The sequence below is a fragment of the Xylaria bambusicola genome (genome assembly GCF_022495145.1).
Source record: "Xylaria bambusicola strain CBS 139988 unplaced genomic scaffold F5B22scaffold_35, whole genome shotgun sequence".
Classification (NCBI taxonomy): Eukaryota; Fungi; Ascomycota; class Sordariomycetes; order Xylariales; family Xylariaceae; genus Xylaria; species Xylaria bambusicola.
Window position 1 is genome coordinate 1 of NW_025953588.1, and position 203,602 is coordinate 203,602.

Below are 203,602 nucleotides of genomic sequence, written 5' to 3' on the forward strand. Positions count from 1 at the left end.
TATTTATATAATTATAAAATACCTTTATTATAATATAAATTATTAATAATTATAAATATTATAATATTTAAAGTAAAATGCCTTATCTTTATAAAAATATTATTAATATTTTATAATATATTTATAAACTATAGTATATTATTAAGATTTAGCCTATAATATAAATTATATACTATTTATATAGTATAGCTACTTTAGTTCAAATGGAGTGGATGTACGGCCAACGTAGTGTGCATATGCGGCCAACCTAGGTAGCCTGTACTTATCTACCTACCTATTTAAGTATATACCTCACAAGTGGTACTCATAGGTATGCCCCCCTACGTCACCAAACTAAGTACCTACCGCAGGTGTGTCTTACCAGTACAAAGTAAGTGGGTACTGTGGGTACACTAGCGGAACGGCTCGCTAAGTACGGCACACTAGTGCAAGTTCTGCTCTGTCGGCTGGGGGAGTACCTAACGCCCACGTGTGCACTATCGGTAACCCTTGGAATACCGACCGTTGATATGTAGGTAGGTACCCCAGCGGCGAGTTCCTCAACCTACCGACCTACCAAGTGCATGATACCTACCTTTAGAGGATCAAGGAATATGTCATATGTAAGGCTACTACACAAGCATGGGACAAACCAACAGCACCACGGATGCCGATGACTTGTCCCTGACTGCTTCGTAGGTATCCGAAGGCCGAAGGAAGCACCCCGAGAGGGAGAAACACGGAAGAGCGCCTCACTCGGATGCTATCCCCCGGACCCCGGGTCCCTGCTGCTCAAGTATACTATATATATTATTAAGTATATACATATGGTACGTCTTATAGAGTACTTACTTATAGTATCTCGAGTACTGCGCTAGATGCCTAAAATACAGGGAGATACCAGAGACTATGATTACCTTGGTAGGTACCTACATGTACTTAAGCACCACGTTCACCCGACTCCACCGGTACCTGGCCATGTCATGGGTAGCTGCTTAGTCTTGTTGGCGGCGAATCTCGGGCAGATGTGTCGAGCTAACCTCTCGCTTCTCTAGGTACATGTAGGTATTGTCTCATCGCACGCGCTCAATCTACTATGTACCTAGGCACCTACGAGTGAGATGCTAGGTGTATGTGTATGTAAGCATTTCCAGGCTTCTAGAACAAATTCGAGAACATTGTTAGTGGGCCTGTATGGTGGGTCGTGCGCTTACGTACTTACAGCTTACCTATGTACATAGGTACCTAGGTAGTTACTTAGACTCCCTGCCTGGGTAGGTAACTTAATAGTATACGATTAAGTAGATGCGATTTCTTTGTAGCCGCAACCAGGGCTGGCTGAAATAGACCAAAGGCACTAGCAGCCTTACATAGAGTATACTTTGATGTCTACCTAGGGACTGACATATATTCATTCTCATAGCCTTTAATACATCAATCACCCAGCTCGGACAAATCTACCTACATATAAGTAGGATCCATCACCGATTCGGTCCAGGTCTTCAAATTAAGCTAGCGCATTCAGCTATGCTATCTGATTCTCGAGATAGGTAGCTATGATCCGTCATACTTATGCCTAAGTACTACATGTCAAGACAGCTAGCCAAGTCAACAAAGCCAAGGTGATGCGTCGAAGTACATACGTAAGTAGTAGTAGGGACAATTCTTAAGTACATAGAAGAAGATCCACTGTCGATAAGGATTTATGCACCAACCACACGAGCCCAAATCGACAGGCTACGTGATTAGCCTATGCTGGAGAGATTAGCCGTATTGGGACTTGGGTGGACAACTTGAGGACAAAATGGTAGGGGTACTGCCAGCTGCTCAACACCTTCTCAACATCTTCGCAAGAGTACCTACCTACTGTTGGCAACGGGGCAACGACACAGCATTGCATTACCTCCAATTAGGTACTTGGTCATGTCGGAAAATATTATCTGTATTGAGCTGGCAACCAACCTACTTGAAGCACGGAGCAGGTACTATGTAGGAGTATATATATGTGCCATAAGTTTGCACACAGCTTCTCTGACACACAAGATGAGGCGCAAGAGCTGCCCAGGTGAAGACTCTGAAGAAGCAAGCTGCCAGCGCTAATACCGACTAAGCGCGCTGCTACACTTCAATGAGACCTGCTAATTAAAGCACAGCGTATCAAAGATATATACCTAGGTACCTATATGCCTACTTACACATATATCACATATATCAACAGTAAGTACGGAGTAGGTAGGTACCTATTACAAATGTACCTACTGTACCTACCTACATACTTACTTACATACCTACTTGGCATGTAGGAGCAAATCTTCTCCATGTACCAGTACCTACCTCGCATTCTACAACGTAGCGTACCTGGGTATCTATATGCTTTTGTCCCTTCGAACGCAACGAGTAGTTCTATCATGCTTTGCGTCGCCCATATATTCCCTACATAAGGACGCCGCCGCACTCTCACGGCACGAGTCCAACCCGTCGACTTTTGGACCTTTCATAATGTCTCCCACCAATCATGCATACTCCGCGCACTCTCGGAGCCGATGAGGCGAGGCTTGTAGCAACGGACGGTAGTATAGGATAGGGAGAAGGGAGACCGACACCAGAGTCGCATACGGCAGTGAGCATCGAGGAGGGTGACAACGCCTGCTTGTCGTCCTAACGGAACATTGCCGATATCCCGCCCACATTACACTGAGAATAGTCCGGATCCATCCATTCGGTTAAGCTTGGATTTGGCCATACGATCGATTCGAATATTTATAGAGTAACCCTTCGCTTCCAACCCATACCGCAGTAGATCGACTCTGCATATGTACTTCCTGGGGTGTTGCCAGAACAGATTGGCTAGCGGCCCATGGGCTAATGATATTGTGTAGCGGGAAGGGATAACAGAATTTGCTTTTCTCCCTCGATATACCAACGCCCAGTCGTGTCATACCGTTCCAGGCATTTCCAACGTCAGGCTATCCAGTATCTCATTAACCAGTTTTTGCCATTTGCGCGGATGCCAGCGTCCCTAGGTCCATGAGAATCATCAATCGGGATCATCCTCAAGACCTCAGTCCCCTTACGTACGTTCCCTTCCACTACGCTGAGTGCCGCGCTGGCCCTGCTCAGCTGGTTGAAAGAGGTTGGTGGAAATTAACAGGGCCGCAATCGGAAATGGGGCCAAATCGCATCTTTACCAGGCACAAATTTGTCCTACATTGACTTGATCACCATTGTCGGTAAGGATTCGATATCATGATGATGATGATATTGATGCTGTTGTTGTCGCAAGCACCAGATACGCTAGTGCAGCATCTGGCGGCCGCTGTTGGTAGTTCCGGTTACGCATCAAGAGTATGTGTGCGCCTTCTGCTGAACAATGAATATCAGGCGATTAACCAATCGCATCATGTCAGAAGGAGCTCTTCTCACCTCGCGAATGACTAGTCACCCTGCACAGTGGCGCACCGGTCACATTGTTTGCATTAATGAGATGGTAGGTACCTGTATACACATCACACCGTCAGTCTCCCAGGATTGCTCAATTCGGGATACTCGCAGCGTTGAAGTCGGGGACCATTCTCATGGGATAATTCGTGCCTGGCAAAAAGGCAAGGCTGAAGACCTCTAGTAGAGAGAAGAAAAACAAGAAAAGGAAGAAAAAAGAAAATCGAACCAAAAGGGGAAAAGAAGCGTAATCCCGCAAGCTTTCAGAATGCTCAAAAACCCCCGATTGTGCTGCAATACGAGCCAGCATGTAGGACAGATCATTTTGGACAACAGACAACTAGCCAGCCAGCGAGATCGAGGGTTAGCGAATGTGCCTCAAAAAAATGCGTGGTATCCGCCGGGTGACTGCCGACGGCCACATATTAGCTCGCATTGAAAGACGAGTCTCTCCCGCCAAGTAGATAGACAATTTTGAAGCCCGTCGCCTGGGACCAATCTCAACACCACAAACACAATGAAGGCATGGGCGTTGACCTACTGTTAACTGTAGGTATTTAAAGAATTCCTCGGCGACTACCATTATCGCGGTCTAGCCCTGTGTCTCGTCGATCTTAGGTAGTTTCATCTTATTACTGCCCCCCACTGCCATTTTGTCTGACCTATCCGGCGGCTCCATTGTGAACCTGCGACATGGACCTGTCCCAGAGGGCGGTTGAGGAGGTGGTCCACCCTACTGCAGCTTTTCTTCGGGCATCAGGTGGCGCGTCCCGGCTGTACTCAGAGAATGCTCCCCAACCGTCATGGAACAACTCCCTACTGAATCCGAAAAATCGAATAGACAGTCTCGAAATCCCCGGCAGTCCGCTGTGGCGAGTCGACGGGTGCACTGGCCTGGGCACTCAATACTATGCCGTCCCCATCTGCCTTCCGAATGTTCCGCCGATGCGGATGGACGTTTTCATACCGGAGAACCAACCAGCACACATCCGAGAACAGCTCGATCTCCACAAGGCATTCCATACCAAGGATGCTGTAAGATTGTCGAGGCTCGCCATCACCAAACACATTGTAAGAACTCTACAGGCCTGGACCGAGTCTACCTTTGAGGATATCCATGCTTTCGAGCGCTTCTACAAATCAAAACCGTTCGGATCACGTCTGGTTTTCGAGAATTTATCCTTGGACATTCGTCAGATCAATGTCCGACTCGGTCCTAACCACAATCTCGAACTGCAATTATTATCGCTCCAAAGCCTAAATTCTCTATGGGGAACCATGTTACAGTCTCTTCAAGTGGTGGATTTCTTCGATGTGCACGTCGTCTCCGTCTTGCATGACAGCGTGTGTCTTGTTCGTATCCAGGAACAGCTCTTCATCTTCAAGGCACTAGTTAGCGAGACCAAGTATCTGTACCACGAACTGAAGACACTGTGCACTGTAGAACCGCATGCGAATATAATATCGCGTCCTATCCACCTCGTCAGGAAACCATGCAGTTTTGGCGGTAAGCATGCCATTGTGGGCTTCACCACCTTTTATCACCAACACGGCAGTCTTCGGGACCTCTTGCCTCAGCTTCGGATTCACGGTCGCCTGCGGCTAGAGGATCAGTTCAAGTGGTCCATTCAAGTGATTCGGGCACTGGAGCACCTGCGGGTCCGTTCATCGACTTACTACCCTGATCTTCGCCTCGATAACCTTGTCTTGTCCAAGGGTTTTGACATTGTCATGGTTGATTTCGAACAGCGAGGGGTGTGGTGCGAGTTTGCGGCGCCCGAGGTTAATGCGATCGAATACATACGACTAATTGCTGCAGACGATCGAATCCCGAGCGAAGTGAGCCTCAAATACCAGGGCATCATGCGAGATCTGGTACCAGACTATGATGTTCTGCAGGAAGACCGATATACTAACCCGCAAGATGGTTATAATGCATCATGGATCGCCCTTAGCCCCGAGGAGCAAGAACTGGCCGAAGTTTATATGGTTGGGCGGCTACTTTGGTGCATATTCGAAGGCGTCAGCGGACCTCAGAAGGCCGCTGTATGGCAGTCATATCGGTGGGAGTCTAACCTGGAATTCCCTGAGTACGACCGAACACCACCGGCCCTGAGAGAGCTCATCGACCGCTGTACCCGGGGAAGGCGACCGAATCTTGGCAGCGTTATTATCAGACAGCGCAGCCACTTGCTGTTGCGTCACCGGACCGGGGAGGATCATGACGCTGAGCAAGTCCAGGATGCCGCAACGGCCCATTGGGTAGCCGAGCTCAAGTGGGCAGAGGAGTTTTTGGTCGATAGAAGTCGTCTGCGGGAACAAGGTATCTGGAACAACAACTACTATAAAAGGCCGCGCCTTGTGGAAGTTTTGGAGGCTCTTTTGGACATCCAAAGGCAGTATGCATCAACATCATGATAATGTCAATTCAAAAACTCGCGCAAGGCACATGGTACTTCTGGCTTGGCACTGTACCCTCGGAATTAATAAGGGAACGATATAAATCGAGTCATGTTCACCAGAGCTTGCTGCAATCGAACCCATGTTTGAGAAATGGTCTAGAATGGCCTCAGAGAGAACTATATTATGATAGACATCATTCTACTTTATATGCCCGCGTACACACGCCAATACATTGAAACCTCAACGAATATCGATGCATCGAGTTGAAATAGGCAATGATCTCTGTCGTGTGGTGTTCCCTATGTTTAGCATTGGCCGTATATTTCCACTGGTTAGCTCATCTCGCAGCCTGCTTCTGATTGTCTCAGCCGACCTTTTTGAATCGATACAGAAAAGCGAGGGCGAGCTATCACGTGAGACGCTTGTACAGAGTGATCAATCACAGCTGTCCAGACAGAATATAGCTCGAAACGAATATGCAACTAGGTCCATCTGCAAACTCTCACTCAACAACATTAGGCTGCTCCGCCTCGTCAATCGTATAGATATCAACGCTAACTCCCCACCGCTGCCTAGATGGCGGTGTTAGCGAGATAGACAGAGTTCAGTCATCATCCGTAATCCCCCTTACACGATGAGCTAACGGCGAACAATTCAGAAAAGGATAGTGGCTTTATGCAGGCTGATCGTGATGTTTGATATTCTACTATGCACAGTGTTCTCAGCTTAATACACCAACCAGATGATTTTCCTCTGCGAAACGAAGCTCGTCCGATTTATCCGAATTCTAAAGAAACTGTGCTGCAATGACTCGGAATAATTCAATCTCCGTCAAGGCAGATTTCGCCCCTTGTTTCTCCTGCACGCTCCCGAAACATGTGCTGAAATCTCACTCGGTCTGATAATTGCCGACTCTAAGGTATAAACTGGAGGCACGAGTCGAGGTGAGTCAAGCCTACCCATGTGATCAAGGCGTCGGGGACACAAGACAAGATGGCTGTTAGAATAGCTGCATAACCAACGTTCGGTTAGAGTACCAATCAGGCACTGAGGTTCAATAGGAGGTTAAGCTAAGTTGCGTATGCATGTGCGTGCGAGTCACCACAGTCAGCTTAGGCATCAGCTGTGACGCTTGATTCATTTCCCCTTCGTTAGACGTGGTAGCTGTTGGTTAGCGGTTTGCTGGCTCCGGGACGGACAGAGGTAACTCAGTCAGTGATGTAGTGGAAGTTGTTCTAGATGATGTCCAAGCACGCGACGCACGCATTTTACGATGCACGATGCGGAGGCTGTACCTCACGAGACAACGATCCAAGACGACGGGATAACGCCATTACAGTGGTAGAAGAGATGGGGATGTTTGAGCGGACACCGCAGAGTATGCCTTGTGAGGAGCAAAGCAAGGTGAAGGCCGAACGAAGCAATGATCCAGCATGATGCGGTATAATCCGGCAAGATCCGGCATGATGTGTGGAAACAAGGCGATCATCTGTGTTATCCAGGTGCAATAATAGGACCGCATTGGGACTACCGTCACCGTGGCGTCGGCTATCCGCGCTGTCGGGACGGTGGACATGGAAAGGCTGAAGGGCCAATGCGCACGGCTGCGAGAATCCCAAGACAGATGGAATCATAGTGGGGTAACACAGCGTGGGAGCCCTCAATTCTCTGTAGGAAACCATCGTGAGCAAGGAGGGGACAAGGAAAGGGAGGGAGAGAGGTCAGGTAATAAGGGAGGGGGGGGTTCGTTGGTAACGGGCCACCGAAACGGGCCGCCCCCTTCAACTGGGGACTTTGGGCGGAATTAGGCTTGAATTACCTAGGCTATGGACAGCCGTGCACAGTGGTGGACAGTGGTGCTGGCAGCGGGTTGGCAGTGGTTTAGCGGTCATTTTAGCGGTCATTTTAGCGGTAATTGTAGCGGGGGTATGGCGGTGGTATAGCGGTCGTTGGCCTGGGAGGTGGCCGCCGTTTGAGCGGCCTGGTCTGAGGCTTTGCGGCCAGATATCAAGGCCCGTGGATCAAAACGTTACAACACATGTCGGAATTGGGGGCTCCATCGACTTTATACTGCCTGCGAACGGATCGGTCGGGCTACCCTAGCGTCGAGTCTGACCCAACACACCGAGAAACAAGAAAGACTGAGGGCCCCGACTACGAAGTATGCATGGTGCTTCTGCCGCATCGATTTCGAGAAACGCCATCGCCCGAACACCTCGAGCTCACCGCATACGCACCAATCATGACCCCGGTCCGTCGCTGCATCCGTGGCTGAGGGCCCCAAAGATCCAAGGAGTCCAAAGAGTCCAAAGAACAGACAATTCTACCTGCTACTATACCTACTTACTATACTTACTAAGTACCTAGGTAAGTAGGCAGCGTGCCGACACTTCGCCCACCCACTTGTTTGTTGCGTACCGGTATCCGGAGTGTAGGTAGTAGTGTAGGTCTGACTCCTTCATGCGAAGACTTCAGACGATCTGTTTTCCCGCCTCTTCGAGATGGCCTTCCCAGCCCTAACCCTCCTAGAGTAGGTCCCGCATTGGCTGTCGTGTCCTTTTGGACCGATCGTCATGCTTGCTAAGGTGCCATCGCGATGGACCCCCAATTGGTGCTACGCCATTTTGCAGCTGGATTTGACCCCATATACGTACGTGATCGTGCTTCGCCCTTCTTGGGATTCCAGAGGTATCACCCTGATGGATTCTCTGCCTCGTTGGTATGCTGGCCGCCGGTGGGATGACCACATCCTGACCACATACCCGGGACTGGGACCGCTAACATAGCCAAGCAGCTGGCCGCCATAACGGGCCTCTCTGCTTGCTGATTTTGCTCGTCCCGTCGTAGAGTCACCATATTGTAGAATACTACATTCTCGAAGCCTGGTTGCTCATCATGTACATCATATGTTCTATATATTCTCCATCGCCGGTTTTAGAAATGTAAGTCGAAGAGAAAAAAGTCCTACAAGTCCTACAACCCATCAGAGTTTCTTCCCAAGAGCTCGCTTTTCAATGTCCCTTCCTATTGAGCGAATGAGTCAGCTTTCCCTTGGAAGCATGTCTAGCTCGAGTGGCTCCCCAGGTCGACGACCTGAGGTGGACTCAGCTGGATTCAATTGGAGATCGGAAATGGATACGAGCATCGACTTTGACGAGGCGGCTGGTATCGCAACGTTTCCTTTTGGCAATAGATATTCTATACGCGAACTTCTACCAGGGTCGAAAAACGCCGTCACCAAGGCACTGAAAACGTCATCGAAGCTCTCATTGCGTGGCTGCTCGGCTCGGGGCCAGAGTTACGTGTTCCTCATTTCAGAAACCATAGAACACCATGTCAGAGCTCCTTACGGCGGCGGTCCTTATGATGGCCCTAGCTGCACATGCCGACAAGATGAGCGGAGTGTTGGACTTCAACACCCTTGCCGACATACGCTTTGGCTTTGCGATCAGATACTGAGTCAGCTAGTCCCATTACAAAGTGACCCTCACAGCTGGCGAGAAGATGGATATACCACGAAACACGGTAATGTTTGCGACTTCATATCCGACTTTCATTTCGACGTATTAGCCGACAGTCTTCGTTGCGATATCGTGGCGGGAGAGTCTTCAGGGCCCAGACCACACAGAATTCAGACAGCCCGCGAGGTCCTCGCAACATTGTCTGGAAGCCCCGTCGACCAGTATCGGCCAGACCTCACAAGTGAGTCTGAAGAAAAGACAATAGTGAAGGAAGGCGACCTGGAGGCAACCATATTCCGCATGTTGCTTCAGAGCGACTCGCTACTCTCATACTTCCTAGCATTGATGCGAGATCACGAGCGACTTAATCCTCGGTTCAGGCGATTCCGCGATCGTGCTGACTCTGCACTAGAGGCCTTCGACAAGTATATCAAAGCTTCGGATCTAAGGAGGGTTGAACTGTCGAAGGACCCACAGTGGTGCTACAAAACGTTCAAAGACATCTCGAAGCAAATCAGGTCTATTATCCTTTATTCTGAGAGGGATCTCGACGCCTCCGATCGACGTGCCGCAGCCAGTACTTTAGTCTATATCTTGGATCAAGTCGTCAGTCGCAATGAAGACCATGAAGTTAGACGCGGTAATCCTGACGAAGGTCAACTGGAGAATTCGAGAAAGATCAACCTCTGCAAAGAACTCATTGTTGAGTCAAGCCACGATTTTATTCTCGATATCTTAGATGAACTTCAAGAGTCTGTCAGCCATTTGCTGCCCGAGCTAGATCGAATCGAGCGAGTCCTCGCCAACACCAACGTTCCCGCGTCTTATTGCAATAAACTCAGGGATATAATCATACGCTTGCGCAGTGTGCGATCTAGAGTAGAATCCGGACCTACGGAGAGCTCTCGGAAGCGTACAAGTCATGATGGCGACCGCCCCCCAAAACGTGTCAAATGAATGTGTACGCAATGCGTTTCAATCTACTCCGTTCTACCAAGAAGCTCAGATATGGACTATCTTAATTAGGGCACTAGAAATTCTAGCATTTTCCTCCCGAGCTGGTTCTTTTCGAGGAAACTGTGAGCGATGAGCCAGACTGTGTGTCTGGCTTTGACGCCTATCACCCGGTTGAAACCCGTTTCCTTCTCCTCACTCTTTTACAAAGTGGCACCTTTCTCTCTGTTGGATGACTAATTGACAATCGGGCTCCGGAAGCTTATACTGTCCTGGGATATGGTCTTCAACGCAACCACTTCTGCTCCTTTTTTTGGCCCCATTCTTCCTATTTCTATTTTTCTTACCACCACTCTTGCGTTGTCTTGATGACACGACAGATATGTCACGACTAAAACCATCTTGTATACTATAGATAAGAAAACATTAGACAAAACACTAGTTTTAGGTCAGCAATGAAACACAACGTGTCATGATTCCCTTCTATAAATATCTTGACTTACATTTCCATCTCGTCTTTTCGGCATTTGAAAAAATTTTCTGAGCCAATGTAAAAAAAGTAATGAATGCCTAAGAATGTATTATATGTAAGTGAGAGCCGTAAATGACAAGGCTTGCGAATCCCGTCATCTATACATCCCTCAGGAGCAAGGCACACGGATCGGACTACGCAAGCTTCCTTCCGATTGGGCAGGTTACTAGGAATATATGTAGGTAAGGTAAAGCAGGCTGGCCGGCGAAAAAGAGCTACAGCTATCGCCATGCGCCATGCGCGAAAGCGCTACATACATACCTAACTGGCTAGTTCTATGTCCTTTTTGTTATTTTTTGGGGGGATGGCGTGTGTGTGTGTGTGTGTGTGTTCAACGTAGTAAGAAAGGAGGAGAGGAAATCGTTGAATAGCCGGCCGGCCGGACAGCATTAGGATCGGGTTTTGCTTACTTGCCTTCTACTTACTATTTCGACTCTCAGTAAGACTGAAAATTTATTTGGTTACATCCGCAGACGTAAGTGTTTGTTTACTTTATTTTTCGGCATCACACAAGCCCGCCGGCCACGACGACCAAAAGGCCGGCCAGACAGACTCATGATGCGTGGTTGCGGGCAAGGCATGTAAGAATGGGGGTTTCCCTGTTCGCCTCGCCTCGCCCCGTCGTTTCTAATCCTGATTCCATTCGTAAATCGTGTCCTTCCCGAAAATTAGATTGGCCAAGTCCGTCAGTTAGAGAAGTGATTTAAAGTCTCAATGACAGTAGGTACGTGGGTATTTGGGCATACTGAAGAGGGGCTTGAGGGCAAGCATACTTCTACATGTCTCCCGGCAATATCGTTTACTTACTTCACCTCGCTGTAGTATCAAGGACTGGCCGAGCGATTTTAGATGGCTGAAAAGTGAGCATTGATGGATTCTTACGTGGACTTATGTTCGTGATATGTCGACAAGTTAATGACGGGAGGAGAAGGATGTTACCAAGTTATGGGTACCAGATGCGGCTATGCTCGATGCAATGCATGCATGTATTTTCATGCACATAATTATCCCAAACATACCGCATGCCGAAGTCAGTCTGACATAGCCCATCACGGTGATCTCTCTCTCTCTCTTTCTTTTACTGGATTAGGTAGTATTCGCATCGGTCCCGTCAATCGGTCCCGTCAGCCATCTCTCGAAGGTTTTCACAACCGCCTCGTATGAATTTGGTGGGTATGACGGGAAACAGGCGAGGAGAAACAGACAGATACTACATCTAAAGAAGTGTTCTTTTCGGGCCGTATAATCCATCCATGCCCCTTCTTCTGGTGACGTTTGCAGCCTTTTTGTTAACCCCCCCTGGGCACACCCTTGATGGGTGGGTAGGACGGAATTGAGGTTGGGTTGCATGCCACCGTTGGCCGAGCTGAAAGGGAAACGCAGTGTGTGAGATCTACTTACGACATTCGTCTGGCCTGATATCATAGCTTCAATCGTCCACCGAAGACTGTTTGCCAGCCTTACGAGGGTCGTTGATGCTTGAAGAGATGGGACAGAGGCCGTTGATAAAATGAGGGGTAATACCACATACCCTTAAAGGAATGTGGAAACTGTTCATTGTGCATTTCAGCAGTTGCGAACCGTGAAGCTAGATAAATGCGAAGGAGTCACGTGTGAACTTGTAGGAACAAATTGTCGTGAGGAAACATGATGCTACAATGTTCGCTCATCGCTCTTGTGGAGGTATCTCTAACTTGTCGTTACTTAGCATTGACTAACAAAATGCTACATGGGTATATGAAAACTGCTTCTCCAGCAACCCTCTTGGCCAAATACCGAAATATAAATAAAAAAAGAGGGGGCGTATCACCAGTGCTTCAGCAACAAAGTGACCCCAAGGCCGCACCTCTCCAGAAATAGCCTCACTTCCCAGCTGTGCAGGCATCGCAGGTAGTTATCCAAACATTCTGCCCTACCCTCTAAGGGGTAGCAATATAAATGTAAATATATTCACGAAAAATTATTACATCAGCGACCTAAAACCGTCTGGCCCGCGATGATGATTCTATAAAACGCGTTCACGGGATTCAGGGTGCGCTGTCTGACCCGCTGGCACCCTGCCTCTGGAACTCCTCTCTGGCCTCGACGTTTGCAATGGCGCTCTGCAGGGCGCTCGTCAGGTCGACGTGGAACAGGGGACGGTTAATACCATGTACCACAGCCCTACGAGGCGACCTGGGGTCAGGATTCTTCGACTTTACCACAGATTCCGAGCTGCTAGAAGCGCCACTGGGCTGAATGATGCCTTCAGACCGTCCGGCCTCAGGGTCCTCAGCCCGACTCTGCATGAGGACGAGCTCTTTCTCATTTGCCTCACGCTCCGCGGCCGCAGCGGCTGAGTCGTTGCCGCCAATTTCGGCGATGCTGAAAATCGACTTCCACCGCGAGTGCGCCCCGTCTGCACGCACCGCAGGGTAGCCAAAGCCCGCAGACAGGAGTGCACGCTTCGTCCATCGATTGGAGATGCACGCAATATGCCAGTCCACAACATCCGGCGCCGTGTATCGGTCAAGTTGGTTCCGGATGTCAATGAGCATCTGCGTAGATGTCACATCGACATTGTTAACGGAGCTGAAGTCAAGGATGATAGCCTTGAGGGTGGGCAGGTTCGTATTAAGGTCCTCGGGCCTCTTCGGGCCTGGGTCATTCCAAGGTCTCTCGCCCTTCTTACTATCTCTCAGGGTCGTAGGTCGTGTGTGGGCGAAGACATACTCCACTAAGTACTCCATTGTACTACTGACACTGGGATAGTTCAGCAGCTCAGAGAAACGGTAGATGAAAATGCCAGGATATGGGCTCGTCAGCTCTACACCGGGATTAGAGCCATCTTGGTGGTCAATCGGAAGGAAAACGTTGCGGGTGTGAGCGCTAGGGGTAGGGTCGGGCTTGAAAGTTCCGTACTCGTTGACCGGGCGGTTATCGTTGCCAGAGATGATGTGATCCCCAACGACGGAGTGTACCTGGACTCTGCCAAGGAATGTACCTTTGGCTCTGAGATTTCGCACAAGAAAGATAGCGAACGATATCGAGATTGTCGTGTAGATACCTATTTCGATCGTAGTGAAAATGGTAACAATCACACCAATGAAGAAGATAATGGGTTCCAAAGGCGACACGCGCCAGAATCCATACACGGTGTTAGGCGACGTGATGAGATCACCGACAGCATGAATAATGACGGCCGAAAGTGCGGCGTTGGGGATGTAAAAGAATACCGCTGTCAGTGCATATATAGCAAGAAGAACGATTATACCTGTGATGACACCTGCGAAAGGGGTCTTGACACCAGCTTTCGATTTGATGGCCGTCCGACTGAAGGAACCAGTAGCGGGATATCCACCTAGGAAAGGGCCAATCACATTGGTAACCCCGATCGCCACCATTTCTTGGGATGGGTTGATCCTGTAATTGTTGACTCGGCCAAAAGACTTTGAGATGGCGATGTGCTCAATAAGAAGTACAATAACAGTGGCGGGGATTTCACTGGCAAACGAACTAATGATATCTGTATTGATTGTTGGCACAGCAGCGTGTGTGAAACCTACAGGGCCAGTTAGCTATGTAATTGCTCAAGAATGTCAATACTGCTGGGCTTGCTCACCTCGTGGGACTGTGCCGAGAATCTTGAAGGCTGGGTTTTTTCGACGATGCATATTCACTAACCAACTAACCAGGGTATACAGAAGGATGGCAAATACCGACCTCAACGTGTTCAAGAAGAAAAAAACCTTCTGGCGGTTTGGGTATTTTCTAGCCGCCCAGCCGCAGGAAAACCGAATGGCATAGAGCAAGAACAGGGCAGTGAGGCCGATTGCTGCATTCAAGTTGGTTCTGGGCAGACCCTTCAGAGTGTTGATAATGACCAGATACGTTGAATCTCTGGTAGAGAAGCCTTCAATGCCAAGTAAACCGGGTACTTGTCCAGCAGCAATGTTGATTGCCGAGCCTGTCATGAAGGCTGCGAGTGATACCACCGGGATCAGTTCGACAATCCAGCCAAATCGTATCAGGCCAATGAAGAGCACAATTGCGCCGCATATAACGGCTAGAGCTGACGCGATGACCCATGGTGTGTCTTTGTACTCGGGGTGTGCGGTAACGACATTATTTACCACGGTGCCCGTGACAGTGGAAAGCACGGCGACGGGCTATATACCATGTGTTAACAATCGAAGTGCCATGTTTTAGATGGGGCAACCTACCCCGATGGTGATATCTTTGGAAGTTGCAAAGAACCAGTAGAGAATAACACCAACAAACGAGGAGTAAAGACCAAATTGGACGGGGAGCTCGGCAAGTTTAGCGTATGCCATTCCTTGAGGGACGACAACCGCTCCTATAGTTATCCCTGCATAGATTATCAGCATCGGGGCTTTCACTGGTGATATTTCGACAGTCTCACCTGCAACGAGGTCGCCGGTAAGCCATTGGACGTTGTAAAAGCCGATCCATGATAGAAATGGGAACAGCGAAAGGATGTATTCGTAGACACCCTTCCTAGTAGGTACGATGCTGGCCAGAACTTCTTTGACTGTTGGCTGTTCTTCGAAGAAAGAGTCTGCAGTTTGGATCGAGAAGACAGACTCCCCTCTCGTAACCCTCTCGGTCTCAGGCTCGGCGAGCTTGATGCCAAGTACCTTGGCTAAGCCATGGCCGATGCGGCTACTCGAAGACATGGCGATGTTCTGACGATATGGATGCAACGAAGAGAAGGCCGAGCGACAAATGAGGTGAGCCAAGGGTCTTTGTATCGCTCGTAGGGTATGGTGTACTGTACGTGATCACGCACAACACGAGCCCTGAGCGCCAAGAAGGCGTCTTGGCGTCTGGTTGGCTAGCTAGAGGTCCAGGGCAATGACGTGCTCAAGCCTCGAATATCACACTTTGGATCCTTCAAATCAACGACGAAACAACGGGAGTATAGAGTCTTAGAACGGTGTTTTCGCCGAGATGACGCCTTCAATGGTGTGAGAATGTGCGCTAGAGGCTCTTGGGGTTGAAGTTAAAGTTATTCGAATCTTTCGTTTGCAGAATGAAATGACACCCAGAAATCAACGCTGTCTATAATGCAAATTATACCAGAAACGGTGAAATTTCTGGCTGATCCAAAGATGTAACAATCTATATATGCACAGGTCCCTATATGTAAGGTAAGTAGAGAAGAAATCTGAGATTGGTCAGCCTTCATACAGATAGGGTGCACCTTTAGCTCGTTGATGACCAGCTTGAGAGTCGTCAAGGTCAGGCTAGAAGCACCAGGCCAGGATGGTTTATATCTCAGGGAAGAAACCCGGAGTTGGGAGGACTGGATACACAAGGGAGATCTCCCCGGCCATGCAATCTGGACTCCAGTCAGGCGCGTTATGCTCTCCAATTCCGTCGTCGTCGTCATATGACGGGGCATCGGATTGGTCTGTAGGAAGAGACCCTCTATGGCGCCATTGGCCCTTTGCCGTTCGGAGTCTAGCGGGCTACTTGCGATGGCGCTGACCGTCTACAGTAAAGTAGCTACATGTGATGTTGTACATGTAGGACTGGACTTTGACTTTCAGTGTAGTACAAGGCCAAAGGTATGCGCACCCATCTCCACGATCTTGTTGATGAAAAGCTACCCACCTTGGGTAGTAAGTAGGTAGGTGGTGCTGTACTGCACTTGTACGGTACGTGTACACCGCGGTGAAAAGACATGTTATGGGGAAAAGAGCGAGGTGTACGACCATGTTTATGTTTGTCGCTGTTGTCAGGTGTGGTTCAAGTGAGGTTCAAGTGATATCAACGTCTTACCCGTCAGAGCTTGTTTCATGGACTAAAGTTTTAAGCTTCTAGAAGCCAGTAAAGAACAAACCTCAGTCAGCATCAACCATCTTGTGCACATTACCTAGATACTTACCTCACCTCACCTAACCTAACCTACCTACCTACCCATTTGCATACTTCAAGTACTACGGTACTCTACTTACTCACACAAGCTTTCCGCCGGTACATCTTTCATTCGAGACACGCTTCGACACGTAGGTATCATACTTAGTAGGGCTTGGTCGTCGGCAATTGGAATTGGCAATCTCTCCGTCGAGAAAAATCCCCGCTGTATACACATGCCATGTATGCGTGAGGATTCGTTTCCATATTGGGCCACGGATGGCACAAACGGGCCAATGGTATCCCTGCACCACTCGCAAACTCGGTCCAAGCGTCGATGGTGTGATTGAGGCTGAAGTTGATGCCATTGCTCCCCTGCCACGCTTAGCACCCTCGGCACCCACATCTGCCCTGGTAGACACAGATAGGCCACTTACAAAGCACAAATCCGCTGGTCGGAACTTCACTCTACCGGTCTCCGCGCTTCGGACAAGTTGTCTTATCCACCGCTAGTTGTTCTTTCTCGCGATAGTTTCTCGGCGGACAAATACTTTTCCAGCTTCTTGACTCGGGTCTGAGTAGACCAATGTTGAAAAGCTTACTGTTAGATCCGAACGAGCATGCGAAACCCACTAGGTAGGTACGCAGTAAGTGGTCCATGTAAGAAGCCAAGGTCTTGGATCGGCGTGCCTGGGGGAATATCGTGTGCGACATTGAAATCGGCAGTCAACTAGTTCAGAACTACCTCCTTACTTACTACTAGTATGTACGAGATAATACATGGATACATATGCTTCGTCATGACTTGACCCTTCTGCATTACATAGTATTTAAAGAAATCGAGATTAATAACTAAGCAGGCTATCTTATATAGTCAATTTACCTACATGTAACTGAAACCTTGTATTCCTGTCTCTACGCTAGGTACCTAAAACATTCATCGCCCTTCCTTTAGCCCATCAAAATTTTTGACAATAGACTGTGCACACCGCCGCCTTGCCAAATAACAACAACAATAATAATAAAGATGTGCAACTACAGCAATCAAGACTGCATAGTAGTCAGAAGCGTTACAGTAAACTCGCAACGCCTCTTCGGTCCCTTCGAAACAGGAAACCGCGACATCTTGGCCATTGCCCGGGCTTCCACTATTGGTGTAGTGCCCTAAACCGTGAAGAAAGATGTGAATGCAGATCTCTTTTCGGATGCTGTGCTTAAGTAATCATGTACTCGACGGTCCTAGATAGTGATATGTGCCGCGTTTGTTACTCGTAGAACCAGGATACAATCTCCGCGGATATCTGATAATGCAGATGGTCGTTACGGGAACAAACGTCTTGTGGTGTTGAGTTGCAGCACCGTTTGCCTTGGCTACGGGGACACGGATATTTGCAACAGCCGACGCCGATCTCAGCGGCGGGCAAGTCACTCACCTAGGTCATGTGTGCAAGATCAATGCTCGCAAGTTAAATAGAGACCTGGCTGGACGGGTATTATTTATCAACTATTACAGACCTTAGAACCCTTCATCTGTCCCGCTTCAAAAGTCTTCTGCAAACGGCATTTTGTCATTCACCTACAGTCTACGTAGGTGTGATATAGCCAGTCCTAATACCCACACCGCAATTAGATATAATTCCATGATAAGAAACAGAAAACCTAAGACATTGCTATAAATATGACAACATCGTAGGTAGTCACTCAGTTAATCGGCGACAATAACCTAAACTACCTTGTCGGCGGTTCCTAAGCATTACTATGGTACATATTCTTTAAAATAAAAAACTCCTATCGTATGCCAACAAGGTATTACGACTTCACGCTGCCCCGGCGTGACTTGCACCTTGCTGCTTAAGTATCTGCCTAAGTTACTAGACGAAGAAGTCTCTTTATAAATTTGGACTGCGGCAAGTCCAGAAGGTTGGTTGTCTGTCGTGGTCTTGTCCTACCTAAGCATTGGAGGTGTCTTAATGAATACTTGATGAATATTACCTACAAACCTACCTGTAGGTATGGATTCGATAGGTGGTGTCGCTTAATTAGCCACCTATCTCTAGGTACCGAGCGGCCTAATGCATGAGGCAGTTACCGGTATTCTGGTTCTGTCCTACGGTACCTACCTTGCTAGATAACCTAAGTACAGTAGGTAGGACACGCTCTAACGCGACAGAAACGCGTTCCTTATTTGACCCTTAATTGTCCTTTTTAATTGTAGAATCTACCTAACCCATTTAAGTCAAGTGAGGGGTCCCACCACTCGACCCAACCTCGCCAACCTCGTCTTTCACATTTACCCACGTCACAGCACCGCTTCGAGAGCGGTGGCCGAGCGACGTCAGAAATCGACATCCACGTCGCTCGGATCAATACCCGCGAATGCCCGTTTCTCACTAGCAACCGCTTGCTTTCGCGAACTCAATCGTCCAATTGAAGTCACCGCCATCGATTCGACCGCGCCACGCCAGAGGACGACATGCCGAGTCCGACGCGTGACGCGATCCCGTCGTGCTTCTCACCATCGCCGCTCGGCATAGACCTTCAGACTCCTCTCACTCCACGCACACAGAGGACACTACGCAAGCTTCAATCAGCGCATAATCTCGGCGCCGCCAACAAGATCGCCACCAGCTCATCCACTACTCTTACCCAGCAAACCCTTCGCCACGTACACTCGAGAGACATCTCGCCAACCCGTCGGCAGGCCCTCAACCGATCGCCACAACGCCACAGGGCCAATTCCGACGCCAGTGGCAGCGGAAACCCCCCTAATCTTCGTATCGCAAGCTCTTCCGCGTCCTTACATGCAAAGCGTAATGTGTTGAACAGGACTCCATCAGCCGCCGACGGCTTGAGCCTAGATAGGTTGATACGAGATGGTCCGCCTGATGATGACGTGGGTGGTGCCCTCATAAACATGCGATTCAAGGTATTAGATCAGGGGATAAAGAGTGATATTGACGGCATGGTAGGATAAAACTGCTTGCACGAATTAGCTGCGTTTGGTTTCTTGAAGCTAATCACCCTGGCTCCTTTCCCAGTCTTCTAGTAGAATATATATCTGGCTGATTTTGCTTGATGCCCCTGTCCTGACGACCGGCGACTATCTCAAGCTTGTTCACCGCGGTGCCTCGCCCGCTTATTCCAAAATTCGCAATGACACTTTTCGAACCCTGACCACCGATCCACTCTTCCGTCGCCGTGTCAGTGAGGCCAGTTTAATCCGACTGCTTAATGCAGTTGCTTGGATGTTACACGATTCCAAGGAAGTACGTCGCCCAGCTAGCAGTCGGCAGTCGCTCCCTCCTAGCAATAGCGCCAGCCCCGCCCGCAGTGACATGTCGCAGATCAATGCGACGTCTCCAGCAGCAAGGAGTCGCGCCCGCGCTCTTACCCTTACAACAGAAGGGTCGGATTCGAATGCTTCGGAACCAGGGACGTATGTACAGGGAATGAACGTGCTAGCAGCCCCTTTCTTGTACGCTGCCCGTAGCGAAGCCGAGGCCTTTGTAGCGTTTCATCAACTCCTGACCAGGGAATGCCCGGCCTATATTCGAGGTGCTATGGATGGCGTACACCGCGGTCTTGCGCTCGTAGATAAAGTCTTGGGCATCGTGGACACCAAATTGAGCCTTTATCTCACCTCGAAGGGTCTTTCAGCAGAAATTTACGCCTTTCCGTCAGTGCTGACGCTCTGCGCTTGTACACCCCCTCTGCCAGAGGTGTTGCGGTTATGGGATTTCTTGTTTGCCTACGGACCACACTTAAATATTCTGTGCATCGTGGCCCAGCTGATCATGATGCGCAACGAATTGCTCAGCTCCTCAAGGTGAGTTGCTATCTGTACTTATTGTGTAGCGAAACTGCCAATTCTAACCGAGTAACACAGCCCTAATAAACTCCTGCGGTCATTCCCAACTTTACATGCTGACCAAATCAAAGCTCATGCGCTAGCTATTGTCAAAATGATACCCAGCGATGTGTATGAGGAGATAGTTAACCATGCTTTGTGATGGGGAGGACTTCGCTTAATCGCGTCTCCTCAAAATCTGGTACCAAAATTGGCCAAGGCTGTGCGGTATTGGCTAATTACTAAAATGCATCTCTCGATGGCATGGATTATCCACATTACGATCAAAATGTCTCGTTTGATGAGACTAGGAGGAAGGCGTTTATACTGACTTGTATTATATATAAGAGCCGCGGTGTTATAAATTAACACAACGGAAACCACGCTGCGAACGATGTTACGATGGGAAATGGGATCTCTCGCACCTGGCATGACATAGCATTGCACTATTATTATTATATTTTTGATCATAACTCATAGGGCCGAGATATATGACAATCGCAGCAATCGGCTGGTGCAATTGTAATATAGATAACTATAGTTAGGAAAACACTTGAGACACTTCTTGGGTTGACTCAGGCGACGCTCAATGTGACAAAAGAAGTTAATATGCCATTTCCAGAGTCTATTGGTGAGCTCTAAATGTGACATTCTAGAGCGTGCCGATATATACCTGCGCCATCCCTTTGTCCCGTCTTCGATTAGCTATTGCAGGGAGGACAGTATCGACGTCAGTCTACCGTACCAGAGAATGGATGACGAGTATATCGTTTAGACAATGCAGTATATAACTTCCAGTTCCAAATGAATGAATGAAGGGTCAATTACGAAACCCCCTGGTTCAAGGTTCACGATGTGGCAGCCTTATCTAACACAAACCCTTTTCTAGGGAGAACTACAGTTGCACTCCCTTGCGCGACTAGCTATGTACTTACAACATGGCTACTATCGTCCCCGTGTTCCAATGTATATACGATGCGAGTGATTGAAGACATCATATACGCGCCCAATTCTAGTCCTATCTATTTATTCATCTTTTTGAGCTGTTGAATCTTTTCCCTACGAAGCCACATTCCCTGTCCGTAGTCGAGGTCCGAATCTCGGATTCGCACGAGAAGTAGACGTACATGGTGAAACATATCCAGATTAAGATAGGCGCAGATCTTGAGAGAGTCAGTCTTAAGAGGAACGGAGGTGAATCAAATTACCTAGGTAAGGATATAAGTAGATGCGGAGATCAATAGAGAGGGAGAAAGTAAAACGCTGAATTTGAACAGATATAACGAATATCAAATTCCATCACTTCTCTCCATCACCTAGGCGAGCAATGCAGGGACCTATAGATCAACTAACTTTCTCAAGGACCATGGAATTGAAATGCCTGCAAGTCAAGACAGAAGAGGACTATTGCTGGATGAGGAAACTTTGTATGTATGTATGTAAGTAATATGTGTTACTCTGTTCCCATCGCAAAGGGAAACAAGGGCCAGTGATGGATGTATTAAAGACTCTTTGCCTCCTGTTCTAGGATCTATCTGTCTATCTTCGAGGACTCTATCTAACAAGACAACGAAAAACGTTAACTCTATCGCACCACCTCGGTCTTTTGAATCTCATTATCTCTAGAACTTATTTTTCTTTCCCGTCTAGTCTATGAATCTCTAGATCATCGGGGCCGTCTATTATAATCCCCCCTGATCGGTTCGTCTACCTTGTCTCATTGCGATTCCATCTCCGAGACCATCTTTTCTAGCTGCTCGGTCATAAACGTCGTTGTCGCTGTTCCGACGAGCCGTATTCGTGGAACCCCAAACCCATAGTACCACAATGTTGTACTCATCATTATTCCTCCTACCGGCGTTCGGGTTGCTGGCGCAGGCATCAGAAATTGATTCGCAGTTTTCTACGCCAGTCCGAAGACGACAGGTGATGACATGTGAAAAGACATACGGCGCCGGTTCATTACCATGTGGCGGCGAGGAGAGCACATGGTGCTTCAACCCAGAGCTTGGACAAGTAGGTTAAACGACGGTCCCGAGCTATTTCTCAATCTAACAGTGCCATAGACGTGCTGTAAGCTCGACGGAGGATTTTGTAACGCAGGTAGTTACTGTGCACCCGTCGCGGGATATTGTTGTTTTGACGTAGGTTGCAATGCCCAATTTTTTTGAACAATCAAGTTACTAAAGACTTGAACAGGATGAAGACTTAGCAACATGCGCTAAGAGAGCTGGTTTTGATCTGCCGAGTGGTGCTGCAAATGATCGTGTTGCGAATACCGATCCCACAGCGGCCACACCAGCTCGAGTTAGCCGCACCTTCACCGTCACACCGTTCCTCACCGCCAACTTAGGACCGACTTCTGTCGGTACGCCGCATTCTGATCAAGAATATGGAACAGAGCCGTTGGAGGAGGCTAAGATGGGATTTGTCACAGAATTCACCGTGCAAATTGGAACGGCGTGCCATGAAACACTTCTGTCTTCAAAAACGCCCGTAGTAACCGCAGTAGTACAAGTAGCGAACGCATCTGTATCTACATTGAATCGGGTTACTCTGTCAGCTTCGCCTTCGACACAGACTCATGCGTCGATTTCGCCTTATGTCCAGATCTCCATGGCTGCCAAGAAGAAAGGAGCTCTGATAGGCTCCATACTCGTGATAGCCGTGGCAGGGACATTGACGGCCCTTTTATGAGCTGGCAATGCTAGATTGTGGAAAGGAGGAGGGCGTATTCTTGGGAGAGAACATGACATATTCTTCCTAAGAAAAAGTGGTTAAACATGTATAGTTCTCCTTCGGGGAATAAATGCTTAGTATGCTGGACACCCGAGTTTAGCCCGCTCGAAAGCGCCAGCAAAAAATTGTAGCATGGCAATGTAATGGTAGATGATCCCACCAAGGACTGCCATCTGTTAATTTACGTCAGTGATATTGCATTTAGATGTGTTCAAGTACTAGTATCACCTACATGCCAAAGATTGTGGGCGTTACCGACAAAATCAAAAGCACCAGGAAACCATCTCTCTGGGACTTTGCTGGCATATACAAGAGCTCCTAAGACATATACCAGAAGTGATTTCACCAGATTAGAGTCCAGGTAGAACTCGTAAGCCCAGGTGGAGCCGCGAGTTAGGATAATTTGGAAAACTGGCATGAAGCCTGTTGCCCCCAGCCCAATGAAAAACCCGACTCTCAGCCAAGCCATATCTTGACCGTTGAAAGTAGGGTGCCACGGGAGGATTGTGCCGGCAATACCTAATATTGCAGTAGCCGTCATATCTATGGCCGTAAAAGTCAGCTACTTCCATTGGAATTATGTTCTGTAAGAATGTGGGAAGCTTTGACCATCGGACTTCAACTTGTAAAGGAGCACATATACACTAGTAATTGCCACTGTAAAGAACAAATGTGTCAGGAGAGTACTCACATGTCCAACGCGAGACTGGCTCGCAGTAGAAAGCGGTGTATTCGGTGGTCATGATGGACGCAGCAATCAATAATGATATGCCAGTGTAATCAACGCAAGCGAAGCGCTCCATTAAAGTCTGATCTGCTACGCAATTCATCGTATGCCATATCGTACTGCAAACCAGGCATTTGCAGGCAGCGAAGAAGAACACTGCAGCGATGAAAATATCGGTTTTCGTATAGAGGGAGAAATTGGCGGATGCTGGGTAGAAATAAAAGGCAACGGCCAGAAGGATGAAGAATCCAAGTGCGTGAGACCAAATGTTGACCGTCTCGTTCGAGACACCGAACATGGACCGGACACAATCTATTTTAGAGTCCGAGAATCGATAGCCCTTTAGGATATGAGGATTAATCCTCCATGGGACGGGTAATTCATCGTATTTGAGCAAGCCCTGCTCTCGCGCCCGGTTTAGGGCGCTCTGAACATGCTCTTCAACGGATTCAGCTGCACGCTTGGCTCGACCGATGCCCTCGTCGACTACACCACGGGCACGCTCTAGGCCCTCGTCCATCACTCGTCGGCCACCACCCATAAGGCTCTCAGCAGCCCCAGCGGCATTTGCGAATCCTTGGTCCCGTAACTTGATCGCCCGTAACTCGAAGTCATCCAGCATGCTATCTAGAAGTTCGATACCCATACGAGCCTTCTCATTCATAGACTCAGCTCTCGCTAGAGCTCCCTGGTATCTCGCATCAAGTGTTTCAACCAGGATCTGGAGACGGCGCCGGCCGGCCCCAATCACCTCTTCGGATACGTGCGAGCATCTTTCCTTCACTGCTTGTAGAGTCGCAAATGTCTTTGCTATGCTAGCGTCAACGTGCATCAGATCGCCGTAGCTTTCTAGGGATTCCAGGCGGCGTTCGAGGTCGGAGAGAAAAAGGTCAACCTTTTCCAGGTTAGCATAGCGGTGAGTGGATAGAGGTGACGTTTTGGAAGCCAACCTTGAGTAAGAGCGCCTCCTCTCCGTCCATGATATGGTTGACTATAGATTTCCGCCGATAGGGGACGAACGAAGAGTGGCGACGCCGCTGTATCCGCCGGTCGTGGACGGTGGCACCAGAGCTCGTAGCCTCTGGGGCATCTTGGATAGGCCCAAGAGCGTACGACGAAGCGCAGGACATGTGGGCGTGGTCGTAATAGTGAGGGTTTAGGGAGGAGTGATGGTCGTCGTGCGTGGCATAACAAATCGTTCCAACAGCTTGCCAGAAAGCTCAATTGGGCCAGCTTGAGCGAAAGTGATGGTCAATCTAGGAGATCAAAGGAGACAGCTTGTCTGCCGATAGAAATAAAGAGGGCCGTCGCCACTAACTAACAAACAAATCGGGTATATCAGCAACGGTTGGACCCAATGCCCAGGAACAAAAGAGCCAGAGGCACAATCACATGCAGTGGATTGAGCGGAGATTGGCTGCTTAGTCGGGAGGATTTGGCGGTGGAGTTGGGGTCGCCCCCAGCCGTAATCGAGAGAGAGGCTTACCTACCTACTAGGTATTATGTATTGTAAGTAATCTAAAATGAACGATTTGTTTGAAAGTCACCAGGTACTTTCAGCACTTGTTCGTACCATGGTAAGTTGAAGAAGACAGCTTCCTGCTGCTATGCAGGTGGCTCTGGCGGGAAGGAGAAGTCGGGAGTTCCTATTAAAGCGAGTTGTAGGATCAATCAGGAGTCATGGAGATGGTACACTGAGTAAGTAACATCGCCGGTTTTTTAAAACTGTCTCGGACATGTGGTAGGTAAGCCATTGCACTTTCCAAGGTTGGAGACTGCACATCACAAGATACCTGGTAGTGGGTAGTGTAGATATGAATCAAGTTGGCTATGGCAAGTTTTTTTTAAGTTTTTTTGTTGAAGTTTCTTCATGAGTCCCAAGTAGATATCTAATCTAGATCATACCCGACGGCTACCCTACCGTACCCAGGAGGTCATAGAGGGAGCATTCAGCTCAGACAAGGGCCCTTTCAAAAGGTACGTAACCATCCAATCAGAAGCATGCTCGGCATGCTAGCCCCGCCAATGCAGCAGTGCTGTTCCATTTGGGAATTTGGGAAAGCTGAGATTCCGCTTATAGTAAGTACATAGTACAGCACCTTGTTCCTTGTTACATACAAGCAACCACGATTGGCTGGCGAGGAAAACACCAAGCTCCATCCCATTCCTTGACTATTGCGCATTTGCTTCGCGAGATAACCTATTCAGATACTCTAGAAACTTGATTTTGGCGCTCTAGGGAAGCAGTTATGGCGGTCAATGAGATCGTGACGGACCCAGAGCTTGTGACTGTGCTTGCGGCCTCGCGCGACACGCGCCTCCAAGCCTTCAACCTCGTCGACCAGATTGCCGCCGCCGGTCCAATTGATGCGGCATCCCCCGACGCCCTCCTCGAGACGTCCAAGCAACAGAAACGTCTAATTACGAATCTAGCGCAACTTCGAGGGCTACATCGGGCAGCAAACTTTGCCGCGCGAAACACAAAAGCCCAAACCTCGGAGGCTCGTCAAGAGGTCGATCGCCTACACCTCCAACTACAGAACCTCTATTACGAACAGCGGCACTTGCAAGGCGAGATTGCTGCCTGCGAATCGTTTGAGTCAGTGCCCACTGCTCCCTACTCACCATCTGAGCGAACTTGCAAAGAAGAGACACAAGAGGGCGGGCCAGTAGTTCCGGCTTTCGTCACCTCAAACATAATCACCCCAACCGACCAAGCCTATAAAGATAACAAGAATATCGATAGCGATCTGGCTTTCACCCACTCGCCAAGCATTGCCTCTTTGGACAAGATTCACGCCTCCTATTGCTATCCAATAACCGATCTTGCGCAAGAGCTAATAGAAATAAAAAACAGTCACCCGTATCAGCAGCTTCCTCTGATCCCTGTAGAGGAGTTCCTCGCGCTGAAGCCTGAGCACGCCGACGATGACGAGAATGCCCTGATGGTTGCACGGATTGAGCACGAGCGGACCGAGCGAGAAGCCCTGGAACAAAAACGAATGGAGCTTCTCAAGCGCAAGCAGAAGCTCATTGCGGACAACAAGCGGCGCAAGGACGACCTTTCGAACCTAGATAAAGAACTTGAGAAGTTTATTGATGTGAGTCTACTTGTGATAGTGTTATGTCTCACACTGCTCACATTATGAAACAGTCTGCAAAACCAATTACCAAGCTATTCGACAAAAATGTCTGAGTCTTGGTAGAAACAGGTATCTTCAGATCAATGATGAACCTCTTAACCAATCATTACATACTAAACTGCATGGAGGCTACCAACATAGCACTGAAATGCAAGCTTACGATGGATCGAAGTACCCACGTTGTCAGCAAAGGTGCGATTCCTCCACATTTCAAATGCTCGAGTACGTGGCAAGTTAATAAACAGAAACAACACCCAGGTCAACGTGAAGATGGTATACTTCGTTTATGATCTTCTTGGACTAAGTTAGAAATGAGATGACGTCTTGTCTAACAAACCTGGAGTTCGTTAAGACAAAGGCGTAAAACCATATGGGCATACCTAAGTCCCAATGGAGGCAATATGGTCATATCAATTAGGAAAGGAGTTGAGAGGTGATATGAATAGCTGACGGTCATGTGATCCTAATGAGCGGACCAATAGGATGGAACCCAAGCAAGTCTTATAAGATCTTTTAGGGCAACGCTTCTAACACAACCCAAGCCGATTGCTAAAACGTATCCTAGGTTAGAGGTTGGCTGTTGAACACATACAATATACGTCATGGAGGCCATGCTACTTGTGGTCTGTCGATCGGCATTGCTCAGCCTTAGTTGGATTCTCACGTAATAGAAAGTGCTTATCATGATGTTTCACTTTTGATAGGATGCTGCTGCCTTGTTAACACCAAATTCTACCCAGGCACCAGCTAACCTGTGTACAAGACTTGCGTACTATATTCTACTCGGCTTCAAGAGTGGAGAGCAGAGATATTAGAGTCCATCAAGTCGATGTATAATGAGAAGAACAGAGAGAAGGAAACGCGACATGCCCACCACCGCCAATGTTATCAGTCGTATAAGTAAGACCTGATACTTGGTCAAAAGTTCGGCCAAGCTCACTTCATGATTGGAAGCGCATCTCGAAAATACACCATTTGTCATTTGTGCAAATGCATGTGTGCCAGCGAACTGAAACATAGCTTGATAGGCACAAGTCTGAACATCTTTACATAAATGTAATCGCATCTGCATTTTGTCGAGTAAAGGGACATTTGATTTTCACGCGACTGTTAAGTAATGCTGTCTGCTGCTTGTGTTACCAGTAGATCCCATAACCTACCGCATTACAAATTTAGTTGAAGCATCAAGGCCCCCGCCCCGCCCCCTTCTGCTGTGTTACATCGGAGGCGGAGATGAAGGAACTCAGTCGGAAGCCCGGAGATTGGCGAGCCCCTCTGTCTCCGAGAATTGCACAGCATCTGACCAAGTAATCAATGAGGTAGTCTGCGTCTTTGCATCTGTCGGTCTTCAACACTCGTGGCAAACATGCTAAGTAGGTCGTGACACATTTAAGGCTATTTACTAGGTAATATGGGATGAAAAGAAAAGCGGGCGCTAAGAGATGTATTCATAACGCCATACATCTAAGCTGAATGTAGTGTACCTACTGCAATATGCTGCGGTGTGGGTGTTGTGCTCTGACTTTCCATCATCCCTTCAAGCCACGGCTTTGGCCTCGCAACGCCAAGACATTGTTATAGGCAGCTGTTTTTCTGCAATCGCATTGTATATTCTATTCTAATTGGTTCTGAGGCCAGAGTCAGGCTTAAGGAATACCTACTTACTGCGTTGAGAGAATGTTTCGGAGGCCGCCCAATGCAAACGGACCTAGGCTTGCTTGCTGACTTGCAGGGAGCTAGATGTTACATCTACCTACCTACTTTTTTCCTGCCTACCAGTCTCTAGATAAAGTACATAGGTATATGCTGACTAGGTTGTTTATGGAGAAGTTGTACAATTTTGCGAGATTTTAATTGGCCACCTATAATTCTTTTTTCACCCGTTTTCCGCCCGACGTTTTGAATGGTTACTGCCGTCGGCCGACTCTTGTACTACCGATGTAGGTATAGGCGGGCTCGGTATAGGTAGGCAAAGGAGTCCGGTATTCCAGTGGTCGGCTATCTTAGCATCAAAGAATAACTAAGGAATAAGGCGAGTGTCGGTTCGTTCTAGCAAGCCAATGCCCTGTATCTGCCCTGTAGATGTGCATGAAGTCAATACTCCGTAGACGTAGTGTAGAAACGAATACTAAGATAAACAGTTGGGGACTTCCAATCCTTTCAATGGGTATTAACAACGATACACACAGTATGGTAGATATTCCGGACAGAGGACTTGGGCATCCCCGTGGGTCGATTGCTCAGACACCTATGATTGGCCATCTGGAAATTGCATATCCACTGTTCTGGCTGTCTAGTTTGTCACATGAACTGTTGCTCCCAGTCTGCTCTCAGCAAAGGAGAGATATTTGGACCGGCGAACGCCTGGAAATGCGCGCACATCGCGTTATGGCAAATACCGCATCATACACTATGAGGATGGGAATTCGCTCAAAGTAGCCCCGCTGGTGCTGGGTTGGTCCAGATCATCCAATGCGAATACATGGAAGAGGCAATATCAGACGAGACGCTCGAGGAACTCTTGGTGCTTCCTAAAAGCTGAGTCAAAATCGGGCTGTGCCACTACTGTATCGCACAGTACTACTGTAAATACCATCTATGTTGCTAGCGTAAACGCATTGACCACTGCACTGTACCTAGTCTGACCTAGGTAGCTGTCGGCTTGAAGTACCTACCTACCACTAAGCTAGGCGAGCCGAGGCCAGCTACTTCGGTACCTAAGTATATGTTTGCTCTCTAGTCTTATTTTTCGCCTTGCCGAGGGTAACTTGATCAAGAAGAATATTTTCAAGACATCTATACACACTAAAAACTGCAAACTGGATTGACCCGATATATGACCTTTTCGGGGGAAGCAGATACAATTACGGCAGCTACCAGTTATCGGCTATCGGCTGAGCCATACAACCAACCATACTCTGCGGTATACACATACTGCATGTGCAGTAAGTACGCAGTAGACTAAGTACATACCTGGTAGGTAGTTGCTAGGTACTCTATATACATACGCAACGGGTACTGTACTGTACCTACCGCATACTTAGTGTAAGGTACCTACCTAGCATATGCGGTCCTACTTAAGTGGGAGATGCATGGGCGTGTAACACAACCCCTCCACATAAGTAGAGGAAGCAGTACCTATACCTACTAAGCACCTACCTACTCAGTAGGTAGTATCTATGTAGGTAAGTATCCATCAACTTGTTTTGCGTCCTCTCAGCCTCGGGAACACATATGGAGACAGGTGTAATTCTTTCTTCCAAGAGCCGTACCAATTGTGTGCAGTGTCCTCAAGTAAGCAACCTCTGCACGACTCTACAACACCTCTCTATTGGAGTATCGAAGGTAGGTAGCTAACCTAGGTAGTCGGTAGGTAGTTTACAAGACTTGGCAAATGACGAAATTGAGGATAGCAGCAACGCAACGCAAGTGAGCTCGACGAGCCCCGCTATGGCGATGGATGGATGGAATGGGTGGAGGACGTCTGTTAGTGCAGACACTTTGCTTCTTATGTGTAGAACATCTGATTGAGGCCATGCAATGCTACGCCACCTATGCCTCGATTCTCCTCTACTATGCAACCCGAAGATAACATCTCCTGATAAGGATGCAATAGACCGTTTTTGCTTTCTGACCTACCGTTTTGCTACTACTATAGACAGGCATACTTAGCGGTCAATGCTGTCACGGGACGATCTCTAGGTCGGTAATTGGGGCATATCGAACGACGACATCAGAAAAGAGCCAGAAAAGCACCCGAAGTCCAACGAACCCATCCTCAAAGTGCCCCTCATCATAGAGCTGGGCTTCGGACATTCTTACTCGTACTATTAGTAGCTCATGTATGTACTTAGATAGCTTGGAGACGTGGAGAGGGGCTGTGCCATGGGTGGCAGACCTAACTTAGCAACCGCAGTAGACTGGTAAGCAGGAAGAAGCGGCAGTTTCATAGGTCAAAATCAGCCTTACCAGATAAGTTGGAAAGTAGGAATGATATTATCTACTCTGACTACCTCGACTACCTACCTAGGTACTGACTGTTGGTAGGTATTCCACGCTATATTGGCAACTGTATAATTATAGAACAATACGTACCTAGCCTTCCCCATGACACTTACTTCAACCCCAGGATTTTATGGTGCTTAGTCTGCGTCAGCGAAAAGACCATGAATCCTAATCGACGATCTAGCTATAGGTAGGTCCATTGTCTTGAAAGTTGGTTACTCCGAGTCGCATACTCAATAGTTATTGGGTGATTTGCATGGCAGTGGCTGGAAGGATTGCCCAATGGCTTCAGGACGTCCTGCAAAAACCGCAAGCGTCTGTCAGAGTCTCACCCAACAAAGGCTGGAAATATGGTATAGCCTTACGTGTAAGATACGTAGTTGCAGATAACACTCGTTTCAGATAGACTATGAAGGCATTTTCAACACAATGTACACACATCCATACATACCGGTAGATATGTAGAACCGCTACATCGTGGTGTTCTTATTGTTGTTGGCATCAGTTTAGTTCAAGCATGTACCGTGACGTATGCTCAGCTAGCTACTCCGCATCTGATGCACCGTATCGTGCGATGAAGTCTGAAAGCCGTTCATTGGCAACCATTTACATCCATACCTTGCCTAACCTAGGTAGCCTACTCTCGTCAAGTCTAGCAAGACTACGAAGTAAGTAAGCTGCCATCTCGCCTACCCAGCGTACCACGTCGTGAATGGAGTGTAGTGGTAGCGCATCAGCAGGCTGTAAGTAAGTAAGAAAGAGGTATTTACACATGTAAGTAGGTACATAGGGAACCAGTAGAAGCTTCAAGTTGAAACTGCCCGTTGAATCCTTGGGTGTGCGGGTTGATGTGGCCTGCTGCCAATCTCCTGTACATGTATGTACATCGACCACGCTGCACTGCATTGCGCTGCGCTTCGCTACACTAAGTAAACTAGCAGTAGCGTGGGAGGATGTACATGTGAGTAAGTACCTAGGTACCGGTATACTACCTACCTGGTAGACCTTATCCCATCTCTCTCTTCCCCCCATCTCCCCTGTAAAATGGCTGCCTTGCCGTCCCTGTGTTACTTTTAGCATAGTACCTGTACCTGGCCGCTCCCTAAATGGCTGCTAATTTCTCTTTAATTTCAATCTCCCCCGTACTAAAAAAAAAACAAGGCTCTCCTTTTCAAATTATCATTACCCTCGTTGTTACACTCCATGTAATTCTGCGCGCCCCAGCCTGGCTCACTTTCCCCTACCCGTACTAGAGATTTCTTTCTACTACCCTTCCTTTTCCTCTTCATCCCATTAATCCATCCAGGCCCGACTCTATCCCCAACTCGTCTGTAGTCGTGTATGGCAGAGTGTACTAGCTTCGAGGGCGCATTGACTTCCGCTACGTTCTGAGTCCCTGAGTCCTTGAGTCCCTGACTTCTCGAGTCCTCTTCGCACTCCCCGCTGTTCTCTTCTCACCTTGCTATCTCTGGTCGCCTGCCTCTTCTTGTCGTTCCTTTCTCTTCCAATTCCATCTTTTGTCGTTCTCTTATCCAAGTCGCCAGCAGCAACTCTGGCTGTAATCGAGTAGCCAGCCGACCATGCTCTTCTCGTGGGTAGCGCGGTCCGCGCCAGGACTATCTATAGTCTTCCTCGTTATCCTCGCATACTATGTAATAACTCGCGAAGCAGCCGCGTCGGGATTCACCCTGACGCGCAACAACGAGGCAGATTCGCTGAGTCGGCCTGCTCGTATTACCTTCACAACTCCCACGACGTACGAGGGAGCCGGCTTCTGGACGCTCATTTTTGCCTACTACTGTTTAACTATTCATATTCTGGTTTCGTCCTTCCCGTTACGTTCCATGTGGTCCATTTTCGATATTTCCCGGTGTCTCGAGAGAACCGCCCGCAGCAAATCACTCAGAGATTATAAGATATCGCATCGTCGCCGCGGCTCTTTCACTTCTCTTTCGAGCTCTGAGACTCTCACCTCATCCAAAGAATTACCTTCGCCATCTTCGACTGCGAGTAGCGAGGCGGGTGATACCGAGACAGAATTTGTTCCCGAATCTGAGACTGGTGTCGACCGTGTTATCCATGCAATCATCATTCCGAACTACAAGGAAGAGATGGACACCCTTCGAGAGACGCTAGATGTCATAGCCTCACATCCACTAGCTCGTGATACCTACGATGTGAGTATATCGGTTTTGATCATATTGGCACCTGAGATCTTGGATAATTCTTGCTCTCGCTCACAGGCTGTTCCTTGACACTTCTGAAGCTAACGAAGCACAAAGGTCTACTTAGCAATGGAGGCGCGTGAACCGAATGTCGAAGCGAAAGCATTGGCTATAATCAACGAGTTTGTTAAGAAGTTTCGGTCAATCGACTTTACTCTACACCCACCCGATATTCCCGGAGAAGCGCCTGGAAAAGGTAGCAACATGGCTTGGGCTGGACGAAAGCTGAGTGAGAAATACCCTCTCAGTGTCAGAAAGGACGTAATCATTACCGGAATTGATGGTACGTTAACTGTCCCTATTACCTCATTCATGGTGTAGAATCATTGACAAAAGGTCATTAACATTATTTCATTTATAGCTGATAGCCATCTCTCCTCGAATTATTTTGCTTTGCTTACAAGTATGCATAATGCACATCCTGAAACTGCAACTACTACATTATATGCCGCTCCTATCATCTTTGATCGCAATGCCCACGAAGTCCCAGCTATTGTACGAGTTGCCGACATTCTGTGGGGTGCTGCTGGCATGTCTGGTCTTTACCGTGGCTCCTCTATCGCTCCCCCGACCTCAGTCTATTCGCTACCCCTACAGCTAGTTGATCGAGTTGGTGGCTGGGACTGCGACTCTGAAGCTATTGGCGAGGATCTACACATGTATCTCAAATGCTTCTTTGCCTTGAACGGGAACTTGACAGTTAGGACAATTCATAGCCCGGTCAGCCAAAGCAATGTGAAGGGTGATGGTGGCGAGGGTGTTAAGCGAGTCTATAACGACATGGATGCGCGGTATAAGCAGGCCCTTCGACATATGTGGGGTGCATTGGATGTCGGCTATGCAATCAGGAAATTTGTCGAGCTCTGGCAGGAACGCAAGCACACAACCAGGGCTTTTCGTCCACTTCACCTTGCATTAAAACACCCGAATGATTCCTACATTAAGAATCATTTTGATGCGGACCCTGAGCAACCCCTGGAAAGTGGAATCTACTCCGAAGTTACTACTGAGACAATCAAAGAACCTGACTGGCAGCGAACGTTCCTTCTTGCTCACCGACTCTTCGAAGCTCATTTTCTCCCTCTCCATACGACTATCATGATTGTCACCTCGACTCTATATATGACCGTCACCGAAGGTGGCCCAGACCCCCACAATGTCGGTTGGATCTTCGCAATTTGTAAAGTCCTTCGAACTGTTGGCCTTTTGGAGTGTGCGTTTCTACTCTTCTTGTACGAGCGATTCCACAAGATTGGTGCCACTACCCGCGAAAAAGAGATGCAAGAAGCTGGCTTGGCTAAGGGCATGTGCTTCTCACACCGCAGCGCGAAGTCGAATTTTGTCGATTATCTTGTATTCCCGCTTGTTGGAGCTCTTTACGGATCCATTCCATCAGCCCAAGCTCAGCTGATGCACTTCTTTACCAACGACCTAGTCTATACTGTGAGCAAGAAAGTGACGCGGCAAAGAGCCAAATCCTTTATCGCAGAAGTTCTCTCATAGTTGTTGGGTTGTCATTTTTAATTTTGAATTTATCTTCCTTGTATGGTTCGGCTTGTACACGATATTAGGCCAGTCCCATATGAGTTTCTTCTTTCGATTCGCAAGCTACATTAAGACTTTCAGAGCTCGAACATTTGGCATTATGAACAGAAGCTTTCGGTAGCGAGTGTGTAAATAGAGGACTTGATATGAAACGTATGGCATCGGCATTGGCATTCTAGATATGGTATTACTTTCTGGGCTCTCGGAGTTCTAGGAGAACAGCGCATGAATCAGGGATTGTTCCTCTCGGCATTCGTTTATACGGCAAGGAAGGGTGAGAGGAGGACGAGCTTCGCCCTGGGCATCGATTTCGCGAATGCGAAGAAAACTTTCAGTCCGATTGGGAGCGGGCTAGCCCAGCTAGGACAAGGGGGCTCGCGACAACACTGCAGCCCAGCTAATGAGCAAAACCTAGCCCGATAATACCTAATTACGATGTATATAGGATCAAGCAGCGCTTCAGGACCCGGCTGAGAGAAGAGCCAGAGGTCTATAGTAGTTGCCAGGCATTACAAGCTTACAACCATCAATATGAACGCGTATTGCCACAAGACATGTCACATCTTCCAAGACAAAATCGTATAGCCTTCAAAGGGACGTTAAGTTCTTGGATTGTTCTTATGAGTGATTTGGTCAGCTATATCTCTATAGAGTAGTTGAACTTGATGAAGATTTTAGTGCCTGCTCCCCCCCTTTCCCCCCAAGAATAGGCCGAGTCAGCTTCATACTAGACATTTGCCAGCGGATATGCCGGTAGCTAGACAGAAAAGATGGGAGCAACCTGCGAAGAGGTTAATAGGGGAGAGTTATATCGAATTCGTTTCATCATAAATGCTCAAGAGTCTAGGATACAACAATACGTGACTCAACCCACCAATTGATTCGTGTTCACTTCAATACTGAATAGCTGTACCGGTAAGAAACTCGGTGTATGTATGCTAGACCGATTTTATATCTAAGTAGAAGCGAACGTTGTTTATTATGTACTTGGTCAAGGTCCGGCTGTGGCCGGAGTTAATACTTGCTGGATAGACCAATCACGTAACATGAGCTTTCCACGGCGACTCTACGCCTTGCCGTCAACGACATACATAACGCCGGCCAGGCTCGGAGAATACACTGCACAGCCTGTGGAAGGGGTTAGCAGTTATAAATAGCAGTTATAAATATTAGCCAATGCCGACTTGAGCTCTAGCAAGAGTGAAGCAGTACGTTGTCAAATCTAGTGAGATTTAGCCATCTACCTACTTAACCCAGTCTCGTTTCGATAGAGCTGTGACATCTTCATCAAAATCGGCTCTTTTCCCACCTCAGACGATATACAATTACCGAATAAAGTTTTTCTCGCAAAAGGATCATGTCTACTATCTTCACAGACGTCAACAAGGTGTCGAAGGCACCGGACAACCGTCCCGTGGTCCGCATCGGCGTCTTCATCCCCACGGACGCGCAGGTGCTGGACACGGCGGGCGTCGACATCTTCGGGTCTCTGAGTTACGAGTACTTCTCCCTGCTGAGCCACATGCTGCCGCAGGTCGTCATCGATAGCGCGCCTTCGGTCCAGATCCTGTATGTCGGCAGCGTGGCCGCGGGCGAGCGGATCCCGTTGACGAGTAATCAGTCCGTTGTTGCGTCGCATCATTATAGCGAGCCTGAGGTTGCGCCTGGAAAACTCAACAGTGGGTGGTCCCCCCGGCGTCGACTTTACATAATCCACTCTCTGGGTCTGGATGGGCCCGGGCATATTGGATCCATAGCGGTAGCTTTACCTATGTTGTCCGTGATCACTGACGTGTTGCAGTCATCTACGTACCCGGAACTGACCCTGATACCGCGTTCCCCGAGGGCGCCTCCGATTGGCTGGCCAGGCAAGGCGCGACGGAGGGTGTCGATATCTTGAGTGTGTGCACGGGGATCTTTACGTGTGGCGCTGCCGGACTCCTGAAGGGGAAGAGCATCTGCGGGCCGAGATCGATGCAGGACCGGATCAAGGCGAAGAATTTCGGGCAGAAGAGCTTGAGAGGTTCGGAGCTCAGGTGGATACAGGACGGCAACTTCTGGTCGTGTGGTGAGTTGAACGTGCTACCCCTATATCTGCACACTTTATGTGTGCGATCCTCTCCACCCCGATGATTTGATGCGTTTGTCTTCTCCTGATGGTCTTACCCACCTGTCCATTCACGACGGAAGCGAGTTTCGTGCGCTGATGAGGGATATGATAGGTGCTGTGACCAGCGGGAATGAACTTGTAGCGGCGTATTGCCGTGCCCACGCGGAGCTTTGGCCTCGCCCGCTCGTCGAGCTCGTCTGTGAGGAACTCGAGGTTGGGGATAAACCCCAGGAATATAACAGAGGTGAGTAGACTGAAATACCCAGCCACTATCTCCCTCACTATGCTCTCCCCTTGTTCTTCTCTTCAAATCTCTCGCGATCTACACGTACTGACATCGTTTCGAATGAAGAGCCAGGCATGGAGAAATATGTTGGAGAGTTGTTGGCAGCTGCTGGTCAAGTAAGCGGGTGATTCGGAAACTACTGTAAAATAACGTAAGCCTTGCTATTACGTTGGGGTACTCAAACAGATAATTTAAAATGAGAAATTATACGGACGCTTGCTCTCGGGCAAGGAATCACTCTTACCTACCTACATGAACACTTACTTGCCCTTTGGGGAGGGGTGAAGTACGCTTCGTTAGTTGGTTGTTGTTTACGAGTTTCGTAGAAAGATGACAAAGTCCTCGATTAAGCAAGGATCATAAAAGCTAAGCTCTAGCTTTAAGTGATACGTACATCATCATACTGTAGGCTTCTAGACAGAACACCGATAGATAAGTTAGATCAACTCAATTGGACTCGCTAGAAAGATCTAACGAACGCGGTAAGTGATCAGTCATTACTTCAAACCGTTAGCAGAGATACCTACCTGATTCATACATGCCGATTGTAGGACTAGGTGCAGTACGTGGGATCTCTCTTTCGATCTGGAAATCTGACTAGCCACTTATACAAGGCTGACTCAATTGTGTAGCACGACATACCTACTTGTACGCCCGTGCCAATCATCGTGATCCTGAGGTCCACGAAACAATGTGCTTCCTCCCTACATTTGTCGCGCAGAGGCTTTTCGCGCGCGCAAGGTAGCCTTGAAGCTGAAGGTTGCGGCGCAACGGGTAGCGGAGTGTGTGGTGCATTAGCGGTGATCGTTGGGGGGTCCCTGGCGAGCCTGGGTGGGTGCCCGGTGGTTCTTCAGAGGCCCCTCAGTGGTCTCTCCGTGGTTCCTCAGTGGGTTTTCCCTGCAGAAGCGGTGGCATCGTTTTGGGGAAAGTGGGGTGCAACCTGTAGACAATGGCCGCCTAGGTTATATTTTTTTTTTTCCACCTGGTAGGGGAAAAAAAAAGTTCTGAGGTCGAGCTGCTGTCAACAAACTCTTCCACTTTCTACATCTCCAAACTGATCCGAGTTGCGAGTTATCTCTCCCACCCTCCACTTGACCAGCTCGACAATTGTATAGAGGTCTCCCCCCCAATACACCCGATTCATTCTCCGTGTATACAAGCTACGAGGATATCATACCTACCTCCAACGGTTACAGCAAAGATTCGTTGCAGCCATGTCGATGACACCCGTCGCGCTCTATGGGCTCGAGGTCCCGCCCTTGGGCATCATGGTTCCTGCTATGCAGGAAGATAGTATACCAGACGCTTGCGTGAGTTAGCCATTTGTTTTGCCGAGCTCTGTGCAGTTATACGATGTCCTTGACGAGACTCTCTCTCTGTTGTCGCATTACCGCCATTGCTATGGCCGTCAACGGCCAGTTCGTACAGTTCGTAAAGCGATCCCACTGCTAATCATCTTGTTCTTAGTTCCGTATTACCATGGCCGCCCTTGACCCAACTGAGCCTCCCGAGCCCGATGCGGACGGGAACCTTCCTAATGTCCCTCGCGCTACCTTGAAGCTCATCCGCAAGCGTGTTTCTCTCGATGACGATCTTGATGACGACTACCTGAGCAAGTTGATGGCCGGGGATTCTGACGAGGATTCTGACGACGATGAAGATGACGATGAGCCCAATGGCGGTCCCAGCGATAAGGCCAAGTCCAAGAAGGCCAAGGCAGAGGCGCTTAAGAAGCTCATCGCCGCTGCCAATGCCGAGGACTCTGACGAGGACATGGATGATGGCGATGCCAAACCTAATGGCAAAGTGAACAAGAAAGGCAAGGAGCCCGCAACCTCCAGTGACGATGACGACGATGAGAGCATGTCATCCGACGATGTCGAGATTGAGGAGCTTGTCCTTTGCACACTAGACACGGAGCGTGTAAGTCCATGTCCTAACATTGTTGCCTATTTTTTTTTCTTACACACTAACGACACTGTAGAACTACCAACAACCATTGGATATTACTATCAGCCCTGAAGAGCAAGTTTTCTTCATCGTTAAAGGAACACACACTATTCACCTCACTGGTAACTACATCGTTGATACGGACGACGTCTCTGACTCTGAAGACGATGATGAGGATGATGACTATGATCTGCCTGAGGGCATCGAGGGTATGGATGACTACGAGTCCGATTCAGAAGTAGATGAACTCGATGATATCCAAGACCCGCGGATCGCCGAGGTTGATTCAGAGGATGAAGAGGAGGCCCCCAAACTAGTCGACTCTAAGAAGGGCAAGAAGCGACCCGCCGAAGAGGAAGCCGAGAGCTTGGACGATATGATCGCAAAGGCAAACGCTACCGAGGAGGGAAAACTCAGCAAGAAGCAGCAGAAGAAGTTGAAGAACAACAAGGGTGAAGCCGTCGCTAAAGAGGGTGCCAAGGCCGAGGCGCCCAAGGAGACTTCGACCAAGAGCGATAAGAAGGTACAGTTTGCTAAGAACCTTGAGCAAGGCCCTACCGGTCCTGCCGCTGCCGAGAAGGGTGCTACCTTAGGCGTCAAGGTTGTGCAAGGCGTCACAATTGATGATCGCAAGCTCGGCTCTGGTCGCGTCGTCAAGAAGGGCAACCGGGTCGAAGTTCGGTATATCGGTAAGCTTACCGACGGCAAAGTGTTCGACTGTAAGTAGTCATGTTCGCCGGATTCCATTTTCAGTGGCTAATATGGTCGTACAGCAAACAAGAAGGGAAAGCCCTTTAGCTTCAAGGCCGGGACTGGGGATGTGATCAAGGGATGGGATATTGGTGTTCAAGGCATGTCGGTCGGTGGAGAACGACGTCTCACCATTCCCGCAAACCTTGCCTACGGCAGCAAAGCCCAGCCTGGCATTCCAGCGAACAGCCAGCTAATCTTCGATATCAAATTGCTCGGTATCAAATAAGCAGACAAAATGCACTAATACCCTTGGTTCGGCGCGTGGTACAGAATTCCCTTGGTGTGCATTTTTCACCTTAGCTATGACTGGTTTGTGGATGCCAGTCAGGTGTATTTATTATGCAGGCTGTGGTCTATCTCCGTTTTGACTGGGGTAGAATATCTCCTGAACGAATATCTTTATGGATGGTTTGTAATCTTGCGCTTTGGGGTCTCTGACCTGCGCGAGTCTGCGAGGATCCGGTCTCCCCTAGACACGGGAAGCAGATGTTGTTATAAGGGATGACGAGGTCTACATTGCATCAACGGCGTTATCAAAAGTTGATTTCGGAGGACAATCTCATGCGATGGTGGGTCTCATTGTTAATTTTTCAGGTACATAGCTATGACACCTTTAGATGAATCCTGACTTCTCCAAGACGCTCCTGTTTGCGGTTCTCCTGTTTCGTCCGTGCCCGCGTACTAGAAGGATCTACCCACATCATACTGCTCATTGTTCTTTCTGATGGCCACGGCTCCGGCCACAGGGAAGCTGCAATAGGTAGTCTGCCAGAGAAAGAGCTGGTTCGAGGCTTGATAATGATCCCCGTCAGTGAAAAGAACCCTTAGACTTATTTAACTTCCTAGGCGTCTACGTATAACCCACTGGCTTTCTTCTGACCGCCTGTTGAGACGTTGAACTCACAGCCTCGGACCATTGCCTGTCCAAGCAGTGTCACAGAACATCAAGTGGCGCCCATTGCTCAAGGATATGCTTTGGAAGAGGTCTGATTAGCTAGGCTTATTATTTTTGGTTATTATGATATAATTGCAACATATTCGGCAACGCTGATGACTGTCCCCCATCATCGACCGTTGTCCTGCTAGTGCCGGTATCATGCCAGCATTACTGATAGACGACGAGATATCGTCAGCAACCACTTCGTCGCCAACATCTGCAACATCAATATTGGACGGATTTGAACGACCTCGAAAACCCAACCACCAAGGGTCGATCATGTCGATTATACGGACGCTAACACATAGCGGTGCGTTCTCTCCATGCACCGGATGCTTGGTTTTGTGTGACTTTGTCGACTTACGTGATACCTGCAGCTTCGAGTCATTCTATCGGGGGTTCGGGATGGCTATCACCTCCATCAAGCGAAAAGTCGCCCGAGCGGCATCGCCTCTTCAAGAAGATGTCCCTTCCTTTCCTTAGAGGCCAATTTGGAGGAACTGTTACCGTGATTCACCGTGTCAAAAAGAAATCAAGGCCCTCCGTCCGTTCAATAGAGAGAGCAGCAGATAAGCTATTGCCAGTGAGCGCTCCCGCCATCTTGTCAGTATCAGATACAAATAGCACTACAAATTCAAGCGGTAAATCCTCTGGCCCTACCAACGGTACCGGTACGACAGTGGCAACTTCAATCGAGTCGAAGCTATCTGGTAAAGATAGCGATCCAGTACAGCAGAGATCGGCTAGCATTGTACACCACAGAGATCCTGACGCGAGCCCGACCATGGTAGACCCTGGTCTGACTACGATTCAAGAAAAGCCAATAGACCCCCCGCCGCCTACCATATTGACTGTCGAGAGGACAGCGGCTGCCAAAATATACCTCGAGACATACTTTAATGACAAGCTTAGTAGGCCCTCTCCACGCTCCCTTCGCCGAAGGTACCTAGAAAGTGAGCTTTACCATGGCCCGGGTCTAAGCCAAGCCGAGAAAGATATGAGACGGGCTCTCTTTTGCCAGCAGGAGACGAACCATCTTCGCGAAACCCGAGTCCTAGCAGCCAGAAGTCTCGGTGCTATAAGATGTGAGCACGGCGAGCTAGCCGATAATTACGAGGTTCTCAAGATACTTGGCAAGGGAAGCTTCGGCGTCGTCAGACTTGTACGTGAGAAACCAGGAAGAGACAGCCATCCACGGAACAATAGAGTCTACGCTATGAAGGTGATTCGTAAATCAGCAATGCTGAAGACGAGTCAAGAAGGGCACCTGCGGGCCGAGAGGGATTTCCTCGTTGCTTCTGAGGGCTCTAGATGGTGAGATGGCGGACCAGCGATTCTATCTGGAGCAAATACTGATGTAAGACCAATGCAGGATTGTCCCGCTTATTGCGAGTTTTCAAGACGCTGGGAACCTCTATCTCGTCATGGATTACATGCCCGGCGGAGACTTCCTCGGCCTCCTCATCCGTGAGAACATCCTGAGCGAACCAGTTGCCAAGTTCTACATCGCCGAGATGATCCTTTGCATTGAGGAGGCACACTCGTTACGCTGCATCCACCGTGACATCAAGCCGGATAATTTCTTGATTTCCTCTACGGGCCACCTGAAGATATCTGACTTTGGGCTAGCTTTTGACGGCCATTGGTCCCACGACACTAGTTACTATCATACCCAGCGGTACAGTCTGTTGCACAAGCTGGGACTCGCCGTGGAAGGCGACGCGACCGACCGGGCAGAGGGTCTGCAAGGCACGATGAAATGGGCGCAGGGGGTAACGCAGGCCATGCAGAAACATGCGCCTCAACCAGCACCGCCAAACGCGACGTCGGCCGTTCGCGACGAGCCGCTACTCAACTGGCGTAATCGATGTGGCAACCGCAGCGCCGCCCGGTCCTGCGTGGGCACAAGCCAATACATGGCACCTGAAGTCATCCGTGAGGGCGACTACGATGCAAGATGCGATTAGTAGAGCCTCGGCGTAATCCTGTATGAGTGCCTTTACGGCCACACCCCCTTTCTTTCAGAGGAGGGCGGGCGGCAACAAACCAAACGGAACATCGTGAACCATGAGCAGACTTTCGCGTTCCCCCCACGTCCCGTCGTTTCAAGACGATGTATGGATCTTATCGCAAATCTGGTATGTGCGCGGGAAAATCGTCTCTCGTCTAAACGCTACCAAGCCCGAGACGCAGGATTCGAGCAGCACCAACATCCATTCATGTCCTCCCCAGCCCGCTCCCGTGCGCGCCCGAAGGACAGAGATGGTAGGGGCCGCTCAGTGTATCCGCACGATGCGGAAGACATCAAGGCGCACAAGTGGTTCCGCGATATCCCCTGGGACCAGTTGTGCTTTATCACGCCGCCATTCGTGCCGCGCATCGCCGGCGTCGACGACACGCATTACTTTGACGAGGAGGAGCCCATCTCGGATTGGTCAGATTCGGACAGCGAAGATGACGATGACGACACAGGCTCAGAAGGTTCAGGAGCAGCGCCACACCCACCTCTCGAGGCCAACCCGCTTGCAATTAACGCCGTGGGGATCACTGCCCCCACGCCGGACATGATGGGCATGAGCCCTTTTGCGCCGCCTATTCCGGGACCAGCCGGCATTGTCCACAATGTTCACCCCTCGACGGCGATCCGCCGCAACCCGCGCAAGACGGTGGCCATGCAAGCCAAGCTAGCCACCTTTCCGCGCCACCTACAAGGTTTGCTAGCACAATTCGTCGCCACCCCGTACGACACGACGCGTCTGAAGCGTATGGACCGAGAAATCAACGCCTTGACGGCCACCGCCTCTGCTCCCTCTAACAACAATAACGCCCCTCCGATGGCGCAAGCACAGCCGCAGCAACAAGTGCAATTCCAAGAAGTCGAGCTCGGCGACCAAATGAAGGCGTTCATCCGCACATTTGGCCGGCGCGAGCGCAAGAGGCCGCGGGACCGCCTCCTCCGCGACCGCAAGACGAAGGCCACGGTGCTCAAAGTCCGCAAGCAGACGGCGTTCCTGGGGTACACGTATCGTCGTGTTATGGATGGCGCTGATGACGACGACGACGGGGATGGTGTTCCTCAGCATCGCAGTTGTAACAGTGTTGTTGTCAATAATGGAAATGGCAATACCCTGGATGCTAACATTGATAACAATATAGTATTGGTTCCGTCGACATTGGATGGAGTCGAGAAGATGCCGAGTCCGAGGATGTATCTACACCCTGGCGTCGGCGTTGGGAGTGGTCCTGGGTGTAGAGGCCAAGAAGTAGTTGGGATGCGTGTGGCAATGCGCGGAGGAGTTGGGTTTGAACGGGCGAGTGCTGTCGCGGATACTGCTGTAGGCGTTGGATTTGTTCATGGGGCAGCATACTCTGCTCTGCCTCAGGACTCTGGAATGGTGCGCATACGCTGGTAAAGACTCTAGATCGCAACCTGACGATAATTCATCACCACACCACGCATCACGGCATCTCAGAGAAGTGAAAGAGGCCAAAAATTAGCTATTGGAGACTGGCTTCAGTAGAGGAGTTGGGGCTCATTTGACGGCGGAGTTGTGAATGCGAAAAAAGGAGAGAGAGAAAGCCAAAAAATAATACTAGAATTGTATCATTATTCGGGAGGTTCAAATCGGAATTTGTATTGCATTACCCGGTATTGTTAGTTCCTTACACATGCCTACTAACCTACACCCAGAAACACAAGCACACAGACACCTAGAAACATGAACGATCAGGCCTTGTCCTTTTTGCCCTGCGAAGAAAAAAAGAAAAAAAGAAAAAGGGTATCTCCAGACTCGCTAGACCAGTGGTAGACGTGTCCGCTTCCTTAAACCCACAACCTATTTGTTTTCGGTCCATCGTATGAGGACATCGGGCCGTTATACCACCCCTGAATTCAAAAGATTTAAAACTGAACCGAAAAATATTAAGCTCCTTTTTAAAACCGTACAAGCGGTTTTTTTGTGAAGTTCATAAGGCGTTGATTCAATGATTGCTCCCCCCTCCCCATCACCAGGCCTTCTCTTCTTCGCTTCCCTGATGGGCGAGCGCATCCGGGCTCATGCCGCTAATAACGGCCTTCGCGTTGCGGATCTCCCACTCGAACTCGTTCAGCCTGTTGAGCTCGGTGGCGTAGAAGAACAACGCGAGTAACAAGGTCACGACGCCGGCAGCTAGTCCAAGACTACTCGCGGCTAGCAAGCCAAACGCGCCCTTGCCGCTGGGAAGGAACCAGATCCCGACGAAACTGCCTACGACGATGACAACCCAAAACGCGAAGTGTGCGATTCCGAGTAAACGGTACCAATGTGTGCGTGAGGCGTGGGCGTCTATCAGATTGATGATCTCGTTGTATGCGGCGACAGGTAGACGAGGTGGAGTCCCTAGGTCCAAATTAGAAAGTTGTAGGTCCCATGCCGTGCGGTCTCGGGACCCTAGGCGGTAGGACGACGCTGTGGGAGATTGGAGGTACGTCCCTTGTTCCATTGCTGCGATATGCGCACCTGCATCTGTAGATGTGAAGCTGTGCGGCGTGGCAGGCCTTCCTCTTGGTTTTTCTTTCTCCTTTGCTCTACTACTTGAGCGAGTAATGAGATTAATCGGAGTGGAGGGTAATCCCCGGGGAGTCTGGCTCTGAGATCCGCTGCCTGACTTCTTTGCAGACATAAGCGCTTCGTCTGCTAGTGTTAGGGATATTGCGCGTGAATTGGATCTAGATCTCGACTTTGATCTTGAACTTGACCGGCGTCGATGACGGTGACGGATTGGTGATGGGGTATGGAGAATGAGTGTTGCTTCGACTGAGAAATGATCGCTGAGACTACACCCCAGATCTGGATGGCGTGCCATGAGACCTACTCCAACATCTTTGACGACCCAGCCAGGTGGTGAAGACGCCATTCCAGTGCCGTCGTCTGTGTATGTGTTATGTGCGCTGAGAATCTCACTTAGGTCAGTAGGAGAGGCGTGCGGATCGCCACCTCGTGAGAAGAAGATATAGTTTACACGCTGTCCGTCCTCATCAGGCCTGTCGGGTGAAACTAGCATTGGCCGTTTGCCTGAGCGCAAAGCCCTCTGCTCGGAGCTCGGCCATGCCCACGTGTTGTACGCACTGTTTCTCGTTACGCCATTTTCGGTTATGTTGAAGGCGGCCGTGGGGACAGGACTACCGCGGGCGCGCTCTAGCTCATTTGATACCGGGCCTAGTGAGCTGTCAGGATGCAATACGCGCCAGGCATCCCGGATGGCAGCATGCGATGTTAATAAGCGGTATGGGAGCGAGAAGGGTGTGGCATTGAGGTCTGCAAGCACGACAGCGAGATGGCCACGCTCAGCGGCGTTTCGCACAAGCTTTGCTATTTCCCATGCTTGCGACAGACGATGAATGATGTACCTATCATTCCGGGAATGATCGCCGTAGCTAGAATTCGTCTGTCACTTGGTTAGCTCTTTTGAGAGACTTCATCGATAACAGCATATTAGTCTGAGTGAAAATACATTTGTATTGAATACTTCGACGACATCCTCTTCACCCTCCCCATAGCGAATACGTGCGCACGCCACGCCTTGTGATCCCACGAGCAAGTCACCTCTGAACAACCCGGACGGGCGTCCACAGAACGAGAATGGAACCACTACAGCACTTGAGGTCAGTGATTTGTTACATACGAGTGCTACGCACTGCGGCTGGACACGACGATCTAAGTAGGTGAGAGGCGAGCCCTTGACCAGAGTACTGCGCGCACCTGGCAATGGCTCAGCTCGGGGGAGATAATAAGCGTAGTTTGCATACTATTGCTTTCTTCGATAGGCCATCGTGATAGTATAGCTAGGCCACAGCTAAAGGCGCCGCTATGATAGAATTTGCCGAAAGGTAGGGCAAAACGTGTTTCTTGTCTGATGTTCAAGTAGTCGGCGTACTCAAAACACTCTTGTAAGGCGACAATGTGTGGCACGGGATCAGTCGTTGCCAAGTATCGTCCTATGGCTCCCATACGATCTTCTCGATAAGAGCTAGTGTGTTTACGCCCCCAGCAATTCAGAGTAATGACATTGAGTTCGATCGGTAGCTCATCCATGTTGTCGATTTGGGGGACGAACGGGTTCACACAATGGCACGCTCGACGTTGAGGATTACTATCAAGTTCGCGTGCAAGTCTGGGAATCGGGGTTCGGCAAGCATTGGTGCAAATTTAATGAACGAGACACAATAACCCTAGCAACAAAATGAAGTACACAATACTACTCCAATTAGGGTATGGGACTCCCGCTCTACTAAGTAAGCAGCGAGCAGTTGCTACTGATGCGGTGTAGTCGGTGTATATGAGGTTGTATTAAGAAGATCTAGGGTCCTCGCTGGTGGAGCCAGCAGACAGCAGACAATAAATGGGCGCATAGCACCTATCAAGGAGGCCAGAATGTGGTGTCTTTGTCGGCAGCAATCGCACACAAGACCGAATCGCATGATGCAAGGAGTCGGGCTGAGTCTCAAGGATTTCTATTGGTATTGGTTGCCTTCTGCCTCGAAGGATTCCCAGCTTTACCCATCATCATGAGCATCATGAGTGATACCGACATGTAACGCGAATGTTGCATTCTCAGATTGATGTGGCTCCTACTTTGTACAAGAGCTAGCGTCGGCATCGCAAATTAAGACTGCATACTTACACACACCATGCCATGAGGCCATGGGCTTGAATGGGGAGGTAATCCTACCATTCTTCTTATCCCTGCCATGCCACCCTCTTGAACTTGCCCGTGTGCGAGCTTGTATCTTGACAGGTGGACAGGTGGACAGTTGAGGCCAATGAGCAGCCCCAAGAAACGAGCGCCTGTCGGGCTCGCAGGCGGCACAGAGCCAGAGGGCAATAGACGCCCGGTCAGCGAGGACTGCTAGGTATGTGTGTAATACCTACATATACAGGATTGCATTTCTGATGTGACGGCACATGCAATGCGACGTTTTTAAGATTGCAGAGGAGAGCGAGAGGGGATAGGATGGAGGATGGCGAGGGATGGAGAAGCAAATGATATTTCGACAAGGGGGCAGCGAGAGCTGATGGGGATTGCAACCTACCCAGGGAGGCTGATTGGGCCGGAAGGTGCGGGTCAGTAGTGCTGTCCACACTACTACCCCGGTCAGCCCGGTAGGTCCAGGTGGCGCCTAGACCTCTGCCAGACTCTGCCTAGTGTAGATGTACAGTACTTATAGGTATCAGGAGAACTCAAGGGAGTGCACACCACTTCCCACTCCGAATGATATACATAGTACGTTGTATCGTTTATTGCTCGCTTCTGCTCGCTGGTAAACGGTTGCAAGGGAGCAAACCAGATACCTATCACGACCTTAGAGATTTGACTCGTGGCGGCTAGGACCGGCAACTACCGGGCGACACCAGGCAGGCTCTGTCCTACCAATACTAACTTATACCGGTAGTACTTACCTAATACATGTACATGTACACAGTAAGGTACATATGTATACTTAAGTAAGCACATAGGTATAATATTGTAAGAGTGCCCTAAGGCGGGCCCAAGGCAACCTAGAGATAGCTGCACATGTACACTAACTAGCGGCATACTTACCTAGGTAGTATGTAGTATACAGGTACTATGTAGTGTGTACAGAGAGATGTGTGTAGTGTTGTAGGAATTGAAGACGGTTGAAGACAGAGCTTTCACATGACATGGTGATCCTGATCGGCGTTCAAAGCCTCGCCGCATCTTTTCAGCATAACCCCCCATCTACCCCCACGAGGCTAGATGGTGTGTACAGAGTCGAGAGAGTGTGCACTACCGGCAGTGCAGATCAAACACGCTTCAGCCAATCGCAGATCATCAGCCTGGTTTCATCATTAGCTTCTGCCCTCTTCTCCCTTTGCACGCAGCGCCTTGTCACAACCATCGCATAGAGGCGGGGGTGGGTGGAATATATCTGGCGAGCTCACAACTCACCCATGGCCGAACTTGAAGCCCCTGTCAACGCTGGTCCTCCTTCCAAGCGGCGGAAAGTGCAAGACGACTGCCGCGACTCTACACCGCGCTATCAAAGCCTCGAGCCACAAGATAGCCAACATGACGAGAAGAACACGCTGAGCGTTTCAATACGCGAGAAATCACCACAAAGCCGACCCGGGAGCTTGAGCCCAAGCCCAAGCCCAAGCCGCGACCGGAAACGAGACGAAGAATATTACTCTAGCGATCGCTCACAGCACAGCCGCTCACCATCCACCTCGCGATCAAGAACGCGGTCGAGATCACAATCTGCGTCACGGTCGCGGTCGGATAGTTCATCAGCCAGATCAAGGCTGGGTTCAAGGTCGGCATCCCGAGACGATCGCGATTCCGTCTCTCGCTCTCCTCGAGACCCTCTACCACGCGATGGCCATCACGATCAAGATTCTACGCCTTCCGCGCGCGAACCTGTAAGACCTCATTACGTCCCCCGCCTGCTATTAGCAGGCCACCAGAAACCCATATCACAAGTCCGCATATCACCCGACGGCCGGTGGATAGCGTCGTCATCCGCAGATGCCACGATACGGATATGGGAGGCGAGCACAGGGAGGCATATGGATACTCTTGTTGGTCACATGGCCGGCGTATCAGCAGTTGCGTGGTCGCCAGATTCCAAGACCATTGCCTCCGGCTCCGACGACAAAGCCATTCGACTATGGGATCGGGTCACTGGGCGGCCGATGAAGCCGAAGCCTCTCCTTGGCCATCACAGTTATGTATACTGCCTTGCGTTCTCGCCTAAAGGCAATATCCTCGCCAGTGGGAGCTACGATGAGGCTGTCTTCTTATGGGATGTCAGAGCTGGTCGGTTAATGAGGAGTTTGCCGGCGCATAGTGACCCTGTGAGTGGGATAGACTTTTGCCAGGACGGCACGTTAGTTGTGAGTTGTAGCACAGATGGGTTAACGTAAGTCTATCTACCTCATTCTTCGAACACGCAAGATGATTAGAATCCTAACCTGGCTTATTTCTCAGGCGAATATGGGATACATCAACTGGGCAATGCTTACGCACGCTCGTGCACGAGGACAATCCTCCGATCACATCCGTATGTTTTGCACCTAACGGTAGATACGTCTTGGCGTTCAGCATGGACTCCTGTCTTCGTCTTTGGGACTATGTTTCTGGAACAGTCAAGAAGACATACTCTGGTCACAAGAACGAGGGGTTCAGCATAGGGGGTTGTTTCGGGTCAGTCGATGGAGAGCCCTTCATCGCGGCCCCTAGTGAAGATGGAGAAATCGTATTATGGGACGTTAAGAACAAGGAGGTCGTCCAGCGGATAAACGGCCATACGGGTGTCTGTTTTTGGGTAGATGTATACAAGGATATCATGGCGAGTGCTGGTCAGGACGGCAGGATCAGAGTTTACAAGCACCAAAGCCCGAAGGCTGCAAAGAAAATCAACGGCATGGCAAGCGTAAATGAGGCCTTGGGTGACCTTGCAGTCACCGATCCTCCTCTCCAAGACGAAGATATCAAACAGGAGACATGAAGAGAGGAAGGAGATCCGGTTTTACATAGAGGTCTCACATTCCTGCTCAAAGGATAGCAGAACGGCGATTTTAATAAGTAAACCGAGCTTACCTGCCCTTTTCTATCTCCATCAGATCGTGCATGTATTCAGTCTATTACTTAGTGTCGACAAATGCAGTATACTTAACGATACAGAGTCTGCAAACATTTTAGAAATTGTGACAATTTTACGATACCTGACATCAGTCAAGTCTACAGATTCCACTTGAATCTCATAAGATTGCTTTAGTTTTCTCTTTGGTAGAGAGCAACGCTCAAGTGAATTTTTGCCACATGCTACGATTTAAATGGTAACTGGTTGGATTCCAGCCGGGTAAACTGCGTGCCTTTGTTGTTGCTGGGTACCTACGCAAACCTTTTTTTTTTATTACCGTATAAATGCCCCAGCTAGACAGAAACTTAACCTAAGAGTTTGTCCAGCGTTCATATGATTACTATGCAACTACAGATGGCAAAATGTGGTTAGCCCAGGGAAAGTGAAATACTGAGTTGGGTATAGCTGCGTATTCCTATGGCGAGCCAAAGCGCAAAATCACAGGATGCTCAAGCTCTAAAGCACAAAGCAAAACGACTCACAAACTGCTGCGTACAGTTTCGTTTGTCAGTGTTGCAAAAAATATATGTAGATCTTTAACGCCAGATTTCCCGTTGTACTTTCAAACCCCCTATCGTAAACCATGACCTATTGCCCTTTCTAGCTATGCATGAATCTTGTGCAATGTTGTCGCGTATTGGACGATCCATCAGATGGTCTCCCAGCCTCCGTTGTTGATGTCAGCTTCAAGTTTGCGGCTGATATAGCTCGGAATGCCGTGACTAAGCCACAAGTTTCGGAGCATCGAATCATATCTCTTCTGGCTCAGATATAGCTGGCGGCCGTGGCGAAGCCCAACGTCTACCTCGCCGTACTTATCGATGTAGGGCGCATTGCTAAAGCTTCCAGACCCTCGGTGCAAGTAAAAGATAGCACATTTGCGGATGTTGATAAAGAGCCCTATATTACCCTGACATCTAAGAGAAAGAACCATGTTAATGAACTGTTGTCTAAACTCGCCGACAATTTTTGGACTCACTTGAAACGCATATGTTGTTGAGCTCCCCCAATTCGGATCATAGGTCTACCAGGACCCGGCTCTCGGTATTCCATAAGACAGCACATAGTCTGACCACAGAAGATCTCGCCACACGTGAGACACATAATGGCATCAGCAAGGTCTTTTCCTGTCTTAGGACAACGCTGCTTTGAGCATTCCTCAATAAGTGTATCATAGTTCTTAGGTAATCCGACAAGTTCAAAGATCCCTGGGTGGCTGATCTGTGCAGATATAGGCAAAACACGTCCTTCATGGCCCGGGGCCATAGAGGTCGCTCTCCAAGTATAATGGCTAATCCAACCAGTTACGAGGTCTGCTATGTGCGGCGACCAACCAACCTCATTCCGAAGGGGCGTCAACGCAGTGCACATGTCATCAAATGAGGGCAGCCGCAACGCAGCAGTAAGTCGAGTGAGCTCGTCAGCTTCCGTGTCCAGGGAAATATAACTATTGAAGTCCACACCATGATGAACATGGAGAAGGATTGCGGTTTTCCGAAGGAAAACGAGAGCATACTTTTTGACAAAGGAATGAAGGTTTGCTAAGCCCTCCACTGCCGGCTGGTTAAACCCGGCATTCAAAAGATCATTGGATGTCTCCCCCATTTCGGCGCTAGCTCTCATGCCGCTCATAATGATGCTGTGAAAAAAAGTGGCAAAATTGTTCATGATGGGGTCATCGTTCTTTTTTGAGTCACTGAGGTTCTCTAGCCACTTTGACAGCGGGATGTTCCTGGACACCTGATAGATTACCTTGACGATCTCGGCAAGATAACACAAGCGAACAAGATGCATGGGATCTATACCCTCTGCAACCAACAGCCCAAATGTGGCTTCGGACATGAATATGAAGGGGTCCTCATCGAGAAGGGCTGGATGTTGGCTCATGTCAAAAGATTTCGGCACAAAGAGCTGGCAGTGCTGACGCTCGCTCTCTCGTCGGAAATCTATTTCGATTTGATTCTCTCCGTTATTTCTGAGGCCACCCGCAGATATATATGATGACACTGTTTCAGACAGGATTCGAAGCTGAATCAATGATTGCTCCGGTATCTTTTCAATCAGGGTCATTCCATACTGAGCTTCAACCCCACGCTGTTGTATTTCGGTGGCGGAAATGGAGTACCCAACAGACCGTGCTAATATATTGCCACTAGGGAAATCGTCATCACTATCTTCAGCTTCAAGGCTAGTAGCTAGTTTGTTCTTTCGTAGGGTATCCCAGAGTCGTTGGTAGACAAGTGCGAGTTCTGAAGTAGTAGTTCGTGTTTCTGAGGGCGAATGAGATCGAACACTAGAGCCTGGCGTTGCAATAGAGAATGCTTCGCCAAATGGAGTGCTTAACGGCGTCGAGTGACTAGTATTACACTCCCAAGCATGCTCCCTCGTGATATCAGTAAGAGCCTCTGGCATTTTTGTACGTAAATAATCCGAGAAAATAGTTTTGGAGTGCGAACGCGACCACCACATATTTGGGATGTTGTAGCCATTGAGACGCTGGTCAATGAATGAGTTGAAGTCGCTGTTACTTTGCAATATACCGGGGTACGATTCTTCTTTTCCGTCCCAAGTGATGGGTAAGAATGCATTGCCGAGTGCCTTGCATAGCGGGCAAACAAATTCTAATCGCTCAAGGTTCTCAGGATGGTGGCGAGCAATCTGATGCCCGTGTCGCCGAACAGTGGCTTCCATGTATGTATCGAAGCAACTGAAGTGCATGATATGACCACAGCCAACTGACACAGGCCCCGATCGACAGAGGTTAGCTGGAAAGCCCTTCCCAATGCCCTGTTTCTCAGCCATGAAACTTTGCCCACTTGAATTGACTTTCTCAACTACCGTCCTATTTTCATGAGCTAGGCCAAATGGCCGAATCTCCTCAGCAGATCGATCAAGGTTAACGGGCGTATTTGCTGCTTCCCTAACGTAGTCAGGATTTTGAAGGTCGGTCTGCCGTAAAATGAGACTCTCGGTGAAGAAAGCAAAGGTTCCATAGAGACGTCCATCGTCGGTCTCCTCTTGGCACAGAATACATGTACCTCTGGGATACTTCCAAAAATTCTTTCGCTCTTCTGGCTCTGTGGCTTCGATATCTTCAAGCTCTTCGTCTCCCCAATCTATGTCACCTTGCATCTGTATGAAACTCTTTTGTTGCTCTTGGAACTGAGCCATTACTTTAGCCTGGCGGTCCAAGGCAGCTCTCTTCTTTCTTTCTCGCTCCTCGTCGGTGTTATGCGTGTTTGCTGGAGATGCGGTATCAATGCGGTCCAACGAAATTCCTAGTCGCGCATAGGCATTGTCGAAGTGTTGTGGATATCTCTGTCTCATCCTCTTCAGTATGAGACTTATCTTAGGGTGACAGGCTTTGAATTCCTCCTTCGTGGAAAGGAGGTTCAAAAGAGAAACGATTGTTTTCGCCCCTGGTGATTCCGCCAAGAAATTGCTGCGGGCTTGCGTTGTTAATGCAACATGAATAAAGGAATTTGAGCCAAACAATCCGCTATCTGTTGACTTGTCTTCATGAATAGCAATGAGTATCAAGTGTAGAACAACCTGCAAAAATGTCTCTACTCGTGTGAATGGCACTTTCGGTGTGAATTTTGCCGCGACAAGGGCATACAAAAGAGCATAGTAGATAATCTGCCCAAACAAGCCCGTTGAGGTGAATTCAGCAAGCCCTACGAAGGCACCAGTCTCGATCGGTCTCAGTCTAGGCTCATAGACGATATCTTCAGCTGGTTTTCCTGTTTTTTTGCCCATCCATTTTCGATAGGCAGCCTCCGATTCTTCTCTTTGATTCTTATTATAGTGCGCTACGTATGGGTCGATATTTTCGATAAACTCCGGCTTAAGTTCAAATGTTCCAACATCTGAAACACCCTCAGGAGGTTTGAACGTGGCAACCTCATCAAGAACTCTGTGGAAGTCCTCATGCTCGTGGAACTTTTCTGGTAGCTTGTTGGAGATTTCGTTGAATGATAGGGGCCGGAAGCACAGTATATGGGTAATATCGCGATGTAATGCCATGAGATGCGTCTGTTGCTCATCCGTAGTGGGTATGAGGGAGGTGCGGTCACTCAGCAATACAATCAGAAGATGAATCATATCCTCAACAACGTCTAGATGTTGAGTTGCATCCTGCATTGCAGTCGTCATTTCGTAAAAACCTTTCACCCATTTTTCCATGCCAAAACGGTCGACAATGGAAGCGAGAACTCGCGCAGGATCGCAAACAACCATTGCTGTCTGTAGGAGGAAAATATCCCGCGCATGAGTTACGTCTCTAGTAACAATATTGCGATAGGTCATCGCCTGGTGTCGAAGGCTGATCCCGTTACGTACCCACATGCCGGCCTTGATCTGGGCAAGCCATGTACATACACGCAGGGGAAAGTCAAAAGCAGCCATCAAGTAGTCCTCTGGTGCATAGTCCCTCTTTGGAAGCGATTTGCGTCCCATGGATTTTGGCCTCATTTTAAGCTCCTGGGCTGTGAAACTCAGCACTGATTTGAGCTGTTGTGGTGGCATATGCTTTGCACATTCGATTAGCCATGAAAGCGTCGAATGCAATGCGTGATGAAAGCTTATTGGCTGCTCTTCTACAACAAATTTGACGACATCGTACTTAGTGCTTTCCCCGGCGAATTCAAAGTCGGTAAGTGTTTTGAAGCGAGTTTCATCTTTGATTTCGGACTGAGTAAATCGAGCACGTTCGGCTCCAATTGAGTTTAGAATGACAAGTTTAGCCGTGAGGCGGATAGCTCTAGAGAGATATAAAGAATCTTGCTCGGCGAGATGTCGGAACGAACCCGAGAGAAGCCGGCAAAGCCTGTTTATTTCTCGTGTCATCAAAGACGCCCCGATCCAGCTATCCGTCTCATATTCGACGTGGTCGCCTACGGCACGAACATTTGGGCAAATGCCTTGATGTAATTTGACAAGATCAAGGAATTGCAGCAGATATCGTTCCTCAGTTCGCATACGCTCTTGTACATGCGGAGAACTGAGGAGGTACTTGAGATCTACATAGAAGTGGTACATGCGTCTGTTGGTCACAGAGCCTGTATCGAAACCAAGTATTGCATTGGATGCAACTTCGAAAGGATGGCCGACTTGTCTCGTGGTTAGAAAAGTATAAAGGATTGCCATGAGGGTTGTTAAAAAGTTCCCTCTTTCCACTACTTCGGCAGTAATGGATGGCGTTGTCAACATCTGGAGCGAGATGTTGATGATTGAATGGTCCGGCTCGCGATCCCCTATGAGATATAGCTGTGCTAAAGTGGTATATAGTGCGGCGAACCGAAGACCTAGAATCCTCTTGAATTCAGGTATAGTAACCACAGTAGAAATATAGAGCGCGCGAAGGTCGTTGCGAACTTTCTTCCACATTCTGAGATCAAAAAGAACAAGCCAATCCAAACGTACGCGCTGGAAAACATCCTCGTACGGATGCAAATTGTCACGCTCTGTGTAGGCAGGCGGTGTCTCAACCCAGTATCGCCCCGGCTTGGGTGGCCTGCTTTCGTCTGCTTTGGCAAGGCCGGGTGTCTTTGGAACTTCCAGGTTTGCTTTGGCATAGACCGTTGGCGCAATGAGAGGCTCAGCCGTGTCTGAGTCTGATGGTGTGAGATCCCTGTCTCGTGTGGCACGCCTTGGTACGGGCGGAGGTGGCGGAGGTGGTGGATAGCCTGCTATTGTCGCTTCTTCTTCCTCTAAGGAGGCTACAGTTGGCCCGATCCAGTCAGTAATGGGATTTACATCCCCTGCCCTTGCTGGGCGAGCGTCTACCATCAACACGTCGTCATCGTCATCATCGTCGTCGTCGTCGTCATCAGCATCGTCCTCATCATCATCTTCTTCTTCTCCGCTAGAAGGGGTTCGATTTCCATCATCCATATCGTCATCTTCGTCTTCATCTTCATCGTCACCATCTGAGTCTAAGAGAGGGGGTCGTGGACCTGCCGCGAGAAACCTAGCCCGCTGAATGAGAATCGTGGTAGTATGAGTATGAACAGAGTGAGGGTCGTTTTCTAATTTTTCTTCATCTTCAAGGCCATTCTTGCCAGGGATGGCGTGGCTTCCGGGGCTACCCTTGCGCCAGGGATTGAGAAGTTCTTCGCAAACAACAGCCCTCAAGATGTTGTGGTCGTTGCCCACAGAGCAGCCAGCAATATCATTTAACCACTCAATCATAGTTCCACACATTTGTTCCCGAAAGGTATCTCGGGACGACCGGATCGTGACGGTTATTTTGATATGCTCAAGAATAGTTGCACAGTTGAGGAGCTTTTGAATGTCCGTGTCGTACTTTAGAATGCTTCTACCGATTGAGTCGGTTTCGATTGCCTTGATATAACCTTCATCTAGTGTGGTACTGCAAGCCCGAGCCACCTGATCTTGAACCTCGGTGACGGTATGCTTTTCGTCATTCCACAGCAGCAGTGCAAATTCTTCGGGTGAATCAACATCACCGCCGTTGTAAGTGGAAGCTAAGCGAGACATTTTCTCGTCGCGTTCAATAGATTCCTTGGTCTTGGCCTGTCGCAGTTGTTCCGGAGCACAAGAGATAACATCGCAGATGAAGTCGAGGACTCGAGAAACGGTCATACGGATGTTGGTTACAAGATCTTCGGGTAGCAGAGCGGCCTCTTTTCCTTTCCCTTTGGAACGGTCTTTGTCATGCTCGCTGTGGATGGTACAAAACATAGGCAACTTCCAAGCCTCAGGGTCTCCGCAGTCGCAGCATCCACTATTACCAGGAGATATGGAAATGCGTACCATGTGCCCTGTATGATCTGTAGCATGGAAGCACTTGCTGCACAGACAGCATGTGTCGTCGGTGCTGCAGGTCTTGCAGCCGTATGTAGCCTCGCCCACTCTGAAGATGTGGCCACATGCTTTGCCTCGAGCCGCCTCGGTATATTCGGCACCCTCCAAGGCGCCCTGGGCATCCCGCAACTTTAGGGGACCTCGCTGTGTGAGCCTTCCATCAGGAAAGAATAACCGCAAGTATTCCGGTCGTCCCCCAGCCATGGACCAGAACAGGTTGTAGAGGAGATCGCGGCAGGCCGCATCGTCATATCGATACCCATGGTGTCTGGGTAGCTCCCTCAAATGCTCGCAAAGCTGCTGTTCTTGAGTAGACAGTGCGTTGTCCATGGTGAAATAGGCTATTCGAACATGCTTGTATCGAAGGGAAACCGCGTATATAGGCACTGGAGATTGCAATAATCAACTGTCTGTGGTGGCAAGGAGCGGTATAAGGTGGATGGGAGGCGGGGCGAGGCGAACGTTATCGGGCGATGCGTATGTAAACAAGGCGGAGAGTTCTACGGTGGTACAAAGCCAGCTGAATCAAGGTATCGTAGGGAAAGGCGATGGGAATCTACAAGAGAAGATAGAATTAGGATTTGGACATCGGCCAAACAGCTCTGATTGTGTCAAGGAGAGGGTTGAATGCCATTGACGATATTATACCCCCCAGCATTGGCAGTCCTTATCGGTGATAAGAAGTGCGTCACAGACTCGCAGCGTTTATATGCAGGGCAGCAGGTACGTACTTACTCGAGAGAGTAATCGCGTCCTAGCTGCGATTCACATTGGTAGTAGTACGTATTGTCCACGGGGTAAGCATTGTGTGCTTGCTGCACTTGTGAAATGTTAAATGCACAACTGGATTTGTTGTTATGTTCCAATTGTTACCTACTATCGAGCCTTAGTCCAAGCCATTTCCTGGCAAGCGTTGCAGCCGAGTGTGGGTGCATTAGCCGCGGTCTACCCAAACAGGTACCCTCCACCTCAAGCCAGTTCAGAGTAGATGCACTTTATTCTTGAAGTCATTCATGCCTCAGGTGCTGAATCATCTTCAACAGCGATGATGGGGTGATGCGCGAGCATCAACAAGTAATTTCAATGGTGACACATTTGATCGAATCCGGAGCATATGTACAAAAGGAATAGCGGGCTATCGGCGCGGCACAGTCTGCCCACTCCGCTTTGTTGATACCGTGTTGTACAATTCTAAAATTCATGCGCTTCGTAGCATCTCCACGTCCCTCCAAATATGGCTCTTGGGTGGTCAAGTTCTTTCCATCAGTCCGGTCAGTTCCTGTTGCCAAAGCTTATTCCTCATCGACGTATCTGTGTCGAATGTCCTTCCATTGTCGCTGTGTTGATAGGCGTCAGCACCATCTCCTTGGTAACCAATATAATATGTATGTAACTTACGCCCCTGTTCATGTTGTCCCAGATTTTGTTCATGCCGGTGTCGTATGCCCTGGATTCCCATCAGTCATGACATCCCTCCTCGGCTCACGACAGAACATACATCTCGAATACGAAAGCCCCGGCGAAGACCACGCCAAGCATCTGGTAGTTTCGGCGGAAGAGGGCGCTGCACGGATCGTGGTTAGTGACCTAATGTCGATCGGAGGGAGTCGAATGGACTTGCTTGTAGAGGGCGGACTGAGTAGTGCGCGATTAGTTAGCTCGAAGTAATGCATCGAAGAGCTGGGCTGCGAGGGGACGACATACCATGGTGATGATGACCTGGGGCGGATAAACAAGATCAATGGTGTGGATAGACGAGTTCACGGTCTTGCAAGTGCAATTGGACTGTGTTTGGGCTGGGCAAGGTAGGTAGAAGTGACAGATGGTTTTGAGGCTACAGATACCTCGACAATCCCGCCGCAGGTGAACAGTTCCAAGATTTTGGAAAACAGTCGCACCCGATTGGCCCAAGCTTCTGCCCGTAGTCCCACACCGCCCCGCCCAGCCGTAGCACAGGGAGGTACTTCTCGTTCTACTACTATTTCCTACTACAGTAAGGTACCCGACCTGAGCCTGCGTTCCTTACTTCCGGCCCACTTCTCTAACCTAGGTACCTAGCCCTGCTCTAATTTGTCCCTCTTCAGGGCGCCCTCATTCTAAATTCAAGCTACCGCAACCAAAGGCACCGCCGCCGAACTTCGGCGAGATCATTCTCAGGCGTCATCGACTAGGGAGGGCTCGTATACACTTTTCTGACCAACCGAGAGGATAGCTTTTCTGACTGTCGCCCCATGCCTTCCGAACCATCTAGGTCAGGCATCGTCACTGACGAAAATAGTGGCGAGCGCCATATTCCCGAGTCTATGCGAGCCGATGGCACGACAAGGAAGGCCATTAAGATTAGGCCTGGTTATCGGCCGCCCGAGGACGTCGAGATTTACAAAAATCGTGTTGCCGAAGACTTTCGCAACCGTGGCAAGGGTGGCATACCAGGTGCCGAAGGCCTGAACGACAAGAAACAAGAAACACCGTCTGCCGCGACCAATAAAAACGCCAAGCGCAGGGAAGCCAGAAAGAAGGCTAAGTCAGCTAATGAGTCTCAAGAAGCTGCGGCAGATAAGGCACCGCCTTCTACGGAGACACAGGCCGACGAAGTCGACCCAGCAGCCGAAAGAGAAAAGAAAGCACGGAATCTCAAAAAGAAGCTGAAACAGGCCAAAGACTTAAAAAACAAGAAGGAGGGCGGGGAGTCTCTGCTTCCTGAGCAGATTGCCAAAGTCATTAAAATCAATGAGCTCATTCGAGAGCTAGAGGCTTTAGGCTTTGATGCGGAAGGCGAGCCCAAAGCTGAGAATGCCGAGACTTGAATCACGGCAAAAAGGCCGGAGAGCTAAAGGATTGTGCCTACACATACAATTCTTAGTATTCGAATCAATGCGCGTTTCAAGGTACCTTAGCCACGGGAACGGGCGGTAGTCGCAAGACACTGTGGCAGAGGCTGATTCGGCTTGACTAGTATCAAGTTTTTTCGCCCCATACGTGACTTGGAAAACGTCGTTGTCCGCAGTTTCGAATGAAAATAGTCGCTATTTTCTAGGCTATTCTTGAATCTGCGACGGCCCCTCTCGAGCCGACAGAGCTTGTGAATGACGCAGCTATACTTGCACAGACTTTGAAGGATAAACTCGAGGGAGATACGCTGCTACGACCTAATCAGGAGTGGCAATTGGTTGTTGGATCGATTTAAGGATATGAGCCAACATTGCCAATTTGAACGCCTCTCATGTACTGGAGAGGCCCTCATTCTTTTCGTCGAATTCAATGCTCTCAGCACAGGCAATCAAGGTTGAATCCTAAAGTTGAGTTGATCTAGAACGTCCGTAGGGATATATCAAGCCTTCGAAAGCCTGGAATATCTTATATGGTCGGGACTGGGAATCAAAGGCTCTTTAGCAGTCGGTATATAGCCCAATCTATCAGCTTGTCGCTTGACTATCGACATCGTCGTCTTTCCATCTCCATCCATTGCCGCCCATCAACACATTCTAGGCTGATCTTACAGGATTGTATGTTTGATAGAAAGAACCCCGTCCACGTTCATATCTGTGTTTTCAAGACGGCCAATGAGACGTTTTGGGATTACTCGCGTGGAGTTATATTATACATTGTCTGGGAGTATAATACGCCAGAAAGCACACAGCTAAACTGCGCATACTGAACTATGCGTAGTTAGCGTCGGATGATAAATAACACACAATCAGGCATTGCTCATTTCACTACTAGTGCGATCGGATACAAGCCAAAGGCATTGATGTAGGCACGCAACACAAATAATTGCATAGGTGTTTTAGTAGTTTGTCTTATATCCAGGCTCCCATATACATGAACTGCAAGGCTCAATACACCAGGGCTCGAAAGCCTCTCATTATAGATATAGTAAAGCTTACAACTTCGACCTGACCTTCTCCCACATACCAACCTTGTCTAGGTTCGCATCACCGTCGAATATATCCTGCTCGACTTTCCGGGTGTTCATCTGCAAGAATAAAAAGTAGCGTTAGTATAACTGAGACCAATTGATTCCAATTAGAATCATCGACGGTTGCTACACTCACGTGTTTCGGGCCCAGCTCTTCAAGGTTTTTTACACCGAGCAACTTCATACAGGTTGCAGTTTCAGCTTCGAGGACTAATGCGTTGAGGTACGAGTTAGTATAGTACTCCAAGCAGGGTTACTTCAATTGGCGCAGAAGGAGAAAAAAAAAAAAAAGAAGAGGCGGAATATGCCGATCGAAAAAAATAACCAAAAAAAAAGCTGAACGAAAATGCCGAGCGGAGCAGACGTACTCTCGAATGTTCGTTCAACACCCGCCTGGCCACCAGCGCCGAGGCCAAATAACGCCGCCCGTCCAACACCCACGGCCTTGGCCCCAAGCGCAAGCGCCTTGACGACATCCGTGCCGCGCTTGATGCCCCCGTCGACCCATACGTCGATGTAGCTGAAGACCTCGGGGCAGTACTTCCGGATCTCGAGCAAAGTGTGCAACGCCGGCGGCGCCGTATCTAACGCGCGTCCTCCGTGGTTCGACAAGATTATGCCCTTGACTTGGGGGGCGTACTTAGCAGCTAGATATGCGTCCTCGTGCGTCTGGATGCCTTTGAGGACGATGGGCAGTTTTGTGTGCTTCGCGAGCCAGGGCAGCGTGATCTTCCACGTGAGATCGGCCGCCGTGCCCCAGAAGAGCTGCTGGCCGACGCCGCCACCACCGGGTCTCTCAGGCTCGTTCTTGCCTTTGGCGGCGACGGAGACGCGCGATGCGTTCTTGAAGCCTTGCCGCTCGTCAAGCTCGCGCTTGCCCGGCACAGGGGCGTCCAGCGTTAAGCAAATGAACTTGTAGTGCTCGGACATCTTGTTGATACGGGCGAGCATGGCCTCGCTTTTGGCACGGTCGTTTTGCACGTACAGCTGCCACCCGAACGTTTGCCCCGGTTTCGCGTCTGCCACGATCTGCTCAGGTGTCATTGACGCGTTGTTTGAGATGATCTGCATGACGCCGAAGCGCGAGCACGCCCGCGCAATGCCCTGCTCGCCGTCCGGGTGTGCGAGACGCGCCATGGCGGCGGGACAGACGAAGATCGGTAAGCCCACCTTGTGCTCGCCTAGCAGCGTCGTCGTGATGTCGCACGCCGTGCAGTCAACGAAGACACGAGGGCGCAGTAGAATATCCCGGTACACCGAGTTATTATTCGATTTGGACCACAGGTCGTCGCTTGCGGACCAGTAGTACGCCCATGCCTTTTCCGAGATCTGCTTCTTGGCCACCTGCTCAATCTCATCGAGGTTCAGCAACGTCCCCATTGGTGGCGGGCCCTCGTCTTCCAACTTAGACTTCGTGTTCTCCTTTTTGGGTGCTTCCTCAATGGTCGCCGGGTCGATTGACCCGAGCAAGGCCTCGGGTTTCAGATTCTCTTCCAACGTCCCTGGCGGATGGATGGGGTCGTACTATTATATCTCACACGCTGGAGTCAGTAAATGCCAGATAGGGAAGGGGTTCAGCTCATGACCCGGGAGTATGCAGGAGCAATGAGTCCCGAAACCTGCCTAAGGTGAGGACAAATGACTGCAGAGAGCTAACCTCTTCGGTGGCATCATGACCCGCGAGCTGGAGAATGACCCTGGAGCCGCCGGGATGTGATGGCAGGAATTCTGTTATATCGTAGACTTTGCCGTATAGCGTCACCCAGCAGCTCTCTGCCGTGGTGTGCTTCGCAACTAGCTCAATTTATCAGTGACCCATCATAGTTGAATAATTGAACAAAACAACGTCCATGGGGATTCTGTGTTTGTTTCTACTTACCTTCAGCAGTACTGATAAGTTTGTCCGCCATTTTGTCTCACTGTCCCCGACAACGGAGCTAGTTGGCCAATTCACCGCCCTGGGATCGAATTCGAGACTTACAGGTTGAATTTTCCAAGCAAGTCAAAGAAACAACTACAAGGAACGTATACACCGAATCTCATGACAGAGAAAACGAAAACATGAAACAAGAGGAAGACCAAAAAGAAAAGAGCTGAGGTTCGAAAGCTCTTATGGTTTCGGTCGATTTTGTTCCGTCTCCATCCCGCACCTATCCATTGCAAAGTTGGGGATGGAGATAAATTGGGGTAAGTATAGCTAGTGGGGATTAAGAACTCAACCCCATACAGAATCCCCATACTCTAAGCCCCAGTCCGCAAGGATTTGTCTCGCTTCGCATTGGCTAGGAGATGGTTTAGTAACCCTTCCCGCCGACGATGTCTGGATCCTCCCTTTCCCTACCTCCTGATCTAAAAGATTGTGAGAGCTGGACTCTCACAATGACACTCAGAAAGCTAGCAGCAAGAGAACGGCAATTTTAATAACAAGATGTATATTAACAAAGGCTTTCGAGTGATATTATATCCACGCTATTGGATAAGATTCTACCATGGCTCATTGACGTGGAAGCCTGAACAAACAGGCTCACGGGCATCAAGTTGTTGAGGTAGGAGGGAGATGAAAAATCATGCAAGAAACAGAAATGAAGAGTAGTAGAAATGTTGCGGGGACGTATCAGCTCCTTTCTAGACGACTAGCTGACTGCAGCGAATACGTCTAGTTTGCGGCCAACCATGGTCCCAAATGACCTAGAAGGTATTAAGACAAGAAGGAATAGCGATCAACTCGAGCAGAGAGCAAGATTTCTGGGAACAGGACAACCTGAATAAGGAACATGTACTATTTTAGTCTCTCCCATATCATTCTCAATATCTTGCGTGTCTTCTGGTATGCGCGCCAGTACAATTTCTTCCTGGACGACGTGTTAGTGAAAACTGAGCCCGTGTTTTGAAAGAACCATATTCAGCCACCGTGAAATAAGCCAGATTAAGAGGATGAGTAGCTTACTCTCTTTTCACTTCTCGGATCATTTGTTCTATTGTGATCATGTTCGGGTGACGACCGGGACCTCTGAGCTGTATGCTGTCGCGGGCCGCCTGCTCACGGGCCTCATCCTGCTCCCTGTGGATGGAGAGTCAGCTGATATATGAGTTCCGCTCACGTGAGCACGATAGGACGGTAGAAACTTACCTCCGGCGCGCCAGGTATGCCTGCAAATGTTCCTCAAAATTCAGAGGGCCGTAAAAAGGAAGATCAGGATCTAGGCACTGAGCTGTGGCGTCCTCAGCTGTGGCCTGTTGCTGGGTGTTATCGATTTGGTCGCTTCTCTCGTCGTTGCCAATAGTACTAGTATCCCAGTCCATAGAACTGTCGTCTGGTAGATCTACGAATGAAACCTTGGGACTGCGCCTCGATGATTCGCCTTCCCCTCCGCTCGACTTTGTATCTTTAGACATATTGCTATGCGAACGCTTAGGGGTCTTTGCATCGAACAGAAACTTGGAGGCTTCGCTCCAAAAACTATCCCATCTTTCGGGCTTCTTTGGAAACTCCTTTTCCTCTTCTTTCGCTGGGATGCCATACCAATAGCTCCCGCGGGCACCCTTTCTTACGGGGGCTGGATGAGGTCTTAGTCCCAATGTCTTGCCAAATGGGCGAGGTTGTTGATACGGTGTATATGCCAATCGAATATAATCCACTTCGTAGCCTATACACTCATCCAAAAACCCATCCGGCGGAGGGAAATTGATCCCAGCTTCCTGAATCATACTGAACAGGAGGGATAAGAAAGGATCGTAACGAAATAGTCTACCCCACCCGGACGCTGATGCCTTGGGTCTCGGTTTCGGTTTGAACACCGGGACACTTCCAAACAATTCGGCAAAGCCCGCCTGGATGTCAGAATATTCGCCGAAGAAATTCTTTACTCGCGATCCCTCTTCAAAACCGTCATTGAATAATCCTTTAGGGTCGATATCAAAAGGCTTGGGCAGTGGGGCCTCGTCCTCATCATAAGCAATCAAATGTGGTGGTTGAAGACGAGCTTTGCCTTTTGCTTTCGGTTGTTTCAAGATTCCCTTGGGTGGGATTTTTGCCATCTTATCCTTCGCAGGATCTTTGCTATTGCCTCTTTAGCCTATGGCTGTTTGTGGTATGTCTCTTTGATAGCTCTCTGGTGTCTCGTACCTAGCAGGGTCTTCGTCATCCGACAAGCTGTTACGATAGCTGTCTGATATTCCATCTTCAGTTTTCGCCGCCATCTTAACCAGTGATAAGGGCAAGTTCGACAAAGCGATGGAGTTTAAAGGCGAGACCAATATAACATTGATATTTACGATAAGAGTTCTCGTGCAATGTCGAAACTGAAGAGGAGAATGCGTTGCGAAGAGGTGGCGGGGACGGAGATTGTGTTTGGGTGGGCGAGAAACAAGGTTCCAACCTTTGATTTTCTCTTGGAAGGAGCTGGAGCACGGAACTGCATTAGGCGACGTCAACTGCAGCGACAATGAGGTGATGTCGGCGCGGTCTTGCGATATTTGCAACAGGATTAACCATGTTATATGCTAGTCATAGGAAGTTTCACCTATCAAGGGCTGAACCACAGGTAAGAACGCGTTAGGTATTCGTCAAGCAAGTTCCAGGTTAGATTAAAGTATGGTGTGTATGCTATCTATTGCAAAGGCGCCGTTTACTGATGGTACGGCCAGTTCACCACTTGATCTAGTACATATGTAAAACCCGTATCCGGAGTCCGGGGTATGGGAATATGTGCAGTATATACATAATGATGTGGCTAAGTAATTGTATGCCTACATCCGCTAAGTGTACTTATAAAAAAACAAAGATATTCTTGCGCAGGCCATGTACGCATAACGAGACACGTCAACAGCATCGTTGAATTCTGCTCACGGTAGAGACGCGTCAGCATTCGCATCCAAGTACCAAGTAGAATCAAAGTTTGCATCGAGTTCCTTTGTCGAGAAACCATTGCCAAGGTAGCCAAAACGATTGGCCGAAGGGTGGTCATAAATGTATTCCCAGTCCTCACCACGAAACTGCTCGAGCATATGGAAAAAGTGAATGCGACTTCCTGGATGGAGAGCGGTAACCGGCCCGTCAACCTTGCCACCCTTGAACCACGATGAGCATGAGGCTGCCCAGGACGTGCGGGGCATGAAGTTGGCAATGTGCTCACTATAGTCGGCCACTGCCGCATCTGAGGGACACATAGCTTTGATACCTTCTACCTGGCATTTCTGAATCGCGCGTGTTATATACCGAGCAATGTGTTCAGTCAGCGTGAACACGCTACCATGGCCAATAGGGGCATTTGGTCCCATGACGGCTAACAAGCAAGAAATTAGGTTAGCATACACGATGATCGCGGCTTATGTAAACCTAGAACTTGGGCTATATATGGTTACTTACTGAAGTAATTCGGTACCCCGGGAAGCGCACACGACATGTAGCCACGTGGCACCTCCTTTCGAAATATGTCCTGGACATTGCCATGTCGACCCACGAGTGGGAATCGTGGGGTGAACGAAGTATCGAAGCCCGTCGCACAGATGATGGCATCGAGCTTAATGATATCCCCAGATTCTAGCTGAATACCTTCCTTAACGATACCTGCAATGCGTTCCGTGATTACAACGGTGCTAGGTGACCGTAGGGCCTCAAGATAGCCTGGAGCTGGTGTCATCCGTCGACAGCCCAAGGGGTATGTAGGAATCAGCGTTTTGCACAGGCCTTCGTCACCACCTAGACACGCTGTCATCCATTCTATAACCTTGTTCGTGGCAAATTGTTGAATAGGACCGCCGTTAAGAAGCTAAGGAAACGGTCAGTCATTTATCCTGAGAACTGGATTGGGACGAGCATAGGGTACTCACAATCGCAAATGCACCATTGATATCCCTCTCAATTGTCTTAACAAACTTTTTATACAACTCTGGGTCCGTCTTGAATTTTTCAATTTGGGCGTCGCTAAAGTTTTCTTTCTTGTCTAACTCAAGCTGACCCAAAACGGATTTGGCTGGGCTATCCATCATCATCATAGCTAGTATTCGCGGGGGCAAAACCCACGTGGGCGTGCGGACAAAATGATAGAGCTTCTTGACAGCTAGAGTAGAAAATCAGTCAGGATATTGGTTGCAGTAATAAGAATGCCATGGCGTCTAACCTGGATGTATTGCCGGTACGACCTGTACACCGGATGAGCCATTGCCAATTACGGCCACTGTCTTATTTGCGTAGTCAAAGTCTTTTGGCCAGTTTGCGGTGTGAATCAATTCACCCTCAAAGCTGTTTATATTCGGAATTTCAGGCCACTTCCAGTTACTAAAATTCAGTTAGCACTAATAAACTCATGTGAAGAACGTTTTCTGATCTTGCTTGCTCCTTACTTGAGAATGCCCGAGGCATCGATGATAAAGTGAGCATGGTCACGGAATTCCTCACCGCTTTCTAAATTCTGTATGCTTAAATCCCAGAGACCTCGATATTCGTCCCACCATGCCCCGATTACTTTGTGCTGAGTCTTGATCTTATCCATCATTTGCTCTTCCTCGCAAATGCGGTCTAGGTACTGCTCTATCTCTTGAGCGGGTGAGAAGAAATTTGACCACTCGGGATTCGGCCGCCATGAGAACTGATAATTGTGGCTCGGCACATCGCATTTGCAGCCGGGGTACCGGTTCTCGAACCAAGTTCCCCCGACTTTGCTGTTCTTCTCGTAAACGACATGTTCGAAGTTTTTCAAGTTTCTGCCAAGGGTGCGAATCATGTTGAGGCCGCTGGCACCAGCCCCGATGCCCACGATTCGGACATGTTTAGCGGTACCTAGAGGTCGCTCCAATACCGAGTATGGCTCCCGTTCTGTGTTATTTAGCTTTGTATTAGTGACTCTGGGCCGTATAAGGTTGTGGTTCGATGCGACTGGCGTAACCTTGCGGCGCGTCATGATTCTGTGGTTGTTCTGGGAATTGAGAGACCTAACCTTCTACGCTTGTTGTTTGGGTCATTTTGAGATTATGCTTGTACTCTCTCGTTTTTATAAGTGGTTCCAATTAATTGGTAACTCAGGACATACAAAGACGATGAGCACAGTCGAGGGCGGATTGATAACTCAGCTGAGAACCACCAAACACGAGAGCCAACCAGAGTTAAGGTGGCAGTCAGGTTCACAATGAACAAAGGATATGGCTGCGTATATGAACCTACCACCTTGAACATATAACACAGTAACTACGAGGATCAATACCCCGGAACGCCGTCGCATCTGTGTCAACACGACTGCGGCTGTCACCGGCGGGCGCGGTATTGCGGGTCATTTTGTTGATTTGGGAATCCTTGCACGGGCTACGATACGACCCCTGGACGGCCAAACTCATGGCTGGACAGCTGAATAGAGGATGGAAGAAAAAACAAAAAAAACAGAGGCCAGGAGCCATCCCGAGCTATCCCTTCCGGTTGGGGGCCAATGGTTGCGTGCATGATATCTGTTTAGTTTGTACGTCTGATGGAGACGGGGATGGGGTTGAGCTTTGAAGTCGTAAATGGTCCAACCACAGGGCCCGACGCCCCGTAAAAGTATAGCGAACGCGAGCCGTTTGTTGAAGGATGTATCTACAAGGTTGCCTCTGCTATGTACACTGCCTAGCGTTGGGAGACGGTGCTCGCGTCTACACTAGCAATGTGAATCCCTCGTACGCCTAGTGTGAGATGGGTGTATGAATACTGTTGTTAATAAGCAGCGCGCATGCGCATGCTACATCGCATGTTGGACTTTAAATAGGGATGGCGTACATACTGTGTAGATGATATATACTATAAAATAGACGGAGGATCGAGGAAGGATTTACGTCATGCTGGAGCGCAGGGCTGTTGGCATGCCGTTGGTACGGGTTAATGAACGACCTTGGTCGACTACGAGGTACCAGGAGGCCGGGCTGGTTCAAGCCGAGCTCAGGCCTGGCTGCAGGTTCTTGTGTATCGTGGGAGGGATACACGACACGCCGATTCTTATGGGATCCAAGGAATCAGGAGGCGGTATGAAGCGCCAGTGGGCTCGGCGGACACAAGCCCCCGCCCGCCCCGGCTTTATCCGTGCATTCTCTATGTACAAACTTGACAGATCTGTACAAACATACTGCTACCGGTACTCAAGTTAGCAATAAAAACAAGAAACCCGCCGCAGATCTGTTGCTCCCTGTTAGCCATGTGCAGGGGACCGAAAGAAAAGTCCCTAAGTACTCGTGCCCAGGCGGTACTCGGTGTCCAGCCAATGATAAGTATATAAATAAATGGGAACAAATATAGAAACAGACCAAAGGGATTGGTGTACATTATTTTGGTTTCTGTTGAACGAAGGGATTGGCAATGTATTGGCAATGGATTGTATTGATGTTGTTTGAGTAGAAGTTCTAGTCACTAAAGGAATCCACTGTGAGGGGTAATATAGCCACGCCCACCGTACCTGCCAACAGTTTCCTAAACCGTACTGCTTCAACGACTAGGTATAGGCGGCTTTGATGTCGTAGGGCTTAAGCAGTATCTAGGGATAATGATACGGGTTTGTGCAGTCATGGTCATGTTGTGATGTTCTGACTTGGTGTATGGCCTACAGTACTTCGTAAGTACTAATAAGGTACATGGAATTACTCGGGGAGGTACTTCTAAGTCAAGCCTATCAACACCTAACAAACAGGTACCTGCGAGCATTAAGTGAACATAGTTGCTGCAGAGTTTTAGGTGGGGTAGGGGTTCTATACTAAAATGTCAAAATACCCAGGTACACCAAGAAAATTGGTGCCGACTGACAATCACATGCTTATAGCCAAGCACTTATAGGACAAAAGTATCAAGACACTGGGACAGTGACCAAAAAAAAAAGCGACTTACTGTGGAATCGGTCTAAATTCTAGTGACGGAGCTCTCTGCGGCTGATTGCCACTTGCTGTTCCTGTCTGCCATGGCTGGTCAATTCTCATTCTCATTCTCCGGCGAAGACATAGAAGCTGATGACCAAATCGACACCAAGGTTGATGACCACCCTGGCCCGGAGCCATCAGCGTCGACAAGTGCATTTCCTGTGGCTGGAAAACCTCTCCTCCCTGCAACGAGTCACGATGTGAGGGAAATGCTCCTTAAGCTGCCGTCCAAGATCGCCTTCAGCCTTCTGGATGTTGACCTTGACGGCAGGGGAAACATACAGCTACCTCGTCGTGAACTGTGGGACGTCCGTGTCCAGCTCATGGCGGAAGAGGACGAGGGTGAAACGGAGGAGGTTCTGGGAAACCATGATGTCAAGACTGGTGTCTATGAAGGGGGCTTCAAATCCTGGGAGAGTAGCGTGGATCTTGTTAAAGTCCTCGCATCCTCGCAGCCATTTGCGCCAGGCGCAAACAAGCTATCAAAGATTGTCGAGGTATGTCGGAATCGTATCTACCTGTTGTTACATGGTACACAGTGATACATGGTAGATCCTAACTTGCGATTCATAGCTGGGGTGTGGCACCGCCTTGCCCTCCTTAGCACTTTTCCAATGGGCTATGTCTTCGACAATTTCTTCGGTTTCTTATATCCTTGCCGACTACAACCCGACTGTTCTACAGCTGGTTACATTGCCTAACTTTATATTAGCCTGGGCTATCCACCACCGCGAAGGACTGCCAATATTGAGTGAAGCGTTTTCTGCAGAAGGCGAGCTTGATTTGACTCTGGAGATCTTGGAAGCGTTCCAAGAATTCCTCGTAACCCGTGACATCTCCCTACTCTTCTTCTCCGGCGCATGGTCTCCTGAATTTGTCACTCTACTTAACGACGCTCCGAACCCTACTGGTAGTTCAGGTACAGAAAATGCCACAGTGATTATGGGCGCGGAGACAATCTACTCGCCGTTCGCTTTGAATTCTTTTCTTCAGACCATCCTCACTCTCCTGCAGGACGAGAAAGCGCACGGCCGCGTGGCTCAAGTCCTCGTTGGGGCGAAAAGACTTTACTTCGGCGTAGGTGGTTCCCTGGACGACTTCGTTGTTCAAGCCCGGGAGCGAGGGACTGTTGTTGAGCAATTACGGGAAGAAACAGAGGGCGTTCGAAGAGGTGTTGTTCGCTGCATCCTACCCTAAGCAGGAATATGAGGGACCTGCTATCAAGGATCCCCTGCCTAGGTGATTGGGATGATGGGATTTTCACATCGGCTCGTTTGGTGTCTTGCTTGGCCACATCCAGCTCTTGATATGGCAAGTCAAGGACACTTTTCATCCTATCAATGATCGATAGCACGATGTGCCCGGTAATCATGCCAGCTTGCTTAGCGGGTGCTACGATGTGATTTCTACCATGATTCACGGTCAACAGAATGCGCTGCCAAATTCATACACCTGTACATCCACCAAGCTCTTGACGGAAACACCGCGTCACTAGAATTTACCGATCAACCTAGGTGAATTAATTCTCGGGTCATTTTCCTTCCAGCTCGCCAAATAAACATAAACATCACGATGGCAAGAGAGACAAGGTCTCGTCTTGGTTGTGAAACCTGTCGCGCGATCGGAAAGATTTTCTCGGGATTTAACGACGAGCTCGGAGATGGCAAATGAGCGAACTCTAAGGCATGTTTGTGCCATGTACTTTATATCAACGGCAAGAGCTCTCGGCTGAAGTTATGATCGCCTTTATCAGGACACTCCATACCTACATGTAACGTCTTAGCCATACCTACCTACTTACATCAAGTGTATACACTTTAACGCCATATTGTAGGTGTGTTTACACGTTGAAGCGACCAATCAATCACTTCGTGCACCCTCGGACCTGAAATGACGTGCGTTCAAGCGGGATCGGGACGGCTTGACGACTCTGCAATGTCTCGAATGTCTCAACTGATTGTACCGATCTACGCCGCAATTGCGAATCATTGCACCTTCCTCTGCACCTTCCTATCCTAGTAATCAAGACACTACAGGGTAGTAGCACATGTACTTGCCACGCAAATCGCGATCCGCTCTACATACGTAGCCCTCAATCCAGCTGGTCCAGCATTCTCTGTAACGAGGCTTAGCTCTCTTCTGCCCTCTCAACGTGCCCAAACCGGAACCTCATTGCGTCACTGCCTAGATGAAGTAAGCTTGCTTAGACCTGCTTCCTGACAACGGACACAAGGAACTTGTGGTCGCGTCGTAATGAAACATTCCGTGGCCGAGGCGGCATGGAAGACAGCAGATCAGGAGGCATGGCGAGGCATGGATATCCTCTCGCCTAGGTACTGCAGTTGGCAGCGCCTCGCCCTCGGTGCTGTCGCATGCATTCTGGCGCAGTTCTGTTCTCTTTTGTTCATTGGATACCTACCTAGAGGCCCACAGCCCACGTGCATACCTACGGTAGTGTACACAACAAAGGGATGTATGTACCGGTAGTTAAGGAAAGGCCTCAGAAGTGATGTGAGTGTCTGTCTATACACATTCCTGAGCTCTTACTTATAATCTTGGCAGAACTTGACCTGCTAGTACAGTACTGGACATGGTATGTGATAAAACAGATCAATGTTCGCATTGCAACAATAGGTACCGGTATCATAGCACATGTACATGTGTACACGTACCTACTTCCTATGTACCGTAGTGTGCGCAACTCTGCGCAATCCTGGGGTGGACACTTACGGTGCCTAAGTAAGTAAGAGTAGGCATTAATATATTTGTAGAGGAAGCATTCCTTTACCATTACCTACTACCCCAATGTACTATGTATGGATGGAGCAACTGATGCAGTTGAGGTATCAGTAGCGCACAGGGGGCGCAGATGAGGCATCCCATTTTGGCGCGCCAATGATTCATGCGCCACTCTGCCCTAAACTAGTCCCGTGCTGAGCCTGCCGTGTAGCCTCTCGAGGTCCTCTGACCAGATCTCTGACCTCCTAGCCTAGTTTTTTTCAAGAGGGATGATCGAACCTGAGACTGGTCGAGATCATCCAGACGAGCTGAGCTTCATCTAGATTAAGAAGCAGATCGCGAGGGCGCTCGTTGAGATACCATTGAATACATCACATCGCCAGTCATGGTTCTGCATGGTGTAAGTAAGTAAGCGTGAAAAGGGGCAAATCGCATTCTTTGCCCCTGGGTTGTTGCCTAGCGGCGCGAACTAGCCCCAGACCCGACCGGCGCGAGACCCTTTAGGTAGTGTTAGCGCAAGGAATGCGCAGAATCCAGTCAGATCCAGTGATGACTTTGTGGGGGTGAGTTCCAATGGCGAATGGTCATTACATTGGAGATGATCGCTAACGATGCCTTTTCAGTCTACCTAGGTATAAGTATGTAGTATGTAACGCTCTGCTACTGCGCGGCATGCCCAGACCCTGTCCAGACCATGCCTATCGGGGCGTCCAGCTCCTTACCTTAGGTCGAACCAAGAGTCGGACGGTCAGATCGGAATCTCCATTCTTGTATCTCGAGGAGATCAAGGTACCTATCACTTAACAGATACTTAAGCTGCATATACGTATGTAAGTATGTGTATGCGCAGCGTTAATGAAGGCTGTCCGTCATATTCTCAATCTTCAGAATAGGCACTTTATGTAAGTACCTATCTACCTACAGATGTAAGTATGTTCCTGGCCCATGTGCATGTGTGTGCATTGCGCTAGTCAGCTTGGTCCTTGTACATAGTATTAGCAACTTGAGTTATTAGTCGGTAGTGTATGGCGGGAAACTCTGAGCGTAGGCAGGCGGAAGTGAAAGGTACCTACAGACTGGGTATCGCCATGCCAATAGAGCTACTCGGCTACCTAACCTGGAGTAAGTATAAGCAAAATCCTCTGGGCTTCGAAATGGGATTAGCTCTTCGATCAGTTGCGACTGAGATCATAGAGCAATTTCCTCAGAAGCCCTCAATTTCCACTCCCGTTCGCCACCTTCATTCTCTTCCTCTCTCTTGTTCGTCTGCCAGAGTCTGCCTACTAAAACCCAGCATACCATCACGGTCGTGTCTGTCTCGCTCTTTAATCTATATACACTTTTTGTAATACGCGGTTCCCTTGAACTTGTAAGTAGCAATCACCTCAACCTTATTTGCTCTCGGTGTCTATTTGCCTCCGCTGCCGCCGTGCTCCATTTCGAGGCGCGTCACTGTCTGTGCTCGGTTTGACCATTCACTTGCTGGGAGAGGAGCCGGCGGTTCGACAGAATTATCTCGCATTGTCCTCCGCGATCACCTTACCTTACACTCTTACCTATTGCTTACACCTACCACCTACTCGAGTCTGCGAACATCGCCTAACCTTACAAGTTGGTTTACTAATTCCATCTCGCCGTAGCATTCTCATAACACTCTTTTTCTACACGATCCAAGATGAAGGCCGTCATTTCTTCCGTCGTCCTTGCTGCCCTTCTCGGGTTCGCCAATGCCAAAGTTGAGCTGACCAACAGCAACTTTGATGACATCGAGGCTGGGTCGACTTTCGAGATCACCTGGGACGATGCTGAGGGTCCTGTTACCTTGACCCTGAAGAACGGGTCCGAGGACAATCTCCAAACCGTCGAGACCATTACGTGTAAGTGCACAATCCATCAAGACTGCCTTTAGGTGTAGCTTAGGTGTAGCTCGACTGACAAGTTTCCAGCCGGTGCTTCTGGTAGCAGCTACGTGTGGAGTGTTGACTCTGATCTCGTTTCCGGTGACTACGCCATTGAGATCACCGATGGCGTCGACGTCAACTATTCGCAGATGTTCCCTGTTGCCGGAACCGATGCGCCTAGCTCTACGGCCAGCTCTACAGTCACTATAACGAGGACATCCACTACTGCCTCGTCAACTTCGTCTAGTGAATCAACCACCACTACTAGCGAGGAGTCTACCTCAACAGAGGCTACTTCCACCGAGACTTCTTCCTCAGAGTCTACGACCAGCTCCGAGTCTTCATCTGCTACAACTTCTTCAGAGTCTACCACGACTACTGCCTCCTCAAGCAGTGTCACTCGCACAACTAGTATGATCTCTCCATCTCACGGCATCTGCTTTATGAGAAGACTTGAAACTGACATGATTAAAGCTTCTGAACCCTCCGCAACTGAGTCTGATGCTCCCGATTCGACCATCCCCAACAGCAACGATGCCCAGAGCATGGCCGCTCCTCTCATCCCCGGCATTCTGGCTCTCCTTGGAGCTGCTCTTATCTAAGGATAGAGTGAGCTTTGCGACTCTGATTTTCGCTGCATAGATACCTCTTCTATATGTATACTGATAATAGCTTTGTAATTTCTATACCCTAATAGGGCCTCGTGATTGTATGTAGAAGATGACTTCACGGGCAGAAGAGATCTGAGGGATGGGTTCACGGCCGACGGGGGTATACGACCTATGTAGGCCTGTTATTCCTGTCGTGATGCATTCTACAAGACAATGAAATTGATTGGGAAGTATACGTGCGATCTGTTGTCATTTTTTCGTGAACCTATCTCCGTGCGCGAATGTTGCATCTGCCGTGCTTTGGTGAAAGTACCTCGGTGTGGTGCATGTGACATACCTAGCTGCAACGTCGGATCTTTGCAGATTGACACAAGCAGTATCACCAATCCGCGGATCCCACCAGGCTGGGAACCCGCGCGGAAAACATTGACCCAGTCACAAGATTCACTTTCAAAGTTCCTATTGGCTTCCCGTTTTGCGGCGCTTCGGTTCGTTGACCCGATCGTGAGACAGACGGTGAATTCTCATATTTTCTAGTTCCCGTCATTGGTAGGATAAGCGCTCTTAAGGAATAGTCGGGTTGAAGTGCCTTTCTCTCGGGACGGGATTGTTATGCCCCTAGACGAGGTTTGTATCCAATTGAGAGTCCATATGATTTATCTCTTTTGTAAAGGCTGGTCTCTGCATGGGTTTGTGGGACTTCATATGTCGTGCTTGTGCTTGTGCTTGTGCGTGTGCTCGTGTTTGTGTTTGTGTTTCTGCCTCGACGTATTTTGCGTATGTATGTTGTATGTAGAGTGTACGTATAGATGTATGTACATGTATATGAAACTAAGTACCGTCGGATTGAGAATAGCTACCAGTCAATACTGGCGTGCAATTTGTAACAGAACGATGGTATCAGACATCACTGCTTGCATGAAGTATTATAGCCCTGATGGTTGTATTTTACAGGTAGAGAGCGCGAGCATATTTTCCCTACCTATTAAATTATAATAGCAGATATGTACATATATATCTATCATCTATATAGTCACCGGCGCCCATGTGCCCTGATATGTCGACAAGGTTTATAGCAAAGTTTTGTATGCGATGACCTCTCAGCTGTCACGCAGCTTGTCTCTTGCTTCGGTTTTGCCCGTTGCCCAAAGCCCCCTTTAGTCTGTAAAATGGAAGCGCGCACACTTTCCGCCCCTGCCCAAGAAACGCCGAATAATGCATGAGGGATACACAGATGGATGGGCCGGTATGTAGATTCTCTTCTTTCTATTACCTTCTCGCCTTCTCCCTATACGACTCTTTGGTATAGACTGCAGCGTTTTATAGCTTGCTTTGCACTTCGGGCATTTTATTGCTGTCAGACACCACAAGTACAACGACGCAGATATCGTCGACTTTGCCCCCATGCCAGTTCTCTTGAGGGTAGTACTTCTGGACCTCCTTGGCGAACGGCCCATCGAGTCGTTGATTTGTGCTGGCTGTCTTAGCTCTTGCCGCAATCTCGATTGCAAGTGCGCTCTGTAATGTGACGAGTCGCTGGGTAGAGTCTTCGGGCTGGGTGAAACGTCGCAAATTGTCCACCACCCGGGTACCGCCGTCGCTCGTCTTCCAGGCCCCGATGCTCATCATTGTCCGACTCACAATGCCTAGTATGTCTTGGTTGAACAGGTTGTCCCATACACCATCACTTGCGAACACTAGAATGTCACCATGTTTGAGAGTGTGTTGCGTCACGTCCGCATCCTTTGGGTAGTCGCAGAGTTGTGCCCCGCCGAAAGCGGCTGCACGTGCTAACATACTCGCGGGCACGATCGAGAGCTGGTAGGGCGTGTTGAAAGCGTGCGTTTGTGGCTCGGAATAAGTGTGAACGGCGTTCAGTCGCAAGTGAACGAAGCCAGAGTCGCCCAGGTTCGCTACCTCTAGCTTGCCATCCTCGGTTGCGACAGCCACGGTTGCCGTACTGCCACCAGCGTGTATGGACCTATCTTTCACAACATCGTCATAGCCGCGCTGCATGAGCGCCCTGGGTGCCAATGGAGTCTCGCCGCCATTAGGCTTGTGTTCATACGCGGCAGATGCCATGTAATCGCAAAAGCTATGTGCGAAGTCGGCCGGATCAACACCGCTCTCCTCCCAGCCCCCCACACCATCTGCCACACCTAGTGCGACAGCATTGGTATCACCAATTCGACTTATGAAAAAGGCATCCTGGCCGCTCGCGGGTCGCTTCGACTTGGGCCGCTTCTTCTCGGTTTGGATTCGGTTGTATGGGTTGAAGTGAAAGACGTTCGTGAGAGGGTCGAATTTCTTGAATTTAGCGGAAAAAGAGGCAGCAGCATGATAACCGAATTTCCGTGTAGGCTGCGCTCCCTGGTCGTGAACAGTTGGTTGGGTAGAGCAGGCGTCTGTTTGGTTGGTTCGCGATAGCTGTAGGGGCATTCGAAGTCGTGGGGTCGCCAGGTGAGACCGCACGCCGGCTATTATGAATGGCGAGTTAGATGATAGCGGAACCCTACGACACGCGACCGAAGCCATGGTTTCTCTCACTCGAATAGCAGAGTCTTCCTAAGTTGACCACTAGTCGTGGTGTCGGCGTTGCCATCCCTCACGCACGTTCACAAGACGCGGGTAATACCGGAGCGGGAAGAATCGCGAGGTCTAAATTCGCCTGCGGAGACTACGGTACAAGGTTGGGGGACAAGCAAGGACAAGATGATCCTGGACAGGTCAAGGCAGTTAGACTTTGACATCTAGTTATTCATTCAAGCCTAAAATCTGCGAGGAAAACAAGTCGAAGACGGACATCGCCCCCTCGTCCGCTCCGCAAAGGTTCTAACATGGGACTTTGTCGTGTTACAACAACGATAAAACCTAACTTTGATCACCAATGCAACGTCCCTGTAGGTACCTAGCCTGACCAGACCTGACCATGCCAGCCGGATCCCCAAAAATAAATGTTGGGATTCTCTCGGCGCTGCGTGATGACGACTGAGCTCGGCTGTTATAGGCTTGTTATAGGCAGTTACCCACCATTTTGGCACTGTGGCTAAAGTGGCTGAAAACAGGTCTGGGGAGACAGGCTCGACAGAGGTGTTCGTATTGCCCTCAGCCACACAGCGGGAGGGGCTCGAGGCTGCTTGTAGAAACGCTTGGACCAAGCTCGATGGGACGCTAAGAGCCAAATCGGTGGAGGATCCCATCCGGCGATGAGTGAATAATTGAATGCCTCTCATTGGTTGCAGCAGTTCCAGCCGATAGCCGAGGGAGCAAATCGGGTTGGAACTTGGTCTTGTGAACTGGGCTCTGCCTGGCTAGTCTTCGAAACTTCGATGATGAAGACATTCTCAACCCATCGCCACACAGACTAGCCTTGACTAAGGTGTATCTCTCGCTTCCTGCTGTCGAGTATTCGGGGTTGGACTTCTCTTTCCCTCGTCTCTATACCAGTAGCTCAATCGAAGCGAGATCGCAACCGTTCCTCGCCTACAATGGCAGCTCTCCGCTCTACCTCGTCCCGGCTCCTAGCCGCCGCCACGCGCTCGTCGGCTGGTCCCTCTATGCTCGTGCGATCAATGGCCACTGTTGGTGACGCGACAGTCAATGCCAACCCCAAGAGCTCATCCGCCGCGCGAAACAAGACCTTCCAGATCTACCGGTGGAATCCCGAACAGCCAGAAGAGAAGCCCAAGATGCAGTCCTATACCCTGGACCTTAACAAGACTGGCCCCATGGTGCTCGATGCGCTGGTGAGGATTAAGAACGAGGTTGACCCTACATTGACCTTCCGTCGGAGTTGCAGAGAAGGTATCTGCGGCAGCTGTGCCATGAACATTAACGGAACGAACACCCTCGCGTGCTTGTGTAAGTTCCTAGATGCGCCTATATCATATGATGCTCTAAGTCTAATAACAATGCCCTTCTAGGTCGTATCCCCACTGATACGAGCGCTGACCTAAAGATCTACCCGCTCCCTCACACATATGTCGTTAAGGATTTGGTACCGGACTTGACACACTTTTACAAACAATATAAGTCTATCAAGCCCTACCTCCAGAGAGATACACCGGCCCCTGATGTATGAATGACCCTTGCAATCTCCATCATTGATTCTTGACTTGCGTGCTAATGCATTGCTTCTAGGGAAGAGAGTACCGACAGAGCAAGGCCGACCGGAGAAAGCTAGATGGCTTGTACGAGTGTATTCTTTGCGCCTGCTGCTCAACCTCGTGCCCCTCTTACTGGTGGAACGCCGAGGAATACCTTGGGCCCGCTATTTTGCTACAGTCCTACCGCTGGATTATCGATTCCCGTGATGAGAAGACCGAAGCTCGAAAGGCAGCACTAGATAACTCCATGAGCTTGTACCGATGCCACACCATCCTCAACTGCACCCGAACCTGCCCTAAGGGCCTAAATCCCGGTCTGGCAATTGGAGAGATCAAGAAAGAGATGGCGTTTTAAATGAAGAGAACAAAAAGGGAGAAAAGGTTCTTGCTCGGGCTATAATAGTCTGGCGCTTGAGGGTGGCCGAAAATATGGCGACTGGAACAGACGTCAATTGAAAAAGTGGGATGGTTGGCTGGAGGAGTAAACCAACCCTTGTACAAAGTTCCTCCAACAGCATGAAGTTACGCCCGCTTTTGGAAGGGAATCTATTCGGAGTGGAATCCTTGGTAGTCTTAGCCGTGTTCCTATCTTCCGAGCATGGTTGGAGTTTTATGCTTTTCACTATTTAAACAAGAATCGAAAGCACAATCGCGAATCCAAGTGATATTCATGCTGTTCGCACCCAAATCTGAGGTCTCCATCACAATTTTACAGCGTTTTCTCCTTCTCATTGTGGTTTCCTGAATCCCTAACTCTTTACCCTAAAGTTGGCTAAACGGTTCAGACAATGTTATCAAACGTAATAATCTGAAGACGGCAGAGTTCGTACGTGGGAATGCCTGACATCCATTTCTGATTCGCCCACCCAGTTGACATAAAAGGGATGTTTTATATAGTAGCGGTGCTTGCACGACTTACCAAAATCGCCCTTTCCGAGTGTTAACATCGGCAATAATCTTTATTTGAATTGACAATTTAACCTGTCTTGTGGGCTGGTCCTGGCTTTCTCTTCATCACTGTCCCTCTCATCGCCTCCAATGTCGGAGAGGGCCTAAGATGTTAAAGTACAAAAGGTATAAAAGGGTCAGTTTGGTCATAATAACAAGCCCACGACAGGAAAGAACGGGAATCAAGACTTGCCAGCTGACGAACTCCAATGTGACTTCGGGCATCATTAGTATCAGCAGTGTCCGTTTCCATCCGTCCACCAGCACAACCCCCGATGATGATAGATTTCTCGAACTTAAAAATCACTCTGGCTGATGAATGACTCGGCATTCGCATTTATCCGAGAGCCCACATTGTCTAAATCGTGAGAAGGAGCCGACGTGATGCATAAGCTGTCCTTCAGGATGACACCTAGGCTGGATCAGGCCCGATGTCTTTTCACTTCTCAGCTCACGAGGGACTTCAACCGCATTAATTCATGCAGGTAACTAGTCGATAGATATCATTAGGTGTTCTAGTCCCCTGCTTCTCAAAATTGCCAGAAGAGATGTGTAGAATGCCACTAGACGCTCGATATAATACGGAGGAAGCGTGGTCGACGGCAGGATGAGGAAGCGAGAAGTGATACATCGACATCTTAGTGTGAAATCTGGCCAAAACCTACGAAACTGCCACTTTTTTCGGTAATGCTTTGTAAATTTGAGCCTTGAACCAAAAATCCCCCCGCTGGTAGTGGTCTAGCTAACAACCATAGCATACCTGGACCAGGGCTCAAGCACAGGCGATATGCCTTTTCACCGCATCTCAACCCTGATTCTCGCCTCCAAACCGTCAACACAGAAACCCAGCTGCCTGGACCCGTCTGGCAGCTCAACCTCGCGTTTAACCCATTTACCTGGCTCCTCTCCTGTGGGTACGTTATCACCCGACGAAGTCATCTTTTCCTCCTGCACCTCTTCGTCGTCACTACTGTCTTCCACTTCATCATCAAACCCTGCAACGGGGTCCCACTCTCCAGTTTCCCATATCAGTCGTACAGATAGCGGCTTCACTCCGAAAAGCCTTCCTGCTATACCCTTCACAGCGTATATGTCAAAGCTCTTGGGAATCTTTGTAGCTTTCTGGATGATACCCTGTTCCTTGGAGTAAAACATGAATTGGACCCTCACCAGCCTGGCCTCTAAAAAGGCTGGGTTGACCTCTTTCCTCCGGCTCACTGTCGGTGCACCGTATAATTCACATAGCTCTGCATAACGTTTGTGGTGCTGGAGAATCTTGGCTGTCTGCGTCTCGGGCACGGTTGCGAGATGCTTCCCGATGTGGGCTAGATAGAACATTTCAGCGTCCTGCCGATCTGTGGCAGAGATAGTGCCGAAGTTCAAAGTCTTCAGGTTTGCAAGCCTCCCGACAGTAAACATGTACGCTTCCTCTGTCAAGTTCTTGGGGTTTGTGGAAAGCTCGGGATCAGGGTGATCGTAGATAGGATTGTGGGCGAAGCGTAGAGCTGTTAAGCCTGGGAAACAAGCTGGTAGATCATCTACGAATGCCCATGATGAGATTTGGTTGTACGAGACGTCAAGATACTGTAAGTTGATGGAGAAAGTTGGCGATGGCTTATCCGAGTCAGCTAATTGAATCGCTGATATGTTGTTTCCCTTGAGGTGTAGCTGGCGGAGAACCGTCAACGCTGTAAGGCTGCCCAATTGGGCAATGGTGGTGAAATCATTGAATTCGAGATTCAGAGAAGTGAGCGTTGACTCGAGGGACGAGAGTGGTATCACTGGCAAACTAGACAGCTGGTTTGTACCCGCAGAGAGTGAAGCCAGAGACTCGAATCTGGTTGCAATATGTCCAAGTTCTTCCCAACTCATTAGAGTTTCTTCAAGTGCCAGCTCCTGAACGCCCTGAAGACTTTGCTGTACCCCATGAAGCCCTTCATCGTTGAGTACATCCTGGAAGCGGTTTCCACTGTAGTGGCTTATTAGCTTATGAACCACAAGAGAAGAGAAAGACCATGTTTCGGCTCACTTTAATCGTAACTCTCGAAGCCGTGGCAACTCGGCGCAAATTTCCACAACGGTTCCAGCCCTCTTGAAGAGATTCCGACTAAGGTCCAGCTCAATCACCTTTGGACATGTCTCAGAAATAGACGGGTCGCCATCCTTGTAAGCAGTAGCGATGCATGTGCCATCAAGAACAGCGTACCGAAGTTCTGAGAGCTGAGCCTGTTTACTGCGGGTCTTCTCAAAGCCAACTTCCTCCGCTATCTTTCCCGAGAATTGGATGGCAACCGTGTTCTCCAACTCGGCGGTGTATTTGTCTTGCAAAGCAGTGATGAAGCTGACCGGTGTTGCGGCAGGCCTTGTCGGCCGTACAAAGGACGCGGGGGTTGCAGAGCGCGAGCGACCTGGCCTCAGCACTTAGCCCACGACTTCTCCACTGCCGAACGAATGGGAGTAGGATCATTGAAAATTATATATATTTCGATATGAGGGATGATACTTACATTTGAAATATCTCACTCCTTTATGAGAGCCGTCGTGTTTGCCTCGGGCGGCATCATCCCATTCCACGCCAAGCCAAGAACCTGAAGTACCGGCAACTTCGCCCAAGTATCGGACAGTGCACGTTGCCCCATCAAACGACAGACGATCTCCTACATGGGGAATTGCAGACATGGTTACCATATCATTACTTTCCAATTCATTGACGTATACGTGCTTGACTTGGCGTCGGCGTGCAATGGATCTGGGTTTGTCTCTCTTTTCCCCCTTGGCAAATGTACCCATCTGAAAAGATTACTGGGTTGGACACTGCGACTAGGCAACCAGCAAAGTGGTGCCCATCAACACCCCTTTTCTTTCCTTATTTTCTTGTCATAATACAAGACTACAGAAGACTTTGTTACCACAATATGTTTTTGGCTGCTGAGATATATTTCTGAAATTGATGCACTGAAGCAACACTCGCTTAAATTGACATGCTATATGCTGATATACCTATCGGGCGAAATGGCCTAAAGTGTTGTCGCTCCATATGTTGGCCTCATAGTCATGTTCACAGTTTACTCTTGGCTTCTCCTACAACCTTCATCAGCGCGCGGCCGTTGCTTAGCACAACCTTGCCACCAGCGACTTTGACGATGAAGCGAATCTCTTCCCACTCGCCTTTCATCTCGCCGGTCCTCCACACCGAGGCCACCAACTTGTCCCCGGGCTTCACTGGGCTCGCAAAACGAGCTTGGAACTCCTTCATGTTGGCAGGGTTGCTGCCACCAAGCTTTTGCAACAGGCCGTGAGCAGCCCAGTTCCATGAATATAGGCCGTGGATGATGACGCCACCGAAGCCCATCTTCTTGCCCGGCTCGGGGTGGATGTGCAAGGGATTATAGTCGCCATTGAGGCGGTAGAGGATGGGTGTCTGCGTTGTCGTCTGGTTCTCAAACTCAACGTCAGGGGTTTTGCCCTTTGGAGGAGGGAAGTTCTCAGTCGGGGGGCCTTTGGGTCCTCCCCAATTACCCTGCCCGACATAGAAGCCGCTGCCGATAGCACGGGTGTAAATATCGCCAGTACCGGCATCGACTAGGTCAGTCTGGGTCTCGACGACAGTTCCCGGGCGGCCCTTGTCGTAAACACCAAGGACCTTGGTGCGGATCTCGAATTTCTTGCCCTCGGAGGTGGTGGGGAGGGGCTTGAAGAGTTGGATCAGTCGCTGGCCGTCAACAGTTCGTCGTGCATCGAATTCCGGTACGCCAGGGATCTTGACGGCCTTCTGAGCGGCGTAGAAATCAATGACGTCGGCATGGTTTTGCTTGAAAGCTACGAATTGTCAACGGCTGTGTGGCGAGAGGGCGCTGCTCGCGTGATTACTTACGCAATATGACTGGATAGGTAGGAAAGACGGCAAAGTTGGGATCAAGCTCCTAGCCAGGCTGTGAGCGGCGGTGGGCCAATGAAGTGAATCAAGAAGCACGTACGTAAAGGAAGTGAAGTTCATCGGGAGTGCACCCTATCGAATTGGCGAAGAGCAATGCATCGCGCTTCAGCCACGACACTTGGATGGGGGGGTATTCAAAGCCAACGCCGGGACCGCTCATTGTTGGATATAAGGTATTTCAAAGACAGTAAAGTAAATTGAAGCCACAGCACAATGAGCACAGGTATTTCAGCACAGATGTGACGATTCGCTGTTCTCACGCAATTTGATTATTTTACTTACATACCTACCCTCGGAACTGCTCCTCGCACGAGCAGGGTTCCCTTGGCCGTCATGCCGAGGTCCACGGGGATGGTTGGTGAACAGCGGCACCTACCGTAGCTTGTAATTACCTAGCCTTAGGTACCTAGGTACCTTACTTAGGTAAGTAGCTGCCTGTAGATACCTGGAGAAGCCCCGCACGGTTTAATTAGGTACCTAGTACCCCACAGGCGGCTTGTCGCTGCTTTTTTACCACCACCACCACCACCACCACCACCACCACCAACAATGACAAGAACAACAAGAACAACAACAAGAAGAAGAATAATAATAATAATAACAACAACGACTCAGGTCCTGCGTTCTTACCGTGCCATCGTCCTTGATTCAAGGCGCCTCCCTCTTTAATTTCCCATACTCTTGTATCCTTCACCCTAGGTAGGCTCCTTCTCGTTCTGATGCGCACTGCGCTCGATCCCAACCACTGTCAGTCACTTCAGGGAAAGCCCGGACATCGAAGTTAAAGTGGCAGAGATATTCCGCACTATTGTGGCTACCCCTACTAGTACAGGTTATGATCCTTGTGCTCGCCAAATAACAACCGCTTCATTCTCACCGATGCCACATTTCTTGGATAGCGACACGCGTAGTCTTACGGAACGAAAGAAAGACAAAGCACAAGTACACCTTCAGCCCAAACTTAGAAGCCCTTCTCCACCAAAGTACGGCGTAACTTAACGGCGAAGACGGCCAAGTTGATTCAACCGGCAGAATATCTCGACCGACAAGTCCTTATCGTTGCTGAGAAGATAATCCTGCGAAACCGAGAGAGCTTGGAAAGGCGAGAGCAACCCCCTTGGCAAACGCAACAATCAATCAGCCGGGCTCGAGAGACTGTATCGATGGGACTCGCGCCGACGACTACGACGTACTGCGCAAACACTTCTGGAGATTCAAAAAAAAAAAAACACTAAAAAACTCGAACCCCTCCTTGATGAGTATAGTAATCCTCCCAAGAAAGGAGATACCAGCAACGAAATGAGTTCTGGGTTAGAGCTTACAGATCTTACGGATCCTACAGATCTCTCAAATCTTTTGTTAGGGGAGGGAAAGACTGATGACATGGCTATGACAACAATGAAATCTCCCACCAGCCAGCAAAGCCCGGAAAAGAGGAAGCACGAACACTCCCCTGAAGATACTGCGGCCAAGAAATATAGATTTGATCTGCCTACCCCCGAATCTCAGGGGGAAGGTGACAATGAAAATGCAGAGGCAGAGGAAAAGGCGACAAATGATGTTTCTCTTCGAGAAGCACAAGTCAATGACAAATCGAAAATGTCATTGAATCAGGACGGCAAGGATGAGGGGCTCCTTATGACGGTTATGACATTTGCAGAATGGGAAGATGGCCGGGATCGCCTGCGCCAAATAGCCAAAGATGGCCTCGAAGCATTTGATAACATCGCCATTCGGGAGGAGATGTGGGGAAAAAATGCATCAAAAAAAGTCCCAACCTGGTGGCTCAAGGATTGTGGGGGTCAAGAAATGTCTGGAGCATTGTTGGCTCATCCAAGCTCAGTCGAAGATGCGACCCATCGTCGTCCATCCCTTGAACCTAGCGCTTCAGGATATAATATCGTCATGCCACCTGAAGGCTTGAGCACGCAGACCTCAGAACGTCAGAACCCTATATTATTCCGTCGAAATATTTGTTTGGTCGAAGATGCTTATAAAGCACTTTTTCCCAATACAAATACAAATACAAATCATTCCGATACGCAAAGCTCAGAAAATCAGAACCTTGTCGCAGCCCAACCGAATACAAGCACTTTGGAAGATCTTGCTAGCCCTGTTGCTGGTTCTACAGACAGTGACGGCTATGATCTAGAAGATGTTCCTGATCTTCTACATGATAGCTTCATCTCTCTAGAAGAAGTATCTAGACTTTTAGTGGAATCCACTTTCTCATGGAAAATGGCCTCTAAAGCTTTAGATGCCGGAGCTGCTCTTCCTGGCACCTTGAAAGTTGCTCTGACTTCTATCAAACATACCCATGTAATTCTTCGACGGGCTCATATGGAATTATACAATGTCTCCGATCATTTACAATTAGTCTGCAATATTCAGACAGATAACCTAGGTTAGTTGCTTCTTCCAGCCATTCAGCAGATACAATGATAATCACTGAACCGCGCAACTCATCGAGTTGTCACCCACAGCGTGATAACTCAGTCTGGATTGAACCCGAGAATCCCTCAACTATAGCCAATCCAGGTACCGGCACAGCACGGTTGAAAAGCAATACAATATCGTATACTTTAGGAAATAAGGTAATACTACTAGGGTTAGCCGAGAAGCGAGCATTGATATCCGTCGGTATAAATGGACTATGGCTTAAACTAGGCCGCATGGCAAGGTCCGTAACAGACTTGGTATGGCGTTTCTCTTCTACATTTGGGGAATTAGGAAGCTTGAGAAATAGATTCTCAAAAGGGTAGACAAGTTCTAATATAGAATTCAAGCTTAGGTACCACTACCTACGCGTATCTCTATCACAGTCCTCGAGGTCATCGGTGGTGCCCAATGCCTACCGGCATGTGAAACCACCAATTACAGGAACGAATGGCTATAAAGGTGTGTGCAGGGATTGTGCTCACTTCCAACTGCCGTAATGAGGTATTGGGACTACATGATTCCTTGAGTGATGTAGTATAGATAACAAGTCTCTTCATGATAGCAGGTAGTGCGGTAAATGCTAGGCACGTAGATAAATAGATACATACACATCTCTTGTGGAAAAATCAGTAACTGATATGCATGAACCTCGATTCCCCTGAGCACAATCACGGGGATATTCGTTGACATGAGCAGTGAAGGGACGGGCGTGGAAAAGAGTAACTTAACTGGTACCGATTGACCACGTCTGTAAAAGCAGGGCTCAATAGTACCTTGTCTTATCTCTTTTCGTTTACTACATAGTCGTTGATACTTATAAGTTTATTCTACCTTTCTGCTTTGAGGAAGGGCTGATTAAGTCAGCAAAGTGTAATATCTAACCTATATAGAGATCCCACCACACCAACATTAGACTTAGTTAAAGGACGCGCAACATATGCATTATGTGGGTTTGCCGCCCATGGCCTCAACGATCCAGTCGGCGCGGATAGCACTGACCTTCTTGGCATAGTTCTTCTGCGTGAAGACGTGCTCGAGGAACATGATGGCCTCCTTCTTCTGGCCGTGCAGCACGCTCGACGGGTGGATGGCGACGACGTGCTTGCCCTGGACAGTAACATAACTCGAGTCGGGCGCAAGCAGCGCCGTCTTGGTCGCGAACCCACGCATGAAGCACCGCAGCAGCGCATCGGCGCGCTCAGGGGAAAGCGGCACGAAGGGCTGAGGGTCTGGCAGCGGCGGCTCCGACAGCAACTTCTCTTTGACGCAGATGCCGCGCAGCTGGCGACGGATGTTGAGGGCCTGACGCATATTACGTACGCTGATGCGGCGGGCGCGGCACCACGCTATGCGGTCCGCGTTTTCGGCGGCGTATCGCTGCATCGTCGTCAGGAAGGTCAGGATGTCGCCCTCGCGACGCTGTAGCTCTTTGCGCGTTTCCTCGATCGCGTCACGTTCACTATCCTCTTCCGTTTGAATCTGGTGGAAGATGGTCTCACCCGAGGTTATCACTGCAATCACGTCGATGACTTCGAGGAGGCAGTCGAACTCGGGAGTGGCGGCGGCGAGAAGCACGCGGCCGTAGGGGGCAGATACGGGGAACAGAGCTAACTTGCGCCCGATATTGGTTATACTGCCGTCGTTAGCAAGAGCGCCCAGGCCATACAATTGTATCAGCGCCTTCTCGACGGCCTCGATATCAGGGAAGTCCATCAGCGGGAACGAAAGAATGTCGTTAATGCCGCGTGCCTTCATAGTCAGCACAGCACCTAGGACGTCGTTGCGGAGAATCTCAGGCAGATCTGCATCTTGTAGCTCGTCGTATGTTTCGGACGTGTATAGCCTAAAGCATTTCCCCGGCCCTTCACGACCTGCTCGTCCCGTTCGTTGAATTGCTGATGATTTGGATATTGCCTTGGCTAGGAGGGACTCCATCCCGAGCCGCGCGCGGAATTGTTTCACCTTTGCCTTGCCGCAGTCAATGACGTAGCGGACGCCGGGGACAGTGACCGATGTCTCTGCGATATTGGTAGCTAAAACCACCTTTCGGGTGTACTTGGTCTTCGCGGGCTGAAAAGCATCTTGTTGCGCTTGGATTGAGAGTTGCCCGTAAAGAGGGCACACGAGCAGCTTGGGCACATTCGAAGCTAATGTGGCGCAGTGCTCCTCAATAAGACGCTGGGCAGCCTCAATTTCCTCCTGACCAGTGAAAAATGCCAAAATGTCGCCGGGTAATGGCTCATGTTGGTGAATATCAAAGACCTTCTTCACTAATGCTTCTTGAATGTCTGGGACAGGCTTTTCTGTGTGTTTGATTTCCACTGGGTACTGCCGTCCTTTAATTTTCAGAAGCTTTAAGGGGGTCGAGGATGGCGTACCATCCGGTCTGAAGAAATCCTGTATCTTTTCAACATCTGCTGTTGCACTCATGATGATGACTTTCAACGGTATCCCTCCGCGTCCGGCTTTATCACTCGCCAAGATCTGTTTCAGAAAGCCGGTGATCAAGTCCACATCAACGCTTCTCTCGTGAATCTCATCAACAATGATGGCGCTATATTGTCGCAGATTCGGATCCCGTAGAAGCTCTTGTAAAAGCATACCCTCAGTAAGAAACTTGATCTTGGTACCCTTAGGGACCTTATGATCGAATCGCACCGAGTAACCAACCGATCCCTCATTTGCAGCACCCAAAGGTGTACCCATTTCTCGTGCTACTCTGCCAGCTAGTGTCGTCGCGGCGACTCGGCGTGGTTGAGTGATTGCGATCACCCCACCAACTCCAACAATGTCCGACTTCACACGCACTTTCTTCCTACGGCACCAGGACTCTTCGCAGAGAAACTGCGGGGTCTGTGTACTTTTGCCTGAACCAGTTTCACCGACAACAAGAAGAATGTCATTGTCGCCGCGTAGACTCGTCTTGATCTCGTCACGGTACGCCCATATTGGCAATGCTTTTCTCGCCTTTAGCATGGGCGTGTCCCGCTCCTTCGTTGCCTTTGAGGTCGGCCCAATACTGCCTACCTGAGGCTGTTTCTTCGATACCGGTTCGCATATTTCACCCGCAGTCTTTTGCAGCTCCCTTTTGTCATTATCCGTAGTGAAGCCATTTTCTTCAGGTGCCGATGATGGTTGTTCTTCAGTGTTTGCTGGAGGGAGTTCAAGGAATCCGCTCAGAGATATGGTCTTGTCACCTATTTTGACAACAGAGGAATCATTTGCTTTGGTCTTTCGCCGTTTAGTTCTGTGTTGATCCATTTTGTGATGAATATGGGTGTAGTATGAAGATACCTAGGAATGGAAAAAAAAAGTGGAAGAATCTGCACTGTGTCATCAGTCTATGTGTTGGCAAGGATCACGTGCTGCACAGTGTCGCAAACCTTGATGTCTACCAGGCAATACTTGAAGCTGGCGACAACAATATGAGCAATGAAAAATTTAAATCATATGAATGAAACTTGTCAATAAACTAAAAAGGATCCAAATTAGAGAAGAAGGGAAAATAGAGAGAGTTTAGTTCCTATCAATGACTCTGAATGCGATAAAGCAATCTTGAGCTAGCTCATGAGACTGACCATTGTGTAAGGGATCAATCAACTCTAAATCTTATGTCACCGAAGTAAGATATGCGAGGCATACGGTACTCATGAAATACATACCGCATATATCTACTGCGGTATTCTTAGCAATGTTAAGTTGTATCTCGAGTATGTATGCTTCGAAAAGTTGGTCTGTGTCTATCTACCAAAAGGTCGCAGACAACAAATAATGTCGTAGTTATGAGACAGTTCGCTAATGACTATCTAATACATGTCCACCTGTTGGGAGTGTTCGTGTAGTTCGTATTAGCTGGAAAACTAGTCACTCTATGAGTCACCGTCTCCTTCTTCCCGGCTCTTCTTGATAGCCTGCATAAGTTCGTACATTTGTCCAATTTGTTGGTCTATAGCAATGTTAATCTTGAGTTCCAGTAGCAAATCAATGTGTGATGATCACTAGATAGAAAAGCTAAATAACGAAGGACGTACCGCTCATCTTTTCGACTTTGGCAGGGTCAAGCTTTTCACCCTTCCAGGAGTCGCCTTCTATCTTCTGGGCATACAACTGCCACTCGGTAAGGAACCCGATCTAGAGCACATCTTGTCAGTGATTTACTCGCAAAATGACTGGCAATGCGACATAATGAATTTAAATAGATTAGATAATATGAATGAGACGAGGCCATACTAGGTGTGCAGGGTTGTCGATATTCCTATGAAGTCGGAATTCAGATTTGATATACTCGTCACCGAGCAGGCGCATCTGTGCCGGTAAATGTTTTCGATGCGCCCTGAGTAGCCGCCGGTATAGCGGTATAGGCGGGAGGATAGCTAAAGGAGCAGGCTTAAGGCCATTTCCTGTTGATGCCGCCGTAGCTAATAATCTCGACGATGCTCTCATTGTATGTGTGACGTAGGTATATTACGAAAAACTGCCCTGGCGGAATGGTGGATTCACACCATTCGACTCTCCAAGTTGGCTGGAGTACAGTATCCGCTATTCTTCGATGCACGATTCCCACTGTATTATCACCTACTGTACTACATCCCCTGCAACAGTGCTCGAACAACATCTCTCGGCAACGCTATCTGGCTAGAATCTATCTTCTGGAGAATCATATTTGATTCGTTTCAGGAGGCATAATGAAGATTTAATGTATTATGTACGTAGTAGAGATTAAGAGGCTTGCTGTAGGCATGTATCAGTCAGTAAATTACACTATTAGCAACATGACATTGCCTATAAGCAGACCAACTTAAAGCATTCTCAGAATTATATATCTTCTCCGACCTAGGCACTTATTACAATTAGTATTCCGATAATTACTTCATACAAGAGAATAAGTAAAAAGAATAAAAGTGCGCTAAACAGAAGTGATATTATTATATAATCTATCCATTCAAGACAACCATGTTCATCCTGCAGCCAAGATTGTCCTGTCACAGTTAACAGGTAAAATCTCGCCTCCTGACTGTGTTAGTTCATTCAGCTGGGCAGCGTAAGATCCACGCGATGCCGGGGTGATCCCTTAGCGAATACGGTTCATTCTGGCGTTCGTCACTCTAATCTGATCGTCGAGAGGATCCGTCTATATCCAAGGTTAGGCTGAAACACTGTCATTCTTAGCTCGGGTTGCATACCTTTGCGCCAATTCTATCAATTAGCTTGTTGCCGTGGTCTAGCTCGTCGCCCATGGCCTTGCCAACAGCCTTGAGACGCGCTACACCAATGGACATTTGTTCCAAATCTGGAAAAAAAAATTTAGCAATTAGCCCATATATGACGGATTAAGGAAACGCCGTTTGGCAACCACGTAAGTCCACTTACCCTTCTCAATCTGGTCGTTTGCAGCATCCAGTTGTGCCTTGCTCTCCTCATCGGAGTCATCTTCGAGCACTGCGGGAAAGTCAGAGTGTATTCTCTTTAGTGGAGATCAAATATTCTCCGCGATTAGGGAGCTGCATTTTGGCTTAGTTGAGAGACGGGGGTTTGAACACGTACTGTATTTATTTCTATCTCCACGGTTTGATGATGAAAGCGCGTCGGGCACGTCAGGGTTATCGAAACCAGCGAAGGTTCTCTCCATTCGCGAGTGCTGGGCAACTATACCACTGTCAGCATTTGCAATTTACCAATTACCTAAGACGCCGAAGGCTTTAGGACTGCAGGAGTTTCTAACATTTGTCTCTTCTGGTAGCCTCCCGAAGTTCCCGATCGGCTTGATTTTGCTGTACAATCCTTGTCTCCTCTGCTACCGAGTTAGCTCAGATTTCTTGTAAGAGGCGCGCATGGTCAGCTTTACCTTCTGCAGTTCGTCTCTTTTCTGTAAACGGATTGCTAACATGTACCGCAAACATACTCCGGCTGGATAGGGTCAGCAGTGAGGACTTCTCTAGCTTCAAGGATCGTCTGCTAACTTGAGGGATTTTAATTTCTTAGTTTGGGCCTCAGCATGACGGTGACTTTGTGTTGCTGTGTCAAGAAGCTCGTCGGCTACTCAAAGTCAGTAAACGGTACTTTTGAGGCTAGCAATATTGATGTTTATGAGTTCTGTTTCGCTCCCGGGATAGGTAATAGTACAGAACATCATAGTTTTCCCAATGTACTCTTCAAGCTAACAGCGGGCTCATAGAGACAATCCAGTATGGTTTATTCAATTGCGAGAAACAGTGAATGGGTTCGTTACTCACTGTGATGTAGACGTTCATTTTGTGCTAACGCATCATTAGTTCACTTTCCAGGTCGTGGACATTAGACTAAACTCACCGCCAAGTCTTGCGTATGTTGCAAGGCCAGTTTCCAGGGCCTGGTTCATATAACGCAGAGAGTTTTGGTTGGTAGCCAAACTATCTTGGGTGGTCTTGTGGATTTCGTTCTTCAAATTGCGGTATTCCTCTGCCTCGCGATCTTCCTGGAATTTTGGTCAGGGCTAAGAACTCCGAGATTGGCTGCTGTTGAGGGACAAATTTACCTCAGTCATTTGTCGCTGGGAGCCATAGCCGTCATATTTGCTGCCACTTGCAGCATTATTCGAATCATAGCCTCCGTTTCCACTCTCAGCGCCACTATTTCCTGTAGACGCTTGTTGTTGGTGCCGGTCTCGAGCACCAGAGAAAAGAGCATCACGATTGGCGTCCTAGCACTTGTTAACATGCGAACTGCTGCTCGGTCTGCGGCATGCGTCATGCAACTCTTACAGTATCATTGCTGTCGGTCCGACCAAGGCCACCATATCCACCCCGCCGGGGAGCGTTGGAATAGCTAGACCCCGCGTACTTGTTATTGCCATAGCCCCCTGATGCGCCGTAGCGATTATTTCCATAACCAGTGGATGCTTCTTGGCTTGAGTAGGGAGGAGGAGCCGTTGCTGAAGACGCTGAGCTATCATAACGATTTAGGCCTTGTCCGTTCTGAGCTTGCTGATAGCGTGACATGCCTAATGATCTGAAGTCAGTCGATGACACGGTCGCCTGAGGGTATCAGAAGGGATAAACCAACCAGCAAATTTGGTGTTGTCCTCGGTGTACTGGTCCGAAGCAGTCTGCGCGTAGGGGTTGTCGGACTGTGGCCCTTTCGAAGACCCCTTAGAGCCGAAAAGAGCACTGCGATTGGGATCGTCATCACGGTCGCTAGACTTCTTGCCTAGGAATTTCTTCATTGTTGGCGATTTCTGGATGTTGGATAGATGGCGTCGTCGTAAGGCGGAACGTGCTGGTCAGGGCAGGGTAACGAGTGTTGATTGTAAGTAGATAATTGATGGTCTGGTTGTAGGTGGGCAGTTTGTCCGTTACAAGGAGGTGGTTAAGGTGTCTTAAGTTGGTGGGCCTAGATGTCTAGCGGCGTAGCGCCGAGGGGTTCACTGGCTGGCTCCATAGGCGGGCCCTGGGCGGCGAGGGCGACTCGTCAGTTGTCCAAGCCACTGCGCCTGACAGTGGGGCGTTCAGCTAAGTAGACCTCGGAAACTTGATGGCAGTGTTTCAGGTAGCGTTCTGGTATGTATTGTAGCGGCGTTAGTACCTACTGGGGTATCTGTAGATTCAGTACCAGGCAATTATTTGGGTCGAGGAATGCGAGAGAATACTTACTTAGTCCCTAGACTAGCCATGCCAATGCCAGGAGGCTACCTCCTACCTAGCCTACCTAGGTAGTACTTACTACCTGAAGTAGTATGAAGCACTGCACGTAGTAGGCTGGAGGGAGTGTCGATGTGAAAACAGTACCTAGGTATCTCTAGGGAGGCCAGTCAACCGTTGTAATGGCAGCAGGCGTAAAAATAGGTAATTGTAGTTACCATACAAGTACCTAGAATGTTAGAATCCGAGTATCACTGTGCAGGTAGGTACTTAGGTGAGGTACATATGTAGGTACCTAATTGGTCCACAGCGGCTGAGCGGCAGTCTACTTACTTAAGTATCGACTACCTACCTAGGTAGAGGATGACCTAATGACCGCGGAATGAGTGCAGCGCCGCTGTAGAGAGGCTTGAGCCTTGATTGGCTGGAATGGATTCACCCGCTTTGACAGGCGCTAGGGACTAATAGGTACCCGATATCTCCTGTGTAAGTATGACTCTTCCACCGCCTCAGATAACCACCTCCAAACAATAAGTAGATACCTACACATAACTGCAACATGTATCCAGCCCTCAAGCCATGCTTTATTTTTATTGTTCAGCTGTCTTCATAGCCTTGCACTTGACACTCTAAATGCGCATGATGGCCTCATCGTCAACTCATTAAGAGCAGCACTCTTTCGTTCTATTTACACCTGCCAGCCCGCATTGCCCCTTACCAAAGCGCTAAAATGATAATACGACATCACCCTTTATATTCACTGCAGATGGCTTGTTATGGTCCAATATTCATTAGAACAAGAGCAATGCGTATAACCAGATAAGATCAGGCAGACCCTTCATAGCACCCGGCTTATCACATATATCCGAATTATTCTTAGTAACACGCAAAACCAGCAGAGTGGCCCTGGCTTACTACGTAGCAATCCATTCCTGAATAATCCCTACGTTTGGACCACTCTCTATAGCGTAATCTCGAGCTTTCAATGGCCTCAGTTTTCACGTTTCCTCATGAGCCGCCGCGGGTCAGCTCCCCTTGGAGGTCGGGTCAGGATCCTGGGAAGCGATTCCGATGTGCGTCGACCAGTGCCATCGCTGACCTAGAGCAAACATCTGACTCTGATGTGGAAAGACTCGAGGCAGAGCCCCAGGATGGGCCGATCGAGTACAAACTTCATCTTCTACTGCGCCCACGAAGAATTTATAAGTCAATGAGCACTACTCCCAAACTGACTGGACCTCGGACAAAAAGGAAGCTGAAAGAAGCCCGGCCATCAAACCAGTCGTTACCACTTGCATCTTCCAGCCAGGGCAGGCAGAATCGGCTGCATCATCTGACTACACAGTTACTTTGGAGATTACAGCAATCGTCCCCAGAACATGCAACGTCGAAGGGGGATCTCGTGGTACCTGTGCTACCTGAAGACAAAGATGAACTCGCTATCTTGCAAGAGCCCGGGCAGCTACTGCCGGGACTAGAGGAATCAAATGGGGCTCTATACGAAATAGGAGTTGCTGATGATGGCACATTCGTTGGTTTGACGAAAGGAGAAATGGACGAAAGTATGACAACCCTTAAAGTGATGGCTGCTAGTTTAGGCTGCAGGGTGGAAGTTCAGCGAATGAAGGCTGTTGGCACGTGTGACTGGCTAGAAAATTATGAGCAGCTGGATTCTCGACTTCACCATGAGGATCTTTGGGTTGCAGAGGCCTTTATCGTTCCAATTCTAGACGGGCAGGGCAGGAACACGCCAGATGATGAAAATTTTGCGGCTAACGGCGCTCTTCGAAGAGGCGCTTCGACTACCGAGCAACTCCGCGTCTCATTAACAGGACCAACTAATTCGGGGAAAACAACCATCTTAGGTACACTCGCGAACGGTACTTTGGATGATGGCCGAGGTCGGAGCAGGAGCTACTTGTTGAAGCATCGCCATGAAGTCGCTTCTGGACGAACCAGTTCTGTTGCCCAAGAGCTCATCGGCTATGAAGGCCAGACCATCTTCAACTATACGTGCATGGACATCAAAGCTTGGCCTGATATTCATGATCGCGCCCAGGACGGCCGACTCGTTTTCATGCTAGACTCGGCTGGGCACCCTCGGTATCAACGGACCACTCTTCGAGCTCTGGTCGGATGGGCACCGCACTGGACTCTCTTATGTATTGCAGCAAGTGAAGAGACCACAATTTCCACTGGGACACATTCTTTAACCGGTGCAGATGGCGCTCTGGATATTGGCATTGCGGAAATGGATCTTGCCATGGCACATCTTGAGTTGTGTCTAAAACTCGAGATCCCCCTGGCGATCATATTAACTAAGATGGAAAAAGCACAACGTAACTTACTAAAAGATAAGCTTAACAATATCCTTACGAAAGTAAAAGCTACAGGCCGGACACCTAAATTGCTGACAAGCTCCGGACCCCTGGCCGCAGATCTATCGGAAGTGCCGGACCAAGACAAAAGAAAGGTTCAAGCTGATATCATCGACGTTATCGCTCGGACGGGCGATTCGCTTGCGGTAGTCCCAATTGTTCTCACGAGCGCCGTTACGGGGGCCGGCATAGGAATGACACATGCGCTACTAGCAAGCTTACCATCACCACCTCCACCAACTGCCCAGGATTTTACCGGTCTAGTACTTAACCCCGAGCAGCCCGTGGCTTTGTTTCATATTGATGAGGTATTCGAGCTGTCTCGCAGTCGCGCGCAAAGCACGCTTGACCAGACAACTAACGAGAGCGCCCCTGTTGTAACCGGGTATCTACGTTTCGGGAGACTGTCAATTGGAGACAAGATAGTGATAGGTCCTTTCCCGGGGGAAGAGGAGGATGTAGACGCTCTCATACCAAATGACCATCCGTCTCCGGGATATGGCCTGTCTCTCCCTCATCCATTATCAGCGGAGTTTGCGCGCTTGAGCGCCAAGGGTGGCTTATCAGCCGCCAATATTGAAGGCGAATGGCGAAATGCCACCATAATCAACATCCGCGAGCTTCGACTACCAGTTCAATCCATCGAGGCCGGTCAAGCGGGCTCTATCCAAGTGGCTCTCGATGGAGTTTACGAAGGAATGCCCGATACCGAAGGTGAAATAGTGAAGCGAAACAACTCGACTCCTAAAATTCGCAAGGGCCAGGTATTGGCTATGCCAAGCCGGCATATGATCGACTCTGGCTTGACTCTCCAGGCTTCGACCGGCTTCGTGGCACGCTTTATGACGTCTGATATCAAGTCGCTCACTCTCGGCAGCCTTCTCAACGCATATGTAGGCATGATACGAGCAGCAGTCCGGGTTTTGAAAGTTACCAAGGTCTTAGAGGATAAATCTCCATTTGGCCTTTCAGAGTTCAAGACCCAATACGACGATGACGATGATATTTTCGGCATGAGCGACCAAATCGAGATTGAGAGGACAAGGTCTGAAACAGACGTGGGCATATACAATGCCAAATACGATGTTTCATTAGAGCTGCTGTCGAATAGAGAATGGATTGAACTCGGCGCTCGCGTAGTGCTGCTTGAAGGGGGCATGAAGGATAAATCGAGGGGGCTGGACGGTTATGTAGGACAAGTTATGGAGATCATTGAATGATTATGTGATGGGTTGCATTTACGAGGCGATTTGTTGATGTTTTATTACCTTATGAGCAGTTGGTTGAATATTTGGATGGCATGATTCAAGCGAAGCTAACTGTTTCCATTTACCACGCTTGTTTTGATATAGTAAAAGAAGCATTATAGATTTCATAACATTGTTTGACTTTTAGCATATCCACAACACCAGATAGTTGTTATCAAAGTTTTATTCGCCCGCTATTATGCTCGTACCAACCCATAGAATAACGTCCAAGTCAATATATACCCCGCCAACCCTCCCACTAACCCCCCAGACCAGAACTCGTACGATGATCTAAAGTACCGGCTCGTATCAAGCATGGAATGACCAGCTTTCAGCGATGTGGGCGCGACTCGGATTGTGTAAAAGAGACCGGTTGTGAGGATGGTGAAGATGATGTAGAATAGGAAGCCGCTGTAGGACTCGAGGCCTAGGATTCCAGCCGCGGCGCCAAGTAGAGAGGCTGTGAGGTTCTGAAGATTCGATAGCACCTGCGAGTTGGGAACACAGAGAGGTTAGCCTCTAGTAATATGTCTCGATAGAACAAAGACTATCATAGGTCCAGGGTGGTAGTGGTCTTCGCCTCGGCTCAAGAGAACCCTCCACCTAGTCAGGAATTCCCACTGGCTATGGCTCCCTTTTCTAGTATGATGCTTTCTTTGACCGCCCCCTGTTGCTACGGTCTGAAGGGTATACTTGGAGGTCTTGCTGTGGCTTGCTAGGCTGAAGATTGGAATACCCGGATAGATGGATTCACCTTTGTGTTGTGCATGACCGACTCCGGCACAATTGGTGCGATCTGGAACTCTTTCTCGGTCGGCATGGCTGCGCACGGATGGGAGTGCGCACAACGGAATAGTTTCAGCTCTAAGCTCGCTTTGTGTGTAGTGGGATACAGACTGCGAAATCCCCGGTAGCCCTTCGTTCGAATGGGATATCTGACATTGATGTAGGTAGTTCAGTTCCTCGCCAATGGACGAAGATGTAACCAGGTACGTACTAGTTGTGGCTGGAATTGATCAAGGTGGCATGGATGGCGATGATGTACCGGTACTAGGTACTTTCTCCATAGGTACCTGCTCACATGTATCCCTACCTAGGTAGGTACCTAGCTGTTTGAGCTCTTCCCTTACCTCTCGGCTAGGGAGGCCCGGAACGTGGTCCAGCTAATCACTTCTCTAAGCAACCTTGGAAGGCTACCTAGGTACGTTCTACTACTGTACACTGCGCTAGAAACGTTTCCCAGCCTCAACTCAATGATGTTTCCTGATGATGTACTATGATAAATCGCTGGTGCTAGGCGCTACCCAGGCACTAGATGCCAACTTTGTTACGTTCTAGGTCCCCTTACGTACCTAGAGCTTGCTATAGGTAGGACATATAGTGGTCAGGTAGTTGGCCTACAGCACTGTAGACAGACAATAACCCCGGGCAGATCTAGGCTTGAATGAGATCTTGGGCAAGACATCAGCGCGCTTGTCCGTGTCTTTCTTCAACGTCAGTGCAGCGTGGGTGCGCTACATGCAACAAGGGCAATTACGGGGTCATAATATCCGCAGGGCAAGTCGCATCATCCAGAGCTACCAAGCGGTTAAGCGCAAAGAGGTAAGGAAGGGTAGGTAAGGAGACAGAAGTAAGTAGTAGGGGTTCTAGGTATTAGGGGTAGAGGTAGGGGTAAGGGTAGGTAAGTTGTGTAAAAGCCCATGGCGCTTGTCATTACATCAATGCATCCAACACCTAACATCCTTGCTGCCAATCTCTAGGGTGTGCGAATGGACAAAAACACACCTGCTCTAGCGCAATCTTGACGCTTAACGGCTGTCTCTTTGAGTTACGACCCATCGTGGTCGATTGTCGTCGTTTGCCACCGTCTTGTCTTCCCTTACTTCCGATTGCAGTGGATTGTGGTGCAGCAGCGTTCTCTCCTGTGCTACACTACTAGTAATATTCCTACCTCATCACGCGCCACGTCGTTGCTGTAGTACGTGGCTACTGTGCCCAATCTCGACGACCTTTCTCATTACCCGGTGTCCGATCGCTGCAACATCGACGTTCTCCCTGGAAGCCACGTCAAGCTAAGGGAACTGAGGCAACCTTGCGCAGATGGACGAGATCCGTCGTGCAACACCGTGATTATATGGAGACTCACGTCGATGAGGGTTCGCCTTTGAGCAACTACCTTGAGGGTATGTTCCTACCAGTCTGTGGCTGCTTTGTTTCTCGGAACTTTTAGTCACCCGCGGCATCTTGAAAATGGACGCAGACTTTGGTCAAGCACTGCTAACAACAGCTGGAACAGCTGCGGGAGAGCGGGAGGACGATTGGGATTGGCAGGAGCCGGAGAATAGGGAGCACGACATTTCGCCGCCGTTGACACCTCCACGAGATTTCGCGCCCCGAGGTCTTGCCAAAGTTCGAAGGAAGTTCAGGGACAGACTAGCCAAGCCGATGCAACTCGATCTCCCCAACTTCCCCTCTCATGATGCTTTCAACGATAATGCGTCCCCCATCCTAGACATGCTTCGGCTCCTTCTGGAGACCGTAACGTCCTCCATTGATCATGCCCGCTCTATCGGATTTCTCGAGCGCCTTCGCCTCGCCATTATACAGTCCCAGCTTCTAGATAACCCGCTTACTTTGGGCTACCAGTCGGCAGCGGAGCCTACAGTGTCTCAGCCGCCTGCGGAATTAAACTTTCATGGCCTCACAGCGTCAGGTGTTGTGGCGGCGGCCGTCTTTGGCTTTTGTCTAGCCTCACTCGCTCGCTGGTATACCCTGGGCGGCTTCCTTCCAACATGGAAACGATTTTTCGTCTCGGTTGCTTTGACGGTTGCCCTCCTTTACATAGTTAGGGCGTACATCCGTCGAGAGATTTTGAGAAACATTCAACGACGGGGACTAGCCGAATCCGCATCCTTTTTTACCTTGTCCCGTGATTTCGACTGTGCTAATAGTGCAGCCCTGAACTTCATCATGGAAGTTGAGCTGGTGGCCCGCGGGTATCGACTGTAAGGGCACACTCCCTACTTAAGAAGGGCGCGGAGCTAACATCATAAACAGGAGTACGCCTATACCGCCCATTAGTAGACTAGAGAAGAACGGCCAGAACGTCAAATGTCTTCAGCTCAGGCATGCCGTCCGAGCTAGTCTCGCCGAGGTGATTGCGACATATTACCAAATTGCATTTACGATTTGGGGATTTGCGGAGCAAACTGAATTGCTCCAATTGCAGTCACAATACCAGTTTACGGTTGCAGATGTTGTGGAGCGGTTTAACCTCTTTTCGAACAGTAATGCTCAGGATGGAGAGAAGTTACAATCATTGAAAGACGCGGCGTATCTTTTCCATGATATCCGCAAGGTGTTCCTCAGTGGCTTGCTTGCGCTACACACGTCAGGCACAGATGCTGACCGCCTACGTTTCTCAACTGTGCTGGAGGCATTTAAAGAACTAAATATTGTAACAACCCAAGCTTACACAAGATTGAAAGATGTTTTGGCCGAGAATGATTGTAAGTGAGCTGGCACGGACTCACCAATGCGCTTCTAACCAATGCCTTAGACCAAATGAATCAGCTACCCAGAGCCCCCAAATCACCTTTGTCGCCAAACCATGATCGATGGCAACATCAAGTTCGGCGACTTGGCTCTATGACGATGAATATTCGTAGTGTACAGGCCAAATTACATCTCCTGCAAGAGGAGTCTAACAAAGCATTGAACGAAGCGAACGACATCACTGAAATGGGCCCTTTGTTCATGTCTCAATATGACTCAATAGGTCAGGACTTGCGTGATCTCATGGAGGCTTGGCAGTCTGGGAAGAAGGCCTTGCGATCCGGTATTAATAGAAACGAAAAGCGTCTCTCATCTATCGGCTCGGTTATGGCATCACCAACAAGTACAATGAGTGGTCGAACGATCGCCGGAGATGAAAGTAGCACGGACGAACATGAGCCTGGTGTTGAAGACGCATTGAGGAAGCTTACTGGAGAAGTTTCGCCAACAAAGGCGGTTATGCCAATCGAGCCCGAAGTCTTTGAAGCGATCTCAGTACCGCGACCAAGAAGTATGCTAACGAGAGAAGAAAGAATTGCTCGCATGAGGGAAGAGCGCCAAAATAAAGAGATTGCCAAGGCCAAGGCTGATGCGTATAGGGGCATGGTACGAGAATTAGAAGGCGTTCTTGGCAAAAAGGGATCTAGAGGTCGAGTTTCTTTATGAGACCTACATGCTGATACTCGGCCTCTAGCCATAACACATGTGATGAATATGTAACGACTCGACCACGTTGGGCGCATTTGGGTATAGACTGGCTCATTCTTTTTAGGGCTAAATATGCCCCTCGTTTTTTTTTTTTTGGCGCCATAGGTACTGGGAGTTTGGGAACTGACCAGTACAACTGCTTAGATTTGGCTGGACTACACGATCGTTTAAATTGTAATGTCTCTTCTGTACTTATAAGTATAACTAGGCTGTATATATAGCGCCGTACAAAACCAACCACAACAATACGTATGTAAGTAGATTTCAAGCATTTGCCTATTCTATATAAGTCCTCATAACCATTAAAAATAGCAAGGTTCATTGTTTGTGTTTAAAGGTATGTGTGAGTAAAAACCGATGCACCGGGTACTCAAATACCTAGTAATACTGCTATATATGCCAACAGTATGTCTATCTTAAGCTTGAGTTACCTCGATAATAAATCTTCTTCTGTGTTTGCCTTTAAGTAGATAGGTACATAGATACCTACATATATGTAGTCACGACTTAGGCACTCTAGATCAGCTGACACCTGGGAAGGGACCAGCAGCTGCGTGCAGGTGTGAGACAAGAAGTTCGCGTGACTTTCGCGACTCCTCATTAAAACCCTGGCACCGACGCGCTAGCCCACGCGCAGCTGTCGATTGTACATATGTAATACCTGACTGGTCTGAAATTCCCAGCGCATCCCATCTGCAACCTTGTCGACTACAAGCTCAACCGCAGCATCTACATCCGCTTCTCCCATTTTCTTCTACCTATAAGTAGTGTCCGTGTCGTGACATATAACCTTGCGAAAACACTGCTTCTTCATCTAGTCTCACCCATCAATCGTACACCGTCGTCAAGATGTTGGAAGCTAGACTCAGCCAGTCAATGGTCCTGAAAAAGGTGAGCATCAGCTCCCCTCTCCAGACCTCATTGTCGAGCTCTTCACTAGAACTAACTACTTGCAGGTGGTGGATGCCATCAAGGATCTGGTGCAAGATTGTAACTTCGACTGCAATGACTCGGGCATCGCCCTGCAAGCCATGGACAACTCCCACGTCGCTCTCGTGTCCATGTTGCTAAAGGCTGAATCATTTGAACCTTACCGATGCGACCGAAACATTGCCTTGGGCGTCAACCTCGTCTCGCTTACCAAGGTCCTACGTGCCCTCCAGAACGATGATCTCGTAACACTCAAGGCCGAGGACACGCCCGACTCATTAAACATCACTCTTGAGAGCAGCACAGCCGATCGTATTAGTGAATATGATCTCAAGCTTATGGATATCGACCAGGAGCACCTGGGTATCCCCGATACCGAGTATGCCGCAACAGTGACCATGCCTTCAGCTGAATTTAAGCGCATTTGTACGGATTTGCAGGCCATGTCCGAGTCTGGTAAGTTCTGACTTATCGTTGTACTATTGCATGCACGGTTCTAACCATAGGCAGTCACGATTGAAGCTACCAAGGACGGAATCAAATTCTCTTGTGCCGGTGATATAGGAAATGGCGCTGTCACTCTACGAAACTACCAGAATGTCGAGAAGGAGCACTTGAATGTGGATATTGAACTCACCGAGCCAGTTGCCCTGACCTTCTCTCTAAAGTACCTGGTCAACTTTTGCAAAGCGCAACCGTTGTCAGACAGAGTTAAGATCTGCCTGTCGAATGAAGTGCCCCTCTTGGTTGAATATCTGGTAACAGGTACCAGCTACCTGCGTTTCTACCTGGCACCAAAGGTTCGTTACATTGCATCATCCTCCCTGCATTGCTCTATAGGTACTAACCAGAGACTGTAGATCGGTGATGACGACTAAAGAATTTTATATGCGAATGCAATCATGACTTTGACGAAAGACATTATACCACAGGCGTGAATGGAAAGTTGGAGCTACATAAGGATAGGATATTACAGCATGCCTACTGGGATGTTGGTGTTCCTTAGTACTGCAGGTGCCTGACGGAGGTAGTTTCCAGTAGCTCGACAGACCATCTCATGAGTCGCTGGTTGCAATTGAGCACATCAGCGTACTTGAAACTAATACAGGAAGAAATTGCCTTAATATTAAGATGTAACGTGGTCGAGACACATAGTCCTTCCCTGTTGTGGCCTTTGCTGTGTGTATCAATGACCAAGTACTACCCGAAAAGTCCTCACTCATATATGAGCACCTACATACTTAGATACTTAGGTAAGGTATAAAGTACATGTGTCACTAAAAAGGTTTAGTGCGGGGCAAGAACAAGAAGGCGGGGCGTTTATTACCTACTGAATGTTCCTATAACACCGCCAGCGCCGATCCAGGCGATCTCCTTCTAGAGTAAGGCGAGTCACGAGTCACTCAGCTTCGGGAAGATAATATTTCAGGATCCAGGGATAACCATCCTTTCCTACGTATCCGGCTTACAGGACGGTGAGTTGAAGCAGCTGGGTTGTTATCTGTCGTCGGACTATGTTCTTTTGTCTTTATATGGTTATTGGTTATAGGTTATAGGACAGCCAACAGACATAACTACCTAGGCTTTCACTCTTATTTCTACATTTCTACCTTGGTCTTGTTCTAAGCCTCTGGACCTCCGCATCCTGCAAAACCAACATTCCCTAGAGCGGCGAGATTCCTACCTTTTCTTTTCGATGAGTTCACAACCGCCGGTGCCAGAGACGAGCGTCCTGGCGGTTGCCAGCCATGTAGGAATACTATACTCCAACATCCGTTTCGACCTGCAACTAACACTGCTGTGAAGGTTGTCTCGGGGTGAGTCCCATACCGCCAAGCTCTTTCTTCTTGCCCGTGATCTACCATGCTGACTGGTTTTCTGAGCAGGCATGTAGGCAACAAAATTGCAGTGTTTGTACTGCAGTCAATGGGCTGTGATGCCTCTGTTCTGAATACAGTGCAGTTCAGTATGTTTGCGCTCCGCTCTTATCTACCAGTACGCCAGATAGTGTGAACCTGACATGGCAGATAGGCAACCACACAGGTTACAGAAGGACTAGAGGCACTAAACTTACGGCGCAAGAGATCACAGATCTTTGGGATGGGCTCAAACAATCCCATCTAGACAGCTTTGACATGATGCTGTCAGGCTACGTGCCCGGCGCCGCAGGCGTCGAGGCTGTTGGCCGGATAGCCAAAGAGCTGAAAGCAGATGCTGCCTCGAAGCCAGGTAGCTTCTTCTGGGTACTCGACCCTGTCATGGGCGACAATGGGAAGATATACGTCGCAGAAGACGTAGTCCCTGCTTATCGAAGCCTGATTCACCATGCAGACTTGATCCTGCCCAACCAATTTGAGGCCGAGTGCGTCTTTCTGCTTCATTCATTTCCTTCTGCCCTATTCCTAAGCTCTCTATTCAAAAACTGCTAACATAATATATGCGCCATATATGCAGGCTTCTTTCAGGGGTCAAGATTACTGACTCTGCATCTCTTGAGCGCGCCATTGAAGTGTTGCATGATACATACAATATACCGCACATCGTAATAACATCTGTCTCGCTGCCCATTCGTAGCGCCTCTCAAACACCATCCTCAACACGACCGGCATCTCCTATGCAGTCACAACCTCCCACCACACCCACTATGTCCGTTGTAGGTTCAACACGAACCTCTGACCGCAAGCCCCGCCTTTTCACGATTCAATTCCCCGTCTTCAATGCCTATTTCAGCGGCACAGGCGACATGTTCGCGGCCCTGATGGTGGTGCGTATGCGTGAAGCCGTCGCCTACTATGCCGCTGAAAACACACGGCACACGGCATCGTGGCTAAGCCCGGACAATGTCGAGGCCACAGATCTACCCCTCGCGCGTGCGGCCGAGAAAGTCCTAGCCAGTATGCACGAAGTGTTGGCGCAGACATGTGAACAGATGCCTTCGGAACTCGCGGCTACTATTTCGCGACTCGCTACGCGTAGAGGCGTAAGTGAGGACGCCATACGTGCGGATAGCGAGACAATGCATCTTCTCAAGTCTCAGGCCGCCGAACTCAAACTCACCCGAAATCTGGGATGTCTGAGGGAACCCGCTATAGAGTATCGCGCCGAGAAGATGTGAGCGTAGTGACGGAACATGGATTCAAGCATTCCGTATTAGCGTCAGATTTGCAGAGTTACCAGAAGTGTTATAGAAACCACAATAAAACGATGATACATAGTTTCGAGAGATCGTAGCAATGTAGAACAGGATCAGGAAAACACTGCTTTGTGTATATGCATGCGAAAGATTGGGAGCGAGACATGTCCTGAAGTTGCGCATCAACTTGTATCATTTGTGGTCTATTTTACACGGACCTGATCTCTAATCTATGCTTTCCCTGTAGTTGTCTTAGCAATGCAGCCCCCAAAGTTACTCCGGTAATGTACTGGATCAACCCGATTGGAATCTCCAGTAGGCTTCCTCTCCTCAGGTCCATCGATTACCACTCAAGTCTGTGTGCGCTTTTAGGAATCAACTGTTTAATCCGGATACCGGTAATTTTTTTTTTTTTTTTTTACTGCGTTGGATGTCCTGTATACCACCAGAGACTCATCGCAGGGGCTATCAGTTTGCGTAGAAACTTCTTTTGCGTTCTTATCCTGCGAAATTTGATTCGTTTGTAAGTACTTCATGACTTACGACATTGAACTGTGATATTTCCTGGTAATTGAACTGGGGAGGCCTCTTGTGACACGGATAGCTCCGTCGAAAATATTCTTCCTTATTATTTTCTTCATTTTTGTCTTCGTATCTCTGCAATTCACTCACCCTTCACCCTCCTCCCGACACATCGTCGTGAGAGGGGCCCCGTGTGCTTAGGGCAGGTAGCAGAGTGTTCTGGCGTTAGGCGAGGAAGCGAGTGGCGATGGCGGGGATTGGACGCGTTATGGAGGTACGGCAGAGAGAAAGGAGAAGACTCTTAGTTCGTGCCCGTGCTGCCGAAGCCGCCGGCGCCACGCACGCTCTCCTCAAGCTCGGCTACCTCGACTACCTCGGGCGTATATATGCGCTCGATCACGAGCTGCGCTATGCGGTCGCCCTCGGCGATGCTATAGTCAACGTCGCTGTGGTTGAACAGCAGGATTTTCACCTGGCCCCTGTAGTCGGCGTCGATGACGCCCGCGCCGGTCTGGATCGAGTGCTTAGAGGCGAGACCGGAGCGGGGTGCGACGCGGCCGTCTGTTGGATTTCAATGGTCTCGTTAGTGGGTGTGCATATTTTGAGCGTACTTTTGTTGTTTATGAGGCATGAGTGGGTGGGAGGCAGGACTGAGGTGCGAGACGCGACGTACAGGTTCCAGCTGGTACAGCAATGGCAATGTCAGTGTCCACGAGCACCTTGCCTCGGGCGGGCACTGTGGTCGCCTGCGAAGAGTACATGTCGTAGCCTGCGGCAAAGGCGCTGCCGCGAGTGGGTAGACGAGCCTTGTCAGACAGCTTCTTGATTAACAGCGGCGGAGACTGCTCGAGCCGGGGGACGGGAACGCTGGCGTTGGTGCTGTTGTCGGCCATTGTGCTTGTGATGGTGTTATCTGTCTTGACTCTTTTGGCTGGTGGCGAGTTCGGAGGAGAGACGACAGAGTCAGTAGTCATGTTATGAAAACTAGGTCTGCGTGTACAATTCTGGCAGACTGAAGTCTCAAGTAGGTATACACGATTAAGTTCGTTTGGAGGCTCAATGGGATATGAAATATGCAGAGGGTACGAATTGCGGTGTCGGAAAGAGGGGAGGTACCTATAGTAGGTAGTGAATGCGCGCTCGAGACGCGCGAGACGCGTTGATGAGTTCTTAAGATAGGTGGGGTCTCCCGAAAAGGAATTGGCGAATAAAGCACTGGTAGATGGTACCTTACCTAGGCAGGTTAATGAACAGATCAACTTTACGGCCGCTCTTCTCCTTGACAAATTGTTGCACACGGAATTATATAACCTCGCCTAGATTTACCAAGCTCGTGGCCACGGCGGCTTGTCATCTAGCCAGGCTACCACGTGTTACCTAATGAAACCGTGCAGATCGCGTTCGCAGATTCTTGACATCATTTTGCCTCAAAATGAGCCGATATTAAATGGGATTATGGAATGCATCACAGCACAGTACTTAATCGTAAGCGAGATGGTGGTGGAACAGAATAAATCCCAGTAGACTCTCTCCAACGAGAGCAAAGCATCTGCCAAAGCGTTCTTAGTCATCTAACTCTCTGCCAAAATCTAGCAGTCGTAGCCTGCTCGAGTCCTTGGGATGGAATTGCGCAGCTTTTGCTCGCACGAGAAATCTTGCGGCCGCAGATTCTTTAGGCAGATAGACATAGGCAGCTGAGCTATCACCCTGAGACTGTGCAAGGCCATTGAGCAGCTGTTCTGTTAGATCTCGCATTTCCTCCCCTGCCGCTGTGATTTCGTCTCTGTCATGTTTCTCATGGCGGCCTTTTTCTCCCTCGCGAGGACGCCATATCTCGTCGATGCGTCTTTGCCGGTTGTCATCTTCGGCTTTTGCTTTTGCAGCTTTAACCCGTCCCTGGGAGTTGAACCCCGCCACTAGATCCTGCTCGTTTATATTCATCATGTCACCGACTACTGGACCCCCAAGTTCCTCAGCCGCGAGCATCCCGGCTAGATGGTCATTAATAAATGCCCTAAGCGATCTGAGTAGCTTGGAAGTCTCAATGCTGTACGTTTTCTTCTTTTGTTTTAGATCTTCGATCCTTTCGCGTGCAATATCCTCGGGCCCCATCTCCATGCGAGTCTCTAGCCCATCCTGCAGTGACTGGATGCGACCTCGAAGACTGTGGGCAAGAGCCTGTTGGTTACTGAAATCTACCTTTGCAAGCTCGAGTTTCTTTTTCGCGTCTTCGACAGACTGACTATGAGTCGATAGATATGCCTTCGTCTCTTCCACAGTTCGATGGGTTCTGCGCAGGGCAATCAACGCAGGTAGAACAGAATCAGGGAATGGAAGGTATGGCGTTGAGGATGCTAGCTCGTTATACGCCATTTTCATGATATCGTAAGGGGCCGTTGATGGTAGGCTCTGACCGGCACGACTCACGATAGAGGATGCGCGTAGCTGTATCCCTGTCAGTTCGTGATGTAATGAGATTCGTAAGGGAGGCGAAAGCTTACTTTTTGCAATGCATCTTCATGCTCTTTGACTACGCCTTGTAGTTCCAGCATGGTCTGTTCAAGGTTCCTAGCATGGAACTCATCGTAACTGCTGGTTTGATGCGCCTCGCTTGTCGGATCAGTCATGGTGCTCATGCTGGAGTCATCAGGCATCAAGTGTTTAGAATGCGATAATGGATGTAGACATTAGAACACCTCGTCTGTATGGTTGGCTTCAGCTGCAAGGAGTCGGTAGGTCCAACCCGAATTTGGCGCCTGTATGGTTCTACTTAATACAGATCTCCAATCACAGTAATCCTAGCTCGCATGAAGTATTGTCTCGGTACTGAATATTGAAAGTTTCACATTCAAATCGGTTGACTCGAATGACTCGCATACATCTCATTGAGCGTTGCATTCTCCCAGCTCGCCAGTCTGTCCCAGCTCTGCAATTGACCATAGCTTTGAGGTCTGGATGCAGCGCTAAAATAGTGCATTTAGACAGTACATACAGTATGGCGCTCATATCCACCTGCCTACAGCGCTCGGACTCCCCAGAAATCCATCTGTTGGAACTCGTCTGTTGGTGACTATTGCCCAACTGTGCGTCACTGTGTATAGAAATGATCATGTACTATGTAGCGTCGATCTTACAGAATTACAGTACATGTACAGTACGGAGGTCAAGGTCGTATATGTCCATCACCCTTAATATTGGCCTACCATGCCAAGCCTGATGTATACTTGCAACCCAGACCTACGTACATGCAGCGCTTACCTGGTTACTGCCTGGTATTATTAACCTTAGGGGACCTGAGACTAACCACCTAAGGTTAGTTACTTGTGAATGAAGACAGTTAGCGTTCGTATTTTGGCTCGTACAGTGTTCTATAAACTGTATAAGAGACACAAAGGCCAAGAGCTACTATTACTGTAGTACTTACGTACTACAGTATATGTATGTAAGTAGGTAGGTAGATCTCAGCAAGCTAACCAGGTATCCCTAGCTCTTCGGCACAACTCTGCTTGGTCTGTCAACCTTCACCTCATTCAACAACGACAACGCGGCCACATCAGTCGTCTTTCATCATCTCTCTTTCGATACTAGGCATCGCCCGCTGCAACTGCCATCTCCGCAGTCATCGGGGAAGTCGAGGAAGGCTCTCAACGGCTGCTAGGAAGGAAGAAGCGTAGAATAAGAAAAAAGAAAGGACAATCGGCAGCTTGCAGTTGCTTGCGGCTGTTCTGTTCTCTGGAGTTCTGCCTGACGGAGCAAAGGTTTGAGGAAAACTTCACTCGTCAAGTTCTACTACCTCATCGCTCTCCATCATCCTTCACCTACCTACTTACTTCCACGCTGCCTGCCTGCTCGCCCTCACCACCTCTATTATCCAAGCCACAACACGTAGAACACGTATACGCAGCCAGACTCGAGGTGTCTGACGGCGTCCCTTTTCATCATACACCAACTTCACTCGTGTTTCACTTGTGTTATCCGCTTCGCGTCTCTGCTCTGCTGCCTCTTTCTCACTCTCATTCAACCCACCGCCACGCCTAGAGTCTTGCCACTTGCCAGGCATCCAATACCACTCCTCAACCCTCATCGCCCATCTTTGCGAACGGCTGAATCCAGCGAGATTTGCATCCGTCACCCACATCCTGTCGTCATTGCCCGATTTGACCTGGCCTGACGACGTCGACCTTGCCGCATCTATCTCGACCCGACCCTCAGATCACGTACAAAGCCTTTACCTGCCTATTGTGCCTCATCGCTTGCATTCCGCCCCGAGCCCTTACACCTGCACGTTTTCCTACGAAGAAACCTCAAGGTGTAGATAAGAAAGATTCGATAATCAATTTCAATCAATATTCCGGCAATTTAAGGCGTATCTCACAGAAAATCATCGTGTGACAATCTCTTCAGCAGATTTAGGACAAAATGTCTGCCTCTCCGACTCAGCCGACCAACCCAGCGAAGCGTCCACTGGAGGATGCATCTTCGCCTTCTCGCTCTAATGACCAGCCCGAAGCCAAACGACCAGCACTTGACAAGGTCATTCATGTCGATCATGAGGAAGAGAAACCCAAAATTGCAGAGAGTAATGGCGATAGTGTGCCAGACGCAACGGATGCCAACGGTACATCTAAAACAACTACTCATGATAAGCCCGTAGTCAAAGACGAGCAAGGGGATACTATTGTGGGTGATGCCAATGATTCTAAGGCTGGCACAGCCGTCCCTGCCGTTGTAACGGGTACAGCATCAGTACCCACAGCAACTCCAGCCAATGTTGCAGATGAAACTGCATGGATTCACGTGAGAGCGGTCATCTCGAGCCCGGAGGCTGCCACTATCATTGGCAAGGGTGGTGAGAATGTATCCAATATTCGAAAGTTATCTGGTGCCAAGTGCACTGTCAGTGACTACCAGAAGGGTGCTGTAGAACGAATTTTGACCGTCAGCGGCGTTGTTGATGCTGTTGCTAAGGTAGGTTTGCAAATCTCCTTTATTTTGCCTATTTACCGTCCAGTTACTGTACAGCTGACACTACCTAGGCCTTTGGCTTGATTATTCGCACACTGAACAACGAGCCTCTGGATGAACCTTCGAGCGCGCAGTCCAAGACATATCCGCTACGCCTGTTGATCCCACACGTGCTAATCGGTTCAATCATTGGCAAAGGTGGCGTACGTATTCGTGAGATTCAAGATGCCTCAGGTGCCCGGCTTAATGCCTCGGATTCTTGCCTTCCCCTATCAAGTGAACGCTCCCTTGTTGTCATGGGAGTAGCAGATGCTGTGCATATTGCGACTTACTACGTTGGTAGCACTCTTCTCGAACAGCTCAACGAACGATTTGGAGGTCCAGCAGCCTCAGCCTACGCAACCCGAAGCGGTGGTCCGGCTGGTGCTGTGCCAGGAGGAATGCAAGTAATCCCATACAGTCCACAGCAAGCAGGAGGTAACTATGGCCACCGTGAAAACTATGGAAGACGTCCTGATCCCCGATCCCAACACTACCCCCCAGCGCCATACGCTCAGCCATACCCGCATGCACCCGCGCCCCATGCCAACCCCAATGTCGCCATGCACTATCCCCCTCAGGCTAGTGGATATGGTGCTGCCCCGCACATGCCTCCCCACCAACAAGGTGGTCACGTTGCTGGCCCTCAGCATCATAGTGGCCCTCCAGCTCAGCCTATGCAAGGTGGTATGGCAGGTACACCGCTAACTCAACAGATCTATATTCCGAACGATATGGTTGGTGCAATTATCGGCAAGGGTGGTTCCAAGATCAACGAAATACGAACAATCAGCGGTAGCGTCATCAAAATCAACGAACCCCAAGACAACAGTAACGAGCGACTTGTGACCATCACAGGGACGGAAGAGTGTAATAGAATGGCACTTTATATGCTATACTCTCGACTTGGTGAGCTGAAGAACCAAAAAGCGGCTTAACTAATGCCGACTTAATCTACCTTCATCGCGAGGACAAGGCTAATCCTCGCTCCTCCATCCAGAAAGCGAGAAACACCGCATCTAAAATGTCACAGCCCTCTCATTGCCTTCCGAGCTCCCCGGCACGATTTATATTTTCTCCAGCGCCACGCTTTTGTCGTCGTCGTAACTGCTAACGTGGCTCTTAAGCTTCTTGTCCTGGAAGGGAGGTAATGGCGGTAGTTGGCGTCAAGGTTTGGTCTCGGACTGTTTCCATATTTCTACAAGGTTATTGTCAAAAAAGGTTCGGTTTGGCTGGGACAGGGGAAAGTTGCCAGCTATTTGGTATGAAGACAGGTTGATTATCTGAGGGCATTATGGTAGCCCTTTAATCTTTTTTAGATGACACTTCATCACATTACACTTATGCTTTAGTCCCTACTTCACAGTCTACCGCGTGCCCCACTCGTGTCCTAACCGTTCAATCATCCCTTCTCTAGGCCTGGATCTGTTTACAAGGTGCCCAACGCTGCCATATACTGACAAGACAACAATTGACTTTCTCTCTCAGAATGGTAACGCTAATTTTTCTCTCTCTCAGGTTTCGAAACTCCCTTATGATCTACTTAGTAGGACATTTTGTATCACAAAGATGCATCCCTGTTTTAGAAAAGGGGTTGAGACAAGCTTGGGGTGGGATATCAATATGGCAGACAAGGGACCATCGCAAACATGAAGCACCTAATAGCACTCACATTTTAGGTAAGTGTTAAGAAATCTGCTTCTTCATGCTTCCAAAGGAGAACTAATATTTAGGATCGACTATTGCAATATTACATGTTAAGGGGGAATAGAGAAAGTGCATGGTATGCTCCACTGCTCAAAACATTCGTGCTTTAACTTTATCATATCTCATCATTACTTTTTATGGCAACATTAAACTAAACATTGATACCGTGATGACGAGTTCTTAAAGCCTTCTCAACCCTTAGGCGCTAGTCAGAAATTCTCGAAGCCTAAATTCCACATAGAGTCTGGCGGCGACGTATCACTGAACAAACTAAAATTATTTGGGAGCCTGTTAGTAATATGTTCTGCCATGGTCAGCAAGTTGTCATCTTCAGCAAAGCGCCGGTCAGGCGACTTAGAGGAGTTTGAGCATTCCTCCTCTTCTGTGAAGTTAACGTAGCTCGGCCTTTCGTTCATAAATTCTCTTCTTATTAATTGATTGGGCAGCCCTGGATTCTGTGCCTGAACTTGGGACCCGAAGTCCTGCTCGGGATGAGAGAACGGGCAAGGCGGGGGCGCTGCTCCCTCTCCAAATAGCTTTTTCCAGCCCCAGTACCATTTCTTTTCCCTGGACAGCCGCATCCGCGGGAACACTGGCAATCTGTTGACGGGAACACCCCCGGTGGGTAGCTTGCAGTACTGTGCGTGGTGGGCCAGCGACATGGCCGTGTCGAAGGTTAGCCAGCAGAGGTTGCAATGGATCGGTCCGAGCTTATGTTTGTTTTTAAGATGCTGTCCTAAGTGGCCGACAGAATCGAAGCCTTTCAAGACACAAGCGAAGTATCGCTTTGGGTCGTACTTGTAGAAGGGACAGGCGAGACGTTGAGTGCCATCCGATTTACAACACTCGTGATGGCGAGATACACCCTTTGCTGTGAGTCTTTGCTCAGATGACGAGCTGATTGACTTTTTGGATTTGGTGGATGGGCTAGGGATGTGCGAGAGCGCAGGGCAGCCACCACGGGATCTTATTGAGGTATTGTCCGGGATCTCTGACCACTCTGTCGAAAATGATCCTGAAATTGTTCCATCTGGCAGTATCGGGACGGTATATATCTGGGCAGCAGTTTGGTCTCTAGAACCAGTCGCTGTGGTGGCACTGTCGACATATTTGCGCTTGAGTTCCCCCTTAGACTCAACTGAATGATATTGGGTATCAACAACAGAACAAGAGGCTTTACTCGCATGTTGTACTGTGGTCAACTGACAAAGGGGACTGGGGATCTGTGGGGAGTTGGTGGGCAGGTGAGGTCTCGCATCGTTGTAAGCGACTTCGGCAGAAGACAACGAGCCATGGAAAGGCTCATGGAAAGGTATTGGTACAAGACCGAGACCTAAATTCCACTTCCCCAGTGCAAGGTCACTACTCTGCTGCGTAGATGTTTCGGACTGGGTACTGGTGCCGATGCTGGTACCGGTACCGACGAGATAAGGTTGGTTCAGTGGCAAGGGCGAGAAGGCCAACTCATTACTGGATATTGCACTCCCGGCGTGGTCGAGTGGTGTTGCGGCTCTGTGGCTACAGTCATAATAATTATGGGGTATTACATGGCTGGCCTTTGGCAGAGCCTCATACTGCTGGAAGCCCGGGACTGGTATATCAAGAAGTGGCTTCCCCCCAACTGGCACCCACTCAGCCTTTGAACGACTACACCTTCGTTTCCCACAATTCACACAGATCTCGTCGAGTGCATCATTCATCGGCCCAAATTGGCATTCGTACTATGATACTTCTCGTTAATGTGACTTCTTTTTGGATTTTGTAATGCGGGTCTCATGCTCACACAAAACCAGACTTGGAGATGAGGTGACAGCTTCCTACGGCGCGTAGTGTCATTATGGCGTGAGCTTACTCGTTTCTTCTGCGACATTGGTGCTTTCGGCGTGCTCTAAGACCCTCTTGAATATGATATGTCGTGATTAAGCACAATACGATCACGAAGGTTCTTTTTTTTTTTTTTGGTATGTCACTAGATGAGGACGAGCATTGGAATGTCTACGATCTATAGTGCTAGCCCGGTGACTACCCCCCAGTGTATTCCTATTTCTTCTACCAATAAGGCCAGCCCAGCCTAATCACTGCTCGTAGAGTTCTGTTCTAATAGGATATGACGCTCAATAACTTGACCAAGCTCGACTTGCGAAGAAGTCCTTCTCGACCTGGGCTGTGATCGAAAGTCACTTATACAATGTATCTTACGATCACAGCTGCGGAGAGCAGCGGCACGACATGTTTGAACAGAAGTATCTTTTGATCAAATCTTGGATTACTGCCTTCTTTAGGGTCATACACTAGCACATGGGCCAACGTCATTGGCTTGTCTTGACTAGTCTCATGCATGTGTTTTGCACATGCAGCGGTGCGAGTTTCGATAGAACGCACACATAGCTACGCGTTGATTGGCACGGGGATTGAAAGAGTGTAAGCCCGAAAGTTCCCCAAATGCGGGAGACGGTGAAACTACTGAGCACCAGCGCCTTGGAGCTCTGACGAGGCGCTTCACCTTTTTGCTTGGCATATCCCAAAGGTCAGCACTCTGTATCACAGAGATGCGAGGTCAGGGTTAGGCCATCTTAGCATATTAACAATTCGACAATCAAGCGTGTTCGAACATCAATTCAGACGCCTTAGCGTATAGGGCATCAAAGCTAGTTCGTCAACAGACATATATAATACTGATTGTATGAGCCAGTAAGCCTGTGGCTCGGCAACACATTCTCTCCGGCCTTCGAATGTTGTACCGAAGCTGTACGCGGAGGTCATACGCGCCGAACCTCGGGGCCATCAATTAACCTGCCTAGCTCGCACTGATCTGAGACACCGCATTCGTGTCTCTTGCCTCGTTGCGAGGTGGCTTCTGACTGGTCATTCAACTACTCGTACATTGCATCTTACTGTGACCTAAGCACAGCTTCAACTTCCCGGTTATATTGGGCGTGCAACCTACAATAAGACTCGCCAAGGAACAGCTCCGGGTAATCATTGCTTCAATACATGTGACGAGCTATCGAAACGTACGAAGGACGCTGTTTAGGGCGAATCAGACTGAGTCTCATTGCAAATGCCTAGGGCTTCTGCAGCTTGCTGTTGAACACCTCGGGGTACAGATTTCACTTTGTATATGTACATTAATGGTTGGGATTCTCAAATCCTATCAACATCTACCTTACCCTCCAAAGTTTCTGTTGCAGGAGTTGAGAGTGCTAGGTAGTGTCACATCGTAGCACTTCCTTTAAAGTTGTTATTCCCTTATTACTGTCCTAATCCTCAGCGTCTTGGTAGGGCTACAAGCAGAGCCCTCGATGCTATAATGTAAAGTGCGCTCATGTTGAAGGTGTCACTCGTATGCTGATTTTCCTGACGCTTGTGGCCCAGAGATAGGACAGCTACCTAGAGAGTTCGGTGTCGAATAAAAGCTTCCATGGCTATAATGCTTGAATAGAGGAATGGGTAGTATACTATGACATATTCCCGCCAGCCGTTGATTACATAATACTAAACGGATTCATGCTAGAGGTTAGTGCAGGACATGGAGATTTTGTGCTTGCTCTACCGGGAGAATTGAGTGAATGAACCACCGGTAAACTGGTATTTACCGACGGCATAAATTGACAGGGTATTCTTGTAAAGTGAATTCGAATCAAGATCCAGTTTGACGTATCCCAGGTAAGGGGTTCGCCCTCCTAGTCTTGAATGAACCTCCTGAGTAAGTATTTTTGTTAGAATATAGCCCTTAATAAGGGGGCACCTACAACTACCTTTTGGCGCAGTGGTTATTTCTAACAATTTTAAGGCATCTTAGATGAGCTTTTCAGCGGGAGCAGAACTAGCGAAACAGTAGAGTCCCTACTTGTGGTCACTCTCTCATACACAAATCACGGGCCGAGTTTCTGGGCAAGCAGATATAAAGGCGTATTGTCTTGATCTTGATTGCTTAGTTGACGTCCCGGCAACCTCATACCTCACCATTATATAATTACTTCACGCTTCATCTCCGTCAGTGTAGTGCCGGTGCTGGTGAGGAGTCAAGGTCAAGTCAAGGTGGGGTGCGGAACGATTCGGGTGGGCCCCTGCTCATGACAGAAGGGCGTTAACCCTGTCAAAAACTCGACAAGTAGTCTCGATTGCTTCCGGTACACTTCGGCATAGAATAAATGTGATAGCTCGGTGGCCGAACTTCTCAAATATAATGGTGTCAAGATCCTGACTGGATTGTAATTCTGTTCCTAATCCCATAGAGAGAAGCCGGAAGATAAGAGTAAATTTACTTCTGTTTCATTTTATCATTGCAAGAACGGTATCGCGAAGTCATGGACTCCCAACAGTTCCGAGAAGCGGCCATCTCGTCCCTTGACCAGAGTGAGTTCTAAACGATGCACTGCCTTGAACGGTGTCTTTTACGGCCATGAAGAACTCACATAATTATCTCGTCTTTCAAAGTCGTCAAATACTATGATACGCTTGAGGATCGGCGGGTCTTGCCTACCGTTGAGCCAGGGTATCTGAAAAAGCTGCTGCCGGAGGAGGCCCCGCAGAACGGTGAGACATGGGCCGATATCCAGAGGGACATTGAAACGAAGATATTGCCCGGGATCACACACTGGTACGTCAATATTGGCATGTCCTCTCACGAGATCTAGCCGCAAGCTTCGTTTTGTCCATAGACACAGGCGGCCAACCACATTGATGCACTAACAGGCAATCTCCCAACTTCTTGGCATGGTTTCCCTCCTCAAGTAGCTTCCCGGCGATGCTGGGCGAGATGTACTCCACCGCCTTCACCGGCGCGGCTTTCAACTGGATTTGTTCCCCCGTGGTAACAGAGCTAGAGACCATCGTGTTGGACTGGTTGGCACGGGCCTTTGCGCTGCCATCCTGCTACCTGTCGACGGGCCCCACGCGCGGAGGTGGTGTGATTCACGGCACAGCATCGGAGGCCATTGCGACGGTCATGGTCGCGGCGCGGGACAAGTACCTGCGCGAGGCGACGGCTCACATCACCGACGAAGAGGAGCGCGAAGATGCCATTGCGTTACGGCGCACAAAGCTGGTGGCACTCGGTAGCGCAGCGACACATTCGGCTACGAAGAAGGCGGCACAGATCACGGGCGTCCGGTTCCGCGCTGTCCCCGTGCATGCCGAAGACGGGTACAGAATGACGGGTGCAGAGCTGCGCAAGACCATTGAGGGACTACATGCCAAGGGACTTGAGGTTTTCTACATCACAACAACGCTCGGTACGACGGATACCTGCGCCATAGACGACATGGACAGTATCGCTGATCTTCTCGACGAAATCGCGCCGGCGGCAACACTGACGCCCGAACAGAAGCGGGACGGCCAGGGCGAGATCTGGGTCCATGTAGATGCGGCCTACGCGGGCTCTGCCCTCGTGTGTCCCGAGTACCAGCACCTGACGCCCGTGCTCGCTCGCTTCCACAGCTACAATGTAAACGTGCACAAGTGGCTGCTGGTCAACTTCGACTGCAGCCTCCTGTACGTGCGCGACCGCAACTGGCTAATCGACGCGCTAAGCGTCAACCTCGCCATCCTCAAGAACGCCCACACGGATAGTGGGCTCGTGACCGACTACCGGGACTGGCAGATCCCTTTCGGTCGCCGCTTCCGGAGCCTGAAGGTATGGTTCGTGATTCGCATGTACGGCATCAACGGACTGCGGGCGCACGTTCGCAAACACATCAAGCTAGCCGAGGACTTCGCCGGCATGTTGCAGACCCGGCCTGACCTATTTGAGATCGTCACGGGCCCGCGGTATGCGCTGACTGTGTTCAAGCTGAAGCACAAAAGCCGGACGGCGACGGTTGAGGAGGTTAACGCCCTTACGAAAAAGTCGTACGATGACGTGGTGGCTGAGGGAAAGATTTTCCTGTCGAGCACCGTTGTCGGAGGCGTGTTCGCCATACGACATAACCCTGCGACGCCGTTCGTCGAGGCACATCATGTTAAGAAGCACTTCGAGATTCTAGTTGCTGCCGCCGAGAAAGCACTCGTTGAGGCTTGAAGGTTTCCTAAGACGGGGCGTTAAAAGTGATAATAGGAGAGATCAGGATATTATACATAGATTAGATAGATCTTTATTTTCTACTCTTATGCTTTTTTATGGTATTCGTTATGTTATCTGCTAACCACTGTGTAGTAGATATGCAAATGATTTCCCCTCATAAATCATGATTTTCGTGTTTCCCTTTTTATTCCAATGCATATAATCGTGTATCGTACCACCCTTGCTGAATCCTGAAGTCCATAGATGGCCAAATGTTGCAAGTTCATGTTTCCCATATATCCATCAATACTCCATGCTAACTCTTTTTCGTTTCCGTTTGTAAACAAGTCTTAAAAATGATGTGTGGTGAAATGGTTCTGTGATTTCACGTGTAGAGTCGTATAGACAGCCGACTATTACCACGAATCGCGACGAATTCTTCGTCGACTAGCTGAATCAGAACCTCTCGGGTCCTCGTATTGCCTCTCGCATCGATAATCATCTCGAGGATCATATCGCGGCCTATAACCACGGTATTCGTCATCGCGTCTTGCATCGTCACGATAACCTGCGGACTGACGACGTCTTGGATCATAAGCACAGCGCTCTGGTGCACCCCAGTCGCCCCTTCTGCTTGATTGACCGCTCTCAGAACCCCTATGATCTCGGCGGGGTTCCGGTGTTCTGTCATGATATGCCTTGTCACGCTGGTGACGGTCTCGTTCGTCGTGTTCTTTGCCCTTCTTCTCTGCACACTTCTGTACTTGCTTGTCTATGTCCCACGCTAGCGTCAGTCCGATCAGGCCAAGCGTGGCAATCTCTGTGAATCCAAATGGATGCTGTTTCTCAAGCTGTTTCCGGTGCTTGCGTTGCTCTGGGTGAGCCCGGGACGGGAGGAGATTCCGAGGGTCGGGAGGTGGCGACAATTTCATTGTGGATACAGGCGAATGCTATGAATTCGGTCCAGGAGAAGGGGTGTAGTATATTCGTGTGAAGGATGAAGATTTGTCAATAGTACAGTGGCGAATACTGCGATCAGCGTTGAAGTGTTGTGTTATTGTTAGAAGCCAAGTTAACCAGACGGCTTCTTGACGTCGAGCCTGGCTAGCTTAGCATTGAAGATAGCTTTTCGAATACTGAAACACATTTCCTCCAAACCTCCATTGATTAAGGAGGCGAGGGAGGGTATCCCCCCCTTTAAGTATATGTAGAGAGGCGAGAGGCATTGGCATCATTTTAGCGCCGTGTAGCGTCGATGCCATCGTGCTTGTTGTGGCACGGACAGACACGGACATGGGGGTGAGACAAGCAAAGCCGGCAATGATCCAACAGGATGATGTGCGAATGTGCATCATCGAACAGACGAGAACTGCTCGCAATTCGACGGCTCGAAATCGTGGCACCAGGGACCAGCCGTATCGGGGACGCTGTGGTGGGACGTCCAATGTCTCCGGGCTACGCCGAGGCCATGATGTCATTGTTCAGCGAGAGCTAATGCGCCACGGGACAGGGGTCATCGCACGATCTCATGTTCATCCCACCGCTCCATCGTCATCGTTCACCGTGTATACCACGGTCAGTGCCACGGTGGTGTAGTCGAGGTACTGTACTCTTGAGAATGGCCAACCAAATATCGGACTGGACAGTGACCGGAGAAAGCTAGAATCTTTGGTTTGAGCTTTTCAAATGCCCTTGCATAGTATTGCCACTGGCGTGGGCCACGATTGCAGCGAAAGGGTACTTACATTGCGTTTTCTGACGATGCCTGCTCTTGTGGACGATGCCATGTTTTACTTCGCGTATCTCCATCTACCTAGTCATCCTTGTCTTTCAGGCCCCGCCTGTGGTTGATTGGCGGACCGGGTTCTGGCTGATTTGAAGCCTGATTTGTGTGCTCATATAGCACACCAGAGAACACACCTCGGCCATTGGTCATCACGGGATCAATTTATTAGACGAATTTCCGGGTCAATTGAGGCGCTGATCTCAACCCGAACCGTAATTTGGCTTCAGCTTCAAGGATTTCGAGAATTTGACAGTTGACGTCGTTTCGGACCAGTGCATTCATTGAGTTGCTGCACAAGATGGAAGTGTTGGCAAGCCGGGAGCGAACGAGACTCTACGGGTGTGCGCGGCGCCTGCGGACGGCGAATCATAACGAAGACTATATCTACGGAATCATGCAAGTCTGAGAGTTTCAGCTTGAGATAGCTGATCAGAGAGCAATTCCACCGCGAGCATGGTCACTGCAAGAACTAAATCTTGAGCTTGGACAGCGCTTCGATGATATTCGTCGTGCAAATATGCAGTCTCCAATGTGACTAATTAAGCTCCTCGATATATGGCGACTTCTTGGCGTTGCTCCAACCTCTTTGTAATCTATCAAAAGCACACGCCTTTCCCAGACAGGTGCGCCCACAGTTGGCCACTCATCTTTTTGGTGGTTATGCGACAGAGGGGTTGAGCTCCAGTGTTGATGTTGACATTAAGCCTACCACTACTCCAACCAAATAGATCTCCCATCTTCCACAATCTGAGGACCAATGGAGCATTCGTGAACACGCCAGCTTTTCTGGTCTGTCGGTGGAGTAATGTGAACAAACATTTGACTCAGGATTGGGTACATACATTGAACTGCCTCCCCAAATTCTTCATCAAGGCCGTCTAGTGCATAAAGCTGATCAGAGTTAGGATTCGCCGCTTTACCTACCCTGAAATTGGGTCTTATGACTTGCATTATACCGTAGAATCGGTCTCTTTCAAGCGTAGGTTTCCGCTTCATAGAAACTGCCAGGAGTCCCATAGAGTTGTTATACCTCAGAGCCGAGAGTCCAGTGTCATGGATCATCTGGATTAATCTAGAGAGATTGGTGTTGTCTCTTGAGGCTCTTGTTCTTTCAGTCTAGTTCATGATGCGGTTGCAAAGACTGAACATGTGTTTCAAAGAAGCACTTTTGAAGACAATCTGTGTGCTGCTTACAATACCTCGAGAGGATGGTAGCCTAGGCACAGCTATATCTCCTTTGAGCGGTCCAGAGTGATTTGAACCACAGATCCGCTGTCGACCATCCCAGTGTTCGAATCGCTAAATCTACCCCGTGCCGTTCATCATACGGCACTTTTGAGTCATAGGGTTCGTTATGCAATTCCCAGTTAGCCACGGCTAATTCGTCAATAAGCTTCTCAAGTCTCTGGTATTGTGTGTGACTTAGCCAGACATAGCAATGTTCAACATGTCGAAAATCGCGCGTTTGTCTGCCTATCTCAACCGTCTGAACTGGCGAATCGCGCGACTCAATGTAAGCGCCATCAAGCTAGATGAACTCGAAGGAAGTTCGGCGATGCTCGAGGAAGTGGCAGGTGACTGGACTTGGAATTGAAGATATTCAGATTATAATGATCAAGTAGGGCTGCAGGAGTCCTTGATCAACCAATTCCTTATTGGTCTTGGTGGCTTGACTCGATTCTATACACAACTAGTCTGCCAGCCCTAGCCGCCTAGGTCTCATTAGCTTGTTTATTCTGTATAATCTCATTTTCAATATTGCCTGCATGCTTTTGAAGATTATGAACAACCTGCAGTGACTTTTCGTACGGCCGAAGTACAAGGGGTACTTTGCATGTTCAGCTTATACGCGTGTAACAACTCAATGGGTATTGCTCTCCGTATATTCTAAGTTCCGTCTAAAAAAGCTGAAATCCCAGCCAAAATTATTTCAACACTTTTATTAGCTTCTATTACCCAGTCTTCCATCGATAGTCAATCAACCATAAATCTCGAGAACTTCGGATTACGACTATTTAGAATCCTTCATAATTCAAAAATGGGAGTGGAGAGCCAAGAGCTCGCCCCTGTAAGTGACTAGAGTTTGCACTCAAAGGTTCTGCCGCAGGTCTTATTGACGAAAAGAAAGATGCCATAGTCTTCCGATTCGCTTTTCGGGCAAATGTCAAAGGGGAACTCCTAAGAACTAATTCATCACTCCCATTTTCTCCCTGCTCACCTTCTTTGTACTATTTGATGATATTGGGCGTAGACATGATCGCCGGAGCCCGACTACTTATTCTAAGCAGAATATGTCTCGTATTACGGAACATGACATAGACTCAAATCATCCAGAGTTCCAGGATGAGCCAAGATAGCCTAGGCGTTTGCTTCCATATCCCGTCTATAACATCCTGTTACACGTGCACTCTGTACTAGCTGAATATGCAGTTCGCCTAGCACTTCGGCCGTACGAAGGACCTTTGCAGGCTGTTCATGATCTCTCAAGACATGCAGGCAATATTGGGCAATATTGTAAAGTGAGGTTATACAGACCTCGCTTCTTGAAACAGACCCTTGAGACCTAGGCGGTCTGGGCCGGCAGACCAGTTGTATATAGAGTCAAGTCAAGCCATCAACAACCGAGAAGGAGTTGGTTGGTCAATGACTCATGCAGCTCCAGTTAATCATTACAATCTGAATAGCATCAAGTTCCAAGCCTAGCTATCTGCCCTTGTTATACTATATTATTGAGAGAAGAATAACTCTTGAATTCTTGCGTATAGAATTTATCAAATTTGTAGTGCTTATAATAACATGCACGCAGGCAGATCATGTGCATGACCTGGTTACGTTTTATTAACAGCAATATTACGGTGTGGTATTATAGCTCTTACTAATAGGTGGTTGATGAGCTTAGCTTCATATATTGATGATTGTGGAAACCCAAACTATTCTGTTACCGAATAATCCTCCGAAGTAATCGTCACGATAGAGCCTAGATCAGGTAGGTGTTATGTCTTGGCATGTTTCGAAGACCGAATTTGACAGCAAATGTATGCCCGTCTCACGCTCTTATTGCTTAACAACCGCCGATTTAGCCTATCCAGCAAGCTACCAGTCAAAGCTCACAATCAACACCAACGGCTGCCAAGATAGCTAGCTGTTGATAGTAGATGAGGTCCTTCCTGAGAAGGCGATGATTGACGGATATGAGGTCTCCATAAAACTTGCCGATCCCCTCCTGGATCTAACGCCGATTTGAGTAGGTGAGGATAGGCTCCCATAGCCAGATTTACGACGTCTTCAATACTGCCAAGAGCAAGTCATTGAAACAAGCTTTATGTGCAAGCTCTTGGCTGCATGGCTGGTAAGTCAAGGACTTGAAGCCTAGGCTTGTTAATTATCGACTTTGAGTAGCGAATTTTGAACTTCAAATGGTGGACGTATTGTTGTTGTTTGAGACTGGGAATCAATTGAGTATCAGATAGATTGTAAGCGCCCTGAATTGCAGCTCCATTGAACGACCCTGAATATCTTATTGACATTCCATCTTTAGCCTCGCGGATCGACAAGCTGATGCACCGCTGATCCCAACATCTGATGATCCCCGGCCCTCTCATAGAGATGTCGGAATAGTATCAGCGAGTGAGGCACTGATCTACAGTTCGAGGAAGTATAAAAGAGAGGTTAGGTCAATTGTTTAACAGCATAGTTCTCTCTTCATCCTCATCTTCATCCTCATCACCTCAACTCCGACAGCTATCGCCCTAGCATACTTCAAGTCAAAATTTCTTGAATCTTTCAAAATGAAGTTCTTCGCCGGTGCTGCTCTCCTCGCTTCCGTAGCGAGTGCTGCCTCTATCGACAATGCCAAACGTGCGTCTCCTCTCGACGTAAAGATCGAGATGGTCGGTAACTCCGGCATTAAAGCCAGCATTACCAACACTGGTTCCTCTGACTTGAAGGTGCTCAAGACTGGTTCTCTGCTCGACTCGGTCGCCACCGAGAAGGTCAAGGTCTACCAAGGCAGTAAGTCGAAAACGCTCCTACTCGCTCTTAAATGATTTAATTATTGGAGGATTAACAATATCACAGAGAACCAGGTCAAATTCTCTGGTCTTCGTCTCCGTATGATGGCCAACAACCTGCCTGAGGCGGGCTTCCAGACTATCAAGGCTGGCAAGACCGTCTCGGCGACATTTGATGCCGCAGAACTACACGACCTAAGTGCCGGTGGCGCTTACGACATTGTTTCCAAGGGCGCTCTTCAATACGCTGCTGTAGACTCCAACAAGATCGAGGGTTCCGTCCCTTATAGCAGCAACGTCATCTCTACCAAGGTGGACGGCTCGAAGGCCTCCGCGGCCTTCAAGAGTTTCCACACGAAGCGTGAGGCTGTACAGGATGACTGCTCGGGTTCCGAGCTTGAGGCGACTGTCAACGGCATCAACGGCGCCGCAGAGCTTGCACAAGCCGCTGCCTCGGCTGCCAGCAGCGACGATGACAAGCTAGTCGAGTTCTTTGGCACCACATCTGTGCGCGACCAAGTTGTCGATGTTTTCAACAAGGTAGCCGACGAGACCAGCAGCACCTCAAGTGGTGCCGCATACTACTGTACCGACGTGTACAGTGCCTGCAGCAACGGCGTTCTGGCATACACCCTGCCCTCTGAGGACTTCATCGTCAACTGTCCACTTTTCTTCAGCGACTTACCTGCTGCTTCCAGCCAGTGTCATGCGCAGGACCAGCAGTCGACTGCTTTGCACGAGACGACACACTTATCGGAGATCGCGGGCACCGATGATCTCGGCTACGGCTATTCTGCCGCCACTGCCCTTTCTACACAGGATGCGTTGAACAATGCCGATTCGTACGCCCTGTTCGCGCAGGCTGTCTACGCCGGCTGCTAGATTTGTGGCAAGGTGAGGGCGGCGATGATCTGATGATGATGATGAACAACTCTTCTTGAACTACATGTATATAATGAACATACCCATTCAGCCGAGTATATACATTATTGGTATTATATCTTCTATCTTGCTACAAGATTATGCAAACCAGGTGCTAATTAATGCTCCCAAAGACTACTCTAAATGTTAACCTGGAGTAGTACACGACTGCCATCTCGCTATTGATAGGGGTTACCACTTGTAAATGTAGGCTCCCAGAGCCCCTTCTTTTCCATGATCGCCAGCTGCATGCCCTTCAGAATTCCGTATATAGTTCGCAGGGTGGGCATCTGGACGTTGCAGGCCTCGCCCTCCCGCAGTGGCTCCCCTACGATTGTCTCGATCTCCATTAAGTTCCCTTTCTCCACATCCTGGCACATACTAGGCTTGAATGCGTTATCTGTCGGATCGACGCGGATTGCCTTGTCTGGCACATCATCGGGCAGGTTCACACCATTCGCGCGGGCCGCGGCCATGATCTCAAGCATGATGGGCTGGATCAGGTCATCGATTATGTGCTTGCTCATTCGCATGCGCGCTGTGTCCATGTGCAACACTGCTGAGACCGGGTTGTACGATGCATTGTATACGAGCTTGCGCCAACGCGCGAATTTTACATCAGCGTCAAACACAACGTCCAGTTTACCAGCAGCATTATACGCCGCAATGTAACGCCGTGCCGCCTCCTCTGCCATGCCGGGTGAAACGTGGGGATTGTAAAAGGGCCCTATTTTCTGTACATCTTTATCGTCATGCAGAAACTTCCCATGAGAGGTTTCCGTTACCGAGATATAGGATACGCTGCTGATGACGGGGTTTGTCGGGAAGCGCTCTATCAGCGGCTTCTCGATATTAAGGCCGTTCTGTGACAGCACTATGGCTGTCTTTCCTGGCGTTACGGCGGGCGCTATGATGTCTGCTACAGCAGGGGAGACGTCTGGAATATTCTTGGTAGTCACCAGAATGAAGTCGAAGGGCTGTAGCATTTCTTCATTCACATCGGGGATGGTCTTCCGAACTAGATAGGGAACCTGGGTCAGTGTCGCGTCGCACCTGTTGGCGAGCAGTGAAAGGCTAGGTAAAGTTATATGGTCGCGGGCGCTACTCACTTGCGGTCGGTCGCCATGCTCTAATATCATGGCCGTGTTCAATCGAATCAATGTCTATCCCATCCCTCTCAACGGCCGAATAATTAGATCTCATCACGGCCGTGACTTCGGCTCTACCCCCTGTCTCGAGTGCATACGCCGCCATAGTTCCGACACCACCACACCCGACGAGCAGAACTCTCGTTCTTACCTGTACCATAGCGACTGCACAGCGTTCATCTCCAGCTCAGAAAAAGCAGATCTTAGGATGGTAAGCTTGAAGGGGGATATAGGCGAAAGATCAGAAACCCCGAGCTTCTAGAAAGCTACGCAGCCAATGATTGTAGGCTTTCTGTTATCTCCCTGCCTTCACTACTCTATCACTGCAGTCGATTGGCGCCCTGCTCTGAATGTTCCTGCTTCATCACTTTGGTCGAAGCATACACCTCAAAGTTTTCCACTTGACGGTCCTCGAAAAGGCGGTTAGTTGCAATCAGGCTCTATACCGTTTAGGAAAGGTTCTGTTCTGATTGGGTTAAAGACCCCTCCTCCCCTCCAGCGAATATTACTGGACAGGTATACCTCCTCCTGGACACCTTCCCGATGAGTCATCATGACTGCCCCCTTAATTAACTGTGTTAACACTATACTTCTTATTATAGTTCTACACATATTGTATTGTTCACAATCTTTAACTAAGAGGTTAAACTATTGATCTTAATAAAATAAAATAAAGAAACATAGTAAAATAAAGAAATAACTAACTTAACTATAACTAGTAAAATAAAGAAATATAATAAAATAAAGAAAATGTTATTATTTATAATAAAAGGGTTATTGAACAATGCCTTTCACAATATGCCAGTTAAAAACCTATATTGTGGTATTGAAAGAATAGGTTTCCCACCTCATGAAGCATAAATAGGCCGGTTTGGAAGCTCATAAGCAGAGAATTGAAAAGACATCATCATAATCAACTCGTCTCAAGCAACCTCAACACAAACTAACTACCAAACAACGTATCAAATCAGTCTATTAACAACCTTCTCAAACACACAACTAGGCAAGATGAATCAGTACTGGTGCTGCCTTTGCGAGAAAAACCGAACCTTTTGGCAGGGAATCTGTGAGGTCTGCTATCACAACTTTTGTGGTAACTGTGGCCCCCGCCGCGCTTAGACAATCTGACATGTCAGCCTCTGCTCCTTTCCATTTGGTTTCACCATGCCTCCAAAACTATTTCTCTTTTCTTTTTCTTTTTCCTTCTTTTCTTTAACTCCTAACCCCCTTTGTCTTCTTGCTTTTCATACCCCTTATCCCCTCTACTAAGCTTCACTAGCTCTTACCCCCATTTCTTTTATTTTCTATTTTACTAATTTCATTAAATACAATTCAACACATCAAAAAAAGTTCCATGCCATAAATCTCCATTATATCTAGCTCAATACTATTAAATACTTTCCATAAAGTTATAATTATTTTAACACGTGACTGCGTTTAATTTACGCTTGAATCCTTTTACTAGAACACTTAACTTATAGATAATTACAAGTTAGTATTGGTAATCCTCTTTCGTTCTCCTCCGTTTAACCCCCTAAAATTTACCCTCTCCATCACCTAATCATGCTTAAACACTTCTATCATTAATGCTTCTTATTGCCTCTTGTTGACAAAATCTTTATATCATCCTTTTTCAGCATGATACTAACTTCATGGGATTACATTTTCACACTATGAGTATCTCTTCCTCGCAAACTTCCAAACTCTGACCGACGGGATCTACGGTACTAAGGTGGTGCTCCACAGTCAATAAGCCGATTCTTTGCCTCACATATGTCCACCCCTCCTTGTCGAACTCCCAAGTAACCGCAGATTCCGGGATAGGAGTGGCATACAATTTGATCAACACTAAGTATAGATACCGATTATCAGTCTTGCCAATCAATACCAAGTCGACGCTAGAGCCATCCGGTACAGCCATCTCAGTTTCTTGGTGCGCGTCGCTGTAGTTGTAGTCTGGGGTGAAGTTCCCAAGCGGCGCATCCATCGCATGTATAGCATAGTTGTCCGTCCACCTTAACCGCTGGAGTTATGATTTTCCATTTTCGGAAGTATCTCAACTCTAAAGACATGTTTTGGAAGTCTATTTTAGGAGTAATATGTCTCATTTAATATAAAGCAATATACTACCTAACTAATTAATGCTATTTAGCTTTATTAACCAAAGTGTATAAATGGTAGGCCTATAATAGCTTTTAAAGGCTTAGTAGAATTAGCTTTATAGCAGGGGCAGGATTAAGGCTCCCATTCCATATATAATTTTAGCTCTATATTTAAGTTTAATTTATATTGCTTAATTAGGTTTACTAGTTTATTTTTAAAATATAATACTTATATATACCTTTAAAGATTATATTTTTATATAAAGGATTTATTATATCTATTATAAATAAATAGTTTTTTTTTATTATATATAATTTATATATACCTTTAAAAATGTTTATTTTATATAAAGAATTTTAAACATTTATTATAAATAAATAGTTTTTTCTTATTATATATAGCTTATATATACCTTTAAAAATTTCCATTTTATATAAAGGATTTTAAATATTTATTATAAAAGAATAGTTTTTTTTTAAAATATATAGCTTATATATATATTTAAAGATCTTTATTTTATAAAAAGGATATTTATATATTATAATTTTTATAAGGATATAAAAACCTATTTTAATATTTTTTAATAGTATAATTATAAGCTTTAATATCTTTAAAATATTTATACTTTTTATAAAAGTAATAGGTTTTAATAATAAAAAACCTTTTTAAATATACCCTATAGTTAAACATTATACCTAATAGGTAATTATTATATATATAATATATATATAAACTTATTAATATATAAGGTATATAGTAAATTAAATATAAAAAATTATATAATTTACCTTTAACCTATAGCTTAATTAATAATAAAATGCTATATATAAACTATTATAATAAGTATTTTACCTCCTTTAATAATAATTTAATACCTTAAATTTTATTATTTATTATATTATAAGGGGCAATAAATATACCATTTTATAGGATTAATTAAATAGCTACACTTATATTTAATATAATATTAAAATTATATATACTTTACCTATAATTAATTATTACTATAGTAAATTATATAGTTAAATACTCTAGCTTTTAATTAAAAATATAATAAAAGTTTTCATTATTAAAGGCGCCTTAATATCCTATCTCCATTATAATATTATATTAAAAGTATTTTATTATAATTATTATTATTAAATAATTTAAAAAAGGAATTAAAGGGAAGCTTATTATATTAAAGCTAACTTTAAATTAAAGTTTTTTTAAACCTAATTATAAGTTTTAAATCTTTAACTATTGCTATTTAAAATATTATTAATATATAATCTTATATAAAAGCTATTAAAGTATTAAATTTTCTTTATTAATATTTAATACTATTATATTTTAATTATATTTCTATAATATTTAAATTTAATTTATTATTTAAAAAAAAGTAATATTATAATCCTAAAATTTTATTTTAATAAAAGGGATACTTTATATATAAAATAAATAAAAAACCCTTTTTTTATAATTATTAATTAATAGGATCATTAGGTACTTATTAAACTTAGCTTAATTAATATTATAGTTTTAAGCAATTTAAAGTAAAATGCTATATAAATCATTATAAGGTTAAGGATTAAATTAATAATATTTCTTTATAATATATTTTAAAGTTAAAAATATTTAATTAAGGAATTTATTTAATAATTATAGCTTTTATTTTAATAAATACTTTTTAATAAAGCTTAATTAAATATTAATTTATAATACATTAAAAAGTTATTAAAATTATTTATCTTTATTATTAATAATTTATTATAACCTATTAAGTTGCTTTATATAATTAAAAATATTAATATTAAATAAAATATAAATAATTATATAATTTATTAAAGTATAAAAAAGAAACCTTAGTTTAAATTCCTTAACTTTAAAGTTATATTAATTATAATATATATATAACTATTGCTTTAATAAAGGAAGAATAATTAAAGCTATATATTATTTTATAATGTTTATATAAAAAAAACTTAAAAATAGATTATTCGTTATATAATTTATTAATGTATAATTACTATTACTATTAAGGAAAAGGTTTATATAATTATACCCTACTTTAAGGAAAAGGGTAAAAAGATTAAGGTTAAGCTATAGCTTAAGCTTTATCTAATTATAAAAAGCTATTAACTAATTTTAATTATTAATTTAATTAAAAAAGGTTAAAAGATATTTTAATATTGCTTTAATATATTAATTAAATATTCCCTTTTTAATATAAAATAATAAATTAAGCTTTTTAAAGTTCTTTTAATATTTTAAAAATAGCTTATTATAAATTATTATAAATAAAAAAGCTTTAATAAAACTATTAAGCGTTTAAATTATATATAATAAGTTTAATAATCCCTTTCTTTTTACTACTTATATATAGCCTTAATTATTTTAAATCTAATTACCCTTTTTTTAAATTAGCTTCTTTTTTATATAAGTATTAATAATGTTATCTATATTGTCCAGCTTTTCTTTAATAGTAGTAATAGTAGGGGTAATAAAGGTAATAGAAAAAGATTTATTAAAGTTTAAGTTTAAAGCTTTTAAATTATTATAACGCATCTCCCACTTAACCTGGCCACCCAATTAACCTGGCCACCCCCCTAGCCCATACAAAAAACGTCGGTGCGCTAATCACGTGATAATTGAATAACTCTACGAATATTAGTCGTATAATATAATAAAATATACCATTAGATTCGTAATAAAGAGAGCTATTTAACGGTACCCTTCACTAGTTTATACGACTTATATTCGTGGAGTTATTAAGCAATACGCTAAAGTAAGCGCTAAAATAACCCTTGCCTAGCGCCCTTTTAGCGTATTGCTTAATATCTCGCTCAATAAATTTTATAAAAAATAGTAAAAAATACCATTGGATTCGTTATTAAATAACGGATCTAATGGTACTAATTATAAAATTGTGGGACCAATATTGGTCAAGTTATTACAGATTGAAACATTGGATTTTTGTATAGGTTAGGGGGGTGGCCAGCTCAATTGGGTGGCCAGGTCAAGTAGGAGATGCGTTATAGCTATATTATTATTAAATTCTTTATTTTAAGGTTTTATTAAGTATAGGTTTATAATATATAATAAATATTACTATTAGATTCTTTATTTTAAAATATACTTAATCTTATTTATATTATTTATCTTATTTTATATATTAAATGATTAAATATATATAATAAGAAATATAATTATAGTTATATTATTATTGGATTTTTTATTTTAAGGTTTTATTAAATATAGGTTTATAATATATAATAAATATTATTATTAAATTCTTTATTTTAAAATATACTTAATTTTATTTATTTTATTTTATATATTAAATAATTAAATATATATAATAGGAAATATAATTATAGTTATATTATTATTAAATTCTTTATTTTAAAGTTTTATTAAGTATAGGTTTATAATATATAATAAATAAAATATAGCTTATAAAATATATATATATAAATATATATTATTATCTTTAAATTAATATTAATAGGAAGCTTATTAAACATTTATAATTATTTATATATATCTTTATATTTACATTATTCACTTTTATTTATATATAATATAAATGGTGTTTTTAATGTATAAGTGGCCTAATATAGCCTAATATAATAAAAAATCTATTAAACATTTATAATTATTTATATATATTTTAATATCTTTATTACTTACTTTTATTTATATATAGTATAAATAATGTTTTTAATATATAAATAGCTTAATATAGCTTAATATATTATTATCCTTAAATTAATATTAATAGGAAACCTATTAAACATTTATAATTACTTATATATATATATATATTAATATTTATATTAACTATAATGCTTATTTTAATAACCTTAATAATCCTTTAAATTATTATTTTAAGCTTTTTATACTATACTTTTATTTAAATTAAATAATAAAAACTATTATATCTTTATATACTTAATAATACTTAATATATAAATATATAAATAATGCTTTACCTTAATAAAAAACCCCCTTATTATCTTTAGCATTATTATTTATTTAATATTTATTATATTATTAATATTTAAAAAGCCTATTATTAGTTTAATTATTATTTATTATAATATTTTTTAATTATTAATTATTTTATAGCTTATATATAATATTATTTAAAAGATAGGTAAATAAAATTAAAGATATAAGTTAACTTATAAAATAGCTTTAAGTATTATTAATAATAAATAAAGCTATAGCCTTAAACTTCCGTTAAATTAATTAATTTACCACAGTAAAGCAATAATATATTAATGGATTACCTATTTATTAACCTTTAGGAATATAATACTATCCTATTTATTATATATAAAATTATTAATATAATTGTTTACTTTAATTAAATCTGTAAACTCCTATTATATACCTTTAATAGTAATAAGTAAATAGATTATATTAAAGCTTTATTTATAAAGCAGTTAAGTAAGTATATTATTATTAACTAGCTTTACGCTTAAAAGCATTTTTATATATTTTAAACTATTATAAAGCTATATAAGGCAATGCTATATCTTAATATAATTAATATAATAATTGTTAAAAAGAATAAGGATAATAGTATTAATTAAGTAATAGATATAAATAAAGAAGGATATAGTTAAATAATATTTTAATTAATATTATTAAAATAATAATATTATAAAGTATAAATAGGATTAATATTATTATATATATTAATTAAGAATTATTAATATTAAAATAAATTATTAATAAATTAATAAACTTCCTTTAAACCTATTTATAATTTAAACTTTTAGCTTAACTTTATAATTTATTAAAATTTAATATAATTAATTAAAGTATATTATATTATTAAATATAAGTAATAATATATATAATTTAATATATTAAGTATATTGTTATTCTTATTTATATTTAATTAACCTATTAACGCATCTCCCACTTGACCTGGCCACCCCACCAGCCCATACAAAAAACGTCGGTGCGTTAATCACGTGATAATTAAATAACTTTACGAATATTAGTCTTATAAAATAATAAAATATACCATTAGATTCGTAATAAGAAGGGCTATTCAACGGTACCCGCTACTAATTTTTACGATTTTTATTCGCGGAGTTATTAAGCAATACGCTAAAGTAAGCGCTAAAATAATCCTTGCTTAACGCCCCTTTAGCGTATTGTTTAATATCTTGCTTAATAAATTTTATAAAAAATAGTAAAAAATACCTCTGGATTCCCCTTTAACTAACGGATTTAAAGATATTAATTATTAAATCGTACGGTCAGTATTCGTAAAGTTATTAAAGATTAAAATAATAGGGTTTTATATAAGTTATTAGGGTAGCTAGGTCAATTGGGTGGCCAGATTAAGTGGAAGATGCATTATATAAAGATTTTATAAAGACCCTTATCTTTTTAATATAAATTTACTTTTAGGTTCCTATTTATTTAATATTTTAACTTAAAATATAACTTTTTATATTTAATATATATATATATATTATAATAGCTTTATAATATTATTAATAAGCTTAATATTATATAAATTAATTATTAATAACCTTTTATAAAAAATTACCCTATAAGACTTTTATTAATTTAATTATTATAAAATTAAATATATTATTATAGGTAATTTTTAAATATAATTGCTATAATATAATAATTTATTATACTTTTTATACCCTTTCTTTTTTATTAAAATTATTATACTTCTTTTAAATATAACTTTATAGGTTAATAACTTTATTAAAACCTTTAATATATTTATATAGCTTATAAATAAAAGCTAAGTGCTAAAATCTATTTAACCCCTTTATAATTAAGTTAAAAGGTTTTACTTAAATAGCTTCCAATATTAAAGGGAAGTAATTTATAAATATTAAATATTAATATTATAATAGTTAAATATAATATATTTAAAATAACTTATATATTTATTTAAATATAAATATTTAAATAATATATACTTTAAATATAATAAATAAAATATATTATATAATATTAAAATAGTATAAAAATAATAAGGATAAAAGTAGTTTATTTATATAAAGTAAAATAGATTATAAAGGTAATACTTTAATAGAATATCCTTATTATAGGTTTATAAAAAGAATACCTACTTTTAGCATTCTTAATAGTAAATATTATTTAATATTAATTTATATATAATATAGAAAGGATTTATATAAAGCGGATTATAATATAAATATAAACTATTATATTATTAATAAAGCTTAAATTTAAAAAAGGTATTAAGTTAAATTTCTATTTATAATTAATCTTTAAACTATATAATTATTTAAATTAAAGTAGTTATATAATTATTATATTTATATATTTATAAATAATATTAATATAATTCTGGAATATAAGTTAAGTATTTTTATACTTATTATATAATTAAAGGTAATAAGGGGGTAGTTTTTAAACTTTAATAAATTAATAAATATTTTTAACTTAAATGTTTATTAATTATTAAGTTAAACAATATATATATTAAAATTAATTATACTTAACCCTTATAATATTATTAGCTTTATTATATAAACTTTTAAATAGTTCCTATTACTTTATAATAATTATTAAATACTTTTAATTTAATAAGAATACTTTTTAAAAATAACTATATTATATATTAATATAATATTATAAAACTAAGCATACTTTAAAAGTTCCTTTAAGCTTAATTTAAAAGTGCTTAATATATCTTTTATATAAAGCATTAGCTTTAAGTCCGGAAATAGGGCTAAAGGTATTAATAATGCCGTTAAATAAGCTAGGCCTATATTATAGGTTAATAATAGGAGCTAAGGGTAATATAAAATAATACCTATAATAAATATTAATAATACTTAAAGGAATAAGGGAAGTAATAATATAATAGGAGGGATATTAATATTAATTATTATAATTTTAAATAATTACCTTTAATTAAAATAACATTTATTAATATTAAAGCTAAAAGCTATATAATTATAATAAATATTAATATTTTATTATATTTATCCTATTTATATTATTTTTATAAATACTATTTAAAATTAATTATTTATTTAAAAGTTAACCTATAAGGTTTACTATTTATTAATATAATATATATATATTAATAGTTTACTTAATAATACTTTTAACTTTATATATTTATTTTAATTAAATAATAATAATAGGAATAATAATAATTAAAAGTATAATTATATAATTATATAATTATTATAAAATATAATATTATTTTCTTTATTAGATTATTATATTAAGCCTTTTATTATTTATAATAGGTTTAATATAGGATATATAGGATAATATTAATAATATTAAATAATATATAATAATAATTATAATTATACTTAAGGTTTAAATAACCTAATATAGATTTATAATAATTGGAATAAAATAATAAAACTAACTATATTAAATAATATATAATAACAATTATAATAAAACTTAAAGTTTAAATAACCTAATATAAATTAATAATAATAAAACTAAAATAAACTTAAACTTTATTTTTTATAAACTTAAATAACTTTATTTAATATTAAATATTAATTAAAGAGCTTTAATATATATAATAATTATATTAATAGGTAGCTTTTTACTATTATTTATATAATTTAACTTAAGTTAAAATATAAAAAATATAAATATAAATATTATACTTTAAAAAGTTAATAATAATAAGTTAAACTTTAAACCAACTTATATTATAACTTTTATAATCCTAATATATTAAATAATAATAATTATTTATAACTATTATTATTAAATAATACTTTAATATAATATAAATAACGCATTTCCCATTTAACCTGGCCACCTAATTAAGCTGGCTACCCCTTTAACCTATATAAAAGTCCAATGTTTCAATTTGGAATAATTTAACCAATATTAGTTCTATAATTTTATAATTAATATTATTAGATCTATTATTTAAAAAAGAAGCCAGCAGTATTTTTTACTATTTTTTATAAAATTTATTAGGCGAAATATTAAGCAATACGTTAAAAGGCCGCTAGGTAAGGATTATTTTAACGCTTACTTTAACGTATTGCTCAATAACTCTATAAATATAAGTTGTATAAATCAATGGAAAGTACTGTTGGATAGTTCTTCTTATTATAAATTTAATAGTATATTTTATTATTTTATATGATTAATATTTATAAAGTTATCCAATTATTATATGATTAACGTACCGACGTTTTTTGTATAGGCTGGTGGGGTGGCTAGGTTAATTGGGTAACCAGGTTAAGTGGAAAATACGTTAATTATTTATTTAAATGTTTTATTGCTATAATTATTTATAAATATTATTTAAGGCAATAATTAAAAGTTAAAATAGGTTATTTATTAAAAATTATATAATTGTTTAAAAAAACTTAATATTTTAATAAAGGCTATTATTATTATTTAATGTTAAGCAATAAGGATAATATTCTATATTTATAATTAAATAATAAAGGTATTAATTTAAAATTATAAAATATTTTAATTTAATTAATTAAAATAGCTTTATAATTTTAAAATAATATTATAAATGTTAAATATAGCTAGTTAAATAAATATTATTTAATAAATTATATTTCTATTTTATTTAATTATTATACCTACTTTTATTAAATAGTTTTAAATATTTATATATTTAAAAATAAGTTTAATAGCTTTAATAAAAGGTTTAAAATATTAATAAAAGATATTTATATTATAATTATTAAATATAAATAAGTTTAAAGTAGTTTTATTAAAATAATAGGTTTAACTTTATTTTACCCCCCTTTTTCTTCTTTAAGTAATTATATTTTAAGCCTTTTTATAAACTTTAAGCCTACCTTTTATATAAAAATATATTATAGTTATTTAATAGTTTACCTTTTAGATTTTTATTTAGCTTTATTTTTTAATGTTAAATATTATTATAATTATATATCTTTTAAACCCTTTTAATATAAATAAGCTTTAATATATACCCTATTACTTTATTAAGATTAATAAGTATTATTATAAATAATATATAAATAACCTTTTGCTTTAATTTTTATTAAAATTTAATTTAACTTAAATTATAAAATTATAAAGTTAATGTATCTCTCACTTGACCTGGCCACCCAATTGACCTGGCCACCCCCCTAGCCCATACAAATAACGTCGGTGCGTTAATTACGTGATAATTTAATAACTCTACGAATACTAATCGTATAAAATAATAAAATATACCATTAGATTTGTAATAAAAAGAGCTATTTAACAGTACCCTTTATTAACTTTCACGTCTTATATTCGCGGAGTTATTAAGCAATACGCTAAAGTAAGCGCTAAATTAATCCTTGCTTAACGCTTCTTTAGCGTATTGCTGAATATCTTGCTTAATAAATTTTATAAAAAATAGTAAAAAATACCTCTGGATTCCCCTTGAACTAACGGATTTAACGGTACTAATTATTAAACCGTACGACTAGTACTCGTAAAGTTATTGAAGATTGAAATAATGAGGTTTTATATAGGTTATTGGGGTGGCCAGGTCAATTGGGTGGCCAGGTTAAGTGGGAGATGCGTTAGCCTAATTAACTTTTATTTAAGCTTAGCCTTAATCTATTAAAATATAATAAATAAATAAATTAATCCTTTAAATATATAAACTAAACTATAGTAATAAATATTACTTTATAATAATTCTTAAAATAGAAAATAACTTAAGTTTTAAATTTAATTAACTTATTAAATAAGGAATATTTAAAGTTAAAATTACTTAAAATAGCTATAAGGTTATATAGCTTAACTAAATAAAGGTTTAAACTTAGTTATATTAAAATAATAATAAATTTAAAGAAGTATTTAAGGTTATAATAGAAGCCCTTAATATTAAAGGTGGCTATTTAAATACTTTATTATACTTAGCGATTTAGGTAGTTTAGTCCAATATTTATCCCCAGCTATACTTAATATAAATAAAAGCGGTTAAATTAAAGACCTTAATTTACCTAATCTACTTGCTATATTAGATAAAATATACCTTTTTAAACGTTTATAATACTTAATTAATATTAAAAACCAAATTAATAATAATTTAACTAATATTAAAAATATATTTTATATATTAAATATTAAGGTTTAAGTAAACCTTAATGGTAAAAATAATATAGTTTTAAGTATTATTTATTTAACGCTTATTATTAAATTAATAAATAATAACCTTTATTAAAAAATATTAAAGATAAAAAGTAATAAAAATAAGCTTAATGTTTAAATGTTATAAATATTAAAAAAGATATAAAAAAGTAAAATAAGGGTTTAAAGGATAAAACTATTTATATATATTATACTTTTACCTTAAATAAACTTTTAATTTAATTTAATAACTATATAATATAATATTAAAGGTATTTATTAATTTTAAATTTAAATATTTCTATTATTATTTTTATTAAATATTAATAATATTAAAGGTATTTATTAATTTTAAATTTAAACGTTTTTATTATTATCTTTATTAAATAGATTAATATTATTTATAAAATATTAATAGCTTAAATTAATAATTATAATATATTTATATTACTTTATTTTCCTTTTTATTATTATACTTTTAATTTTTATATATTAAAAGTAGTTAGCTTTTAATGGTAAATATTTACCCTTTAATATATTATACTATATATTTAATATATTTTATAATAAATATATACCTTTAACGCCTTTATAATAATATTATTATTTTGGAATAAAATTTAACTATAAACCTTTATTTATATTTAGGACTATATTATAATGCTTTTATAGTATAAATTTATAATGCTTATAAAGTTATATATTATTACCTTTTTAAGAAAAAGGCATTAAGTATAGAATTTAACCTTTTAAGTGAAGTATTTTAAACCTTAATATTTCTTTAATTTAAGGAAAAATATAACTAAATACTATAAAGAAAAGGATAGTTTTTTAATATTAATTTAAAATGTTAAAGGGCTTAATAAAGTAAACTATTATTAATTATTATAAAAATTTAAATATAATATATATATAGCGTTAAATACTTAAGCTACTATTATATAATAAGGGTTTTTAACGATTTATTATATATAATATAATATATCTTATTATTATTATATTATAAATGTAACTTTTATAATATATTTAAATAAAGATATAATAAAAATGATAAAAATATAACTATCTTTTTTAATTTTTAAGCTTTAATATTTAATATAATATATTATATATAATAATCCTTTAATTCCTTTTATTTATTTACTTATATTACCTCTTTTTTTAATATTATATATATTACTTTTTAAATCTATTAGCTTTTATATACTTTATTTTATATATTTATTTATTCTATTATTTAAAACTTATATATATAATCATTATTTAATTAATCTTATTGTTTAATTAATTTTATTATTTAATTAATCTTATTATTTAACTAATTATATTATATAAGCTTTATAACCTTAAAATAGTATTTTTAGCTATATAATAGAAGTATAAATATATTATAAAATAAATATTAAATAATAGCTATTTTAATAATAAACTATTAATATTATTATTTATCCCTTTAACCTTAATTTTAACAATTATTCCTTTAGCTATATTTCTAATACTTCTAATACTTCTAGCACCTTTAGCCCCTATAATGCAAGGAGCTTTAACTACTTAGTTCTTTAGCTTATTTTAACGCTTTACTTGGCTAGTTTAATAGATAAGGTTACCTTAAATTATAATCCTTACTACTTTAATTACCTTTTTTATTATAATTAAAGCATTATATAATATAAAACATTAAATAATGTTTAACCCTATAATAATTATAAATTTTAAGCTAAGCAATTTACTATTTAGCTTTTATTATAATAATAATATATACCTTTTAGTTAAATTTTCCCCCTATATAAACTACCTTACCTTTTTAATAAGCTTTTTAAGGTTATATTATATAGATATTTTATATAATATTATATTGCTTTATATTAGAAATTATTATTATAATATATTAAAAAAGATATAATTTATTTTAAAAATGGGCTATATTTATATAAGGTAATTCTTTAAATAATAGTAGTAATAAGTTAAAACCCTATATAATATTAATTAAAGTGTTAACCAAATACTTAAAACTTACTATTTAAATAATTCTTTTTATTAACTTATTTATTAAGTATAGCTTAAGTATTATAAGTATATTAATACTTTTATAATGGTAGCGGTTAATAAAATATTAATATTAAAGTATAAGTTAATAAGATTTACCTTAAGTAACTTATTTTAATTAGCTTAACTAAGCTATATTAATAATTATATTACTATATTCTTTTAAAATATAAACTTTAAATTAAAAGTGGTAAAACTAATAATTAATAGCTTTTTATATATTTTATAATATATTAAAATAAAAAATTTCCTTTATAATACTTTTAAGGGTATTTTTAAGTAGTATCCTTAGATTAGGATTATTATCCGGTATATTATATTATTAAATATATTAAGTTAAGTTTATAGTAAATAAAAGATAGCTATTATATTTTTATATTACTTTATTATAAGTTATATAAATAATATATATAATTATATTAAAGTAGTATAGGATAAATATTTTAAATAGGTTTATTATATTAAAAAAAAAGTAAAAATATTAGCTATTAATAAATACTTCTTTTAATAAATTAATATTAATAATTAGAATTTATTTAATGCTTTAAGTAATATATTAATTATAATAAATAAGATCTATTATTAATAGGAGTAAATAAAGCTTAAATTATTATAATATTTAAGTGCTATATTTAATATAGATTAATAATTCTTTATATATATAAATATTTAGGAATAAAGCTTATTATATATAGCTAATATTTAAAATATATATATAAATGCTTATAGTTTATTACTTCCCTCTTTTTCTATTTTTATCTTTTCCTATTTTTTTTATTAACCTATTCCCTTTATTTTATTTTTCTTTTTTCTTTCCTTTTATTACTATACTTTTTATTAAAAAAGTAATATATTTATCTATTATTTACCTTAATAAATAATTTAAAGCCCTTTACCCTTTCCCTATAACTATTTAAAATGTTTGCTTTAATTAGTTCTATATTAAATAACCTTTTAAAAAGGAATAAGTTATAGGTTAAAAAGAATAATAAATTAAAAGGTTTAATGATTAATAATAAATTTATAAAAAGGATAAAGATAGAATATATTATATATAAGCTATAAGTTTTAAAATAACTTTAAAGGAAAATGCTAAATAAATTAGCTATTACTAATATAGTAAATAATAACTATTACGCTTTAAACTTATAAGGCTACCTAAGTAATATAGGTTAAAATATTAATAAAACTATAATTAAAGTTAACTTTATTAAAGCTATTATTTAATATTAAATTAAGGTTAAAGATTTAAGTAATGTAAAGCCTATTAATAAAAAGGTAATAGAGTTATTATATTCCATTATACCTTATATATTAATGCTAACTATTTTAAAAATATTAAGCTATTAATAATTTAAATTTTAAAATAAAGCAAAAGTTAGCTTTAGCTTTATAATTAATAATACTATTTATAGGTAATCTTTTTAAAGGTATATTAATAAACTTAATTAAAGCTATTTTAAATAATTAAAGAATTAATAACCTTACTATAAAACCTAAAAAGCTTAAAGATTTAAAAGTTTATTTTATATAATATATTTAAAATAGTTAAAACCTTAGCATTTTTATAACTATTTAAAGTATATGTTTAAGCTTTTTATAATAATTATATAATTAATTTTATATAAATAAATTTAGCTTAATAGTTGTAAATTTAGATTTAACTTTTAAAGAATATAAATAGTTAAAAGCCCTTTAAAATAACTTTATAAAGCGTATTTAAAGTAAGGATATTTATACCTTTAATAATAACATTTTAACCTAATAAGCTACATTAATAGTAGACTAATTACCTATTTAAATAAACCTTAATAATATTTATAACATTATTAATTAAAGAAAAAATATTATATTTAAAAAGAACGTATATTATATTAATATATATAATAATTTAAAATTATTAAACCTATATTAAAAAGGGGCTTATTTTATACTATTCCTATAAAATAAAGAACCTTAATAGCCTTTACTATTATATAATATTATTTAAACTTTTACTCCTTCTTTAAACCTTCTTACCTATAGGTTTTAACTACCTATTATTCCTTAGCTTACCCCTATTTAACCTACTTCTATTCAACCTATTACTATTTAACCTACTATTGTTTAACCTGCTACTATTTAACCTATTACTATTTAACCTACTATTATTTAACTTATTACTATTTAACCTATTACTATTCAACCTGTTACTACTGTTTAACCTGCTATTACTCCCCAGCTTACCCTTATTTAACCTACTTTTATTCCACCTACTTCTATTCGAACTGCTTCTATTTAGCCTGCTATTTAATTTGCTTTTATTTAACCTGCTTTTGTTTATATACCTACTATTTAACCTATTACTATTTCTCAGCTTACCCCTATTCAACCTACTTCTGTTCCACCTACTTCTGTTTGAATTGCTTCTATTTAATCACCTGCTACTTAGCTTACTTCTATTTAATATACCTTTGTTTAGCCTGTTATTTAACCTATTGCTATTCGAACTGCTTTTATTTAATCACCTGCTATTTAACCTACTTTTATTTAACCTGCTTTTATTTAATCTATTATTTAACCTACTGCTGTTTAACTTATTGCTATTTAACCTACTGCTATTTAACCTATTATTATTTAACCTATACCTATTTAACTTATAGCTACTTAACCACTTATAACTATTTAACTTTAAACTAATCCTTTTATTTAAAATGCTCTTTATAATAATGTTACCCTTTACTTTAAAAGTTATTTATTTATTAAATCTACTTTTATTATATATTTTAATTTTAACTTTAATAAAAAGCCCTTAAGTTAAGAATGTATTTTATACTTTATTAATAATATATTTATAACTATTATAGGTATAGCTTCTATATAGCTTAATTTAAATATAAGCTTAATAATTGCTTTTATTTTTAAATTATTTAAATACCTTAACCATTTAAAGGAAGTATAAATATTATTAATAAATAAATATTATTTTATAAATAGCTATATAAATTTAAAACTTTATACCTATACTATATAAAAGGTTAAAGGAGATTATATATTTCCTTTAATTAAATATTAAATTAAAGTTTATAATTATTATTAATAAGTATATATAAATTTAAATACTTATATTTTTTATTATTTAAAGTATTTTAATATATTATTATAAGGACTTAATATTATAATTCTTATAACTTATATATAATAAAAGTATAAAATTAAAAATAGTTTAAGTTAAAATATATTTTAATTTATTTACTTCCTTTAAAAATATTATAATATATTATATAAGACTTATAATTAATATATAAAAAGAGCTAAATAATATAGCTTAAGTTAAAATATATTTTAATTTAATTACTTCCTTTAAAGATATTATAATATATTATATAAAATTTATAGCTAATATATAAAAAGAGTTAAATAATATTAATATACCTATATTTTATAATTTAAGCATTAAGCTTTAAGTATTTAAAGGAATAAATTATTATATTTAATTTAACTACTTTTTTTTTTTTTTTTTATTAAGCTTAAAAGGCCTCCTTCTTTTAAGCTATTAATTTTAGGATTTTCCTTTATAATGCCTACCTTTTATTACTTTTAACTATAAGGATTTACTTTAAAATATATTTATATTATTATTCCTATTTCATATAAGCTTATTAAAAAATATAACTATCCTATTACTTTTACTTATTATAATGTTTACTATTATTACCCCCCTATTAAAGTCCTATAGTACAATTTGCTTAATTAATAAAGTAAAGATTATTTATAAATCTATTATTAACCCCCTACCTATTTAGATTTAGCCATTAATAAAGGAATACCTATAATTTTTAATTAAAACTTTTTAAACTTAACTTATTTATAAAAAAACAAGCTATATTATAATAAATAAAAAAGCTTAACGCTTAAATATAATAATAGAATTACTTTAGTTTTAAAAATTATTAATATATAGCTTAATATTAACCTTAATATTAAAATGTTTTATAGCTTTATAAAGTCCGGGTACTTAGAACTTATTAATTAAATGCTATATAACCACCTATTGGACTAAGTAGTATTAACCTTTAAAGTTACTTATATTAATAATTACTTTTATTATAAATATAATAGTATTAAAAAATCTAGCATTTATATTAAAGTATATTATTAAATAAATATTAAAAAGGTTATTTAATTAAATTTATCTATTATAACTATTAATATTAAATATATATAATATTTTAATAGTAAATTAATATTATTTATTAATACTTTTAATAAATAAATACCTTTTATTTAATTTATCTTTATTGCTACCCTTATTTTAATTTACATTTTAGCTTATACTTTTATTACATTTAATATAAATAAATTTAAAGCTAACTATTAAAATAAATAATATTTAAATAATAGTAAAAAGCATTAAAGGAAGGAAGTTTTAATTTAATAAGCATTATAGGTTAATAAGTTAAATTTAAATAGATAGTTTAATAATAAAAGATTATTTAAGCTTAAGATTTTAAATTAAAAAATTAAAAAATGCTATAATTCCATTTATAATCTATTACTATAATCCTTAATAAATATAAAACCTTTACCTTTATTAATTTTAATATATATATTAAATTAATTATACTATTATTAAATTTTAATATATTCCTTTAAATATCTTTTATATTATTAAGTACCTATTTAAGTAAATGTAGGGTAATATATAAGTATTATTTTATTTAATTGTTAAATAATTTAACTAATCTATAAAATAAAAAGGATAAAAGATATTTAAAACTTAAAAAGAAAAATATTAAAGCTCTTAAGCTTATTATTAAATAAATATAAATATAAAGTTAAAAAAGTAATAGAATTATTATTAAATAAACTTTTAATTAAATAAAAGTATACCTTTAAGTAGAACTTATATAAGAATATAAACATTAATAAAGTGGATAAAAATAAGGAAATATTTAAATACCCCCTATAAGTAAAAGGAAAGGGAAAGGTAAATTAATAAAGCTTTTAAAGGTAGTACTTAACCTTATTAAAAAAAATTATAAAGAATTAACTTAAAGGAAAAAATAAAAATAACTAATTAAACTATCTTCCAATTTATAAAGCTATTAATAATTATAATAAATATTTAAAAAGTATTAAAAAAGTACTTTTATAAATATAAAATAGCTAACCTTATTTAAAGGTTATTATATAAAATAATAAATATAAGCTTCCAATTTACTTAAATAATTTAAAAGGTATAAAAATACTTAATAAATAATAAAGATATAATAAAATAATATATTTAAATTAAATGTATAGTTGTTTAATATATATAGGATAAAGTAAAAGATATATAGGAATATTTAAAGGAGCTTTTTAATAAATAGAACTTTGGATAATAAAAGCTTAAAATATAAAGAATAAAATTAATAAAACTTAAAAATAAAGATAAATTAAAGGTAATTATATTAATAAGCCCTTTTATAAAACCCCTATATAAATAATAAATAACTTTAAACTATAACTTATTATAAAGCTTATAAAAAGTATACCTATTATATTTATTTTAAAGCATTTATAAATATTAAGGACCTATTTAAATAATTACCTTCTTTAAAAAAATAATAAAGGTAATAATATTAAAGGAAAGAGCAATAGTAATTAATAAGTTATATAGCTTAAGTATTATAAATTTAAAGATCTTTAAAGAAATTTAAGGATAAAACATTTAAAAGATAAGACTTATATAAAAGCTTTAATATATTAAAAGATTATTAATTAAAACCCAATTAAAGTTTATAAAAATATTTAAATAAAAAAGAATAAAGAAGAAATTAAAACTATAAATACTTATAAAAAGATAAAAGGAAAAAAGAGAATAAAAAAAGCAGAAAATAGTAATATAATAATTAAATGTTATATAATAATAAATATAAAGACCTAACTTATTAAAAAAATAATTAAAAATAAACTTCCCCTCCCTTTTCCTTTTAATAATTAAATATACTATTATAAATAATTTAAATTATTTAATAAACCTTAAGACCTATTAACTTATAAATAACTACCTTTAATAACTATTAATAATAGCTATTAACTACCTTTAATATAATATCTTCCTTAAGGAAAAAAACCTAAAATTCTATAATATTATATTAAAAGATATCCTATAAAATATTAATTAAATAAATATATTCCTTAACTTAAATAAATTATAACGAAATAATATATTAAAAAAGGAGGAGATTAAATTCTTTATAATATAATAGACCTTTAAAATAGAAAACTTATAGGAAAAAAAGAATTGTAAGGTAATTAAAATATTTAAAATATTTATACTTCTTAAAAATAAATTATTAATAATAAAAGAATAAAACTTTAAAGAATATATATAACTCTTTATTATAAAATATTTAAATATAAAAGTATTAAATATTTTATTTATAAAAGATACCTATTAAAATTTTAAATATAAAAAGTTATATACTTTAATAATAAAAAAGTAAAAGGACTATATTTACCTTAACCTTATTGGAAAGAAATAAATAGATAATAATATCCTAAAGCATAAATTAATAAATAAAATAATAAAAAAAATAAAATTATTAAAAATTATATAGGTTATTATAAACATATACTTAATTTATTTAAAAAAAATATATTATTTTAATATATTATTATATTAAATATTACCCTTTATAGAAAGTATTATAATAGATTTATAAATTAAAGGTTAAATAACTATTAAATAAAGCTGCCTTTAGCTTAAAAGAATAGGTAGCGTTAATAATCCAATTAAAATAGGTAAAATAAAATATAATATAATTAGGGGAATACTTAAATTTCTATATTAAATACCTTAAATTATAAGGCTAAATTATATAGGATAAAGCATATAAACTTCTATTAACGCATCTCCCACTTGACCTGGCCACCCCCCTAGCCCATACAAAAAACGTCGGTGCGTTAATCACGTGATAATTTAATAACTCTATGAATACTAATCCTATAAAATAATAAAATACACCATTAGATTCGTAATAAGAAGGGCTATTTAACGGTATCCTTTACTAATTTTTACGACTTATATTCGCGGAGTTATTAAGCAATACGCTAAAGTAAGCGCTAAATTAATCCTTGCTTAGCGCCCCTTTAGCGTATTGCTTAATATCTCGCTTAATAAATTTTGTAAAAAATAGTAAAAAATACCTCTGGATTCCTCATTAAATAACGGATTTAACGGTGTCAATCATTAAATTGTACAAGTAATATTCGTAAAGTTATTAAAGATTGAAATAATAGGGTTTTATATAGGTTATTAGGGTGGCCAGGTCAATTGGGTGGCCAGGTCAAGTGGGAGATGCGTTATAGCTAATTATTAATAATATAATATTATTAAACCTTAAAAAGTAAAGGTTAAATAAAGTAAGTAAATATAGAAATAAGTTTAAAAAATTATATAAATAAAAAGGATTAAATATATAATATAATAAATTAGTAAAGGGAAATAATATATTAATAAAATAGGATAAAATACCTATAATATATTAAGGAAAATGGATAAAATTAAAGGAATATAAATAAAAAGAAAGAAATAAATTAATAGGAATTAAGCTTTTTAATACTTTAATAATATACTTTAAAAGGTTATTTTTTATAAAATATAGCGAATTAAGGTAATGCCTTTTTACTTTTTTAAGTAATTAAATATTATAAAATAGGTTTAAACCTTATTATTTTAAATATAAAGCAGTACAGCTATAGCTAATTATATATTAATAGGCTTAAAAAGTATAGTTTATAATAATAAAATTAAAGTATTTAAAATAACTTAACCAGTTATTATTAAACGCTTTAAAGGTTAATAAATTAATAGATAATTAATTAACCAACTTACTTAACTTAACCTAACCTAGCCTAGCCCCACTTACCCTTATAAATAATCTTATAATAACTTTATATTATAAAAGCTTACCTTTACCTTTAACTATTAATAATAATATATATTTTATAATTTATATTATAAAACTAACGCATCTCCCACTTAACCTGGCCACCCCAATAACCTATATAAAACCCCATTATTTCAATCTTTAATAACTTTACGAATATTAACCGTACGATTTAATAATTAGTACCTTTGAATCCGTTATTTAAAGGGGAATCCAAAGGTATTTTTTACTATTTTTTATAAAATTTATTAAGCGAGATATTAAGCAATACGCTAAAGGGGCGCTAAGCAAGGATTATTTTAGCGCTTACTTTAGCGTATTGCTTAATAACTCCGCGAATAAAAATCGTAAAAATTAGTAGCGGGTACCGTTGAATAGCCCTTCTTATTACGAATCTAATGGTATATTTTATTATTTTATACGATTGATATTCGTAAAGTTATTAAATTATCACGTGATTAATGCACCGACGTTTTTTGTATGGGCTGGTGGGGTGGCCAGGTCAATTGGGTGGCCAGGTCAAGTAGGAGATGCGTTAATATTTTTAAATTCCTTATAATTAATATTATTAATTTATATTAATTTTATTATAATATTAATAATTTTCAATAATTATAAGCTATAGGGAGGTTTATTAACCTATTTATTTTAAGCTTTAAGGTATTAAGCTATTATTTAAATATTTTAACTTAAAACCCTTAAGTATTTTATATAATATATATTATATTTAAGGGTATAAATTAACCATTTTTATATTTTTTAAACTTTTAGCTATTTATTAAGCTAACTTTTAAGTTATAAAGTTATCTATATAGCTTTTTTAAACTTAAAGTTATTTATATAGCTTCCTTTAAGCTTAAGTATAACTATCCTTATTATTATCCCTACTATTATTCCTATTATTACTTCCCTATATATTTTATTAACCTTATATTTAATTAATTAATAATATTATATATAATATAATTAATATTATAAAACTTAAATTTTTAAAATTAATATATTAAAGGTTATATATATATATAATTTTTATTAACTTTTAAAAGATTTATTATATATATTATATTTTACTTAAATTATTAATTCCTTATTTAATTATAATTATAATCATATAATTAACCCATTTTATTTATTAATAATACTATATATAATATAATTAATATTATAAAACTTAGATTTTTAAAATTAATTTATTAAAAGCTTTATATATATATAACTTTTATAAGTTTTTAAAAGATTTAATATATAAGTTAAATTTTTATTTAAGTTATTTATTTTTTACTTAATTATAATTATAATCCTATAATTACTTACCTTATTTATTAATAATATTACCCTTAATATAATTAATATTATAAAACCTGCATTTTTAAAATCAATATATTAAAGGCTATATATATATATAACTTTTATTAATTTTTAAAAAATTTTTTATTAATGTTAAATTTTTAATATAATAACTATTTTATTATATTATTTCTTTTAATATTATTCCTATTATTAGTTTAATAGCTATAATATTATTATATAATATTAAAAGCATTTTTTAAAGTTAAATATTTTATTACCTTTAAATAATTAAAACCTTTTTATATATATTTATTAATATTATAAAAGTAATAAATAATAAATTAAGCTATTTTAATTATTTATTTATAAAATATTAATTATATTATTTATATTATTAATATTTATTAATAATATTATTATTAATTATTAATTTTTAATACTTTACCTATTTTATAATATATATTTTTTTAATAATTAAAATAGGTTAATTTAAAAGTATATATTTCCTAAATGTATTTTTAAGGATTTTAATATCTTTTATATTATCTTAAAAGAATATTAACCCCTTTTTTATTTATAAAAACTTATCCTTTATTTTTAACTATTTAATAACCTATTTCTTTAAGCAATATATATATTTAATAAACTTTTTAATTAAGCTTTTACGGTTAATCTTTTACTTTAAGCAGTTTATATTAAAGCTAACTATAAACTATAGCTAATAATATTATATATAAAGGGAGCCCTTTACTATTAATATATTAATTATTAAAGGATTAATATTTATATAGTTTAACTTTTAATTAAGCCCGTTTAATTATTTAATAAAGTTTATATTAATAGTTATAAAGTAAAAGTATTTTATAATAAAGGTAAAGGTTTATAGCTTTATAAAAATTAATTTCTTTATATGTTTTATATTATCCTTATCTATATTAGGGATAAGGGGAGCAACCTTAATAAGGAAAAATAGTTATTTAATAGCCCGTTTACCAGCTTTAAATAACCTAATTATCTGGTTAAAGTTAAGGTTATTAATAAGAATAATTATTAAGCCTTTATTAATTAAGAAACTATATAACCTTAATTATACCTTTATAACTTTTATCTTTTATAATATTAATATATAATATATAATAATATCCAATTTAGAAATATTACCTGTTTAAGTATAAGGTATTTGTTAAATACCCCTTTTCCCCGTATTCCTAAGTATAATATAATGGTAGGTCCAGATATTAGTTAACATTATTATAAATGGATAGCTAATGCTATAGTTATTTATTTCCTAATATATAGCTTAAAAGAAGTTATATAATTTATATTAAATTATATATTAAAACTTAAGCTTAATTTTGCTTAATATTATAAGTTTATTTATAGCTTTAACCCTTTTACTTTTTAACCTTTAACCCTTCTTTATAATATTTCTATAAATATTATTATATAATTCCTTTAATTAAAATAAAAAAGTTTTATATTTCCCCTTTTATAACTTTTTATTAAAGATAAAGTTTTAAATATAAAATAGTTAAATTTAAAACTTTTTAATTATATTTTAATATAATATAGCTTTTTAAAAAATATTTACTATAGTTTTATTAAGCTATTTTAATATATATAGGATTTCTATAACTTAATTTATTAATAGAAGGTTTAATATATTATCTTTATTTATAATAATAACGTTTAACTTTCTATTTATATTATTTTTATTATAAGGTATTATATTTATAAATATTAGATTTATAAATATTAAGTTTATAAATATTAAGTTTAAAGGTATTAAATTTAAAGGTATTTAATTTAAACTTACCTTTAATATTATTACCCCCTTAATAACCTTTAAAATAAATAAAAAGTAGCCTTTTTTACTTTATAATATACTCTTTTAAAATATCATTTTATTATATACCTACTTATAAAGGATTATATATAAATAAAAATAATAGTAATAATATATAGCTATAGTTATAATAGGTTTAATATTTTATTAATAAATTTTAAATAAATATTTTATATTTTTATAGCTATATATATATATATAATATTTTATAAGTTATAAATTAAAATAGATTATTTAACGTTAATAGTTTAAATAAATAATATTTAAAATAAATATTATTTAAAGTAATAAAATAATAATTAATTTTATTTATTTAAAAACCTTTTATTATTAAATTTCTTTTATTATTAAACCTTTCTTTTTATTAAAAATATTCCTATATTTATTTAATATACCTTTTAATATTTATATTATATTTAAGTTTAAAGCCTTTATTAGTTTAAATGTTAAAAAGGTTTTATTTATTCTTAATATATTTAATATAATAAAATTTAAAATATAATTAAGGCTTATAAAGGGTAATAAAGTTAATATAGCTATATTTTTAACTTTAATTATATTTAATTAATATTTAAATAAGGATAATAATATTTAAAAAATATTAAAATATATATTTAAAGTAATAACTTTAAATAATTTATTTAAAATTTATATTATAAAATATTATATATTACCTTATATTAAAATAATAAAGGACCTTATAAAATAATATTTAAACGTAAATTTTTAATTATTCTTATTTTTATTTATAATTAAGCTAATTAAATAATATATATTTCCTAATATTAATTTTTTTTTAATAATAATAATAATAATAATAAAAGTAAAGGAAGTAGAAAAATACTTTAATATCCTATTATTATATTTATTATACTTATATTATTATAGTTAAAAAGGAAGCATAGGTTTAATAATAATGCTAAATAGGGTAAAAAAAGTAATTAAAATATTATTATACCTTTATACCTATAGAAATAGCGAAAAATATAATACTTAAAGCTTCGATAAAAAGTATTTAAGCTATTATAGCTAATTTAAAAAATCAATTAATATTAGTTATAAAAGTAATAATAGCTAGGATCTATTATATTAAGCTATAATATGGTTACTATAATAAGGTTAATTTAGACTTAACTTTACCTTTTAAAACAGCTCCTAAGATACACTCCTGCAACATGTCTTCAGAGCTGAGATCCTTCCAAAAATGGTAATTCAAGTATCCAGCGTGCTGTAAATGCTTGGCTGGCTCCGGAATCTTCGCCTCGGTGAGGGACATATCGTACTTTTGCGCCCATGAATAAGGCACTCTTGATTTTGATCCATGTGGGCTTCTTGACTTGGCTAAAACGATCTTCCGACATGACTCTCACGTTAGAATCTACAATATCTGGATAAAGGTTGACAATCGCAAACACACTGGCCTGCACATACGTCACAGCAGCCGTAGTTGAGACCCACGACCACGATGGGCCTCGCCATTCTTTAGGACGTCGGCCACTGCCACTTTGCACAGCCCATAGCATATCAACGAAAATGGTAAAATCCCATAAACCTGCGATGTACTGTTCCCCTTCGCGGTGTTCTGACATTTGTCTCGCCAGCCCTGATAGAGCAGGTAACGCATCTTTCTGGAAAGTCATTCTAAGGCCAGAGTACTCCTGTACGATTTGATGCCAGCGGTCCGCCATAGCAAAAGTGCCAGTTTTCGCAAGAGCTTTGGCGTGCTCAACCTTGGGGCGTTTGAAAGATTGTAGATAGATCTCCATGTAAGATTTAACATCCTCCCCGCACTCGCAAGCACTATGATGTGCGCACTCCCATGAGAGTTCGTTGTTATGGAAGTGAAGTAAACGTGGTGAGAGCAACCTCTCCTGGTATACCCAGGCACGATCGAGAAGGGGAAACTCATCGGCTTGGGCTGGACTCAAAATCAGACCTGCGCAGTGCGGCATCAGTTGTCGGAAGAACAATGTGAGCTCTTTATCTTCAGGACCTGACACAGTAATTTTGTGTGTCTGAAATTTGTCGCTTATCTTCGCGAAACAACCACCTTCGTGATTCGGTGACCGAGTAGCTGCAATAGTCAAATGGGCCAAATTGTATATTGTGGCCATCTTTGACGATTGCCTGGCCCAGTCTTCGTCGTCATCCTGGATGATGCACAGTGAATCTATCCACAAATATCGAAGACCGAGCTGACGAGCGACGGCGACCGCATCTTGGAAGGTAGGGCATAATTCATCCCAGCGTATCCTTTCCTTTCTCTCTTGCAAAGTCTCTTTCGTAGTCTTGATAGCCCTTGAACTGCCCCAGCAGTGGCTCAAGCATACGTAATGACAGCTCAGATTTTCAGTCTCAATGAGTTTGACGTCTTGGCTCTGGTCAAGCTTGGTATCAATCAAACGACTGGGAGCGGGTTGCTCTTCGCCGGTACCGCACTGACCATGCTGCTCAATACAGTTTCGCATCCATTCTTTTGCGTGCCCTATGGCAGATTCGGAGGATGTGTCGCCACTGGGTATCGACCTAACCGAAATAACTTTATTCTCCCAACCGTCATCATCTTCACCCTTGAATATCGAGATACCGTATCGGTTCGGTGGCTTCGCCGAAAATACCTTGGCCAGTCGATTTTCGAGCGCAATTTCGTTGATGAGTTCAACTTCGGGAACACATGCCCGGATCCCTTTACTAAGCAGGAGGCAGTACTTGCAGCCTTTTTCCGCACTCGCGTCCAACTCTGAGATTGATCTCTGGCGCCAGATAGCCTCTTTTGGACGATCACTCGCCAGGTCTTCACAAACGGTGCACTCCACAGTGCTGTATACTCGCTTATCCTCGGACTTCGGAAAATTCATCATGGCTTCGAGCGGGATAACCATGTACGACGCGTCTTCGTCACGCCACGTTCTAATGAGGCCTGGATCTTCGGTTCTATACTCTTCCATTGCCTCCTCGTCCACGGACATACTTGGGTTCGCCATTTTCTTATCTGATTAACACGATGTAAGGCGCTGTGTCATTTAAATCAGGTGAATTGTGAAAAATCAAGCGAAGTAGTCAAAGGCAAAAAGAGAGCACTGCATGGAACGTGAGGTCAATCCCTCAAAAATCGGCACTACGTCGCTAGAGCTGAAACAGCTGCTATTGGCCACCTACAAACCCCGCATGAAGACGAATTCTACCCAGATATTAACCTCGTTGAGCTTTCCCAACAGGTTAGCAGGCTTTTTGTGCACAGCATTTAGTGTTCCAAGATCTAATTAAGAGAAATAACAATCACCACCTTTTTATGTTTGTCAAGGCAATAGTGGCAAGATCTGGTGATGATTTTGACTTGGCTTCGCCCCAGTCTTGTGTTCTTGCCAAGCCTCAAATCTACCACCTGAACTGGGGCTACCAACGCTTAATACATTATGTACTAGACGGGATATATAGAAGTGATGCCATGGCTAAGCAAGGGAGAATATGCCTACATCCAGCAATGTAGGTAAACAAGTGTCTAATGGTCCTCAAACCAGATCAGTCAAAGGCATAAAGAGAGCTAACACCTCAAAAGCTTGCGCCACTCGGCGTGTGTGGCTTTGATAGGCATTCTCTCTCTATGTCACAATCATCTTGTTTGATACTTGTTGTTGCACGAGGGTCTCTGAAGCCTTCGTGGCTAAGCCGAGGCTACACCCAACGAGCCTCTTTGTCTGCAGCCCTGAGATCGCAAAACCTTGATAGCCAGACTATCGCTTGTTGGCTGTTTCGAATTCTTTCTGCGCGACTATATAACGATATTCTAATTATTCGCATGTAAACTCTTGGTACTACGTCCTGGCTCGGTCAAGCGCGGGCTTTGTTCAATCTTCTTCGTGATGATACGCCCATTTCTGTTTGAAGGGAGGAGATGAGATTTTTGAAGCTCCCTTTTAATGATTTGATAGGTTTATGTCGAAGCAAACAACTCGAAGGGGTCTTCTTAACTACGACCGGAACACATGTACCAATCATTCAATCAGCGCGCCAGGCAAAACTACAATATGGCAAATCCAAGACCACTTCCTTCAGTAGATGCACGGCGGCTTGAGACTCTGGGTGTCCGGAGGTGCTCCTCATCATCATCGGTCCTAATAAGGGCTACGAAAAGATACGAAACTGACACCCGTAACCACCATGCCTTGTCAGTCTCCTAGTATACGCTTCAGCACCTAACCTCCTTCTAATACGAAGACCTATCGCACAGCCATCTCCAGAATAGTACCGTTTAATCTAAAGAATACTTCAGAATAGGTGTGCCTTCTCACCATGAAACTCTTTGCACTAATTGGGCTCAAAGCTGCCTTATGCGGTGCGTTAGCGGTACCCGCGCCGGACTCCCGTCTAATGGAAGAACGAAGCAAGCTGCAGAGCTGCACGAACTTCTATCTTGACTGGAATGGGAAGGGATTGGCCTTTCTCCACGCAGAATGCTATGGCTACAATTACAGACATGGAGAATGGAACAAGGTCGACGCCGGTATAGATCTCAACAAGTACGTCTCATATCCTAAGCCATTCATTGCCAAACTGAATCAAAATCATAAATACAATCTGTTTCGTTGACCTGAAGTATTTGCAGATGCATGGCCAACGCGGATGGCAGCTTGCAGGATCGCGAGCACGGATTCTTCGCTTCAACCTGTCATAAACTGAGCGTCATTCAAGCTCCCGACCCCGACAGTCATGCAATTCTATTCTCTGCGACATGCGACGGTCCACCGCCTTTGGGTGGAACAATAAGTACCCGCGATCTAGGTACGTAAAAATTGTTGTAATCCGTGGATCATTTGGGTGCTTTTCACTTCATGACAACGGAACGTGCTGACACTGGGATTCATGTATAGGACATTTTATTACTGTTGATAATGGCACACTCACTTGCTTCAATCTACAGGAGCCATATTGCCCTGAATGTTGGCATGCCGAGTAAGGAGGCCAACTCTTCTACACCGGTGATAACTATGTTGTGGGGAATTGATGGAAGGGGGTATTTAGATTTCGACTAGGTGTTGAGAGAATTATCCTGCAAAAACCTGGGTGTTTAAGGCGAGCTTACAGCATTTTTGGCCACAAAATGTTTAGATGTCATCATTTTGGTTATTTTCCTATTGAATTGTCCCAAGGAAGGGCACAGAGGACTATTTTAGCAGGTTTCCACGCAACACCCACCGCAACCACTATTGACTCTTCACGAGGCTTGATTGCATGTCTTTCGCCTTTGCGGTCGTCATAATAATGACCACGTTCACAGAAAACCCCGCCCCATGAATTATGCCCCTTTATGTAGCTCTTTGTGTACGATTTTATGCCGCTATCTTTGAGAAAGCGTTCGTGATGCTCTGTTTCAGGTGTGCATCAGCTCCATCGTCTTGCTGAAGGCGATCTCAACTGCGCTCCTGAGTGCTGGCTGTATCTCATTAGCACAAACTCTGTATGAACAATATTTTTGGCCTTACCTTCTACACTTCCACGAATTCCCAGAGCGCAGCATCATCACTGGACGCCTGTTTGATAGGATGATGATCATTATCGAACCCTAAGTACATTAACATTGGCCATTCGACTGGTTGAAGATAGCAGCCTTGGTTTCCCTTGGGCATGACCACAAATTTGCACATGCCATCGACCGCAGCCACGCGGGCACTATATGTACCAAGATATTTGCCTGATCCCGTTTCGCGAAATCCAAGCCAGCCCGCTGCTTGAATACAAGTCCAATAGCGCCCACTCTGAGGATCGGACTCTCCTACCCTCAAGACTCCAAGCTTGAGGTGGAGAAATTTGCCTGACTCCTGGTGGCGGATGAAGTAGGTCTTTCCTGGAGAAGGTAGACAGAGATTGAAACTCTCCTGGGTACAGAAGCGGCTGCTGTCCGGCATATCCTCTCCGATTGTGTGAGTGGGAGTTGCGAGGGAGTTATCTGACGAAGCGGATTCACTGTCAGCTTTCTCATCGCGGGATGCCATATTGATGGAATCGATCGGGAGCTTAGCAGGTGCTCAAAGTATTGTCGTCAGCACGTGTATTTGCAGAAGAAGATGGCAGTGGTTGTAAACAATGCAGTAGCTGCGTTGGGAAGCAAGTGGTGAATGCAATGGATATAGGAATTAGCTGGAAGGAATGAGAAGAAGTGTGAAATCACACTCTCTATCCCTTTCTTGCCCCCCCGCAAGGTATAGAAGAACCATCTAGAACAAACCTGCCTTATGTCTCTTAGGTACTTACGTAGGTAGGTAGGTAGGTACCTATGTATAAACATTTAGCACGTGAGGGGGTTCACCGCTGTCAAACCAGAATGGATCCATGTCTACATATGAAACTGTTAACAGCCTGTAATCTTTTGGCTTGTTAGGAAATGACCTAGGACTAGGCAGTAGAAACAGGCATCGTCGGGAATGACATCAAATCAGTGGCCTCTGCTATGGGTCTCTCCTAGGGGCTAATAGATGGCAAGGTCCTCATTGTTGCACGAAATCCCGAACTGGTAAAGGAAAGCAAGAACATTCAGACTTCCCTTGACTGTATTACGCAGGTCTTTGTTGTCCCCCTGAATCCCTCACGCCCTCACTTCATTATTACCGTCCGAGTCTCCGATGTGCTTCCTCAATTCCACCGAGGCTCAATGTTAGGGTGATGGATGCTCTACCAATCCTTCACGCTTCCACGAATTCCCATAACGCGGCTTCGTCACTAGATGTGGTGTTTACTAGGCTGCGGCCGTCGCTGTCGATGCCTACCCACTTCAATGTTGGCCAACGGAGAGACTGAAGCTGACACCCTTCATTTCCTTTGGGCACCACAACAAAGTATTCCCACTGGTCGTGTTTTTTCATCGTGGCGCGAAAACCGTTCTTTCCATTGTGCCCCAGAACGTTGCCTGACACTGTTTCGCGGAATCCAAGCCAGCCATCTTTTTCAACGCATTTCCAGTAGCGCCCACTCTGTTGGTCAGGCTTCCTTACGTTCAAGTCTCCATTCTTGAGGCAGATCATCTTGCCCGACTCCCGGTGAAAGATCATGTAGGTTTTTCCGGGGGATGGCGCACGGAAATTGGTGCCCTCGCGGATGTCAAGTCGAGAGACGTAGGACATGTTATCCGCCTCTGCTGTATGGGTTGGAGTATACACCGTGCTAGAGTCGTCTGAAACAGCTGATTGACTGTACATTTTCTCTCCTTGGCTGATTCTGACTTCTTCCACAAGGCGCGAATCCATGTTGTGGTCAGGTGTTTGCATATCGGGGCCTAAGATTGGCGATGTTGTTTCGTATGAGTTCGTTTCCTGTATGTGTTTGAAGCTGGACGAGAGGCCCAAGAGCAGGTATCAAACAGATGAGGTGAGTACAGGCAAGCGGGGTACACCTGGAGCTCTTGTTGTGCAGTGCTTCGCCCCCGGGCTACCTTTATTACATGTGGCGGCTAGGTACATAATAAGTACATCTATGTAGAGAGCCTACTGTTGACACCTGCACGGAGCATCTACCTATGGTGTATTATCTGGATCTCGTGGCCTTTTGATCTCCGTGATGTTGTTCTTAGGCATCTATATAGGTACAAGCACTTACAGATGGGTCACTTCAAGCTTAGCTGCCTTTCTCATGGAAATAGCCAGTTAGGTATAGTATAGTCTTGGGTTGGTGGCCGGCCTTCTTTGTTTGACACGCACAGCTACCAACGATGAGGATAGCGGCATGCAACACTCCTCCATATCAATTCGCCAAAGGTTCAAGTTACTAAGATCTCATCATTGAATCGTGTGGCCATGGTCATAACGGCTATATCACCAAGATTGTATCTCGAAATCAATCATGTTTATTTTTTATTTTTTTTAATTTGCCTCGATGACTGGCTAGGACAATGCGACGGTGGTCCAGCCACCGCTTTATGACCAAAGTATCAGAGTAGAGTGTACAGTTGTCGCACAGCACCTCTAACATTATTGGCTACTGCCTTCGAGTTGTTTGCTCTCTCCAAAACCTCATATACTAACGTCGTTGGTCAATGCTGTAGAGAGAACAATACTAGCGGTAGGTAGCTGACTTCTCTCCTTTTACGGGTCAAGAAGACCAGGGAAAAGGGAAAATGTCCGGTTAAACCAGCTGCTATTCCCCCATGCAAGTTCCTCACATATAGTAATTGAAGCAGCATTTAGCCCTTATTAAGATAGCTCAGGTTAGTAAGGACATCAAGCTCATTAGGGTGTCATGTTGAATGGGAAATGGGTTTGATTGAGTCAGGACATACGATCATTCTCCTTTATGGTGGTGCAATTGGATTCGATGCACGGCAGGGAAATGTTGAAGAGCTGGTGGCCGTTATCGCATCGGCATTGGTAGTCCTTCGTGTCGCATCCGACTGCCTTGAGGCCGTCGTTGAGGCACCCTCTGCCGCAATCGGGAATTTTGCTATCCAGCCAGTCCAGCGACGGAGGGGGTGTAACGGGGGGCATAACGGCGGGCCTCGCGGCGGCTAGCGACGCGAAAAGGGGGAAGGCGAGAAGGGTGAGCTGCATCTTGGTGCCCGGTGAAAAGGAGTGAGATGTAAAATGTTTGGCTGGACTGTAGAATAGGTAGTGTGGTAGCTGCTCGATGGCTCTGGGCATAGAAGGAATGGCTTGAGACTGAGAGGGAGTAAGTGATAGTTTTTCATTCAAGGCCGCCATCTTTCTGGCGAAGTCCACAGGTTATATACTCATTGTCTGGACCTTGATCCGCGTCGATGATACCCATCTCATAGGTAGTAGGTATTCTCATTATGATAGGCACATATTCACCGTAAGGATATAGCAAAGGGAGACCATTATGACTGTAGTGGCAGTTGGAGATGTAGTTGCGCAAACGCTTTACGTATTGCTTGATTGGACGACGCAAGCTCGGCGTTTTTTGTGAAGATCTCGCTGGCTGAGCCGCGCACATTTTCTGCCGCAGCTCAACGGCGTCCAGAGCTATTCCCAGTCTGTGACTGGGCGTGTGTTGGAGCCTGCCTCATAGAATGCTACCGCCCAATTCACACAAGGTGAGCAATTGGTATCGCTATATGGATGGTGAAAACAGGCACGAAATGAATCTAACCATCTCTTTCGGCCTGCTGAGGGAGACTGCCCGGAGACCCTTCATTTCGATTGCTCTTCTTCTTTCACCTCTTCTCTCTTCTTCGGGATGACAGCTCCTGATAGGCTGAACAGCAGAAACGAATTGAAGCATTCCGTATCATCTATACATACATACAACTTTAGAACCGACCATGAAAGTGTTCAACGCCAGCACACGTGTCGATTTCCATCAGTACGGCAAGCTTTGAAAGCGAGCTGATGTTTCGAAGGATGATGCAATGAAACTGTTAGAAAGCTACTACGTCGAGGGCGCTACTCTGAGGGCGCGCATAAGCTTAACTCAGCACTAGGACTCACCTAACCAGAGCTAATCGCGTGGTTGAAGGAGCAGTCAGGCTTAAGAAAGTCCTGTCAGCACTAAACATGATGTTTGTTTGCCCAGTTATCACCGACTTTCCCCAAGGCAAGGGAGTAGTAGATAGGCGTCAATCAAACAAACAAAACTTGAGAAACAGTTACAGAAGGCAGAATCAGACGTTTCATGTACATCGGATTACGATAAATGTCGCCCAATGTCCGTGTTGAGCACTTCAAACCTAATGTACGAATAGCTTCACTACCAGAATCATTGCCAAGCTTACGAAATGCCTGGTCGCTCCATCTACTATCTAGCTTGCACTAATATCGGCTAGCCACTAAGAGCGGTAGCGATAAACCTATTGTTTATTTCCAAGGAACTAACCAGCTAGAATTACCTCATTTCGGTTGCAGATTGCAACATACATGTACAAAGTGCTCTTCTCGACGGAACTACAACAACTCAGCACATAACTACGTAGGCCACTTAGAATATAGGGCAGCACCTTCGGACGTTCCTTTCGTTTATTATTGCTGATTTGAGATTGTTGGAGAGGAAATATCTCTACACCTTCCCGCTCGGATCTACACGTACGGCCGAGCATAACCCACTGCACCCTGCACCTCGTCATACTGTATACTGTAACTCCCCTCAATGATGCTTTGCACAATTACGCAGTGCTAGAAATTGATGGTCCCCTAACCAATTTTAGCTTAGAAATCTGATCAGCCCTATGACCAAGCTACTGTATATCAGTGGTGGGCACCAACTTAGTGTAGGCTCATACAAACTTGGCTGACTCAATCAACCCCACAGCTTCACGCCCCCTGACGAGAAGAGACAAGTTGCTTCAAGAAAGCATAAATAGATGAACTGGGTCTCTTGAGTTACGACTGCATTGCTCAGCCTTCTAATTATCTATTTATTACCAGCTGTTGTTGACACTAAGTTAATTACGTTGACTCGGACGATAGCAACATGGCATCTACTCACACCTCTGCAGCTGCTAGTAGCACCATGCCGACTAAAACCCGCGATATCCATAACCACCACATGGATTCAACGGTATGGGACGACTGTATGTATCATCAACTCTAGCTACAGAGCGCTCGACGCTCCGAGATATATACATATATCAAACCCCTTTAACGTCCATTCTTTAATCAACGGCCTACCAGTGAAATTCCGACCTGACGATATCATAATCTCGACCTTTCCGAAGGCTGGCACGACAGTGAGTATGCTCAACATGTCCAATCGACCATTCGCCCTCTTGATACCCACATACGAAACTGAGTGCTCAACTGAGATGCGCACTGGCCTCCTCAAAAGCCACCAGCTCATTATATAATAATTAACTAATGCTGTTTCGTGCAGTGGACTCAGCAGATCACTTGCCAACTATTACACGCGGGAGACGAAAAGGTAGCACCAAATGCGCTATCGCCGTGGGTTGAGCTGCGCGTCGTACCACGCGCTCAGATGTTACAGATGCTCGAGGCCCAGGAAAGCCGGCGCTTCATGAAGACGCATCTCCCCATCGATGCCTTAGTCTTCAATCCTAAGGCGAAGTATATTTTCTGCGGGCGCAATGGGCGCGACTCGATGTGGAGCTGGCACAACCACCTATTTGCCGCGACAGATATGTTCTACCAGCTCTTCAACGACAACCCGGGTCGGGTCGGACCCGCACTGCGGCGGCCAAGTGACGATCCGCGGGACATGTTCATGCAACTTCTTCAAGATGAAATGGATCCCGAGCTTGGATGGCAGTTCTGGGGCCACATCCTTGGGTGGTGGGAGGTCAGGAGCCTGCCAAATGTGCTCCTGATCCACTACAACGATCTTAAGGCCGATTTGGATGGCGAGATGCGGCGGATAGCGAAGTTCCTCGAGATTCCCGAGATGTCGCCCGAGCAATGGAAGGCTGCGGTTGAGCACTGTACTTTCGACTGGAGTATGCTACCCCTGAAGTCATTTTCATCCTATTTTTAAACGCTGGTGGAGGCTATAATTGTCTGCAAGCACGTCTTGGGAGTATATATCTCTCAAAACCTTGCTCCCGTTTTACCTAAGAGAGTATATACTGACTCCAACGCACTATAGTGAAAGCTCATGCGGACCTTGCAGCGCCGCAGCAAGCAGAAATGGCCTGGAAAGAGGGTGCGGCGAGTTTCAGTTCGTATACCCCTTTTTTTGCTTGACTTCTAATGACCTGATAATGAGATCACCATGCTTCATAAGCTTGAGATGACTTTTTTTTCTTCGCTCACAGTATATCAAATGCTGATTTTTTAACCCCATAGTTCACAAAGGCACAAACGGTCGTTGGAAGGACATCTTGTCAGAAGATGACAACAGACGATACCTGGAACGAGCTAGGAAAGAACTCGGAGAAGAGTGCGCTCAGTGGCTCGAAAACGGCCGTCTTCAGGGAGCCGTAAAGCTCGATTAGACCGGCCAACTCAGACTGGTCTAGTTTAATAGCTGAATGAACTCATTCCAGTGATATCAAGGTGTCACGGAACGACATAAGGAGTGCAGTACCTATGCCACTACGCCACCAAAAGGTAACGACGAGTTATCAAGTCGAGGGCTTGACGTATCTGCACTCACTATATAGTACTGTACTGTGACACAAGGCGCTTCTCACTTGTCTTTTTTTTTTTTTTTTTTTTTTTGCGCGCGAGTCAATCCTGACACAGCCGAAACCCAAGCCTTTCCACCCTTGAAGCCCTGGTTTCAACCACCCAACACTCTTACGCTAGTAAATCATAATAATCCAAATAGCATTCACACTTCCCAAGGTTACTTCCATGTCTTATCGTATTGGTGGAGTCAACTGATGCCCATTTTGCCTATTACCATTGATGTTGCACTCGTGGAAATTTTGTTTCCATTTTTCATAGAAGGCAGGACCGTTCAGTGTACTCATATCGAATATCAGGTCCCCCAGGCCCATGTCACTCGGGAAGAGAATTCGCCAACAAGACTTCACATTCGGATATGCGTCGGCATCGTAAGGCAGTCCTGACGTTATTCCGTGTTTCCAATGTTCATGGATGTTAGATGTTTTCTTGTGGCAATCATCGCTTTGAGAGAGAGCATCATGATGGAAGCCTTGCTTTTCAGGCGCCCAAATGTTTTTGATCTTGGAGTATTCCCTCAATCAAGGGGAGGGTTAGACATCTCGTCGGTAAATTCCAGGGTCCCCGTTTCCCTCCTTCTGTGAGCAGGTGCTATCTGTAACTTGGACCACGGGAAGTCCACAGAGAACCCATAATTGGTAACATGTCATGGTTTATGTGAAAATTCTCGAGCTTCATGTTGAGGTAGATTTTCCCCACGAGTTTAAGTTGCCTATAAGGAGGCATTGACATTCTCATGCTGTCGGGAAAGATACCTACATCCAGCGTTACTGTGTAGGCCCTCATCGCCACATATCGTGCCAAGGAGCAGGCAGACATGAGAGAGGATATCAACGACCGCGTGGGCATTATCCTGTAAGTGCAATTAGGATAATTGCTGTCGAGTATCACAGGTCTGTGTCTCGCTTCTTCGTAGACAGCCCAGATCCATATCATCATTTGCAACACTTTGGGTAATCGACGTAACATATAAAAAGTTCTCTTCTGGAACGGCAAGCATTCCTCTGATGCATGTGGTTAGCACGCAAGCGCATCTACAATCGTAAAAGCGCGGCATTTTGTCGTCGCGAACGCTTTATGAGGCAGACAACCGACCCTGTGGTAAGTCCCCGCGAGAAAATAGGGTTTCCACAGAATGAGGCATGATTTACGCGGTAGAAAGAGGTCTTAGGTGTTAGATTCGCTTGTTCCTGCTGGAATATGTAGTGTCCGAATAAAGATAAGCTTAGGGTAACTCTTTAGGTATTTATTTCAATAAGATGGATACAGAGTCGTTCTCTTGAGGTTCAATACATGATAGGAAAGCTGTGGATAATATTCGTCAAGCCTGTTTGTCTAGGCATCAGACATGGCAGGTTTGAGAGGGATTGGGCGCGCCGTCCGAACATCTTAGAAGGAAGAGGACTGTTGGTGGATATCTGAGGAGGAGCTTGGGACGAAAAGTTCACAATAGGAAAGCGGTAAATGCACGTGAATGACCGTTTAACAAGACTCAAAGCAATGGCGAAGCGCACAGGGAGAGCGAAATAGGAATGTACGGGCCTAGCATGAACGAACCCGCAGATTCTTACAAAGAAAAGACCTTCATGTTCAAATTTTGCCTCTCATCTTGAAGTATTCCCTTAGCCTAACTGTGTAGCACCACGCAATGCTGTGTATTGAAAATCGTTCCAACAGATCAACAAGCCTGTAGGCTTTTAGTTGTCTGCCCCTATTGTCAAGCACTAGTGGTTCGATTCTATCTGATGCTTTCACCTAATGTTTTTTGTATTTACATACCCTATACAATATAAGAAAACTTACTAGCCAAGGGCCTGTGAATGGGATGTAAAGCAGTAACACTCATGATTTAGGCGGTGGGAATCCATCCAATTAAGCTAGCTAATCAAGTATTATACTCAAATACTTGCGCGGCGAGGTGCCATTGTCCTCCGGAGAGCCTTCTTAGCTTCTATTTCTTCTACTAAAGGTAACACACCCTGCTCCTTCAGACGCGCGAGGAAATCTTGTCCGTATTTGAAGCTCCTCTCGTAGATCTCATCAAACTTGCCAAAGTCCAATGTCCCATAATCATCAATAGGGGGACGCATATATATACATCCTGGCAGTGTCTTGGCTCTTTCAAGTGCATCAACGCTAGAGACATAGGCCAGTCGACCCTGTATCTCAGCTAGAGTTGGAGGGTTGGGTGTTGACGAGAGTGGGTTCCATCTGTTGAAGAATGCCCACATGCCTGAAAGCGTGTCTCCATAGCCTTGCGGCGTGTCATCGTCAAGAGAACCGACGTCGACCGCAAAAATAACATCCGCCCCTAGTGATTTCATGTGCGATACGGTCAAATTATCAATATAACCTCCATCCAGTAGCATGCTGCCCTCATCGCATAGCGGCGGCAACAACCCGGCCAAAGACATAGACGCACGAACATAGCGCCACGCATAACCGCTTGTGTGTATCTCGGCCCGACTCTTGCTTATGTTGGTGGTGTTGCAATAGAACTCGAGCCAAAAGTCTTCGATCTGATGTGAGCCAAACGTCTTGAAAATTCCTCGATTGAACTCATGACCCGTGGTATATGAGGCAGAGGGGTAGGTTAGGTCGAGGGCAAAACGCCACATGCTCGACATCCTCCCGGCAAATTTCTTGGCTAGGCCATACATGGGCACAATATCGGCATGGCGGGCATAAAGCCCTCCCATAAAAGCACCTATTGATGTGCCACCGATAATATCAATGGGAATTCCTGCTTCTTCAATAGCTTTGATTACGCCAATATGTGCAATGCCTCGGGCACCACCTCCACCAAGAACAAGACCAATAGACTTGCCACAGAGCCTTCGGGCTAGTCTCTGAAAATCACCTTTGAAGGCCGTATCGGGAGAATAGTATGGTCGTTGACGAATTCTTCGGGTGGTATACTTTTGTATTTCGGCTTGCAAGATCTGAACACGTTCTTTCAGTGTTGGGCCGCCTTTTTTAGCTGGAGCTGGCGGATGGACTGGCACGGCAGTTGCACCAAAAGACATTTGCATGTGATAGTGGCCACCATTGATCCAAACCCGATTTTTCAGCCAGGATCTAGTCAAACCCGGTTTAGAGTCACGATCGGCATGCAGGAGAACGAGAGATTTTCGAGCAGTTGATTTTGTCCCAAGCATGAATCTTTCATATTCGCCAATTTCAGGAGAGCTCTCTGCCAAACCTACTAGTAGAATACAATCTGCCTGAGTGATGCATGTTCGTGTCCAAGGAGCGGCAACACTTGTATCTATTCAGATCCTGTTAGCTCAACACCGTGACTTCGGGGGTAATGATGCTAGTGAAAGAGGTCTTGGATCAGGAAAAAATTAGAGTATTATTGTGCCTTCATCGACGGCGCTCTGGAAGAAATTGCTCATCATAACAAGAGGGGAAGGGGAGGACGGTGTGCAGAATCAAATGCTTACCAGCCACGTAAACTACTAGGCCATATTTTTCTTCTAAATCGGCAAGATATTGTGATAGTTTCAGCTTCCCCATCTTGTTAAAAGCATGCTTGCCTAGATGACTGAGAATTGCAGACTGATTAAGAGACGTAGCGTCATTCAAGTTACCAACTTGTGAGAGGGCATGCATGAGACGATTTCCAAATTCGACAACAGGAACTCCAGACCTGATAGGGAGGACAGCTACTGTTCGAATGTTGAGGGTTGATGAACTTTTGTTAATCGAAGTACCCGCTGTGGCGTCTGTTCTTGCATAGGTGCTGGGATTATCAACGATGTGCCGCATTCTCGACGCAATAATCTTTGAAATTTTTATAGTGATGTTGGGATGCTCTTGAGCAAGACTGTTGAAGAGAGTGCGCGGGAATTTGACGAGCTCCGTATCGCGTATTGCATGCAGCGTTCCGGAACGGGCTGACTCAGTCATGACTTCCAGCTCACCGACACTGTCACCTTGTCCAAACTCCGCCCGGACATTCATGCCACCGTCGCGCCTATCTTCCACTAGTCGTAGACGCCCATTGAGAACAAGATAGATAGCCTCACTCTCTTCATCCTTCTTAAAAATGACTTGACCTGCATCGACTTGAACCCACTCAAGGGCAAAATCGATATGAAGCAATAAGCGTGGAAGTAAGCTTGTTAATCGCTTCGCCATTGATAAAAGAACTATGGGGTACTTCTCGACAATCTTCTCGAGAGTCGTCCGTGGGATAAAACCAACATAGACATCAGTTTTGGCCACGACGTCAATAAACGACCGATATGATGACACCGTGCTAATATAACCTGCAATTCCACCGGGCTTGACCAAACCCACACGACGCCGGGCATGTGCTGATCCTTTATTATCGGTTCGAGGATTATGCGAGTCATCCGATAAGCCAAAGTTGGATGGGTTTCGAAGAGCTCTAGCAGGTGCATCGGCTTGATACATCGCATTGACCGAAGTTCTACTTGATGAGCTCAGAATTTCGCTGCCAGGGTCATCGGAGGGAACGCAGATATCAAGGAACCCGTCTATCACGTAGTATAATCCCGGGCTTCTTTCTCCTTGCTCAACAAGAACAGAACCTTGGTTGAAGAACACTATCTCAACCTCTTGTTTCATTTCCGAAGCCAGAGCTTGTACGCTTGGGGTTGCGTTCATTGAGAGTCCGCCAGATGTCATTGACTCAGAATCCCAATCTGTGGAACCCTCCAAAGCGGACATAAATCCAAAGGCGCTGTTATTATAAGTAGTCTTCTGCCTTCTAGCGTCAAACGTCACGAATCGGGGAGAGCCTTCAACGGATTCCTGGCCCCTTGACGATGTACCGCTAGCTTCCATGCCTAGGGTTTTAAACACGCACTCGAGAATGGAAAGACGGAAAAGATTATCTTCGTCAACAGATTCCCGAGGGTTAATAGATAATCGAGCCCGCTTTTGGGTCGCGAAGGGATTTACACTTCTTTGTGCTAAAGGGCTGTCCGCATCTGTTCCTAGGAGATCGGACGATTGCCAGGGCTGTGTCAAAGGGATCTCAAGCAACCCAGGAGAAATAACACCACCACTGCGAGCCATCTGGATATTAGCCAGGAGGTCACCAGGACTGGGGGTGTGTATTGAGCGTCTTTCTTGTGGAGAAATGATAGTGGATGCAACAACAGTCTGTGGCCGAGCCCGAGACATGGCCTGTAACGCAGCTTCTTTTCGCAAGCTCGTGGAAGATCTACGGCGATGTCCTGCGCTCGATGCATTATGCAAAGCAATCCCTTTGCCAAACTCCCCCTCACGTGCCCTCTCTCGTTCTTGGCTAAACTTCTCTTTGAGTCGTTCTAGCGCATCACCCCGAAGGATATTTGGCAACTGTGAAGTTGTAAACTTCATCATGCTTTTCTCCGTCTGAAGCACTTCGTTTGTCAACCCAAGATAATCGTAGGCCGTAGCGAGAGTAACACGCTGGAATCTAGACAGGATGACATGCACAATGTGTGCTGTCGCCTTAGGATATACTTTGATCAAGCGCCGGAAGGCGCTAGCCGGTATGATTGCAATAGTGGTGTCAATTGTCGCTCTCGCAATGATGTCTGGATGGACGGACGTGGGTATTCTCTTGGCAGAGGGGCGCTTAGGGCGCGGCGGCATAGGAGGCTCATCTAGTGAAATAGGAGGAATCCGTGGGAGAGAGGTCTCATGAGGAATTGGTCTGATGGTGTCCGCTTCATTTGCAGTGGATAGGCGGTCTAATTCTGTGTAGGCAGCGCCCGGCTGATCCAGAAACGGAGTGGTATTGTCGTGGGGAGTACTTGGGTCAGACGGCATCCGAGGTCTGGTGACCCGATTCATCAGAATAGGTTCCGGGGTTTCTTCTGACGGTACCTCGAGACGAACATCTTCTGTGAATAACGACATGATTGAGAATAGAGATGACATTGGATTCCCGTTTCGAACTTCCGTAAGAAGTTGGTACCGTTGTTGACCAGGCGCTGGGCTGTCCTCTTCCTCGCTAAATGAAGACTCTAATGACGAGCTCAGACCCACATTTGAAGTCGACATCAGACTGTGCTGCGAAGACTTCACGAATATTTCTACTAGGCCATCGACAACGAAGCAAAATCCTTTTTCATCTTCAAGGTTCAGGGTCTCGCCTGAGATAAGCTTTCGAGTTTGCATACTACGAGTGAGCTCATGGAATACCGGTCGTTCCAAGTAACCAAAGATTTTGATAGCATCAAGAAACTCATCCACGTAGTTGGACAGTCCAGCTTTGACACCTTCCTCATGGGTACCTGCGAAAGGATCCAACTCCGGTTCCTTGCGCTGAGGCTCAGGGGGGAGACGTGAATACATGTTGAGATATCGGTACCGCACAACCCACGTGACACCGGAGAACATGAGGAAGAGTATGAGGGCCCTGGAACTGGTGTCAGTAAACGAAGATTTGAGAGGGATAAAGGGGTTAAGTACAAGGTTGTAGCGTTCATTGTCACAGTCAGGCTTGTTGAGAAGAAAGTGAACAATAGCGTCGGCACAGATATGGTTGTGAGCTTCAAACTCCAATACAAAATCGACGAGAGAATGTGAAGTATGGATAGAAGAAGCCTCGCTATAATACCAAGCCACGACGATGTCTCAGTGTGCGCGACATGCTGTGTCCGAGCGAGTACAGACGCGGCTGTGGTGGTAGAACTCGCCATGACACTCGAAACAGCATCAGATAAGGCTGCAGAGCCACTAGCGAGAGCGGCAACCGTCATTTTCTTCTAGGGGAAACGACGAGTGTTGTTGTGAATCCTAGCATGCAAGGAAGACGTGGTGCGTCTCATCCTGCGGAATGGGGCCACGGCGCAGATTCGAGAGAGCGAGAAAGCTGGCTGAAGGTGGTCAGGCTGGTACAACTCGGTCCAGTGTGAATGAACCAAGAGCTGACGTTCCAGCAGCTTGTACATGGGGAGAAGAACATCTGGGGCCAATGCAAGTTGAACTCTCCAGGGAGAGTAATAAACCAAACCTAGTTGGCAGATGGCAGAAGGCAGAAGGCAGAAAGGACAGGATGAATAGCTCCGAGACATGAGCTCCCCAAGCTCGTTTACAAAAACAGAAACTTGTGACCTGCAGTGGGGGGGCTGTTGGTCGAAATTTCTTCCTCGGGCTTGTGAATTGATCCGCACCTGCGGCCCACAGCACTGTACCTACTTCCTTCCAGGGGTGCCGATTAAGTAAGTATATAGGTACCTAGATACCTACAGGTAGGTAGGTACCTAGGTAGCATGCTACAGTTACCAGCCACAGCTTAGTGCCACTAGCCTCGCTTGCTCAAAGGGCGATAGGATACCTATACCTGTAGGTAGGTACGTACCGATGCACAAGTCGGCCGTGGCTCAGGCACTAATTATCACTGAGGCTAGGTTAGCACGGTGCAAGGTGCTATCAATTTTTGGCGGGGTGTCACCCCACGTACATCCAGAAAGATTTCGAAAACTGTGTGACTCCCTCCACCTTTTATCACAACAACCCAGTAGCATTGCCGCAACCGCAAGTCTTGCACCATCGTAGCTTCGGCGCCACCTACGGCAAATTCGCCCTCATTCCAAAGATCCCGTCGTATGCGATATACTGCCCTGTGCCTGCCTTTACGATCTATTTACAACTGAACACCGCCGGCCACATTCGGCCACCATCTTCAATCCTCATCCCACAGCACGCCCCCTCAAATCGCCCAACATGTCGTTGACAAACTGCCGGTTCTATGAGGAGCCGTATCCGGAGATTGACAGCTTCGTTATGGTCAACGTGAAGCAGGTTCGTCGTCCGCGACGCATCGTGAATTAGAGGTGGTAGCGGGACTAACATTGCCTAGATCGCCGATATGGGTGCCTACGTCAAACTTCTCGAATACGATAACATCGATGGCATGATCTTGTTGTCCGAACTTTCGCGACGTCGAATTCGTAGTATCCAAAAACTGATTCGTGTTGGCCGCAATGAGGTTGTCGTTGTACTCAGAGTCGACAAGGAAAAAGGTCAGTGCGCTGAGTTCTTTCCATATCAATTAGCGCTGACCCCAGACTAGGATATATCGATCTTTCAAAGCGTCGAGTTGGCCCCGAAGACATCGTCAAGTGTGAGGAAAGATACAATAAGAGTAAGATGGTTCACTCCATCATGCGACACGTCGCCGAAAAAACCCAAACACCCATCCAGTCCCTCTATGAGAGTATAGCATGGCCGTTAATGAAAAAGTACGGACACACCATTGATGCTTTCAAATTCTCCATAACGTGAGTCTCCCACTCCTTCAGTTCTCATCAATCATGTTGCTGATCTGTGACGCAGAAACCCCGACGTATGGACCGAGATTACGTTTCCCAGCGATGCTGTCGCCGAGGAGCTCAAATCGTATATTGGAAAGCGATTAACTCCCCAGCCCACCAAAGTGCGAGCGGATATCGAGGTCACTTGCTTCGAGTATGAGGGAATCGACGCCGTCAAGACTGCTTTGCGGACAGCTGAGGCGCGCAACACTGAAGATAACCAAGTGAAAGTGCGGCTTGTATCACCGCCATTGTATGTCTTAACGAGTATGTGTCTCGACAAGAACGTTGGTATCACCCGACTGGAAGAGGCTATTGTGGAAATTCGTAACAGCATCACAAGCGCTGGTGGTCAGCTTGTTGTCAAGATGGAGCCCAAAGCCGTCACGGATTCGGATGATGCAGAGTTGCAGGCTCTGATGGAAAAGCGTGAGCGCGAAAATGCAGAGGTCAGCGGAGACGAGAGCGTCAGCGAGAGCGACGACAACATCCCCGAGACCGTGTAAACTGAATGAAGTTATGACTGGTCTCTCGCGTTTGGTACGGCTCATTAGAGGTCTGAGGAGTATCTAGGTCGTGGCATCTAGGTTGATCATTCGGAAATTAAAAGTTTCTAGCATGCAAATGGCATTCATCAGGGCATGGGAGGGGTTTGATTCCATAAGATTTCAGTCATGTATGTCGCATCGAACAGGGGCGAGCGGCTCTGCGGGCACCCTGGGACCAGTAGTGCGTTGTCCTCTCGATAGTAATGAACCGATTTACCTGACACTCTTATTCGACTGTGAACCAAATATGATCCTTTGCGCAATCTATCGGTATATCTCTTGGTTATATCCATGTGGTCGAAACAAGTTGGTTCGGTAGTAAATACTGTTTTAGCGCATACAAATGACAACGTTAGCATGGTAGATTTGGATGTGGGGCGTCAGAGCATAGAGTAGGTGGTGCAGGCAAGGCTATTTATCCAATATCCAATATCTACAAAGGTTGAATCTATCAGACATTTTATCATCCTCCCTGCGTTTCGCATTTCGATGCTTATTCCTGCTGTACTATTCCCCGGACACACGGCGTGCTGCACGTCTCTATCATATCGTCATGGTGTTCAGGCCAATATGGAGCAGGTATAAGCAGCAGCGCGCCAATCTCGGCCTATTCGGCTATTACATGTTCATGTTTGCGGCATCAGTTCCAGTTGTCATTTCATTCAACACTTTCGTTGTTGAACTCGCATGGATCAATGGCGCATCCATGTACCCGTTTCTGAACTCGGAAAAGGACCAAACTAGGCGCAGGGACGTTGTGCTCAATTTTAAATATAATGCGCAGTATGGCCTGCAGCGTGGCATGATTGTGACGTTTTGGTAGGGCTCCTAGTCTCATGAACCTCGGAAAATACTAATACTTACACTCGCAGGAACCCATTGAAACCTGAAGCTATGACTGTCAAAAGAATTGTTGGCCTGCCGGGCGACGTGATCCAAGCTCGCAATCCATATCCTGTTCAGACGGTCATCATTCCGCCTGGGCATATCTGGGTCGAGGGCGACGGTGGCGTGCGCGACAGTATGGACAGCAATTACTACGGACCGATTGCGACGGGGTTGGTTATTGGGAAAGTTACACATCTACTGTGGCCGCTTCACAGAGCTGGGCGCGTTCGGTGGTGGGAGCACGCAGACAAGATCCGGAATCAAACATGAATTGAACTGCTTATTTTCAGCATAGGGCATTGCAGTTTTGTATTATTTCCCCCCCTTTACACTCTCAAGGCGAAATATCTGGCAAAATCGGGCCTAATCGGGCCTACGAGAAAACACAATTGCCAAGCTATGAGAATTGCATGTAATGAGTACTTAGGTTCTGAATGTTATGCTATTAGGTGTTGCATATTCAATTTTCCACGGTGGCGGATATGGATCAAGCTTCTGGACTCCAGGTACACACAAAACTCGACTCATTTACACCTGTGTATCTATTGCATCCTTGGGTCTAGTTGAGCACCGGAAAGCCGAAGGTGAGTCGCAGAGAGGGCTAAATGCATCTAAAGTACCGTAGTACCGGCACAGGTACCAAGCGATAAGCGCGCACGTGCCACAGCCTGCAGCTGGATCCACGCTAAATACGTCAGTCGCGCTAGGACTTTTTCTACAGAAAATTCCCATATCTTGGTTGAGGACCCTAGAGAAGGGTCTCTCGCAGTCCGCCGAAGAGGAGATTGACCCCTCCAAAGAACCCAATTACTTTCCTTTCGCGTGCGAACACGAGAAGCACACTGCCTTTCCTGTGTGTGTGAGGCGGCGCCCCATATTGCCCGCCGTGTCCAAGGATGGACTTACAGCGCAAACAATTAGCACCTCGGAATTCAGATCACTACCACAATCACATTGTATAGAGACAATGACCTTTAGCGATGGCGAAGGGGAAAGGCGCCCCCCTTACACTTATGTTAGTCATGCGAACTTCGGAAAATGCCCTACGTTCAGCTTACCAACCCCGACGTTTAGTCTATGCTTGCCGGAGGTCTCGGGGGGACAACCGGCGATATGCTTATGCACTCGCTTGATACCGTCAAAACACGACAACAAGGAGACCCTCATTTCCCCCCGAAGTACACATCATTAGGATCCTCTTATTACAAAATATGGCGCCAGGAGGGCATAAGACGAGGATTATACGGAGGTTGGCTACCAGCCATGATGGGCTCCTTTCCGGGAACAGTCCTTTTCTTCGGTACTTACGAGTGGAGTAAACGACATATGTTGGATTATGGAGTGCAAGCCCATGTCTCTTATCTCACAGCTGGTTTGTGGTCCCCCCTCTTGGGTGGCTGAATTATTTAAGGCTGATATTCTGCAAGGGTTCATTGGTGATCTAGCAGCATCCATTGTTTACGTTCCGTCGGAGGTACTCAAGACTCGCCTTCAGCTTCAGGGGCGCTTCAATAATCCTTATTTCAAATCTGGCTACAATTATAAGGGGACATTCGATGCGGCAAGGACGATTATTCGAACAGAGGGCTTCTCTGAGTTATTCTCCGGATACAAAGCAACGCTCTATCGAGATCTCCCCTTCTCCGCTTTCCAATTTATGTTTTACGAACAGTTTCAGCATTGGGCTCGAGAGTGGAAAGACAGCCATGATATTGGTGTTCGCTTAGAACTTTTGACAGGAGCCGCGGGCGGAGGCTTGGCTGGCGTCTTAACATGTCCTCTGGATGTTGTGAAAACTCGTCTGCAAACCCAAATCGATCCCGTGCCAGTACCGCACAAGCCGAAAGATCGTATTAAGACCGAATCCAACCCTGTTATCAAGGAATCGCCGGCGAAGCAACCAAGAGCCCCCTCTTCTGCTAATTCTCAAATACGTCCAATCTCAACATCCTCGCCATCGACGTCATTACCACGGCCGGGTGCCATTCCTCTAGACGAAGATTCTATTTTCAGGGGCCTTAGACTCATCTATAAAACGGAAGGGATTGGCGGATGGTTTAGAGGCGTTGGACCACGTTTTGTCTGGACTAGCGTTCAGAGTGGCTGCATGCTTTTCTTGTACCAGACCATTTTACGACAACTAGAAACGTGGCGTCCGGTCGAACGCCAAGAGATGTCTCAATAACCCTGGGGTCGGGGTTGAGGGCCTCGCTATTTTCAGGTGGTTGGCATGTCTCGTGTATACAAACTGAGCATTTACAAGGCGTTGGGTTGGGGTGCCATAGACAAAGACGAACGATTAGAAATCATGTACCTTAGTAGATATATCAAACTCCTCCAAGATATTGTAAACTTCGAAGATAGAAAGCTCCAAGAAAGCTCCAAGCCAGCCAAGGAATTCTTCCTAGGTAATCAAGCAATAGTTCTTCAACGATGTCTGCACATCTTATATATACTGGGTAGGTACTTAGGTACTTAGCCCCTCCAGAGCATGGCCAAGAGGCATGGCATGATTAAAGTGGGGGATAAGCTAGATACTGTAGGTACCGTATGGTTCTTGTGATTGGGCCAATTGACGACCTCTCACCAACCACCAAACCTCGACCTGAAGCTTCAACGATAATCGTATCCCCATGTTACGGCACATCTCTTGGGCACGATAAAGAATTTCCTCGTCGGCTATGGCTAATTGGAGCGGGAGAATATGTCACCACCGCTGCCCCTTCCCTCAAAGGCGGCTGTTCGTGCCCTACGCAGCATTGCCCTAGGAACGTCGTGTGCGATCGGCGCGATACTCGAAGACCGAAGACGGCGAATAAGTACACTGAAGACAGCAGTTGCGAACAAAGAAAAGCTCAAGTCATCGAGACACTATCATCAATACAGCCTAGAGCAACCAGAGCAACCGTTATGGTCGCTAGACGATGCTTCCTTGGTCGGCCCGAGCATGCAATGGTCCGAATTGGAGAGCTATAGGTCTGGGAAGCATTACAAAGTCGAGACAACCGACCTAGAAGATGCAGTTACTGGCGGTATTGAAACTCGAGACCCGGTACATGATGAAAACATCGGAGGATATATACAACTACCTCAGCCGACACCATCACCGTCATTGCCGCCGCCGCCTGCTTCTCAACAACTATTTCCCCCGAACCGTCGGCCTCAGTACTCAGTGGCTCGCCAGTCAACACATGATAACCTGGTCTGTAGTGCGGTGCGTGCTTCTTCGCCGAGTCCAACAAGTGAAGTACAGAAGGACCGAAACGACCCCTTGCCATCGATCGAGAATCTTTTGGTGCGCCCAGATAGTGGTAAACTGGATCGAGCTGTTTCGTTATTCTTATTGAGTTATCCCAAATTCGCCTCTGGCCCTCAACGCGATGCGTGGCTAGCGCTTTCAGTCCGTCTTTCACAGGAATGTGAATCATGGAATCGATGGGAAGATTCCAGCCGGCTGTTAGCTGTTGTCATCAAGCTCGACTCGCTAACGGAAGCCCAATATTTGGCCTACAATCCGGGACCAATCATAGAATTCCTTCTTCGTCCCTCGGACCCTGATACACTATGTTCTGAGAAAAACGTAGATTCAGCAGCCGAAATATTTCTAGCGGAGCTTAAAGACAGGCAAGTAAGATGCGAGGTACATATGGAACGCATCGGCTGGCTTCTGTTACATGAATTACTATCATCTCGTCATTTTACTCTCGCCATACGCGTCTACTGGAGAATTCTTCGTTGGGCAGAGAACACGGAGCAGTGTGCAAGTTTAGCCATTCAGACGTTTCATCAGCACAATAACCACAAGGCAGTGATCAAGATCTTCTTGCTTCATTACTCACGCTTGGAGCCCGTAATGGAATCCTTTGACAAAACTATGGACTACGTCCTAAAATCCGTCGAAGGCTTGGAAGGATTAAGCGCGGACTCGATAGTGAATGCTTTGGTGGAAATGAAATGTTCCAGACCGGGAAAGCTCCAATCTCGATGGATAGTGCAGTTGCTGCGTGCTTACTGGACTCGCAGTAAGAATATTGCCAGCTCACAAAAGGTATTTGAAGATGCAGTCTCCCTTGGACTCTTGGACAAAGTGGATACCCCAGAAGTCGTATATCGCAGCATGGTGGAGATTGCAGTCCAAGCAGGAGATGCAGAGGTGGCACATTGGTATGCCGACAAAGTTATACATGACCACCCCAATATAAAGCACGAGATCACTCTTAAATTAGTAGTGCTGAAAGCAATGGCGGGCGACTGGAATGGGGTGTTGTCAACTTTCCAAGAAGCACGAGCCAGCCAATCGATTCAGCCAGATTCTTACGACAGCGCCTTTACAGTCGTACTGAAGATATTTGCTGAGTCAAACTCAGCTAGTGATACCCAGGAGTTCGTCATGCTCTTTGTCCGAGATATGGGTGTTCGATTCCACCCCCATACGGTCACACTTGTGGCTAAAAGGTATGGGCAAACTCGTGATATGAAAGGGTTGTTGGCGTGGCTAGAACTTTGCAGCCAACATGGCTTTGCTTTAGATGCCGGTTTCTCCAACTCAGTTTTACATAGTTGCTGGGCGAAATGGGAGATGAGCTTTCCAGAATTGCGAATGGTATATGCAAAAATCAAAGCTCTCAACCCACGTAGCAATGATGAGGTGACGCGGAGGATTATGAGTCAAGCAGCTCATCGTTCAGGTAAAGGATTTGCTAATGTCCGGCCCGGGAAGATGATTACGGTCAACAAATTGGCATACATTGGGAGATGGTCAAATCAGCGCAATGTTTTAGAAGCTATGAATCAGGAGTTGATGGATAGCAAGCCTACAACAGCGGTTAGCATATACAAGCGTGCCAGACGCTCCGGCATGCCCTTTTCTAGCCACTGTCTTAGGCTCGCCGTCTTAGCAGCACTCCAAGCAAAGAACCTTGGCGCCGGCCCTGCTCTCTCTTTGATTCAAGATGCACATGCTCAGGGCCATGAGGTGGAGCCTGCCGTGGCTGTCTTCCTTAAGCAACAAATCGGCGCATTTTTTGGCAGCCCCGAGGACGTGATTATTCACATGCGAAACCTCATCAGCGGCTTCGAATCGGCGCAGATAGCCATTGCTCCTGCTGTGCTCACTCACATGGCAACCACGTGTGTCAAGATCGGTCAGCCCGAGAAAGCTATAGCACTATGCCATATGGCTAAGAACAGGACTGGGTCATCGCATCTATGCTTTTCCCGACAAAGCTTCAAAGCGCTTGCAAGTGCTTACTTCGAGTTACTAGATATTGTAGGGATGAGCACTCTCATAGACGACCTGTGCAAGAGCGAGTTTTCGGCTGACAAGTCGGTCTTGTTACATCTCAAGTCGATCCGCAGGCTGGCGAACAAGCTAGACGAGAGCCATGCCAAGGCAGCGCTTTTAAAAGTGATAGAGGATGGAGTCCAGCGTCTCACTCAGTCGCGGGCTGAGATTCGCTCACAAGGAAAGCTGATATCACACAGAACCTTGGAGATAATAGATGATGCAGTTAATGACCTGCAGGCGCAGCAAGCGGGGAAGAAGACTGCGACACAAAGCTGTACAGTTGCATATCAGGCTGAGGAAATTCCGCCGCCGGGGATTGTACAGCACGAGGTAGCTGTAGGATAAGCATAGAGCGAACGATTTTATATACAAGGCATCAAACATGGATATACGGATACATAGCATAGATACCACGAGAAGGCGCTCATGTTGCAACAATAGCTATTAAAAAAATTAAAAAAAAACTCATGAATCAATTGTTAAGCATTGGCTATGATTTATTCCTCAGTTACTGTGCATATTTATGCCATCACCTGAACGTTTTAGCCACCTAAAAAGCGTCTGTGCTGATATCACAACGCTCACGTACGGAGGTTACTTTTGATGATACAGACATTTCTATTCATTGCTTTGTCTCTTCCATACGAGTTAATATTTCTATGCTGATTCAGAATATCTACCAACAGGGATTCAAAAGGGGTTGCCTCGTTTCCTACCTACCCAGGCGCAGGCGTTTTAGTGTACCGGTACTTGGGTACAACTACAGGGTCTAGCCATACCTACCTGGGTCTGCCTGGCTAGGCTGGGCGTAGGGGGCTAAACAGCCTAGCCGATCCGCTGTCAGCTCCTTTGGCTCTTATTCGTATAGCGTCCGCTTTGATTGGCGGATGGCGCAGAAGAGCCGGGACTTGGCATCAGAATCGCCAGGTTAAAATTCAGAATGTTGGGTAGCGTCAAAGTCACCAACCGTTACAGTATCGATTCAGGGCCCTTTGGGACTGTTGTTAAGACTGTCTCTCTCATCGGCGGCCCATTGTCGAAGATTAGCTGCTGCTCATTGCCACGGTCATGGTTCGACATATCGTTCCATCATGACCTGACGGACACCGAGATAGATCATAACTATTTCTTTCCCATTGTCACGTCCCTTACCGCCTCTTCACTTCCTGTCTACACTTCCTGTCTACACTTCCTGTCTCCAGTTCCACCTTTAGCCTCTCTATTCTTAATAATAAGCTTCGCTGTCACTGAGTGTTACCGTTGCGAGCTGTCCAACACTCTCTCCTCCCATTGCTCCACCCATCCTGCTAGTCACATAGCCTCCTAGCCGCCTCCATCGAATTTATACATATCCAATCGAACGATTCGTCGCGCAGAACCATTCTTAATGAGTCAAACAACGAGCACCTCGATTTCGACCCTCCAAGAGGACCTCGCCACTCGACGGTCCACATACCATGAGGCCGAGGTCGTGGTAGTGGGCGCGGGCGTCTTTGGATGCGCCGTTGCCAACGCCCTTGCAAACCAGGGACGCAGCGTCATCCTCCTAGAGAGGTGGATGAAGGAACCCAACCGCATAGTTGGCGAATTGTTACAGCCCGGTGGTTACAAGTCGCTGGAGAGGCTAGGTCTAGAACACTGCGTTGAGGAGATCGATGCGGTAACAAATGTCGGTATGGACGTGATATGGTACGGCAAGGATATGTGCATGAAGTACCCGTATCCCAACGAAGGGAAGCGCGCAGCCTTCCGGTTGTCGGAACTACCGGTGAACAACAAGGGCAGCGCATCCAAAGCCACTATCGGAAAGGCAAAGCAGGAGGAGGAAGACCCCCGTAGGCCCAAAGGCCGAAGTTTCCATCACGGTCGCTTCATATCGCAATTGCGGAAAACATGCATGAAGAACCCCAACATCACCATATTTGAGACCGAAGCTATAGCCACCGTTAAGGGCGACAGTTCAAACGAGATTCTGGGGGTTCAAACACTGACCGTGAATCCCAAGACGGGACAGAAAGAACCGGATTGTTTCTTCGGCCAATTGACTATCATCGCCGACGGCTACGCCTCCAGATTTCGTAAAGAGTATATCGGCCGCGCACCGATAGTTCGCAGCAAGTTCTACGCGCTCGAGCTAATTGATTGCGTGCTCCCACACTCCGGCTACGGACACGTTGTCATTGGCGGGAAGACCTTATGCCTGTTATACCAAATCGGGACCCATGAGACCCGTGCACTCGTCAATGTGCCCGAAAAATTGCCAGAGGCAGCGCCAGCAGCAGGTGGTGTACGCGGCTATTTGAAGAACGTCGTGCTTCCACAACTCCCTGAATGTATCCAGCCTTCATTCCGCGCAGCGCTCGAAAAGGATGACAAGATCCCCACCAGTATGCCAAACAGCTGGCTGCCGCCCACGAAGCAGGGCACACACCCAGGTCTAGTGCTCCTGGGCGATGCGATGAACATGCGGCATCCGCTAACGGGCGGCGGCATGACGGTGGCGCTCAATGACGCCATAATCCTTTCAGAGGAACTCTCGCCGGAAAAGGTGCCTGACCTAGGTAACTATGTCGCCGTGCGCCAGGCGATGGCGGCGCTGCACTCACGCCGTAAACACCTGACCTCTATCATAAATGTGCTCGCCCAGGCGCTATACAGCCTCTTCGCGGCTGAAGACAAGAACCTCGCCAAGCTACAGCGCGGGTGCTTCGCATATTTCGAGATGGGGTGGTCCGCAGATCCTATGGGCTTCCTTGGCGGTCTCATTCAGCGACCCCTATTGCTCGGGTACCACTTCTTCTCCGTGGCCTTCGTAGCCATCTGGCTCGACTGGAAGGATACGGGGCTCTGGAAGGTGCCCTTATTGCTGTGGAACGCCATCAGCATTCTCTGGACCGCCAGCGTCGTCTTCCTCCCCGTTATGATGCAAGAATTGCTCTGGTAGACAAATATTACAGCGAACAAAATAGGGAGACAATGAGCAGGCGGTAGATGACCCATACTGGGTCATTCACAATGTACACTATTAGGTAATACGTAATAATTCATGCTCCAGCTGAAAGACGAGTCTTGACTTGGTCAAGCTAGCAGATCATATCCCCCTGCCCTAGGGAGAGGGTGGTATCAAATGAATGAGATAGGGATGGGATGAGCCGAAGAAGACATAATGAGTTATGTAGACCTTTATATACGCTTCAAATGATAATAACAATGTTTACGCAGTCTCGTCAATTATTTTCGCTCGAGGTCATGTCTAACCACGACTGCGTTCAAGCATGATTTAGTCCCCCTGGGGACTGTTGATGTAAACGAAGCTAGGAAGGTATTATTAGTAAGGTCGTCATCATTATCTTCTTTATTTACTTCATTGTTTCCGAAAGATCTGATATCGTGATCTTTTGATGCAGGGATGATGAAGAAAAGTCAAAATGGGTAGCTATTAGTTGAGGAATCCTGAGCCGGCGAATCATCCTGCTATACCATACTTCATAGCGAGAGATGCCAGCACACTTCGTTCACCATGTTTCAGTCAGGCAAGATATCGGAATCGGTACAAGACAAAGTAACGCAACGCTATGTTTATTTTAGGGGGTATATAGAACACAACGCGTATGGCGGCAGATTGGGAATGCAAATAAATATACAGGGGGAAAACAAGACGCCCATTCGATTCCCGATTCTACTATAGGTACTGGGAGGGCTAAAACGCAGCCTATGTCAGACGTCTCCTATACACGCCCATCATCCAGCTTGCGCGTAGCACGGCGAGACCCACCGCCATCTTGATACTGTCTTGAATGACATTCAGCTTGCTTCCATCGACCTCGTGCCAATCTATAGGGACCTCTGCGACCTTAATGCCGGGGGAGCTGCCAATAACAGCGCCGTCTGACCCGAGCACCGGCACGGCGGGCGCCGACTCGGCCAACATGAGCATCTCGATGTCGAAGATCCACCCTTCGGCGTGCATGTAAGGAACGATGTGGGGGAGGGCGGCGCGAGAGAACAGCTTGAATCCGCACTGCGTGTCGCGAATGCGACTTGTCGCCGGCGGCGTCAAGATTGTGAGGACGAGATGGAATGAGCGCATCAGGAAGTTCCGGAGCGCCGATCGCTTCACCACCGCTTCGCTGCCCACGAGGTGGCCACGGCTACCTATGGCAAGGCCTCGGTACGCCCCGTCTACTACCTCCTCGCAACCCTCCACCAGCTTGCCCAGATCACTGAACCTAGAAGCTCCATCCGCGTCGGCAAACAGGGCGTATGCGCCCCGTACGTGGCGTAGTCCATGCGTTACTCCCCCACCCTTGCCGCGATTCTTCTCGAGCGTCACGATGCGCAGAACGTCGTGCAAGTCGTGCTCGCGCGCGAACTGTAACGCCACATCTACCGTCTTGTCACTGCTTCCGTCGTTTACAATGAGGATTTCATAGCCGGAGAGATCCTCGCGTGGCGTGTTCTGAGCATGAGGATGGCGACGAGGCGTAGCTGGGCGAGATGACGGCTTCTTAGCGCCGCTGTCTGGCCTCAGGTGGGTGGCGCGGCCATATGTTGCATCAAGATATTCGACCGCTTCCTCCAGGGTAGGCAGAATCCGTTTCTCTTCGTTGTAAGCTGGGAAGACAACGCTTACCAGCACCTCAGCCGGCTCAATGGCTCCGGTGTCAGGTACGAAGGCCGCAGCAGGATCGCTCCCTTTTCGCTCTAATTGCTCGCTTTGGCGGCGTTCGGCCAGCCAGCGGTCATGCCAGCATGGCAATTGCCTTCGGACGGTTTCTTTGCTCTTAGGGGTGGTGGTGATGTAGGTTTTCTCGGAGGGCAACACAGCTCGGGGTTTAGGTGCAATGAGGTGGAGTAGGACGAAGAGCTGAGAAAATGTTAGCAGATCAATGAGGTCTTTCATAATGCCTTAAATTCCATGATTCTCGTACTCCATAAAAGGCCGCTGTAAGCAGCACGCCCGCTCCTAAGAGAAGGTGCATCCAACTCTCACTGACGGTCTTGAGGAGAGAATCCATATTTGGCGCAAGTTCAGGTCAAAAAGAGCGGTTGCCCCCGGCGAGATATTCGCCGAGATAGGCGAAAGATCGCGAATGGTGGTAGAATAGCTTTCTGTCACATAAAAATAGTAGTAAAATATGTACCTGGGTAGGTAAATGTCGGGAGAACCGAGTTTCCTAGAGCGCGGTGTCTTAGGTAGATTCAATGTTGAATTAGAGAGCAGAGCTCTAAAAAGCCACGTTGAAGTTGACGAATCAACTGCGGTAATCGTAATGCCAGAATGGTTGCAGGGTCTACCCCTAGCTTAGCGTCCCTAGTGTGCCTACCAGGTACCTAATCGTGCCTATTTATAGCGCGGGGCCGTCCATGACACAGCGCCAAGAACGCTGTATGTACCCCGCGAATTTGAGGCTTTGGCATGGGTACCTACTGTGAGGCAGTTAGCCACCCCACACACCTACTATTACCTACCTGTACTATGTAGAGTGTTTCTAGAGATCGTATTCTTTCTCAAACCGGCCCAATTGCTTGACATTAAAGTCTTCGGGTAATACTTCCAAGCCCTGAATCTCTGGATTAAGAGAGGTAGTGATATAGAGGGTATGTATCATTGCCGGGCAGATAATAGTATAATTCAAAGCTCATTCATCCAGCGACGCCGAAGATAGTTAAAACCCTGTCTATAGATCGAGTGACAAGCCCACGAGCACCGAAGTGTAGATGAAGACTAGATAGTGTTACGGTATTCCGGTACTTCGGTAAGATCAAGGTTATGAAAACCATGCATATACTGTTTCCGTGTGTATAGTTGCAGCTAGACAGATTCGCGTTGTGGGTGAAGCTTGGAAACAGATATGCTCAACTGTTAAAAGTTTACACCAAAGGTAGCGGTGTATAATGTCTAAAATAAGATGAGAATCATGTTAACTTATCGAAAAGCAGTGCTGCACGGAATAGGAAGAAAATTAACTTGAAATTTCTCAAATCAGGCTTAAGGGAGTAAAAGAGAGACATGACGAAAACACCCAACTCTGGTACCTCGGTTTTAGCAATCGCTATACGGGAGATTTTCGGCAATTATGAAGTGTATCGAACCAGTCCATGTTTCGCCACCAAATACAAAGATATTCTGCAATATACAGGTCTCATTTCCAATACGGGCGAGTCGTGACTATCAGTATCCATATTGTGAAGAGCTGTGGTGGCGGTGTAGCGAAGAAAACGATAATGAGTGCTTCGAAGACGGAAATGAAATGTAGCCTCTTTTCCCATGCTTTCAACCCAACAGCAGGGGCGTAGTATATGAACTTATCCCACAGTGACGGGTTCGTAAACACTTCCCACCGTCTAAGTCGGCCGTCAAGTGGGTTAAGGCCCCAGTGTTCACGATCCCGCCAATGGCGCAGATTTTGAAGCTCCCCTAAACGATGTTTCCAGAACGGCAGCAACTCGCCGTTAGTATCGTATGGGTTGGACGCGCAGAATTTCCGCCAGCACTGGATCACCTTCTGCGCTGCGTCTTTGTCCACACTGAAATATTCTCGGTGACTCTTTGGACACTGGCAGGAGAAATTGTACCTGAGATCCTGCAAGTGCATTTGCACTAACTTCTCGGCCCTCCTGAATAAAATAAAAGGCATAGCCTTAGGGTCTAGGTGCGGCTCTATCGACTTATGCCTGCACGTGGACTTGATGTCGTCCAATCTTTCCTTCTCCAACCTCTCTGTGCTGCCAATCTTCAAGATTGTGCGATCCGGCTCACTCATGGGTACCACCGACCATAGGTAAACGGTGCCGATCTTATTTTCTCTCATATATTTCTTTTCCTTAGCCCCCAAGGCCGATTTGAGTTTCTTCATAATCTCTTCGTCAATTTTCTGCGGCAGATCTTTGGGTAAGATGTTTCGTCCGGTGGAAATTTTAGCGGGCGCTGATGCAGGGTTTCGAGGCAGGGGTCGACTGGGAGGTTGCTGTGGCGTCGAGGGCAGTGATTGAAGACTGGGACTTCTCTGGAATGGGTTTGAGTAACTTCTCCTCGGCGAAGGAACAATGGATCTATGACGAGACTCATTGACTTGTTTGGGGTGGTCCTCTTCATTTACGTGGCTTCGATGACTGTCCGTACGTTTCGGCGTATCTGGCCGAGATCGCCCCTTCTTAGCATAATGTGATAGACGTCGACTTGGGGTTGGGGTAGAAGGAGGCTTCTGCTTCCAAGATGGTATTCTGGTAATTGTTGGGGTTGCGAGGGGAGTCGACGGGTTCCTAGGAGTTGACGGGGTCGTCATGTCCAACATTTCATCTACGTCGGTCTTCAAGTTTGCTTTCATATTCGCTCTCATCCACGTGGCATAAACAAGTCTTTGACAAGAAAGCTATATAATCAAATGTGTTTTCACTATGAAAGTTATCCTTGTTATATATACCTAAGTCTAATGGCAATCCATAGAGCGATGGTTGTGGTGTATTGTCCATCCGCCCAGAAATGGAAAGTGAACACTCGCCCAACATACACAGTCGTAAGAGAAAAGCAGCCGCAGCAACGTGAAACCAACAACAGGCAAAACTCCAAGGGTATATCCGTGGCTTTGCAGCAATTCAGCCTTGAGCTCTCCCGTGATACACTTACAACGAACAGCAGAATCGTTACCAGGGCTCTCTACAGGGTTGTGACTAAGAGTAACAGGGGTGAGTTACCACGCCGCCCAGGTGCAAATGGAGTAATTGATTGCTTATAAGGTCAACTGCAAAGAAGTCTGCTGTCTAATAAATTAGCATCCTTATAAAGCGATATCACTAACTGAGTCGTTGGCGGAGCTTCTTGAGCTTTTCTTGAACGCGCAGGTCGTAGGATTCGCGCTCATGCAGGTCATGATGCCTCCTGCTTAAGCGCCGGGTGACTTAGAGGCCGCCTTTGAAAGCCTAGGTTGAAACACAAGAAATGTGAATGTCAGCACTTCTCACAAGCTCACGAACATGTACTCTGGCTGAGTGGTGTACAGGCATCGGAGTGATTATACCCAGCAACTTCAGACCGAGCTGGAGTATGACACTCCAATGCCAATTAAGCCTAGCATACCATTCAGCATATGCCAGCGTCATAGAATGATCCTCTAACTTTAGACATAAGTATGTAACATGCTAGATACCCCTTATGTACCTGGATATTGTAGATAGTGGTTCATTCATTAACCTACCTACCTACTCACTGACACGAGGTGATTGTGTGTTGGCGGTGAGAGATTCTGCCGGTTGAGTAGATACCTTCTGGGCTGTCTATAAAATCTTTTTTTCGCCCCCACCCTCCTTCTATTCTTCTTTCTCCTTTCTACAGCGGCGGCGGGCGCGGCCCTTCGGGACACGCGGGTTGTGTTGCCTGTTGATCAAAAACAATGGACAGCTGCTGATGGCTCCGGCCGTTGGCACATCTCGAGAGATGACAGCATAATTTTTGATATCCATTCTCTCTCATCTTTTCATTGAGCTCCCTGCCTGTGGCAGGGACTTGAAGAAGAGGCTCTGTCCCATTTCGAGGTCGTATCTGTGCTAGAAGTGTTAACTTAGGTACGGTCTAAATATTAGGCCTACCTATCAGACATAGGCACAAGTAAAGACTCATGTCTTCATTTCATCTGAAATATTCTGCCAAGCAGGTATCTGAAATGCCTCATCTCCGCTCAGAGCTATCTACGTGTCCTACCTTATATGAGCTGGTGAGTCTAGAACCCCTAGGCAGTAAAACGTAAAGGATTGCAGTATACAGCTAACCACATCTTGATGCTTCCTATCAAAGCACAAAAAGCTGCCTTGCCCGTGAAGTGCAGCGTGAGGGCTGAAATCAGCTGACATCGGCTTCCAATCAATACCAAGCCGCCTTGGTAGCAGCCGATGCAGCAGCCAAAACCAAGCCGACGTATGGGTATACATGCACTCGTGTAGCTACTAACCTTCTTTTGTTCGAAGCTGTCATCAGGTATTATAGTTTTAAATGATCCAAGTAGACTACTGACTATTGATGGTATCACAGATCCAGTTTCGGTGTTCCACAAGCTCCTCACCGGTCTCATCACATCAGAATAATAGCAGCAAGACGCGTCTACCTACTTCAACCACTTTTTTTTTTCTCTCTCGATAAATACGACACTAGCCGTGAACCGCCATGCCACATACCAACGGTCGACACCCCCATTTCGGTAGAATAAACGCCTCTTGGACATCACTCCTGATGCATTACCAAGGACTACCCTGTGGTGATGCTGCGAGCCCACATCTGACGCGAACCACTCCGCCATTTCCCGCCGTGTAACAATAGTAGACGAGATCGGTTTCCATCTTGAAGCTGAAAGCTGCGCCATAAACGGCGATCGTTAACCCGGCAGTTCCGACTGGCACAACAGACGCGCTGTAATCAAAAGAAGCGTGCAGAAAGCGTGCATATCCGATGCAACAAGCGCAACGGTCAGCGAATTGTTAAGGCAGGCTACCAGTGAGCTTAATCTCCTAGGTTACCAACTATCGGATACTATGTTGTCGATCAACGGGAATCTCAATTTGCGAACCGCGTTACCGACATTGGATTAGCTGTGCAGAGGCGCGTGGGCCTGGTGACTGGTGTTGAGCTCCGTGACTGGCTAGATGGCCGTGTAGCTGAAAAAGAGGCGCCTGTGCCAAGCGCCCTCCGAAGACTTTCGATAGCTCGCCCTCGTTTATAGCCTCAAGTGACCTCACGATGCGTTGGATGATCGTCTCTTGCAAGGATGAAATCGTGACAGTGGAGGTGACGAGAGAGGAGGCACCTCGTATAGATGACTATAAAGACGATGGGTATGCCAGAGATTTTCGACGATTGGGCAGGTCGGCAGTTACATTGGATATAGGTAGTTTGCTCTAATGGGTTCCTATACTGCTCGCCGCAGCCTATGGCTGCGTTTTCTCGCCGTTATCCAGGTCTTTTTCTCCCTGGTGCATGCCCAATACTCATGGGCAACGTCCATTTCTCGCTCAGGATGGACAGTCTCAGCAGATAGTTCCCAGCCGGGGAACGAGGCTGCCAAAGCCATCGACGGCGATAGCAGCACATTTTGGCACTCAGCCTACTCGCCGACCATTGCCCCTCTACCACATTACTTTCAGGTGGATATGAAGAAGAGTTATGTTATCAATGGCATCTCATACCAGCCGCGGCAAGATGGTAGTTCCAATGGCAATATTGGCCAGCACACAGTCACCGTGAGCAACGATGGCACTACGTGGAGTAGTCCGGTGCAGTATGGCACATATCTCAATGACAAGACCACCAAGACCACCTTCTTCTCGAGCACCACAGCCCGTTATGTCCGCATTACTGCGCAAACAGAGGCTCAAGGTGCCAATAATCCGTGGTCAAGCATCGCAGACCTGAATGTCTTCAGTCCAGACGTCAACCTCAACCCTTCCACGTTCAAGCCGCCTCCTACTAGCCTAGGAAAATGGGAATCAACCCTAGTGTTGCCCATTGTCCCCGTCGCTGGTGCACTATCTGCCGAGGGGCACCTAATTTTCGTGAGTTGCCTTGGGTTCTGCTTGTTTCTTCAACCCATCGTTTCTGATCGTTGACTGTATATTGCAGTGGAGTGCATATCGACCAGACCTCTTCGGTGGCGGTACAGGTCAAACATTGACCGCCTTATGGACTCCTGGATCTCAAACCGTGACGCAGCATACTGTTTCAGAGACTCGCCGTAAGTGCTAAGCATCGAGATCCACAACCCGTGCGGCAGCACTTGGAAGGTGATATCCCTTGAGTAAGCGAGCTAATAGAGTTGAAGACGATATGTTCTGCCCGGGAATATCCCTAGACGCGGATGGCAACATCGTCGTAACAGGTGGCAACGACAGCAAGAACACAAGCACGTACCACCCCTCCAGCTCAGGCTGGGAGAGCGCAGCACAGATGGTGATCGCGCGCGGTTACCAGTCGAGCGCGACGCTAAGCGATGGCTCGATATTCACCATCGGCGGGTCATGGAGCGGTGGTATTGGCGGTAAGGTCGGCGAGATCTACTCGCCAGCTACCGACAAATGGACAAAGCTTCCAGGCTGCGATGTGGCACCGATGCTCACAAATGATAACCAGGGCGTCTACCGCTCTGACAACCACGCCTGGCTCTTCGCGTACAAGAGCAACTCCGTGTTCCAGGCTGGCCCGAGCAAGAAAATGAACTGGTACTATGTCAGTGGTAATGGATCATACAAGCCTGCTGGAACGCGTGCTGCGGACGGAGATTCCAGTAAGTCTTTCTCTTTCCCCTTCTAGATTCGGCCCTCGAGTGGATATATTGGGGCTATTATCACATGACAACAACTTCTTACAATCCGGGATCATGCTTCAAAGTCCGCTAACCAACCTGTTCTCATAGTGTGTGGCGTAGCTGTAATGTTCGACGCAGCGAAGGGTATGATTCTCTCCGCCGGCGGATCTCCATCATATCAGGACTCCAATGCAACTCCCAACGCGCATCTCATCGAGTTAGGCAATGTAGGTGCGATCCCGACCGTTACTAAGCTGCCCAGCATGAAGTACGCTCGTGCGTTTCACAACAGCGCTGTCCTTCCCGACGGCACAGTGCTCGTGATCGGCGGGCAATCGTACCCTGTCCCGTTCACAGATACGACACCCGTATTCCCAGCAGAGCTCTTCGATCCGAGAACGAAGACATGGCGCACGCTGGCCTCGATCGCCGTGCCGCGCACGTATCACAGTGTGGCCCTCCTGCTGCCCGACGCCACGGTCGTCGCAGGTGGTGGGGGCCTCTGTGGCACAGGCTGTCGGGAGAACCATTTCGATATGCAAGTATTTTCGCCGCCGTATCTGTTTAAAGCGGACGGCACGCGTGCTACCCGGCCCGTGATTAGCTCCGTGTCGGCGACGAAGGTCACGCCTGGCACTTCGCTGACTATTACAACGGCGCAGAGCGTCGCATCCTTCTCGCTTGTGAGGTATGGTTCCGCGACGCACTCTGTGAACACGGACCAACGACGCGTGCCTCTCACGCCTGTGAGTGTGGCAGGGCGTCAGTATACTGTTAAGCTTCCCTCGGAGCCAGGCATCTTAACCCCGGGGTACTGGATGTTGTTCGCTCTTAATTCGGCGGGCGTGCCGAGCGTGGCGACTACAATCAGAGTCTCTCTTAACTGAGGTCATTCGGGCTACGAGAGGCAATTCCTATGGTGCCAAATACTTGCTGGGTTTATTCCTGAGAGTATTGAGGGTTAAAGCTAATGCTAATGCAGACAAATGAACCTATGAATAAACGATAGTTGTTGATGAAGAAATCCCTGTCCGTAAAAGAGTGCAAGTGTAATCCGTGTCCCTTATAACGCGTGCATGTGGGTGCAGTTCCGTCTAATTCCTTTTCCTGGTCCCGCCTGCGACGGCCCTTCCCGGGCGATCCTGGTTCCTGCGCAATTTTCCCGACCAGCTTTTAGTGAGGATTTTGGGAGCATGCGGAGCAGCTACCAGCATCAGCCTGCGATTGCTCGGGGGGCTGGGATCCAAGCCGTTTCATGACAGCATTCAAGCATTCCTCCGGACCACGAGTCGCGTCGACAACGATGAGCACGTCATCGTTATCAGGACGACTCGTTTCCATCCATTTCTTGAGAATCACAGCCCCGTCTTCGCCTGCTCCTCCGAAACTACTGACGGAATCTGGAAGCGGCTCATGTTCGCCGGTGTCTTGGTTTTGCAATGGCTCTCTGGTGTGCAATCTGCTAGCTAGCAGATCCTTGTCGTCAACCTTACATTCGACATACCAGTATGAATAGCCATACCGCGCCGCCAGCGCTGTGCCACGCGTCAAGACTTCCTCGTAATTACAAACGCTGTCGACGACGACGCTGCGACCTTGCTGAATAATGTCGTCAGCTAGCGCCCAGTCTAGGCGGTATGTCAGTCTCGCCGAGTCTAGGAACGAGAAGCTAGAGTCGAGGAAGAAGTCCTTGATAAGATCGTGGTTGATCACGACGCCATCAATCGAGCGCGCGAGAAGCCGTGCCAGTGTGCTTTTCCCCGACCCTGGCGGCCCGGACATCTGGATAATCAACTTGCGGGACGGGTTCTCCATGGTGGTTTGATGGAGTAGAAAGACAATCGCCTGTTATGAGTGCAGAAGTGTTGTACGACGTTTCTTTTCGCTCCAAATCGAGTACGGTTTGAATCGGATGAGTGTCTTGTCTTATTCTCCCTTTCAATTTCACAACGTCAGTCATTATTATAAAGAGCGACGAGACAGACACGTGATAGGCGAGCATCTATCGCCGTCCCCAGTGTTTTTTTTTCTGTTCGGATCACGTCGTTGTGAGAATATAAAGATGAAGACGTGGTAGAGACAACTGAAATGAAGTAGGTATGTACGTAGGTGTCACACACACGTACGCACCCATGCACACACACCACCACTATGTAGAAATTCCACAGCCTGTATACTGTGTAGATAGATGGGACAGACGGGGATCCCTCTTCTACTTCTTCTGTTAACCTACAGAAGTCGCGTCGTTGTCAACAATCCACTACGCTCAAGACACGAGCACTTACTTGGACAGGAAGGAAAAGTGTTTTTACATAGTCACAAGCATTTGGCCATTTTCTTCGTTTTCTTCTCGTGATATGCAGGGCAGTGCAAAGCCGTTCGGATCTTCGTGCGAAGTTTCGCTCTCCTCCTCGGTATTTTCGCGTGCGATGACATTTCACTGCAACGTTTGATCTGTTCGTCGTGGATGGTGGTATACGTAGCTATATATGAGTCCTTGGATGTGACGTGTCCCTTTTTTTTTTCTGGTTCTGTCTCTATTCTCACCGTGCACGGCGTTCCATGCCAAGATTTGGCAAAAGAAAAATAACAACCATACCGAAACATACAGTACCGTATCTACAGTGGGAACGAAGAAAGGGGGGAGTACACAGGGTAGACACAAGGGGTTTTTAAAATAAAATAACGGGGCGTTTTCCTGTATCTTGATGTACCATTCCAAGCTATTTTCTGGGACCCCAATCGGTTCGCATGCGACGTAGTAGCTGGTAAACCGGCTGAAGTGCATAGTCGAGATTCAACTGCAGGTAGGTATGCGAATCTGGCACGATAAGACAGAAAAGCATCATCATCCAGTAGCAGATATCGATACCAAACGCGATGCCTGCATCAAATACGGTGGGTGAGTATCTGCATGAAACTACAAGTCATAAGCTGTATCTATCCTGATATCAGCGTAGCATCTTCGAGTCTACGGAAGCAGGTGCTGAGACATGTGTGTGAATGTGTGTGAAAAGGGTCCGATTACGTCTCCTGATGTTGCCAACAGGTCGAACCCACGGTACCTCTGGGCCACCGTATCACCAAAACTCCTTTCTAGGTTCAGAACGAGGGTGACACAGCAGGAGAGAGTGTAGAGTCATCCGGGTCTTACTCGACGGAAGAGCACACTTTAGAGGTGCAATAAGGCAGCCTTGTCGTGGGGGTTCATTGATAAGAAACGGTGCCGCGGATCGCCGACGCTACACGTCACATTGACAGTTGCAATACAAGGTAGGAGAAACGCTGGGTTTGTGACTCTTTTCGTAACCCGTTTATTATGCCTTACAGCTAAATCTGCAAGTCGCGCGGTGATGTGTGTGCGTATAGAGCAGTACCAGTTTTCAGGTATAACAACCGATTTGATTATACCATTCGATTGTTGCCTGATTTTACCTCGCTCGGGATAGAAGGCGGAACTGTACGGTTCTCGCTGCTTATAGTACAGTGTTCCCCGCATGTGCTCAGCCATGATGGATGGATGGGAAGGATGTCATCGCTGCGAGGGTCATTGCTCAACTACCTCCCCCTATGTACGATTTGTCGAAGTCTTATGATCACAGAGCAGCATGCAATATAATACAGTACTAAGTATGTGTTGGGTGGTATTGCCAGGGACTGCGCAAATGGCGTGGCTGCAAGGTCCCTGGAAATAGCTTCAGCTGCTCATGAACAGGCCGGGGACCCCTTGCTTGGGGGAGCCTGGGGGATTCGCGCAGGGACGGGGTTTCATTCCGCTCCGGCAGCTAGGCTTCTGGTCATCGCTGAGACACCGCTCGCCGCCTCTCGAGATACCGGTAGTGCAGGCCTAGCCAGACCCAAATGACTTCACTCGAATCGACAGAGTCATGCCGGTAAAACATAGAACTCGACTGACGATCGCGGCGCGCTACACGGCAACGTTTCGCAATAGGTATAGGTACTTAGGTATCACAGCATCCTCTCAGGTCTTGCTTCTAGAGTGTAGAGTGAAGAAGGGTTTACAATGGCAGATAATTTCTTAGACATGAACCAACTTCCAGCCATAATCATTTGATCAGGCAAACCCGTAGATAAATAACATGCCAGATCTCAAGCGCTCATCTGTACTTACAGTTACAACGGCGACTAGGTATACGTACCCTGTGAAGAATTTTGAATTGGTTGAAATGACGTGTCCAGATCTCGTCCCAAAGAACCCTTCAACCCCAGAATAAGAAAGTGATTTAATTAATCTGATGGCAGGTACGGTGGGAGTGGCTATATTACCCCTCATAGTGGATTCCTTTAGTAGACTAGAACTTCTACTTTACAACATTAATATAATCCTTTGGCAATCCTTATACTTATTAATTGGTGAGAGTTGCAGGATTCGAACCTGCGCGGTTTCCTACTGCGGTTAAATAGCGGTTGAGTTAAAATGTCGTTTTCTCCCGTTGAATTGGAAGAATCCCCTACCCCTTCGTACGGGCATGGTTTGTAGCATATAGCTCGCCGTTTTCCCCTTGACCGAAAAGAATCCCGTTAATACCTAATAATGAAGAAATCTTCGTCGTAAGAAGAATCTCCGACCGTATAGCTTAAGTAAACGGCTCGCTTTTCCTTTTCCCTTCTATCGTAAAAAAAAAGACCTAAATCCCCTTTATTTTTAAATTTACTATAGTTGATTACGGTCTACGAACGAAATTATCGGATTGAAATTACTATGCGATGTCCAACAATCTACGTACATACCGGTACCTTTATTATATTATGTTTTTATCTTTTATGATGAGACCTTTATGTGTGTGTTTTTTTAGGGCCGGATGGGGGTCGGGTAAGGAATCCGTTGGTGGAAAGATTAAAGTGATGGAATACTCGTACGAATAGCTAAAGATGAAGGAATCTTATAATAATTGACGATCTGGTTTCGCCTTCGCGGTGCTTATGGCGAGGGAGTCTGGCCGAATGATGGCAGGTACGGTGGGAGTGGCTATATTACCCCTCACAGTGGATTCCTTCAGTAGACTAGAACTTCTACTCTACAATATCAATACAATCCTTTGGCAATCCCTACACTTATCAAATCCGGATTTAATCATACGAGCTGACAGTTAGTCAGCTCTCTGATAGCGGCAACTGGGAATCTGTATCCGACATTAGATACCTAGTACCCTATTCACACACTGCCTCGCTTGTGGCGCTTTGCCTCAGCACACTACTTACAGTACATGAACACACCACCAGCTGATCAGAAAAAGCTTATTTCCTACTCGCGAAGAGCGGAGGCGGGGTTTAGTAAAAGAGGTGGATTTGGCCTGGACAGAGCTGATTAATTGATAAAGTTGATTGGAACCATTGCTCTCTTTTGCGCGACTAGGTGCCTTCTTGTGGCATACCTAGGCCGAGCCTCACGTCTTTCCAGCAAAGAGCCTCAAGATCAGATTGATAATCTATACGTTAAGAAGCAACAATCTAGTATACCGGTACTGTACATTCCCATACAAAATATGATCTGATTCCTAAATATAATGTGTCTACTGATGGCGCCTTATTATGATTACTCAGGTAATGATCAGCCATCGCGCTCGGCACTAGCCGGCTGGGCTGATCTACGCTAAAGGTCTACCTACTCAAGTAATGAACCATCGATGGATGGGCGGTCATCTCGACCGTAATGCGCCAATTCAACCAGCTCGCCGGGGGAATTCACACAAATCTGGACATAAGGCCGGACGGGCACACGAACCACGTGCTCGAAGACCCATTGCCACTCCTCTTGTCGTCCGTTCATCGTGCAGTCGAGGCTCCATTGGGAGATTCGATTAGGGAAGTTATTCGTTAGCGTAGCCGAATTGGTGATCTAGAACGGGACTTCTCGTCCTAGAATAGCTAGTCTCTGTCGCTACATTGTCTGTATCCCAATCTGGCGCTGATCTGGACGCCCAATACCAATGCTGTTCTGGGCTGGGCTGAGCTGAGCTGGGCTGAGCAAGGGGTTAAACCTCCCGTGGAACTATTTCCACGACTAGTCGATCCAATCTGCCCACGCGTCCATGCCCATTAAGCACCTCTCTCTAATATGTATACGTGACCCCATTATATGTACGCGCGCACGGAACTTTAGACCAAATGCAGTAACGCTCTATGCTGTGGTGGCAAGACGAGCTTTCTTAGTATAGCTGTAAATTCAGGGTATCTGGGTATGTACAGAGTATGTACTTCCTACATAGTATCAGTTTCATCAGCTCCCATATTCATTCTTCCACAACAAGGGCTTTTAGGGGAAAGTCCCTGTTTAAAGAAGGAGCCCTCTTTGAACTATTTGCTGTACCATGCGTATATACAGTTGTCAATGCCAAATGATCGAAATATGCTTCAAAAGAATGTTTATTTGCTCAGAGTGCGGGGACAAGGCAAGGTTGCTATGATGGCGCGGTGAGGCTAGTATCGATGACGAAAGGTAGAAATGCTGCTGGAATCTTGGGAAGTATATTTCAGAGAATAACGTCTATGAAATATTAGAAGAGATGTGCTAGATGCGGAACTGCGCATATTGCAACACCTATGAGGTTCAAGTTGCCGTGATAGAATTCCGGCGACCAAAGAAGGACCAACGAGACTTTGTATTAGTGTCCCCGTTCTGTGTGCGACTGCTCGGAGGTCGGTCCTTGCTGAGTCTCCTGCCTCTGCCGCGTTGGGGTTTCGATGTAGTATGAGGGTCATAGATATGATAGGGCGATGTAGATTCAAGTTGGTTAAGCTGATATACCATACTTTCGGTTTGCGCGCGAGTAGGCTTCGTGAATGACACTGGAGCCATGGGAACCTTGTTAGCACTTATGGATCGCTCGCTATCGCTTGACTGATGAGGCCGTGACTTGGAAAGTCGTCTTCCCCTGGTAGAAGGAGCTTGTGATTGGGATCTTTCGCTAGGCTCGTTGGAAGACAGTCGAATAGTGTCGCTGGATCCTCGACGAAACCCGCCAAAAAAAGCTTTACGCGGATGTACCGCAGGCGCAGTCCCATCACTAGCCAAACTTTGAAGAGACTGTGACCTTAAGGTTACCAAACCTTCAGTGGTCGATGGGGGCGGTGTTGAGTCGGCAGACGTGGGAGCTGTCGAGATTGCCATCCCAATCGACGTGACAGATGAAGCAGCTGAAGACGGCGTGTGGCCGTAAACCTTACCCGATGGAGCTAGGCCAGAGGACGTGGACATGTCTAGACTATCGGCACGGCGACCTGCCGGACGAGGTGCTGAGAAGTAAGTACTCCTAGCGGGTGGCGGATAATAATTGCGATCATTAGAATTGGCACGCGATTCGGACAATTTTCGCGCATGGGCAGGGTGGAGGCGATGAAGACGTTCACCATTGCTAGAACTATCGCTCGAAGGCCGAGGGACCGGCTCAGGAATAAACTGATTGCTCTTCATAACATGCTGTCTCATCTCCTTCTCGTCCTCAGACCTGCTTAGTTTCTCCACGTTCATACTGACAGCTACACCGATATCGACATTTACAGGCGCTGCTGCTCTGCTATTAGTCATCTCAGAGAGGCTCCGAGGCGTGAACTAAATACCTCTACTAGACAATGGGCTGGTCCGGCCTGAGGACATCACTGGACTGGCCGTACCACTGGCACCGATGGCAAATGCCGGTACCATCTCCTTCCCCTTCCCCTTATAATCCCTTGGGATGGCGAAATAGTCTACTCCTTCCCCCACCTCTGGTGTGCTAGCCATTCTCTCACGCCACAAGCTTGGTACACTACTATAGCTATAGTTCTTAGGAAGTGGGACAACTGGAGTTGCGTAGACCGAAGGATACGAAACATTAGACAAGGAGCTTCCAACACGCGGCAACCCGCTGTGGCTCGAACCACTGGCTGCCATGGCAGTTCTCCTCCGGTTCTGCTCCCTAATCTTGGATCTGTCGTCCTGTTTCCAGGAAGCCGGGGCAGTGGCTATGGCATCGGTGGCCGCATGTGTCGGCACATGTCTATAAGGAAGCTTAACAGCTTCCGTCTTGTCTTTGTCGGCCTGCTTGGCGCTGTGCTCCTTGGCCTGGGCCCGCCCACGCTTGATTATCGAGAAGACAGACATTATTATGTGTATAAATTACGACGATGTAGGAGTGGGCTTCCGCAAACACCAGAATTTTCTGGTGGCGAATCCTCCCGGTAACAGTGTCTCGCCCCAGGTCAAATTTGACAGCTGGCGGGCGAGATGAACCGAGGGGAAGGAGCTAGAAAACGTCCCACACTTGATCGACCTGGTTATCTCAGGCGATGTGGTGTAGATATATGGCGCAATAAAGGCGTGTGAGCCTGATATCGCAGTGTTCAAGATGTTTGATGGTGTAGTTGTCAAGTGAACGACAAGCAAAGTCGGAATATCGAAGTGGTCGAGGCTCGAGTATGGTTGGTGACGACGTAGTAAACGCAGACAAGAAAATGAACGCCTGTAATGCTTGATGTATGCAGGATACCGGTATGCTTAAAGAAAGGTAAAGTAGGTAAAGCAGATATTGCGACAAGGGTCGGATCAGCGAAAGATGGCAAGGACCGGGATGTTTGCTCTGTCGGGTTCGTGGTTTGGTTGTAGTTATAGTTGTGGTTGTGGTTATGGTTCTGGATCTGGTTAGGGGTGTGGTGGTGATCGTGGTTAAGAAACGTCGAGAGGGACGGGTTTCATGTAAACTGCCAGGAAACTGCCCGGTGTTTTATGTGGCAGCAGCGTAGCAAGGCTTAGGTAGACGATGGTACGAAGTAGAGAGCCTGGAAAACTGGCGGGCAGATAGAGACCCTGGCTAGCGTCATGCGCTAATGGCGCCCGCTATCATTACCTTAATTGGGACTAGGGGATGGAAGAGGGGGGGTCAGGCCTGCTAGGGTGATGGATTGAGCCGAAGTTCAGGTCTTAATGGGGTACTTAGTAGGGGCCTACATGTACATAGGTAGCAGTAGCTTCAGTGGCGGAAGTAGGCTCGGTAGGTTAGGTTAGGTACCTTAGGTACTCGGCCCCGAGGCTGACTTCCAATGGTTATCTTGGGGCGCACCGTCTGTCTTCTGGGCTTTTGGACTTCGGCTACTCTGGGCGCTAGTTGGTCCAGATGTAGATACCTAGCAGAGAGCTATGTCCCAGGTATCTTGGGAGTCGTTCTGGTTTTTGCTCGAAAAGTGCGGCTGATGTCGCGCAGATTAGAGAGATTCCCCTCCCAGACCTGCTATGTACCTAGGTAACTACATGGGTTGCCGACAAAGCCGTGTCCACGACTTGCCTACACGTGCTGACTTAGACCAAGACGACCCGCGACCAGCCGGTATGAGGTTACTTAGGTAGGTACCGTAGCATTGGGTCTGATTGGGCTACCGACTACTCCATACTGTAGTAGCTTACGAAGTAGAAGAAAAAAAAAACTCTGTATCTGGTAGGTTCACGTACCTATGTATGTAGGTATGTACATAGGTCTAACCTGGTATATACCCAATGGATCAGATATAAGTACCTACGTGTAAATCTAAGCCAACTAGGTATAGGTAATGGGGGCCAAGCAGATAGCCAGAACCACGGAAATTCTCATAAAAAGCAAACCCAAGAACAGATTAGAGATGATACCGGTAGCACGTTTCTGCCCGTTGTTATGGCGAGTTATGGTATCTTAACGTCAGCCTCTGAGTCGGTCTGCATATAACGCCGTAGCGGACATGAAGCTAGAAGGCATGGCGTGAAGTTTCAAATGGCCCACTCCAGGTCGAGACAGATTAAAAACCAGATCGTAAAATGTGCGCGTATAAGTAAGTACATGGCCATGTAGTACCTAGATTGAGGATTTAGGTAGTGTAAGCTGCATGCCTAGATCTCGTATTCCCTCCCCCTCTGAATACCATGGTATTTAGTCGTGGGTAGTGTCGAGAGCAATAGGGCCCTGATGCCTGTCCTGTCCTCGAGTAAAGCTGCACTCCCGCATGACACGAACCGAATTGCACCGCACCTGGAGTACAGGTAGCAGGGGCATGGTAAGTACTATATGTATCCAGGGTTCTGCCCAGAACGTGTTTGGTGTCAGGTGGCTTGGTTACCTATCAACGGCTGTTCCAGGTTCTATGCAGCTACCTATTTGTGGTCTGTCTAAGTCCGTGTTTGTGAATAAAGCCTATCTTTCAAGGCTACCTACATAGAAGAAGAGAAGAAGAGAAAGAGAGAGAGAAAAAAAAAAAACCAGCTGGACTAAGAGGCGAACGCCGTTAGAATCATGACTCCATGCGACTCTACTGTTAGCTACACACTAGACCTGCACACTAGGTAACTGGGTACTACCTATGTAAGTAGGTAGGTAGTGGAAATTCTGCTCCGACTCGGTCCTCTGTTCCCGTATTTACATAGTACTTACAGGTCCATTACGCAATATAGGTAGGGAAAGAAAATACTAGTTGAGGTATATTGCTGGGTCAGTTCGCGATCAATTGTCCTCGTCCTTGTCAGTCAGTGTAGATAGATTGGTCGCGTTCACGCCTCTTCTATAAATGACTGGCGTAGAGGAGTGTACAGTAGATGCAGCTACATACTATCCGCTGGTCAAGGAGCTGAAATACTATCATGACTTTACATATACTTTACTACTATGTACGTTGTATGTATGTATGTGCACGTGTAGATGCAGATGGCTGACACCAAGGTTGATTGGATTGGATGTGCCCCTTGTTCCTTGAATTCAGCGACGAACTAGGGCGTCCCAGACTCATGGGTCGACAAGGGAGCGGTCAAACCTTGCCTACTTAACACCCACTAGGTTAGTTACTACAACCAGGGAGACTAGATCTAACAGTCCTTATCTGTATGTATTCCTTGCTTCCTTAACACGCGGCGCCAAACCTGGACAATTCGATCTTGATAATAGGAATATCTAGGTAGTATCGACATTAGACCTGATGAGCTGACTCGACTACGGCATGAGATCCGGTGTGCTGCAGACCATGGTCATCGACAGGCTTTCGGCAAGGGGTAGATGGCTGAGTAGACTCTCTAACCATCATCATATTTATAGAAACCCCCTATCAGCCCGAGCATCCCACGACGCTACACTACCTACTTATTCAATTGGGGTTGGATTTTGCTATCTGCTCTGCATGTCAGAGTCGCGGTGTACTAAGTAAGATAAGTAGGTATGCACAAGTCAGTCCTCCGATGCAAGTGCCCGTTAGCCCTGCCAGCTAACTTGGAGTATCTAGCCTACCTCAGCTAAACCTACATTCACAATCAATGCCCGGCCAAGTGGCCCCGGCGGCCTAGAATCAACCAGCTAGAGTGTGTCTCTGAGTGTTGTTATCGATGCCAGCTAGGTCCGAATCCTCGGGATTGCCGGTACCGTACCACAAGCCGGTGGCTGACGCTTCACATGGGACTTCTTTCAATCTTGATGAGTTAGGCTGCCTCTCTGCTGATAACCGGCACTACTACGATGGGCTGGCTTCCGACGAGCCCGCTACCGGTAGTAGTTGCTGTGTGGCAGACCAACGCACAAACTACCGGCACGTCTACTATGTATTATCTACACTATCAGAAGTTCAGCTCACTCCCAATCATCGTCTCCACATACAGCATAGCTATGCTTACGTAGTATGCAATACGGCAATACGATGAACATCTTATTGGCCAGCCAGGTCTGCGACGGCCGTCTACACATCTTCGCAAAGTTCCGCCGAACTTGGTGTGGCGGGCGCGGCGGCAAGCATACCTATCTGCTTTTACACATGTCGCAAACATGCAGCAGTCTTACATGCGATCCAGTGCTTATGTCTTCGTCAACGATACCAACATGTAAAGCATGCGAGAAGATAAGCGCGAAGAATGACTAATGTGGCATCCAATTAGATTCCTGTTTTATCCGACGAGGGGGCTGGGATGAAGATTTCAGGGCTGCAGGTCCAGCAGTAAAGATGCAGATTCAATCATTTCTCATACTACCCAGCGGTAAAATGGCTTGCTGTCATTCACTTCGAAATGATCGGCGTTAATGACGTGGACAAGAGCCGCAATATACCACAACCTATCGTTATCAGTCGCCTTTCTACAATGCAACGCAACCCCCACCAAACCCAAAGTTGAGAATCTCTGGATGGGCTAGGCAGCGATCTTCATACAGATACTGCTCTCGATTCTGTTGCAGTGGCGGTCAATCCGATTGCAGCTTGAAACACTTGCATACATTAGTCTCATTTTCTCCCTAAGGTATGTTGTGTGAACGACAACCGAACGATGTTTTGGCGGAATACTCGATGTGACATATTCACATGAATCTATCACACTATATCTTAAAAATTTTGATAAAAGTAAGCTACGTCAGTCTTTCGACAGTATGCATCACGCTGCGCAACAATCTTCTTATTACGGTGGCGGGAACGCGCAAATATGACAGCTCACCGGCTGTTCAGAAC

The 203,602-nt window shown here is 45.0% G+C and overlaps 61 protein-coding genes across 61 annotated transcripts; 31 read left to right on the forward strand and 30 right to left on the reverse strand.

The window, feature by feature from the left end:
- Positions 1–3,855: 3,855 nt before the first annotated feature.
- F5B22DRAFT_302905 (uncharacterized protein) lies at positions 3,856–5,954 on the forward strand. Its single transcript, XM_047970544.1, has one exon. The coding sequence runs from the start codon at positions 4,111–4,113 to the stop codon at positions 5,833–5,835; it is 1,725 nt and encodes a 574-aa protein (XP_047828738.1). The 5' UTR covers positions 3,856–4,110; the 3' UTR covers positions 5,836–5,954.
- A 2,925-nt stretch (positions 5,955–8,879) lies between these two features.
- F5B22DRAFT_648556 (uncharacterized protein) lies at positions 8,880–10,238 on the forward strand (the record flags this gene model as incomplete). The annotated part of the gene is made up of 1 exon (XM_047979031.1): positions 8,880–10,238. One exon carries the CDS (start codon positions 8,880–8,882, stop codon positions 10,236–10,238), a length of 1,359 nt encoding a protein of 452 aa, XP_047828739.1.
- A 2,115-nt stretch (positions 10,239–12,353) lies between these two features.
- Positions 12,354–12,710, forward strand: F5B22DRAFT_303085 (uncharacterized protein). The gene has a single exon (XM_047970546.1). It carries the CDS (start codon positions 12,415–12,417, stop codon positions 12,625–12,627), a length of 213 nt encoding a protein of 70 aa, XP_047828740.1. The 5' UTR covers positions 12,354–12,414; the 3' UTR covers positions 12,628–12,710.
- On the reverse strand, positions 12,711–15,609 carry F5B22DRAFT_303095 (sulfate permease). Its single transcript, XM_047970547.1, has 4 exons — positions 15,170–15,609; positions 14,970–15,115; positions 14,369–14,915; positions 12,711–14,308 (listed from the first exon to the last, which is right to left on the reverse strand). The coding sequence occupies exons 1-4, from the start codon at positions 15,441–15,443 to the stop codon at positions 12,795–12,797; spliced, it is 2,481 nt and encodes an 826-aa protein (XP_047828741.1). The 5' UTR covers positions 15,444–15,609; the 3' UTR covers positions 12,711–12,794.
- A 3,158-nt stretch (positions 15,610–18,767) lies between these two features.
- On the forward strand, positions 18,768–21,088 carry F5B22DRAFT_614916 (rab-GTPase-TBC domain-containing protein). Its single transcript, XM_047975499.1, has 3 exons — positions 18,768–19,591; positions 19,665–20,452; positions 20,513–21,088. The coding sequence occupies exons 1-3, from the start codon at positions 19,100–19,102 to the stop codon at positions 20,634–20,636; spliced, it is 1,404 nt and encodes a 467-aa protein (XP_047828742.1). The 5' UTR covers positions 18,768–19,099; the 3' UTR covers positions 20,637–21,088.
- Positions 21,089–22,300: 1,212 nt separating this feature from the next.
- Positions 22,301–23,170, forward strand: F5B22DRAFT_648559 (uncharacterized protein; the record flags this gene model as incomplete). Its single annotated transcript, XM_047979032.1, has 3 exons — positions 22,301–22,489; positions 22,540–22,617; positions 22,673–23,170. The coding sequence occupies 3 exons, from the start codon at positions 22,301–22,303 to the stop codon at positions 23,168–23,170; spliced, it is 765 nt and encodes a 254-aa protein (XP_047828743.1).
- A 116-nt stretch (positions 23,171–23,286) lies between these two features.
- F5B22DRAFT_648560 (HlyIII-domain-containing protein) lies at positions 23,287–25,069 on the reverse strand (the record flags this gene model as incomplete). Its single annotated transcript, XM_047979033.1, has 4 exons — positions 23,287–23,385; positions 23,445–23,755; positions 23,904–24,834; positions 24,890–25,069. The coding sequence occupies 4 exons, from the start codon at positions 25,067–25,069 to the stop codon at positions 23,287–23,289; spliced, it is 1,521 nt and encodes a 506-aa protein (XP_047828744.1).
- A 1,119-nt stretch (positions 25,070–26,188) lies between these two features.
- Positions 26,189–27,135, forward strand: F5B22DRAFT_637730 (uncharacterized protein; the record flags this gene model as incomplete). Its single annotated transcript, XM_047977480.1, has 2 exons — positions 26,189–27,040; positions 27,094–27,135. 2 exons carry the CDS (start codon positions 26,189–26,191, stop codon positions 27,133–27,135), a joined length of 894 nt encoding a protein of 297 aa, XP_047828745.1.
- Positions 27,136–32,667: 5,532 nt separating this feature from the next.
- On the forward strand, positions 32,668–34,815 carry F5B22DRAFT_648562 (glycosyl transferase family group 2-domain-containing protein; the record flags this gene model as incomplete). Its single annotated transcript, XM_047979034.1, has 3 exons — positions 32,668–33,264; positions 33,370–33,595; positions 33,674–34,815. 3 exons carry the CDS (start codon positions 32,668–32,670, stop codon positions 34,813–34,815), a joined length of 1,965 nt encoding a protein of 654 aa, XP_047828746.1.
- A 1,008-nt stretch (positions 34,816–35,823) lies between these two features.
- F5B22DRAFT_303250 (class I glutamine amidotransferase-like protein) lies at positions 35,824–37,495 on the forward strand. The gene is made up of 4 exons (XM_047970548.1): positions 35,824–36,536; positions 36,659–36,925; positions 37,080–37,211; positions 37,320–37,495. The coding sequence occupies exons 1-4, from the start codon at positions 36,215–36,217 to the stop codon at positions 37,379–37,381; spliced, it is 783 nt and encodes a 260-aa protein (XP_047828747.1). The 5' UTR covers positions 35,824–36,214; the 3' UTR covers positions 37,382–37,495.
- A 714-nt stretch (positions 37,496–38,209) lies between these two features.
- Positions 38,210–40,593, forward strand: F5B22DRAFT_614936 (uncharacterized protein). Its single transcript, XM_047975500.1, has 4 exons — positions 38,210–38,563; positions 38,721–39,176; positions 39,238–39,922; positions 39,977–40,593. The coding sequence occupies exons 1-4, from the start codon at positions 38,468–38,470 to the stop codon at positions 40,180–40,182; spliced, it is 1,443 nt and encodes a 480-aa protein (XP_047828748.1). The 5' UTR covers positions 38,210–38,467; the 3' UTR covers positions 40,183–40,593.
- A 459-nt stretch (positions 40,594–41,052) lies between these two features.
- Positions 41,053–45,042, forward strand: F5B22DRAFT_637733 (kinase-like domain-containing protein; the record flags this gene model as incomplete). Its single annotated transcript, XM_047977481.1, has 6 exons — positions 41,053–41,237; positions 41,320–42,207; positions 42,266–42,821; positions 42,888–43,374; positions 43,573–44,117; positions 45,013–45,042. The coding sequence occupies 6 exons, from the start codon at positions 41,053–41,055 to the stop codon at positions 45,040–45,042; spliced, it is 2,691 nt and encodes an 896-aa protein (XP_047828749.1).
- A 628-nt stretch (positions 45,043–45,670) lies between these two features.
- Positions 45,671–47,076, reverse strand: F5B22DRAFT_303382 (Endonuclease/exonuclease/phosphatase). The gene is made up of 4 exons (XM_047970550.1): positions 46,682–47,076; positions 46,387–46,523; positions 45,895–46,320; positions 45,671–45,823 (listed from the first exon to the last, which is right to left on the reverse strand). The coding sequence occupies exons 1-4, from the start codon at positions 46,965–46,967 to the stop codon at positions 45,815–45,817; spliced, it is 858 nt and encodes a 285-aa protein (XP_047828750.1). The 5' UTR covers positions 46,968–47,076; the 3' UTR covers positions 45,671–45,814.
- A 1,073-nt stretch (positions 47,077–48,149) lies between these two features.
- F5B22DRAFT_614945 (WD40-repeat-containing domain protein) lies at positions 48,150–50,624 on the forward strand. Its single transcript, XM_047975501.1, has 2 exons — positions 48,150–49,813; positions 49,882–50,624. Exons 1-2 carry the CDS (start codon positions 48,846–48,848, stop codon positions 50,399–50,401), a joined length of 1,488 nt encoding a protein of 495 aa, XP_047828751.1. The 5' UTR covers positions 48,150–48,845; the 3' UTR covers positions 50,402–50,624.
- A 232-nt stretch (positions 50,625–50,856) lies between these two features.
- On the reverse strand, positions 50,857–58,182 carry F5B22DRAFT_614948 (uncharacterized protein). Its single transcript, XM_047975502.1, has 2 exons — positions 51,516–58,182; positions 50,857–51,453 (listed from the first exon to the last, which is right to left on the reverse strand). The coding sequence occupies exons 1-2, from the start codon at positions 57,692–57,694 to the stop codon at positions 51,186–51,188; spliced, it is 6,447 nt and encodes a 2,148-aa protein (XP_047828752.1). The 5' UTR covers positions 57,695–58,182; the 3' UTR covers positions 50,857–51,185.
- On the reverse strand, positions 58,183–59,222 carry F5B22DRAFT_614951 (cytochrome b-c1 complex subunit 9). The gene is made up of 5 exons (XM_047975503.1): positions 59,069–59,222; positions 58,986–58,999; positions 58,863–58,928; positions 58,763–58,811; positions 58,183–58,701 (listed from the first exon to the last, which is right to left on the reverse strand). The coding sequence occupies exons 1-5, from the start codon at positions 59,069–59,071 to the stop codon at positions 58,657–58,659; spliced, it is 177 nt and encodes a 58-aa protein (XP_047828753.1). The 5' UTR covers positions 59,072–59,222; the 3' UTR covers positions 58,183–58,656.
- A 25-nt stretch (positions 59,223–59,247) lies between these two features.
- F5B22DRAFT_303796 (putative RNA binding protein Pym) lies at positions 59,248–60,482 on the forward strand. Its single transcript, XM_047970551.1, has 3 exons — positions 59,248–59,357; positions 59,423–60,252; positions 60,321–60,482. Exon 2 carries the CDS (start codon positions 59,596–59,598, stop codon positions 60,169–60,171), a length of 576 nt encoding a protein of 191 aa, XP_047828754.1. The 5' UTR covers positions 59,248–59,357; positions 59,423–59,595; the 3' UTR covers positions 60,172–60,252; positions 60,321–60,482.
- A 652-nt stretch (positions 60,483–61,134) lies between these two features.
- Positions 61,135–63,627, reverse strand: F5B22DRAFT_303819 (FMN-dependent dehydrogenase). Its single transcript, XM_047970554.1, has 5 exons — positions 63,163–63,627; positions 62,941–63,077; positions 61,652–62,807; positions 61,420–61,493; positions 61,135–61,340 (listed from the first exon to the last, which is right to left on the reverse strand). The coding sequence occupies exons 1-5, from the start codon at positions 63,191–63,193 to the stop codon at positions 61,248–61,250; spliced, it is 1,491 nt and encodes a 496-aa protein (XP_047828755.1). The 5' UTR covers positions 63,194–63,627; the 3' UTR covers positions 61,135–61,247.
- Positions 63,628–65,724, reverse strand: F5B22DRAFT_303818 (uncharacterized protein). The gene is made up of 3 exons (XM_047970553.1): positions 64,414–65,724; positions 64,231–64,344; positions 63,628–64,135 (listed from the first exon to the last, which is right to left on the reverse strand). Exons 1-3 carry the CDS (start codon positions 65,319–65,321, stop codon positions 64,063–64,065), a joined length of 1,095 nt encoding a protein of 364 aa, XP_047828756.1. The 5' UTR covers positions 65,322–65,724; the 3' UTR covers positions 63,628–64,062.
- Positions 65,725–68,313, reverse strand: F5B22DRAFT_303817 (uncharacterized protein). Its single transcript, XM_047970552.1, has 5 exons — positions 67,629–68,313; positions 67,406–67,563; positions 67,116–67,345; positions 66,652–67,054; positions 65,725–66,568 (listed from the first exon to the last, which is right to left on the reverse strand). The coding sequence occupies exons 1-5, from the start codon at positions 68,183–68,185 to the stop codon at positions 66,129–66,131; spliced, it is 1,788 nt and encodes a 595-aa protein (XP_047828757.1). The 5' UTR covers positions 68,186–68,313; the 3' UTR covers positions 65,725–66,128.
- Positions 68,314–70,195: 1,882 nt separating this feature from the next.
- F5B22DRAFT_657777 (uncharacterized protein) lies at positions 70,196–72,090 on the forward strand (the record flags this gene model as incomplete). The annotated part of the gene is made up of 2 exons (XM_047980073.1): positions 70,196–70,651; positions 70,728–72,090. The coding sequence occupies 2 exons, from the start codon at positions 70,196–70,198 to the stop codon at positions 71,349–71,351; spliced, it is 1,080 nt and encodes a 359-aa protein (XP_047828758.1). The 3' UTR covers positions 71,352–72,090.
- Positions 72,091–74,568: 2,478 nt separating this feature from the next.
- On the forward strand, positions 74,569–75,396 carry F5B22DRAFT_648576 (Ser-Thr-rich glycosyl-phosphatidyl-inositol-anchored membrane family-domain-containing protein; the record flags this gene model as incomplete). The annotated part of the gene is made up of 3 exons (XM_047979035.1): positions 74,569–74,770; positions 74,840–75,205; positions 75,269–75,396. The coding sequence occupies 3 exons, from the start codon at positions 74,569–74,571 to the stop codon at positions 75,394–75,396; spliced, it is 696 nt and encodes a 231-aa protein (XP_047828759.1).
- A 1,167-nt stretch (positions 75,397–76,563) lies between these two features.
- F5B22DRAFT_304138 (protein serine/threonine phosphatase 2C) lies at positions 76,564–78,090 on the reverse strand. The gene is made up of 2 exons (XM_047970555.1): positions 77,953–78,090; positions 76,564–77,882 (listed from the first exon to the last, which is right to left on the reverse strand). The coding sequence occupies exons 1-2, from the start codon at positions 78,005–78,007 to the stop codon at positions 76,726–76,728; spliced, it is 1,212 nt and encodes a 403-aa protein (XP_047828760.1). The 5' UTR covers positions 78,008–78,090; the 3' UTR covers positions 76,564–76,725.
- On the reverse strand, positions 78,058–78,689 carry F5B22DRAFT_304173 (uncharacterized protein). The gene has a single exon (XM_047970556.1). It carries the CDS (start codon positions 78,636–78,638, stop codon positions 78,174–78,176), a length of 465 nt encoding a protein of 154 aa, XP_047828761.1. The 5' UTR covers positions 78,639–78,689; the 3' UTR covers positions 78,058–78,173.
- Position 78,690: 1 nt separating this feature from the next.
- F5B22DRAFT_304331 (alpha-helical ferredoxin) lies at positions 78,691–80,231 on the forward strand. Its single transcript, XM_047970558.1, has 3 exons — positions 78,691–79,266; positions 79,329–79,480; positions 79,546–80,231. Exons 1-3 carry the CDS (start codon positions 78,894–78,896, stop codon positions 79,864–79,866), a joined length of 846 nt encoding a protein of 281 aa, XP_047828762.1. The 5' UTR covers positions 78,691–78,893; the 3' UTR covers positions 79,867–80,231.
- A 1,023-nt stretch (positions 80,232–81,254) lies between these two features.
- On the reverse strand, positions 81,255–84,556 carry F5B22DRAFT_637742 (Thioesterase/thiol ester dehydrase-isomerase; the record flags this gene model as incomplete). The annotated part of the gene is made up of 6 exons (XM_047977482.1): positions 81,255–82,428; positions 82,489–82,867; positions 82,967–83,154; positions 83,522–84,278; positions 84,334–84,382; positions 84,437–84,556. The coding sequence occupies 6 exons, from the start codon at positions 84,554–84,556 to the stop codon at positions 81,255–81,257; spliced, it is 2,667 nt and encodes an 888-aa protein (XP_047828763.1).
- Positions 84,557–85,411: 855 nt separating this feature from the next.
- Positions 85,412–87,090, forward strand: F5B22DRAFT_304368 (uncharacterized protein). Its single transcript, XM_047970560.1, has 2 exons — positions 85,412–86,800; positions 86,867–87,090. Exons 1-2 carry the CDS (start codon positions 85,696–85,698, stop codon positions 86,923–86,925), a joined length of 1,164 nt encoding a protein of 387 aa, XP_047828764.1. The 5' UTR covers positions 85,412–85,695; the 3' UTR covers positions 86,926–87,090.
- A 561-nt stretch (positions 87,091–87,651) lies between these two features.
- F5B22DRAFT_304343 (helicase associated domain-containing protein) lies at positions 87,652–90,198 on the reverse strand. The gene has a single exon (XM_047970559.1). It carries the CDS (start codon positions 90,094–90,096, stop codon positions 87,778–87,780), a length of 2,319 nt encoding a protein of 772 aa, XP_047828765.1. The 5' UTR covers positions 90,097–90,198; the 3' UTR covers positions 87,652–87,777.
- A 137-nt stretch (positions 90,199–90,335) lies between these two features.
- On the reverse strand, positions 90,336–91,354 carry F5B22DRAFT_615003 (uncharacterized protein). Its single transcript, XM_047975504.1, has 3 exons — positions 91,066–91,354; positions 90,867–90,966; positions 90,336–90,781 (listed from the first exon to the last, which is right to left on the reverse strand). The coding sequence occupies exons 1-3, from the start codon at positions 91,276–91,278 to the stop codon at positions 90,705–90,707; spliced, it is 390 nt and encodes a 129-aa protein (XP_047828766.1). The 5' UTR covers positions 91,279–91,354; the 3' UTR covers positions 90,336–90,704.
- A 160-nt stretch (positions 91,355–91,514) lies between these two features.
- Positions 91,515–94,714, reverse strand: F5B22DRAFT_615006 (uncharacterized protein). Its single transcript, XM_047975505.1, has 13 exons — positions 94,464–94,714; positions 93,877–94,407; positions 93,576–93,814; positions 93,350–93,514; positions 93,145–93,289; positions 93,069–93,092; positions 92,796–92,871; positions 92,681–92,742; positions 92,558–92,626; positions 92,380–92,481; positions 92,206–92,274; positions 92,019–92,125; positions 91,515–91,966 (listed from the first exon to the last, which is right to left on the reverse strand). The coding sequence occupies exons 2-13, from the start codon at positions 94,034–94,036 to the stop codon at positions 91,907–91,909; spliced, it is 1,278 nt and encodes a 425-aa protein (XP_047828767.1). The 5' UTR covers positions 94,037–94,407; positions 94,464–94,714; the 3' UTR covers positions 91,515–91,906.
- A 143-nt stretch (positions 94,715–94,857) lies between these two features.
- Positions 94,858–98,758, forward strand: F5B22DRAFT_304501 (uncharacterized protein). Its single transcript, XM_047970561.1, has 2 exons — positions 94,858–94,937; positions 95,348–98,758. Exon 2 carries the CDS (start codon positions 95,437–95,439, stop codon positions 98,047–98,049), a length of 2,613 nt encoding a protein of 870 aa, XP_047828768.1. The 5' UTR covers positions 94,858–94,937; positions 95,348–95,436; the 3' UTR covers positions 98,050–98,758.
- Positions 98,759–99,788: 1,030 nt separating this feature from the next.
- On the forward strand, positions 99,789–102,669 carry F5B22DRAFT_615016 (Mysoin-binding motif of peroxisomes-domain-containing protein). The gene is made up of 4 exons (XM_047975506.1): positions 99,789–100,259; positions 100,373–101,081; positions 101,134–101,585; positions 101,636–102,669. Exons 1-4 carry the CDS (start codon positions 100,211–100,213, stop codon positions 102,295–102,297), a joined length of 1,872 nt encoding a protein of 623 aa, XP_047828769.1. The 5' UTR covers positions 99,789–100,210; the 3' UTR covers positions 102,298–102,669.
- Positions 102,670–102,945: 276 nt separating this feature from the next.
- Positions 102,946–104,625, forward strand: F5B22DRAFT_615019 (proliferating cell nuclear antigen). The gene is made up of 4 exons (XM_047975507.1): positions 102,946–103,230; positions 103,296–103,725; positions 103,780–104,069; positions 104,130–104,625. Exons 1-4 carry the CDS (start codon positions 103,189–103,191, stop codon positions 104,145–104,147), a joined length of 780 nt encoding a protein of 259 aa, XP_047828770.1. The 5' UTR covers positions 102,946–103,188; the 3' UTR covers positions 104,148–104,625.
- A 340-nt stretch (positions 104,626–104,965) lies between these two features.
- F5B22DRAFT_648588 (Ribokinase-like protein) lies at positions 104,966–106,384 on the forward strand (the record flags this gene model as incomplete). Its single annotated transcript, XM_047979036.1, has 5 exons — positions 104,966–105,019; positions 105,076–105,086; positions 105,156–105,235; positions 105,301–105,631; positions 105,724–106,384. The coding sequence occupies 5 exons, from the start codon at positions 104,966–104,968 to the stop codon at positions 106,382–106,384; spliced, it is 1,137 nt and encodes a 378-aa protein (XP_047828771.1).
- A 521-nt stretch (positions 106,385–106,905) lies between these two features.
- On the reverse strand, positions 106,906–108,022 carry F5B22DRAFT_304661 (deoxyuridine 5'-triphosphate nucleotidohydrolase). Its single transcript, XM_047970562.1, has 2 exons — positions 107,598–108,022; positions 106,906–107,485 (listed from the first exon to the last, which is right to left on the reverse strand). Exons 1-2 carry the CDS (start codon positions 107,896–107,898, stop codon positions 107,226–107,228), a joined length of 561 nt encoding a protein of 186 aa, XP_047828772.1. The 5' UTR covers positions 107,899–108,022; the 3' UTR covers positions 106,906–107,225.
- Positions 108,023–108,487: 465 nt separating this feature from the next.
- F5B22DRAFT_648590 (uncharacterized protein) lies at positions 108,488–109,551 on the reverse strand (the record flags this gene model as incomplete). Its single annotated transcript, XM_047979037.1, has 2 exons — positions 108,488–109,369; positions 109,426–109,551. 2 exons carry the CDS (start codon positions 109,549–109,551, stop codon positions 108,488–108,490), a joined length of 1,008 nt encoding a protein of 335 aa, XP_047828773.1.
- Positions 109,552–111,178: 1,627 nt separating this feature from the next.
- On the forward strand, positions 111,179–113,355 carry F5B22DRAFT_657785 (KH domain-containing protein). Its single transcript, XM_047980074.1, has 2 exons — positions 111,179–111,892; positions 111,961–113,355. Exons 1-2 carry the CDS (start codon positions 111,344–111,346, stop codon positions 112,864–112,866), a joined length of 1,455 nt encoding a protein of 484 aa, XP_047828774.1. The 5' UTR covers positions 111,179–111,343; the 3' UTR covers positions 112,867–113,355.
- F5B22DRAFT_304790 (uncharacterized protein) lies at positions 113,356–115,736 on the reverse strand. The gene is made up of 2 exons (XM_047970563.1): positions 115,419–115,736; positions 113,356–115,356 (listed from the first exon to the last, which is right to left on the reverse strand). Exons 1-2 carry the CDS (start codon positions 115,503–115,505, stop codon positions 113,845–113,847), a joined length of 1,599 nt encoding a protein of 532 aa, XP_047828775.1. The 5' UTR covers positions 115,506–115,736; the 3' UTR covers positions 113,356–113,844.
- A 2,209-nt stretch (positions 115,737–117,945) lies between these two features.
- On the forward strand, positions 117,946–119,657 carry F5B22DRAFT_637752 (pyridoxal phosphate-dependent transferase; the record flags this gene model as incomplete). The annotated part of the gene is made up of 3 exons (XM_047977483.1): positions 117,946–117,994; positions 118,076–118,238; positions 118,334–119,657. The coding sequence occupies 3 exons, from the start codon at positions 117,946–117,948 to the stop codon at positions 119,655–119,657; spliced, it is 1,536 nt and encodes a 511-aa protein (XP_047828776.1).
- A 61-nt stretch (positions 119,658–119,718) lies between these two features.
- Positions 119,719–120,660, reverse strand: F5B22DRAFT_304853 (uncharacterized protein). The gene has a single exon (XM_047970564.1). It carries the CDS (start codon positions 120,569–120,571, stop codon positions 120,056–120,058), a length of 516 nt encoding a protein of 171 aa, XP_047828777.1. The 5' UTR covers positions 120,572–120,660; the 3' UTR covers positions 119,719–120,055.
- A 4,553-nt stretch (positions 120,661–125,213) lies between these two features.
- Positions 125,214–126,426, forward strand: F5B22DRAFT_657791 (neutral protease; the record flags this gene model as incomplete). The annotated part of the gene is made up of 2 exons (XM_047980075.1): positions 125,214–125,436; positions 125,503–126,426. The coding sequence occupies 2 exons, from the start codon at positions 125,214–125,216 to the stop codon at positions 126,315–126,317; spliced, it is 1,038 nt and encodes a 345-aa protein (XP_047828778.1). The 3' UTR covers positions 126,318–126,426.
- On the reverse strand, positions 126,353–127,952 carry F5B22DRAFT_615049 (putative 2-dehydropantoate 2-reductase). The gene is made up of 2 exons (XM_047975508.1): positions 127,466–127,952; positions 126,353–127,374 (listed from the first exon to the last, which is right to left on the reverse strand). Exons 1-2 carry the CDS (start codon positions 127,662–127,664, stop codon positions 126,536–126,538), a joined length of 1,038 nt encoding a protein of 345 aa, XP_047828779.1. The 5' UTR covers positions 127,665–127,952; the 3' UTR covers positions 126,353–126,535.
- Positions 127,953–129,106: 1,154 nt separating this feature from the next.
- F5B22DRAFT_615051 (uncharacterized protein) lies at positions 129,107–129,677 on the reverse strand (the record flags this gene model as incomplete). Its single annotated transcript, XM_047975509.1, has 1 exon — positions 129,107–129,677. A coding segment is annotated over exon 1 (316 nt), but the record flags the coding sequence as incomplete, so codon positions are not given.
- Positions 129,678–153,914: 24,237 nt separating this feature from the next.
- On the reverse strand, positions 153,915–155,996 carry F5B22DRAFT_615053 (HET-domain-containing protein). Its single transcript, XM_047975510.1, has one exon. It carries the CDS (start codon positions 155,767–155,769, stop codon positions 153,967–153,969), a length of 1,803 nt encoding a protein of 600 aa, XP_047828781.1. The 5' UTR covers positions 155,770–155,996; the 3' UTR covers positions 153,915–153,966.
- Positions 155,997–156,834: 838 nt separating this feature from the next.
- Positions 156,835–158,223, forward strand: F5B22DRAFT_304959 (uncharacterized protein). The gene is made up of 3 exons (XM_047970565.1): positions 156,835–157,305; positions 157,392–157,567; positions 157,657–158,223. The coding sequence occupies exons 1-3, from the start codon at positions 157,079–157,081 to the stop codon at positions 157,740–157,742; spliced, it is 489 nt and encodes a 162-aa protein (XP_047828782.1). The 5' UTR covers positions 156,835–157,078; the 3' UTR covers positions 157,743–158,223.
- F5B22DRAFT_648601 (uncharacterized protein) lies at positions 158,157–158,778 on the reverse strand (the record flags this gene model as incomplete). The annotated part of the gene is made up of 2 exons (XM_047979038.1): positions 158,157–158,219; positions 158,278–158,778. 2 exons carry the CDS (start codon positions 158,776–158,778, stop codon positions 158,157–158,159), a joined length of 564 nt encoding a protein of 187 aa, XP_047828783.1.
- A 687-nt stretch (positions 158,779–159,465) lies between these two features.
- On the reverse strand, positions 159,466–160,026 carry F5B22DRAFT_648602 (uncharacterized protein; the record flags this gene model as incomplete). Its single annotated transcript, XM_047979039.1, has 1 exon — positions 159,466–160,026. One exon carries the CDS (start codon positions 160,024–160,026, stop codon positions 159,466–159,468), a length of 561 nt encoding a protein of 186 aa, XP_047828784.1.
- A 753-nt stretch (positions 160,027–160,779) lies between these two features.
- Positions 160,780–161,642, reverse strand: F5B22DRAFT_305048 (uncharacterized protein). The gene is made up of 3 exons (XM_047970566.1): positions 161,502–161,642; positions 161,055–161,430; positions 160,780–160,964 (listed from the first exon to the last, which is right to left on the reverse strand). Exons 2-3 carry the CDS (start codon positions 161,410–161,412, stop codon positions 160,861–160,863), a joined length of 462 nt encoding a protein of 153 aa, XP_047828785.1. The 5' UTR covers positions 161,413–161,430; positions 161,502–161,642; the 3' UTR covers positions 160,780–160,860.
- Positions 161,643–163,025: 1,383 nt separating this feature from the next.
- On the forward strand, positions 163,026–164,870 carry F5B22DRAFT_305079 (P-loop containing nucleoside triphosphate hydrolase protein). The gene is made up of 5 exons (XM_047970568.1): positions 163,026–163,298; positions 163,399–163,454; positions 163,598–164,177; positions 164,327–164,398; positions 164,527–164,870. Exons 1-5 carry the CDS (start codon positions 163,199–163,201, stop codon positions 164,673–164,675), a joined length of 957 nt encoding a protein of 318 aa, XP_047828786.1. The 5' UTR covers positions 163,026–163,198; the 3' UTR covers positions 164,676–164,870.
- Positions 164,871–165,357: 487 nt separating this feature from the next.
- On the reverse strand, positions 165,358–165,910 carry F5B22DRAFT_305061 (uncharacterized protein). Its single transcript, XM_047970567.1, has one exon. The coding sequence runs from the start codon at positions 165,835–165,837 to the stop codon at positions 165,460–165,462; it is 378 nt and encodes a 125-aa protein (XP_047828787.1). The 5' UTR covers positions 165,838–165,910; the 3' UTR covers positions 165,358–165,459.
- Positions 165,911–166,300: 390 nt separating this feature from the next.
- Positions 166,301–171,944, reverse strand: F5B22DRAFT_615082 (patatin-like phospholipase). The gene is made up of 3 exons (XM_047975511.1): positions 171,304–171,944; positions 168,315–171,250; positions 166,301–168,136 (listed from the first exon to the last, which is right to left on the reverse strand). Exons 1-3 carry the CDS (start codon positions 171,591–171,593, stop codon positions 166,767–166,769), a joined length of 4,596 nt encoding a protein of 1,531 aa, XP_047828788.1. The 5' UTR covers positions 171,594–171,944; the 3' UTR covers positions 166,301–166,766.
- A 264-nt stretch (positions 171,945–172,208) lies between these two features.
- On the forward strand, positions 172,209–174,077 carry F5B22DRAFT_615083 (translation initiation factor 2, alpha subunit). Its single transcript, XM_047975512.1, has 4 exons — positions 172,209–172,638; positions 172,697–172,859; positions 172,910–173,117; positions 173,173–174,077. Exons 1-4 carry the CDS (start codon positions 172,561–172,563, stop codon positions 173,654–173,656), a joined length of 933 nt encoding a protein of 310 aa, XP_047828789.1. The 5' UTR covers positions 172,209–172,560; the 3' UTR covers positions 173,657–174,077.
- Positions 174,078–174,080: 3 nt separating this feature from the next.
- On the forward strand, positions 174,081–175,308 carry F5B22DRAFT_615086 (mitochondrial inner membrane protease subunit 2). Its single transcript, XM_047975513.1, has 2 exons — positions 174,081–174,517; positions 174,571–175,308. The coding sequence occupies exons 1-2, from the start codon at positions 174,252–174,254 to the stop codon at positions 174,854–174,856; spliced, it is 552 nt and encodes a 183-aa protein (XP_047828790.1). The 5' UTR covers positions 174,081–174,251; the 3' UTR covers positions 174,857–175,308.
- F5B22DRAFT_615088 (mitochondrial carrier domain-containing protein) lies at positions 175,306–177,110 on the forward strand. The gene is made up of 4 exons (XM_047975514.1): positions 175,306–175,601; positions 175,661–175,958; positions 176,014–176,797; positions 176,901–177,110. Exons 1-3 carry the CDS (start codon positions 175,554–175,556, stop codon positions 176,769–176,771), a joined length of 1,104 nt encoding a protein of 367 aa, XP_047828791.1. The 5' UTR covers positions 175,306–175,553; the 3' UTR covers positions 176,772–176,797; positions 176,901–177,110.
- Positions 177,111–177,166: 56 nt separating this feature from the next.
- On the forward strand, positions 177,167–180,349 carry F5B22DRAFT_615091 (uncharacterized protein). Its single transcript, XM_047975515.1, has one exon. It carries the CDS (start codon positions 177,291–177,293, stop codon positions 180,216–180,218), a length of 2,928 nt encoding a protein of 975 aa, XP_047828792.1. The 5' UTR covers positions 177,167–177,290; the 3' UTR covers positions 180,219–180,349.
- Positions 180,350–180,645: 296 nt separating this feature from the next.
- Positions 180,646–183,143, forward strand: F5B22DRAFT_305187 (squalene epoxidase). Its single transcript, XM_047970571.1, has one exon. It carries the CDS (start codon positions 181,261–181,263, stop codon positions 182,815–182,817), a length of 1,557 nt encoding a protein of 518 aa, XP_047828793.1. The 5' UTR covers positions 180,646–181,260; the 3' UTR covers positions 182,818–183,143.
- Position 183,144: 1 nt separating this feature from the next.
- F5B22DRAFT_305183 (glycosyltransferase family 2 protein) lies at positions 183,145–184,983 on the reverse strand. Its single transcript, XM_047970570.1, has 2 exons — positions 184,805–184,983; positions 183,145–184,740 (listed from the first exon to the last, which is right to left on the reverse strand). Exons 1-2 carry the CDS (start codon positions 184,889–184,891, stop codon positions 183,586–183,588), a joined length of 1,242 nt encoding a protein of 413 aa, XP_047828794.1. The 5' UTR covers positions 184,892–184,983; the 3' UTR covers positions 183,145–183,585.
- A 1,036-nt stretch (positions 184,984–186,019) lies between these two features.
- F5B22DRAFT_637764 (uncharacterized protein) lies at positions 186,020–187,204 on the reverse strand (the record flags this gene model as incomplete). The annotated part of the gene is made up of 1 exon (XM_047977484.1): positions 186,020–187,204. The coding sequence occupies one exon, from the start codon at positions 187,202–187,204 to the stop codon at positions 186,020–186,022; it is 1,185 nt and encodes a 394-aa protein (XP_047828795.1).
- A 2,293-nt stretch (positions 187,205–189,497) lies between these two features.
- F5B22DRAFT_305212 (uncharacterized protein) lies at positions 189,498–192,194 on the forward strand. The gene is made up of 4 exons (XM_047970572.1): positions 189,498–190,415; positions 190,483–190,594; positions 190,682–191,143; positions 191,273–192,194. The coding sequence occupies exons 1-4, from the start codon at positions 189,765–189,767 to the stop codon at positions 192,049–192,051; spliced, it is 2,004 nt and encodes a 667-aa protein (XP_047828796.1). The 5' UTR covers positions 189,498–189,764; the 3' UTR covers positions 192,052–192,194.
- On the reverse strand, positions 192,195–193,358 carry F5B22DRAFT_305219 (P-loop containing nucleoside triphosphate hydrolase protein). Its single transcript, XM_047970573.1, has 2 exons — positions 193,309–193,358; positions 192,195–193,099 (listed from the first exon to the last, which is right to left on the reverse strand). The coding sequence occupies exon 2, from the start codon at positions 192,977–192,979 to the stop codon at positions 192,338–192,340; it is 642 nt and encodes a 213-aa protein (XP_047828797.1). The 5' UTR covers positions 192,980–193,099; positions 193,309–193,358; the 3' UTR covers positions 192,195–192,337.
- A 4,284-nt stretch (positions 193,359–197,642) lies between these two features.
- Positions 197,643–199,735, reverse strand: F5B22DRAFT_305323 (uncharacterized protein). The gene is made up of 3 exons (XM_047970575.1): positions 198,746–199,735; positions 197,727–198,694; positions 197,643–197,672 (listed from the first exon to the last, which is right to left on the reverse strand). The coding sequence occupies exons 1-2, from the start codon at positions 199,266–199,268 to the stop codon at positions 197,736–197,738; spliced, it is 1,482 nt and encodes a 493-aa protein (XP_047828798.1). The 5' UTR covers positions 199,269–199,735; the 3' UTR covers positions 197,643–197,672; positions 197,727–197,735.
- Positions 199,736–203,602: the final 3,867 nt, after the last annotated feature.

Bases quoted from the DNA above. Each gene is read 5' to 3' on its own strand.
- F5B22DRAFT_303819 (XM_047970554.1), bottom strand. From the start codon at position 63,193: ATGGCGGACAAACTTATCAGTACTGCTGAAG. The intron at 62,808-62,940 runs GTTAGCTCTCTG...GAGATATAATAG, and splicing joins GTCATGATGCCACCGAAGAG to TACGACCCCATCCATCCGCC. The intron at 61,494-61,651 runs GTACGTCTGCTC...TCAACGCATTAG, and splicing joins TGTTGAACGAACATTCGAGA to TCCTCGAAGCTGAAACTGCA.
- F5B22DRAFT_614916 (XM_047975499.1), top strand. From the start codon at position 19,100: ATGCCGAGTCCGACGCGTGACGCGATCCCGTCGTGCTTCTCACCATCG. The intron at 19,592-19,664 runs GTAGGATAAAAC...CTCCTTTCCCAG, and splicing joins AGAGTGATATTGACGGCATG to TCTTCTAGTAGAATATATAT. The intron at 20,453-20,512 runs GTGAGTTGCTAT...CGAGTAACACAG, and splicing joins GAATTGCTCAGCTCCTCAAG to CCCTAATAAACTCCTGCGGT.
- F5B22DRAFT_304661 (XM_047970562.1), bottom strand. From the start codon at position 107,898: ATGACTACTGACTCTGTCGTCTCTCCTCCGAACTCGCCACCAGCCAAA. The intron at 107,486-107,597 runs GTACGTCGCGTC...GAAATCCAACAG, and splicing joins TGCTGTACCAGCTGGAACCT to ACGGCCGCGTCGCACCCCGC.
- F5B22DRAFT_657785 (XM_047980074.1), top strand. From the start codon at position 111,344: ATGTCTGCCTCTCCGACTCAGCCGACCAACCCAGCGAAGCGTCCACTG. The intron at 111,893-111,960 runs GTAGGTTTGCAA...GACACTACCTAG, and splicing joins TTGTTGATGCTGTTGCTAAG to GCCTTTGGCTTGATTATTCG.
- F5B22DRAFT_305048 (XM_047970566.1), bottom strand. From the start codon at position 161,412: ATGCCCAGAGCCATCGAGCAGCTACCACACTACCTATTCTACAGTCCA. The intron at 160,965-161,054 runs GTATGTCCTGAC...TATCTTAATAAG, and splicing joins CACCATAAAGGAGAATGATC to GGCTAAATGCTGCTTCAATT.
- F5B22DRAFT_615003 (XM_047975504.1), bottom strand. From the start codon at position 91,278: ATGAGAGCATCGTCGAGATTATTAGCTACGGCGGCATCAACAGGAAAT. The intron at 90,967-91,065 runs GTATGGCCTCGT...GATGTGCTCTAG, and splicing joins TCGACAACCCTGCACACCTA to ATCGGGTTCCTTACCGAGTG. The intron at 90,782-90,866 runs GTACGTCCTTCG...ACATTGCTATAG, and splicing joins CAAAGTCGAAAAGATGAGCG to ACCAACAAATTGGACAAATG.
- F5B22DRAFT_305212 (XM_047970572.1), top strand. From the start codon at position 189,765: ATGGGTTCCTATACTGCTCGCCGCAGCCTATGGCTGCGTTTTCTCGCC. The intron at 190,595-190,681 runs GTAAGTGCTAAG...ATAGAGTTGAAG, and splicing joins TACTGTTTCAGAGACTCGCC to ACGATATGTTCTGCCCGGGA. The intron at 191,144-191,272 runs GTAAGTCTTTCT...CTGTTCTCATAG, and splicing joins TGCTGCGGACGGAGATTCCA to TGTGTGGCGTAGCTGTAATG.
- F5B22DRAFT_615016 (XM_047975506.1), top strand. From the start codon at position 100,211: ATGGAGACTCACGTCGATGAGGGTTCGCCTTTGAGCAACTACCTTGAG. The intron at 101,082-101,133 runs GTAAGGGCACAC...CATCATAAACAG, and splicing joins GTGGCCCGCGGGTATCGACT to GAGTACGCCTATACCGCCCA. The intron at 101,586-101,635 runs GTAAGTGAGCTG...CCAATGCCTTAG, and splicing joins TGTTTTGGCCGAGAATGATT to ACCAAATGAATCAGCTACCC.
- F5B22DRAFT_303382 (XM_047970550.1), bottom strand. From the start codon at position 46,967: ATGGATGAGCTACCGATCGAACTCAATGTCATTACTCTGAATTGCTGG. The intron at 46,524-46,681 runs GTATGCAAACTA...CAAGTGCTGTAG, and splicing joins GCCTATCGAAGAAAGCAATA to TGGTTCCATTCTCGTTCTGT. The intron at 46,321-46,386 runs GTATTTTCACTC...ACCAAGTGACAG, and splicing joins TCGAAGTATTCAATACAAAT to ACGAATTCTAGCTACGGCGA.
- F5B22DRAFT_303818 (XM_047970553.1), bottom strand. From the start codon at position 65,321: ATGGCAAAAATCCCACCCAAGGGAATCTTGAAACAACCGAAAGCAAAA. The intron at 64,345-64,413 runs GTAAGTTTCTAC...CTCCATCCACAG, and splicing joins GCATACCTGGCGCGCCGGAG to GGAGCAGGATGAGGCCCGTG. The intron at 64,136-64,230 runs GTAAGCTACTCA...CACGTCGTCCAG, and splicing joins ATCCGAGAAGTGAAAAGAGA to GAAGAAATTGTACTGGCGCG.
- F5B22DRAFT_304853 (XM_047970564.1), bottom strand. From the start codon at position 120,571: ATGAAATTGTCGCCACCTCCCGACCCTCGGAATCTCCTCCCGTCCCGG.
- F5B22DRAFT_304790 (XM_047970563.1), bottom strand. From the start codon at position 115,505: ATGTCGCAGAAGAAACGAGTAAGCTCACGCCATAATGACACTACGCGC. The intron at 115,357-115,418 runs GTGAGCATGAGA...GAAGTATCATAG, and splicing joins ATCTCCAAGTCTGGTTTTGT to TACGAATGCCAATTTGGGCC.
- F5B22DRAFT_305079 (XM_047970568.1), top strand. From the start codon at position 163,199: ATGGCATCTACTCACACCTCTGCAGCTGCTAGTAGCACCATGCCGACT. The intron at 163,299-163,398 runs GTATGTATCATC...ACGGCCTACCAG, and splicing joins TTCAACGGTATGGGACGACT to TGAAATTCCGACCTGACGAT. The intron at 164,399-164,526 runs GTTCGTATACCC...TTAACCCCATAG, and splicing joins AGAGGGTGCGGCGAGTTTCA to TTCACAAAGGCACAAACGGT.
- F5B22DRAFT_615086 (XM_047975513.1), top strand. From the start codon at position 174,252: ATGGTGTTCAGGCCAATATGGAGCAGGTATAAGCAGCAGCGCGCCAAT. The intron at 174,518-174,570 runs GTAGGGCTCCTA...TTACACTCGCAG, and splicing joins GGCATGATTGTGACGTTTTG to GAACCCATTGAAACCTGAAG.
- F5B22DRAFT_304343 (XM_047970559.1), bottom strand. From the start codon at position 90,096: ATGGATCAACACAGAACTAAACGGCGAAAGACCAAAGCAAATGATTCC.
- F5B22DRAFT_303817 (XM_047970552.1), bottom strand. From the start codon at position 68,185: ATGACGCGCCGCAAGGTTACGCCAGTCGCATCGAACCACAACCTTATA. The intron at 67,346-67,405 runs GTTAGACGCCAT...TTTCTACTCTAG, and splicing joins CGTACCGGCAATACATCCAG to CTGTCAAGAAGCTCTATCAT. The intron at 66,569-66,651 runs GTAAGTAACCAT...CTTGCTTGTTAG, and splicing joins CGGGGTACCGAATTACTTCA to CCGTCATGGGACCAAATGCC.
- F5B22DRAFT_615088 (XM_047975514.1), top strand. From the start codon at position 175,554: ATGACCTTTAGCGATGGCGAAGGGGAAAGGCGCCCCCCTTACACTTAT. The intron at 175,602-175,660 runs GTTAGTCATGCG...CCCGACGTTTAG, and splicing joins GGCGCCCCCCTTACACTTAT to TCTATGCTTGCCGGAGGTCT. The intron at 175,959-176,013 runs GTTTGTGGTCCC...ATATTCTGCAAG, and splicing joins TGTCTCTTATCTCACAGCTG to GGTTCATTGGTGATCTAGCA.
- F5B22DRAFT_304173 (XM_047970556.1), bottom strand. From the start codon at position 78,638: ATGAGAGGCATTCAATTATTCACTCATCGCCGGATGGGATCCTCCACC.
- F5B22DRAFT_614936 (XM_047975500.1), top strand. From the start codon at position 38,468: ATGTCGATGACACCCGTCGCGCTCTATGGGCTCGAGGTCCCGCCCTTG. The intron at 39,177-39,237 runs GTAAGTCCATGT...ACGACACTGTAG, and splicing joins GCACACTAGACACGGAGCGT to AACTACCAACAACCATTGGA. The intron at 39,923-39,976 runs GTAAGTAGTCAT...ATGGTCGTACAG, and splicing joins CGACGGCAAAGTGTTCGACT to CAAACAAGAAGGGAAAGCCC.
- F5B22DRAFT_305061 (XM_047970567.1), bottom strand. From the start codon at position 165,837: ATGTTACGTCGATTACCCAAAGTGTTGCAAATGATGATATGGATCTGG.
- F5B22DRAFT_304501 (XM_047970561.1), top strand. From the start codon at position 95,437: ATGGCCTCAGTTTTCACGTTTCCTCATGAGCCGCCGCGGGTCAGCTCC.
- F5B22DRAFT_614945 (XM_047975501.1), top strand. From the start codon at position 48,846: ATGGCCGAACTTGAAGCCCCTGTCAACGCTGGTCCTCCTTCCAAGCGG. The intron at 49,814-49,881 runs GTAAGTCTATCT...CTTATTTCTCAG, and splicing joins TGTAGCACAGATGGGTTAAC to GCGAATATGGGATACATCAA.
- F5B22DRAFT_615053 (XM_047975510.1), bottom strand. From the start codon at position 155,769: ATGGCGAACCCAAGTATGTCCGTGGACGAGGAGGCAATGGAAGAGTAT.
- F5B22DRAFT_615019 (XM_047975507.1), top strand. From the start codon at position 103,189: ATGTTGGAAGCTAGACTCAGCCAGTCAATGGTCCTGAAAAAG. The intron at 103,231-103,295 runs GTGAGCATCAGC...AACTACTTGCAG, and splicing joins AGTCAATGGTCCTGAAAAAG to GTGGTGGATGCCATCAAGGA. The intron at 103,726-103,779 runs GTAAGTTCTGAC...AACCATAGGCAG, and splicing joins GCAGGCCATGTCCGAGTCTG to TCACGATTGAAGCTACCAAG.
- F5B22DRAFT_304368 (XM_047970560.1), top strand. From the start codon at position 85,696: ATGAGTTCTGGGTTAGAGCTTACAGATCTTACGGATCCTACAGATCTC. The intron at 86,801-86,866 runs GTTAGTTGCTTC...CAACTCATCGAG, and splicing joins TATTCAGACAGATAACCTAG to TTGTCACCCACAGCGTGATA.
- F5B22DRAFT_304331 (XM_047970558.1), top strand. From the start codon at position 78,894: ATGGCAGCTCTCCGCTCTACCTCGTCCCGGCTCCTAGCCGCCGCCACG. The intron at 79,267-79,328 runs GTAAGTTCCTAG...ATGCCCTTCTAG, and splicing joins GAACACCCTCGCGTGCTTGT to GTCGTATCCCCACTGATACG. The intron at 79,481-79,545 runs GTATGAATGACC...CATTGCTTCTAG, and splicing joins GAGATACACCGGCCCCTGAT to GGAAGAGAGTACCGACAGAG.
- F5B22DRAFT_615006 (XM_047975505.1), bottom strand. From the start codon at position 94,036: ATGAAGAAATTCCTAGGCAAGAAGTCTAGCGACCGTGATGACGATCCC. The intron at 93,515-93,575 runs GTAAGAGTTGCA...AACAAGTGCTAG, and splicing joins GGACCGACAGCAATGATACT to GACGCCAATCGTGATGCTCT. The intron at 92,275-92,379 runs GTACGTGTTCAA...ACTTTCCCGCAG, and splicing joins TGGAGATAGAAATAAATACA to TGCTCGAAGATGACTCCGAT.
- F5B22DRAFT_304959 (XM_047970565.1), top strand. From the start codon at position 157,079: ATGAAACTCTTTGCACTAATTGGGCTCAAAGCTGCCTTATGCGGTGCG. The intron at 157,306-157,391 runs GTACGTCTCATA...AAGTATTTGCAG, and splicing joins GCCGGTATAGATCTCAACAA to ATGCATGGCCAACGCGGATG. The intron at 157,568-157,656 runs GTACGTAAAAAT...ATTCATGTATAG, and splicing joins AATAAGTACCCGCGATCTAG to GACATTTTATTACTGTTGAT.
- F5B22DRAFT_305219 (XM_047970573.1), bottom strand. From the start codon at position 192,979: ATGGAGAACCCGTCCCGCAAGTTGATTATCCAGATGTCCGGGCCGCCA.
- F5B22DRAFT_615082 (XM_047975511.1), bottom strand. From the start codon at position 171,593: ATGACGGTTGCCGCTCTCGCTAGTGGCTCTGCAGCCTTATCTGATGCT. The intron at 171,251-171,303 runs GTACTTAACCCC...CACCAGTTCCAG, and splicing joins ACAATGAACGCTACAACCTT to GGCCCTCATACTCTTCCTCA. The intron at 168,137-168,314 runs GTAAGCATTTGA...GGATCTGAATAG, and splicing joins CCTAGTAGTTTACGTGGCTG to ATACAAGTGTTGCCGCTCCT.
- F5B22DRAFT_615049 (XM_047975508.1), bottom strand. From the start codon at position 127,664: ATGGTACAGGTAAGAACGAGAGTTCTGCTCGTCGGGTGTGGTGGTGTC. The intron at 127,375-127,465 runs GTGAGTAGCGCC...TTCCCTATCTAG, and splicing joins AGCATGGCGACCGACCGCAA to TTCGGAAGACCATCCCCGAT.
- F5B22DRAFT_615091 (XM_047975515.1), top strand. From the start codon at position 177,291: ATGTCACCACCGCTGCCCCTTCCCTCAAAGGCGGCTGTTCGTGCCCTA.
- F5B22DRAFT_614951 (XM_047975503.1), bottom strand. The intron at 58,812-58,862 runs GTATGTTCTGTC...ATGGGAATCCAG, and splicing joins GGGGCTTTCGTATTCGAGAT to GGCATACGACACCGGCATGA. The intron at 58,702-58,762 runs GTAAGTTACATA...CTATCAACACAG, and splicing joins GGGACAACATGAACAGGGGC to CGACAATGGAAGGACATTCG.
- F5B22DRAFT_304138 (XM_047970555.1), bottom strand. From the start codon at position 78,007: ATGGCAACGCCGACACCACGACTAGTGGTCAACTTAGGAAGACTCTGC. The intron at 77,883-77,952 runs GTGAGAGAAACC...CATTCATAATAG, and splicing joins AGGAAGACTCTGCTATTCGA to CCGGCGTGCGGTCTCACCTG.
- F5B22DRAFT_303796 (XM_047970551.1), top strand. From the start codon at position 59,596: ATGCCTTCCGAACCATCTAGGTCAGGCATCGTCACTGACGAAAATAGT.
- F5B22DRAFT_614948 (XM_047975502.1), bottom strand. From the start codon at position 57,694: ATGGACAACGCACTGTCTACTCAAGAACAGCAGCTTTGCGAGCATTTG. The intron at 51,454-51,515 runs GTGAGTCCAAAA...TCTTTCTCTTAG, and splicing joins CAACAACATATGCGTTTCAA to ATGTCAGGGTAATATAGGGC.
- F5B22DRAFT_305187 (XM_047970571.1), top strand. From the start codon at position 181,261: ATGAGTCAAACAACGAGCACCTCGATTTCGACCCTCCAAGAGGACCTC.
- F5B22DRAFT_303250 (XM_047970548.1), top strand. From the start codon at position 36,215: ATGTCTACTATCTTCACAGACGTCAACAAGGTGTCGAAGGCACCGGAC. The intron at 36,926-37,079 runs GTGAGTTGAACG...GGGATATGATAG, and splicing joins CGGCAACTTCTGGTCGTGTG to GTGCTGTGACCAGCGGGAAT. The intron at 37,212-37,319 runs GTGAGTAGACTG...TTTCGAATGAAG, and splicing joins ACCCCAGGAATATAACAGAG to AGCCAGGCATGGAGAAATAT.
- F5B22DRAFT_302905 (XM_047970544.1), top strand. From the start codon at position 4,111: ATGGACCTGTCCCAGAGGGCGGTTGAGGAGGTGGTCCACCCTACTGCA.
- F5B22DRAFT_303095 (XM_047970547.1), bottom strand. From the start codon at position 15,443: ATGTCTTCGAGTAGCCGCATCGGCCATGGCTTAGCCAAGGTACTTGGC. The intron at 15,116-15,169 runs GTGAGACTGTCG...TAATCTATGCAG, and splicing joins TACCGGCGACCTCGTTGCAG to GGATAACTATAGGAGCGGTT. The intron at 14,309-14,368 runs GTGAGCAAGCCC...CTGGCCCTGTAG, and splicing joins TCTCGGCACAGTCCCACGAG to GTTTCACACACGCTGCTGTG.
- F5B22DRAFT_305323 (XM_047970575.1), bottom strand. From the start codon at position 199,268: ATGTCTGTCTTCTCGATAATCAAGCGTGGGCGGGCCCAGGCCAAGGAG. The intron at 198,695-198,745 runs GTATTTAGTTCA...ATAGCAGAGCAG, and splicing joins CAGCCCATTGTCTAGTAGAG to CAGCGCCTGTAAATGTCGAT.
- F5B22DRAFT_615083 (XM_047975512.1), top strand. From the start codon at position 172,561: ATGTCGTTGACAAACTGCCGGTTCTATGAGGAGCCGTATCCGGAGATT. The intron at 172,639-172,696 runs GTTCGTCGTCCG...AACATTGCCTAG, and splicing joins TTATGGTCAACGTGAAGCAG to ATCGCCGATATGGGTGCCTA. The intron at 172,860-172,909 runs GTCAGTGCGCTG...ACCCCAGACTAG, and splicing joins CAGAGTCGACAAGGAAAAAG to GATATATCGATCTTTCAAAG.
- F5B22DRAFT_303085 (XM_047970546.1), top strand. From the start codon at position 12,415: ATGATGCTACAATGTTCGCTCATCGCTCTTGTGGAGGTATCTCTAACT.
- F5B22DRAFT_305183 (XM_047970570.1), bottom strand. From the start codon at position 184,891: ATGGATTCTCTCCTCAAGACCGTCAGTGAGAGTTGGATGCACCTTCTC. The intron at 184,741-184,804 runs GTACGAGAATCA...ACATTTTCTCAG, and splicing joins TTACAGCGGCCTTTTATGGA to CTCTTCGTCCTACTCCACCT.